At 40.7% G+C, this 261534-nt stretch overlaps 1 protein-coding gene, 1 long non-coding RNA gene and 1 pseudogene across 3 annotated transcripts; 1 reads left to right on the top strand and 2 right to left on the bottom strand.

The window, feature by feature from the left end:
• Nucleotides 1–46803: 46803 nt before the first annotated feature.
• ELOVL6 (ELOVL fatty acid elongase 6) lies at nucleotides 46804–216031 on the bottom strand. Of its 2 annotated transcripts, none has more exons than XM_055435145.2 (5): nucleotides 215883–216031; nucleotides 215094–215214; nucleotides 105083–105214; nucleotides 62386–62537; nucleotides 46804–49116 (listed from the first exon to the last, which is right to left on the bottom strand). In XM_055435145.2, exons 2-5 carry the CDS (start codon nucleotides 215174–215176, stop codon nucleotides 48689–48691), a joined length of 795 nt encoding a protein of 264 aa, XP_055291120.1. In that variant the 5' UTR covers nucleotides 215177–215214; nucleotides 215883–216031; the 3' UTR covers nucleotides 46804–48688. The 2 variants fall into 2 exon arrangements, with proteins under 2 accessions (XP_055291120.1, XP_055291119.1); XM_055435144.2 differs by lacking the exon at nucleotides 215883–216031 and adding an exon at nucleotides 215369–215540.
• On the bottom strand, nucleotides 135689–161419 carry LOC148777797 (large ribosomal subunit protein eL34 pseudogene; annotated as a pseudogene).
• A 621-nt stretch (nucleotides 216032–216652) lies between the features above and the next one.
• LOC129562136 (uncharacterized) lies at nucleotides 216653–219589 on the top strand. Its single transcript, XR_008687116.2, has 3 exons — nucleotides 216653–217632; nucleotides 217861–217886; nucleotides 218084–219589. It is a non-coding gene; the product is annotated as an uncharacterized LOC129562136 (long non-coding RNA).
• The last annotated feature ends 41945 nt before the right edge of the window (nucleotides 219590–261534 follow it).

Raw genomic sequence — 261534 nt, 5'->3', positions numbered from 1 at the left:
ATATTAGCTTTCTCTGCTGTTCTGGCTTTCTCAGTTTCTTTTAATGAAGGACTACTGTTTCAACCTTGTGAATGGCAGTCATTAATTTGTCACACAAAAATATTTTAGTCCAAATCAATATTGATTTGGATTGTTATTGCATTCAAGTATTTGATAGCTGCATACTATAACAGTATCTCAGGCAATGATTTAAGTGGTGACGCTTACAAAACTTACCAAGTTCCATAACGGTCAGCTTTGATTTCTTTTTCCCATGCTGTTTCCATTTGTTTCCATGCTAAGTTAGAGACATATTTATGCAGTGACCAAGACTTCCAAAAGCCAAATCCCTCTCTTTTCCTAAAGAATGACTTTCCTGCAGGAAAATAGAGTTCATTTACAAAATTTTAGTCAGTTGTTCCTTTGTTTCAGAAAAGCTTGGAAAGGAGACAGATTGGAGGAAACGTGTAATTTTTGACATAAAAAGTGGAGAGATGGATATGAACCTAAATCATAACTTTTTCACTAAGTTTATAGGCTTAAACAAAGCTGAAAAAAATGTTCTTTTGAGAATCTAGATGTCAAGAAAAAGCAAATTTCTGCTCCAGCAGTGTTTGCAGGCTCTGAACATGGACTACTAGAGGGAGGTGAAGTGGTTTCAAGTGGTAGCTAGGTGAACTATTTTAATGGTGAGGTATTTACTTTTCATCCAACATTTAATTATGGAAATTTTTGAAATGCAGCCAGTTGTAAAGAATTTTACAGTGAACAGCTATAAACCTGCCACTTCAATTCTCCACTAACATTTCACTGTGCTTGCTTCATCACATATCTAGCCACCCCTTGATGGAGTCATCAGTTCATCTTATTTTTAATGCATTGCAGACAATGGAGCATTTCTCCTAAAAACCTTCTGTGTGCATGTTATTAATGAGAGTTCAATACTTGCTAATAGTTTCTTTTTCCTTTTTTTGCTTTTTACATTAAAATTTTTTTTATTTTATATGGGGTGTAGTTGATTTACCATGTTGTATTAGTCAGGGGTATAGCAAAATGATTCAGTTATACATATATATAAATCTGCTCTTTTTCAGATTCTCTTCCCATACAAGTTATTACAGAATATTGAGTAGCGTTCCCTGTGCTGTACAGTAGGTCCTTGGCGATTATTTATTTAATTTTTCTGTATTAGTAAAATTTACTGAGTAGACAAAATGATTATGTATTGTAACCTAAACTCCTGTAAAAATACAGAATCACCGCAGAAAGCTCCCTTTTGCCTGGTCCTGCTTTATTTCTATCCATCCTCATCTCCAGGGAACCACTGTTCTGATTTTTTCACCATAGATAAGTTTACCTATTCTAGAACCTCAGTTACTAGGATCATGATAGGTACTCTTTTGTGTAAGACTTCTTTCACTCAGCCTAGTTTTTTCTCATTCCTATTTTTCTGTGCTCACTGGTACTGCATTCCTTTATGTTGCTCTATTATGTTAATACACCGCGGTTTGCTTCCATTCTCTTGTTTGTTTCCAGTTTTTAACCATTATGAATAAAGTCTCTATGATCATTCTTATGCCAGTCTTTTTGCGGAGATATATTTTTATTTCTCTCAGGTAGGATTCTAATTCTAGGTTTATCTTTTAGTTTTAAAAGAAACTGATATTTTTTCTAAAATGGTTGTACCATTTTATATTTCCACCAATAATGCATGTGTGGTTTGGCTATCCTCCTGTCAGTCTTTTTAATTTTAGCTTTTCTGGGTGGTATCTCATTGTAAGTTGATTTCTCAGGTGCTTATTTTTAATATGTTTTAGGAAATACACTTTACGTTTAATATTATGTTTAATATATTTTATGTTTTGTGGTGCTGGAGAAGACTCTTAAAAATCCCTTGGACAGCAAGGAGATATAACCAGTCAATCCTAAGGGAGATCAACCCCAAATACTCATTGGAAGGTCTGATGCTGAAACTGAAGGTCCAATACTTTGGCCACCTGATGTGAACAGCCAACTTATTGGAAAAGACCTTGATCCTGGGAAAGACTGAAGGCAAAAGGAGAAGAGGGAGGCGGAAGATGAGATGGTTGGATGGCATCATTAATCCAATGGACATAAACTTGGCTGAGCTCCAGGAGATGGTGAGGGGCAGGGAGGCCTGGCGTGCTGAAGTCCACAGGGTCACCAAGAATCGGACATGACTTACCAATTGAACAACAACAAAGAAAAAGACAATTAGAACAACATAATTTCAAGTAAGTCATGCTGGAGTCCAAATAGTGAGTCAATTTAAGATCAAGTTCAATAAAAACACCAAGTAAATAACAGTTGAGGTGGTGTATGGATATGGAAAATTTGTGAATGAGTGAAGCTTGAGAAATACTGTTACAGAGGATCTTTTTTCAGACTTCCTCTATTTCCAAGGCTTTTTTTGATTGAGTCAAAAAATCATCATGTAAAAATCTTTAAGAATTTTTGTCACCATTACCCACTGCAAAGTCTTTGAGTTCTGTGATTAATTGAATTCTATGTAAACCTAGGAGAAAAAGATTTCAGGCATCACTCTTGCTTTTGAAACCATGCTTTAAACAGTCTAATTGTATAAAATGGCAATAAAAGAAGTGTTTTACAAAGGCAAAATAGCAAGGTAGATATTAATATCCACTGAAGCCAGCCTGCTGGGTTTGCCCCTCAGTTCCACCACTTACTAGTGTGTAAACTTGGCAAATTATTTACTTCTCTGTATTTCAGTTTCTTCATCTATAAAATGTGGCTGATAATTGTAACAACTGCATTTGACACTGTGAGGAATAAATGAGTAAAAACATGGAAACAGCATATAGTAAGTATCTAAGGGTGAGCTACTATTATTATTGAAGTAGGAGAATCAGTCAGCCTAAAGAAGGGAAAGATTCCTGTAGGCCAAGATTATTCAAATGGGGAGTCAGAGAAGTTAATGTCCCTAGAAAGCAGAAAGCTCTGAGCCTTCAGGAAAGGGCAGTATCTTATTGTTAGCCTCGGCTCCTTTCTCCTTTTTGTTCTTTCTTTAGGTAATTTCTTATCCCTCAGTTTACATAGACTGGTTCCAGAAATGGACACTTGATCTCAATCAGGCTAATCACATTCTCTCCTGGGATTTCTGCTCTTTCGAGTTCGTTGTTTGGTTGATTGCCAAGTTGTGTCCGATTCTTTGTGACCCACCAGGCTCCTCTGTCCATGGGATTTTCCAGGCAAGAAGACTGGTATGGGTTGCCATTTCCTTCTTCAGGGGATCTTCCCGGCACCCACCCCCATCCCCACCCCCACCCCGGGATTGAACCCTCACCTGCTGCTTGGCAGGCAGATTCTTTACCACTGAACCACCAGCAAATTCCCTGAGATAGAGTTCTTCCCCTTGTTTTTGCAGAGATGCTGAGCTGATAAGACATAATGATGGTGCATCTGGGAGTCACCGCCAGGGGAAAGCCTGCCAGAGACTGCATCCCACAAAGAGAAATGCAGCAATGGGGAGAAACAGCTTCCCCGTTAGGCCCCTGACTTTGGCCTTTGCTGGGAACCCCAACTTTCAACTTCTGCTGTTCTTACAAGTAAGTCTTCTAACTTTGGGAGAGGAGGGTCCCTGTAAAAAACTGCCAGAGGTTTTTTTTCTTTTTTGCTCTCAAACTTTGCTTTAAATTGTTGGTTAATAGATCTGACAGTCATTTTCTTTTTAAATTCCTCTAGCCTTACTGTCGGAGAAGGCAATGGCAAGCCACTCCAGTACTCTTGCCTAGAAAATCCCATGGATGGAGGACCCTGGTAGGCTGCAGTCCGTGGGGTCACTAAGGGTCGGACACGACTTCACTTTCACTTTCACTTTCACACATTGGAGAAGGAAATGGCAACCCACTCCAGTGTTCTTGCCTGGAGAATCCAAGGGATGGGGGAGCCTTTAGGGCTTCTGTCTATGGGGTCACAGAGAGTCGGACACGACTGAAGTGACTGAGCAGCAGCAGCAGCCTTACTGTTTCCCACATACCCTAAATGCCTAGCTCATTGAACCATTTAACACACAGCTCTCCACCTGAATCTCATTGCCGTTCTCCACACGTTAAAGTTTCAGCAGTCAGCCTGAGAACTAGCAGCCTTCCCCTAGCCCCACCAGTAAAGTGAGCCTCCTTTCCAACCATCCAGGTAGGGAGACACAGTGTCCACCCTCAGCATTGCTCCCTAGGGCCAAATGCAACACCAGGTTAGATTCCCCAGAAGGAGCTTGCTTGGGGTTTCGTGTTCTGGTTGTTTATTGGAAGAAAGCTTTCTAGAGAAGAGAGGAGGCAGGGATAGGGTGAAGCTAGAGACCAGCTTTCTGGTGTGGAAAATCCTAGGCAGGAATTGCCCTGAAGGACTCACCTCTCCCGAGGTGAGAGGATCGGTCTTTTGTTTCACCTTTAGTCAGTAACTGATGGTTGTCTGCCTTTTCGGTCCCCAATCCCCTCAGTACACACCCAGAGAGCACTGGGCAGCTCTCCATTGAGTTGTTATCAGCTGTTGAATTGAATTTCTAGGCCCAGAAAGGAGCCTGCCTGGGGTACTTTATCAGCAAACAGATACTTAGATACCTTGTGTGTCCCTGTAAAGTCCCCTCTTGACCAGAAATGCAGTACATTCAGCCAACCAATCCCCAGACGACTCTGGACTCTACTTATTTCCTTGTTCTTTCACCCCAGGTTAACTGTGTGGCCCAGCCAATCATATGTTTTCTATTTTTCTCTTCCTTTACCAAAATTTTTCTTATCTTTTATTTCCTGAAAGCATCCCACCTTCTGATCCATTTTGCAATTCCTCAAGTGGAGACTGTGTCCTGACTTTGTTTATATCACTGAAACTGTTTTCCTTAGTTATGTTTTAACAGTGACTAGGGGCATGGGTACACCAGGTTGTAAAGGGAGTGGGGCACCCATCATTAAAAAACTGTTATCCATTGACATGATGGAGAATATTATGGAAAAGTAGTTCGTACAACCAGAAAGTTTCACAGTTTTACAACTAGAAAGTTTCCCTTTAACTGTTGTTGTGAAACTGACGCAGTTTTTTCCTCCTACTAAAGCCTATATTTTCCTTAACGTTAAACTGTGTCCAAGTGGAATAGTCTTTTAATTTGAATGGGAAAAACAAGTGAATTTATTAAACAGAATGTTAATAAAAAGGTGTATTGTAATAATTTTTTCTTCCCATTCCCCATAGGCCTCCTGATGAATTCTCCCACACTCCTCTCCTAAGCATGTCTGTCTGCTGGCTTCTGAGGTAAGAACACTTTTTCTTTTTTTTAGTCAGCTACAATCCAGGCAAAGGTTTTCCATTTGGTGAATTAATCACCTGTTTCCTGCTTACAGCTAGCTAAGAAGGATACAGTATTATCCTTATATAGGATTATATATTTACCAAAATACTTGCTTCAATATGTGAACCAGAATTAACATTTTGGGTAGCAAAATCCATTTTGTCTCAATCATTTCATGGAAACACCTGAGAAATTGCTTTTCTGAAAGCTGCTGGGAAACTTCCAGACTGATCTATTAAACCAGAAATGTGAATCTATTTATAGTTGACAAGCAAATACGTCTCAGGCATGTTCTCATAGTTTCAAGCTACTCTGACTAGTCCTCACGGCAGAAAAGGAAAAAAACTGTACTTTTCTGAAGGTAACTCTAATTTTCTTCCCACATTCGGCAAACGTGAAGGAATTTAGGGGAAATTTTGCATTGAGTGAAACCCAATTATAAATTTTTCTTATGAAAATATTATAACAGTTGTAGCAATCATGCAGACAGGAAGTGCTCAATCTTTGTTGAGGAAGTGCTCAATCTTTGTTCAAGTCATTGGTTGTTAGAATTAGAAGTGAGAGCTGCTGAGGTCTATGGTGTAGGATGAGTAGCCTGAAGAATCCTGTTAAAAAGAGAGACATATTTCAGTGTAAGTTTAAGGCCACAAGCAGATAATGACCTTTCAGGGGGGGAAAAATCCACCAAAGAGGTAGATTGCTTTGCCTGCCAGGAGACAGAATGTTTGAACAGCTCTCAGGAGAGCAATACTGGCTCAGCAGTGGTTTGATTGATCTGCAACTGGATAGGTACTAACTTGCAGAAAGTGTTCTAGAAATATGTGGAAGTTATGGTTTCTCTATTGGACTGCCTTGAAAATTTAACTGTTCCCACAGGTGCTGTATAATCTGTAAAAATGTAGTGGCTCATGAGCTTTTGGTGGTGGGTGATGAAGGGTGATGGTGATATGTTGAAAGAAATCACAGTTCTCTTTTTTTGGTCAGGAATGGCAGCTTGGTTTCATGCATGCTAGCCAGTATTTATTGAGGGCTCAGGCTGTACCAAACACTATCTGAGAACTTAAATATATTTGCTTGTGAGGGATGTGCTTTTTAATGTATATTTATTTTTATTTATTTGGCTGCTACAGGTCTTAGTTGTGGTATGTGTGTTCTAGTTCCCTGACCAGGGATCGAACCTGAGCCCCCTGCCTTGGGAGCTCAGAGTCTTGGCCACTGGACCACCAGGGAGGCCCAAGGGAGGTACTTTTACCACCCACATTTGATAGATAAGGAAATTGAGACAAAGAGAGTTTAAGCAACGTGCTCATGGTCACACAGTTAATTAGTGATAGAGTAAGATTTCAGTCCAGATAGTTTAACTCCAGAGCACATGCTCTTTTTCTATTTTGCTACACAGCCTCCAAAGGCATAACCTTAACCAGGAGGAGGCATTTTTAGGCTTATATCATTCAAATTACTTTGATGAAAGGCAGTATTCTAGCAAAAAGGTTGAGTGAAGCACTGGATTATTTTCTGGTGAATTCAGTCAACCCTATTTGGCAACCCATATATTTTGAAAAAGTCAGGTGGTGATGATGGATGGTGTCTGAAGTTCTCAATTACTGTTTTTTTTTTTTCCCCACCCATTTTCCTAAATTCTCCATCTCTTTGTATCGATTGGGTTTGTACCAACTAAAAAGAACTGAAGCACAGTGATGTAATTGAAGTCGCCTGGATCTGACCTTGAGTGTGATTCTCTTTGCTAATGTGAATTTATCGGATTTTTGAGGGTCAGAGACTTGTGCTTAATCAGGGGCCATAGTTCAAAGAGGGACTTCATGGGAGCCTAGGATGCTCACTTTCTGGAACAGAGCTCTTTCCACAATGGTGCCCTGTAAACTGAAGAAGCTGAAAAGTAACAGTGCTGGTGAGAAGGCGTCTGCTGACAGAGGCAGACTCCAATGGTGAAACTGTCCTATTGGAAGTCTGCAGGGCCTTTTAGCCAGAGAAAACCCACTGGGGAGGAATATGTTCAGCTCGGGTTTACTCTCTGGTACAGTAGATACCTGACAATGAGCTGGCTGGGGCTGGTTCCGATGGTGATAAAGACAAGCTGGCAACCAAAATGAGAATAACCCAGATTTATAGCTTGAAAACCTTACCCCAACCCACAGTGTAAAACAAGAGACTATCAACTGCCAAATGCCAAGGAACTCAAGGGATTTGATATCTCGAGAAATTAGACCGATTTCTTCTTATATCTTGAAGAGATCATGATACTGTAATCCTACCTTTGACAGTTGTGGAATAATTCAAATGTAATTAATTTAAAGTCACAGGAAAAGTATTCTGTCTCTAAAAATTAAAACATCACAACCCAAAAGACTAAGCGTTAGTGTTTCATGTTTCTAAGTACATAAATATTTATTATCTAAATGAATGAGTGTTTGCTTTAGCCAGTACTTTACATCCCTGGCTAATCTTTATTTTTATGTGGAATAAAAATTCAAAATTATGCTCAAAACACTTCTTTTAAGTTACTTAACTAACATTTAATCAAAGAACTGCCAGTTAAGTATTATTTGCATAATAGCTTTTGGACTGCTTCGTACAATTTCTTTAAATTCTTGACTAGCTTTTTGTTAACAGTGAGAGAACACGACTCATGCCTTAAGGTTTACATGCATCTAATATTCTGTGCAATTAAGTTTCTGCTTTTCTATTCAGCTCACCTTGTTAGATGGGGATAAAACTATCTTGTACCAAATTAATGGAAATATTGAAGAACCAGTGATGAAATGCCCAAAGTGCTTTGATAATCTTACTTGTGTGTGCCTGGTGATTATTATATTAATTAAAATGTCTTTTGTGAGAAGCACATAAATGGGTTTTTAGTCTTTGAAATAAGTTGATTTTCAAATTGATAACATAGTTAAATTCAGCTTCATTTTGAAATGTATTTTAGAGTAGAAAAAAAATTGAAACTTTCCCCCACTAAGAGTAACTGTGACTCCTTAGAGAGATGGTTGATTCTGGGTCTGGGTGAGGAAAAGTACAGGGGAGCTTGGGACTTTCTATTCTGGCTGAAGGAGAGGAAGCTCTCAGAGACTTCTGAGGACATGCAACAGGGACACAGCAGCAGTCCCAAAGGGCACTCACTGCCTGAAGATGGGACAAGCTGAGTAGCCAAAAGAGAATAATGACCACAATTGGTTGAAAAATATGGAAAGTATAAAAACCTGTGAGTTAATAAAGATAATGAAAATAAGAGAGTGAAAGGGAAAAAAAAAAATCTCAAAACTCATTTGTCTCCTTTGGAAGTCATGGCAGTACCAGACAGATACTCTGAAAATCATTTAAGGATAGAATTAAGAATTTATCCTACCTTTAGTTTCCAACATAAATTGTATTTTAGAGGCCTGAATTACCTGAGTTGATGGAGAATGATTATTTTTTATTTTCTCTTATAGCTTATTCCAAGATGCTGAATATAATTCCCTGTGCTATACAGTAGAACCTTGATGCTTATTTTATTTATAGTACTGTGTATCTGCTAATCTCAAACTCCTAATTTATCCGTCCTCCCACCCACTTTCCCCTTTGGTAATCACAAGTTTGTTTTCAGTGTCTGTGAGTCTGTTTCCATTTTATGAGTAAGTTCATTTATATCAGTTTTAAGATTCCACATGAGAGTGATATCATAATATTTGTCTTTTTCTGTCTGACTTCCTTCACGTAGTATGATAATCTCTAGGTTCATCCATATTGCTGTAAATGGCATTTTTCATTCCTTTTTATGGCCAAGTAATATTCCATTTTATCTGTATATCTATATACCTCATCTTTTTTAATATAAATATATTTATTTTAATTGGAGGATAGTTACTTTACAATATTGTATTGGTTTTGCCATACATTGACATGAATCCGCCCCAGGTGTACATGTGTTCCCCATCTTGAACCCCCCTCCCACCTCCCTCCCCATCCCATCCCTCTGGGTCATCCCAGAGCACCAGCCCCTAGCATCCTGTATCATGCATCGAACCTGGACTGGTGATTCGTTTCACATATGATAATATACATGTTTCAATGCCATTCTCCCAAATCATCCCACCCTCGCCCTCTCCCACAGAGTCCCAAAGACTGTTCTATACAACTGTGTCTCTTTTGCTGTCTTGCATACAGGTTTATTGTTACCATCTTTCTAAATTCCATATATATGCATTATTATACTGTATTGGTGTTTTTCTTTCTGGCTTACTTCACTCTGTATAATAGGCTCCAGTTTCATCCATCTCATTAGAACTGATTCAAATGTATTCTTTTTAATGGCTGAATAATACTCCATTGTGTATATGTACCAAAGCTTTCTTATCCATCCATCTGCTGATGGACATCTAGGTTGCTTCCATGTCCTGGCTATTATAAACAGTGCTGCGATGAACATTGGAGTACATGTGTCTCTTTCAATTCTGGTTTCCTCGGTGTGTATGCCCAGCAGTGGGATTGCTGGGTCATATGGCAGTTCTATTTCCAGTTTTTTAAGGAATCTCCGCACTGTTCTCCATAGTGGCTGTACTAGTTTGCATCCCCACCAACAGTGTAAGAGGGTTCCCTTCTCTCCACACCCTCTCCAGCATTTATTGCTTGTAGACTTTTGGATAGCAGCCATTCCAACTGGCGTGAAATGGTACCTCATTGTGGTTTTGATTTGCATTTCTCTGATAATGAGTGATGTTGAGCATCTTTTCATGTGTTTGTTAGCCATCTTTATGTCTTCTTTGGAGAAATGTCTGTTTAGTTCTTTGGCCCACTTTTTGATTGGGTTGTTTATTTTTCTGGAATTGAGCTGCAGGAGTTGCTTGTATATTTTTGAGATTAATTCTTTGTCAGTTGCTTCATTTGATATTATTTTCTCCCATTTTGAAGGCTGTCTTTTCACCTTGCTCATAGTTTCCTTTGCTGTGCAGAAGCTTTTAATTTTAATTAGGTCCCATTTGTTTATTTTTGCTTTTATTTCCAATATTCTGGGAGGCAGGTCATAGAGGACCTGCTGTGATTTATGTCGGAGAGTGTTTTGCCTATGTTCTCCTCTAGGAGTTTTATAGTTTCTGATCTTATGTTTAGATCTTTAATCCATTTTGAGTTTATTTTGGTGTATGGTGTTAGAAAGTGTTCTAGTTTCATTCTTTTACAAATGGCTGAGCAGTTTTCCCAGCACCACTTGTTAAAGAGATCGTCTTTTCTCCATTGTATATTCTTGCCTCTTTTGTCAAAGATAAGGTGTCCATAGGTGTGTGGGTTTATCTCTGGGCTTTCTATTTTGTTCCACTGATCTATATTTCTTTGTGCCAGTACCATACCGTCTTGATGACTGTGGCTTTGTAGTAGAGCCTGAAGTCAGGCCGGTTGATTCCTCCAGTTCCATTCTTCTTTCTCAAGATTGCTTTGGCTATTCGAGGTTTTCTGTATTTCCATACAAATTGTGAAATTATTTGTTCTAGCTCTGTGAAAATTACCATTGATAGCTTGATAGGGATTGCATTGAATCTATAAATTACTTTAGGTAATATATTCATTTTCACAATATTTATTCTTCCAATCCATGAACATGGTATGTTTCTCCATCTATTAGTGTCCTCTCTGATTTATTTCACCAGTGTTTTATAGTTTTCTATATATAGGTCTTTTGTTTCTTTAGGTAGATTTATTCCTAAGTATTTTATTCTTTTTATTGCAATGGTGAATGGAATTGTTTCCTTAATTTCTCTGTTTTCTCATTGTTAGTGTATAGCAATGCAAGGGATTTCTCTGTGTTAATGTAATATCCTGAAACTTTACTATATTCATTGATTAGCTCTAGTAATTTTCTGGTGGAGTTTTTAGGGTTTTCTATGAGAAGGATCATGTCATCTGCAAACAGTGAGAGTTTTACTTCTTCTTTTCCAATTTGGATTCCTTTTATTTCTTTTTCTGCTCTGATTGCTGTGGCCAAAACTTCCAAAACTATGTTGAATAGTAGTGGTGAGAGTGGGAACCCTTGTCTTGTTCCTGACTTGAGGGGAAATGCTTTCAATTTTTCACCATTGAGGATAATGTTTGCTGTGGGTTTGTCATATATAGCTTTTATTATGTTGAGGAATGTTCCTTCTATTCCCACATTCTGGAGGGTTTTGATCATAAATGGGTGTTGAATTTTGTCAAAGGCTTTCTCTGCATCTATTGAGATAATCATATCGTTTTTATTTTTCAATTTGTTAATGTGGTGTATTACATGATTTGCGGATATTCAAGAATCCTTGCATCACTGGGATAAAGCCCACTTGGTCATGATATATGATCTTTTTAATGTGTTGTTGGATTCTGTTTGCTAGAATTTTGTTAAGGATTTTTGCATCCATGTTCATTAGTGATATTGGCCTGTAGTTTTCTTTTTATGTGGCATCTTTGTCAGGTTTTGGTATTAGAGTGATTGTGGCCTCATAGAATGAGTTTGGAAGTTTACCTTCCTCTGAAATTTTCTGGAAGAGTTTGAGTAGGATAGGTGTTAGCTCTTCTCTAAATTTTTGGTAGAATTCAGCTGTGAAGCTGCCTGGTCCTGGGCTTTTGTTTGGTGGAAGATTTCTGATTACAGTTTCAATTTCCGTGCTTGTGATGGGTCTGTTAAGATTTTCTATTTCTTCCTGGTTCAGTTTTGGGAAGTTGTACTTTTCTAAGAACTTGTCCATTTCTTCCAAGTTGTCCATTTTATTGGCATATAGTTGCTGACAGTAGTCTCTTATGATCCTTTGTATTTCTGTGTTGTCTGTTGTGATCTCTCCATTTCTAATTTTATTGATTTGATTTTTCTCCCTTTGTTTCTTGATGAGTCTGGCTAGTGGTTTTTCAGTTTTATTTACCCTCTCAAAGAACCAGCTTTTGGCTTTGTTGATTTTTGCCATGGTCTCTTTTGCATTTATTTCTGCCCTAATTTTTAAGATTTCTTTCCTTCTACTAACTCTGGGGTTCTTCATTTCTTCCTTTTCTAGTTGCTTTAGGTGTAGAGTTAGGTTATTTAGTTGACTTTTTTCTTGTTTCTTGAGGTATGCCTGTATTGCTGTGAACCTTCCCCTTAGCACTGCTTTTCCAAATGCCATAGGTTCTGGGTTATGTTTTCATTTTCATTTGTTTCTATGCATATTTTGATTTCTTCTGTGATTTTTTGGTTATTCAGCAGCGTGTTGTTCAGCCTCCATATGTTGGCATTTTTAATAGTTTTTCTCCTGTACTTGAGATCTAATCTTACTGCATCGTGGTCAGAAAAGATGCTTGGAATGATTTCAATTTTTTTGAATTTACCAAGGCTAGATTTATGACCCAGGATGTGATCTATCCTGGAGAAGGTTCCATGTGCGCTTGAGAAAAAGGTGAAATTCATTGGGGGGTAAAATGTCCGATAGATATCAATTAGGTCTAACTGGTATATTGTATCATTTAAAGTTTGTGTTTCCTTGTTAATTTTCTGTTTAGTTGATCTATCCATAGGTTTGAGTGGGGTATTAAAGTCTCCCATTATTATTGTGTTATTGTTAATTCCCCCTTTCATACTTGTTAGCATTTGTCTTACGTATTGTGGTGCTCCTATGACGGTGCATATATATTTATAATTGTTATATCTTCTTCTTGGATTGATCCTTTGATCATTATGTAGTGTCCTTCTTTGTCTCTTTTCACAGCCTTTGTTTTAAAGTCTACTTTATCTGATATGAGTATTGCTACTCCTGCTTTCTTTTGGTCTCTATTTGCGTGGAATATCTTTTTCCAGCCCTTCACTCTCAGTCTGTATGTGTCCCTTGTTTCAAGGTGAGTCTTTTGTAGACAATATATATGGGGGTCTTGTTTTTGTACCCATTCAGCCAGCCTTTGTCTTTTGGTTGGTGCATTCAACCCATTTACATTTAAGGTAATTATGGATAAGTATGATCCCGTTGCCATTTACTTTATTGTTTTGGGTTCGAGTTTATACACCCTTTCTGTGTTTCCTGTCTAGAGAAGATCCTTTAGTATTTGTTGGAGAGCTGGTTTGGTGGTGCTGAATTCTCTCAGCTTTTGCTTGTCTGTAAAGCTTTTGATTTCTCATTCATATTTGAATGAGATCCTTGATGAGTACAGTAATCTGGGCTGTAGGTTATTTTTTTTTCATCACTTTAAGTATGTCCTGCCATTCCCTCCTGGCCTGAAGAGTTTCTATTGAAAGATCAGCTGTTATCCTTATGGGAATCCCCTTGTATGTTGTTTGTTGTTCTCCCCTTGCTGCTTTTAATATTTGTTCTTTATGTTTGATCTTTGTTAATTTGATTAATATGTGTCTTGGGGTGTTTTGCCTTGGGCTTTTCCTGTTTGGGACTCTTTGGGTTTCTTGGGCTTGGGTGACTATTTCCTTTCACATTTTAGGGAAGTTTTCAACTATTATTTCCTCAAGTATTTTCTCATGGCCTTTCTTTTTGTCTTCTTCTTCAGGGATTCCTATGATCCGAATGTTGAGGTATTTAACATTGTCCCAGAGGTCTCTCGTACTTATTTCCTTTAATTAGTTTTTCTTTTTTCCTGTTTCATTTATTTCTACCACTCTATCTTCTACCTCACTTATCCTATCTTCTGCCTCCGTTATTCTACTGTTGGTTCCATCTAGAGTGTTTTTGATCTCATTTATTGCATTATTCATTATGTATTGACTCTTTTTAATTTCTTCTAGGTCCTTGTTAAAACTTTCTTGCATCTTCTCAATCCTTGTCTCCAGGCTATTTATCTGTAACTCCATTTTGTTTTCAAGATTTTGGATCATTTTCACTATCATTATTCTGAATTCTTTATCAGGTAGATTCCCCATCTCTTCCTCTTTTGTTTGGGTTGGTGAGCATTTGTCCTGTTCCTTTACCTGCTGGATATTTCTCTGCCTTTTCATCTTGTTTATATTGCTGTGTTTGGGGTGGCCTTTCCATATTTTGGCAGTTTGTGAAGTTCTTTTTATTGTGCAGTTTCCTCACTGTTGGTGGGGTTGGACGGGTGTCTTGTCAAGGTTTCCTGGTTAGGGAAGCTTGTGTCTGCGTTCTGGTGGGTGAAGCTGGATTTCTTCTCTCTGGAGTGCAATGAAGTGTTCAGTAATGAGTTATGAGATGTCATTGGGTTTGGTGTGACTTTGGGCTGCCTGTGTATTGAAGCTCAGGGCTATGTTCCTGTGTTCCTGGAGAATTTGTGTGGTATGTCTTGCTCTGGAACTTGTTGGCCCTTGGGTGGTGCTTGGTTTCAGTGTAGGTATGGAGGCGTTTGATGAGCTCCTATCAATTAATGTTCCCTGGAGTCAGGAGTTCTCTAGTGTTCTCAGGATTTGGACTTAAGCCTCCTGCCTCTGATTTTCATTCTCACTCTTACAGTAGCCTCAAGACTTCTCCATCCATCCAGCACCGATGATAAAACATCTAGGTTAATGATGAAAAGTTTCTCCGCAGTGAGGGACACCCAGAGAGGTTCACAGAGTTACATGGGGAAGAGAAGAGGGAGGAGGGAGATAGAGGTGACCAGGAGGAGAAGAGGGGAATCAAAGGGCAGAGAGCAATCTAGCCAGTAATCACTTCCCTATGTGCTCTCCACAGCCTGGAACACCCAGAGAGGTTCACAGAGTTACATGGAGAAGAAAAGAGGGAGGAGGGAGACAGAGGTGACCAGGAGGAGAAGAGGGGGAATCAAAAGGGGAGAGACAGATCTAGTAATCAGTTCCCTAAGTGTTCTCCACAGCCCGGAACACACAAAGAGATTCACAGAGTTGGGTAGAGAAGAGAAGGGGGAGGGAGGAGATAGAGGCGAGCTGGTGGAGGAAAAGGAGAGTCCAAAGAGGGAGAGAGCAATCAGGCCAGTGATCTCGCTCCCAAGTAAAAATGGGTACTGAAGATTGGGTTCTTAAAGTACAAAATTGATAACAAATACCAAAAAGCAAAGATTAAAAATCTAGAGGTTGGATTCTCAAAAATTCAATATTAAGGAAAAAAACAAAGTCACAAAAACTATAAATAAATATATATATATGAAGTTTGCTTTATTTATTTATTTTAATTGGAGGCTAATTACTTTACATTATTGTATTGGTTTTGCCATACACTGACATGAATCTGCCCTGGGTGTACATGTGTTCCCCATCTTGAACCCCCCCACCCCTCTGGTTCATCCCAGTGCACCAGCCCCGAGCATCCTGTATCATGCATCGAATCTGGACTGGCAATTCATTTCACATATGATAATATATGGGTGGGATGATTTGGGAGAATGGTATTGAAGTTTGCTTTAAAAAATAGGGTCTTTTTTTTTTTTGCAAAGTAATAGTAGGTTATAAAAATGAAAGTTAAAGGAGTAATAGAGGACTTAAAAATAAAAAAAAAATTTTAATTTAAAAAATGTTAATAGCAAAAATATATCTAGGATTTTCTCTGGTGTTGTTGTGGACAGTGTTGGGTCAGTTAATTTTCAGATAGTTCTTGATCTGGCTTATACTTCTCAAGATCTGTAGGTCCCTTCCTATGTAGTCAGTGCTAACTATAAGGTTTTGATCTATTGCACCTGTCACTTCCAAGGCGGTTCCCTCTGTTTATTTTAGCTTCTGTTTGCTGGCCTCTTCAGTGTCTAATTTCTGCCATGACACAAGGGGGCAGTGGTGGACACTTTTTTAGACTCACTTGTTCAGTCGTACTGTGGGGAGGGAGGAACACTGAAAACAAATATCTCTGGCGAGTGTTCACAGTGTCTCAGCCACAGTGGGTTTGCCCCCACTCATGGTGTATGTGCTTTCCCAGTCTACACTGCTCAGGCTCTAGGTTGCTCTGCTGGGAACTGTCTGAGGCAGGCCCTGGGTTGAGTGCCCTTCCCAGGTCTAAGCCATTCAGGCACTCGGGTACTCCACAAAGGTGCAGACTTGATTGGGCCTGTGTTTTGTGCCCTTCCCAGGTCCGAGTAGCTCAGGTGACCAGGTGCTTGGCGAGTGCGGTCATTATGACTTATAGCCTCCCCTGTCCCTGCTGATCAGGTTTTCTGGTGTACAACCTGTGCACCTTCTCAGGTGTGCCGTGTGTCTCTTCTGGGGAGTTGATCTCTGGCCGTGACCCTCCTGGTGGATGTCGACCGTCCAGAATCCCAAGAAGTCTTGGTTAGCAGTGAAGCCTGCTTGCAGTTTGGTAGATGATGCCTCTCTGGGGCCGTGATTGCCCCCTTCTGGCTCTGGCTGCACTCACCTGCCTGTCTCTGGCAGGGGATGGACCAGTCCACAGCCGGCTAACTCTGCTCAGTTCTTTGTTCTGTGAGCAGGTCTGGCAGTGTCTTCAGTTCAGTTCAGTCACTCAGTCGTGTCCGACTCTTTGCGACCCCATGAATCACAGCACACCAGGCCTCCCTGTCCATCACCAACTCCCGGAGTTCACTCAAACTCATGTCCACAGAGTCGGTGATGCAATCCAGCCATCTCATTCTCTGCCGTCCCCTTCCCCTTCTCCTCCCGCCCCCAATCCTTCCCAGCATCACAGTTTTTCCAGTGAGTCAACTCTTCGCATGAGGTGGCCAAAGTATTGGAGTTTCAGCTTTAGCATCAGTCCTTCCAATGAATATTCAAGATCGATTTTCTTTAGGATTGACTGGTTTGATCTCCTTGCAGTCCAAGGGACTCTCAAGAGTATTCTCCAACATCACAGTTCAAAAGCATCAGTTCTTTGGTGCTCAGCCTTCTTTATGGTCCAACACTCATATCCATACATGACTACTGGAAAAATCATAACTTGGACTATATGGACCTTTGTTGACAAAGTGATGTCTCTACTTTTTAATATACTGTCTAGGTTGGTCATAGCTTTTCTTCTAAGGAGCAAGTGTCTTTTAAGTTCATGGCTGTAGTCACCATCTGCACTGTTTCTGGAGCCCAAGAAAATAGTCTGTCATTGTTTCCATTGTTTCCCCATCTATTTGCCATGAAGTGACCTAGAGCCAGATATCTTGGAATGTGAAGTCAAGTGGGCCTCAGAAAGCATCACGATGAACAAAACTAGTGGAGGTGATGGAATTCCAGTTGAGCTATTTCAATTCCTGAAAGACGATGCTGTGAAAATGCTGCACTTAATATACCAGCAAATTTGGAAAACTCAGCGGTGGCCACAGGACTGGAAAAGGTCAGTCTTCATTCCAATCCCAAAGAAAGCCAATGCCAAAGAATGCTCAAACTACCGCACAATTGCACTCATCTCACACGCTAGTAAAGTCATGCTCAAAACTCTCCAAGCCAGGCTTCAGCAATAAGTGAACCGTGAATTTCCAGATGTACAAGCAGGTTTTAGAAAAGGCAGAAGCACCAGAGATCAAATTGCCAACATCTTCTGGATCATGGAGAAAGCAAGAGAGTTCCAGAAAAACTTCTAATTCTGCTTCATTGACTATGCCAAAGCCTTTGACTGTGTGGATCACAGTAAACTGTGGAACATTCTGAAAGAGATGGGAATACCAGACCACCTGACCTGCCTCTTGAGAAACCTGTATGCAGGTCAGGAAGCAGCAGTTAGAACTGGACATGGAACAACAGACTGGTTCCAAATAGGAAAAGGAGTACGTCAAGGTTGTATATTGTTACCCTGCTTATTTAACTTATATGCAGAGTACATCATGAGGAACGCTGGGCTGGAAGAAGCACAAGCTGGAATCAAGATTGCTGGGAGAAATATCAATAACCTCAGATATGCAGATGACACCACCCTTATGGCAGAGAGTGAAGAGGAACTAAAAAGCCTCTTGATGAAAGTGAATGAGGAGAGTGAAAAGGTTGGCTTGAAGCTCAACATTCAGAAAACCAAGATCATGGCATCTGGTCCCATCACTTCATGGGAAATAGATGGGGAAACAGTGGAAACAATGGCTGACTTTATTTTTTGGGCTCCAAAATCACTGTGGATGCTGATTGCAGCCATGAAATTAAAAGACGCTTACTCCTTGGAAAGAAAGTTATGACCAACCTAGATAGTATATTAAAAAGCAGAGACATTACTTTGCCAACCAACGTCCGTCTAGTCAAGCCTATGGTTTTTCCCATGGTCATGTATGGATGTGAGAATTGGACTGTGAAGAAAGCTGATCGCCGAAGAATTGATGCTTTTGAACTGTGGTGCTGGAGAAGACTCTTGAGAGTCTCTTGGACTGCAAGGAGATCCAACCAGTCCATTCTAAAGGAGATCAATCCTGGGTGTTCATTGGAGGGACTGATGCTAAAGCTGAAACTCCAATACTTTGGCCACCTCATGCGACGAGTTGACTCATTGGAAAAGACTCTGATGCTGGGAAAGATTGGGGGTGGGAGGAGAAGGGGACGACAGAGAGTGAGATGGCTGGATGACATCACCGACTCAATGGACATTAGTTTTAGTGAACTCTGGGAGTTGGTGATGGACAAGGAGGCCTGGCGTGCTGTGATTCATGGGGTCGCAAAGAGTCGGACACGACTGAGCGACTGAACTGAACTGAACTGATGGGACCAGATGCCATGATCTTCATTTTTTGAATGTTGAGTTTTAAGCCAGTTTTTTCACTATCCTCTTTCACCTTCATCAAGAGGCTTTTTTGTTCCCCTTCACTTTCTGCCATTAGGGTGCTGTCATCTGCATATCAGAGGTTATTGGTATTTCTCATCTGCATATCTGAGATTATTGATATTTTCCACAACAATCTTGATTCCAGCTTGAGCTTCATCCAGTCTGGCATTTCACATGATGTACTCTGCATAAAAGTTAAGTAAGCAGGGTGACAATATACAGCCTTGACATACTCCTTTCCCAATATTGAACCAGTCCGTTGTTCCATGTCCAGTTCCAACTGTTGCTTCTTGACCTGAATACAGGTTTCTAAGGAAGCAGGTCAGGTGGTCTGGTATTCCCATCTTTTAAGAATTTTCCACAGTTTGTTGTGATCCACACAGTCAAAGACTTTAGTGTAGTCAAGGAAGGAGTAGAGTTTTTCTGAAATTCACTTGCATTTTCTATGATCAAATGGATGTTGGCAATTTGATCTCTGGTTCCTATCTTTTCTAAATCCAGTTTGAACATCTGGAAGTTCTTGGTTGACATACTGTTGAAGCCTGGCTTGGAGAATTTTGAGCATTACTTTACTAGCATGTGAGATGAGTTCAATTGTGCAGTAGTTTGAGCATTCTTTGGCATTGCCTTTCTTTGGAATTGGGATGAAAACTGAACTTTTCCAGTCCTGTGACCACTGCTGAGTTTTCCAAATTTGCTGGCATATTGATTGCAGCACTTTGACAGCATCATCTTTTAAGATTTTAAATAACTTAGATGGAACTCCATCACATTCACTAGCTTTGTTCATAGTAATGCTTCCTAAATCCACTTGACTTCACACTCTAGAATATCTGGCTCTAGGTGAATGATCACACCATCATGCTTATCTGGGTCATTAAGATCCTTTTTGTATAGTTCTTCTGTGTATTCTTGCCACCTCTTCTTGATACCTTCTCCTTCTGTTAGGTCCATACCATTTCTATCCTTTATTGTACCCATCTTTGCATGAAATGTTCACTTGGTATCTCTAATTTTCTTGAAGATATCTCTAGTCTTTTCCATTCTATTGTTTTCCTCTATTTCTTTGCATTGATTATTTAGGAAGGCTTTCTTACATCTCCTTGCTATTCTTTAGAACTCTGTTTTCATATGGGTATTTGTTTCCTTTTCTCCTTTGCCTTTTGCTTCTCTTCTTTTCTTGGCTTTTGTAAGACCTCCTCAGACAACCATTTTGTTTTTTTGCATTTCTTTTTCTTGGGGATGGTCTTGATCACTGCCTCCTATACAATGTCAGGAACCTCTGTCTATAGTTCTTCAGGCACTCTGTCCCTCAGGTCTAATCCCTTGAATCTATTTGTCACTTCCACTGTATAATTGTAAGGGATTTGATTTAGGTCATACCTGAATGGCCTAGTGGTTTTCCCTACTTTCTTCAATTTCAGTGTGAATTTGACAATAAGGTGTTCATAATCTGAACCACAGTCATCTCCTGGTCTTGTTTTTGTGGACTGTACAGAGCTTCTCCATCTTTGGCTGCAAAGAATATAATCAATCTGATTTTGGTGTTGACCATCTGGTGATGTCCATGTGTAGAGTTGTTCTTTGTCTTGTTGAAAGAGGGTGTTTGCTATGACCAGTATGTTCTCTTGGCAAAACTGTGTTAGCCTTTGTCCTGCTTCACTTAGTACTTCAAAACCAAATTTGCCTGTTACTCCAGGTATCTCTTGACTTCCTACTTTGCATTCCAATTCCCTATGATGAAAAAGGACACCTTGTTTTGGTGTTAGTTCTAAAAGGTCATTTAGGTCTTCATAGAATCATTCATCTCAGCTTTTTTTGGCATTAGTGGTTGGGGCCTAGACTTGGATTACTGTAATACTGAATGGTTTGTCTTGGAAATGAGAGATATCATTCTGTCATTTTTGAAACTGCACCCAAGTGCTGCATTTCAGATTGCTTTGTTGACTATGAGGGCTATTCCATTTCTTCTAAGGGATTCTTGCCCACAGTACTAGATATAATGGTCATCTGAATTAAATTCACCCATTCCAGTCCATTTTAGTTCAGTTCAGTTCAGTGGCTCAGTCGTGTCCGACTCTTTGCGACCCCATGAATCGCAGCATGCCAGGCCTCCCTGTCCATCACCAACTCCCAGAGTCTACCCAAACCCATGTCCATCGAGTCGGTGATGCCATCCAGCCATCTCATCCTCTGTCATCCCCTTCTCCTCCTGCCCCCAATCCTTCCCAGCATCAGGGTCTTTTCAAATGGGTCAACTCATCACATGAGGTGGCTAAAGTATTGGAGTTTCAGCTTCAACATCAGTCCTTTCAATGAACACCCAGGACTGATCTCCTTTAGGATGGACTGTTTGGCTCTCTTTGCAATCCAAGGGACTCTCAAGAGTCTTCTCTAGCACCACAGTTCAAAAGTATCAATTCTTCTGCGCTCAGCTTTCTTCACCGTCCAACTCTCACATCCATACATGACCACTGGAAAAACCATAGCCTTGACTAGACGGACCTTTGTTGGCAAAGTAATGTCTCTGCTTTTAAATATGCTGTCTATGTTGGTCATAACTTTAGTTCCCTGATGCCTAAAATGTCTATGTTCACTCTGCCATCTCCTGTTTGACCACTCTCAACTTACCTTGATTCACGGACCTAAAATTCTAAGTTCTTATGCAATATTGTTCTTTACAGCATCAGACTTTACTTTCATCACCAGACACATCCACAACTGTTCACTGTTTTCGCTTTGGCTCAGCCTCTTCATTACTTTTGGAATTAGTAATGTTGACCATCATTTCATGTGCCCATTGACCATCTGGATTTTTTTGTTTGTTTGTTTTGGAGAAATGACTATTCAGGTCAGGTCTTCTGTCCATTTTCAATTAGACTATTGGGTTTTTGGTTGGTTGGTTGGTTAATGAATTGTATGAATTTTTTATATACTTTGGAAACTAAGCTCTTGTCAGTTACATCATTTTTGAATATTTTCTCCCAGTCTATAGGTTGTCATTTCATTTTGTTTGTGGTTTCTTTAAGCCATTTTGAATTCATTTTTGTGTATGGTGTGAGGATGTGTCCTAACATCATTGATTTACATTTTGCTGTTCAGCTTTCCCAACACCACTTGCTGAAGAAACTGTCTTTTCTCCATTGTGTATTCTTACCTCCTTTGTCAAATATTAATTTATTCTAGGTGTGCAGGTTTATTGCTGGGCCCTCTATGCTACTCCATTGGTCCACACATTGTTTTTTGTACCAATGCTAAACCGTTTTTATTACTGTGGCTTTGTGTTATTGTCTGAAATCTGGAGGATTAAGCCTCTAGCTTTTTTCTGTTTCCTAAGGATTGCTTTGGCAAGTCTGGGTCTTTAGTGGTTCCATATACATTTTAGGATTACTTGCTCTATTTCTTTGAAAAGTGTCATGGGCAATTTAATAGAGATCACATTAAATGTGTTGATTGCTTTGGTACCATGGCCACTTTAACAATATTAATTCTTTCAATCCAGGAACATGGATATCTTTCCATTTCTTTGAATCATTTTCAGTTTCCTTTATCAATGTTGAATAGTTCTCAGTGTATAAGTCTTTCACTTCCTTGATCAGGTTTATTCCTAAGTTTTTTTTGAATGCAATTTTAAAAGGGATTGTTTTTAGTTTCCCTTTCTGATGTTTCATTGTTAGTGTAAAGAAATGCAAGAGATTTCTGTGTGTTAATCCTGTGTCTTGCTATGTTGCTGAATTCATTTATCAATTCTAGTAGCTTTTGTGTGGAGTTTTTAAGGTTTTCTATATATAGTATCATATTATCTGCATACAGTGACAATTTTACTTTTCCCTTCCAATTTATCTTTTTAAATTTTTATTGAAGTATAATAAATTTACACTGTATTAATTTCTGCTATAGATCAAAGTGACTCAATTATTCATATGTATGCATTTTTTAAAATTCTTTTCCATTGTGGTTTATCCCAGGATACTGAATATAGTTCCCTGTGCTGTACAGTAGGACATTGTTGTTTATCCATTCTATATACAATAGTTTGCATTTACTACAGTGTCAGACTTTATTTTTTTGGGCTCCAAAGTCACTGCAGATGCTGATTGCAGCCATGAAATTAAAAGACGCTTACTCCTTGGAAGGAAAGTTATGATCAACCTTGATAATATATTAAAAAGCAGAGACATTACTTTGCCAACAAAGGTCTGTCTAGTCAAGGCTATGGTTTTTCCTGTGGTCATGTATGGATATGAGAGTTGGACTGTGAAGAAAGCTGATCACCGAAGAATTGATGCTTTTGAACTGTGGTGTTGGAGAAGACTCTTGAGAGTCCCTTGTACCGCAAGGAGATCCAACCAGTCCATTCTAAGGGAGGTCGATCCTGGATGTTCATTGGAAGGACTGATGCTAAAGCTGAAACTACAATACTTTGGCCACCTCATGCGACGAGTTGACTCACTGGAAAAGACTCTGATGCTGGGAAGGGTTGGGGGTGGGAGGAGAAGGGGATGACCGAGAATTAGAGGGCTGGATGGCATCACCGACTCTGTGGACATGAGTTTGAGTGAACTCTGGGAGTTGGTGATGGACAGGGAGGCCTGGCGTGCTGTGATTCATGGGGTCGCGGAGAGTCGGACACGATTGAGCAACTGAACTGAACTGAACCCCAAATTTCCAGTCCACTCCCCCTTAGCAACCACAATTCTGTTCTGTATGTCTGTGAGTCTGCTTTTGTTTCATAGATAAGTTCATTTGTGTCATATTTTAGATTTCACATAAGTGATACCATATGATATTTGTTTTTCTTTTCCTTACTTACTTCACTTGGTATGATCATCTCAAGGTCCATCCATGTAGATAAAAATGGTATTTCATTCTTTTTTATGGCTAAGTAATTTTCCATTATATGTATTTGTGCTGTGTCACTCAGTCGTGTCCAACTGTTTGTGACCCACGAACTGTAGCCCCCCAGGCTCCCCTGTCCATTGGGGATTCTCCAGGCAAGAGTACTGGAGTGGGTTGCCATGCCCTCCTCCAGGGGATCTTCCTGACCCAGGAATCAAACTGGGATCTCCTGAATTGCAGGATATTCTTTGCCAGTTGAGCTACCAGGGAATCCCTGTGTGTATGTGTATGTATATGTGTATATGATATACACACACACACATATATATATATCACATCTTATTTATCCATTCATCTCTCAAGAGATACTTAGATTATTTCTATGTCTTGGGAATATATTGTCATTAGTGATACTATGAATATAGGGTTGCATGTATCTTTTTGAATTAGAGTTTTTACAGATACATGCCTGGTAGTGGGATTATTGGGTCATGTGGCAACTCTACTGTTAGTTTTTTAAGGAGTCTGCATACTGTTCTCCATAGTGACTAGACCAATTTACATTCCCACTAAGTGTAGAAGGGTTTGATGGCCATTCTGACTGATGTGAGGTGATACTTTATTGTAAGTTTCATTTACATTCTCTAATAATTAACAATGTTGAGCATCTTTTCATGTCCTTATTGGCCATCTATATGTCTTAGCCCGGTTTTCTTTTTTTGGAAGGTATATACTTTTATTTTAATCATTGTGTTACCAGTAGTATCATTTAAAAAAAATCTGAAAATGGCAATCCTTCACTAAACTTCATTGTGATAAAATTAGTATCAAATTAATCCATTTTTGATTGCTTTAAAAATTCTCAAACTTTTTCAGCAGTCATACCTAGTGTTGTCAAATATCATAAGCCTTCTTAGGTTATAACCAGTTTTGCACTTCAAATATTTTCAATAAGAAATATGTAGGGAAACAAAGTGCTTTTTGTTATTGCAATTTTGTTTATTCTACTTCCATATAATATGTGCCACATAAAACTGTGGTAGTTGTAATCTGTAGAAATTGCCATAATGTGTGTGACATTTAATTTCTGTTCATGAGCAGCCAGTTAGCACAAGGATCCTTTATTTTATTTTTGTGTAATGAACAATTTGAAGATTCCTTTTTATCTTTATAAAAAATAATTGAATTTATACTTCTACTAAAACAGAAAGATGGATACAAAAACTAAACCAGAGATGAATGGATACAATTCTATCTTTATACAATGAAAGCCATATGGCTTTTTCAGTGAGGGTGAGCAAAAGCACAGTTTTAGAGTTTCACATAGGAAAACCACACTGGATCAAGTAGACCTGACTATTTTCTCTGTCCTTTTTTCCCTTAATTTTTATTTTATATTGGAGCTGCTGCTGCTGCTGCTAAGTCGCTTCAGTTGTGTCTGACTCTGTGCAACTCCACAGATGGCAGCCCACCAGGCTCCCCTGTCCCTAGGATTCTCCAGGCAAGAACACTGGAGTGGGTTGCCATGTCCTTCTCCAATGTTATATTGGAGCATAGTTGACTAATCATGTTGTGTTTTAGGTGTACAGCAAAGTGATTCAGTTATACATATATAAGTATTCTTCTTCAAAATCTTTTCCCATCTAGGTTATTACAGAATATTGAGTAGAGATACCTGTGCTATACAGTAGGTCCTTGATGGTTATCTATTTTACATATATTAGGTTGAAGAGAAGTGGTGATAGTGGGCACCCTTGTGTTGTTCCAGATTTCAGCGGAAAGGCTTTTAGCTTTTCATGGTTGAGTATTATGTTGGCTGTGGGCTTATTATAAATGACTTTTATTATGTTGAGATGTGCTTTATCTATACCCACTTTGGTAGCAGTTTTTATCATGAATCAACGTTGAATTTTGTCAAATGCTTTTTCTGCATCTATTGAGACAATCATATGGATTTGTCGTTTCTTTTATTGACGTGGTGTATCATGTTGATTTTGCATATGTTGAGCCTTCCTTGTGAGCTTGGAATGAATCTCATTTGGTTATAGTATATAATCTTATGTGTTGGATTTGGTTTGCTAGCGTTTGAGAATTTTTGTGTCTATATCCATTAAAGATACTGGCCTTTAATTTCAGCTTTTGGTATCTTTGTCTGGTTTTGGAAGCAAGGTGTTGGTGGATTCATACAATGTGTTTGGGAGTGTTCCCACTTCCTCAATATTTTGAGTTTGAGACTGATAGTCAAAAGTTCTTCTTTGTAGGTTTGGTAGAATTTGCCTCTGAAGCCATCTAGATTTGGATTTTTCTTTGTAGAAGGTTTGTTTTCTCTTGTTTTATTTTTATTTTACTTTTAAAAATTATAGATGGTAAGAATCCGCCTGCACTGTTGGAGACCTGGGTTCCATCCCTGGGTTGGGAAGATCCCCTGGAGAAGGGAAAGGCTACCCACTCTGGCCTGGAGAATTCCATAGACTGTATAGTCCATGGGGTCACAGAGTCAGACACGACTGAGCGACTTTCACTTTTCACACATTTTACTTCTAGTGATCAGAATGTTCAAATATTTTCTTGATTCAACTTTGGTGGGCTGTATGTTTCTAGAAAGTTGTCCCATTTCATCTAGGTTGTAGAATTTGCTGGTATATAATTGTTCATAGTATTCTTTTTAAAAATTTTTTTGGTATTGGTTGATATTTCTTTTTCATTTATTTATTTGTATTCTCTCTTTTCTTTATGGTGAACCTGGCCAGAGGCTCACCCTGTCAAAGAACCAACTCTTGATTTTATTGACTTTCTTCTATTTTGTTTCCTGTTTGGTCTTTATTATTTCCTTCCTCCTGCTGACTTTAGATTTTGTTTGTTCTGTTCTAATCATTTTAGGTGCTAGGTTAGGTTGTTTTTGAGATTTTTCTTGTTTTTGAGGAAGGCCTGTATTGCTGTGAACTTCCCTATAGAAACTGCTTTTGCTTCATCCCATAGATTTTTTGTGGATGTGTTTTGCTATTTGTGTCAAGGTATTTTTTAATTTCCTTTTTGATTTCCTCATTGATCCATAAGTTTTTTAGTAACATATTGCTTAGTCTCCATGTAATTTTTTTTCTAGTTTCATGCTGTTGTGGTCAGAGAAGATACTTAAGATAATTCCTATACTCTTAAATTTGTTGTCATTTGTGCCCTAGTATGTGGTTGAAAAGTGAAAGTGTTAATCGCTTAGTTGTGTCCTACTCTTTGAGACCCCATGGACTGTAGCCCACCAGGCTCCTCTGTTCATGGGATTTCCCAAGCAATAATACTGGAGTGGGTTGCCATTCCCTTCTCCAGGGGATCTTCTTGACCCAGGGATCAAACTCTGGTCTCCTGTGTTTTATGTGGTTAGTCCTAGAGAATGTTCAATGTGCATTTGAAAAGAATATGTATACTGATTTTTAGCATGTAATGTCCTAAAAATATCAATTAAGTCTAGCTGTTCTATTGTGTCATTTAGGATCTCTGTTGTCTTTCTAATTTTCTGTCTAGAAGATTTGTGCATTGATGTGAGTGCTGTGTTAAAGTTTCCTACTATTATTATATTCCCATCAACTTTTCCTTTTATGTCTGTCAGTATTTATTTTATGTATTGGGGGCTCCTATATTAAGTACATATCCCTGGAGAAGAGCATGGCAACCTCCTTCAGTATTCTTGCCTGGAGAATCCCGTGGACAGAGCAGCCTGCCGGGATGGGGTCAGGGGTCACACAAGTGAAGTGACTTAGTGCACATACACACACACACGTAAGGTGCATATATATTGATAAGTGTAAAATCCTCTCCTTGTATTGATCCTTTTATCATTTTATAGTGTCCTTTATCTTGGAGAAGGAAATGGCGACCCACTCCAGTGTTCTTGCCTGGAAAATCCCATGGACGGAGAAGCCTCGTAGGCTACAGTCCATGGGGTCGCAAAGAGTCGGACACGACTGAGCGACTTCACTTCACTTTATCTTTCTTTATGGCCTTTGTTTAACGTCTATTTTGTCTGCTTTGTATATTGCAACCCCTGCTTTCTCATCATTTCTTTTTGCATGAACTATCTTTTCCCATCTCCTCACTTTTAATCTATGTGGGTCTTTTGCCCTAAAGTAGGTCTCTTGTAGGCAGCATATTATATATAGGCTCTTGTTTTTTTAATCCAGTCTGCCACTCTGTCTTTTGATTGGAACATTAATCCACTGACATTTAAGGTAACGATTGATATAAATATGCATTTATTGCCATTTTAAACCTTGTTTTCCAGTTGATTCTATATCTCTTCTTTTTTTCATTTTTGTTTTTGTAGTTTGATTTTATTTTATTCTTAGGTTCTCTTTTTGTTTTTTGTGACTATTGTTATGTTTTCGATTTGTGGTTACCCTGTTTTTTAAGCATATGAACTCCTTCCTATATATTCTTACCTTAGACTGATAGTCATGAGGCTCAAACACATTCTAAAACAAGAATCTACATTTTCTTACTTTCCTCCTCCATATTTTATGATTTAAATATCCTCTTTTATATCTTCATGTTTATCCTTTTGCTGTTCCTTGTGTTTATCTTCACTTTCACAAATAGGTTATTTTTTCCTTTTTGATCTGTATACTGGCTTAAGTGATTTACTTTCTAATTGTGATTTCCTTTTTCCTATATCATCTTCTTTTCCATTTAGAAAAGCTATTTGAATATTTCTTTAAGGGTAAGTTTAGTATTGCTATAGTCTTTTAGTTTTTGCTTATCTGAGAATTTCTTTATCTTTCCTTCTATCCTAAATGATTATCTTGCTGGGTAGAGTAGTCTGGATTTCATATATTCCCTTTTCAAGAATTTGAATATGTCTTGCCACTCCCTTCTGGCCTGCAGTGTCTCTGTAGAGAAATCAGGTGATAGCCATATGGGGATTCCCTTGTAATTGACTGCTTTTCTCTGCTGTCTTTAGAATCCTTTCTTTAACTTGCTGATTTTATTGTAATGTGTCTTGATGTTGGTCTGTGTGGGTTCATCCTGTTACCCTCTATACATCCTGCATCTGGATATTTGTCTCCTTTAGGTTTAGGAAGTTTTCAGACAGATTTCTTCAAATGCATTTTCAAACACCTTTTATCTTTCTTATCCTTCTGAAATCTTTATTATGTGTAAATTGGCATGCTTTATATTATCCAATAGATCTCTCTTATATTGCTTTCACTTTTTTCATTTGGCTTTCTGTCTGCTGTTCCGATTGGATGATTTCCATTATTCTATCTTCCAAATCACTTATCCATCCTTGCGCATTACTCATTCTGCTCTTCACCGCCTTTTAGCTCAGCTTTCATCTCAGCAAATGAATTTTCTAATTTTTCTTGACTCCTCCTTCTAGCTTCTTTTAACAGTAATCTGCATTTATGTTGACAGTCTTTCTTAATTCTTTCAGTATTTTCATTACCTCCTTTTTGAACTCAGTGTCTGTTAGACTGAAGAAGTCTGTTTCATTGTTTGTTCCTTCAGGGGATTTCGCTAGGTCTGTTAACAGAGTGGTTCCTCTACTTCTTCATTCTACTTGTATTTCTCTTACGCTGTGACTTTAGGAGAAGTAATTATCCACTGTAGTCTTGGAAGGCTGTTTATACATGGGAGCATCCCCATGTAACTTGTGTGGATTTAGTATTTTCGGGGTGAGGACTGCTTTTCATTTGGATGCTTGCTGCCTCTTGCCTCAGTGTATGCTGGCTATTATCCCCTCGATAAGACGTGTACAAGCATTACAGCCTATGCACACTCCCAGGGACTGTGCTGGGTGGGATCTGTGATCGGTGCCTGCTTGGGCATCCTTAAGTGGTGGCGGCAGCCTGGGCATGCTCCTGGGATGGTGGGGGCAGTGACTGGAGCTTACTGTGGTCTCTCAAAGGCGGCTGCCTGTGCCTGCCTCTGGAGCCCATGATGGCAGCAGTGGCTCATGCCCACTCCTGGTGATCTCCTATTGCCTGAGGGCATGTGTGTGGGGCAAGAAGCTTCCATGACAGGACCTCCTCTCTCCTCGTGTGCCCGCTAACAATGGCCCTTTGCCTCTCTGGCGCACCCAATGTTCTTTCACATACACCCTCAGTTGCCACACTCCAGCCCCTTCATGTTGTCTCTGCACAGCCAACCCTGGTCCCTTTCCCAGGTCTGACCCCTAAATCCTGAGCTTCAGCACCCAATGCCCACCTCTACTGGCAGACAAGCATCTCAGCCTGGAGAGTGCAGGGCAGTGGTACAAACCATCTGTGCAGGTCACTCTCTGCTTTTCCTTCCTCAGACTGATTGCTGTGCTCTCCTCCAAGGCTCCAAAGCTCCCCCTTCATGCAGGCTGACCTTCGTGCCAGCAAGGGGACATCCCAGGGTGGGGGAAACTTTCCTCCTTCACGGCTCCCTCGCTGGGGCACAGGTCCCATCCTGATTCCTGTTTCTCTTTTCTCTTGTCCTGCCTCATTATGTGGAGGTTTTCTTGCCCTTTCAGAAGTCTGAGGTCTTCTGCCAGTGTTCAGTAGATGTTCTGTAAGAATCATTCACATGTAGATGTATTTTTTTTAGAGGATGTGATGTCTGTGTCTTGCTCCTTCACCATCTTGATTGCTCCCTTCTCTTCCAATTTGGTTACCTTTTATTTCTTTTTCTTCTTTGATTGCTGAATCTAGAAGTTCCAATACTATGCTGAATAGAAGTGCCCCAGTATGGGCATCCTTGCCTTACTCGGATTTCAGTGGAAAGGCTTTCAGTTTTTCACCATTGAGTATTAGGTTGGTTGTAGGTTTGGCATAAATAGCTTTCATTTTGTTGAGATGTTCCCTCTATACACACTTTAATAAGGCTTTTTAATCTTGAATGGATGTTGAATTTTAAGAAGTGATTTTTTAAAGCAAATATTATATTTATTACCTATGACTGAAAGATATATCCCTGATTTATTATCTCCATATTCAAAAAGAATTTCAAAGTAACAAAGTAAAAGTTTTATACACCATACAATCCAGGGTAGGGTGGGACTCAGGGGACCAAATTCATTGTTTACAGGGTGGGCAGAACCCTCTGCCTCCAAGCAATGTTTTGAGTTAGTTTAGATTTCAGCTCTGAGTCTTGGTCCCAGGCTTGAAATCACAGAAAATTAGGGGCCAGAATTACTCAGCTATAGAGATGACCTTCTAGTTCAGACATAAGGAGAGGGCTTCCTGGAAGGGACCAATGAAGCCTCTGCAGCAGAAATAGAAGACAAGGGCAGGGGGCACGGGACTGAACCAGAGGAGCCTGGCGTGGAGCGGAGGAGGATGAGAAGCCCTCTCACTGTTTCCCTGTGTTTACCCAAGCATCTCCACTCAGCAGAGCAGGGACTGCATTAGAGCAGAAGCAGTTAGTAAATCTGATGTAAAAGTGTTCTTCTCATAGCTTCCAGAATTTAAAGACAGGGCCGAGTAGGACCCTTGATTGGACCCAGGAGAACCCAGGATGCCAGGATCTGCAAGCCCTTGATGACTGAGGTGGCCCAGCCAGTGGGCCCAGCTCCTGGAAGGCACGGTGACATTGTTTTACAGGGACAGCCATCAACTAGGTCTGACAGACCCACCCAATGACACTGGATTGGGACATAGAGACTCCATATTGCTCAGGCCACAAGTCAAAGCACTCGACCCTGTGCTCAAAGAACACAAAGCAGATGCCCTTCTTGATGTTGGTGAATGCATGCGTGATCCACAAGGAGAAACTCTCTGCCACCAGATGGGAAAATGTTTATAAAAAAATGATGCAGGATGGCATAGTTAGCATCTAAAAGTTTGATGAATAGCTAATATGGATGGCCATTGCCTTGTTGTTCTGTCCAACAGAGACAGACACAAATCCAAATCTTTGCTCTACCCAGGAGTTCCGGTCACAAACCCTCCTTCTCCAAGTCTTACATTTCTCCCTTGTACCAACACCTGTAGGCAGGGCAGTAGCTTGCCTCCCAAGAAGCTCCTGGCCTGACCCCCAAGTTTTCCTCCTCTTCCTCCTAGTCATTGCCACCGTTTGGCATCATATGGTTACGGAAGCCTTCTTTACCCATGGGGTTCAGGATGAATTTACATCCTTTGTTTCTACACTCACAGAAGCAGCCCAGGATGCAGGGCCTGGGGTTGTCGTCATCCTGAGTGGGGTGGGGGTGGGGGGACAGGAAAGTGTTGATGATGAGCCACAGCTTGGAGTGATTATAGGGCAGGATGTTCAGCCACACGTCCTGGGTGTCCACCAAGGGTGCCAGTACCAGCATATCTGGCGGCATTGCCGGAGCAGCATGCTTGGCGGCAGGTAGCTCAGCATTTCCAAGAGCAGCCTCAAAAGCAATTGGTTTAGGCTCGGTGCCTCTTCTGATTCTCGGTGCGGAGCCAGGACACTGGTGGGCAGGCCCTGGGAGGTTGAGGTGCACATGGTCTCCTCATCAGGCCCCCGCTGCCTGCACCTCAGCCCGTGCTCCTCACCAGTGGGCCTTTACCTTCCCTCACTTTAGGGAGTGATTTTTTTTTTTTTTAAGCAAAAATTTTTTTGAGTTACTGTGGGATAAAATAAAAGAATTATAAAATCTCAGCTCTTTTTAATGCCCCAGTGGAGTAGATGATTCAGGCAACTATTATCAAAATGGATGCCCAAAGGATTAGGTTTATTGAAAGGTTTATTGTTGTTCATTTGCTAAGTGGGGTCCAACTCTTTGTGACTCCAAGACTGTTCAGTTCAGTTTAGTTGCTCACTCATGTCTGACTCTTTGTGACCCCATGGACTGCAGCACGCCAGGCCTCCCTGTCCATCACCGACTCCTGAGGTTTACTGAAATTCATGTCCATTGAGTCGGTGATGTCATCCAACTGTCTCATCCTCTGTCTCCCTCTTCTCCTCCTGCCCTCAATCTTTCCCAGCATCAGTCTTTTCCAATGAGTTGGCCCTTTGCATCAGGTGGCCAAAGTATTACAGCTTTAACATCAGTCCTTCCAGTGTATATTCAGGGTTGACTTCCTCTAGGGCTGACTGATTTGATTTCCTTGCTGTCCAAGAGACTCTCAAGAGTCTTCTCCATCACCACGGTTTGAAAGTATCAATTCTTCAGTGCTCAGCCTTCTTTATGGTCCAACTCTCATATCCATATCTGACTACTGGAAAAACCATAGCTTTGACTATATAAACCTTTGTTGGTAAATTGATGTCTGCTTTTTAATGTGCTGTCTAGTTTTGTCATAGGTTTTTCTTCTAAGGAATAAGTGTCTTTTAATTTAGGGAACTGTATATTTGAAAGATGTCAAAATACTAGCCTATAGCATAAGGGGGAAAGAGGACATTAATCTCAGCCTCCCTAAAAGTAGGATATGCAGGCAAAGCGTGCCTCCTTTGAGAAGCGGTATCACACGTGTGTGCATGCTTGGCCATGTCTGACTCTTTGCAACCCTGGGACCATGACCCTCCAGATATCTCTGTTCATGGACTTTCCAGGCAAGAAAATTGGAGTAGGGTACCATTTCCTACTCCAGGGGATCTTCCGGGCCCAGGGATCAAACCCACATCTCTTGTGTCCCCTGCTTTGGCTGGTGGATTCTTTACCACTGTACCACCTAGGAAACCAATGACATGTTCTTGCCAAAAATAGCTTGAATCTAATCAACTTTAAGATTTTACTTCTCTGAGTCAGACAGAGGAGGAGAAATATTGTATGACATCCCTTATATGTAGACTCAAACAGGAAATAATACAAATTAACTTACGAATCAGAAACAGACTCACAGACTTAGAAAATGAACTCAAGGTTTATGGGGGAAAGATGGGGAGAAGGCATTGTTAGGGAATTTGCAATGGACATGCACAGACTGCTATATTTAAAATGTATAACCAACAAGAGTAGACTGTACAGCACATGGAACTCTGCTCAATGTTATGTGCAGCCTAGATGGGAGGGGGAGAATGGATGCATATATATGTATGGCTGAGTCCCTTCACTGTTCACCTGAAACTATCACAGCGTTGTTAATTGGCTAACCCCAATATATCTGCAGCCCTGGGCTTCCCAGCTGGTGCTAGTAGTAAACAGCCCACCTGCCAATGCAGGAGAAACAAGAGACTCAGGTTCAATCCAGAGTCAGGGAGATCCCCTGAGTATGAAATGGCAACCCACTCTAGTAGTCTTGCCTGGAGAATCCTGTTGACAGAGGAACTTGATGGGCTACAGTCCATGGGGTTGCAAAAGAGTTGGGCACAACTGAAGCAACTTAGCACATACCCCAGTGCAAAATAAAAAGTTAAAAAATTTGACTTCCTGCTGATAGGCAAAAAATTTGACTTCTCAAGGGATAGATGAATAAGTTAAATGATGCCACAGTAGCAAACAGAAAAATCTAGAAGGCTGACTATTTCATAGGACCATCAACACTGTTTCTTTATAAAGCACTCAGCATGAAAAAAGGCAAGGAGAAGCTCTCTGAACAAAGACATTTTGGAGATAGCCAGGGATTTTGAAAAAATGGTTGGCATATTAGATTGTTATCAGAAATTATTAGTAATTTTTATAAGTATATGATATCTATACTGTGGCTATGTAAACAAATACCTTTTCTTAAAGCAGTGATTCTTGAAATATTTAAGAAAGAAATATCATAATGCCTGCAATTTGCCTTAAAACAAATATGGCAGATATGGCAGATGTTCATAAATGTTAAAAATCTAGGTGCTGAGAATATGGGAATTTATTATATTATTCTATTTTTATATGTGTTTAAAAGTTCTTATACTAAAATGATTCATGAGTGGTTCAGTTCAGTTCAGTCACTCAGTCATGTCTGACTCTTTGCGATCCCATGGACTGAAGCACACCAGGCCTCCCTGTCCATCACCAACTCCTGGAGTTTACTCAAACTCATGTCCATTGAGTCGGTGATGCCATCCAACCATCTCATCCTCTGTTGTCCCCTTCTCCTCCTGCCCTCAATCTTTTCCAGCATCAGGGTCTTTTGCAATGAGTCAGTTCTTCACACCAGGTGGCTAAAGTATTGAAGTTTCAACTTCAGCATCAGCCCTTCCAATGAATATTCAAACTGATTTCCTTTGGGTTGAACTGTTTGGATCTCCTGGCTGTCGAAGGGACTCTCAAGAGTATTCTCCAACACCACAGTTGAAAAGCATCAATTCTTTGGCGCTCAGCTTTCTTTATAGTCCAACTCTCACATCCATACATGACTACTGGAAAAACCATAGCTTTGACTAGACGGACCTTTGTTGGTAAAGTAATGTCTCTGCTTTTTAATGTGCTGTCTAGGTTGGTCATAGCTTTTTTTCCAAGAAGCAAGTGTCTTTTAATTTCATGACTTCAGTCACCATCTGCAGTGATTTTGGAGCCCAAGGAAATAAAATCTCTCACTGTTTCCACTGTTTCCCCATTGTGTGTGGTTAGGCTCAATAAAATCTTTATGAATTAAGCTCTAAGGAACAACCCAAAATACAGCAAAAACTGAAAATTCTTTTAAAAAATAAACATATATATGTAAATGTGGGATATTTCGATAAGAACCAAAACAGCTTTTCAGATATAGTAAGGATTTTTCTTGATAAATAATTTTTATGTAAAAAAAAGAAAGAAATGTAAACAGGTTCTAACATCCTGTTTATTAGGGATGCTGACTTTATTCTAGTTTCAGAGCTGTATGTTGGATAAACCCACTAAGTAGAACTGCAGCTTTGAAGAAAAACCATGCTGTTATAATTAAAATTCATTTATTGTAAAACAATTGCAGATTAATACAGAAATGTAAAGTGCATGAAAATTCTAGACAAAGAGAACCCTTTTTAGTTGCATTATACACTATTATTATATTTAATGGAAATATAAATTAAATGAGGTTTAAATAATTCCCACAGTTCAAAGCAAAATCCATGGTCTAAAACCTCAAAATGCCTTTAATCTAGTTCAAATAGACAAATAAACCTCCTCGCACGGGGACAAGTTTTCTTCATAAAATTTCATTCAGTTCAGTTCAGTCACTCAGTCGTGTCCGATTCTCTGCAACCCCATGAATCACAGCACGCCAGGCCTCCCTGTCCATCACCAACTCCCGGAGTTCACTCAAACTCATGTCCATCGAGTTGGTGATGCCATCCAGCCATCTCATCTTCTGTCGTCCCCTTCTCCTCCTGCCCCCAATCCCTCCCAGCATCAGAGTCTTTTCCAGTGAGTCAACTCTTCGCATGAGGTGGCCAAAGTATTGCAGTCTCAGCTTTAGCATCAGTCCTTCCAATGAACACCCAGGACTGATCTCCTTTAGAATGGACTGGTTGGATCTCCTTGCAGTCCAAGTGACTCTCAAGAGTCTTCTCCAACACCACAGTTCAAAAGCATCAATTCTTCGGCAATCAGCTTTCTTCACAGTTCAACTCTCACATCCATACATGACCACTGGAAAAACCATAGCCTTGACTAGACAGACCTTTGTTGGCAAAGTAATGTCTCTGCTTTTTTAATAGGCTTGGAAGGAAAATTTCATTACAGACTTCTAGTGATCAATATTTCATTCACTACTTTTGAAGTACATGTTTAATTAGCTTAGAATTATATGTGAATTCCCGAGTTTTAGGGCCTTTTGAATATAATAATCCTTTGGGAGATGTCTGTATTCCTGGAGTCAAGTTTCTTTTATTAGAAAGTTTCATTAAAAAGCACACATTTGTTATTGACGGACACACCCACCAGAGCCATGATATAGAAAGGCCATCCTGTAACATTTGTGTTGTATTGAGAGCCCTGGCAACTTTTCAGTGCGTTATGCTGAAAATCTAATATTAGAACTATACATCCCAAGAACTCACCTCTATCTCCTCAAGAATTCTTTTTGCTACAGTATCCATGCTAGAAGTGAGCTGTGGAGCGAAATGATCTTTTAGGACAAGTTAGAAACGACGGAGAATGAGATGGCTGGATGGCATCACTGATTCTATGGACATGAGTTTGAGTGAACTCCGGGAGTTGGTGATGGACAGGGAGGCCTGGTGTGCTGTGATTCATGGGGTCGCAGAGAGTCGGACACGACTGAGCGACTGAACTGAACTGAACTGAGAATAGTATCTGGGCACAAATACTGGGTACTCAGATGAAAGATTTTTTTCTTTCTCTCAAGGATCTTGGCTGATCAGGAATGGATATCAAAAGCAGCAAACAAAAAACAAACCATGACAGAAATGTCAGGAAAAACTTAACACTTACCCTCATTGATTGTTTTTTAACCTAGCATCTCATTCTATTTTAACCTGGAAAAGATATTTTTGTTTGTAGAATGCATTATGATAATAAGACAACAAAGTTATATTGACAAACTTTAGGAGGATCACAGTGAGGAAAAACAGAGGTTCATGTATTTGTGGGCTTCCCTGGTGGCTCAGCTGATAAAGAATCTACCTGCAATGCAGGAGACCATGGTTAGATTCCTGGGTTGGGAAGATCCGCTGGAGAAGGGATAGGCTACCCACTCCAGTATTCTTGGGTTTCTCTGGTGGCTCAGACAGTAAAGAATCCGCCTGCAGTGTGGGAGACCTGGGTTCAATCCCTGGGTTGGGAAGACCCCCCTGGAGGAGGACCTGGCAACCCACTCCAGTATTCTTGCCTGGTAAATCCTCATGGACAGAGGAGCCTGGCGGGCTTCATACAGTCCATGGGTCACAAAGAGTAAGACATGACTGAGTGACTAAGCACAACACGTGTATTTTATCACCCAGAAGAGAGAAAGTAAGAAATAACAGAAGTAATAATATTAGCTAATATTTATTGAGCAGTTGCTATGTGGCTAGTACTATGCTAAGGGCTTTATATGGATTAGCTCATTAATTCCTCTCAATAACTATGTGGTAGGTATCATTCTTATACCCATTTCACAGATGAGGAAACTGAGGCACAGGGTAGTCAAATAACTACCTCCAGGCAGATGGCAGAGTTAGCAACTTGATTCCAGAGCGTGTTTTCTGAAGTCCTAGACAAAAACTTTTGCTAATTAAACCATGATATTGCATGAGATTTTAAAAATTTCCACTGGAATAAGCAACTAATCCAGTGGCTCAAAACACAGTTCTGCCTATTTGTAAGTATACAATGAAAAAGGACAAGAGCTTTCCCAGAGCACACAAACATTTACAAACACACACATCACACAGAGGAGAAAGAAGACAGAGATCTAAAATGCTGTTTACATCCTCAGCTACAGCTAACATTTTTTTTTCGTCAGTTCAACAAATATTTAACTCCAAGGCACTGGAGTTGCCAGGGGGGGCGGGAGAACTTGATTCTTTGTGCTATAAAGCAGCAGTCCCCAACCTTTTGGGCACCAGGGACTGGTGGTGTGAACACAAGTTTTCCATGCACCAGGAGTAGGGGGGATGGTTTGAGGATGATTCAAGTGTTACATTTATTGTGCACTTTAATTCTATTATTATTACATCAGCTCCACCTCAGATCATCGGGCATTAGATCCTGGAGGTGGGGGACCACTGCTGTAAAGATTGTTACCTATTGAAGTCAGATTTTCAACAGTCCACAAATAACAAATTATATATTTACATGGTGATTAGCCACACAAGGTATGAATGCATAGCCAGGGATATGAGAACTCAACACAAGTGCTCTAACCTCTACTTTCCAGGCAGATGAAATGTGTACATGAGAAGGCCATAAGTCAGGGATAAAGCGAGAAAGTCTAAGAGATTGTCGTGACTTTCTGCAGTTTGCCTATTTAATTCAAAAGTTGATTTTCACTAGAAAGGAAAGGACTTGTTTAAGTATGTTTTCATTGTTCAGTAGCTCAGTTCAGTTCAGTCGCTCAGTTGTGTCCGACTGTTTGCGACCCCATGGACTGCAGCATGCCAGGCTTCCCTATCCTTCTCCCACAGTTTGCTCAGAACTCATGTCCATTGAATCGGTGATGCCATCCAACTGTCTCATCCTCTGTCTCCCCCTTCTCCTCCTTGCCTTCTATCTTTTCCAGCATCAGACTCTTTTCCAGTGAGTCGCCTTTTTTCATCAGGTGGCCAAAGTATTGGAGTTTCAGCTTCAGCATCAGTCCTTCCAATGATTATTCAAGATTGATTTCCTTTAGGATTGACTGGTTTGATCTCCTTGCAGTCCAAGGGACTCTTAAGAGTCTTCTGTAGCACCACAATTCTAAAGCATCAATCCTTCGGTGCTCAGCCTTCTTCATGGTCCAGCTCTTATATCCATACCTGACCACTGGAAAAACCATGGCTTTGACTAGGACCTTTGTCAGCAAAGTAATGTCTCTGCTTTTAAATATGTTGTCTAGGTTTGTCATAGCTTTCTTCCAAGGAGCAAGCATCTTTTAATTTCATGGCTACAGTCACCATTCACAGTGATTTTGGAACCCAAGAAAATAAAGTCTGTCACTGGTTCCATTATTTTCCCCCTATTTATTTGCCGTGAAGTGATGGGACCAGATGCCATGATCTTAGCTTTTTGAATGTTGAGTTTAAAGCCAGCTTTTTCACTCTCCTCTTTTTCTTTCATCGAGAGGCTCTTTAGTTCTTCACTTTCTTCCATAAGGGTGGTGTCATCTGCATATCTGAGGTTATTGATATTTCTCCTGGCAATCTTGATTCCAGCTTGAACTTGATCCAGCCTGGCATTTCACATAATTTACTCTGTATATAAGTTAATTAAGTACGATGACAATATACAGCCTTGACATACTCCTTTCTTAATTTTGAACGAGTTCATTGTTTCATGTCCGGTTCTAACTGTTGCTTCTTGACCTGCATACAGGTTTCTCATGAGGCAGGTCAGGTGGTCTGGTATTTCCATCTCTTTAAGAATTTTCCACAGTATGTTGTGATCCACATAAAGACTTTAGTGTAGATAATGAAGCAAAAGTAGATTTTTTTCTGGAATTCCCTTGCTTTTTCTATGACCCAGCGTATGTAGGAAATTTGATCTCTTGTTCCTCTCCCTTTTATAAATCTAGCTGGCAACATGTGGAAGTTCTCTGTTCATGTACTATTGAGGCCTAGCTTGAAGGATTTTGAGCATTACCTTGCTAGCACGTGAGATGAATGCAATTGTGAGGTAGATTTAACATTCTTTGGCATTGCCCTTCTTTGGGATTGGAATGAAAATTGACCTTTTCCAGTCCTGTGGCCACTGCTGAATTTTACAGATTTGCTGGCATATTGACTGCAGCACTTTCACAGCATCATCTTTTAGAATTTGAAATAGCTCAGCTGGAATTCCATCACCCACACTAGCTTTGTTTGCAGTAATGCTTCCTAAGGCCCACTTGACTTCACACTCCAGGATGTCTGGCTCTAGGTGAGTGATCACACCATCATGGTTATCCAGGTTATTAAGACCTTTTTCATACAGTTCTTCTGTGTGTTCTTGCCACCTCTTCTTAATGTCTTTCTGCTTCTGTTAGGTCCATACCATTTCTGTCCTTTATTGTGCCCATCTTTTCATGAAATGTTCCCTTGGTTAGTGTCCTTGCATTTCATTTTTACAAACTTGGCTGGGTGCCTGGACTGAATTTAAGTGCTTCTCAGAGTTGCCTGGACTTGTAGTGGGGACAGATAATGGGGAGCCTGAAGGAGACCTGGGAGGCTTCTAGAAAAGGAACTCCACCTGTGTCCTCTGCTAGACTCAGAAATATCAGAGCAAGTCTAGGGAGCAGAGGTGGTAGCCACAGGAGTCCATTTATAGTGGGGCCGAGGGCCTTCTGGGGATAGTGGATAGTACTTCTCCAGGTAAAAGGAGATCCAGTGAGCTCAACGCAAGGGCCAGCTTTGCCCCAGGCAGGAGAGGAAATACACATTCTGATTCAGTGCAGTGGCCATTTGTCAAATCTGTTCTTCAGTTCCTGGACGCATGTCTGGCTGTTAGGTAGAGAAGGGCGTGGTTTTTCTCACAAAGCACATCTAACCAAGGGAAAGAGGCATCTTGTCCCACTGCAGACCAGAGGGCGCCCTGTCTCTCTGAGGGGCAGTGGAGGCCTTCTGAGAACCGCTGCACCTGGCCAGGCCAAGAGGTTGCAGGGCCCAGTGGACAGATGCAATAGCAGCTGGGCTGGCTGTGGATGGCAGGGAGGTGGGGTGGGAGTGACCACATAGCAGAAATGCCTGACAGAGGCTGTGAGACTCCCCTTGGCGATTTCTAGAATTAGATGCAAGGGACTTGGCAGGAAGTTGGAAGTCCTGCATCAGTGGGAGCTATAAACCAGCAAACAGTTTGCCTCTACAGGTCAGTGGGTCCAGGGAAAATTTGGCTTAGGTGAAAATAAACAAATGAGTTGCCTTGGCCGCCTAAGTGAGTTTGGAAGCTCAGTAGATTTATGTTGTATAGATTTGATGATTCTAAAACCAAGTTGAAATAAGAACTGCTTCTGATTAGGAGACAAAGTGCTCATTTTGCAAAAATGAACTGGTATTTTATAGTAACTCACACAGAGTTATGAGCCAGATGAGATGCAAGCGTTGCAAACCTGTCTGCCTTCTCTTTGTAGAGAGAGAGGGGCTGTCTGACGAAACATCCAGTAGAGTTTTCATAAAACATAGCAGAGCAACACCGAGGGGGGCAGTTTTTCCCTCTAGTATGAAAGGAATTAGTGTAGTCGATAGAAAAGGAAGCTGTGTATGAAACCCCAGCCTGTAGCATAGGGTTTTCACCCTGGGGGGCTGAAAATACCACAGATTGCAGAATCCGGTAGTGAGATGGCAGGGGCTGTGTCAGGAGGGGCCTCCCCACGGGTTTAACCCTAAGGATGCTGTGCTGTTTTCTGAGAGCCTATGTATGTTGTCTTTTCCATATAAATACGTCTTCTATAATGCATATACTTTCCCTGGTGGCTCATATGGTAAAGAATCTGCCTGCAGTGCAGGAGACCTGGGTTTGATCCCTGGGTCGGGAAGATCCCCTGGGGAAGGGAAAGGCAACCTACTCCAGTATTCTTGCCTGGAGAACCCCATGGACAGAGGAGCCATATATAAGTAAGGTGGAATACTAATGGTTACATCTTCCAACTATTACATAGACAAAGAATGAAAAGCAGAAGGAAATGTCAAAGGTTACAGAGTGAACTGGGTTAGTGAATTTCGTCTGATCTACTCCAGAGCTTTACATCTTGCCTGGAGCCCTTTATGGTGACACGAGGGTGCAGGTATCACAGGCTAAGGGGGAGAGCACATGTATGATTCTGTGTATTTCTGAGTGTACAGTTTTGTGAGGGGTGGGGTTGCTTGGTGCAGCCCACCTCTCCCCGCACAATGGAAACCCCTGTGGTCACCAGTGCTTCTCAGCAAGACCTCCCTGTTTAATCTCAGGACAAGTGTTTGGCAATAAATGAAACCTTGCCCCAGATCTATGAAGCCTGGAGAATCATCAGCAACAGACCAGCCAGTGGGGAGCCCTTTTAATTACTTTGTGTTGACCATGCATTTAATGATACCTTATTATGGTTCCAATTAATTTCATTCATGTTGCAGAAACAACCAAGAGTGGTCATGTTGCCGAAATACTGTATTCTCACCCTATTCTTATTTTTCCATCCCTAGGAAGCCTGCTAGAGCATATTCTTGGTCTTGAAGTGTCATAAGTACAGCATTTTTGCTAAATAGTGATATAAAATGCACATGTTTTCATGTGTGCCATATTCATTTCTGAAGCTTGTATATTATTATATGAGACTGTTTCTGTCCTAAGCTACCTGATGGCACAATCATCTGTATTGGGGTTCTGAGACTGCTATGAAAAAGAGAGACACCTCTAAGTTTTGCTTCTGCTTTTCCTTTACACACACTATTTTTTGTTGTTGTTGCGAAGTTAATAAAAATGACTTTCTGTAGAGCATACGTCTCCCCGTCCTTATCCACCCATTTTGACCTGAATTAAGAACATACATTAAATGAGTTACAAATGGGAAGTTTTGTCTTATTCTGAGATGATGTGAAGAGTGGCGTGTTCACAGCGATTTAGCTATAGAGAAACTTCACAAGTAACAGGTTCTTGGTTTTAAATATAAACGCTGTAGGGACATTGCTATTGTACACATTGTAGAGAAAAACACACACGTGTAGCCTGAAACATATACAATAGATCATACAAAAACATTAGGAGTTGAAGGCCAGATCGTAGGAGTGGGGAGTAGACGGCTGTGCTCCCCTTGCTGGTCACGGGTGTGTAAGTGATGTACAGCTCCTCCTGGGAGGTAGGTGCTACGTTTCCTGTTTCCAGCACATTTTGTCCTGGAACTCTGTCCAGTGGCATGGCACTGTGCATCCTAGTTCAGGGCTGAGCCTTGGAATTTCACTCATTTATACTTCTTTCAGGAGATTATGTTCACATCGTGTTCCTTCTACTTCGGTGACATTTGATCTAATGAACACATTTTTCTCAACCTGTTAAACAGGGATCCACCTTAGACTACCTGCCCCATGAGGACTGCCCTGACGTGTCAGGTCTGGAGAATGTGCTTTGTTTTACCCTTGAAACACTGTGGGAGGGCTGGACACCTGTGGGGTTTTGATCAGAAGTATCTGGCACCCACATCATTCCTGGGCTCTGCTTGAGAACTGGGGAGTTTCAGTGACACTCCTGTGTTCCATGAGCACACTGGAAGGCCTTTCTGAGATTTCTAAGTAGCTCTTATGGATGTCTCATTTGCACTGCCCAGAAGAAGAAAGAAAAGAAAGTGGAAACAGTTTGGTTTTAAGTCAAAAGTTATGATTTTATTTTTAATATACCAGAAAAAAATATTTCTTTTAATGTCGTGAAATCAGCACTTGAAGATAACAATTCCAACATTGCTGTGATTTGCTCTGTGAGGCTTATATGGGTGGGCTTTTGGCTGAATAGAGGTGCTGGGTCCTCTGAGAGGCAGAATCTTCCAGTGGCTTTCCAGGTAACAGCGAGCAACCTCCTGCCTGAACATGCCCAGAGAGCAGACCTGTTTGAATTGACAGGCTTGGGCAGCACTATGAGGCTACTTCTGGAGCATTCTAGGGTTCTGTCTTCTGGGAAAAAGTCTCCAGAGACACCAAGCATTGAGAGAATGACAGTGTTCAATACCAGCATGAGTCGGGACCTTGAAATCCTGGCTTAAATATGTTGCAAAAATGGCCTGACTGTGCTTTATGCAACCAGTTTCTTTAACCAGTTGCTTCAGGAGCTGTTTACTACAGTGATGCGAAGACTTTTACTTGCCCAACATGAAATTAAACTGCCATTCTTAAGATTTCCCCAGCCCCCCGAACTCTGCCACAGATGTGTTCCCACTGTCTGTTTCTTTAGTGCTAGAATAACTTGTTTCACTTTTTTTTTTTTTAAAGTATAATTCAGGAGTAAGGGAGACCTGGGGCTTATTTTTCCCTCTCTGTGACCCCTGAATTTTCAGAGTAGCTGAGGATGAAGAAGTAACTTGGTGATTCAACAGACCTGTGAATAGTCTTTGATGCTCTGCACAGGGGTACCTAACTGGTCTCTTTAGCTATGGGTTTTGCCATATGGCTCAAAGATGTTTATAATTGGCGTGTTACAACTGGCATTCAAGAAAATGCTATAAATACAATGATTTTTGTTTTTTTTTTTGCTTAAGTATTGGGTACCAGCGTACAGAGGCTGTTGGTTCACTGCAAGACTAGGATCTAACACTTCATTCTGATTGTCAGCACAAAACAGAGGATCATTGCTCTATCAACTCTCACTTTAACGTGTATACAACAGAGGCCAAACCCTGTGGTGCATTCTTATCAAAATCTCTTTTGGTTGATGATGGGTCTGAGGCACAAAGAATTGGTTCCTGTATACAGATAGAAAAGGACTTCCCTGGTGGCTCAGATGGTAAAGCATCTGTCTACAATCGGGAGACCTGGGTTTGATCCCTGGGTCAGGGAGGTTCCCTGGAGAAGGAAATGGCAACCCACTCCAGTACTCTTGCCTAGAAAATCCCGTGGACGGAGGAGCCTGGTGTCCATGGGGTCGCAGAGAGTCGGACATGACTGAGTGACTTCATTTCACTTTCACTATACAGACAGAAAAGGGACAGAATAACAAGTTACAGGAGACAATGACTCACAGCACGAAAATAGGCTCTACTACCATCCTGAATTGATAGCAAAATATTTATTATTGAAAACAAAAAGAACGGACCACTAGACTTTCATCATAAAGCTCTCACACAATTGTACTTTTCAGGATGGAAACATTTTCAGGGAAAGAATTGTCTAAGAGACAGGCACAGACCATGCACACACAGCTCAAAGCACTGAACTCAGGGAGATGGTCTGTTTGACCATCTCCACTCTCCTAATAGGCCTCTTGAGTCAGCACATGACCAACCCAACAACTATGTTGAAGGTTCATTCATTAACCAAACTGGGGGGAAAAAAGTGTGCTGGAGCTTAGTTGTATCTGAAGAAAGGCTGTTCTCTCATAATAGATAGCAACCTGAGCTTATTTCTCCCTGGTAACCCAGCAGTCTGGAACCAGACCAGAGTTGTGGAATATTCTACTCCAGTGTAGTTTACTCCAGGTGCTTTGTTGTTCTTAATGTGACAGGTTTTATCTTATGATAATGATACCACAGCTGATTAAAAAAATTTTTTTTTTCTGTGAGTCTCTTTCCTAGAAGTGTTCTTCCATCTCGTTCTGCAAAAACCCCCACTCAGTAAAGTTCCCGATTCAGAGCCACATTAATAGAAATGACAGGGGATATAATTTTTTCTTTCCGCATCAGCAACATATATGAATGTATTGTCCCTTTCCCCTCGTGTTTATAGCAGCGTATGATTAGAAGGTTTTCCCTGGTGGCTCAGATGGTAAAGAATCTGCCTGAAATGTGGGAGATGCGGGTTTGATCCTTGGGTAGGGAAGATACCTTGGAGAAGGGAACAGATGGTTAGAAGGATGGGAGTAAATTAACTGGAATAATCATCTCAATACATGATTTTTGAATATAGTAGAGGCTCTGTTCTCATGAGCAAAACTAGAAGGTCCAGATAAAACCTCCTGATCTGTGAATAGAGCATTTCTCACTAGAATGTTTTTCACTGCAAACTCATAGACTTGGGTTGATTCTCAGACCTCGTGTATCAAATTGCATGTATTTATGTCTGAAATGAAGATTTGGTTTAAAAAACTTTTTCAATCCAGGAATGTTTTCGCGATACTGGAATTGAAGTGCAGTGGAAAATCTTCAATAGAAAGGAAATCTATTGCAGCATAGTGGGGCAGCTGTAAAAACTTGCCTGCCCAAGTTTTTCTGGAATGTTAAGTGACAACAGGATTATCTATGTGGCAGTCAATTCTCTGATAGGCTTCAGATTTGCCATGGGGTAGTGGTCCAGCCTCATATATTAATAGAATTAATCACTTAAGCTGAGATGTTAAAAACAGTGTATTGAATCTGTAATACAAGAATTTCAATTTTTTTAAAGGTATGATTTTTTCCCCCTCCCATGATAAACATCGGAAATGCCTTTAGATATATTTAGCTAATTTTAAAACTATTTATTAGACATTCAACCTGTAAACAAAATTTCTAAATTATCTCATAAGTAGACACAAATATGAACCTGTACCAAGATGAAAGTGCTTTGGAAGCATCAGAGTCTGTTTAAGGTCTAAGATTTTTCCTTACTCCAAACCCGCATTAAAGAATCACTGATAAATCAATGGATTAAATCATTAAATTAAATCAACCAAATAAGCTCTAACTGTCCTTCAGTTAAATTCAAGTCAACTGTTATTTGGCCTTTTCCTCATTATTCTGCTCATTTTCTGTTATAAGAAAAAAAAGCTTATTGCACAGTATCATGTATTTTCAAAGCTCAAAATAACATTATTTGCATCCTAATAATCTATTAGTTGTTATAGCAGGACTTGTCTTTTCAGTCCATGTCAGTTTTTGCCCTAATAATACATTCCTCGATCAATGCATCTATGGACCAATGTCAAGACGTCATAGATTGTTCACAATAATTTAACACAGACATAACAGCTTCCCTTCCCTGCATACAGCCCACCCTCCACCCCATCAGTCATGACTTGGTTTGCACGGATTCTCTGTTCATGGTTCAGACCATTCACACAGAGTGGAATAAAACTTTATTCTTTTTAATTCCACACATAGACGAGATGCTGAGAAAGCCCTTGTCATCTCTGACAGAGAAGCAGAGCAGCTCTGTTTCATGAATGACAGCACAATTAAAGCTAAAATAATATAAAAATAATTTGAAAAATCCCTTTTCTGTACACACTCAAAGCAAGAAAGCTAAACAGCTTCTTTTTCTGTTAGCCAGAAAACATGTTTCTATTTATTTGGGCTTTAAAGTTCGGTGGACTTCACATCTGTGTGTATATATGTGTGGTTATGCATGTCTAATCTATGCAGTGTAGTAGCCCCTAATTTTTTATCTAGTTTGTCTAATCATTAAGCTATATAACCAATTAGAATACTATTTATATCACATTGAACAACTTGACATAATTGCTTCTTTGAAATACAGGAATGTTTACATTTATTTGGCTTGTAAAGGACTGAAATATTACAGATATTATAGTATCTAGCTTTTTTTTTTTTTTTTAAAGAATATGGCTCTTAATAAGTTGATTTTCTGAATTCCAGAGCAAGTCCCTTTTCAAAAAATTTCTGAAGCTGACTCAAAGTAGGAAGAATGTCTTCTGATTTGGCAAAAAATATGGTGAATATTTTATATCATTTAAAATTTGAAGAATAAGTCTCAAAGGGGGCCCTTTGTGTGTCAACTGTTCAGCCCAACTTGCCATGAAGTGTGTTTGTCAAAGTATCTCCGCTTGACCAGCAGAGGGCACTTTAAACACCTCTGCATTGCTTTAGGGAGCAAAGGCAGATGATGCAGAAACACAGTGTTCACCCAAGATCAAGGAGAGCCCTGTGGGTTGCTTTGTGAAATTCACAAAAATATAGAAAATATGGACTGTACCACAGGGTTTCATTTGGAAAGCTATGTGTGGAGTCAACTGTGGAGGGGTGTACTTATTGTCTCATATTGATCTTCGGCTCATTCCTCTTTCCCAGCTCAAGAACTTCGGTGTAGGGCCGCAACTTTTCACAGGTAAAAGAGTTTATTTTTCAAATAATTTGGTTGCCTGTTTTCTATTCTGTATTTATTCTTCTGTTTGAAAGCCCAAGGCAACTGAACAAAGGATGCTGTGTCCTACCCCATTTAGGGGTAGAAACTATCAGAAATGCTGAGATTGGAGCTACCCTTTCAGGAGTTGGGCTGCACTGTTTGCTTCCTCCCAGGGAGAACCCTGGGAAAATATTGTGCCCGTTTTGTTACGGTGAACTCACTAGACTGAGGCTGTGCTATGAAGGGGAACGAGTCTCTTAGCTGAAATATAGTTTATAATCTGTTTTCTCAGAAGGTGATTAAGATATCTTTTCTCACGGGGGCTACAATCAGTGACTTTTCTTAAAACAGTACTTTCAGTTTTGCAAAAGCGGTATTCTAGATATACACCCCCTGTCTCTTCCATTTTTACCTTTTCTGTTGGCTCCAGTTTAGTGTCAAAAAAGATTAGAAAGGATTGTATGTATGTGCTCACATGGTTTTTAAGTAAGCTTCTTTGATCCTTGGAGATATATAACAGTAAATTCATCTTTTCCGTATACTGTTAGTAGCTTGTTTGCCTTCTCTCTGCCTCTGGCCTACTTTGTTCTCATTTGTCCTAGAGTTGACAGATAGAGGGAATGGGGTCTTCCAGCAGCAGTCCTTTGAGATGGAGGTGTCCTCAGTGAGTCCTCACCCAAAAAGGGTCACTAACTTACTGGGTTAAGTCAGCCTAATTGTGTCTAAGCTGCCTCGGGTTGTGTGTTTGCTCATATGTCTTGTGTTTTAGCTGCACCATATGTGGTTCCTTGTGCCATTTTCTTTTGTCTGTTATTTTTCTTGATGACCCTGAGCTACGGCTTCCTCCTCAGTTCCGACACTAGTCAGCCTTCGTTGCTTTCCTCATCTTGCTGCCGATGTAGGCCTCAAAGAAGAAGTGGCAGAAGAGCACGAAGTAGCTGAGGTACATGAGTGAGGACCAGAAGATGTTCTGAAAGTGAGAGTAACACTGGTCATGCTGCATCCATTGGAAGACCAGGTAATTAATGACACAGCCTATCAGCATCTGAAGGATCTGGGACAAGGTGATGAACATGGCGAACTTCCGGGAGACTCGGAAACCCGCCGCTCGCAAGGCATAGTAAGAGTACATCACAGAGTGCACGCTATAGTTCATCGTCATGAACCAACCACCCCCAGCAACCATGTCCTTGTAGGAATACCAGGAGTACAGGAGCACAGTGATGTGGTGGTACCAGTGCAGGAAGATCAACTTCTGCTTCCTCAGAATAATGAATATTGTATCTCCTGGAAGACACAAACAGAAATGGACATGAGCCCCCGAGGATACTCCACATCAAGAAGATAAATGTCTCGAACTTGTACCTGAGAATTAGATGGATTTGGGTTAGGCTTGTGGACTGATATGTACTAGTTCGGTGACCCTGGCAGGTTATTCATCCTATTTTCTAGTTTCCTCATCTGTAATATGGAGATAATAGCTTGGAATTATCTGAGGATTAAATAGGATACAAAACAGGCACATGGTAAGCACTCCATAAATGTTACTGTCAGAAAGGTGTTTTGCACACAATCATATTTTTGATTTGGAAGGGGCACTAGTAAGTATATTGTCCATTTCCAATGAGGCTATGCATTTTAGGAAATATCACCTAGAAGAGAGTCAAGTGATATACATTAATCAAGAGAAACAAATTTGAATTCAAGTGCCCAGTAAAATGTTCTTAGGCCGCTCTGGAGTAATAAAACCACCTTTCTTTGGTACACGACAAAAGTACTCTTTAAAAACATATCTTTGTAGGTTTCCTACAAAAAAGCCTTGACACATGGAAATTAGAAAAGTAAAATTTAAACAAAAGGCTATTCCTGGATAAGAGACAAGATAGTGGAGTAAGACTTGAGCTTACCTCTTCTTACAAAAACATCAAAATCACAAGTAACTACTGAACAACTGCTGACAAAAAAGATACTCTATATCCAAAGACAAAGACATCACAACAGTCAGAATGGCCATTATCAAAAAGTCTACAAAAAATACCTTTTTAGGCTATTGACAGTAATATTAGATAACATTTGTCTTTCTGTGTCTGACTTATATCACTCAGTATGACAATCTCTGGATCCATTCATGTCACTGCAAATATCAATATTTTGTAATTTTTAAATGACTGAGTAATATTCCAGTGTGTATGTGGAACTTATATTCTACAGAAGTAGAATCACAGATGTAGAAAACTAGGTTATGGTATGTATGGTTACTAGGGGATAAAGTAGGGGAGGGATAAATTGGGAGACTGGGATTGACTTATATACACTACAATATATAAAACAGATAAGTCAGAACCTGCTGTAGAGCACAGGGAACTCTACTCAGTACTCTATAATGGCCTATATGGGGAAAGAATGAAAAAAAGTTTATCAGTTATACAACTGATTCACTTTGCTGTATACCTGAAACTAACACAGCACTGTAAATCAACTATACTCCAATAAAATTTTTTTAAAAAAGTCTACAAACAATAAATCCTGGAGAGGGTGTGGAGAAAAGGGAATCAACCTGTACTGTTGGTAGAACAGCCAGCATGGAGAACAGTATGGAGGGTCCTTAAAAAATGAAAAGTAGAACTATCCTGTGATCCAGCAGTCCCAGTCCTGGGCATATATCCAGAGAAAGCCATAACTTGAAAAGACACATGTACCCTAATGCTCACTGCAGCACTATTTATAATAGCTAAAACACGGAAGCGCCCATCACAAGAGGACTGGAAAAGGTGTGGTGCATATATACAATGGAGTATTAGTCATAAAAAAAGAGTGAAATAATGCCACTTGAAGAAATGGATGAGAGATTACCATACTAAGTGAAATAGGTCAGAGGAAGACAAATATCACACAGTATCACTTATATGTAGAATCTAAATATGATACAAATGAACTCATTTGCAAAACAGACTTAAAAAACAAACTTATGGTTTCCAAGGCGGGGAGCGGGGGGAGGGATAAATTAGGCATTTAGATACTCAACAAGGGCCTACTGTATAGTACAGGGAAATCTACTCAATACTCTAATAATATATATGGGAAAATAATCTGAAAAAGAATGGGTATATACATATATAAATATGTATATTTATAAGTGAATCATTGCTGTGTACCTGAAACTAACAACACTGTAAATCAACTGTTGCTGCTGCTGCTAAGTCACTTCAGTCGTGTCCGACTGTGCGACCCCATAGACGGCAGCCCACCAGGCTCCCCGATCCCTGGGATTCTCCAGGCAAGAACACTGGAGTGGGTTGCCATTTCCTTCTCCAATGCATGAAAGTGAAAAGTGAAAGTGAAGTCGCTCAGTTGTGTCCAACCCTCAGCTCAAAATAAATTTTGAAAAGTTAAAAGACAAAAACAGAAAAAGAACAAAAATTATCTTCTGTATTTACTGAAGAGGATAATAGGTATTATTTCAGTAGCAATGAATCAAGTGATAAAAAACTGAGAATGACACTTGCTTGTGGAATTAACTCTGAAAATGCTTTACAGGATTATTCAAAATCTCAGAGAAAAAGACTATTATTTCTTTGGTCTAATTCTCCCATCTGAGTTACTTTGGCTACCCCAAAGACCACTATTCACATCTAAGGTAGAATATTTATATTATAGAAGCAAGAACGGTGCTCATGTAGGTAGATGATAATGATTCTATGAAAAGCCTAGGGATTCTGAAAAATATACTTTAGAACACTTACATAAAAATAGATGAAGAGCAGGCACAGTAACAAATACACCCAATTCCATTAACAAGTACCAAAAAACAAACCCTGGGATGTGGGACAGAAGAAGGATTTATGTGGCAGATGCTTCATCTGGTTTTTAGATATGAGAAAAATCAATATCCTTCATGACCTTTGGTGACCTTGACTTCTTTTTGTATAACAAGGATAACTAGGTGGTCCCTCTTCTTCTTCTGAAATTTAATTAACCACAAGGGATAACCCTTGTCTTATCCCTTATTCTTCAAGGATGCCCTAAAACATTGGGTACAAAGGAAGGTCAGATAATGTTGGATCTTGGAAAGACTTAAGGTTCTGATGGGACCTTAAGTAAACAGAAAAGATTAGATTGATGGGAATGTAAATTGGTACAGCCATTATGAAGAACAGCATGGAGGTTCCTCAAAAAACTAAAAATGGAGCTACCCTATAATCCAGCAATCCCACTCCTGGGCATATATTCTGAAAAGACAAAAATCTCTAACTAAAAAAAAATACATGCATTCCAATGTTCATACAAGAACGATAAACAACGTAAGTGTCCATCAACAGATGAATGGATAAAAATGTGATACGGCAACCCATGCTAGTATTCTTGTCTGGGAAGTTCCATGGACAGAGCCTGGTGGGCTACAGTCCATGGGGTCACAAAGAGTTGGACAGGACTCAGCTACTAAACAACTACTACTACATACACGTACACCCAGGAATATTACTCAGCTATAAAGAAATATTGCCATTTGCAACAACATGAATGGACTTAGAGAATATCATAAGTGAAGTCAAAGACAAATATTATAATGAAATCACTTAATATGTGGAATCTAAAATACATGCAAATGAATTCATTTATAAAACAGACTCACAAATATAGAAAACATATGGTCACCAAAGGGAAAAGTGGGAGCAGGGCATGGGATAAATTAGGAGTTTCATTCCAATCCCAAAAAAAGGCAATGGCCAAACAATATTCAAATAACTATACAATTGCACTCATTTCACATGTTAGCAAGATTATGCTCAAAATCCTTCAAGCTAGGCTACAGCAGTTCATGAACCAAGAACTTCCAGATGTACAAGCTGGATTTAGAAAAGACAGAGGAACCAGAGATCAAATTAGATCTGGTAGACAGAATGCCTGAAGAACTATGGACTGAACTTTGTAACATTGTACAGGAGGTGGTGACCGAAACCATTCTCAAAAAAAAAGAAATGCAAGAAGACAAACTGGTTGTCTGAGGAGGCCTTACAAATAGCTGAGAAAAGAAGAGAAGTTAAAGTGAAAGATATACCCAACTGAATGCAGAGTTCCAAAGACTAGCAAGGAGAGATAAAAAAAAGCCGTAAGTGAACAATGCAAAGAAATAGAGGAAAACAATAGAATGGAAGACTAGAGATCTTTTCAAGAAAATTAGAGATACCAAGGGAATATTTCATACAAAGATGGGCACAATTCAGGACAGAAACAGCAAGGATCTAACAGAAGAAGAAGAGATTAAGAAGAAGTGGCAAAAATACACAGAAGAACTATACAAAAATGACAGTTAATGATCCGGATAATCATAATGGTGTAGTCACTCACCTGGAGTGTCAAGTCAAGTGGGCCTTAGGAAGCATTACTACAAACAAAGCTAGTGGAGGTGATGGAATTCCAGCTGAGCTATTTCAAATTCTAAAAGATGATGCTGTGAAAGTGCTCTACTTAATATGCCAGCAAATCTGTAAAATTCAGCAGTGGCCACAAGACTGGAAAAAGTCAGTTTTCATTCCAATCCCAAAGAAGGGCAATGCCAAAGAATGTTCAAATTATGTACAATTGCACTCATTTCACATGCTAGCAAGGTAAAGCTCAAAACCCTTCAAGCTAGGCTTCAACAGTATGTGAACCAAGAAATTCCAGATGTACAAGCTAGATTTAGAAAAGGCAGAGGAACCAGAGATCAGATTGCCAACATCTGCTGGTTAATAGCAAAAGCAAGGGAATCCCCAAAAATACCCATCTACTTCTGCTTCATTGACCATGCTAAAGCCTTTGACTGTGTCAATCACAACAAACTGTGGAAAATTCTCAGAGAGATGGGAATACCCAACTATTTTACCTGCCTTCTGAGAAACCTGTATGCAGGACAAGAAGCAACAGTTAGTATTATACATGGAACAAGGGACTGGTTCAAAATTGGGAAAAGAGTAACTTAAGGCTATATAGTGTTACCCTGCTTATTTAACTTATATGCAGAGTACATCATGCTAGGCTAGATGAATCACAAGTGGAATCAAGATTGCCAGGAGATATCAATAATTTCAGATATGCAGATGATACCACTTTAATGGCAGAAAGCAAAGAGGAACTACAGAGTCTCTAGATGAAAGTGAAAGTGGACAGTGAAAAAGCTAGCTTAAAACTCAACATTCAAAAAACGAAGATCATGGCGTCTGGTCCCATCACTTCATGGCAAATAGATGGGGACAAAGTGGAAACAGCATCAGATTTTATTTTCTTGGGCTCCAAAATCTTGCGGTTGATGACTGCAGCCTTGAAATTAAAAGACATTTGCTTCTTAGAAGAAAGCTATGACCAACCTAGACAGTGTATTGAAAAGAAGAGACATCACTTTGCCAACAGAGGTCCATATAGTCAAAGCTATGATTTTTCCAGTAGTCATGTATGGATATAATTGTTGGACCATAAAGAAGGCTGAGCACTGAAGAATTGATACCTTTGAAGTGTGGTGCTGGAGAAGACTCTTGAGAGTCCCCTGGATAGCAAAGAGATCAAACCAGTCAATCCTAAAGGAAATCAACCTTGAATATTCATTGGAAGGACTGATGCTGAAACTGAAGCTCTAATACTTCGGTCACCTGATTGGAAGCAGTTCACGGGGTCATAGAGAGTCAAACACAACTTGGTGACTGAACAACAGCAATGGGAGTAACAGATACACATGCTGCTGCTGCTGCTAAGTCACTTTAGTGGTGTCCAACTCTGTGCGACCACATAGATGGCAGCCCACCAGGCTCCCCCATCCCTGGGATTCTCCAGGCAAGAACACTGGAGTGGGTTGCCATTTCCTTCTCCAATGCATGAGAGTGAACCATGGACTGCAGCCTACCAGGCTCCTCCGCCCATGGGATTTTCCAGGCAAGAGTACTGGAGTGGGTTGCCACTGCCTTCTCCAAGATATGCATGATATTATATATAAAATAAACAAAGATTCACTGTATACCATGGAAAACTGTATTCAATATCTTGTAATAAACTAAAATGGAACAAAATTTTAAAAACAAAAAATCTGAGTCACTTTGCTGTATACTTGGAATTAACAAGATTGTAAATAAGCTATTCTTCAAGAAAACATATAGTCAGCTATACCTAAGGAATATGAAAAAAAAAAAAGAAAAAGCAAACTCCAACATTATTACTTATTTGTTTTGAACAGGAAGGAATAGTTTCCAGCTGCTGCATTTCTGAACCTTTTATAGAATTTTCTTTGAAGTCTTCTCTATTGTGAAATGCTTGACATATTAAGCCTATAAATGTCAGATAGACTAAAAATGATCGATAGTGACAGTTGTATGTAAAAGGGAGACAACTAGTGCTAGGAGACCTGGTGTCTACTTATTTGTGTTAATCTGTGCTATTTTTGTGTGCTTGTCAAAGATCCACTATTTCTGTGTAATTACTACCCTGCGCCTCCCTTCCTTCTATGAACTATAACATAGACACGGTAATTTCAACTTACCTTTGTTCACAGCAGAAAGAAGGTAGAATTTCCAAGGAATTGTACATTGAAAGCAAATTCATTTATTTGTAATTGAGACTTTGAATCTCTAAGTATTAACTAAAATAAAAATAAAGCCTGTACAATATTCAAACGTAATTATTTGCCATAAAATAATGAGCATTTTATCCTTTTAAATTCCTTAGATTTAATTTTTCCTCTGTCATCATATTAAAACTTTATTATCTAAAGAACAGTCTGAGTGGGAAGAGTGGTAGAGGACAAAACACAGATCATGAGAATGGGCTAACATAGAATCTACAAATCTAGAATAACATTGTGTTCTTACTGTCTTACTGGGGGTTTCTGGCTTGATATAAGACATACTAGGTGTTTCCATTCAACATGGGGAGGTGGGGACAAAGGTCATGCCATGAGACCTTCAAAATGAAATTAATTTAGATACACACGAACAGTTTTAGATACACAGAACAGCTATGCAGGGTGGATGGAGAAAGAAGATGAGGGTCTTCCAGTAATGGCCCTGAGTCTCTCAGGAGTAGCACTCCAATTCCACATCAAAGTTACCGTCTCCAGGCAGGCCACAAACCCAGAGAAGGGGGTTTCCCTTGAGTGAGGTTCTAAAAAGGACGCCCTGAGACCTCTCATGGTTCTTCTGCTATCACAGCTGAGATGCACCAGTCATGCAGCCCTGGGAATTATGAATTATTTCTCCTCTGGGAAAAACCACACAATAACCCATTTAATTTGTTGTGAGCCAATCATACTGATAGCATTCCACATCCAGGCCTATCAAAAGCTACAGAGTGACCGAGAAATGCAAACAAAAGATATTGAGACCGTGAGTGCGGTATCAGCCAACCAGTCTTTCTTGGTCAGAGGTCCTGCGGGCATTATGGGAAGAATTTTGGCCATGTATAAACAGTGTATCTTCTGATTCATGAATGTTTTAGCCATGTCACGTATTTTAGCTTCTTCTGGTCATGTTCTTTACCACAGTCTAACCTTTGGTTTGGCTACTTTCAGTTAAGAGCCAGCCTGAAGCCAGATCACGGTGATCTGGTATCTAAGTGTCCTTCCTGAACTATGCCTGCTGTGCACATGTTGTCAAGTGCAGCCCGGTGTGCAGCTCTGGAGAAGCTCACGAGCATGTGGAAGCCCCAGCCGCCAAGAGATGGAGCGCCCACTGCGTGTGTGGTTTGTTACAGATGGCTGCGCCCCTCTTCGCAGAGTTAGCGGGAGCTCCGCTGAGTCAGAGTTTCAAAAACAATGATGAGCTCAACTGAGCAAGGACCTAGACTCACAGCAGATGTTTCCAAGTTTTAACAAAACAAAATCTCAGCAGGTTTTAATATAATTCAAACAGTAGTCAGTCAAAAATTTTGGCACACAAAGCAGGTTGGTGGCTCTCTTCCCCTCACTTGTTCTAGTAGACCGTAGCCCTGGAATTCACTGAAATGAGCTCATTGTTCTCTGCTGAGACAGAAAGCCCTTCTTGCTGTTAAAATTCCAGTGAAGGGGGAATGCTAGTGTTTAATGGGCACAGAGTTTTCACTTGGGGAAGATAAAAGTTCTGGAGGTGGATGGTGTGATGGCTGCACAACAACGCCAACGCCCATAATGCAGCAGCCCTGTCACCAAAAATGGCCAATTTTACATATGCTTTGCCACAATAATAATAATAAAAAAACTTTAGTGAAAACTGCAGGCAGGCAGGTTTTGGGAGTGGGAAAATAGAGTTTTCAGTATTGAACATGGAAGAACTGTTCTTTTTTCTCTCTCAAGACCTTTTCTTTCTGGTATACATTAGGAAGTTCAGAATAGAGAACAAAACAGAACTGGGAACCTAAAAAATAAGAAAAATTCTAAATAATGCAATTGAATAAAGCTTTCTTAATTAAATAGTAGTGACAAGGTTTTCTAAGAGTGTTTTACAGGGAAGGAATGTAACCTCCCAAACCAACAAAAAGCCATCCAAAGCACACATGTTCACTAAACTAGGTGAACTGGTTTAGGATCTATTTTGATGAAGCAGTTTACCTTGGGAAGATAGCAATCAAGTAAGATCCAGGATATTTAAAAGGGAATAAGTCATATTTGAAAATTGGAAAAGGGTACTCAAGACTGAAAATATCTGTATAATGGATCTGAAACCACAGGAAGAAGTGGTGTCACACAATACCCTCATTAAAGAGCTGCATCAAGTTTAGGATTTATTTCTCAACTCTTTAGCCCACTGACAACACTTCAATCCCTTGTTCGAACTGTGAAGGAATAGATTGTTTGATACGCAGCCTATAACTGCTGTGGTGAATGAGGCTTCTCCAGGCAAAGTGATTATCAAGCCAATGGCATAAGGAACTAGAATCCAGCTCCTTTGGGCCTCAAGAGGGAACAGAATTGTGTCCAGTTACCTGGGTCGGGAAGATCCCCTGGAGAAGGAAACGGTAACCCACTCCAGTATTCTTGCCTGGAGAATCCAATGGACGGAGAAGCCTGGTAGGCTACAGTCCACGGGGTCGCAAAGAGTCGGACACGACTGAGCGACAGAACGGAACGGAACAAGGTCTACATTGGGGCAAGAGGGAGTAGTATGTTCGAGCCTAGATTAATTCAGACAGGTGACTGACTATCCTACCCTCCTCAGGACCAACAACACTCCAACAAGACAGAGGATTATAGCACAAATGCCTCTGACTGATGCAGTTCTCATCCACAAATCCTAACCTTGTGACTCAGGTGTCCATCTAGAGTAGAAGCTGGGAGGACAGACAGCACAGAGCTACTCACGTCTTTGAAGGAAAATGACCACAAAGAATGGGTTGGTGTGGCTCCTCCATGTATTATTCCTTCAAAAGGTAGAAGGAACCATTTTTATTCTCAAGTCCCTCAGGCACAACTGGATAAAACTCAGAACACAGACAAGCAGCCCTGGCAGGGAAATGCACTTCTAGGAGCCAAGACTGAAGTAGCTCCTTTGCAATTAGAGGCCTAAAGGCCAGAAGCATAGAGGCAACTTTTCTGATTAAAACAAGCAAGAAAGTACTTTTTGAGGGTAGGGAGGGGGAAACTGTGAAGGTGTTCAGGGATGGCATACAGAGGGAATCAAGGTTCATGCATTTACTGTATTCATGTATCTATAGACAATTCTTTATCAAAAAGGTTGGGGGTGGCAGTTCATAAGGATCCTTACACAGAATAAAGTAAAAGTCAAAGGATACATTTCTCAATTTGAATAATTCTTTAGTCTGACTCAGAGCAGAGACTCTATGACTCTAAATAAAAAATCACTATGAGAAATGTAGACAATCTTTTATCTATACCTGAAAATACAAAATTAAAATGTCCTCACAGAATTTTGAAATTCCTAGAAAACACTTTTAGGCACTGTCTGTAGCTCCAAGTTTTAAAAAAACTTCTCTAGTCTAAGACTTTGCAGCTAGTGGTCCTAATCTAAACAATAAAAAATAGCTGTCTGGGGGCCTGGTTCATACAAAATTCATACGATAAATTTCTCTTTTTGATAAAGTAGCAATTCCATTTCAGCATTTTAAATACCTGGCCCATGGTAGGTGCTTATTATAAGTTTATTAAAGGACCCACACACCTATGGTCAAATTAATCTTTGACAAAGGAGGCAAGGATATACAAGAAAAACACAGTCTCTTCAGCAAGGCGTGTTAGGAAAGTTGGACAGCTTCACGTAGATCAATGAAGTTAGGACACACCCTCTCACCATACATAAAAATAAACTCAAGACGGCTTAAAGACATAAATATAAGACATGATACCATAAAACTCTTAGAAGAGAACATAGGCAAAACATTTTCTGATGTAAATCTTACCAATATTTTCTAAGGTCATTCTCGCAAGGCCATAGATATAAAAGCAAAAATTAAAGGAGCTAATTAAACTTGCAAGCTTTTGCATAGCAAAGGAAAACATACACAGGAAAACAAAAAAAGACAACCCATGAACTGGGAGAAAATATTTGTAACCAACATGACCAACAAAAGCTTAATTTTCAAAATATACAAACAGTTCAACAACAATAAAAACAAACATCCCAATTGAAAAATGGGCAGAAGACCTAATAGGCATTTCTTCAAAGAAGACGTACAGATGACCCATAGGCACATGAAAAGATGCTCAATCATCAGTAATTATTAGTTCAGTTAGTTCAGTCGCTCAATCGTGTCCGACTCTTTGCGACCCCATGAATTGCAGCACGCCAGGCCTCCCTGTCCATCACCAACTCCCGGAGTTCACTCAAACTCATGTCCATTGAGTCGGTGATGCCATCCAGCCATCTCATTCTCTGTCGTCCCCTTCTCCTCCTGCCCCCAATCCCTCCTAGCATCAGACTCTTTTCCAGTGAGTCAACTCGTTGCAATGAGGTGGCCAAAGTATTGCAGTTTCAGCTTTAGCATCAGTCCTTCCAATGAACACCCAGGATTGATCTCCTCTAGAATGGACTGGTTGGATCTCCTTGCAGTCCAAGGGACTCTCAAGAGTCTTCTCCATCACCACAGTTCAAAAGCATCAATTCTTCGGCGATCAGCTTTCTTCACAGTCCAACTCTCACATCCATACATGACCACGGGAAAAACCATAGCCTTGACTAGATGGACCTTGGTTGGCAAAGTAATGTCTCTGCTTTTTAATATGCTATCTAGGTTGGTCATAACTTTCCTTCCAAGGAGTAAGCGTCTTTTAACTTCCTGGCTGCAATCAGCATCTGCAGTGATTTTGGAGTCCAAAAAAATAAAGTCTGACAATGTTTCCCCATCTATTTCCCACGAAGTGATGGGACCAGATGCCATGATCTTGGTTTTCTGAATGTTGAGCTTCAAGCCAAACTTTTCACTCTCCTCTTTCACTTTCATTAAGAGGCTTTTTAGTTCCTCTTCACTTTCTCCCATAAGGGTGGTGTCATCTGCATATCTGAGGTTATTGATATTTCTCCCGGCAATCTTGATTCCAGCTTGTGCTTCTTCCAGCCCAGCGGAGAAATGCAAATCAAAACCACAATGATGTACTACCTCACACCAGTCAGAATGTCCATTATTAAATTGTTTACAAATAACAAATGCTGTGGAGGATGTGGAGAAAAGGGAACCCTCCTACACTGTTGGTGGGAATGACAGCCACTATGGAACAGTATGGAAGTTCCTTAAAAAACTAAAAACAGAGCTACCACATGATCCAGCAATCCCACTCGTGGGCATATATTCAGACAAAACTAGAATTCAAAAAGATACATGCAACCCCTATGTTCATAACAGCACTATTCACAATAACCAAGACATGGAAACCACCTAAAGTATCTGTCAACAAATGGATAAAGAAGATGTGGCACATATATACAGTGGAATGCTACTCTGCCATAAAAAATAAAGTACTGCCATATGCAGCAGTGTAGATGGGATCATCACACTGAGTGAAATAAGTTAGAAAAAGAAAGGCAAATACCATATGGTATCACTTATATGTGGAATCCACTGTATGACACAAATGAATTTTATGAAACAGAAATGGATTCACAGACATAGAGAAGCGACCTGAGGTTACCAAGGGGGCAAGCAGGCGAGGCATGAAGTGTGAGTTTGGGATGCGCAGAAGCAAACTATTGCATACAGAATGGATAACGACAAAGTCCTACTGTAGAACGTAGGGAACTATTAATATATTCAGTACCTATGATAAGCCATGATGAAAAAGAATGTATAAAAAAGAATGTGTCTGAACAACAGAATCACCTTACTGTACAGCAGAAATTAGGGCAACATGTAAATCAACTATACTTTAGGAATAAACTAACGAGTCCATGCTAATGCATTTCACTCTAAGACTTTTGATAGGCTGTGTGTGTGAGTGCTGAAATTTTTCCCTGCTGCTCCTCCCTTGTCTTTGACCTGGGAAGAAGTGGTCAAGCCAACAGTTCCAACCAAATGCCAGCAGATTAGAGCCCCTGATGAAGAGTGGCTAGAGGTAGAGGATGCATACCTCAGAGACACGTCCTATCCTCTGTGAATAGACACAAACAAGGGGAACTTTTCAGAAAAACTCGACAGCTAATACTGTAGGTAACTTATAATGAAATTACAACTTCCAACCCCCTTTTCAGGAGAAACAGGAGATGGAACACAATGTATAAATAAAAATTTTGAACTAAATAAGCCAGTTCTTAATTACAGATAAAACATTCAGAAACTCAGAGGATGGACAGGTGTCCCCTAAGGATGTGGACCAATTTGTGAGATGCTGGCCAGTATGGCTCATAGATGAACTCAAATCTATTTATCACTGGTGGCTCCCTTTTTCTGGCAACAAAGATATTTCCCTGGGGATCTATGCCTGTGTTTAAAAAACCCTTGCTACTTGATTTTCCACTGTGTCTGTTAACTTGTGACACACTTATATTCAAGACTATTAAAGAGTTAAAGCAAAAACTGTTAGGAATCTACCTATTTATCTAGTACCAGAATTTTGGATTAATTTCTAGAAGATGAATTACATTTCTCTAAGGCCTATTTCTTCAATTGATTAAAATTAAACAACATCAGAAACTAACCCTTAATATTTTGTGAATGAAAACATGAGGCTGCCCAAACAAAAGGCTGAATGTCCTAGTCTGTATCCAAACTCCAGAGCTGAACATACGCTTCACTGTGAGACTAGGAAATAGCTGTGGGGCTAACTTTCCCCAATATTCTAATATTAGCTCAGCTGTTAAAGGCCTCAGAGAAGGGGCTAGGTAGATGTCCTTAGCCCGTGGAACTGTGCTTTCAGTGAGGCTTGGATCAGTGCACGTTGTATATAAACTTTGGGTCTTGATTCACACAAGGTACAATTATTTAAAAGGAGGGAAGAGAACAAAAATAATGGAAGTTAGTTAAAAATGCAAATTCATTTATTGTAATTTTCCTGCAACCAGTAAAACAGGACCTTAAAATTATTTCTTTGTTCATTTTTCAATAAATATTATGGGCGTGTAACTACAAAGGGGTGAGGGTAGGGGAGGAAATGGAAGGAGAGAAGACACTCACCTAGTTCGGGTGCTTTGCTTAGCACAAATGCATAAGCCCAGAATTTGCTGACAGGTCCATTGTAAAAACCCTGGTCACAAACTGAATGCTTCAGGCCTTTGGTCATCACAGTGTACACCATATAAGCACCAGTTCGAAGAGCACCGAATATACTTTATAACGAAAAAGAGAAAAGAAACAATATTCAGGAAAATAATTTCATGTCTGACATTAACCATTAGTAGAAGACTGCCGCTGGCAGGAATAGGCAGAACTGCATCACAATCATTTGCATTTCCCCAGAAGCATTTAAAAATGTTTTGTTCACAAGAGCAAGAAAACTACTCAGAGCTTTATTCTGAAGGCCATGCCACTTCACTTTTCATCCATGTTCCAAAAAGAGGTCATGGAAAAGGGGACTAGATCCAGGGCAGGATCTCAAGAACTCCAATTACCTTAGTGTTTCAACTTCAGAACTATCCCCTTGGGGATGAGAGGGAGTTGGCTGAAAACTTTTGGAATTATCTCAGTTCTGTCCTTTGTCCAATCATTCTCCAAAGCCCCTCCCTCTGTTCCCTTGAATCTCTCTAATCCATTTCTTTCTCACAGAAGCCAGAGGAAGAAGGCTTAGCTCTACTGTCAACCCTGCAGCCCATCGAGGTTCACTCCCTTGAGCTCCCAGAACTCGGTCCTAACACAGCGTCCACACTGTTCTTCAGTGTCCTGTAATGAACGTATCTGCCTCTGCAGAGCCAGAAGTGCTCCAAGTGCTGAAAAAGTCAGACCATTGGTTGAGAAGTAAACTTACATATGGACTTGTTATCACAGAACTGCTAAAGAAACAGGAGAGCTCTGGAGTGTGTTGAGCACAGTGATGTAAGTGAAGAATGAAAGGACTTGTCAACTGGAACACACAGCCTCCATCATTGTGTGAACCCCACAGACATGTGTCCCAGCGTTCACAAGCCACACACATGAGTGAAAGGAGAGCTGCCTGATCACGGGAGAGAAGTGTTTGCCTGTCTGTTTCTCTGGCAGCATTCCCTTTTTAGGTTCTGAAGTCAGTTAGCATAGAAAACAAACTTATGGTTACCAAAGGAGAAAGGGGGTTGGGGGAGGGATAAATTAGGAGTTTGGGATTAGCTGACACACACACTACTATATAAAAAATAAACAACAAGGTCCTACTGTATAGCACAGGGAACTATATTCAGTATCTTAAACTATAACGGAAAATATGAAAAAGAACTACACACACACATATACACATATATGTATGTATAACTGAATCACTTTAGCATTTAAAAGGTCTTCAGTGTCGCTTGACTAGGTCATTCCACTCAGCTACCCCATCCACAAACTTGAATCCACTAGCGAGAAATAAAGGCCAGCTTTGCACAGAATAGAAGTGATGAAGTTGAATTCTTGGCAACTGCCTGTTAATTAAGTGAGGACTCTATAAGCAGCTTCTCTAATAACATACAGCCTACCTCAAACGCTTGGAAGGAAAGTTATGACCAACCTAGATAGATAGCATATTAAAAAGCAGAGACATTACTTTGCCAACAAAGGTCCGTCTAGTCAAGGCAATAGTTTTTCCCGTGGTCATGTATGGATGTGAGAGTTGGACTGTGAAGAAAGCTGAGCGCTGAAGAATTGATGCTTTTGAACTGTGGTGCTGGAGAAGACTCTTGAGAGTCCCTTGGACTGCAAGGAGATCCAACCAGTTCATTCTCAAGGAGATCAATCCTGGGTGTTCATTGGAAGCACTGATGTTAAAGCTGAAACTCCGATACTTTGGCCACCTCATGCGAAGAGTTGACTCGCTGGAAAAGACTCTGATGCTGGGAGGGATTGGGGGCAGGAGGAGAAGGGGACGACAGAAGATGAGATGTCTGGATGGCATCACCAACTCGATGGACATGAGTTTTAATGAACTCCGGGAGTTGGTGATGGACAGAGAGGCCTGGTGTGCTGCGATTCATGGGGCCGCAAAGAGTCGGACACGACTGAGTGACTCAACTGAACTGAACTGAACTGAACTATCTTAAACAGAGTTAGTCTTTCCAACATATAAAACCGTTCTGCATAGGATTATTGACATGGTTTTACAGTTGCAGATCCCTGTGTAATCCTTCAGTGTCTTCCTGCTGAACACAGAACGTAACCCCCACCTCCTTAACAGAAACTGCAAGGCTCTGGATGGCGCTGCCTCTTCACCCCTGAATCCTGCCGCGCTCTTCCAGCTGCTGCTGCTGCTGCTGCTGCTGCTAAGTCACTTCAGTCGTGTCCGACTCTGCGTGACCCCATAGACGGAAGCCCACCAGGCTCCCCCGTCCCTGGGATTCTCCAGGCAAGAACACTGGAGTGGGTTGCCATTTCCTTCTCCAATGTGTGAAAGTGAAAAGTGAAAACGAAGTCGCTCAGTCGTGTCCGACCCTTAGCGACCCCACGGACTGCATCCTACCAGGCTCCTCCATCCATGGGATTTTCCAGGCAATAGTACTGGAGTGGCTTGCCATTGCCTTCTCCAGCTACTGTGAGCCAATCACTCCAGCAAGTTCCGGTCCTTCCGGTTTTCTGCCTTAGGACCTGTGCATGATATTTCCTCTTCTTGGGGAGCTTTTTTTCCGTGTTTACAAATGTCCCCTCCTGATGGAATGACCTAAAAGCCTTTAGAGTCAATAAACTTGTGCCAATTTGAGAATGGGGAGTTGGATTTCATTGGCACTGTCAAATAATGGAGAATTTTCTGTCTTAACCTGAATTGATTTTTCATGTTTTGTCTTTATTCCACCAGACGATGGCTAAATTTCATATGAAAAGTTACCACCATCACCAAATTATCAGCAAATTGGGGACTGATTTGCTGCTGTGGAAAAATGGGTATCCACTTACACTGAGCATACAGAGAGACATTCTGGTTGTCTATTTGGGGGCCAAGTCCCTTCCTCCTTCTCCATGTGAAAAGAACTCTGATTTTGTCCAGGTTCTCCCAAATCACGATTGCCTCCAGGAAGGTGATCTTATCTTCAATTTAGGAGTAAATCCTAATTACCTAAGCTGCTAAGTCACTTCAGTCGTGTCCGACTCTGTGTGACCCCATAGATGGAAGCCCACCAGGCTCCCCCGTCCCTGGGATTCTCCAGGCAAGAACACTGGAGTGGGTTGCCATTTCCCTCTCCAATATGTGAAAGTGAAAAGTGAAAGTGAAGTCGCCCAGTCGTGTCCGACCCCCAGCGACCCCAAGGACTGCAGCCCACCAGGCTCCTCCATCCATGGGATTTTCTAGGCAAGAGTACTGGAGTGGCTTGCCATTGCCTTCTCCAAATTACCTAAGCAAGTTTTAGTAATCCCATTTCCCTTTCTCACAATGACTTGTTAGGATGGACAATGACCCAATTCTAATCAATATGATGTGAGGAGAGAGCTGCTGGGGGCCTTCTGGGGGAAAGTTTTCCTTGCTCATTACCACATACTACTTGGAAGAGCAGCAGACATCTTGCCACTAGGAGGAATCTCCCTTGAGGATAAAGTTCAGTCAGAGAGGATCACAAAGTATTCCTCCAAGGTGTGACTGACCGGCTGAATGCACCAATCTTTCAGTGACTTTACCACAAGACTTCTTGATTTGGGTATAAAGCTACCTTACTGTATAAGCCATTTGGAGTTTTGCTTTTTATTATTTAGACCCCCAGAGCATCCTACTTTCAGGAAACTTCTGAACACTGGTTAAACTTTTGTGGCTATCAAATATATCTTGGTCACAGATACTGCTGGTGAACCACCTACTGTATCAGTTAGCTGGTTTTCATAGACAGATATGTCAGTGGGAGATACATCAGTGATTTCTAAACCAGTTGAAAGCAAAGAAACACACATATGACACACTTTCAAGATATATCAGTCCCTGCTCCTGAGGCCCCAGATCTGTGACTTTTCTGAACAATCAACACATTGTAGAGACCATGTCTTTTCCTGCTGAGCCCTGCCCAGCACACCCAGGAAGCAGAGCCCTTCCTCCACCACATTTTGCTGCTAGACTATGATTTAGGAGATCCAAGGAAAGGAGTTTTGGAATAATGACTTTTTTTATCTTCTGAGTTTCAAAAGTCACTGTAGTATAACTATACCCGATATTCTAAGTATTGGCACAGCTATTAATTCTTTCATTTGTTAAATACTCATTGGCAATGTTCCAGATGCTAGGGTGACAAGGATCATTACACTAGCACTGGCTGCTGCTAGTAGTCCTGGAAGAGGAGGTGGCATTTGAGTTAGGGTTAAATAGGTATCCAGACTCTGAGGGGAGGTCATTTCAGAGCACCGCAGAATTGAAAGTTTAGGTCTCACATTGACCCACAATATTACTGGCAATGAGTCTACAGCTCATCTTATTGTCCCATATCTGGACATGCGCCTCACCCCCTAAGCTCTGAACAATAAGGCTGACTCAAAACAGAGGACAGTGCATTTTTCAGGGAAACCCTCAGTGCCAGCCGTCAGGCGCATGTGTCTGAGGGCAAAGGTGCTTTGTTGTGATGTGATAATGCCACTGCTGGGGAGCCGTCAGGGAGCTGCTTAGCCAATGGGGTGATTGTTATTTGTGGGAAACCAGTACCTCTGCCCCTGGCATATATCAGCCACCGTGTGCTTTGGAACCAGGCAGCTTTCTGTTATAACTGGGCATAGGGTTCTTAGACTGGGAGACTTCACAACATGTACTTTAAGGGAGGAGGCTTTTTCCCCTCCATAATTTACATCATCTTGATGTGATGCAAGAGACAAATATACAGCTTATGTCTGGCTATTCCCAGTCCTTAGTCACACTCATGGCAGACAGTACTCTCACCAATTTTGACACACTTTCCAGGCCACATGCCTGGACCACTGTGAGCCAATACCCATAGATTAGAGTTGCAAATTCCAATCACAGAGCTCTCATTAGTTTCATGACTGGACAAATTACTTAACTTCTCTCAGTCTTTATTCGTCTGAATTAATACCTAATTTGTAAATTAGTTCTATAAGTTTTATAGGACAATATAAGTAAGGTACTTAGTTAGCAACAGCTTCTCATATGTAGGTGCTGAATAAATTATTATACTATTATTATTTCTTTACTATTTATTGTTATCATTGCTGCTTTACTTCATTTGTCCTTCAGTGTTGAAAATCACTTTTAACTTGCTCCAGTTAAGGCTAAATATCCTTAATTGAAATTATCCTAATTGAAAGTCAAGGAAATTGATAAATGGAGAATTTGATTGGCACTGATGATTATTCATGTTATTATGTGTTTTTTTTCTTAAGTGTTATGAGCATTTTCTAACAGGAAGAAGAGATTGTTGGTATAGAAAAGCTCCTGGTTCATGTGAAATTTATCTTTTGATCAGATGATAAAGATTCTAAATCTAGGGCTTCAAAGAGGCTAAGAGTATGGGCCATTGTATTTAATGGGGGCATGTGACTACATACATCATCACACCATTTTCCCAGCTGTAAAGTCACACCAGCATCCTTTTTCTTTTTTTTTAAGAAATATATCATTTTTCTTGCCTGAGTCTAGTTTTGATTATAATGGTTAATGGGAGAGGGGAGAGCTCAGTGGAGGTAAATGTTCCTGTCCTGCTTCAGCTACTGGGTCCTATTAGACACAATGCAGGAAGGAGATTGGGAAGAAACCACAGTCCTGATTAACTAAGGTGCTTCTTCTCAATCAGATATTCTAGATTTCTGGTCCAGAAGAAGCCTGTTTCATCATCATTACCATTTGCCACAGCATGTACTCAAGGAGGTACTGAGAATGCCCACTGGACTCCTACTGTGACACTCCAGGGATGGGGATGGGAACCTTCTATTTTGTACTGTACACGTATTTCCGCATTGCCTGACTGCTGGAAAGCAAGCTGGTATCAGACAGACAATTTAAAAATTACATTTTAAAATAGGCACCTACTTGCAACAGATATGCTGAATAATCACAATGGCACTATTCTTGCAACTTCTTAGTATGAGACAGAGATACAATACTATTCCCTGATCTGCCCGTGGATGACACATGGGCACTGGTGAAGAAAGACTGACTCATTTATTGAATCAACATCTATGTCATCAACATCCATCAAGTATCAGATATCTACTCGGGCAGGGGGAGACTCTCTACAGCTCATTATAAGTGGTAATAAACATATATACATAATATAAACAAATTTCAAATTCTGACAGAAACAACTCATGGTATAAACACTGGGGTCACTTCTAAAAAAGTTTGAGCAATATGGCTAATCTTTCAAACCCATGCTGTGATCATGAGGTCTGACTATGTATTTACCTGAGAAAAAGTTGAATAACTATATTCTAATCTTCCAATTTTAGTGCCTTCTGGAAGTCAAAGTGGAATATCTCAGTAATGACTATAAGAATTCCAGAATTCTACCCTGAGATTATAAAGAGCCTTGGGTATAAATCATCAATAATACTTTCAATTATTTCTGCATGAACACTAAGAGTTGAGAAAACCACTTTTGCATTGCTTCCTTCTTGGCCCTCAACTTAAATGCATTTAAGGATCAAGACAAGGTTTCTCAAGGATTTTTTATTCTACAGTGCCAACCACCCCAGTCTCCCTTCCTCCGCCCCCCACCCCCTGCTAACTTAATAACCAAAGGTGTAATCCCTTCCAGTATGGAGCAACAAAAATGTTTCATTACACTTGTATCTTGTAATCAGAAAAAAAAAAAATTTACGAGATCTTATCAGTTGTCAAAAAATGGGGATGGCTAGAGTGGGTCACAACTGAATGACTGAACTGAACTGAACTATCTAACAGTAGCAACTTTGTAAACATGGGAGAGGCCACTGATTTCCCTGATAACGAACTTTAACTGCCATTAGACTGTCTTAAAGTGAAAGTGAAGTCGCTGAGTCGTGTCCAACTCTTTGCGACCCCATGGACTATAGCCTACCAGGCTCCTCTGTCCATGGGATTTTCCAGACAATAGTACTGGAGTGGATTGCCATTTCCTTCTCCAGCGGATTTTCCCAACCCAGGGATCGAACCCGGGTCTCCTGCACTGTAGACAGACACTTTACCGTCTGAGTCAGACTCTGACAACGGTCCTAGACTCTGACAGTTTCCAGAATAGGAAGAATACTCAATGGTCCCCAAATACATTAAAGCAAATCAATGAGAACCAAAATATTACAGTGCTTGTGACAGGGAATGAAGGCATCTCCACATCAGTATCTTGTCTCTGTCGACAACCGTTTCACACTTGAGGACACGTATCTGTAATAGAGAATGTCTCCTTTTGTTTGGTCTAGACTGTTCCTTGCTACAAACACATTTTCCGATAGTAATATAACAAGTCAAAGTCTGAAGCTTTTTTTTTTGTCCAATAAACAGGCAGTAAAATGCGGATGTACTGGATTGGCCAAAAAGTTCCTTCATATTTTTCTGTATGATACTATGGAAAAAACAGAATGAACTTTTTGGCCAATCCTACACAACGTAGTTTTTAAAAACGTATTTTCTCTACTCCTCCTTCATTAACAATTCAGAGTGCACAATTTCATTTTTTACTGAGTGGTCATTTATAGCTGTGACTGATTGATCTTGACTTGGATATTTAGCTGCATATCTCCATTAGAAAGTTTGAAGTTTCTTGTGGATCAAGAAAGTTGATGTTAAAATTGCATAATATAATGAATATATATATATTTCTTCTTGAAAAAGAAATGCAAGAAGGCAAAGTAGTTGTCTGAGGAGGCCTTAAAAATAGCTGAGAAAAGAAGAGAAGTAAAAGGTAAAGGAGAAAGGGAAAGATACTCCCAACTCAATGCAGAGTTCCAGAGAACAGCAAGGAGAGAAAAGAAAGACTTCTGAAGCAAACAATGCAAAGAAATAGGGTAAAACAACAGAATGGGAAAGACTTGTGATCTCTTCAAGAAAATTAGAGATACCAAGGGACAGTTTCATGCAACGATTGGCATAATAAAGGACAAAAATGTCAAGTACCTAACAGAAGCAGAAGATATTAAGAAGACATGGCAAGAATGCACAGAACTGTACAAAAAAGCTCTTAATCACCCAGATAACCACGATGGTGTGGTCACTCACCAAGAGCCAGACATCCTGGACTGCGAAGTCAAGTAAGCCTTAGGAAGTATCACTACGAACAAAGCTAGTGGAAGTGATGTAATTCCAGCTGAGCTATTTCAAATCCTAAAAGATAATGTTGTTAAAGTGCTGCACTCTATATGCCAGTAAATTTGGCAAACTTAGCAATGGCCACAAGACTGGAAAAGATCAGTTTTCATTCCAATCCCAAAGAGAGGCAATGCCAAAAAATGTTCAAACTACTGTACAATTGTACTCATTTCACATGCCAGCAAGATTATGCTCAATATCCTTCAAGCAGGGCTTCAGCAGTATGTGAACCAAGAATCTTCAGATGTACAAGTTAGATTTAGAAAAGGCAGAGGAACCAGAGATCAAATTGACAACATATGCTAGATGATAGAAACAGCAAGGGAACTAAAACAACAAAAAAACCCCACATCTACTTCTGCTTCATCGACTATACTAAAGCCTTTGACTGTGTGGATCACAACAAATTGTGGAATAGTCTTAAAGAGATGGTAATACCAGAGGAGAATCGATGCTTTTGAACTGTGGTGTTGGAGAAGACTCTTAAGAGTCCCTTATACTGCAAGGAGATCCAACCAGTCCATTCTAAAGGAGATCAATCCTGGGTGTTCATTGGAGGGACTGATGCTAAAGCTGAAACTGCAATACTTTGGCCACCTCATGCGACGAGTTGACTCACTGGAAAAGACTCCGATGCTGGGAAAGGTTGGGGGTGGGAGGAGAAGGGGACGACGGAGAGTGAGATGGCTGGATGGCATCACCGACTCTGTGGACATGAGTTTGGGTGTACTCCGGGAGTTGGTGATGGACAGGGAGGCCTGGCATGCTGTGATTCATGGGGTCGCGGAGAGTCGGACACGACTGAGCGACTGAACTGAACTGAACTGAACTGAATACCAGAGCACCTTACCTGCCTCCTCAGAAACCTATATGCAGGACAAGAAGCAGCAGTTAGAACTAGACATGGAACAGACTGGTTCAAAATTGGGAAAGGAATAAGTCCAAGCTGTATATTTGTCACCCTGCTTATTTAACTTATATACAGAGTGCATCATGTCAAATGCTGAGCTGGATGACTCAGAAGCTGGAATCAAGATTGCTGGGGAAAATATCAACAACCTCAGATATGCAGATGATACCATTTTAATGTCATAAAGTAAAGAGGAACTAAGGAGACTCTTGATGAAGGTGAAAGAGGAGACTGAAAGACTGGCTTAAAACTCAACATTCAAAAAACTATGATCATGGCATACAGTCCCATCACTTCACGGCAAAAAGATGGGGAAAATGTGGAAACAGTGTCAGATTTCATTTTCTTGGGCTCCAAAATCAACACCAATGGTGACTGTAGCCATGAAATTAAGACACTTGCTCCTTGGAAGAATAGCTATGACAAACCTAGACAGTGTATTAAAAAGCAGAGACATCACTTTGCAGGCAAAGGTCCGTATAATCCAAGCTATGACTTTTCCAATAATCATGTATGGACTATAAAGAAGGCTGAACACCAAAGAATTGATGCTTTTGGACAGTAGAGCTGGAGAAGGCTCCCAAGAGTCCCTTGGACAGCAAGGAGACTAATCCAGTCAATCCTAAAGCAAATCAACCTCTTAATCTCTTTTGGAATATTCCCAAATTACTAGGACAGCAGTAACTTCAGTGCAAGACAAATAGCACTGACCCATTAATTCCATTGCAGAGTCTTAACTAGAGTTTGCAACTGAATATTCTATTGGAAGGACTGATGCTGAAGCTCCAATAGTTTGGCCACTTGATGCAAAGAGCTGACTCATTAGAGAAGACCCTGATGCTGCGAAAGACTGAGAGCAAGAGGAGAAGGGGTTGACAGAGGATGAGATGGTTGGATAGTATCACTGACTCAATGGACATGAGTTTGAGCAAACTCCAGGACATAGTGAAGGACAGGGAAGCCTGGTATGCTGCACTATATGGAGTCGCAGAGCGTCAAACACAACATAGCGACTGAACAACATATATATATATTCATCAAAATTGAAAACACAAACATCTTTTGAAACCTAGCCATTTGGGACAACATGGATGGACCCTGAAGTGGTTATTAAGGTAAGTGAAAAAAGTCAGACTGACAAATTCCATATTGTTTCACTTATATGTAGAATATGAGAAAACTAATAAACTAACAACAAAATAAATGAATAAACCAAACCAAACAAAAAAACACGTAGACGCAGAAGAGAGAGGGTATTGATTACCAGAGGGCAAAATGGGTAAAGGATATCTACTCTATGGTAACAGATACTACAAGTTTGCTGTTGAGCAAGCTGTAAGGTAGACAGAAGTAAAAATGTTATGTATTAGGCTGGCCAAAAGGTTCATTTGGGTTTTTCTGTAACATCCTGTGGAATAATCCAAATGAATTTTTGGCCAACTCAGTACCCATGGGCTTCCCTGGTGGCTCAAATGGTAAAACATATGCCTTCTATGCAGGAGACTCAGGTTCAATCCCTGTATCAGGAAGATCCCCTGGAGAAGAGAATGGCAACCCACTCTAGCATTCTTGCCTGGAGAATCCCATGGACAGAGGAGCCTAGGGGGCTTCAGTCCATGGGGTGGCAAAGAGTTGGACATGACTGAGTGACCAACAACTTTTGATACCCATAAAACTTGTAAAATATTATGAGCTAATGTTACTGCAATATTAAAAATTGATTAAAAAAAAAAAGATGGCTAAGTATCAGGGTCTTTTCCAGTGAGTCAGCTTTTCGCATCAGGTGGCCAAAGTACTGGAGTTTCAGCTTCAACATCAGTCCTTCCAATTTTCCTTCCAAGGAGTAAGCGTCTTTTAATTTCATGACTGCGGTTATGATCTGCAGTGATTTTATTGTAGTAGGAACTGAAATATAACTCAATATATCTCAATATAACTGACATGAGATGATTAATTACAATGAAAACAATGTAGCAATAAAATATACCAGGTACATTTACCTTAGGTGTTGACATAGAAGAGCTCCAGGATACGTGGTGATTAAGTGAAAAATATAAGGAACAGAACATTCAATAGGATGATCCAGGTTCATTTCAGTTCAGTTCAATCCACTCACTCAGTCGTGTCCAACTCCTTGCGGCCCCATGAATCACAGCACTCCAGGCCTCCCTGTCCATCACCAACTCCCGGAGTTCACTCAAACTCATGTCCATTGAGCCGGTGATGCCATCCAGCCATCTCATTCTCTGTTGCCCCCTTTTCCTCCTGCCCCCAATCCCTCCCAGCATCAGAGTCTTTTCCAGCGAGTCAACTCATCACATGAGGTGGCCAAAGTATTGGAGTTTCAGCTTTAGCATCAGTCCTTCCAAAGAACACCCAGGATTGATCTCCTTGAGAATGGACTGGTTGGATCTCCTTGCAGTCCAAGGGCCTCTCAAGAGTCTTCTCCAGCACCACAGTTCAAAAGCATCAATTCTTCTGCGCTCAGCTTTCTTCACAGTCCAACTCTCACATCCATACATGACCACTGGAAAAACCACAGCCTTGGCTAGACGATAGCGAGATCACTCACCTGGAGCCAGATATCTTGGAATGTGAAGTCAAGTGGGCCTTAGAGAGCATCACGACGAACAAAGCTAGTGGAGGTGATGGAATTCCAATTGAGCTATTTCAAATCCTGAAAGATGATGCTGTGAAAGTGCTGCATTCAACATGCCAGCAAATTTGGAAAACTCAGCAGTGGCCACAGGACTGGAAAAGGTCAGTCTTCATTCCAATCCCAAAGAAAGGCAATGCCAAAGAATGCTCAAACTACCGCACAATTGCACTCATCTCACACGCTAGTAAAGTCATGCTCAAAATTCTCCAAGCCAGGCTTCAGTATTACGTGAACTGTGAACTTCCAGATGTTCAAGCAGGTTTTAGAAAAGGCAGAGGAAACAGAGATCAAATTGCCAACATCTGCTGGATCATGGAGAAAGCAAGAGAGTTCCAGAAAAACATCTATTTCTGCTTCATTGACTATGCCAAAGCCTTTGACTGTGTGGATCACAATAAACTGTGGAACATTCTGAAAGAGATGGGAATACCAGACCACCTGACCTGCCTCTTGAGAAACCTGTATGCAGGTCAGGAAGCAACAGTTAGAACTGGACATGGAACAACAGATTGGTTCCAAATAGGAAAAGGAGTGCGTCAAGGTTGTATATTGTCACCCTGCTTATTTAACTTATATGCAGAGTACATCATGAGGAATGCTGGGCTGGAAGAAGCACAAGCTGGAATCAAGGTTGCTGGGAGAAATATCAATAACCTCAGATATGCAGATGACACCATCCTTATGGCAGAAAATGAAGAGGAACTAAAAAGTCTCTTGATGAAAGTGAATGAGGAGAGTGAAAATGTTGGCTTGAAGCTCAACATTCAGAAACCAAGATCATGGCATCTGGTCCCATCACTTCATGGGAAATAGATGGGGAAACAGTGGAGACAGTGTCAGACTTTATTTTTTGGGGCTCCAAAATCACTGCAGATGCTGATTGCAGCCATGAAATTAAAAGACGCTTACTCCTTGGAAGGAAAGTTATGACCAACCTAGATAGCATATTAAAAAGCAGAGACATTACTTTGCCAACCAAGGTCCATCTAGTCAAGGCAATGGTTTTTCCCGTGGTCATGTATGGACGTGAGAGTTGGACTGTGAAGAAAGCTGATCGCCGAAGAATTGATGCTTTTGAGCTGTGGTGCTGGAGAAGACTCTTGAGAGTCCCTTGGACTGCAAGGAGATCCATCCAGTCCAATCTACAGGAGATCAATCCTGGGTGTTCATTGGAAGGACTGATGCTAAAGCTGAAACTCCAATACTTTGGCCACCTCATGTGACGAGTTGACTCACTGGAAAAGACTGATGCTGGGAGGGATCAGAGTCGGGAGGAGACGGGGACGACAAAGAATGAGATGGATGGATGGCATCACCAACTTGATCGACGTGAGTTTGAGTGAACTCCGGGAGTTGGTGATGGACAGGGAAGCCTGGCATGCTGTGATTCATGGGGTCGCAAAGATTCGGACACGACTGAGCGACTGAACTGAACTGACTAGACGGACCTTGGTTGGCAAAGTAATGTCTCTGCTTTTTAATATACTATCTAGGTTGGTCATAACTTTCCTTCCAAGGAGTAAGCGTCTTTTAATTTCATGGCTGCAATCAGCATCCGCAGTGATTTTGGAGCCCAGAAAAATAAAGTCTGATACTGTTTCCACTGTTTCCCCATCTATTTCCCATGAAGTGATGGGACCAGATGCCATGATCTTTGTTTTCTGAATGTTGAGCTTCAAGCCAACCTTTTCACTCTCCTCTTTCACTTTCATCAAGAGGATTTTTCTTTTTTCTTCACTTTCTGCCATAAGGGTGGTGTCATCCAGGTTGTATACATTTAAAAAAGGTTATACATACATAGACTGTGAACTGTGAAAATATATATGAAGGTAAGCCACATGAAACCAGCTTCAGTTCTGGCTGACAAGTGCTTAACTGGATGGTGGCATAGTATTTCACATTTAAAGAAATGTATTGAGTCCCTATATTATGAAACTTGATTTTCACAACAACTTCATGTAGTACCACTATGGTGTGGTATGTAACCTTCATGGTTACATAGACAAAGAGAGAAATAGGCATGGAGAAGGCAGGGGACTGGCCTGAGATTATAGTTACTAAGTAGCAGAATCTTCTGACTATAGCTCCAGTCCTTTGCCCTTTACCCAGACCTGACCCTGAACTTGCCAATAGGCTTTCATTTAGTATAGTGATTCTCAAGTTGACTGGACATCACAATCAACAAGATGCATGCTAAAACAATTCTAATACCCAGGACCCATCTCATACCAATTCATTTGGCATCTTGGATGTGGAAACACCTATGAGTTCTGGCTCTGAATTAGGGGTGTCCTGGAGACTTCATGGGGTCGCAAAGAGTCAGACACGACTGAGCGACTGAACTGAACTGAACTGGAGACTTCACCCTGCAGACTGCCTTCCACTCCCTACTCCATGAGCCTTTGGATGAAGCCATCCAGGTAACTGATGAAGACAGATGCCTGTCTCTGCATCACTGCTACCCTAGGCAAGAGCCCTTCTCCCTGAATTTCACCACTGATGGGATGCCATCTAACTCATGCCTGGGCGAATGGATCCTTGCTCATGACTAAGGTTTATTGACTTTCACCAACATATTGAAAGAACAATGTGCTGATTCCTGGACTTCTAAGATGGGAACAATGAGATAAAACCTTACCATTAGTGACCCTAATTAACTATGGCAGAAAATTAAAGAAAGAGACTTGAATAAACTAAAAAGAACCTGAAAATAAATGTGGGCATAGGAGAAATTAATGTTGAAGCAAAAAACTACAAAAGTGGTTACATATCTTGTTTCTACAGAAAGCTTTGTTCCTTTGAGAAAACCCTTAATCTCTTTTGGAATATTCCCAAATTACTAGGCAATGATAACTCCAGTGCCAAGACAAATAGCACTGACCCATTAATTTCATTGCACAGTCTTAACTAGGGTTTGCAACTGCAAAAAGAAATCAAAATTTTTTTCCACCTGAGAGATGATTAATGAAAATTTCATTGGCAGAGTACTTGAATAATGATATATAACATTATTTGTATAAATGGTCTCTCCCTTGACCCAAAAACAAAAAAGAAAGTGAGGAGGGAGGAGAAAAGTAACTATGATGCTCAGCTTTCCACATCCTTAAAACTGGGCACTGGGAATATCTTTTAGGATTTGAGCCCTAAAATTACATGAGATGTTTTACTCATAAGAAAGGGAGAAGAGGTAAGCCATAAGTTTCTGCTCTTTATGTGCCCAATTCCTTTTGTTGGGCTGTTCTAAAAATCCATTAGAGAAATGGATGCATGAAATGAAAAAGAACTACAACAAGGCAAAATGGCTGTGAGGAGGACTTACAAATAGCTGAGAAAAGAGGAGAAGCTAAAGGCAAAGGAGAAAAGGAAAGATACACTCATTTGAATGCAGAGTTCCAACGAATAGCAAGGAGAGATAAGAAAGACTTCTTAAGCAAACAGTGCAAAGAAATAGAGGAAAATAACAGAATGGGAAAGACTAGAGATCTCTTCAAGAAAATTAGAGATACCAAGGGAAAGTTTCACGCAAAGATGGGCTCAATAAAGGACAGAAACAGCAAGGACCTAACAGAAGAAGAAGAGATTAAGAAGAGGTGGCAAGAATACACAAAAGAACTATACAAAAAAGGTCTTAATGACCTGGATAACCATGATGGTGTGGTCACTCACTGGGAGTGTGAAGTCAATCGGGGCTTAGGAAGCATTACTACAAACAAAGCTAGTGGAGGTGATGGAATTCCAGTTCAGCTATTTCAAATCCTAAAAAAAATGATGCTTTTAAAGTGCTGCTCTCAATATGCCAGAAAATCTGGAAAACTCAGCAGTGGCCATAGGACTGGAACAGGTCAGTTTTCATTCCAATCCCAAAGAAAGACAATGTCAAAGAATGCTCAAACTACCAGACAATTGCACTCATTTCAATGCTAGCAAGGTAATGCTCAAACCAGGCTTCATCAGTACATGAACCGAGAACTTCCAGATATTCAAGCTAGATTTAGAAAAGGTAGAGGAACCAGGGATCAAATTGCCAACATCTGCTGGATCATCAAAAAAGCAAGAGAATTCCAGAAAAACATCTACTTTTGCTTTATTGACTATGCCAAAGCCTTTGACTGTGTGGATCACAACAAACTGTGGAAAATTCTTCAAGAGATGGGAATACCAGACCACCTGATCTGCCTCCTGAGAAACCCTTATGCAGGTCAAGAAGCAACCGTTAGAACTGGACATGGAACAACAGACTGGTTCCAAATTGCCCAGTCACAGCCAATATCAACACCAGAGTTAAGAGACTGCCTGATAAATGACTCAGCACTTGCAGCTATAAATTGAATCCATTTATCACCGAAGGTGAAGAATCAGCGACGGGTGGTTGAAGGAAAGAAAGAGATAAACATCAGTACAGATGTCTTGGGATAGGAATGCTGCAAGGCATGAGAGGAGGAGGATGGAATCAGAACGCTTCTGTATAATATACTGCTGCTGCTGCTGCTAAGTTGCTTCAGTCGTGTCCGACTCTGCGCGACCCCATAGACGGCAGCCCACCAGGATCCCCCACCCCTGGGATTCTCCAGGCAAGAACACTGGAGTGGGTTGCCATTTCCTTCTCCAATGCATGAGAGTGAAAAGTTAAAGTGAAGTCGCTCCATCATGTCCAACTCTTTGCGACCCCATGGATTGCAGCCTACCAGGCTCCTCTGTCCATGGGACTCTCCAGGCAAGAGTACTGGAGTGGGATGCCATCGCCTTCTCCGGTACTATATATAACTATATGTTATAGGATGTATCAAGTTTTCATTCTTGTTGTTCAGTTGCTAAGTCATGTCCCATTCTTTGGGACCCCACGAACTGCAGCACGCCAGGCTTCCCTGTCCTTCACTATCCCCCAGAATTTGCTTAAACTCATGTCCATTGAGTTGGTGATGCCATCCAACCATCTCACACTCTGTCATCCCCCTCTCTTCCTGCCTTCAGTCTTTCCCAGCATCAGGGTCTTTTCAAATGAGTCAGTTGTTTGCATCAGGTGGCCACAGTATTGGAGCTTCAGCATCAATCCTTCCAGTGAATATTCAGGATGGATTTCCTTCAGGATTGACTGGTTTGATCTCTTTGTTGTCCAAGGAAGAGTTTTCTCCAGCACCACAATTTGAAAGTATCATTTCTTCAGTGCTCAGCCTTCTTTATGGTCTTCATTATAGAATCATAATGAACTCGACCATTATCCACAAACCGTCTCAGCAGGTTCATGGAAATTTCAGATTAAGGAACACATTGGTATTATTACATGTAAATATCAGAGTTCATAATCCTTACTTGAATCCTGAGACAAGAATCTGGCACTCAACGTAAGTAAAATCATTGCACATATATCCCTTTGCAAAATTTTAATTTTATCAGATTGTTTCTACCTAGGTTTATTCATTTAAAAATACTACTACCTTTTTATTCCTCACAGTGTGAAAATTCCTATGATCTGCTGACAAACACACAACATCAGTAGGAAAAAACAAAAATGTTCCTGGAGATTTAATCCATCCAGGCAGCTGATTTATTTCAAAAGAAGAAACAACTAATTGTCCTATCAGAATTGCCAAAGCTAAGAGAAAGGGACAATATCAATGGTTGGAGAGAATGGGGAGCAACTGGAATTTTCACATGCTGTTGGTGAGAACTTAAATTGGTTAAAACTCTCTGGAAAACATTTAAGCCAAACCTTCTAACTGAGCAATTCCACTCTTAAGTAAAAACCAAGCAGAAACACCAACATAGTACACACTAAAGGACAGGTATTCAAATGTTCCCAACAGCATTATTCATAATATCTACACAGTAAAAACCAAATGTCAACCTACCATAGAGTAAAATAAATGAATAAATGAAGTACTATAGAGTAATAAGATCAAAGCAACAACTTCTTCATGCAAAACATGGATGATTCTCACAAATGTAATGAAAGAAAGAATCTGGACATGTGGATATACATTGTGTGATCCTGTTCATGTGAAGTTCAAATACAGGCAAAGTCAGATTGGTAGTTGCTTTTGGAGAGATAACAGTTGGGAAGGGGCACAGAGGGAAGATTCCGAGGTGCTGGTAACATTCTATACTTTGGGGTGGGGATTACACAAGTGAGTTCACTTTGTTAAGAAAAAATATCGTTGTGTTCTACATTAATTATTTGTGCATTTTTCTGAATATATATGAATATCTCAAATAAAAATGCTTACAGAAAAATAAAAAAGTGATATGTGAACTGATGAAAAGGAGCCACTCTGGCCAAGACCTGGAGAAGAACACGACAGGGACAGGCGACAGCAGAGCAGGAGTGAGCTGTGCGTGCTTGTGGTGCGAGACTGGGAGGTGACAGAGGCAGGAGGGAAATGTGCTTCAACAGGTGGCCAGGGCCCAGCACTGGTAGGCCTCTGAGGGTTTCATATGTCACAGTGATAGTAATATTAAAAATTAACAATTTACACTGTTGGTGGGAATGCAAACTAGTACAGGCACTATGGAGAACAGTGTGGAGATTCCTTAAAAAATTGGAAATAGAACTGCCATACGACCCAGCAATCCCACTCCTGGGCATACACACTGCTGCTGCTGCATACACACTGAGGAAACCAGAATTGAAAGAGACACATGTACCCCAGTGTTCATCGCAGCACTGTTTATAATAGCCAGGACATGGAAATAACCTAGATGTCCATCCGCAGATAAGAAAGCTGTGGTACATTTACACAATGGAGTACTACTCAGCCATTAAAAAGAATACATTTGAATTAGTTCTAATGAGGTGGACGAAATTGGAGCCTATTATACAAAGTGAAGTAAGTCAGAAACAAAAACACCAATACAGTATATTAACACATATATATGGAATATAGCAAGAGGATAACGATAATCCTGTATACGAGACAACAGCAGAGACTCGGATGTGTGGAGCAGTTGTTCGGACTCTGTGGGGGAGGGCGAGGATGGGATAATTTGGGAGAATGGATTGAAACATGTATATTATCATATGTGAAACGAATCTGACGTGGTTGGGGGCTCCCCACCTCAACACCCTGTGGATTTAAGAGGCCGTTCCTTTCAGAAGTGTATAAATTAGCCTGGGATAGAACCTGCACGCTGAATTTACTAATTAATAAACGAGAAACCAGAACTATAAAGGTGGCATAGAAATACAAGAAACTATTCTTAAGTAATCTTTTAAAACTGAACAGAGTTACAGATTTTGTCATTTGTTATAAACTGGTATATGTAATTTAACCAGAACCATGAGAAAGTTGGTATTATGTGAATTCTGAGGCACTTTCGACATGTTGTAGGAGTGATGTGGACTTTCTTGAGTTTTACACATTCATAAGTAAATGGTCTGTATCTCGTGTCTTTGTTGGTTTTCTGTGAGCTGTAGTTTCTGGGAAGTGAGCAGCTCTCATTCCTGTAACTCTTGTAATCCAGTCATTCATGTGCCTCCTTCATGAGGATCCAGTGCGGCTGTGGTGCTGTTATCCCTCTGATAGGAACTCTAACTTGGTGTAAAGCCCCAAAGGTCTGTTACTTATTTTTATTTTATATTGTACTATATTTTATTTACAGAGTTGTGTTTGTTTCAGGTGTATAGCAAAGTGATACAGTCATATATATATATATGAATTAACAAAAGCAGTTCCCGTCTTTTGATGGGGAGCTCATGGTTTATAACATAAATGGCATTATTTTGAGAGAGGGATAACTTAGGTATGGCATTGGGTTTTTTTTCTTTTTGCAGCTTGAGGCAGTTGTAAAATAACTTAATGTAGCTTTTTGCAACTGTGTATTCTATAGTATTTTTTTCATTTGGTGAAATTTTAACTGTTAATGTTTATGGTATTGTGCTTTGTACCATTTATTAAAAAATAAAAAAAATTAACAATAAACGTCATAAAATATACTTCGTTCTAACTGCACTGCATAGACACTGATGGATTTTAAGCAAGGGAGTGACACAATGTTGATAAATGTTTTTAATGATCACTCAGACCACTGTGTGAAGAATAGACTATAATAGAATCAAAGACAACCACAATAATTAATGTAACATTAATAGTTAATCATAGGGACTTCCCTGGTGGTCCAGTGGTTAAGACTCCACCTTGCAAGACAGGGGACTTGGGTTTGATCCCTGATTGGGTAACTAAGATCCCACATGTCTCAAAGAAACTAAGCCTGCAGGCTACAACTAGGGAGTCTGTGAGCCCCAGCTGTATCACAAAAGATCCATCGTGACTCAACGAAGATCCTGGGTGTCAGATCCTAGGACCTGACACAGCCAGATAAATAAATAAAATTTTTAAAAATAGATAATCATATATAATTAAGACTAATGTGTAATTATGAATAATATTAAATGATAATTTATCATTATATAAGAAATCCACCAGGGAGAACATTTAAAAGGATATTATATCTCTATTTCCAAATGAGAGAGGCAGTCACAGCAGACATGAACAGAAAGCAGCAGACAAATCTGCATACCTGAGAGGACGCCCTGGAACACTGAGAGTGGGACCAAATAACAAGGAGGAAGACTAAGATTTCTGGCCTGATGAACAAGAATGGAAAATGATGTCAGGTACTTAGCTAGAGAGGACTCGACCTAATAATTAACTTATCTGCATGCTAATTAAGTCATAGTGGGGCATGGGCAGAGAGGAAATCCAGACCTCTGTTTAGGAACATAAGACATGAGATACCTACCATATGCACATCTAAGTGAAGATGAAGTAGCTTTAGATCAAGGGAAGTTTGTAGTTTAGGGAAGAGATCAGGGCTGGACACTTCAATATAAGAGTCATCTGATATTTAAACATGGGCTGAATAAGGGGAGATCCCTAAGGGAGAGAACTGAAATAGAGGGGGAGAGAGCAGCTAACTGAGCCCTAGGATGCTTTGACTTCCAGGGGTCAGAGCAGAGGGGTGCAACGGAGCACTACTGCAGATGGAGCGAGGAAGCTGCTGGAAGGTCCACGAGAGCTGTCACCTGAGCAGAGAGCTGCCTGACGAGGATGAAGTCAAAGCTTACTCCCTCCGCTGAGCCTCGAAATAGGACGCAATCAGGCCACCCTGACTGCAGAGTTTGATAAGCTTTATTAAAAAGATAAATAAATAATTACAGCATATAGACTTTAGAAAATTCAGAAAAGAGAGAGGAAAAGACCAATCATGATCCTATAAACATAACACAATGGTTATAATTTTCATTACCTTCCAGTCTTTATCACTTTCCATTCATGGTTGAGCTTAGAGTACCTAAGCAGAGCAGCCTACCTAAGGACATTTCCAACTTATCATCAGCAATTTTCCCATGTTGCTTCCCAGTCTTCCTGAACCCCCTATTTAATATCTGCATCATGATTCCACCGGAAGTTTGCACTGTAACTTATCACTCCCCTCTTTCTTTCTATATTGCTTATTTAAGTGCCAATAATGCTGCCATAAACATCATTATACAGGAAGCCTCTCCTTGTTTGACTTTATTTCCTTGCAATATAATCCCCACAGTGAAATTCTGAGTTCAGGGACTGGCTGTGAACATTTTCCATAAAACAGGTACAGGTAGTGTTGAGTTTGAGGCCAGATGGGGCACCCAAGAGAGAAAATGCAGACCGATAATGGAACAGGAACTCAAGACTTGGCAAATCATGTGTGCATGTTGAGCGGAGGGAGGTGGGGGTGGAGAAACCAGAATTAGGGAGAGATTTCCCTCACAGGAAGTCATAGTGGAAGGCTGAGACACTGTGGGGCGGTGGCTGGCTTTGCCTCCCCTGGCTCTGCCTCCCCTGGCTCTGCCAAGATGGCTTTCGGTCGACCAGGAAGCTGATTGTGATATACCGCACCTGAGTGAATACTCCATGGTGCTGGAGAAAGTCTACAGAAAGGCAGAGGCACAGTAAGAAATGCATGAGTAAGGATCAAGTGTGCTGGAGTTGGCAGTCAGTCTGTCACCTCTGGAGGGCAGCTCATCGCACACTGAACATCTTCTGAAAGTCTTTTGCTGTTCAATCGCCAGTGTGTGTGTAGCTCTATGTGTGTGTGTGCAGGGGGTAGTTATCTACATTTGGGGTTAGGGGCTAGGGTGATGTCTCAAGAGCCCTGAAATTACACAGAAATTTTAATAACAGTAAAACCATGGAGTTCGATAAAAATGCAGATTTCCAAGCTCTACCACCAGAGGCGCAATTTAATAGCTTTGGAGGAAAACCCAGAACTGGGAATTTTTAATAGACATTCCAGATGTTTTGATGCAGTTTGAGAAACAGACGTTTTTCCTCCTTCCCTGGCTCGTAAGATCACATTTCCCCTCTTATGTAAGCCACTCACAAAATCTTTCTGGAATGAGGACTTTTATTTCTGATTTTCTCAGTTATGTGAGCAGCATGGCATTGAGCAGACAGTATGGGTTTTTGAGTCAGACCAACTAACTATGTTCCTGTCATCTATAAGCCATAAAGTAAATTTCTTCATCACTCTAAGCAAAATAGCAATGTAGATGTATTTTACATTTATTTGGATCATGACATTGTGAAATACTGATATAATATTAATCAGGATGTACCTAATATGTGAAATTTGAAGGAATATGAATCCTCCACATTTAAAATACACTCAGTTCAGTTCAGTTGCTCAGTCATGTCCGACTCTTCACGACCCCATGAATCGCAGCATGCCAAGCCTCCCTGTCCATCACCAACTCCCGGAGTTCACTCAAACTCATGTCCATCGAGTCGGTGATGCCATCCAGCCATCTCATCCTCTGTCGTCCCTGTCTTCTCCTGTCCCTAATCCCTCCCAGCATCAGGGTCTTTTCCAGTGAGTCAACTCGTCGCATGAGGTGGCCAAAGTATTGGAGTTTCAGCTTTAGCCTCAGTTCTTCCAATGAACACCCAGGACTGATCTCCTTTAGAATGGACTGGTTGGATCTCCTTGCAGTCCAAGGGACTCTCAAGAGTCTTCTCCAGCACCACAGTTCAAAAGCATCAATTCTTCGGCAATCAGGTTTCTTTACAGTCCAACTCTCACATCCATACATGACCACGGGAAAAACCATAGCCTTGACTAGACGGACTTGGTTGGCAAAGTAATGTCTCTGCTTTTTAATATCCTATCAAGGTTGGTCATAACTTTCCTTTCAAGGAGTAAGCGTCTTTTAATTCCATGGCTGCATCACCATCTGCAGTGATTTTGGAGCCCAAAAAAATAAAGTCTGACACTGTCTCCACTGTTTCCCCATCTATTTCCCATGAAGTGATGGGACCAGATGCAGATGCCATGATCTTAGTTTTCTAAATGTTGAGCTTCAAGCCAATTTTTTCACTCTCCTCTTTCACTTTCATCAAGAGGCTTTTTAGTTCCTCTTCGCTTTCTGCCATAAGGGTGGTGTCATCTGCATATCTGAGGTTATTGATATTTCTCCCAGCAATCTTGATTCCAGCTTGTGCTTCTTCCAGCCCAGCGTTCCTCATGATGTACTCTGCATATACGTTAAATAAGCAAGGTGACAATATACAGCACTGACGCACTCCTTTTCCTATTTGGAACCAGTCTGTTGTTCCATGTCCAGCTCTAACTGTTGCTTCCTGACCTGCATATAGGTATCTCAAGAGGCAGGTCAGGTGGTCTGGTATTCCCATCTCTTTCAGAATTTTCCACACAGTTTATTGTGATCCACACAGTCAAAGGCTTTGGCATAGTCAATGAAGCAGAAATAGATGTTTTTCTGGAACTCTTTTGCTTTTTGATGATCCAGTGGATGTTGGCAATTTGATGTCTGGTTCCTCTGCCTTTTCTAAAACCAGCTTGAACATCTGGAAGTTCACGGTTCACGTACTGCTGAAGCGTGGAAGGATCATACAATTTCAAAGCTGGTGGACCTGATTTAAACTACTTTTACAGTGTCGCTCACGGGAGCACCACATCAATGAGGAAGAGAAATACCCACAGCTTTGGTCATTATCTTTTGAACCACTCTTTCATTTAGTGCCTCAGAAGTCTTAGTGGTGATTTTGGTGACTATGGGGGGGGGGGGCGCTGTTAGTTTAACAATCATTGTTGGTAAGTTATAACAATGCTCTCTGAGTAGTCAGTAAGTGGAAGGGTTAGTGGTAGAACAGAAAAATGTGTTAGAAATCAAGAACTTTCAAATGGAGAAACAAAAGTTAGATATGATGAAAAGTTACTCTTAGGTATATATTTGTTGTGTTTAAAATTATTCCTATGGCAAAATGCTTTTGAATTAGGAAAGTTCTAAATTATTTGAAATATCCAAAGAACTCATCTCATCTGGAACAATGTGACCTCCCTAGGATAGTATTTTCTGTTGTGAGGATGAATACAACGGTGTAGATAAAGTAACCAGCATATACCATCTGATCTGGTTATTAGGTTTGGAAATTTAGAGCAAAACCTATCATTTCTTCTCTATCCTAAACAAAGGGGATCTGCTCACTTTAAATCAGGGTAATCTTTAAAAATTTTGGAAAATAAGGAGCTTTCACAACAATAAAAATTTCCCATTCAACACTAAGATCTACTTCTGTTCCCCTGCCCCAGCAAAGGCTTTCATGAATTATCTAAATAAAAGTCCCAATGAAGCCTGGTTGAAATTCTTAGCTCTTCGATTATTAGGGTAGCCTAACGGAGAAGGCAATGGCAAGCCACTCCAGTACCCTTGCCTAGAAAATCCCATGGATGGAACAGCCTGGTAGGCTGCAGTCCGTGGGGTTGCTAAGGGTTGGATACGACTGAGCGACTTCACTTTCACTTTTCACTTTCACACATTGGAGAAGGAAATGGCAACCCACTCCAGTGTTCTTGCCTGGAGAATCCCAGGGACGGGGGAGCAGGGTGGGCTTCTGTCTATATGGGGTCACACAGAGTCGGACACGACTGAAGTGACTTAGCAGCAGCAGGAGTGGATAATGAGTCTGATTTCCTCTCTTTCTATTGTCTGTGGTTTTGACTTTGCATTCTGTTAGTCAAAGCAAAAGGACCACTTTTGAGAAAATTGCTTCTTAGAAATATTTTTTATAAAATGCAGTCACTATTCTTATACTTTGGCCCACATTTCTTTCCTACTATAAGATCAGGGTTTTCTGAATAGCCTGAAAACTTGACAGTTCTAGAGTGTAATTATCCTCACTTTGGACTTGACCCAATACAGGAAACAATAAAAGACTTCTGGAAGGTTTTGCAAGCCCAGCTGTCTCTGACACTTCTCATTCTGCAAAAATACTTGAATGAGTTTCTTAGGGCACCTGTCGCTGATGTCACAGCAGACACACTCGGCCTTGCCTTGCCTGTGTAGCTACTTAAACTGCATTCAGTTCAGTTCAGTTCAGTCGCTCAGTCGTGTCCGACTGTCCGCGACCCCATGAATCACAGCACGCCAGGCCTCCCTGTCCATCACCAACTCCCGGAGTTCACTCAAACCCACCTCCATTAAGAAATAATAATTTAAAACTTATGGTGGGATAGAGGAGGAGTTAATTTTTTAAAGTAGCTCCTATTTTTTGGTTGACTTTTGGTACAAAATACTTTTAGTCAAAGTTATTTCTAGTAGTTTTGTTTGTCAAAAGTGCTCATTTTGTCCTTAAAAATCAGTCACTTCGGTTCTAGTCTTTCCTTTTTGAATAAAGATTAGGATTTATAGAACATCTCATAGGGTTTTGCCCAGAAGTTTCAAGGAAACAAGAGACAGTGGTACAGAAGCTTACACAATCTTTGGTCATTTATACTCAAAGGCTTCAATGGAACTAAATATGGAGCTTATTTTCACTGAAGCCAACATCAGGGTCTTATGGCTTGTATATTTCATAAGAACCAATATTATTTTCTATCCAAATGCCCAGTGCAGCAAGAGCTAGTGAAAGCAGAAAGACTTACTTGGGTATAATGGTATTTTAATGTAGAGACTCTATTATTTAACTTAGACAGAACTTTCACAACAGATTTCCTTTTCCTCTTAAAAAAAATAAAAGTCTCTTTTATTTGGGTTATTCAATTTTTTCCCTTTCTGGCAGATGTTACTTTGATAAATATTTCAAGTGATAATCATATATTTAGGATAAAGCGTTTAAAAAAAATTAATAGTTCAGTCTTTTCCTCATGAAGAAATAGATGTTCAATCTTTTCCTCATGAAAAAATAATGGACACTGTGTATGAAAACATGCATTTGGTTGGATATAAAACTCTGCAAGGCTGCCTACACACCTGGTGTCCATTTTTACTGGCAGCCTCACAAATGGATCAATACTGCATCCCAGCATTTCTCAATAATTGAAATCACTAACAGATCACGCGCCTTTTAAAAAATTTTAGATGCAGGTATTGGGTTCTAACATTGTGGACTATATGGGGTTCTTGCCCCATGAGAACTTGTCATCAGATGGGCCATCTTTTCTCCTCAGAGCTGCTCATTGTTCTGATTTGTTATCATTGCATCAGAACAGCAAGTCATAAATATTATCAATGTAGTGCTCCTACCCAAAGGGCCTTGGGCTGCAGAAGAGCACAGCCACGATGATGACTATGAATATGAGGAGGAAGAGAGCAGTAATTTAGCCCAGAGGGCAGTAGGTTCTTATGTTGCAGCAATTTTCTTTGTAAAACACAATAGGCTTTAGGTTTATTGCCTAGCAGTAAGCATGGGGAGACTACTTAAACCTCTCTGAGATTTGGTTTCGTTTGTAAAAGGAGAAAGCATATACCTCAAGGCAGCTGTGAAAGTCAGATCCCTGGCTGGGGAACGAAAATCCCATATACCACAGGTGATGGCCATTAAAAAAATGTTAACTTAAAAAAAAAAAAGTGGGCATGGGTGTACCTATGGCTGATTCTTGTTGATGTTTGACAGAAAACCACAAAATTCTGTAAAGCAATTATCCTTCAATTAAATAAATAAAGTGGCAAAAATAAATGAAAAAAGCATCGGTCCTCCAAAAAAAAAGAAAGAAAGAAAAGAAATACACAAAGCAGGAAAATGAGTCTTTGCTTTAACTTTTAATGACTTTCTCAAACTTTAACCCCATTCTCCTCAATGCATTTAGGGAGAAGTCCTTAAGGGGTGCAGGAAATGTCATATATTTACATCCTAGAGATGTCAATCAGCAGATTAGTGAATGCTCAAGTGCAATTCCCTCACTGCTCAGTCTGACAAAAGATGGGTTTGGTCTCAGCAAGAATGTAAGTGGTGGTAAGAACATCTTGAGAAGTTTAGATGCAACCTACTGGGCCAGGCTGTCCATTCAAAACTGGAAAAATTCTGGACGGTTTTTCTTTCTTTTTTTTTTTTTTTAAAAGTTTTAATTATATTCTTTTTAAAGGCAAAATTTTTATTTTCCTTCCTCATCACTTCTTTCCTGATCTCTGTGTCCTTTACCTGGATCTTTTTGAAAAATTTTTTTTTCACCGAGCCAGTATAAACTATAATTTAAAGCTAAACCCTTTCAGAGAACCGAATCCCTGCCTCCTGCATAAGAGAACTCTGAATAGCTAATGATTCATAATTTCTTCAAGTGATAGGCAATTCTCTAAGCTGTAATGACAATTTCTGCTGTGGGTTAACACATATATACCTAGACTCAATGGACAGTTTTCTCCAGCTACTGTCATCACCCTGCTCATCTGCTTCTCAGAACAAAAGAAAACAAAAAGCTACCTGTCTGTCCACCATGGTACTGTTAATAATGAAATAAAAAAGAATAAAAGAAAATCATGCTGTTAGGAAAATGCAGCATGAGAGCTATGAAGTATTATACCCCAAATCAACCATTTGAGTCATATCAATTTGTTTCTAAACCCCAGGACTCTGAAAACTATAAAGGAAATAATGGATTGCAGTGAATACAGTGAGGACTGCTGGGGTACCACAGCCTCCGCCACAAATGACCATCCAGTCCTAAGTGATGAGAAGGCATCCAACAGCCCCCATCAATTTTCACTCAAAAGTTGGTAAAACAAATGGCAGGAATCAAGTTCCAAGGAGAACCAGCAATCGATTAAAGTAATCCATTTATCTATTGGTAGCATGGACTACAAGACACATTAGTTGCCAGGGAGAAAACTGGGTCCTTCTATCACATGCAAAATCAAGTGGGGTGTGGGCAGCCTGTCAATTTTACAGCATCATCAAAAATAGATAAGTAGTTACTATTTGGAGTTCTTGGTTGAAATAGAATAAAAATTGATAGCTCTCATGAAAGGGCTGCTGATACTTTCAAGATGGAGGTCAGAAGTCTCCTGCGAGAACTATTTCCTATTTCTGTTGACTCTGACAGCAGGGGTTAACCCTAGTGTGAGCTATCGACGTTTCTTTCCCGAACCCTCCTGTCTTTCCTGTAGTTCACTCTACTCACACGCATGCCTTGAGGACCTGTGGACTTTGAGAAGAAGTTTTCTCTCTCCATGTTTCAGCTAACTCTGTGCAAACAGGCCTTTCCAGAACAAGCTTCTAGTACTTTCCAGAACAAGCTTCTAGTACTTTTCCATGTTACTCATTTTGTTTCCGTCAGCCAGTCTACAATTGTGGTGACTCTAGTTACTTCATCTTAATAAGGATGTCACATCGCCTGATGCACTCTAGATTATTTATGAAAAGTTAGGTCTGAAGAGTCTTTTGAGGATTCAATTTTTTTCAATATCATCTATTTTTTAAACCCTACTAAACAAGGATTCTTTAAGAATTTGTGAGGTAATACTGCAAATTTATAAGCAAAGTAATCCTTAACTCAGCTTTAACTCAAAGTAATCCTTAACAAATGGTTCAGAGTTATAACACTTATATCCTCATAAATGACTGTGAAATCTCTTCAAGAACACTCATGTTATTTCTCACACAAGTTTCAGAAAAGCTGTTATTCTAGCTATTTAAATACTAATTCCTTTTGGTAAAATGATTTAAAATGCCCTATGTGTCACTGTTTTACATTGTTCTAGCACCTGTAATACAAACATATTACTGAAGTCCTATTTTCATCCAGACTCAAATATATTAACTGGATTACACAAAATTAAAATTATGAGGAAAGAATCTCAAGCTTAACATTATCGAGAGGTCATGCACCAAAATATTAACAGCAAATATATGTGGGTTTCTGAAAGGAAAGGTTTTGTGTTTGTGCTTTTCCGCAGTTACCAGTTTTATGAACAGCAAATTCTCACTCTCATAACTATAAAAAATCATTTAATAAAACAGTGACTACTGGATCCCATTTCCAGCTGTAAAGAAGCAAAGGTTGGCAGACAGGCTGTAAGTTCTGGGAGCAGGAGGCCACTGCCCCCTGGACTCATTAACCTGCAGCTCCCTTATGTACACACTGGGGACAGTCTAGGTTCTCTCATAATTTACATTTACACAAGCTGTACACTTTTCTCCTATTTGGACCAGATCATGACATTATGAGTTGATTTTTTTCTTAATCTGGAGCAGCAGAGTGACCTGCAGGTCCATGCCATCCCCAAGGGAGGAGAGGCCAGGGCTCTGCCTAGAGCCCAGACTCCACCTGCAAAGTAGGGTGATGTTTGTTCTCCTGGCCTCCTCAGAAAGCTCCTCTTACAGCAGCTCCAAATCCTCCCCTATAATGGACATCTTAATTTTTTTAAAGCAAAATATTAAGCATTTTGTTAATCAATCTAATTACTATTTTCCTAGGAATACTGGAAAATCCACATTGTTCCTGGTAGTCAAGGCAAAAGCACAAAAAATACCCATTTCCCTCTTTGGAAAGAAGACTTTTCACAAAAGGCAAGGAGACTTACTAATAACTATTTACAAATCTCTTTTCATTTCCTTTTTTCATTTTGAAAAGCTATTTTTTTTCAATGCCTAGGTGGACACTAGAGACACAGCAAAAAAAATCAGACAAAATCCTTCCCCTTATGGAACTCAGAGTTGAATTACAGATGAGCAAGATTAGCGATACACACAGTGACTGGAAGGTGGTCTGTGTCAAGGAGAAGAGGAAATCCGGACAGTAAGGAGTGAGGGTGGGTTAGTGTGATTTCAGACAGGGAGGTGGGAAGGTGAGATTTGAGCCACGGTCTGAAGGAGGCAAAGGACAGGCTATTAGAATAATGGGCAATGAATGTTCCAGTTGAGGGAGGTCCAGTGTGAGAGTCCTGAGGCAGCAACCTTGTTAACAGGTTTGAGGAAGAAGGAGCTGCCACTCTGGCCTGAGGGATGGGAGAGGAGGAGAGGCCAGACAGGAACAAAGGTGATTCTGTGTATGCTCTGCAGGCTTCTGCAAGGCACCTCCAACTCCGGGACATCAATCATGGATTTCTTGAAGCACATCTGTACTTTCACAGGTGAAGCCTGAGATACCAAAGGAAGACTGGACTGGGGTCTGTCTGCGGCAGTTGATACAAGAAATACAAAGGATGAACAAGTGCAATGAATAAAAACGTTGATTACACATGACTGGAGAAGTAGCCAAGTGTGAGATTTTTATTCGTGTGCATGCCAGGGTGTTCCAGGCTGGACACAATTCTGGCCCCAAGGAACTCACGTGGCCCCTCAGAGGTACACAGATAAGGTCACATATAGCCTGGCTAAGTGACCATGAGCAACAAGGTTAATAGAAGCTGAGATATGGGCTGAGATGAACAGAGAATCCTTTACAGAGAAGACAGTCTAACATGGATAAGACTTAAGGGGGAAAAATAGTTTTTCTCCTGTAATTGAGATCTAATCTTACTGCATTGTGGTCAGAAAAGATGCTTGGAATGATTTCAATTTTTTTGAATTTACCAAGGCTAGATTTATGGCTCAGGATGTGATCTATCCTGGAAAAGGTTCCACGTGCGCTTGAGAAAAAGGTGAAATTCATTATTTTGGGGTATTTCACCTATAGAGATCTATTAGGTCTAACTGGTCTATTGTATCATTTAAAGTTTGTGCTTCCTTGTTATTTTTCTGTTCAGTTGATCTATCCATAGGTGTGAGTGGGGTATTAAAGTCTCCCACTATTATTGTGTTGTTGTTAATTTCCCCTTTCATACTTGTTAGTAATTGTCTTACATATTGCGACGCTCCTATGTTGGGTGCATAAAGATTTATAATTGTTATATCTTCATCTTGGATTGATCCTTTGATCATTATGTAGTTTCCTTCTTTGTCTCTTTTCACAGCCTTTGTTTTAAAGTCTATTTTATCTGATATGAGTATTGCCACTCCTGCTTTCTTTTGGTCTCTATTTGCATGGAATATCTTTTTCCAGCCCTTCACTTTCAGTCTGTATGTGTCCCTCGTTTTGAGGTGGGTCTCTTGTAGACAACATATATGGGGGTCTCCTTTTTGTATCTATTCAGCCAGCCTTTGTCTTTTGGTTGGGGCATTCAACCCATTTACGTTTAGGGTGATTATTGATAAGTATGATCCCGTTGCCATTTTCTTTATTGTTTTGGGTTCGAGTTTATATACCCTTTATGTGTTTCCTCTCTAGAGAAGATCCTTTAGCATTTGTTGGAGAGCTGGTTTGGTGATGCTGAATTCTGTCAGCTTTTGCTTGTCTGTAAAGCTTTTCCAACCAATCCATTCTAAGGGAGATCAATCCTGGGTGTTCATTGGAAGGACTGATGCTAAAGCTGAAATTGCAATACTTTGGCCACCTCATGCGACGAGTTGACTCACTGGAAAAGACTCTGACGCTGGGAAAGGTTGGGGGCAGGAGGAGAAGGGGACAACAGAGAATGAGATGGCTGGATGGCATCACCGACTCTATGGACATGAGTTTGAGTGAACTCCGGGAGTTGGTGATGGACAGGGAGGCCTGGCGTGCTGTGATTCATGGGGTCGCGGAGAGTCGGACACGACTGAGCGACTCAACTGAACTGAACTGAACGCTTTTGATTTCTCATTCATATTTGAATGAGATCCTTGCTGGGTATAGTAATCTGGGCTGTAGGCTATTTTCTTTCATCACTTTAAGTGTGTCTTGCCATTCCCTCCTGGCCTGAAGAGTTTCTGTTGAAAGGTCAGCTGTTACCCTTATGGAAATCCCCTTGTGTGTTATTTGTTGCTTTTCCCTTGCTGCTTTTAATATTGTTCTTTGTGTTTGATCTTTGTTAATTTGATTAATATGTGTCTTGGAGTATTTCGCCTTGGGGTATCCTGTTGGAGACTCTCTGGGTTTCTTGGACTTGAGTGATTATTTCCTTTCCCATTTTAGGGAAGTTTTCAACTATTATCTCCTCAAGTATTCTCTCATGGTCTTTCTTTTTGTCTTCTTCTTCTGGGACTCCTAAGATTCAAATGTTGGGGCGTTTAACATTGTCCTAGAGGTCTCTAATATTGTCCTCATTTCTTTTAATTCATTTTTCTTTTTTCCTCTCTGTTTCATTTATTTCTACAATTCTATCTTCTAGCTCGCTTATCCTGTCTTCTGCCTCCGTTATTCTACTGTTTGTTCCCTCCAGAGTGTTTCTGATCTCATCTATTGCATTATTCATTGTATATTGACTCTTTTTTATTTCCTCTAAATCCTTATTAAACCTTTCTTGCATCTTCTCAATCCTTTTCTCCAGGTTATTTGGTACATATACACAATGGATTATTACTCAGCCATTAAAAAGAATACATTTGAATCAGTTCTAATGAGGTGGATGAAACTGGAGCCCATTATACAGAGTGAAGTAAGCCAGAACAAAAAATACCAATACAGTATACTAACGCATATATATGGAATTTAGAAAGAGGGTAACCTTAACCCTGTATACGAGACAGCAAAAGAGACACAGGTGTATAGAACAGTCTTTGGGACTCTGTGGGAGAGGGTGAGGGTGGAATGATTTGGGAGAATGGCATTGAAACATGTATATTATCATATGTGAAACGAATCACCAGTCCAGGTTTGACGCATGATACAGGATGCTCGGGGCTGGTGCATGGGGATGACCCCGAGGGAGGATATGGGGAGGAGGGAGGTGGGAGGAGGGTTCAAGAAGGGGAACTCATGTACACCCGTGGCGGATTCATGTCAATGTATGGCAAAACCAGCCAATATAATATTGTAAAGTAATTAGCCTCCAATAAAAAATAATAATAAAAATGGGGGGGGGGAATGGAGGGATGAACAGAGGAGGGTTAATGGGTTCAAAGATATGAAATGAGCATGGGCAAAAGTATGTTTTTTGGGGGGCAATGATGAGGCAAGTGCTGGCTTGAATGGAAAGCTTGCATAGGGCAGTGGTAAAAGATCCATCAAAGAAAGACTAATTTTTGATGGGCAGGTTGAAGTGTCAACCTAAAGGCAGAGGCATTTCAATTAATGCTTAAGCAGGGAAATAAGTAGGATATGTAGAGTGGCTTTGATGGACAGAACATTTGGAAAACAGGAACTGGTGGTTTGCAATACTAAGATGTCAAGTGAGGAAGGCTAGACCAGAGATTCCAGCATGGAAATGGAGATGAGACAGCTACTCAAAATATTTAAGAAGAATTTTATAACTCAGAGGAGTTTTTGGACACCAAAGACACTGGATATTCAGAATCCAGCAATTGGTGAGTCTTTAAATACAGCCTTTAAAAACAAACAAGCCAAACCAAATCAGTATTGTTGGTTCTAGCTCTTCCTCTTGTGGTGGACTTAGTTTTACATCAGTAATGATATTAGGGCACAGGGGTGGGGTTGGAGCAGTTATATGACCCAAGGGAACCATTTAACAGAGGGAGAGGAGTTACAGATGGACTATACTTCCTGCTATTCTATGCAGAAATATTTTTTTATTACAACTGTAGATTATCATATGATGCAACTGACTATTGATCTACAGTTTTATTGTCTATGACCTGGTTTATCAGAGTATTTTTAAATAATATCGCCTTATGAAGATTTTTTCCAAAGAGATTTTTCTCCAGATCCTTCAGTCTCCCTGGGTTTTGGCCATAACCTTGTCATGGACACAGCATATCATCTCCCCAGTCACAGTGTAGAAAGGTCCTTTGGTGTTCCCAGAATCAACTCAGGGAGTGTTGAAGGCAGTTTGACCCCAAACTCCAGAGTGTTGAGATAGGAAGTTACCCTTGTCTTTGGTCTGGGAATGCATATCGATACCTTTAAAAGCGTGTCAGTAGCAATGCGAGGGGATTTACTTGGGTTGAGGTTCTATTTCACTCTGGATTTCTCTCCTTTAGCGTTCATTTTTTTTGGGGGGTGGGTGGGTTAGCATAATGCAAGGCAAAGGGAGAAATAAGAATCATACTCAGAACAACTGTGTTGAATTTACCCATCTTCTCAGTCCCTGCCTGCCTCTCAGGTTGCCCGAGAGAGCGTATTAGATAAGAATTTTAAATCTATAAAAGATGAGCTGGATCAGTAAAATCTACATTAGTCCAGTTCATAGTTCCTTCTATTGCACACCTTCATTACCTCATCCTTTAGAATTACTGGTATGAGTATGGCTGTTTTGTTTTGAACAGAATACAGCTACTTGGCACCAAGCTCATGAGCTGAAAAGTGAAACCCACACTCCATCGGGTTATTTTGACCACAGGTCTCAAACCAGTTTCATCTTCCCAAGAAGTGACATGGTCTCCAGCGTTCACTTAGACAGCTTAGATTGTGAGAAATCTGCCCACAATGCGGGAGACCCAGGCTTGATTCATGGGCCAGGAAGATCCCCTGGAGTAGGAAATGGCAACCCACACCAGTATTCTTGCCTGGAGAATTCCATGGACAGAGGAGCCTGGTGGGCTACAGTCCGTGGAGTTGCAAAGAGTTGAACATGACTGAGCGACTAAAACTTCACTTTACAATTCAGTGACTAGTTGAGCTTTTATTTTTGAATGACTTAAAGATGGTCACTAGGAAAACAGTGACAAATTTTGAAAAATTTTAAAGGGCTATCAAAAAGACATCTGGTTTGAATACTTTAAATTTGAGTGACAATATGTTAAATGTTTGGGAATATTATGGAGAGAAGAGGAAGTTTCAGAGAGGAGAGAAATACTAAAAATAAAGATTTGTTGGGGCAACATGGCAAATGATAGTTGGAATTTCCCCTTTTTCTGTTTTATTAAGCCAACTCAGTTCCTCAGTGGGTTATAACTAGATTAACCATTATCTTTTACCATTCAAAGTGGGTCACTGGTGCGAGTGAAAGGGGAGCTATTAGTAATTATGCTGAGACAATGGGTATAAAACTAAGGTTACCCTGTGCAACCCAGGATGTATGGATTTTAGTTTATTGGTTCCACTTCACTTTAAAGGATGGAGAGTTGTCATTTCTTTTTAGTATTGCTCTTGGTTTTTCAAAACGAGTCAAAAGTGATTCAACTAGTCACAAGATGAAACAACCAGAAGAAAGGTCCCCAAATTATCCTTCCAGTTACACATACACACTGAGCTCAGGGTCACTGTCAGAAAACAGAAAACAAAAAAAGTACTTAATTTGGACTTTGCGGTGGTACAGTGGATCAGAACCTGCCTGCCAAAACAGGGGACACAGGTTCAATCCCTGGCCTGGGAAGATTCCGCATACCACGGAGCAACTGAGCCCGCAGGCTGCAACTACTGAAGCCTGAGTGCCTAGAGCCTGTGCTCAGTAACAAGAGAAGCCACTGCAATGAGAAGCCCATGCGCTGCACCTAGAGAAAACAGCAGCAATGAAGCGCAGCAGTGAAGACCCAGAGCAGTCGAACATAAATAATGTATATATAAAACAGCTTCCCTGGTGGCTCATACAGTAAAGCGTCTGCCTGCAATGCAGGAGACCTGGGTTCAATCCCTGGGGCAGGAAGATCTCCTGGAGAAAGAAATGGCAACCTGCTCCAGTATTCCTGCCTGGAGAATCCCATGGACAGAAGAGCCTGGGAAGCCCCAGTCCATGGGGTTGCAAAGAGCTGGACCCAACTGAGCGACCAACACAACTGAGTGACTAATTAGAGAAAACAGCAAAAATGAAGACCCAGAAATAAATCAATGATGTATACATAGAGACCATAAAGAAGGCTGAGCACTGAAGAATTGATGCTTTTGAACTGTGCTAGAGAAGACTCTTGAGAGTCCCTTGGACAGCAAGGAGATCCAACCAGTCAATCCTAAAGGAAATCAACCCTGAATATTCAATGGAAGGACTGATGCTGAAGCTGAAGCTCCAATACTTTGGCTGCTTGGTGTGAAAAGCCAACTCACTGGAAAAGACTCTGATGCCAGGAAAGAAAGAAAAGAGGCAGAGAAGGGGACGACAGAGGATGAGATGGTTGGATGGCATCACTGACTCAATGGACATGAGTTTGAGCTAATTCCAGGAGATAGTGAATGACAGGGAAGCCAGGAGTGCTGTAGTCCACGGAGTCACAAAGGATCAGACACAACTTAGCAAGTGAACAACAACAATATATAAAAAACCATTCTTAATTCTAACTATAAATCTTCCATTATTGTGGTGTGTGTTTGGATCTACAGGGCACAGTTTGTGTTTTGATATAAACTTGCTTTATTTAATGTACACCAGCACTTTGCCAGAATCTTATAAATGACTACAACTGCTAGCTTTCCTTTGAACAACTGACTTCTTTTCATTATTTGCTTTCAACTTAAAAAAATTTGCTATCCATACTTGTATTGAACAGTTATTTTTTTTCTTATTTAACTTTTTCATAATAACAAGGTCGTACAAAATCAGGGCAAGCCTCCGTCAGACCCTCTCTGATCTCACTGGGCTCCCTGAGTCCCCAGAAAGAATCTTTTGAGATGCTGTTGTGGTGTTGGAGAAGACTCTTGAGAGTCCCTTGGACTGCAAGGACATCCAACCAGTCCATTCTAAAGGAGGTCAGTCCTGGGTGTTCATTGGAAGGACTGATGCTAAAGCTGAAACTCCAATACTTTGGCCATCTTGTGTGAAGAGTTGACTCATTGGAAAAGACTCTGATGCTGGGAGGGATTGGGGGCAGGAGGAGAAGGGGATGACAGAGAATGAGATGGCTGGATGGCATCACCGACTCGATGGACATGAGTTTGAGTGAGCTCCAGGAGTTGGCAATGGACAGGGAGGCCTGGCGTGCTGTGATTCATGGGGTCGCAAAGAGTCAGACATGACTGAGCGACTGAACTGAACTGAACACACATGTTAATAAATACAATGTAGTGTTAATTTATGGGTTATTAAACTTTTCACATAAGGTATCACATTGCCACAATTATTCATCAGCTTGCCTTTTTTTGCTACTTAATATATGCTTTCTAGAAATACCTTCTGCTTTGTTACATTTGGCATTTTGATGCTGTGTCTTAAAAAATGTGAAGTTTATAACCTGTTGTTGAAAAACTAGGAGCTTTTTCCCTATGACATTTATAGTTTATGTATTCATTTCCTTCATAATATTAACATCACTGTAATCATTGTCTGTAATGTTCTCTGTGGATTAAGAAGGACCACTTCTGGAAACCATAACAAAGCACTAGATACAAGGCACATGAGTATAAATTCAGTTCTGAAATGTCTTATTTTCAATGTTTCATCACTTTATAGGTCAATGATGTACTTAACTCCTTCAATATGGGTTTTTAAAATGTCATATTTTTCTCATCTGAACAGTTTCTATTGGTTTTATTATATATCTGTTTCTTTAAAAATAAGGCAATTGCCAATAATTCTGCCAATATTAAATACTGATGGGTGAATAAAACCACAAGTAGATTTGATCAAATATCATTCATGTGTATCTTTGTTCTATTAAACAATTGTCCTATGGTATATATAAGCCCTTTGTTCATGGAACTCTAACTAAAGAAAAAGAGTAATTTTCTATTCACTTTGAATATATTTTATACTTAAGCTGAAGATGAAATTCAATGACAAAATAAAAATAAGGCCAGGAAATAAAAATGAGTTTCAACAGAGAAAATCGCTGGATAATAACATGGCAAAAAGTCTAACTGTAAAGTGAGGGTTTCTGGCTTTGAACAAATAAAGCCTAAAGCAATTGAGGCCAGAGTGAATCACCAGGAGACAGGAATAAGCAAATTTGAAGCAGGTGCGATCTGGCATCTACAAAGACGCAGCACAAAGTAATTAACTTTTTCTAATGTGCACTGACTAGACACCTGTCCTTTGATCTGCTCTGGGTCAGAGACCTAGAAGAAGGCTCCTTATTCTGCCAGTGAGAAGAAAACTGCCAGACAGAGACCTGGTAAAGGCTGCTTGAAGCAGAAGCATGCACATCTGCACCCAATCTAGAAGGATTTAAAGTTATTACATCAGTACATAGAAAGTCCTTTACAAATCAACAGAAGTAACCCCACTGAGATGCCATAGCAACATGGTTTAATGACTCAGGAAGAATGGGTGGGTGGCACCTTGAAGGGCTTGAGGCTGTCCGCCATAAGCAATAATCTCAGGATTTACTAGTTCAAATTACCAGAATTTTTTTCAGTATTTACCCTAAGGAAATATCCAAATATTTAGGGCCAAACGCCACCTGGAATTGTCTCATCAAATAAGAAAATGCTTACCCTTGGGTTGTAGGCTGCTATGTCCTAATCTTATCCATAAAGACTGATACAGAAGCCGATGGCTTGGGTCTTAAAAAGGGAGGCATGGCTTGAGATTAATGGGAAGAAATTGTAAAGAAAAACCCAGAGAAGTCATTCTTCAATGAAATAAATCCATGGTGGACCTGGGAAAAGCCTCACTTGATCATATCCTATCTACTCTATCAAAACTCATGACAGCCTTCAATAAATTACAATGTTTTTGACCTATATGAAAACTGCTGTTATAGTCAGTCAAAATCCAAAGATAAAGAAAGAAAACATGCTACAGGTAATGCTCACCAAATCATGTAGCACCCCCTCCCTCCTTCTGAAACAGAGCAGTAAAAAGAGAGGGTTTATTTTTGCTTAGGGAGCGTACATATCTGATTTAATTTCTACCCAGTTGTCTCAGTTGATGAGTAGACACAGTTTGGGGTATCCGGAAATAAGTCTAAGTTGGGTCTCTGGTTACTGTAAAGGAGCTAACAGGCAAGCTTGAAAAACTGGGGAAAAGACATTCGTTTTAAGCAGTAATATACATTAAAAAATCTTTTCATTGATTTTCCAAAAGCAAAATCTTACTCTTCCACTCCCTCATTTCTAAATCCTCTAACAGAAAAATTAGGTTCTCTCTCCTCTTTTTCCAAGTCCATGATATCCTATTAGTGGTAAGCAGTGGCTCGTAGGGTCCTACATAATTGCATGCCATCTCATGCAGGAATTTCTTGTGTAAGGATTTTATATACTTATATATTAAACACCACTTATAGGTGAATTTTAAAATTTGTGAATTACAGTAAAATAAGAGTCATAATTTTCTACAAACATATTCTTATAATAATGAAGTTATTTTATTAATATATGACCTAGATAGAATTTTTATTAATACTCATCGGAACATCTGTTTTTAAGCTTATATTTTAGAAAATGCTGTAAATGCAGTAAAGCACAAAGAATAATAAACACCCAATATCCAGAGTTGAGCTGTCAACATGATGCTTCTTTCACTTCTTTTGAATAAGAAGATAAGGCATCACAAAAAAATTTAAATCCTTTTTGCTCTAGATTACTGGTCCACTAGAACCAACCTCTATAAGCTCTGAAATTTTTTCTGCTTATTTTCCAGTCAATAGTGGGCATTTAAAAACCTGTCTCCTCTCCCTTTCCATAGATGTAAGAAATGAGTATATTTTCTTCTATTATCTTTTTAGATATTTTTACAAATACTTAAATATATTAATGAACAGCATATGTTTTATGTCTAGGAGTAAAATTTACATAAACATTCCATTAAAAAAACTCATTCTCTATTTAGCCTTTTCATTCAATGCACTGTTGATCAGAATTAAGCACAGAGAAACCTTAATATACTCTTCCTAACATGGGACCATGTTCAATTAATACAACCACAGAATTCCATTATAATGTTTCCAAATAACTGACTATTATGATCAATTTTTATAAGACCCAAGACAGTCCATGCTTCGACACCTTTCTGTAGTTCCAGCTTTTACAATTTTATACAAAACATGGCTCTGAACAAAGTAAAGTAACCAATAGAATTAAGGAAATTGAAGATGAAACAGGAACTTGTCAATCTAAAAAAGATGGTAGTGTTAACAACTATTGCATATATTCTATGGTGTAAGTAAGTATTGACCTTGGGAACTTGGGTTTTGGCATAGTAGGAAGGAGAAATCTATTAAGTAAAAACTCTCTAGTCATAAATATGAATCAGAAGTATGAATACTAACTCTGGATACATTCTTTCAAAATAACGAATAATTTTCTATTTCTGCTCTGAGAGGCCTAAAAATAAGAACTTAGTGACAACAACCACCCCTAGTACTTAGAGTTATTTCTAAATACTACTCCTTCTCCCAAAGGAACTTGGGATCTTTTGAGAAATGACTGATTTCAGTTCTGGACAAGGATATGCAACATGCTTGGCCTGGAACATCTTGTCATCCCCACCCCCACCCCCAATCACATACACACCCCAAAATACACACACATACACAAAATCAAGCTATCAGCACTACTCAGGATGAGGAAAGGATTCAGGAGCCAATCTGAAGAAACTCCCTCTGGCCAAACATGGGTTAACTTAGCATCAAAAAGAATAATAGCATTGGACTACAATACATCAAATCCAAATTCACCTCACACTCACTGACATGTAAAAAAATATAATTCTGTAAGTTCATAATGATCCTTAAACACACCCATTATTATTCACATGCTAAGTAATCAAATTAACTTTTTTGAAACTGCTAAATATGACTAAAGAATCAAGTATTTATCCTTACTTTTGTTTCATGAACTTCTTATAAAAAGTCTATCAAATCTAAATATAATAAAATTTCTAGCTCTGTTGACTAACAAAGAATACAGGGTTTCAGAAGAATGCAATCAGTAACATCCTGTCTGGGGGAAACTCTAAAAGAGAAACAATTTGGATTATCCAAAGAATGGATTGGAAGTGGAAGGAAGGACAAAACCTCTAAGTTAAATAAACCAATGGGAAAGTGTGGACCCTTTTGGGTGCGGATTCGTTACTTTTTTTTTAGGTCCTTATCAGCTGACTATTTTACATACAGAGAATCCCAGGGACGGGGAGCCTGGTGGGCTGCCGTCTATGGGGTCGCACAGTCAGACACGAATGAAGCGACTTAGCAGCAGCAATGTGTATATGTCCATTGGGTCAAAATCCTTAAGTTGTACAAAAAAAATTTTTCAAAAAACTGGAGAAAATGGAACACTCAATAAGAAAGAATTATTACTAATTTAGGTCAGATAACGACATTGCCCAGTCTAGTAAGACTACTTAACTTTTAGAAACGGTATCATTTCATTCAGAAATAGTTGAGTCTATAATAGTTCCCAATAATTTGGGTCAAGGGAGAAGTTGGTGGGAACATAGATGAAACAGTGTTGATAACTGTTTAAGCAGGAGAACAGGTGCGTGGGGGTCCCTGGACTTTCTTCTTCCCTCTTATATGTGCTAAGGTTAAAAAAACAGAAGATAAAGGTTCAATGTAAATAAAAATGAAAATGCTGCTTTGTATTAGATAATTAGGACCTGATACTCATGAAACGGTAGGAGTCTTTAGTGACAGGTTCAAATCACAAGTATCTACATGTAGTGCGTTAGGAAATGCGCCAAAATAAAGAGTGCCTGCAGTAGCAAGCAAATCGGTGTTTCAGATGCAGGGAGCCAGCCTGACGGTAATGTATAGATCAGAGTTTGTGAAAATTCTCTTCCTGCCTTATCATCTTTAAAAAGCCTTAAGTGACTAATGAGGCTTTTAATGATTCCATGTGTTTCTCCTTAGTGGTGCATGCTAAGTTGCTTCAGTCATGTCCTACTCTTTGCGACCTCATGGATTGTAGCCCGCCAGGCTCCTCTGTCCATGGAATTCTCCAGGCAAGAACACTGGAGTGGGTTGCCATGCCCTCCTCCAGGGGCTCTTCCCAACCCAGAGATCGAAGCCGGTGTTTACTGTTTCCTGCATTGCAGGTGGATTCTTTACCACTGAACCACCAGAAAAGTAGAACTGTTAATATGCAATAGAAGAAAAGTAGAAGTACTCCTATATATTAGAAAGAGTAGCTTTTTATTCTGTAGCATATTTTTATCTGCTGCCCTACCAGCCCCCAAGCCTAGTTATCAACCTGCTGGTTTTGACAAGCAAAACACAAATGGATTAGGTGCCTTTGTTAGCACTGTCGGTAAGTTCTGGCACCTGTTTGGATACCAGCTGTGTGTTAATTCATCTTATGATTGTCAAAGCACCAAATATTACAAAACTAGACATGTCCCTTCAGGGTTCCAGGAGTGTGTCTGCATGTTGATTGGCAGATATTCCTGGAAAGACCAGGCCTGATCCTGACCAGCCTCTATGACGAGTTTTGTCTGACTCAAATTAAGACCTGAATGCATAAGCACACACCTGTGAGTCAGTTCAGGTGGAGGATGCTTTGGGGATACGGAACAGAAGGATTCTCTGGTCCAGTGTTTCATCAAATGCCCGAAAGCCATTTTTGACTATGTACCAGTCAGTAAGAGTATGCCCACACCATCTGAAAACTACCATACAACTTCCACAGCTTACTGCTACAGCTTTCCATTTACCCCCACATCTATATTTATACGCCAAAAATGGAACTGATGTACTGCTTCTAGTCCTAAGACATAAACTGAGTTACTGCACGAACAGTTTGGACCAGAGAGGAGATGGCCTGCGGGTTCTCAAAATGAACAGAGCATGGCAAGCTTAGCTGCAAGAAGCCTTTCTCTCGGGATGTGGTGTTATTTTACATCCTTAAAAATAAAAAATACGAGATGCAGGATTAAACATTGTTGTCTTTCGGATAATCTGACGAAATAGATGGATTTTATTTGGGAAAAAAAAACAAAACCTACCTGAAGACTGCAAGGGTCAGAGACCAGAGCACTAAAGGCTTCCTCAGTTCAAACTTCGCCCGCTTGTTCATTAGGTGACGACCACCAAAGACAAAGGCAGCGTACAGAGCGGAAAACAGGAAAGACTTCTTCCTACGAACAAACAGAAAAACAAGATCTTATGAAATGAAGATCTTTAAGCAATTTATCTTTATTCATTAGAAACGTATATTGCTTCACCAACTTTTATACCACTCTTCTCTTCCTACTCACTGAAAATATACTCTTGGGAGTGTGCCCCCTTCACTAAGGACAGAAACTTTAGTCCATTTGGCAACATGGTGGCTAGTGACTCCTCCCCTGATAAAGTAGGCCATCCAGCTTAACTCATGTCAGGATAGATGTATTTTCTTTTAGGGCTCTGTGACTCGAAACATTTTATCAACATGGTACTGAGGTACAAAAAGAAACCTTTTTACCAAGAGAACTGATTTTCAGAGTTTGTTGGACAATTTATATGGATTAATTTAAAGGGACCATTTTGTTGGAAATAGAAAAACTAGGTGACAGACCTGTGTCCTAGGACAAGAAAGCCTTTAAAAATGGCATCTTCCCAATAGACTAATGATACTAAAAATGATTTTGGAGAAACACTTCATGAATTAAAACAATAAAGTCAAGCTACATGAATTAGGGCTCCTGAAAGATGGATTCCTGACATCTTCACCAGGGGAGGCAGGTATTAAATTTCAGTATAATCATTAATAATAAGCCTAATTGTCAGACATCATACAATGAAACAGGAAGAACTTCTTACAGTACAGTAGTCTAAAACCTTGAGGTTGAATCTTGGCAAATATCTGACTTTTCTACCTGCTTATAGGAAAGATAGGGGATAAAGCCAAACTGAAACATTCTGTTATTTAGTTGCTAAATTGTGTCCAACTCTTTGCAACCCTGTGGACTGTAGCCTGCCAGGCTCCTCTGTCCATGGGATTCTCCAGGCAAGAAAACTGGAGTGAGTTGCCATTTCCTTTCCCAGGGGATCTTCCCCACCCAGGAATTGAACCCTCGTCTCCATCTTGGCAGGCAGATTCTTTATCACAGAGCCACCTGGCAAGCCCAGGACATTCTGTAGGACAGCTGACTTTCTTTCTTCAAAATGTCAGTGGTAAGAAATCAAAATCTAGGGCTGTTCTATATTAAAAGCAACTTGAGAGACATAATTAAATATAACGTGTTGAACTTTTGGGGATACTTATTTGAACAGATGTTTAAAAAAATCTTTAATAAAATCAGAAAGTTATCAGTCATAATTTTAAAAGTTATCAGTTAATATTTATGGGTGAAATTATATGTCTTGGATTTGCTTTAAAATACTCTTGGAAACAAACAGAACTCAGTATTAAGAATGGAGAGATGAAAGGAGATTTAAAAAAAATGATGGAACACAGGGTCTTCAGCACCCATTTATGATTATAATGCTTCAAAAAATGGGCAAAGAAGGAAACCTACCTCAACATAATAAAGGCCATATATGATAAGCCCACAGCAAACATTCTCAATGGAAAAAACTGAAAGCATTCACCCTAAGATCAGGAACAAGACAAGGGTGCCACTTTCATCACTATTATTCAACATAATTCTGAACAGCAACCAGAGAAGAAAAAGAAATAAAAGGAATCCAGATTGGAAAAGAAGAAGTAAAGATCTCACTGTTTGCTGATGACAAGATACTATACACAGAAAACCCTAACGATAGTGTCAGATAATTACTAGAGTGAATTACTAATTACTAAACAGCGAATTTAGCAAAGTCTCAGGATATAAAATCAATACACAGAAATCACTTGCATTCCTATATACTAACAATGAAATATCAGAAAGAGAAATTAAGGAATCAATCCCATTGACCACTATAACAAAAAGAATAAAATATCCAGGAATAAACTTACCTAAGGAGACAAAAGAACTGTATGCAGAAAATTATAAGACACTGATGAAAGAAATCAAAGATGACATAAACAGATGGAGAGATAGTCCATGTTCCTGGGTAGGAAGAATCAATACTGTGAAAATGACTATACTACCAAATGCAATCTGCAGATTCAATGCAATCCCTATCAATTTACCAATGGCATTTTTCACAGAACTAGAACAAAAAATTTCACAATACATATGGAAACACAAAAGATCCCAAATGGCCAAAGCAGTCTTGAGAAAGAAGAATGGAGCTGGAGGAATCAACCTTCTTGACCTCAGATTATACTACAAAGCTACAGTCATCAAGACAGTACAGTACTCGCACAAAAACAAAAATATAGACCAATGGAAAAAGATAGAAAGCCCAGAAATAAACCCGTTACTTTGCCAACAAAGGTCCTTCTACATAAAGCTATGGTTTTTCCAGTAGTCATGTATGGATGAGAGAGTTGGACTATAAAGAAAGCTGAGCAAAGAACTGATGTTTTTGAACTGTGGTGTTGGAGAAGACTCTTGAGAGTTCCTTGGACTGCAAGGAGATCCAACCAGTCCATCCTAAAGGAGATCAGTCCTGAATATTCATTGGAAGGACTGATGCTGAAGCTGAAACTCCAATACTTTGGCCACCTGATGCGAAGAGCTGACTCATTTGAAAAGACCTTCATGCTGGGAAAGACTGAGGGCAGGAGGAGAAGGGGACAACAGAGGATGAGATGGTTGGATGGCATCACTAACTCAATGGACATGGGTTTGAGTAAACTCCAGGAGTTGGTGATGGATAGGGAGGCCTGGCATGCTACAGTCCATGGGGTCGCATAGAGTCAGACACGACTGAGTGACTGAACTGAACCTATGGGTACCTTATTTTTGACAAAGGAGGCAAGAATATACAATGGGGCAAAGACAGCTTTTTCAATAAGTGGTGCTGGGAAAACTGGACAGCTACATGTAAAAGAATGAAATTAGAATGCTTCCTAACACCATACACAAAGATAAACTTGAAATGGATTAAAGACCTAAATGAAAGACCAGAAACTATAAAACTTAGAGAAAACATAGGCAGAACACTGGATGACACAAAGCAAGATCCTCATGACCCACCTCCTAGAGTAATGGAAATAAAAACAAAAGTAAACAAGATTAAACTTAAAAGCTTTTGTGCAGCAAAGGAAACTATAAGCAAGGTAAGAGGACAACCCTCAGAATGGGAGAAAATAGCAGCAAATGAAACAACTGACAACAGATTAATTTCCAAAATATACAAGCAGTCATACAACTCAGTACCAGAAAAATAAACAATCCAATCAAAAAGTGGGAAAAGACCTAAACAGACATTTCTCCAAAGAAGACATACAGATGGCTAACAAACACATGAAAAGATGTTCAACACTGCTTATTATTAGAGAAATGTGAATCAAAACTACAATGAGATATAACCTCTCACTGGTCAGAATGGTCATCATCAAAAAGTCTATAAATAATAAATGCTAGAGAGGGGGTGGGGAAAAGGGAACGCTCTTGCACTGTTAGTGGGAATGTAAATTGATCCAACCACTATGGATGACGGTATGGAGATTCCTTAAAAAACTAGGAATAAAACCACCATATGACCCAGCAGTCCCACTCCTAGGCATATACCCTGAGGAAACCAAGATTGAAAAAGACACATGTATCCCATTGTTCATTCCAGCACTGTTTACAATAGCTAGAACATGGAAGCAACCTAGGTGTCCATCAACAGATGAATGGATGAAGAATTTTTGGTTCATATTCACAATGGAATATTACTCAGCCATAAAAAGGAACACATTTGAGTCAGTTCTGATGAGGTGGATGAACCTAGAGCCTATTATACAGAGTGAAGTGAGTCAGAAAGAAATATCGTATACTAAGGCATACATACGGAATCTAGAAAGATGGCACTGAAGAATTTATTTGCAGGGCAGCAGTGGAGAAACAGACATAGAGGAGAGGGTGAGATTATGGAGAGAGTGACATGGAAACTTCTATTACCATATGTAAAATGGATAGCCAACTGGAATTTGCTGTATGGCTCAGGAAACTCAAACAGGGGCTCTGTATCAACACCAAGGCATGGAATGGGAGGGAGATGGGAGGGAGGTTCAAGAGGGAGGGGCTGTATACCTATGGCTGATTCATGTTGAGGTTTGAAAACAACAAAATTCTGTAAAGCAATTATCCTTCAATTAAAAAATAAATAAAGTAAAAAAAAAAAACCCTCACATTTCAGGAAATACCTACCCACCAACAAACACTTTTAAAGAACTTGTTTATTTTTGAAAAGTGTTTTATCAACATAATGTATGAAATTCGGAAAACAACCAAGAGCTCAGGCATTCTAAACCAAAAGAAAAATTCAAGAGAATCAAGTTTTAAGAACAGCTGAATCTAACAGAACTTCACCCATTTTTATTACTAAATTATATAAGAATCCATAGGAAATTTTTAGCTAAAGTCCATCTTCATTTGAGTTACATCAAATAACATAATTTTTTAATTGGCTTCCCCATATATTAGTAAGCTGATTACTTTGCAAACTTTAAACTTTTTATTTTGTATTAACGAAATAAATTATTTTTTTTAATCAACAATCTTGTGGCAGTTTCAGGTAAACAGCGAAGGGACTCAGCCATATACACACGTATCCATTTTCCTCCAAACCTCCTGCTCATCCAGGCTGGCACAGAACACTGAGTAGAGTTCCATGTGCTGTACAATAGGTCCTAGGTGTTACACTGTTATTTTTAATGAAAATCTAAAAATGGTAATTTTTAACAAGTCTAAAAAATGTTCAGAAAAGTAAATGAAATTTCAGAAGTAAAAAAGAAAAAATAATGAAGAGATGAAAGCAATAAAAAATGATGGAACACAGGATCTTATGAGTCTTTTTTTCTTTTTGTTAGGTTTAAGTGGGACTTTTAGACAGGAAGGTCTAGGTAAATAGAATAGAATCTGCATGTCCTGCACATTTATTAGTGTACCAAGGAGAAGTGAACAATAGTATCGATAATGCCATAAAGAACAAAAACACAAAGTTTTCGTAGAGTACAATTCAATAGAAAGTAACAGAAGCTATATATTACAAATAACTGAAACGTCTGAGTACTTTCTGATATGATAAAGCAATGTTTCTTTTAAAATGGGTACTCCTCACTCAAGGGCTGAAAAATAAGTTCTGAGATGTAATACAAAAAGAAAAATGCATTCACCCAAAGAGCATTACTTGTAAAGGGCTTTGTATTTTTTCTCCAATGACTGCCACGAATTGCTGACTTTGAGAGATCTTATTGTTCACACAGCATCACTCTTCTTCCAGTGATTGCAAGTGACTGACCTGGTGAACACCACCAAATAAAGTGGTGATTTTGGAAATCAGTTGGTAAATAGATTTAAATAAATCACTTCCACTGAGTGTCACAAACTCTTGTAAACATAAGACCTGGCACAGACTAGTGCTTAATAAATGTTTGTTGAATGATCATGATCTTGTCATATTGAATTTTCTGATAAGAGAAAATATAATTAATGTACTCAGGCACATGGAAGCTCAGAGAACACTGAATAAATCAACAGTTGGTGGCTCAGATGGAAAAGAATCTTCCTGCAATGTGGGAGAGCCAGGTTAGATCCCTGGGTTGAAAAGATCCCCTGGAGAAGGGAATGGCTACCCACTCCAGTATTCTTGCCTGGAGAATTCCGTGGACAGAGGAACCTGGCAGACTACAGTCCATGGGGGGGTCACAAAGAGTCGGACACAACTCAGCAACAGTTTCACTTTTCACTTTCCCTTTCCCAGTTAATGTCTTAATAACCAAAGAATAAAATATTTAGGAAAAAAAATGATCCATTTTCTTCCTCCAGAAAGAAAGAGACTATTTCTGTATTTCAAAGAGAAGAAGAAAAGTGAGACAATTTTATGGAAACTGTTAAGTATTGAACATTTGAAGAATAAAGCAGTTTTGGCCATAAACACATTTATTGCTTTACTCCTTTGAAGTTTGAAAGTATATGGCATTACTTTAAAACTCAGAATCACTATCTCTACTTCTATGCACATAAGGATTCACTCAAGAATAACAAAATTTATTGTTACTGTAGACAGTAGTCATAAGCAAAAGCATATATTCTTTTCTAATTAAAGGTAATGATAAGTGACAATAATCATAGTATTATGATTTAAGGAGTGATTCCTGGGGGTAGAGATAGTGCTAAAAAGCTTTGGTATTTAATTCTCTTAATCATCCTTAGGTAAAACATTTTCTTCATGTTATGGCCAAGGAGCCTGACTTAGAGATTAAGTAGCCTCAGTCCTATGGTAAGAAGAGTTTATCTGCTGTGTTATAAGAGTTCCTTAAACCCCTTTACAGAACTACAAGGCTATTGCGTAACTTTGTGGCACAGTTTGTGAAAAGATGAAGAGCAATCTCTACACCTTTGTTTCAACTGCCACATTTTCTGGGCAGTGGAAGTCTGATCCAAATCCTCTTCAGAACAAATTCACTATATGTATCATTGAAAACTCTTCCTTTCAATGATTTATTATTCTTTCTCTTGCTCATTCACTCTAATTCCAAGTTCAGTTATACTTACATTAATTATATTACTCACAATTATGAACCAAATTAAAGAATGTCCATATGATCCTATCATTCTAGCCGAAGGGAAAAATAATGTGCCTAGAAGAACTAACCAAAGAATAAAAAGTCTTCCCTCTGTAGTCTTTCCTCAAATTTCTTCAGTTCTAGAACGAGAATTAGTCCTAAGGTACTGCTAGGTTCCTGGCCAGGGCTGTTCCGTTTTTCACATGTTTACTAAAGATCTCTTTAAGAATCTTCAATTCCACAGCTAGGGCAACCAAGTTAATCAATATAAACATGCAGAATTTGAGAACCATGAGGGACAAATGTTTTTGTTCTACAGAAAAGGAAATGAGGTGGGGTGTGCTGATGACATTGGTTCAGGGTCACGTGGCTGCATTCACACATATTGGGCAAAACTACCAAAATTGAAATGGCTGTGATCAAGCATGGAGGTAAACAAAAATCAATTGTCTAGGCTCTATCTGGGTCCCAGGCAGTCAATAATGAGTGCTATCGCTTCCGTTGTCTCTGACTGTCTGCGATTCTATGTACTGTAGCCCTCCAGGCTCCTGTGTCTATGGGGATTTTCCAGGCAAGAATATTGGAGTGGGTTGCCACACCCTTCTCCACTAGTGGTAATCACTAGTTTTCCAGGGGATCTTCCTGACCCAGGGATTGAACCCACATCTCTTAATGTCTCCTACATTGACAGGCAGGTTCTTTACCACTAGTGCCACCTGGGAAGCCCCCAGTCAATTATAGGAACTGAGTATAAATATTATAATAAAAAACAAGTGACTTATTGTATCCTACATAAATCTTTCACTATGGTGAAATTTAAATAATGTTTCGACAACAATGGATGGACTTGGAAGGCCATTATGCTAAGTGAAATGAGACAGACAAAAAGAATACTGTATGATATTACTTGTACAAGGAATCTAAAAAAATACAGCAAAGTAATGAATATAAGAAAAATGAAGCAGTCTCACAGATATAGAGCAATACTGGTTAGCAGCGGGGAAAGGAAGAGGAGTGTAAAGGTGGGAGGGTAGGAGAAATCAACTGTTGGATGTAAGGTAGGCTACAAGGCTGTACTTTACAAGAGGGAAATATAACCAATGTTTTGCAATAACTGTAAAAGGAGTATTAACTTTGAAAATTGTAGTAAAAATAAGTAAATACACAAAAAATAAAAATGTTAATGCTTTGAGTTGATTTAGAACGAAGTTTAGGGTTCTATTCAGAGAGGGAATCATCTGAGGAAGTATCAACTGAGTAAAAATTTATCATTCATAGTTGAATATTATGATTTTTCCATTTTGCTAGAAGAAAATTTTTCTTTAGACAAAAGGGTGATTTAACTGAATTAAAACTGTATTTCCATCCTGGTATCTCTTTGGTAAAGTTTCAATTACAGTCAAGATGAAAATGACTTGCCACAGGCCCACTTACTATTTAATGTGGATAGATGACGTCCCTAAAACTTCAACAGTAATCCAATAATACTTCATGTTCTGACAGGCCTCCATAGCTGGGTATAATGGTAAACTGCACTGTTTTATCACCAGATAACTAGAAATTTCTAGATGCTACGGACTCTTGTTTAGTAAATGCACTCTTAAATGCACAATCATGCAGCACAACCTTTAACTGTAGGTACTTAATACTTTTCATATTGTTCATAGGGTTCTCAAGGCAAGAACACTGAAGTGATTTGGCATTCCTTTCTCCAGTGGACCACATTTTGTCAGAACTCTCCGCCATGACCTGTCCATCTTGGGTGGCCCTACACAGCATGGCTCATGGTTTCATTGAGTTAGACAAGGCTGTGGTCCATGTGATCAGATTGGTTAGTTTTCTGTGATTATGCTTTTCAGTGGCCCTCTGATGGAGAAGGATAAGAGGCTTATGGAAGCTTCCTGATGGGAGAGACTGAATCTTGTTATGATGGGCAGGGTCATGTTTCAGTTCAGTTCAGTTCAGTCGCTCAGTCGTGTCCGACTCTCTGCGACCCCATGAATCACAGCACGCCAGGCCTCCCTGTCCATCACCAACTCCCGGAGTACACTCAAACTCATGTCCACAGAGTCGGTGATGCCATCCAGCCATCTCATTCTCTGTCGTCCCCTTCTCCTCCCGCCCCCAACCTTTCCCAGCATCAGAGTCTTTTCCAGTGAGTCAACTCGTCGCATGAGGTGGCCAAAGTATTGGAGTTTCAGCTTTAGCATCAGTCCCTCCAATGAACATCCAGGACCGATCTCCTTTAGAATGGACTGGTTGGATCTCCTTGCAGTATAAGGGACTCTCAAGAGTCTTCTCCAACACCACAGTTCAAAAGCATCGATTCTTCGGCGATCAGCTTTCTTCACAGTCCAACTCTCACATCCATACATGACCACGGGAAAAACCATTGCCTTGACTAGACGGACCTTGGTCGGCAAAGTAATGTCTCTGCTTTTTAATATACTATCAAGGTTGGTCATAACTTTCCTTCCAAGGAGCAAGCGTCTTTTAATTTCATGGCTGCAATCAGCATCTGCAGTGATTTTGGAGCCCAAAAAAACAAAGTCTGACACTGTTTCCACTGTTTTTCCATCTATTTCCCATGAAGTGATGGGACCAGATGCCATGATCTTTGTTTTCTGAATGTTGAGCTTCAAGCCAACCTTTTCACTCTCCTCTTTCACTTTCATCAAGAGGCTTTTGAGTTCCTCTTCACTTTCTGCCATAAGGGTAGTGTCATCTGCATATCTGAGGTTATTGATATTTCTCCCAGCAATCTTGATTCCAGCTTGTGCTTCTTCCAGCCCAGCGTTCCTCATGATGTACTCTGCATATAAGTTAAATAAGCAAGGTGACAATATACAACCTTGACGTACACCTTTTCCTATTTGGAACCAGTCTGTTGTTCCATGACCGGTTCTAACTGTTGCTTCCTGACCTGCATACAGGTTTCTCAAGAGGCAGGTCAGGTGGTCTGGGATTCCCATCTCTTTCAGAATGTTCCACAGTTTATTGTGATCCACACAGTCAAAGGCTTTGGCATAGTCAATGAAGCAGAAATAGATGTTTTTCTGAAACTCTCTTGCTTTCTCCATGATCCAGCGGATGTTGGCAATTTGATCTCTGGTGCCTCTGCCTTTTCTAAAACCTGCTTGAACATCTGGGAGTTCACGGTTTACATACTGCTGAAGCCTGGCTTGGAGAATTTTGAGCATGACTTTACTAGCGTGTGAGATGAGTGCAATTGTGCGGTAGTTTGAGCATTCTTTGGCATTGCCTTTCTTTGGGATTGGAATGAAGACTGACCTCTTCCAGTCCTGTGGCCACTGCTGAGTTTTCCAAATCTGCTGGCATATTGAGTGCAGCACTTTCACAGCATCATCTTTCAAGACTTGAAATAGCTCAACTGGAATTCCATCACCTCCACTAGCTTTGTTCGTAGTGATGCTTTCTAAGGCCCACTTGACTTCACATTCCAAGATGTCTGGCTCTAGGTCAGTGATCACATTATCGTGACTATCTTGGTCGTGAAGATCTTTTTTGTACAGTTCTTCTGTGTATTCCTGCCACCTCTTCTTAATATCTTCTGCTTCTGTTAGGTCCATACCATTTCTGTCCTTTATCGAGCCCATCTTTGCATGAAATGTTCCCTTGGAATCTCTAATTTTCTTGAAGAGGTCTCTTGTTTTTCCTATTCTGTTGTTTTCCTCTATTTCTTTGCATTGATCACTGAGGAAGGCTTTCTTATCTCTCCTTGCTATTCTTTGGAACTCTGCATTCAGATGCTTATATCTTTCCTTTTCTCCTTTGCTTTTCGCCTCTCTTCTTTTTACAGCTATTTGTAAGGCCTCCTCAGACAGCCATTTCGCTCTTTTGCATTTCTTTTCCATGGGGATGGTCTTGGTCCCTGTCTCCTGTACAATGTCACGAACCTCCGTCCAGAGTTCATCAGGCACTCTGTCAATCAGATCTAGTCCCTTAAATCTATTTCTCACTTCCACTGCATAATCATAAGGGATTTGCTGGAGCGGCTGTGAAGAGATTTTCCACGACCAAGGTAAGAGAAACCCAAATAAGACGGTAGGTATTGCTAGGGGGCACCAGAGGGCAGACAAACTGAAATCATAATCACAGGAAACTAGCTGATCTAATCACATGGACCACAGCCAAATGTGGTCCCCTGGAGAAGGGAATGGCAAACCACTTCAGTATACTTGCCTTGAGAACCCCATGAACAGTAACAAAGGGCAAAATGATAGGATACTGAATGAGGAATTCCCCAGGTCGGTAGGTGCCCAGTATGCTACTGGAGCTCAGTGGAGAAATAACTATAGAAGGAATAAAGGGATGGAGCAAAAGCAAAACCAATACCCAGTTGTGGATGTGACCAATGATAGAAACAAGGTCCGGTGCTGTAAAGAGCAATATTGCATAGGAACCTGGAATGTTAGGTCCATGAATCAAGGCAAATTGGAAGTGGTCAAACAGGAGATGGCAAGAGTGAACGTCGACATTCTAGGAATCAGTGAATTAAAATGGACTGGAATGGGTGAATTTAACTCGGATGACCATTATATCTACTACTGTGGGCAGGAATCCCTTAGAAGAAATGGAGTAGCCATCATGGTCAACAAAAGAGTCCGAAATGCAGTACTTGGATGCAATCTTAAAAATGACAGGATGATTTCTGTTCGTTTCCAAGGCAAACCATTCAATATTACAGTAATCCAGGCCTATGCCCCAACCAGTAATGCTGAAGAAGCCGAAGTTAATCGGTTCTATGAAGACCTACAAGACCTTTTAGAACTAACACCCAAAAAAGATGTCCTTTTCATTCTAGGGGACTGGAATGCAAAAGTAGGAAGTCAAGAAACACCTGGAGTAACTGGCAAATTTGGCCTTGGAGCACGGAATGAAGCAGGGCAAAGGCTAATAGAGTTTTGTCAAGAGAATGCACTGGTCATAGCAAACACCCTCTTCCAACAACACAAGAGAAGACTCTACACATGGACATCACCAGATGGTCAACACCGAAATCAGATTGATTATATTCTTTGCAACCAAAGATGGAGAAGCTGTATACAGTTAGCGAAAACAAGACCAGGAGCTGACTGTGGCTCAGATCATGAACTCCTTATTGCGAAGTTCAGACTTAAATTGAAGAAAGTCGGGAAAACCACTAGACCATTCAGATATGACCTCAATCAGGGTCATGTTTAGTAAACCTTTAATCCAATTTTCTGTTGATGGGTGGAGCTGTGTTCCCTCCCTGCTATTTACCTGGGGCAAAACTATGGTGCAAAGAGTCAGACACAACTGAGCCACTGAACTGAGCTGAACTGAAACTATGGTGGAGTTAAGTAATGAAGATAATGGTGATCTCCTTCAAAAGATCCCATGCGTGTACTGCTACACTCAGTGCCCCCAACCCTGCAGCAGGCCACCCATGCCTCCGCTCGAGACTCCTGGACACTCACGGGCAACTCTGGGTCAGTCTCTTGTGGAGTCACTGCTCCTTTCTCATGGTCTGATGCTGTAAAGAGCAATGTTGCATATGAACCTGGAATGTTAGAAATTGGAAGTGGTCACACAGGAGATGGCAAGAGTGAAAGTCAACCTTTTAGAAATCAGTGAACTGAAATGGACTGGAATGGGTGAATTTAAATCTGATGTCCATTATATCTACTACTGTGGGCAAGAATCCCTTAGAAGAAATGAAGTAGCCATCCTAGTCAACAAAAGAGTCTGAAATGCAATACTTGGATTTAATCTCAAAAACAACAGAATAATCTCTGTTCATTTCCAAGGCAAACCATTCAATATCACAGTAATCCAAGTCTATGCCCAGACCAGTAATGCTGAACAGTTCTTTGAAGACCTACAAGACCTTCTAGAATTAACACCCAAAAAAGATGTCCTATTCTTTATAGGGGACTGGAATGCAAAAGTAGGAAGTCAAGAAACACCTGGAGTAACAGGGAAATTTGGCCTTGGAGCACGAAATGAAACAGGGCAAAGCCTAATAGAGTTTTGTCAAGAGAATGCGCTGGTCGTAGCAAACATCCTCTTCCAACAACACAAGAGAAGACTCTACACATGGACATCACCAGATGGTCAACACCGAAATCAGATTGATTATATTCTTTCCAGCCAAAGATGGAGAAGCTCTATACAGTCAGCAAAAATAAGACTGAGAGCTTACTGTGGCTCAGATCATGAACTCCTTATCGCCAAATTCAGACTTAAATTAAGTAGGGAAAACCACTAGACCATTCAGGTAGGACCTAAATAAAATCCCTTACGATTATACAGTGGAAATGACAAATAGATTTAAGGGACTAGATCTGATAGATAGAGTGCCTGATAAACTATGGACGGAGGTTCATGACATTGTACAGGAGAAAGGGATCAAGACTATTCCCAAGAAAAAGAAATGCAAAAAAGCAAAATGGCTGTCTGAGGAGGACTTACAAATAGCTGTGAAAAGAAGGGAAGTGAAAAGCAAAGGAAAAAAGGAAAGATATACCCATCTGAATGCAGAGTTCCAAAGAATAGCAAGGAGAGATAAGAAAGCCTTCCTCAGTGATCAGTGCAAAGAAATAGAGGAAAACAATTAAATGGGAAAGATTAGAGATCTCTTCAAGAAAATTAGAGACACCAAGGGAACATTTCATGCAAAAATGGGCTCAATAAAGGACAGAAACAGCAAGGACCTAACAGAAGAGGAGATTAAGAAGATGTGGCAAGAATACACAAAAGAACTGTACAAAAAAGGTCTTAATGACCTGGATAACCATGATGGTGTGGTCACTTATGGGGAGTGTGAAGTCAAGCAAGGCTTCAGTTCAGAAGGCTTAGGAAACGTTATTACAAACTAAGCTAGTAAAGGTGATGGAATTCCAGTTGAGCTATTTCAAATCCTGAAAGCTGATGCTGTGAAAGTGATGCACTCAATATACCAGCAAATTGGGAAAACTCAGCAGTGGCCACAGGAGTGGAAAAGGTCAGTTTTCATTCCAATCCCAAAGAAAAGCAATGCCAAAGAATGTTCAGACTACCGCACAATTGCACTCATCTCACACAGTAGTAAAGTCATGCTCAAAATTCTGCAAGCCAGGCTTCAACAGTATGTGAACCATGAACTTCCAGATGTTCAAGCTGGTTTTAGAAGAGGCAGAGGAACCAGAGATCAAATTGTCAACATCCGTTGGATTTTCGAAAAAGCAACAGAGTTCCATAAAAACATCTATTTCTGATTTATTGACTATGCCAAAGCCTTTGACCATGTGAATCACAAAAATCTGTGGGAAATTCTTAAAGAGATGGGAATACCAGACCACCTGACCTCCCTCTTGAGAAATCTGTATGCAGGTCAGGAAGCAACAGTTAGAACTAGACATGGAACAACAGACTGGTTCCAAATTGGGAAAGGAATACATCAAGGCTTTATATTGTCACCCTGCTTATTTAACTTATATGCAGAGTACATCATGAGAAACGCTGGGCTGGAAGAAGCACAAGCTGGAATCAAGATTGCCGGGAGAAATATCAATAACCTCAGATACGCAGATAACACTACCCTCATGGCAGAAAGTGAAGAAGAACTAAAGAGCCTCTTGATGAATGTGAAAGAGGAGAGTAAAAATGTTAGCTTAAAGCTCAACATTCAGAAAACAAAGATCATGGCATCTTGTCCCATCACTTCACGGAAAATAGATGGGGAAATAGTGGAAACAGTGACAGACGTTGTTTTTTGGGGGGCTCCAAAATCACTGCAGATGGTGACTGCAGCCATGAAATTAAAAGATGCCTGCCCCTTGGAAGGAAAATTATGACCAACCTAGACAGCATATTAAAAAGCAGAGACATTACTTTGTCAACAAAGGTTCGTCTAGTAAAGGCTGTGGTTTTTCCAGTGGTCGTGTATGGATGTGAGAGTTGGACTATAAAGAAAGCTGATTGCCAAAGAATTGATGCTTTTGAACTGTGGTGTTGGAGAAGACTCTTGAGAGTCCCTTGGACTGCAAGGAGATCCAACCAGTCCATCCTAAAGGAAATCAGTCCTGAATATTCATTGGAAGGACTGATGTTGAAGCTGAAACTCTAATACTTTGGCCACCTGATGTGAAGAGCTAACTCATTTGAAAAGACCCTGATGCTGGGAAAGATTGAAGACAGGAGAAGGAGACGACAGAGGATGAGATGGCTGGATGGCATCACTGACTCAATGGACACATGTTTGAGTAAACTCTGGGAGTTTGTGATGGACAGGGAGGCCTGGTGTGCTGCAGTCCATGGCGTCGCAAAAAGTGGGACATGACTGAGTAACTGAACTGAATACTTTTCAGATAGTCATTCTACAGTCCAGTTACAATAGTTATAGGGCTTCCCAGGTGGTGCTAGTAGTAAAGAACCCTCCGGCCAATGCAGGAGACATAAGAGATGTGGGCTCGATCCCTGGGTTGGGAAGATCCCCTGGAGAAGGAAATGGCAATCCACTCCAATATTCTTGCCTGGAGACCCCATGGACAGAGGAGCTTGGTGGCCTACAGTGCATGGGGTTGCAAAGAGTCAAACATGACAGAAGTGACCTAGCACACACAAGAACTAACCAACCAAATAAGGACCACCCAAAAGCAATATGGATATGCTTGTATATACCCTTTCTTCCCCTTTAATTTCTGTCCCCATGATTAATGAAAATAGCCCATAATTAATAAAAACAATAGTTTTACCTTTTATCTTCAGAAATCTGGATTTCTTCATCAAGCTATATTGTTCTAAAACATTCCTACATGTTTTTCCTATTCTGACCTAGTCTGTGTACCTGCTTATGATTTGTATTGATACTTATTATTCTAACAAAACTTAACGAGTGTATGTATGTGTGTGTGTGTATATATATATATTCAACTTTTTTTCTTTTCAACTACTGGGATTACACTGAACTAGCACTTAGTAGCTTAAGTCACCCATCAAAATCTCTGCCAGATGACTTGCACTCCTTTGGAAGTCAGACAGGTTTGAAACTGGTGAAACTTTCATGTGGGTAGCATTTCACACAGGATAATTGCTAATGAGCCCCATGGGGAGATGACCTGAGTCTCTTTATGTCAGAGATCTTATTTTAATGGCTACTATGAACATGTCAGACACAAGGAGTTGTGAAAGAGAAAATTATGCTGTGAGGGAGGAAAGGAAAAAAAAGGAGACCTGAAAGGACTTAGGACTTCAGCTGATCTATCTGGTACATAGAAAGTTTCCACCTTCTAAGCCAAAGAGTGTGAAGCCCAGAAAATATGCTGCTCAGTAAGGCTACAACTCCTTTAAGATTTCTCCTTTAGTTTGTTTGCTAATTCAAGTCATAAAAATAATTCAAGGTTCTAAAAGTAATTGTAGGACACACACGTATTGGAGACTAAAAATCAGTGAACACAAACCTCAATTAAATAGAGTCTGGAGACCTGAAGGGGAAATTCCCCTGACCTGCGATCATGTTCTCTTTGTTGTTTTAGTCGCTAAGTCGTGTCTGACTCTTTTGCAACCCCATGGACTGTAGTCTGCCAGGCTCCTCTGTCCATGGGATTTCCAGGTTAGAATACTGGAGTGGGTTGCCATTTCTTCTTCGTGGGATCTTCCCTACCCAGGGATCAAACCTGCATCTCCTGCATTGGCAGGCAGATTCTTTGCCAGTGAGCCTCCAGGGAAGCCCCTGTGACCATAGCAGAGACCAACACGAAAAAGAACGACTTCTCTTTTTTCCTGGCAACAACACAGCCAATGAAATATCATGGATTCTGTTTATTATCGCCCTCTGTACTTCCTTATAAAAGCACTCTCCTTTCCTTGCATGAGGTTCACCATGGTTGTAACACCCTAAACTGCAATTCTCGGCTGATCCCCAATAAATTTATCTTTGCTGGAGAAATATCTGGTCATCTATTTGTTTGACGTCAAACAAGACCCTGAGACTGAAGGAAATATACTGCTTTTCCCCCACAAGACACTTAGGGGGTGTGTACCGTGGTTACAATTTGAAGAGGATATAAAAGGAGGTTTTCTGGTGAGGGATCCTGAAATTATGTACAGTCTAGCCAGGGCTGGACTGTGTCACTTTCTTGAGAGTTCCAAGACTTCAAGCATTTTTCTATATTAAAAATGATGGGAAATTTTCAGCAGTTTTTATCCTTAAGTAAATTGTAACTGGGAATTAACTCTGTGCCCAGAAATTCGGAGAAATAATTTTGTGAATAAAGGAGTATGTCTATAATTAATACAAATGGCGAGTTTATAATGGCAAGACAAGCCATTACTAAAGAAAAGGGTGTTATTCTAATCTGTTTGACCCAGCACATATTGTGTGACTTCTGAGCTTTGAGTTGCAAACACCTCTGCTTCTCATTCTGATTTCCCCTCGGATGCTAATTTAAAGATCACAGGTTCTCTTTATTTAAGGTGAGAGAACCAGTTTTTTAAAATCATTCTATTGTCAAAGTAGGTCATGATCAAAGTAGTTATATTAATACAATGGATTCAATGACATGGTCATATATCCCTTTCCAGGGAAGAGCACTCCTCTTAGGACAGACCTGTTGTAAAATGTTGCCTGTACATTATCTGTCAACATCTTTTTTCCCTTGCTACAAAAAAAAAAAAAAGACACCACAAAAAACCCAACTTGATAAAACTTTTCTTGTTACTTTCTTTTTACAATTGGAAATAAGATCTTTGGGGGAAAAATACTTTCAAAATTGTAAAACACACACACAGCCCCCTAAAAAAATGCCACCTCTCTAATACTTAAATTGGTAAGATAACAATTAATTACCTTTGTTTCCCTAGATATTTTCACCTGTTGATGAAAAATGCTGACATCTATCCATCCATTCAAAATTTAATCAACTTTTTCATTTGCAGTGTGGTTGAACTGTTTTAAAAAAAATCCTACGTAGGAACAAATTCTGCCTTTGACAGGAAAAAATGTGTTGGTGCTTTGAGGTAGACCCTTAAGGCTTTGGATGGTTGGAGAAAGGCAAGATAACTTGGGTGGGAAGAAGCAGTGGTGTTTGGCATGAGCTAAGTGGAGTGGAGAAAGCTAGTTTGGAAATAAAGGGGAAAGTCACAGTATGTAGAGTTCTGAAAACAGCAGCGCTAACTCTGCCTGCATCTTAGCTCAAAGTTGCTATAGGTTTTAAGGCAGGTGGCCAGTAATTTGTTACCATTAATAATTAAAGTACATTACCAAAATTTGTGGCTTAATTTTCTTTTCTTTCCTCCTTCTTAAAATATATTATGTGACTTGGATGCAAGAAGAAGGGGGGAAGAATGATGAATGGTGATTCCAGAAAGAGAGAGATGGAGAATGCTGGTTTAAGTCGGGGAGAGCAATGAAAGACTTGGAGATGGAGGGGGCAGAATAAAAAAGTCTTTGACTGTGTGGATCACAATAAACTGGAAAATTCTTAAAGAGATGGGAATACCAGACCACCTTACCTGCCTCTTGAGAAACCTGTATGCCAGTCAAGAAGCAACAGTTAGAACTGGACATGGAACAACAGACTACTTCAAAATTGGGAAAGGAGTACGTCAAGGCTGTATATTGTCACCCTGTCTATTCAACATCTATGCAGAATACATCATGCAAAATGCCAGGCTGGATGCAGATCAAGCTGGAATCAAGATTGCCGGGAGAAATATCAATAACCACATATATGCAGATAACACCACCCTAAATGGCAGAAAGTGAAAAAGAACTAAACAGCCACATGATAAAGGTAAAAGGGGAGAGGGAAAAAGCAGGCTTAAAACCCGACATTCAGAAAACGAAGATCATGGCATCCAGTTCCATCACTTCATGGCAAATAGATGGGGAAACAATGGAAACAGTGACAGACTATTTTTGGGGGCTCCAAAGTCACTGAGGATAGTGACTGCACCCATGAAATTCAAAGACGCTTGCTCCTTGGAAGAAAAGCTATGACAAACATAAACAGCATATTCAGAAGCAGAGACATTACTTTACCAACAAAGGCCCATCTGGTCAAACCTATGGTTTTTCAGATAGTTGTGTACGGATATGAGAGTTGGACCATAAAGAAGGCTGAGTGCCAAAGAATTGATGCTTTCAAATTGTGGTGATGAAGAAGACTCTTGAGAGTCCCTTGGACTGCAAGGGGATCAAACCAGTCAATCCTAGAGGAAATCAACCCTGACTATTTACTGGAAGGACTGATGTTAAAGCTGAAACTCCAATACTCTGGCCACCCGATGCAAAGAGCCGACTCACTGGAAAAGACCCTGATGCTGCATCCTGAGAAATGCAGCTTGAGGGAAAGTTTGAGGGCAGAAAGAGAAGGGGGCGATAGAGGATGAGATGGTTGGGTGGCATCACTGACTCAGTGGACATGAGTTTAAGCAAGTTCCAGGAGATGGTGAAGGACAGGGTGCTGCAGTCCTTGGGGTTGCAAAGAGTCAGACACGACACAGCGACTGAACCACTGCAACAAAGAATTAAATAAAAGATATGCTCACGGAGAAACCTGGCACTAAATGCATCTACTCTAGTGGGCAGATGTGGCTGAACTTTAATCCTAGTACTCTAAGTTAGTACATTCTTGCATATTCCCCACAACCTATATTGTCAGCACCTGTAGCTGCAGGAGTTACTGAAGCACATGTGTGAACTGAAGGATCTTCTTTAATGAATTATTCCTCTTCACAGGCATTATTAGATGGGACCTTCTTTAAATTATCACTTAAGAATGGATATCCTCCTGTTTTGAGAAAATTCTTGAAAATGGCTAGGCTAATCATGGCATTATTTCAGTCAAGCTGTGTCCTAGATTGTCACACAGAGTAAAGGTCAATTTTAATCCTAAAGTACTGCATCCTCAAGAGATACAAGAACATTTTTGTTTTGGAATACATGGTTTATCCTAACAAATCAGAAATAATTAATGTCAAAGTTAGCATCAAAGATTTTTGAGGACAGTAAATAAAAGAAAAAGAATTCTTTGACAAAGTTTTATTTCCTTAAAAAGGGTAAACACATGCCAAAACCTCTAAATAACACGTTAGCCAAAAATGTATCACTGGTTTTAATTAGACACATCTCCTATCTTACAATGCTAACTTACAATGAGCTCTACATTGACAAAACAATTTCTAGCTTCTGTTTTGTTTGCAAATATTGCTCTCAATCATCCTGATTCTTTGCTAATGATTGTCACTTCAAGTTAGAATTTTCATATAACTGTCTTACATAATACATAAGCTACTGATACTAGTCATGGTAAAACGTTAAACTCTAGAGGCCATTACCAAAAAAACAAACAACAAAACATAGTACATTCCTGATAGGAGAGGCACCAAGCAGAAAGAGAATTCAGAAAGTAATTTCATCAACAATTCAGTTTCATTACGCTAAAGCCCTTAAAGAAATGCCCTTTGTTCTAAGAAACAGAAAGCTTTCATCTTAATTTCCAATGAAGAAATGCTCACTTGTTGGTTAAAGTATAATAATAAAGATAATACAGAAAGCATACTAGAATTCTGAAATGGCCATTAAATAGAAGCAGTTGAGGGACACTCATATCAACAGATTAAACTTTACCTCTCACAGGCTTAAAACCTACCAAGTAATATAAATGAGGTATAGATGATTTTTTCCCCCAGAATATGAAATTCTCTTGGACCAGAAGTTGTACGATGTAGAATTATGGGCTTGTTTCAAGGCTGCAAGCTTAAAAAAAAAGATCTTGTCATCCACTTAAATGGCCAGCTGACTATAGAAATATAAAATATCTAAAAAATAAAAATAAAATCAAAGTCAAACTAAAAATGTTTCCTGTATGTCTTTATTCTGAAGAAGCCCTGAATGTTCTGTGGATAATAGGTTTATCTCAGCGCTGGAGACTAAAACCAGAAATGAAAAAACACTATGAAAAGCATATGATTGTTCACAATGGAATGGAAACCGGATTTCAGGTTTACAAGATTAAATCCAATTCAGACATAAAATGTTCCCAGATTTAAGTCAAAATGACAGCCACACAGATAACTATATAAATAAGCATAAACATACCAAATCTGAGAGCATTTTCTCTACACTCAAGGAGGAACTGTTTGAATTGAAAGGTGATCCATTTCTGTTAACTATCTCCTTATGTTTACAAAGAGTTTTAGTTGAAAGGACCTACTGTATAGCACAGGGAACTCTGCTCAATGCTATGTGGCAGCCAGGATGGGAGGGGAGTTTGGGGAGAATGGATACATGTATAGGCATGGTTGAGTCCCTTTGCTGTCCACCTGAAACTATCACAACATTGCTAATCAACTATATCCCAATACAAAATAACAAGTTAAAAAACTTTTTTGTTGACATTCATTGCTTCAGGCAACTTTAAAGCTGGAAAATACAGGGAGGCCTGGCGTGCTTTGATTCATGGGGTCGCAAAGAGTTGGACACGACTGAGCGACTGAACTGAACTGAAACCTGGAAACTACTCTCAAGGAAAAAATTACGTTTTCATGTAAACTACTGGATCATTAAATACCATTGCATTAACTTTCTCCTGGATATAAATTTTGAAATTGTATTGGAGACGCAATGAGAAAATATGCCCCAAACACTATTTCTGGATTAGGGAGAAAATAAGTCAGCAATAATAAAGATTACTTCATGGTCTAACTCATGGACACTTTTTTGTCACCAAATCATATTTACATAAGAAATGAAGCCTGAGTAAAAATTAGCAACTACAGGAAGAAGCAATGACACATTAGCAAGGTTGCTGTAGTTATTTATTGTTTAGTCACTAAGTTGTGTCCGACTTTTGCGATCCCATGGACTGTAGCCATCAGGCTCCTCTGTCCATGAGATTTCCCAGGCAAGAATACTGGAGTGGGGTGTTACTTCTTCTTCCAGGGGCTGTTCCTGACTCAGGGATTGAACCCGCATTTCCTGCATTGGCAGCCAAATTCTTTACCACTAAGTCACCAGGGAAGCCCATTAGTGAGGTTAACAGACATTTTTCCACCCATGAGATAGCACCCACTTATCCAAGCAAAGATTATTAATTTGATTTTACTCTCGAAAATAATAATAAGACAAGATTTTAATTAGGCTATTCACACTGCTACTTCAAAATCTGAATGCTCATTCAGTGACATAAGATAAGGCCCAAAGACACTAGCTTTGAGAAGGCTGGTCATCAAGAAAACCTGCCTTACAAATTGGATTGTATTACTTTCCTACTGCTGCAGTAACAAATTCCCACAAACTTAGTGGCTTTAAAATGACATGCATTTATGATCTTATAGTTCTGAAGGTCAGAAGTCCCCAGTGAGTCTCGGGATTAAAATCAAGGTGTTCCCAGGGCTGCATTCTTTCTGGAGGTTCTGGGAGAAATCTGCTCCATTGCCTTTTTGTGTCTCCCCAGATATTCCAGACTATTCTTATCTTAAATTCCTAACCTTACTCACACATGCAAAGTCTCTTTTTGATCTGTAAGGTAACATAGTCAACACTTCCAGCGATTAAGACATGGACATCTTGGAGGGACTATTTTCATCTTACCACATGGATTATGCCGATTAAGAGCAGAGTCTAAAGCCCCTTTTCTATTGTGACAGACAGGAATCCCCTACGGATGGCAAACCTTTCACCTTTATTCTTGGTTTGCTAGATCCAAAAGTAGTCTCTTCTCTCCAGCTCAAGAAAGCATTTTAGAATTCAACGGGCTGACAGTTGTCTTGAAATGACTCATGAATATATAAATTCACAACTATAAGTACTTGAATTTGCATTATTACTCCTTGGAAGGAAAGCTATGACCAACCTAGACAGCATGTTAAAAAGCAGAGACATGACTTTGTCAACAAAGGTCCATCTAGTCAAGGCTATTGTTTTTCCAGTAGTCATGTATGGATGTGAGAGTTGGACTATAAAGAAAGCTGAGCGAAGAATTGATGCTTTTGAACTGTGGTGCTGGAGAAGACTCTTGAGAGTCCCTTGGACTGCAAGGAGATCCAACCAGTCCATCCTAAAGGAGATCAGTCCTGGGTGTTCATTGGAAGGACTGATGTTGAAGCTGAAACTCCAATACTTTGGCCACCTGATGCGAAGAGCTGACTCATTGGAAAAGACCCTGATGCTGGGAAAGATTGAGGGCAGGAGGAGAAGGGGACAACAGAGGATGAGATGGTTGGATGGCATCACGGACTCAATGGACATGGGTTTGGGTGGACTCCGGGAGTTGGTGATGGACAGGGAGGCCTGCCGTGCTGCAGTTCATGGGGTCGCAAAGAGTTGGACACGACTGAGCGACTGAACTGAACAAATGATTTCTCATATACTATTAATACCATAAATGGACAAGGCACCAAATATTAGGATTTCTAGTGAAACGTGCAGTTAGAAATTAGTATGTACTCAGTCTATCCCAACTGTCACAGGTTCTAAAGTGCCATCTTATACTATTCAACAACAAAGTTTATTTGGCTTGTGACTACCCTCTGAATTTCAATTTTAAAATATATACTATAGGGACTTCCCTGGCAGTTCAGTGGTGAATACTCTGTCCTCCCATTGCAGGGGGCATAGGTTCAATCCCTAGTTGGGGAACTAAGACCCCACATGCCACCTGGTGTGGCCAAAAAAGAAAAAGCAATTGAACTTGTTTCTATGGCATATTAAACAATCTTTTGTTTAATATGCAACAATTTTTTGTTTAATATGCCACAGAAACACACACACTACAAGCTCCATCAAGTATAGTTTCCTATCTCAGCAATCCATTTGTTCTAAACTTTAAAACCCTTAAATCCCTAATGAAAGTCTTCATCTCAAGTGGTCTAATGAACAGCATTTGACTCAAATGGTAATCCCTTCTTCTCTGTGACACTTTTTTCACTTGATTGATGGTACACTATATTCTCTTTTTTCTTCAACTTCGCCACCTGCTCCTTTTTCCATTCTCATTTGCTAGCTCCCTCTTCATCTCCCTCAATATTTAAAGTTTGAAGGGCTTCCAGGGTACAGTCTGTGGACCTCTTTTCTCTTCATCCAGAAGGTATTTGACAATGTCTGGAGACGTCCACACAGCTGGTGGGGGGCTGACTGCTGGCATCTGGTGCATAGCGGGCCTGCTGGGTGCTGCACAGGACAGCTATTTACAACAAGCACTATCCACACCTAAGGTCAACAGTGCCAAGGCTGACAAGAAAGATATAAAGAGTCCGGGAGTTGGTGATGGACAGGGAAGCCTGGCGTGCTGCAGTCCATGGGGTTGCAAAGAGTTGGACATGACTGAGTGACTGAACTGAACTGAGAAGTTGAAACATAAAGAGTGTATGTTGAAATGTGGTACAGCTTCCAATACACAAAGTGTTTGTTGGTTAGAATGACAGTCACTTATCCTTCAGATACCCTCGGGCTAAACTGCTTCAAACCAATTCCAAGCACAGAGTAAACAAAGTAAGCGCCTGGTTTCAAATCAGCAGTTCCATTTAAAATTGACACTAAAACAGAACCACCAGTTTGGAGCAATATTTCCCTGCACTGCTCTAGAATTAGGTTCATTTCTGCCTACAATCAAGTCGTGGTCCAGCCACCGTGGGAAGCCTGGAATGATCCATTCTACAAACTGTACACCTGTTGCAATGCTTCCCTTGCCAAGAAGGTCATCCAGACTGCATTTTATAAAATCTCTCCAGGCAAGAGAAACAAATAACCTGAAATGAAGAACAGTAACCGCCAAGACAACTTCCTTTTGAAGTAGAATTTATTTCCATTCACCCCAAGTATAAAAAGTCGATGATGGCAAACACTTTCCAAGCCCTGGCTAGGGTAATGACTTACACCCCTAAATCTGATCTTAAATGTTCTTAGCCAATTTCTTCTAAATCAAATTATGACAATTTGATAACAATAAAGGTTTGCATGCTGCAACATTTTTAAAATTAAGATAACCCTATTTTGTAAATCTCAGAACTATGTAAGTGGGTGCTATCATATGCCAAAGAATGCCAATTGTAACAAATAAAATGAACTGCACTGTTTTCTAAAGCTTAGAACAAATTATTATTTTTATTAGCCACACTCAGGCGTTGGGTCTCCTGCATTTCTGCCACATTGAGAGATACTGATCCTCCCCTGATGACTGTGTACCAAGCTGAACGAGTTGAACAGGAAGCTGCCCTCTATTACGTGTGTGTCATCAATTTCTACAGGGGGAACCAGAATAAAACCTGCCAGTGAGTGGCCAATACTGGTTTAGGAGCTTTTTATCTTTATATCTGTGTTCATCGTTTCCCACAGAGACTTTCACTTTGCTTTTTTTTTTTTAAACCCCCTTCAATTATAGGATCAAAGCTAGGAACAATGATAAAATTTTCTCTTGGGGAAAATGTTTAATAGAAAAATCTCCAGGTCTATCAAACATAGAAATGAAGAGCACAGCTCCCATCTGTCCAGAAAGTGAAAAGAGAATTTGTCTCATTTCTAAAGTTTCTTTTTACTACTGGGCTGTAAGAGAAGAATAATTTCTACTTCACTTGCATGGCAGGTGAATCCTGAGACATGACTAAGGTACAGCTGGGATTTATCAAGTATGTGTTCTGAGACGAGAGACTCTTAAAATAGCAATTCAATCAGACGATTTCAGAAGGAAGTAAAATTTCTTAAGGAGACACACGTGTATCTGACTCACGGTTTCTTTGAAAGCTGGAAGCTTGATGGGTCTTCCCATGTTCCCAAGAGCATGCTGCTCGGGAATGCGCATTACGAGGGACTGAGTCCTTGAGCTTATCACAGTGGCATGCACATGATGTGCCAGAGGGCCATCACTCTAAATGGTAAACCTCAGCCTTTTCTCATTGCTTTCCTTATCTGTCAAGACCAATTTAATAAGCAATAAGATTTGTGAGAAAGAACATTCTTTACTTAGTTATGTTTACACAAAAGGTCCACACGCCACCCCACCCCCCCAAAAAAGTTAAAAAATTATTTGGCAAGTGTTAATTCAAAACACATCCTTCAGTTTAAAGCATTTTTGAAACAATTTGAGAAATTCTAGATGCCTACGTGCTATGAGCATGTGTGTGCAGGCACAGTCATTAAGTCGCGATCGACTCTTTGTGACCCCATGAACTAGGAATACTGGAACAGGTTGCCGTTTCCTTCTTCAGGGGATCTTCCAGACCCAGGGATTGACCCTGCATCTCCTGTGTCCTCTGCACTGTCAGGAGGATTGTTTACCACTGAGTCACCTGGGAAGCCCCACCCAGGTGCTATCAGTTCAGTTCAGTTCAGTCAGTTCAGTTGCTCAGTCGTGTCCGACTCTCCGCGACCCCATGAATCACAGCACGCCAGGCCTCCCTGTCCATCACCAACTCCCAGAGTTCACTCAAACTCATGTCCACAGAGTCGGTGATGCCATCCAGCCATCTCATTCTCTGTCGTCCCTTTCTCCTTCTGCCCCCAATCCCTCCCAGCATCAGAGTCTTTTCCAGTGAGTCAACTCGTCGCATGAGGTGGCCAAAGTATTGGAGTTTCAGCTTCAGCATCAGTCCTTCCAGTGAACACCCAGGATTGATCTCCTTGAGAATGGACTGGTTGGATCTCCTTGCAGTCCAAGGGACTCTCAAGAGTCTTCTCCAACACCACAGTTCAAAAGCATCAATTCTTCGGCGATCAGCTTTCTTCACAGTCCAACTCTCACATCCATACATGACCACGGGAAAAACCATAGCCTTGACTAGACGGACCTTCGTTGGCAAAGTAATGTCTCTGCTTTTTAATATACTATCAAGGTTGGTCATAACTTTCCTTCCAAGGAGTAAGCATCTTTTAATTTCATGACTGCAATCAGCATCCGCAGTGATTCTGGAGCCCAAAAAAATAAAGTCTGACACTGTTTCCCCATCTACTTCCCATGAAGTGATGGGACCAGATGCCATGATCTTTGTTTTCTGAATGTTGAGCTTCAAGCCAACCTTTTCACTCTCCTCTTTCACTTTCATCAAGAGGCCTTTGAGTTCCTCTTCACTTTCTGCCATAAGGGTAGTGTCATCTGCATATCTGAGGTTATTGATATTTGTCTCGGCAATCTTGATTCCAGCCTGTGCTTCTTCCAGTCCAGAATTCCTTATGATGTACTCTGCATATAAGTTAAATAAGCAGGGTGACAATATACAACCTTGACGTACTCCTTTTCCTATTTGGAACCAGTCTGTTGTTCCATGTCCAGTTCTAACTGTTGCTTCCTGACCTGCATCCAGGTTTCTCAAGAGGCAGGTCAGGTGGTCCGGTATTCCCATCTCTTTCAGAATGTTCCACAGTTTATTGTGATCCACACAGTCAAAGGCTTTGGCATAGTCAATGAAGCAGAAATAGATGTTTTTCTGGAACTCTCTTGCTTTCTCCATGATCCAGCGGATGTTGGCAATTTGATCTCTGGTGCCTCTGCCTTTTTGAAAACCTGCTTGAACATCTGGAAGTTCACAGTTCACATATTGCTGAAGCCTGGCTTGGAGAATTTTGAGCATGACTTTACTAGCATGTGAGATGAGCACAATTGTGTGGTAGTTTGAACGTTCTTTAGCATTGCCTTTCTTTGGGATTGGAATGAAGACTGACCTTTTCCAGTCCTGTGGCCACTGCTGAGTTTTCCAAATTTGCTGGCATATTGAGTGCAGCACTTTCACAGCATACACCAATAACATTAAACACCAACATTACCGTGGGTGTTTACTGAGCACCCACAGTAAATCTCTATTACATGAATTTACTATTCCACAATAGACACAAAATTGAACTCTGGCCTAGAATGCATATTTGTTTATTGCTCCAGACCACTAAGATGGAATATTTGGTATAAGACCACTAAGATTCAATTTGGTAAGTAATAATAACTTGTTTAACTGAGCGCTTACTACATTCCAAATTCTTAGTGTTCCAAGGACTTGTTAAACAAAATGTCTTGTTTACATTTCAGAGAACATGTCCATTTTGCAGACAAAGAAACTAAAGAACAAGATTAAATAAATTGTAAAAAACCCAGAACATTTCAGTGATGGTGCTGGGACTTAAACCAAGGCAGCCAAGTGTTAGCCCAGGGCCCTTAACCACTACATTGGGTTCCTATCCAAATATTAGACTACTTCCTCTTTGGTTCTTTCAAAGGTAGTGTATCATCACTTTTTCTAGTTCTCCATCACGCTACCATTCACGAATGTAAATAATCACTTACTCCTGAAATCCACTTGTTCTTCAAAAAAAGTATTCCTTTTAAGTCACATTAGCAAGGCTATTAATTTCAATACAGAGAAATAGCTTGAAGAAGATAAACTAAAACAGTGCCCTTGCCTAAGAGGTCAAAGTCTCTAGAGAATGCATCTCAAAAAGCCACTGCATGCTAGAAGCTGACTCTTTCAATCTGATGTTTGCCTACTTTTTTCATATGCTGACAGGCATATTCCCTGGATCACTTAATGGTTGGACATACTTTAGGATTTTACACTATTCTCCATGTGATTTCTTTGTAATCTGTGACACAGTAATTTTCTGCCTTTGTGTTCTCCTACTTAGAATGATATAATCTGTAGTTCTAGCTGTCCAAAAGGACATGCTGTATTCCCTGTGTTTTGGATCTTAAAATCTAGTATTAAAAAATTATTGAGGAGTTGCATCTCGTGCCTCAGAGGGCTCCTGTTTTTGGTGAGGGCACATAGATGTGACCCCAAATGATAGCATGAGGCAACATGCTTTGTAACTGTCAGGGGCGGGGTGGTCTGGGAGGCCTCACAGAGTAGATGAATATCTATCGGGAGTCAAAAGCTGTCTAGGAAATTTCCATTTGAGAAAGGGGCAAATAACCGTTTATCCTCAAAATTCTAAATATGACATAAAGTAGAAGGAAAGAGGTACTCAAAATATCATGACAAGATCAGGGAGTACTTACTGAGTGAGTCCATGAGAAGAGTGGCAGGAAATAAGACTTTTAAAAAAGGGAGTTGGGGCTACTTTGTGAAGCACCAAATTTGCTACAGTAAGAATTTGGACGTTAGAGAGACGCCCGGCTCCGGCGGCGCAGACGCGAGAGACGCCCGCTCCGGTGCAACCGACCACGTGCAGAATCGTGGCTGAGAGGATCTACCCCGCGCCCAGGGTTAGGGCGGTGGCCGAGAGGAGTTGTACCACGTTCAGGAGGCGGTGGCTGCTTGGGCACCGGAGGGCCGAGAGGAGCTGCTCCACATTCAAAGCAGGAGGGGCGGCCTTGAGGAGATACCCCTCGTCCAAGGTAAGGTACAGCGGCTGCACCTTGCTGGAGGAGCTGGGAAGAGATACTCCACGACCAAGTGGAATATAAGAATCCAGTGTTCTGGGGAGGAAGGAACAAGATGGCGGAGGGATAAGATGGCGAGACCACTTTCTCCCCCACAAATTCATCAAAAGAACATTTGATTGCGGAGTAAAGTCCACAAAACAACTTCTGAATACTGGCAGAGGACATCAGGCTCCCAGAAAAGCAGCCCATTGTCTTCTAAAGGAGAGAGAAGAATTCCAGCTCCACCCACCAGAACACCGACACATGCTTCCCTAACCAGGGAACCCAGACAAGTCACCCGTCCAACCCCACACACAGCGAAGAAACTACGTAATAAAGAGAACTCCACAAACTGCAAGAAGAGGGAAAGGCCACCCCAAGCAAAGCAATATAAGCAAGATGAAGAGGCAGAGAAATACCCAGCAAGTAAAGGAACAAGATAATTGCCCACCAACACAAACAAAAGAAGAAGATATAGGGAATTTACCTGATAAAGAATTTCAAATTTTGATGGTGAAAATGATTCAAAATCTTGAAAGCAAAATGGAGTTACAGATAAATAACCTGGAGAAAAGGATTGAGAAGATGGAAGAAAGATTTAATAAGGACTTAGAAGAAATAAAAGAGTCAATATACAATGAATAATGCAATAGATGAGATCAGAAACACTCTGGAGGGAACAAACACTAGAATAACAGAGGCAGAAGACAGGATAAGTGAACTAGAAGATAGAATTGTAGAAATAAATGAAACAGAGAGGAAAAAAGAAAAACGAATTAAAAGAAATGAGGACAATATTAGAGACCTCTGGGACAATGTTAAACGCTCCAACATTCGAATCATAGGAGTCCCAGAAGAAGAAGACAAAAAGAAAGACCATGAGAGAATACTTGAGGAGATAATAGTTGAAAACTTCCCTAAAATAGGGAAAGAAATAATCACCCAAGTCCAAGAAACCCAGAGAGTCCCCAACAGGATAAACCCAAGACAAAATACTCCAAGACACATATTAATCAAATTAACGAAGATCAAACACAAAGAACAAATATTAAAAGCAGCAAGGGAAAAGCAGCAAATAACACATAAGGGGGTTCCCATAAGGATAACAGCTGATCTTTCAACAGAAACTCTTCAGGCCAGAAGGGAGTGGCAAGACATACTTAAAGTGATGAAAGAAAATACCCTACAGCCCAGATTACTGTACCCAGCAAGGATCTCATTCAAATATGAAGGAGAAATCAAAAGCTTTACAGACAAGCAAAAGCTGAGGGAATTCAGCATCACCAAACCAGCTCTCCAACAAATGCTAAAGGATCTTCTATAGACAGGAAACACAGAAAGAGTGTATAAACTTGAACCCAAAGCAATAAAGAAAATGGCTACGGGATCGTACTTATCAATAATTACCTTAAACGTAAATGGGTTGAAATTTTCAAAAAGGCTAGGAAACAATTCTCATAGCCATCAATAGTTCAGTGTTGAGTTCATGAATAGTTTTTAAAGTTTGGGACAAACTATAGTATTTGCTATTTGAAGTACTATTTGTAATTGGCATATTACGATGTAACATTGGTCTTCATTTCCAACTTAAAACGCATAGAAATGCCTAACAGGTTTTTAGATTTGTGAATTTTAGTTGAAATGTATTTTATGATGTTACTAAACCTGCAGAAATACTGAAATATTTCAGAGAACTTATTCACTGTACATTTAAATTATTTTATTTATAAAAGTTATGAACTGTAGAAAGTTTTACTTGTTGGGTCAGATGCTTGTTGCTTCAAATGCTTGTTGCATTTGAAGTGCTAGTTACAAGAAAATCAAATACCTTCAATGTATAAATGCTATTAAGTTTTTAAAGGACTCTGGAGTATAAGTAAGTTTGTTTAAAGAAATTTAGTCTGTTCAACTTGAATCAGCTCTGTCAAACATTAATTAAAAGCCTCATTTAAAAAAAAATAAATAAAAATAAAATGAAAGATATTAAAAAAAAAAATTATTGAGGACACACGTACAAGAGTATATCTAAGGAAACATAAACATTAAATCATACAGATTTAACAGTCCCTTGGTCCCATGGAAGATCCCATGTGTGACAAGTAAGACTTGGTACAGTCAAATAGATGAGTAAATAAATAAGTTTTTATAAAAGAAATAAAGAATAAAGTATGTTAGAAGATATGGTGGAAAGAAGAGAAAGTAAAAGCAGTATGTAGGAAAAACAAGGCAGGAAATGAGGGGCAGACCACAGTTTAAATAGGGTTGCCAGGGCAGACACATTGAGAAGGTGAATTTGAGCAAAAAAAGTATAGAAAGGAAGTGAACCACTCTGGGAAAAGCTGTATAAGGCTCAGGAAAAAAACAGGGCAAGATCTATCTTCAATGTTTACTTTTACCAGATTCTGCCAGTTTTGCCTTTGGAAATTTCAGTATAGTGGTATATCCTTTGGGCATGTGTCTCTAAGTGTGTATCTGAAAAAGTAATTCTGCTTCTTTCAGTAACTTTTCTTGTAAATATAGCTATGTTTGCACAGTCATAAATATCATTCAGAAAGAACAAGCATAAAAGTATTTCGACTATGGTAAAGAAAGTTATTAATTTATATAAGTAAATAATATTTAGGGGATAATTATAACTGAAAATCTGAGTTCCTAAGAAATCCCTAAACTTTTAAGTTTCTGAATTCTTGTAAATTAAGGTAGTCTGTAGACAAAAGATTATGAGGTACCATGGTAGAATCTTAGGACAGATCTAAAGCAGCTTGACAGTAGAGATGAATTTATTTAATCTTTCTTATAAATAAGATGTATATTATTCTTTCAGGATTTCTTCCTGCAAACCCAAACCTGAATATACAAAAGCAAAGCCTGGTTCTTAAAAAAAAAATTGCCAAGATTATTTCCCAACTAGAGACAGAATTTGATTTTCTGTGAGCACATTAATTCTGCTTCACTGGCAAAATGGCTTTAGGTCCAAGTAGCAAAAAAAGGGGTAATAATTCCTGACAAGGACAAGGAAATAAGTTTTCAGTTTTGTTCCTGACTCAACGAGGTTGGGGGGGGGGGGTGTAGGACAGAAGTGACTTTTTAATGTATATTTTTCTAAATGTCCTTTAAGAAGCAAAGCCCAATGGTAATGGAGAAATCAAAACTTCAGAAAAAGTGGCAAATGAGTACAATATGACTTTAAAACTAAAAAAGGGAACTAAGTGAATTTCTTTTAAAATATTCCATAGCAACTATTTCCATTTTTTAAAAAATTTAGGCTTTTCATTCTAGCACTTAAATGAGTTGCTGCTGCTGCTGTTGGTGGTTTTAAATTTTCAACCAAGTAATAACACAATATAACTATAACCTAATCCAAATTTTAGGAAGTCATCATAATACTTCAAATATAAGGGCTAGTTGTTTCTCTAAAAGCCAAAAACTAATAGCTTACTTTTAAAAAAATTCTGTATTTGCCAAGTTCATTCTTTCTAATGTCACAAAAGATTATCCTTACAGAACTCAGATTGCTGCTTGTGAAATGAAAGGCTAAAACTATATTAATATATATAAAGAAAAGAGTGGATATACGTTAATTTTCTTTATTTACTCTTTATTAAAAAGAAACATTGAGACGGTAGGTTTAGGGGTAACTTATTTTCTACTTACGTTTTGCAAGATGTATTTTAAAACAGGATATATTTTATAAGTTTTGAGTGAGATAAGAGAGCTAGAGATTGGGAGTGAGAATTGAGGAAAACTGGCAAGAAGTGAAGGTCTTCAACAAAAAATGTCAGGTCCTAGTCTGAGTTGGAGGAAGGCCTGGCATTTCCAGTAATGGCAAACCAGTGGCTCAATGTTGTCCCTTCGGTAGCTCAGGCGGCCTGTGGAACAAGTGTTTCTATGGAAGGTGATGAGGGATTAGAAGCCAATTTTCTCCCACCTTCTAACTTGATCCCTGATAATATGGAAAGAATTTAAGCAGATCTGGAGGGGGCGGTGCTGGTCTTCTAACATCTATATACAAGTGCACATTTTCTAACTATGCACCTTTTCCTAGCAAATCCTCAGTGTTTCTCAACGCGGTCCATTGACTACTTGCATCAGAGCCTCTGGGTGCTGGTTACAGTGGCAGATTCTCCCTTCCCAGACCTGGACATGAATCTAGAGAGTTCTATGGTCCAAATCTCTGTGTTCCCTTTAAAATCTGTGTCGAAATCCTAACCTCCAGTGTGACAGTGGTAGGAGACGGCGCCTTTGGGAGACAGCAGAGATCACCTGAATGGAATTGGTGTCCTTATAAAAGAAAGTTCCACACGAGGTTGCAGAGAGAAGATGGCCATCTAAGGAGCAGGACCTTTCCAGATGCGGAATCTGCTGCTGTCTTGATCGTGAACTTTTCAGTCTCCAGAATTGTGAGAAAACTTTGTTGCTTAAGCAACTCAGTCTATGGTACTGTGTTATAGCAGCCTGAACAGACTAAGAAAAAAAAGTAATCCTAAACGTCTGCACTTCAGTACATCTCTTAGGAGACGTTTAGACTTGAGCTTGATCGACCCACATCAGGATCAAACTGAGCTTCCTGTCTTTGGCCAAGATCATCCATCCTGGTTCTTTGATTTCCTACCTCAAATATAACACAACTGTAATGCACAGCAAAATCAATTATATCCTACAATCAAATTAAAAACTTCTGACTAATACCATATTTACAAAAAAAAGAAAAAAATCAGTGCATTGCAAAGAGCAAAGACCTTGACAAAAGAGAGGAAAACAAAAAGAAAGGAAGTTGTTGTTGTTGAGTTGCTCAGTCATGTCCGACTCTTTGTGACCCCATGGATGGTAGCCTGCCAGGCTCCCTGGTCCATGGGATTTCCTAGGCAAGAATACTGGAGTGGGTTGTCATTCCCTTCTCCAGAGGATCTTCCTGACCCAGGGACCGAACCCAGGTCTCCTGACTTGGCAGGCAGATTTCTTTACCACTGAGCCACCAGGGAAGACCCAAAGAAAGAAGAGTGGCATACAATCTCTTGTACTCCACATTGACAATAGAGATAGGACATTGCACTGCAGCTGCCCTAGGACTCTGATGATGAGAAGGTAAGTCTACATCTCACTAAGCTTCTCATTTATGTGACAATTTAACACACACATTAGTCTCATTCTTTGGCCTTTAGACAGATAACTGAAACATAGGAAATTTTCTTCACAGATAATGGGCTACTTCAGTTGAAAGATATACTTTTTAAGCAATTCCATGGAGGAGGATAATTTAGTCTAATAACATAGATCAAAGATACTTATCCCCGAGTTAATATAAATTTACAAAGTCTTTTGGCTTACAGAACCAAATTTTGCTGAATTTGTACTGCTAAGAGTTTATTTGGGCCAAGAGTATGGAGAGTTCTGATTCATTCATTCTTTCATATTGCAATTCAAAAAATATTTATTAAGTGCTGACTATATGCAAGGCATTGAGAAGAGTTGATTATGTTCAAGGCATTGAGAAGGGTTGACAAAACAGACACACTCCCTGATCCCTTGGACACTTTAAAGCTTTTTGGGGGTAATAGACAAGTTAACAGGAAAGTGGAGGAACAGATAATAAGGAAACACTCCAGTAACAGGTGAGGAGAAAACAGAACCCTCCTGCCACTGTTGGTTGGAAGGTAAATTGATACAGGCACTATGGAGAACAGTATGGAAATTTCTTAAAAAAAAAATGGAACTACCATATGACCCAGCAATCCCACAAATGGGCATATAACCTGAGAAAACCATAACTCAGAAAGACACATGTACCCAGTGTTCACTGAAGCACTGTGTACAATAGCCAGAACATGGAAACAGTCTGAATGCCCAAGAACAGATGAATAGATAAAGATGTCATACATATGTACAGTGGAATATTACTCAGCCATTAAAAGGGATGAAACTGGGTCATCTGGAGAAGTGTGGATGAACCTGAAGTCTGTCATACACAGTGAAGTAAGACAGAAAGAGAAAAACAAATATAGTAACGCATATATATAGAATCAAGAAAAATGGGACAGATGAGCCTATTAGAAGGGCAGGAATAAAGACACAGACACGGAGAACAGACACGGGGAAGGGAAGGAGGGGATGAATTGCGAGATTAGGATTGACATATATATGCTACATTGGAGGGACTGATGCTGAAGCTGAAACTCCAATACTTTGGCCACCTCATGCGACGAGTTGACTCACTGGAAAAGACTCTGATGCTGGGAAAGGTTGGGGGCGGGAGGAGAAGGGGACGACAGAGAATGAGATGGCTGGATGGCATCACCGACTCGATGGACATGAGTCTGAGTGAACTGAGGGAGTTGGTGATGGACAGGGAGGCCTGGCATGCTGTGATTCATGGGGTCGCAAAGAGTCGGACATGACTGAGCGACTGAACTGAACTGATGCATAAAATAGCTAGTAGGAACCCTCTCTACAGCACAGAAGCTCAGCCCCAAGCTCTGTGATGACCTAGGTGGGTGGGTGCCGTGGAAGGGAGGCTCAAGAGGAAGAGATACATGTAGCTGATTCATTTCGAGTTAGAAACTAATACAACATTGTAAAGCAATTATACCCCAATTAAAAAAAAACTGATGTTCTTTAACCCATATTTAGACCAAATGAGTGAGTGAGTGGTAATAGCATGGGCAGAGAGAGAAACCACATTCAAGCAACTATAAGAAATTTAGTGGCCTTGATCTTCAAATTCCAAGAGAAGGTTTTGAGAGTTTTGAGCTGACGGCCCAAGAAATAGGTAGAAGCAAGAGTATGAGGGCTCTTATGGATTATGTTAAAATTTTTCTTTTTAATCCTAAGAGCAATAGGAAGCCACTGAAGACTTTAAATAAATGAAGTCAATATGCTCTTATTTGTGATAGGTAAAGATTGCTCACTGATAAGGTGAAGGCAGGAGCTTGAGTAGGGCTTGAATGAGTGGCACAGGTTTTAGATAAGGGCAGGTCCTGGAGCTGAGGATAAGGGAGGAGAGTGCGGTATGGTTTTAGGAAGCCTCCAGATTGAACACGCCAACTTGGGGAGTCATTTCATAGGAACAGATCATACGGTCTAATGTGTAAGGAAGGGTGTATGAGGTTAGTCAAGTGACTTCTGCAAATTATTTTCACTCTACCCCTCTATGAATATAGGGAACACAGCAAACTATATTATTCCCTCATGGTTTTGGTGCTTATCATGATCTTGGCTATAAAATTATGCTCCTTCCTAGAATGTGTCAAACAATGATGTACAATGACGTCAGGACTAAGAAAACATTCACCCATTTTCCTAACCAATGAGGCAGAACTTGCAAAGTTCTAAGTTCATGTGGAACACACTTATGAAGATCTAATACATAGGTGACCGATTACCAAGATTTTGTTATGAATTTGTCTCAAAAGTAAAATAAACCTTTTTAAAGTACAAGTTTATCTTGCTTTAAACAACAGATTCCCCAGAAAATTATTTAATTGTACAATTGTATAATTATATACAATTGTATAAATTATTTTAAACTATTTTGAGAAACTTTGGGGAGCTTCCCTACTGAAGAGAAACTGAATGATTACTTATAAAGATCAAATCTTGTTATTGTATTATATATTTTCTCAAGTGAGGCACATCTATACTGGATTGCTCTAGCTTCTCGCCAGCTGAGAAGAGAGTGTCCCCAGTGTTATTTCCTGCAAAGTCCCTAATCTCTCAAGAGACGCCCCAACACCAGGGCAAACATAATAGTGAGTGATGTGCTCCACAGATGGCCTCTGATCAGAACCCTAATTTCAGTGGGCTGCATCCTTACAGAGGTTGTCTGAGGATGGCGGTATGACTGAGCTGCCGATCACAATGCCCTTCTCCCTGGCTCCCTTCCAGCACATGGTCTAGGGCTAGTCACGTGATGGAGTTCTGGCAATGACGCAAAAAAGTAGAAAGTGGTCAGATGGGACTTCTGGGTTTCTTGCTTAAGCTGACATGCCCCTTCAGAGTTTTGCTGCTGTGCACTTCTTTCCTGCCTTGTCACAGAGCAGATGCCTGGTTGCAGCCATCTTGTAGCTGTGGGAGGGAAAGCTAGCAGCACAGAAAGGTGAGATAACCTTGGTTTTCAGATGGCATCACTGGGCTGCTTTATCAACTCTGGATTGTGTGCTCTGGACTTCTGTTGAATGAAACAAGGAAATCTCTGTACTTAATTAAGGTTCTATTTGTTGATTTTTCTGTTAGTTTCCAACATACTCTTAAACCCTGAATTTCTATTCAAACTTCTCTTTGTTACTGACATATATGGAATTCTGTGGCAAGTTGATGACATTGGCTGGGAACAAGCAAGCGGTTACCTCCAAAACATAAATGTTTATATAGTGACATTTGTAGAGCCTCCTTATAGAAAAAATGCTGGGCTACCTGATCTACTATGTTGTTACCAAAAAACAGCAGGGAAACAAAACCCCCAAACTCTCTACATCCTGCCAAGGCATTTTGGCCACAATTACCTTCACTTAGTTGAGCTTGATTGGTCAAGTATTAAAAATGACTGAGCCCTGAATGCTAAAGCAGAAGAGACACACTGGCCCAAGGATATAACTTTCTAAATAATCAAGAACCAAATGGACAATTTGGGGCAAATTAAAGTTATGCAATAGTAAGCACTGTGCAAACCAGCCAAAAGCATTAGCCACCAGGGACTGGATGGTTCTCTTTGCACAAACATGTGAGCTAAAGTTCGCAACAGCTACTGGCTGTTGTGCAACCTGTCTGGCAGACTCCAGGATCTTCAGACCAGTTTATAAGCCCATGATGATAAATCTTTATAGGATACCAAAGACAGCAAAGTTATACTTTTGATGTATGTATTTATACTGGCATTTAAATGGAATAAACATTGGTAAGTACATTTTTCTGTTCAAGGAAATAATATGTGAGTTTAAACATCACAAGAGACTTCTCACTCCCACTCATATAGAAGTTCTGGCTGCACTGTTTTTTAGTTTTCTTTGCATATAACAAAAATTTCAGTTAAGGGAGCTTCCTAAGCATTAATACTATCCTATGTGTAGGGGCTACACCTGGACATTGAACTCAAAATGATGGAATGCATAAAGGGTCTGCCACAATGATTTTCAAATTTCTATAAGCCATCTGGAGCTATGTCCAGGAATTTGAATTTGCACAGGGAGAAACTGAGTTTCAGAGAGGTGAGACCAAGTGCTTAAATAATTAACAAGAAGAGTCATCTGGCCTGCTTAAATCTAGTTGTGTGGATTATTTCATTTGAACTGTTCAAATTATTCGTTAAACTGATTAGAACTGACCACAGGACTTTCAAACCCCCAGTTCATTTTATGAGGCAGAGGTAAACTTTTCTCTAAGAAATTAAATGGATTTTTAGAAACACGAAGAGTATTTATAGAATGATCAGCAACAAATCGAAGTTACTACAGTGTATGTGAACTAGTAAAATATAAGCTCAAAGGCACAGGCTGATTTATTTAAAAATATTTGTTGAATACATATATTCATAAAAATTATCTGGAGAATCTGTTAAAAAAAAAAACCAAACACACAGAGAAATTCTCACTCTCTGGGTCCTATGGGGGAGAGGAGAGACCAACAACATGAATGTTGACAATGGCTAAATGAATCTGACCCAGGAACGCCTGTGGACAGAAACGCTGGTCTGTGTGCTTCTAGATGCCAGAGATACAAAGCTCAGACTGTTCAGGCTAGTGAGAGACACAAAGAAACAACAATTTTCCAATGCCTTCAAAGTATTCAGAGAGGAGTGAAGGCATCAAACTGGGTGTAGAAGTGAGACTAAGCTCCCTTGTGAAATGAACTAGTTTTGAAAGAGTGGAGCACCAAAGAATGCGAGGGAAGCGCGCAGGCAGAAGGAAGCGCGGCAAGGACCAGCACCGAGCCAGGCTTGTGGGAAACTGAAGCAGGAGTCTGGCCTCACCGGGACACCCCGAGGAGGCGGCAGTGAGGTGGCGGGGCTGGGACGCGGTGTCCTGAATGACTTTTCTATGTGGGACTTGGTTGAACGTTTGAAGGCACAGGAGGTAGCTGAGGGTTGAGGCATGAGGGGCAGAGTTAAATTCAATTTTTAGAAAGCTTGCAGGCCATAGTCACACAGAGGGCACCTGAGAGGAATGCAACCTGATGGAGGCCAGGGGACTGCAGTTCTCAAGAGAAGAAGCCGGACTGGTGAAGGCAGGTGCATGCCATTCGGATACTTTGGCCACCTCATGAGAAGAGTTGACTCACTGGAAAAGACCCTGATGCTGGGAGGGATTGGGGGTGGGAGGAGACGGGGACGACAGAGGATGAGATGGCTGGATGGCATCACTGACTCGATGGACATGAGTTTGAGTGAACTCCGGGAGTTGGTGATGGACAGGGAGGCCTGGCGTGCTGTGATTCATGGGGTCGCAAAGAGTCGGACATGACTGAGCGACTGAACTGAACTGGACTGAACCCAGAGTAATCATTCCCCATGTGGACTGAAGTGAATTCAGTAGGCGAGGTAGAACAGATAGGTCCTAACGTGGCTGTGCTTAGTCACTCGTGTTCAACTCTTTGCAACCCCATGGACTGCAGCCTGCCAGGCTCCTCTGTCCATGGAATTTTCCAGGCCAGAATACCGGAGCGGGTTGCCATTTCCTTTTCCAGAAGATCACTCCAGCCCAAGGATCGAGCCCGTGTCTCTAGCGTCTCCTACATTGGCAGGCAGATTTTTTCTTACCACTAGCGCCACTTGGGAAGCCCTTAGCAACTAATCTAATGTGGGGAGAAAGGCAAAAAAGAGGTTAGGTGATGGCTCTTAGGTTTCTGGTTTGTGTGACTTGGTAGCTGCTGTGAGTTTTGTGGGTGGGGAGTAAAGAAGTGACATTTTAATATTTACTAAGAAAGAGAGTTAATAAGATTGTGTGACTTGCTGGTAGAGATTAAAAGAGACCCACAGGGTGTGGGACTTAGAAATGTCTGGGCTGGTCTGGTATCTATTTGGAAGCCATCCACGTCTGCGTGGTGATGGCTGAAGTCACAAAACTGGATGAGATCATCCAGGGGGAATGTCCTGAAAATCAAGGTAGAGCCTAACTGGGACGGAAGGAGGGAGTGATGGTTGCTCAGTCGTGTTCAACTCTTTGCGACCCCGTGGACTGTAGTCTGCCAGGCTCCTCTGTCCATGGGATTCTCCAGGCAAGAATACTGGAGTGGGTTGCCATTTTCTTCTCCAACTAGGAGGGAAGTGTCACCATTTAAGGGGGAGATGAAAGGAAACAAGTAGGAAAGGACAAGAGACAATCAAAAGGTAAGAAGAAAACCTAGGAGTATCATGGATAAAAGGTCACAGCAGAGAGGGTCAGGTGTCCCGGAGCAATCAAGACAGATAAGTGCTGATAAAGAGTGTTCCAAAGGCTTGCCTCCTCTGTGCATGGATCATTCATTTCTTCAAATATTTACTGAAGTCCCCTGGGTGCCAGGTACTGGAAAGATAAACCTCAAGGCAGCATCATCCTACACTGAAAGCATAACAAAAGCACTTCCATTTCCTTACAAATGTTGCACTTCGTAGATGTGAATGGAAATTGGATTCATATGCAAAGCACTGGGGGAAACCTCACGTGGGCAAACAGCTAAAAGAGGTGAAGTGACATGCTTCAGAAGGAAGGAGTCTGAGATGAAAGTGGGGACAGGAAGAAAAGGCACTGCAGCAACACCACCCCATCCTGAGCATTTCTCTGTTGAACCCTGACTTAACTCCATCTTACCAATGTCTGCCTGGGGAGCAAAGTCCTCTTCTGAGAAGTCCTTATCTCCCAAAAGACTCTTGGTATTGCAGAAGAAGAAGACAGGAAAGAGTTAAACTTCATCTCATAGTTATTTAGCATAGTGCTTTAGTTTCGTTCTTTTTTCTTTTAAAATAAAACAAGTCTTTCAGGTTTTTTAATTACTAAAAACCTTTTTTAAAAAAACTTTCTGACTCTGTGCTTGTGCCTTTCATATTCTGACCAGGATTTTCTGTTCCTCCTTAAGGAGAGTGAGCCCGACCCAGTCACAGACCCATTTAGCACAAATGGACCCACCACAGGCCCTGCTGACATGTTTTTTCATTCTAGGTAACCTCTCAAGAATGTCAGGTCTCACAGCATGAACTTCTCAGCACACAACATATACAGATTTTGGTGCTTTCCCCAATCCTCTCGGTATAGAAGCAAGTAATTCTACTACCAGGGGTTCAATACCACCTAGTTTTATTAGAGGTTGTATTTCAGGAGAGCCTGCGATGGTGAGTCAAGCTCGGGACCACCATGCTGAACACCTCTAAACACCATTCCTGGAAGGGCGTCCACTTTTTAAAATGACTCTGCAAACTTAACCTCTAAGTCTCTAAAACAAGTAGTTCATTTCAGTTCAGTCGCTCAGTCGTGTCCGACTCTCCGCGAACCCATGAATCACAGCACGCCAGGCCTCCCTGTTAGAAACCCTATTTTTATACCTTTAGAAAATAAGAACACATACATCATCTGTACTTTAGCAAGAGTAAAGCCTATGATTATTTCAGTAAAGGAAAAGGTAGGAAGGAAGACGAAAAAGAGGTCTGAGAAAAAAAAAAAAACCTTATCACAGAAACATCCAGTCTTCTGGGGTTGTCATTTAAAGAGCTGTGAAATTCACATAAACTTAGAATTATGCTCTTTACTTCTTCTTGGCTGAAAGCCCGAGGACACAGGTCAAAGTCTGGTAGGGAAAATGGCACCTTTGGAAATCTTATGGTCTGGCATTATATAAAGGCCAAGAAATACAATAAAACTGGTTTCTTTGGTTTCCTTAGATGACTGGAAATCAAGAGAACTTTGGGGTTAATATAAGTACATTTTAGTTCCTTCCAGCACTAGATTTCAGAGGTTCCTTAACTCTGAGATTGTATAAAATCTACCTTGGTTGAGTATAAACCTGGCACTGGCTGGCTGCCTTTAGTGATCTTGCACTTTATGGCTTCCTCCTCTTAAAAAGTTTAGCATTGTGACTGATTTCTTTGGCGGTACATTGGAAAGCAGAGGGCAAAGTCAATCTGAAATGGAGCAAACACACTCACCTTCCACTCCCTGGAGAGGAGGACATTTTCACTGTTGTTACTGAACTGAACTTGGGTCCACTTGCCCATGCACAGTACAATGTACCAACACCAGGTTGTTGTGAAGAAAAGGGCAGTTTATGTCAGGTACCAGACGAGGAGTCCAGGGCAGCCAGCGCTCAAAAAGCCTGGGCTCCCCGTGGGTTTCAGCAAAGCACTTCTAAAGGCAAAGTGAGAGAGGGGTGTCCCAGGGCAAGCGATCAGCTCAGGCACAATTCTCTGTTTGGTGGATGGTGAGGTAATAGGGTGGCGTCACAGGACTTGATGAGTCTTAGGTGCCAGGAGGTCTTGGGACTGCATGCTCACGGTCATTAAGTAGTTAATTTCTTTCTACTACTTGGTGGCAGTTTTAGCCTCTGATGTGCGTCAGATGGTGTTATCTAAGCACCTCTGAGAGGAGCTGAAGCAGAGGGTATGGGGGAGGAAGTCTGTCCCGAGAAGGCCCTATAGGGTCCTGCTTGATAACACGAAGAAACGTTACCATTGACCAGGTTTTACAAGTTATTTTGACTATCCTGGAGTCAGTTAAGCTGATGCTTCTAGTGCTGTGCTTAGTCGCTCAGTCGTGTCTGACTCTTTGTGACCCCACAGACTGTAGCCTACCTGGCTCCTCTGTCCATGGGGATTCTCTAGGCAAGAATACTAGAGTGGGCTGCCATGCCCTCCTTCAGGAGATCTTCCCAACCCAGGGATCGAATCAGGGTCTCCGGCATTGCAGATTCTTTACCAGCAGAGCTACCAGGGAAGCCCATGCTTCTAGTAAATCTATCTAAATTTGAAAGGTAAAAACTAAGAGTCACTATTAATCGATTTCTCTTATTAATATAATCTATTTTTTTAACCATATAATAATAAAGTGACCAAAAATTCATTTGGCACTTTGCAATTCACAAAACACTTCTACTAACATTACATAGACTCCTCAGCAACCCACTCTGAGACAAAAACAAATTTGTGGAACTAACACAGTTGGCAGTGGGCTCACACATGTCTGGAATTCCCAGGCAGTCAGCTGCATGTGTTCCCCTTTTCATTAATTTCAAAATAATAAGACTTTCAGCTTCACTTATATATTATGGCAGGTTTTAATCATATGTTATCACCTATCTTATTCCTATGAGACCAAATTATTTTCCTTTTATAGGTAAGAAAATGGAGGATTTAAAAAAAAAGTTACTAATTAATGACTAAGAAATAGAAGATCTATGATTAGAAAAAGTACAATTCTTTCCTCCATCCCACAGCTTCTGCCAAGTCATTATAAAATTGTGCAGGGAGGTTCTTATCCCTTGCTGCTGGGTTTCTCAAGAATAGTAACCCACTTTAGTAACATGGCATGCTCTGTAATTTACTACTGACAAAGCTACTACTAGAAATTTACTAGCAACTTTTAATTTGGTAAAACATGACTAATAAAAAGCAATCTAACACTAACCTATTTACTACCTCACAGTTGTAAAGCAAGCTAGTTTTATGTTTGTGGATTTGTGCTAATGATAATATATAATGATAGATCTACGGATCATTAATTCCCCAAATATGTACTGAACACCTATGCTCTGCCAGACTCTATGTTAAGTGCTGGATACACAGTAGTGAAAAAAGATGGGCACTGCATTCTGTTGAATAGGGGAGAGACGTTAATCAACAGATAGACAAAAATAACCCGGTATGGTGCATTTTGAAAAAAAAATGAGAGTAGTAGGAGTTGCTTTATTTTTTTGGCCACACTTGGAAGCATGCAGGATCCTATTTCACCGACCAGGGATGAACTCATGTGCCCTGCAGTGGCAATGCAGTCTTAACCGCTGGACTGCCAGAGGGGGCCCACAAAAGATATCTGGGAAAGACAGTGTTTGAGGGTGGGAAGCTCTTTTAGATGGAGAATGAGAATATCTCATTAGAGGTGGCACGTAAATTGAGATCACAAAAATGAGAAAGAGCTGGCCTTGAGAAGCAGGGAAGAACATTCAAGGTAGAAAGAAACGCATGCTGAAAAGTCTCAACTCTAGAGTTTTGTTTGTGTAAGGGGCTCAGAAACGGTCATTGTGTGGGTAGGACCAGGCAGTTAGGAAAGGATTGAGATCAGGCTGGAGTCCTAAACTGCTTTGTGTGTGCTTAGTCACTCAATACTGTTCCACTCTGAATGTAGCCTGTCAGGCTTCGCAGTCTTTTAACTGACTCAAGGCATCGGCTACCGTACTTACCTTCAATTGACTACACTTAACTGCCTTGTGGCTTTCCAGGTGGCACAAGTGGTGAAGAACCCAGCTGTCAAAGCAGGAGATGTAAGAGATGCAGGTTCAATCCCTGGGGGGGAAGATTCCCTGGCGGAGGGTATGGCAACCCACTCCAGTATTCTTAACTGGTGAATCCCATGGTGGGCTACATCCATGGGGTTGCAAAGAGTTGGACATGACCGAAGCAACTATCACTTTCACTTTCAACTGCCTTGTAATCCAGAAACTATCCCTGATTAAGCATATAAAGCTAAAAATATATCAAAAGACTACCTAGACCAAGGACACAGATTTCCATCTTTTTAATGAAGGTTTACATCAAGATAAATCATTTTAGATACCAATATAGATACAAAAATAGACAGATACATATCTAAGTGTTCTAGAAGAAAAGTAGTATATCTCAAGGTGGGAGGACAGGGAGTGAGATAATAGGGACTTGCTTTTTGTGTGTATTTTTTAAATTAAGGAAATAAACAGCAAAATGAAAAAATTCTTTTTGCTTTTAGGAAAGCCCGGTTTTAAGAATTTCAGCTGGTTGATTTTGGAAGCTTAAAGAAAAACATCAAATTCAAGAATGTTCCCTGGACCTGAGCCTATGTATTTTCATTTAAATAAGAGTTGAATATGCATTTTTATCCCCTTGGGGCCCTGGAATGTCAATATTTTACTTTTCAGAGATGGGCAGACAGCGTAGGTAATCATGGTGACTTCAGTAACACTTTCCCTTATTTAAATCAGTCTTCTTTCCAAAGTATTTTTGCCGTCAAAGATGACTCTCTTTTTTTTTGGCTCACAGATATGTTTTTAGAGAACAACCATGCACATAAAAATTCTTCCTTTTGCTCTGGTGGATCTGGACTTTTTCTTTTATATGTCTACTCTTTTATCTCTTTTTAGAGGCAATGTGGAAGCAAAGAAGAGAATGGCTGTATAGTTGACCCAACTCTTTCTGTTTTTCTTGTTCATTGTTTTTTTTTTTTGGCTGTGTCACTCAGCATGCAGGCTCTTAATTCCACACCTGGGAACAGAACTCAAGTCCCTTGCAGTGGAAGTGCAGAGTCTTAACCACTGGACCACCACAGTTGGCCCAACTCTTTCTATTAACAGTGTTTTAACTTGGAATTTTTAAGTATAAGTGAATTACATCTTAAGTTTTTTTTTTTTTTCAGGTTAACTCTAGCCCCCTTCCTCTTTTTCAGCAAAAATAATCTCTAAAAACTGCAACCATCTTACCATGGCTGAACTTTCAAAGTAAAGAATCCCAACTTTCCATGGCTTACAAACTGTTCTGTCACATCTAAGTGTCTGACAGGGTTTTGTCCTGCCCCTTCCCTTCTGTGACAGAACACCTTACCTGCTGAGTCACTTCAGTCGTGTCCGACTCTGTGTGACCCCATAGACGGCAGCCCACCAGACTCCCCCGTCCCTGGGATTCTCCAGGCAAGAACACTGGAGTGGGTTGCCATTTCCTTCTCCAATGCATGAAAGTGAAAAGTGAAAGTGAAGTTGCTCAGTCATGTCTGACTCGTAGCAACCCCATGGACTGCAGCCTACCAGGCTCCTCTGTCCATGGGATTTTCTAGGCAAGAGTACTGGAGTGGCTTGCCATTGCCTTCTCCGACACCTTACCTAAATTGCCCTTAAATTAGTCACATTAAGCATCGTTGGGGAAGGTCGGAGTAGTTCTGTCACCCCCACTCGCTTGGTATCCCTCTACTCCAAGCATATGTTAATCATCTGTGACTCCAGAGTCCCGGGCTGCCAAGGATGGGGCTGAACTCACTTGCCCTTTCGCTCAGTGAATGCTTCTCCTTTATTCCCCATGGCACTTTGGCATAAGTCCCAAACTTGACTGTGCATTCCGCAGAAAGGTGGAGAAGTTGGGTCTCCTCCCACTTTTGCTTTTTACAAGAAGATAAGACCACAGGACAGGGTCTGCCAGGGTCAGACAATGAGATGGACTTTGGCTTGGAGTTTTTATGATGACGCAACAGTACCATCACCACCCAGTAAGCGAAGAAAACTAGAGAAGCCAAGGAAGCCCATTACGTTTGTAGTCCTGGGGTCTTGATGAAAGAACTAGCACTCAAAGCGTCATCTCTGGGCCCTGAGACAGTGGAAGGCATCGTGGTTGTGACAACATGGATTGACAAAATGCTCGCTGATCTAAAGGTCCAGCATAAATGAATTCCCTGTGTAAAGGAGGAAATCAGCCTTTTCCTAACGTCCATAGAAAACTCCTGGATTCACTTAAGGAGGAAGAAAAAAGACTGGGACAACTGAGAGAAGTGCCCCTGGCTCCCAATAACGTGATTGAAGGCTTGGAAGAGAAAAAGTCTCCCCAAAAGAGTCGGGCAGTAGCCAGGATGGTGCCCTGGGGGGCCCTGCTCCACCAGAAGGCGAGTCTGCCACTGCGGGGGGTCCATGGCCCCAGCCAGGACTCGCTTTCCCAGGAGGAAAACCCAGAACCCATGGAGGATGAAAGGAGTGAGGAAAAGGGGGACATGGAGGTTCTGGAAGGTTGTACAGGCTCTAGTAATGGAGCCCAGGACCACGAGGCTCCTGAGCCCTTCAGCAGCCCCGTGTCTGATAAACGTTCAGAAGGAGGTAGATGACGCCTTAGTGGAAATGCACTGGGTTGAGGGCCAGAACAGGGATTTGATGAACCAGCTTCGTACTTATATACGTAACCAAATTTTCAGGCTTGTTGCTAGTTAACTCCAAAATTCTCACACAGTTGGGAAAGTTCTATAAAGCAGCTTGCTTTGAAGAGTGGCCTAGGAGGGTGGCAAGCTGAATTCCATCATTAGCCCACTGGTAACATGTGGAATTGTCTTAAAAAACCAACAAATGAGTCCATTTTTAAACACCCGCCTCCTTTAAAAAAAAAAAAAAATTACAGGGCATTGTAGTATGGTAGTTCAGAGTAAGAACTGTGGTGATCAGCATCAACAAAATGCCATTGGTAAACTCATAAGGGATTTAAACCTGACTTAAGCTGATCACCTTTGGAGAAGGAAATGGCAACCCACTCCAGTATTCTTGCCTGGAGAATCCCATGGACAGAGGAACCTTGCAGGCTACAGTCCATGGGGTCGCAAGAGTTGGACACGACTGAGTGACTTTCACAAGACCAGAGGAAACCTGTACTGTCTTTATTTCTGCAATTGCAATGATCAGCTGCTTTATGCTCCTCACTTCTAAGCTTTTGTGCACCCAAGTATCAAATCAGGACTAATCTCAACCACTTCCTCTGCTAAAGAGATTTGTTGATGCTGAGTGTCTAGTTCTTTTTAATGTTTTGGATCACTTTTTGCCTTCAGTTCTAAGCACTGTTTACTTGTAACCAAGAGACAATATTTTTGTGAATTTGTAAGACTGTCAATGAATACTCAACGTTTTGACAATATCTGAATGATAATACGCATGTTCTTATTGTCCAAGTGCCTTCAGTGACTGCTTGTTAATTGCAACCAAGGGTAATATTTCTTAATGAATATGCTGAGGTCTTCAAGAAGTGCCTAAGATTTAACAACACACAGACAATACTGTGTGTAAAGGTCACCTCTTGGATATCATAAAAACACCACAGTAAACTCTCCCAGAATGATTAGTTTTTCTAATGTTTCTTAGATAACCTTTAATTCTGATCTTAACAAACAACAGGTAAAGGGACATTTAACAACTTATTGAGAGCATATTATATCAATACCCTGCTCTTGGCTCCAAGAAAAAGGCAAAGCCTTAGGCTGTTTTTCTGCAAGTGGTTTGCTACCAGTTGAATAGCATACAGTTTTAACAAAATATTGACTTAAATAAATCTGTTACCCCAAATTTACAGATTATTAAAATGTTTGCTTTTTTAATGGCTCACAATGACTATTACAGTTTCTCATTCACTCATTCTCATACCTCTTTGTTCTGAAAACACTCAGTCCAGGGGAAGCTGACTCACCTTGAGGTATAAATGAATGAATGATAGTTCTCATGTTTCATTCTTGACAGCTGCATGGTTCTAATCCCTGGAGCACACTAGAATCATCTAGAGAACTTTAAAAAATACAGTATTTGAGAACTGCCTCCTAGAGAATCTGATTTGTCTAGGGGTAAGCTTATTTAACTTATATGCAGAGCACATCATGAGGAATGCTGGGCTGGAAGAAGCACAAGCTGGAATCAAGATTGCTGGGAGAAATATCAATAACCTCAGATATGCAGATGACACCACCCTCATGGCAGAAAGTGAAGAGGAACTCAAAAGCCTCTTGATGAAAGTGAAAGAGGGGAGTGAAAAGGTTGGCTTGAAGCTCAACATTCAGAAGACAAAGATCATGGCATCTGGTCCCATCACTTCATGGGAAATAGATGGAAAAACAGTGGAAACAGTGTCAGACTTTATTTTTTTGGGCTCCAAAATCACTGCAGATGCTGATTGCAGCCATGAAATTAAAAGACGCTTACTCCTTGGAAGGAAAGTTATGACCAGCCTAGATAGCATATTAAAAAGCAGAGACATTACTTTGCCAACCAAGGTCCGTCTTGTCAAGGCTATGGTTTTTCCAGTGGTCATGTATGGATGTGAGAGTTGGACTGTGAAGAAGGCTGATTGCCGAAAAATTGATGCTTTTGAACTGTGGTGCTGGAGAAGACTCTTGAGAGTCCCTTGGACTGCAAGGAGATCCAACCAGTCCATTCTAAAGGAGATCAATCCTGGGTGTTCATTGGAAGGACTGATGCTAAAGCTCAAACCGCAATACTTTGGCCACCTCATGAGACAAGTTGACTCACTGGAAAAGACTCTGATGCTGGGAAAGGTTGGGGGGCGGGAGGAGAAGGGGACGACAGAGAATGAAATGGCTGGATGCCATCACCGACTCGATGGACATGAGTTTGAGTGAACTCCGGGAGTTGGTGATGGACAGGGAGGCCTGGCGTGCTGTGATTCATGGGGTCGCGGAGAGTCGGACACGACTGAGCGACTGAACTGAATTGAACTGAAGAGACACTGGTATCTTTAAAAAGCTGCCCAGATAACTCTAATATTCAGCCCCAGCACATCTGAAGGATACTCACAGTGTACCTGAGGAAACAGCATTTCCTCAGAATGTTCCTCAGAAACAGCATTTCCTGGGGCCACCAACTCAGAAAAGGGTCTATCAGATGATCACAGTAGAAGGAGTGGGAAGTCTGAAGGTTACTGATAATTAACCACATGGAGGGGAGTGGTCCTTATCTGGAGAGTCACTATGATTCTTGCTGCTGCTGCTGCTAAGTCGCTTCAGTGGTGTCTGACTCTGCACGACCCCACAGACGGCAGCCCACCAGGGTCCCCTGTCCCTGGGATTAGAACTATTCAAATTCTACTAGTATGAATCCGTGTTTTGTTAATGTAAAAGAACCTTGTTCAGTTCAGTCGCTCAGTCGTGTCCGACTCTCTGCAACCTTGGAATTTCAGGTAAAATGTTTACAAATATGAGAAAGTCAGCTGGTGTGAGAGACGATACAGTAAAGCAGAGTGACCACCATATAGATAGCTTAGCCCCACTGTAGTAGCTTTACTTCTCAACTTTCCTGTAAGCTGGTCCTTCGCTTCTGATCATATTCCTTTTGTCCATTTCTGAACTTGCAGAATACCCCCAAATGGCTCACATTTTTTTCAGTGGGAAAGTACCCTGTAAGCCACAATGGTCACCCATCCATGTCTGTCTACTTATTACTATGGTCTCTTTCCAGTTTTTATCAAATGCCAATCAATACCCATCGTGTTCCATAGTCCAGAGGAGCTGGCAGACAACTGAAAGGGAAACTTGATATTTTCTGGCCACCACTGCAGAGCACTTCTCCCCAATAAAACTAACTGAATGGAAATTTGCTCGTGATCTGAATTTATATAATGGCAGATATCTCATGTCCCCTCTCTGAGGTCTTCTTTAAACTCCAAAGATTAGAGAAGCACTTTGCTTTTTCCTCACTGGTGGGATGCCGCCTTTTTCATACAGATATCACAAAATGACTGACTCTGAAATGAGCAACTCTTTTCTCTAGTAGAAATAGAATTTTTCATATGCAAAAGGATACCTCCTGATTGAGTTCTATAAAAAGGTATTCCCATTTCCATACTAACAGGTTTTAAAACTTTTTCTTAGTCACAAAATAAATTTTCACCTTCCCAGAGTTACTATTTCTACTATGGCAAGTGAGGAATACACTTTTTAGTGGGCTTTGACATACTATTAGAGCTGGCTCTACTCACTCACCTGGGAAGTAGCTTACTCAGTCTGGAGAATTTCATCCCCAGAGTAAGTTGTGGGACACAAATAGTTCAAACTGTCAGTTTAACTATTTTCTGCAAATTTCTTGCATGGATGTCATATTTTTAAAAACTTACCACTATATGAAAAGTGGTACCACTTAATTCATCACAGGGATGTGATCATATCAGTTTACAGATGAGGAAACGGGCTTGGCACTCATCACTTCAGTTCATAAGACCCATTAAATTGTAGGGGATACTGCTGGAAATTGTCACATGCTCTTCTTGCTGTTACCCTCTTCTTACTATTTCCCGGCCTGTGTTTAACAGCATTGGGACTAGGCTTCAACAATCAGAAAGGTTTTGATTCCTGTGTGTATGTTTTAAGAGTATTAGCTGCATTCCAAATTTTACACTCCTCCAGGGAAAAAAATGGAAAAGTCTGTATATTTTTGTTTTTCTTTTTAACAAAGTCCTCTGTCATGTACACTGTGAGAATACAGGAGTGCCCCAACCCTTACCTGGGCCTTCACATTCATCAGTTTCAGTTAACCGTGATGAAAATACATAAATATTTTACAAAAATATTAAATAGAAAATTCCAGAAACAGACAATTCGGAAGTTTTAAGTTATGTGTGCCATCCTGAGTTAATTCCTTTTCATATCACTTGACTAGGAGCTTTTTACTGTGTTGTCATTTTTTCTAGTTATTACCAGGGCTACAGCATACACATTTTTCAGTATAATGTATCTTCAAAGTGTGATTTTTACCTTTTGGAAAAAAATCAATGCTAAATCTTCTAAAAAATACTACTATGACTTGCTGATTCTCCTTCATACCCATTCCCCTCCTCCACCCCTCAGCTTATACAGAATGATTTATACCTTTGTCAAGTTTCTAGGCTCTTGAATCTACCAGGTAAAAGCTAACTAATAACCAATCTCTGTTCTATGTACCGAGCAAGTCAATAGTTACTGTAGACTGAATCATAATATTGTGTGCTGCTGCTGCTGCTGCTGCTAAGTCACTTCAGTCGTGTCCGACTCTGTGTGACCCCATAGACGGAAGCCCACCAGGCTCCCCCGTCCCTGGGATTCTCCAGGCAAGAACACTGGAGTGGGTTGCCATTTCCTTCTCCAATGTGTGAAAGTGAAAAGTGAAAGTGAAGTCGCTCAGTCGTGTCCGACCCTTAGCCACCCCACGGACTGCAGCCCACCAGGCTCCTCCATCCATGGGATTTTCTAGGCAATAGTACTGGAGTGGCTTGCCATCAAATACCTAATCCTAGGATATGGTGAGGATACATCATTAAAAAAGAAAACAAACAGCCTCATTTGACCTAAGTAAACATGGCATATCTCCTCAATGCTAGCTCAAAAAAATAGAAGTGAGATTTTCATGCAAACTAGACTCCAGTGCTGTTTTTCATTTATCTTAAAATAAATTTGTTCTATAAGTATAAAACAATATAATAAATTATGCTGAATAATATTTTGTATTATATAAAACAAGTTTTTCATTATTAGTTATTCTTTAATGGCAGGTCAAAAAATGCCACACTCTGGGTTTTTTAGGTTTTTTTTGCTCTGGTTTCATATTTTGCATTTATAGAGCAAATTCAAACCAAGTTCAGTAGAGAAGCGCTAGGTTGTATAGAAATAACCCATCCCAAGAAATCTCAGCATTTCTTAGGATGACTAAGAACTTTGCTACTCAAAGGGTAGTGACAACCATCATCACCAGCACGATCTATGATTAAGAATCTGCATTTCCACAGACTGACTTCCAGAAATAGAGTTCTTCAGGCAACTTGGATTCACACTAAAGTTTGAACAATACTGTATTAGAAGGTTTAGCTTTCCATTGAGAAAACAATAATGACAACAGGAACACAAGTGACTTTCATAACACAAGAAGAGTGGTCTTGAAAAAAATCTGTCAAGTGACTGACATAGCAATTTTAAAGCAAAATACTTAATCTGTCATATAGGGGCATGCTCCATGATGTGCTGAATACTAGTAACACACAGTCTTGTCAGTTACTATTACAGGTGAAATAACCCACAAAATTAGGTGGGTTCCCTGCATTTTGATTCCACCCCAACCCATAATTCTTATGAAAATTCTTTTCTCAAGAAAAGGAGAGCCACATTGAGTAGTTATAAACATTTTAAATACTGGAAAAGCCATCTTCTACTGCAAATCAGTAAACTTGGCACTGTGTTTACAGTATATACCTATAATATTATACTGGCATCAAAATCACTAGTCCATTTCCAGATTTTTGATGACAAATATGAACACATTATACGAATACCCCTCTCCCCCCCAAGGAACCCGCATAACCACCACTGGAGCACAGATGACTCGGGAGATCCTTCCTCGGCAGTCAGCTGTGCACTGCTCTCTCCAGCCTTCCACCATCCCCAGACTGCAAAAACGATCTTAATGACATACAGTGAGCCAGGATGGATGCAAGTTAGTGTCATCCTGCTTGGGTGTCACATGGGAGTGACCACTGCCAATAAAAACACAATGGCTAGCTAAGTCGTTAAGCAGATTCTCCTTGTGTTGAAGAACAGAATTAATTCCAAATACAGCAACCGTAATCACTACAAAGAGGACATCTGCCAAGAAATACATTGGTAAAGAAGGAAATCCCAGCACTTCAAAAGATCTAACTAACTTTAGAAGCCAGAAACCATTGGTTGTTGAAACCTTTCTTATTTTGTCATCAGGCAGTCACTGCTGTCTCTTTGGTCTGACTTGCTCCTTCACTTTCAACACAGGCTCCCAGGAGTGTGTTAAAATCCTTAGAAGGCTGGTATCCAGCATGTTACAATGTAAGAGGTCCATGCCAGCTGGAGAGGAAATGAGGCAGGAGAGCTATTGAGGTGGAAGGGAAAGGTGTGCTTGGGCCGCAGATCAGGCAGACAGAACAGGGGAGAGACGGAGAGAAGCTGTGCAGGGTGTTTCCAACTAGAGTCCAGTGCTGTTGTCCATTTGCCTTTACATTTTTTCCATAAAATTTTTTTTGGAAATAAAATAAAAATAATAAAAAAATAAATATTTTCTCCAGAAATAATGTTATATTATTTTCACACAAGATATAATACAAGTCTCCCAATTACTTCATTAGTTCAAGTACTCTTTAATGGCACTCCTGAATCTGTGGATAAGGTCAAAATATGTCAAGCTCTGATTTCATGTTTTGTATTTCTAGAGTAGTTGCAATGGAGAAGGCAATGGCAACCCACTCTAGTACTCTTACCTGGAAAATCCCATGGGTGGAGGAGCCTGGTAGGCTGTAGTCCATGGGGTCGCTAAGAGTCGGACATGACTGAGCGACTTCACTTTCACTTTTCACTTTCATGCATTGGAGAAGGAAATGGCAACCCACTGCAGTGTTCTTGCCTGGAGAATCCCAGGGACGGGGGAGCCTGGTGGGCTTCTGTCTATGGGGTCACACAGTCTGACATGACTAAAGCGACTTAGCAGCAGCAGCAGCAGCAGCAGAGTAGTTGCAAAGTAGGTTCAGAAGGAAAGATTTCAGTTTAGAGCTAGGTAGAGAAATAATGCACCTCCCACCCCCCCAAAATAAGGAAGAATAAAGAGAGAAGACAAAACTGATCAAAAAAGGATTGTTTACCAGCTACTCAATCCCAATGCCCACTCCGCAAGGTGAATCCTGGCTGGAAACCCCCTACTCAAGACCCTGATGACGCTGATGAGAAAACTGTCACCAAGGCCATTCCCAAGATGAGCAGTTTACCATAGTAAAGTCTTCTGCTTTGGTTGTAGAAAAGAGGTGAATCAGTCTATGGACATCTGGGTGATCACAAATCAGGACAAAGACAAGACAGAAAAAGACAACTATTAGAGACAGAAAAAGATTTTGGAATGAAACAGATATGGGTTTGAATTTTATCGGGACCACTGTCTGTTAACTCCCTGTTAAAGTGTCTTCCTAAAACTAGACATTTACCTGCCTACATAGAATAATTTCCACTTAGAAAAGACCTACATAGAAAAACATGAAATAAGCACATCAAAATTAACAAATGAATTTGTTCCCTATAGACTTCAGAGAGTTTAATACCTTCCTAATCACATTCTTGCTTCTGTTAGGTCCATACCATTTCTGTCCTTTTATCTAGCCCATCTTTGCATGAAATGTTACCTTGGAATCTCTAATCTTCTTGAAGAGATCTCTTGTTTTTCCTATTCTGTTGTTTTCCTCTATTTCTTTGCATTGACCACTGAGGAAGGCATCTTATCTCTCCTAGTAATTCTTCGGAACTCTGCATTCAGATGCTTATATCTTTCCTTTTCTCCTTTGCTTTTCGCTTCTCTTCTTTTCACAGCTATTTGTGAGGCCTCCTCAGACAGCCATTTTGCTTTTTTGCATTTCTTTTCAAGGGGATGGTCTTGGTCCCTGTCTCCTGTACAATGTCACGAACCTCTGTCCATAGTTCAGCAGGCACTCTATCTATCAGATCTAGTCCCTTAAATCTATTTCTCACTTCCACTGTATAATCATAAGGGATTTGATTTAGGTCATATCTGAATGGTCTAGTAGTTTTCCCTACTTTCTTCAATTTAAGTCTGAATTTGGCAATAAGCAGTTCATGATCTGAGCCACTGTCAGCTCCTGGTCTTGTTTTTGCTAACTGTATAGAGCTTCTCCATCTTTGGCTGCAAAGAATATAATCAATCTGAATTCGGTGTTGACCATCTGGTGATGTCCATGTGTAGAGTCTTCTCTTGTATTGTTGGAAGAGGGTGTTTGCTATGACCAGTGTGTTCTCTTGACAAAACTCTATTAGCCTTTGCCCTGCTTCATTTCGTGCTCCAAAGCCAAATTTGCCTGTTACTCCAGGTGTTTCTTGACTTCCTACTTTTGCATTACAGTCCCCTATAATGAAAAGTACATCTTTTTGGGTGTTAGTTCTAAAAGATCTTGTATTTCTTCATAGAACCGTTCAACTTTAGCTTCTTCAGCGTTACTGGTTGGGGCATAGGCCTGGATTACTGTAATATTGAATGGTTTGCCTTGGAAACGAACAGAAATCATTCTGTCATTTTTAAGATTGCATCGAAGTACGGCATTTTGGACTCTTTTGGTGACCATGATGACTACTCCATTTCTTTGAAGGGATTCCTGCCCATTTCATGCAAAGATGGGCTCGATAAAGGACAGAAATGGTACGGACCTAACAGAAGCAGAAGATATTAAGAAGAAGTGGCAAGAATACACAGAAGAACTGTACAAAAAGGATGTTCACAACCAAGATAGTCACGATAACGTGATCACTGACCTAGAGCCAGACATCTTGGAATGTGAAGTCAAGTGGGCCTTAGAAAGCATCACTACGAACAAAGCTGGTGGAGCTGATGGAATTACAGTTGAGCTATTTCAAATCTTGAAAGATGATGCTGTGAAAGTGCTGCACTCAATATGCCAGCAGATTTGGAAAACTCAGCAGTGGCCACAGGACTGGAAGAGGTCAGTCTTCATTCCAATCCCAAAGAAAGGCAATGCCAAAGAATGCTCAAACTACCACACAATTGCACTCATCTCACACGCTAGTAAAGTCATGCTCAAAATTCTCCAAGCCAGGCTTCAGCAATATGTGAACCGTGAACTCCCAGATGTTCAAGCAGGTTTTCGAAAAGGCAGAGGCACCAGAGATCAAATTGCCAACATCCGCTGGATCATGAAGAAAGCAAGAGAATTCCAGAAAAACATCTATTTCTGCTTCATTGACTATGCCAAAGCCTTTGACTGTGTGGATCACAATAAACTGTGGAACATTCTGAAAGAGATGGGAATACCAGACCACCTGACCTGCCTCTTGAGAAACCTGTATGCAGGTCAGGAAGCAACAGTCAGAACTGTACATGGAACAAAAGACTGGTTCCAAATAGGAAAAGGAGTACGTCAAGGCTGTATATTGTCACCTTGCTTATTTAACTTATATGCAGAGTACATCATGAAGAATGCGGGGCTGGAAGAAGCACAAGCTGGAATCAAGATTGCCAGGAGAAATATCAATAACCTCAGATTTGCAGATGATACCACCCTTATGCCAGAAAGTGAAGAGGAACTCAAAAGCCTCTTGATGAAAGTGAAAGAGGAGAGTGAAAAGGTTGGCTTGAAGCTCAACATTCAGAAGACAAAGATCATGGCATCTGGTCCCATCACTTCATGGGAAATAGATGGAAAAACAGTGGAAACAGTGTCAGACTTTATTTTTTGGGGCTCCAAATCACTGCGGATGCTGATTGCAGCCATGAAATTAAAAGACGCTTACTCCTTGGAAGGAAAGTTATGACCAACCTTGATAGTATATTAAAAAGCAAAGACATTACTTTGCCAACCAAGGTCCGTCTAGTCAAGGCTATGGTTTTTCCCGTGGTCATGTATGGATGTGAGAGTTCGACTGTGAAGAAAGCTGATCGCCGAAGAATTGATGCTTTTGAACTATGGTGTTGGAGAAGACTCTTGAGAGTCCCTTGGACTGCAAGGAGATCCAACCAGTCCATTCTAAAAGAGATCAATCCTGGGTGTTCATTGGAAGGACTGATGTTAAAGCTGAAATTCCAATACTTTGGCCACCTCATGTGACGAGTTGACTCACTGGAAAAGACTCTGATGCTGGGAAAGGTTGCGGGTGGGAGGAGAAGGGGACGACCGAGAATGAGATGGCTGGATGGCATCACAAACTCTGTGGACATGAGTTTGAGTGAACTCCGGGAGTTGGTGATGGACAGGGAGGCCTGGCGTGATGTGATTCATGGGGTCGCGGAGAGTCGGACACAACTGAGCGACTGAACTGAACTGAACTGAATCACATTCTTGATTGAATTCTTACTAATTTCTTTAAACTAAGGACATCAATGAAGCCAGTGATCAGTCGTGTTGTTAAAATGTAAAAGTCTGAGTGGGAACTGTTTCTTCTTTTCTGCATCATATTCTTCCAAAATAACCATGAAAACACATGCACTCAAGTTCATACAACATTCTTATTCCTGAATTGCCAAATTTAAACATAGAGGCTTCCCTAGTATCTCAGATGGTAAAGAATCTGCCTGCAATGCAGGAGACCTGGGTTCCACCCCTGGGTCAGGAAGATCCCCTGGAGAAGGAAATGGCAACCCACTCCAATATTCTTGCCTAGAAAATTACATGGACAGAGGAGCCTGGTGGGCATAGTCCATGGGGTTGCAAAGGGTCAGACAAGGTTGAGGAACTAACACTTTTTGTTTTAAACACAGAGGCATCAAAAATTAAACTCATAAGTTTAAAGTTCTTGGCTTGGGGAGCACGGGAAGATGGCAGAGGAATAGGACGGGGCGACCACTTTCTCCCCCACAAAATCAGCAAAAGAACATTTCAACGCTGAGGAAATCCCATAAAACAACTTCTGAATACCAGCAGAGGACATCAGGCACTCAGAAAAGCGGCCCATAGTCTTCGAAAGGAGGTAGGAAATAGTATAAAAGATAAAAAGAGAGACAAAAGAGGGAGGGACGTAGTTCCATCCCGGGAAGGGTGGCTTAAAAAAAAAAAAAGAGAAGTTTCCAAACATCTGGAAACATTGGCGAGTGGAACCTCAGAGGGCCACATAACTGGGAGATGAAAGACATAAATAATTAAAACTCGCAGACCAAGGGCCCAGAGGAAACTCTCAGCAGAGAAGCGGCACAGACTCCCGCACCCGCCACTAGCAGGTGGGGGCTGGGCAGGGAGGCGCGGGCAGTGGCGCTTAGAGGGAGAACCTGGCTTGAATGCCCCAGGGCAAACTGAGGGGGCGAACTTAAAATAGCAAAGCAGAAGCTGCAGCTAAAAGGCGAAAAGTCTAGGAAAAGCCTGCGAAAAGCCCCAACCCAGGACTCCGCCAGCCCCACCCACGGAACAGGGCGCTGAGCGGAGCAAGTGGGCAGCGGGCGGCCCAGCCCCCAGCCCCCGCCGACGCGGGCGGGGAGGGCAGCCAGCGCTGGGGCAGGGGCAGCCACGGCCCTAGAGAGGCTTCCCATGCCAAGCTGCAGGCAGGCTCCCTTGCTGGCCAGGACTTCTTGGGTTCAGGCCGGTCATTATCTGCCTGAGAAAGTGCGCCGGTTGTACTCCCAGAAAAACGAGCGGCAGGGACCAGGAAGGCGCTAACTCGCAGCGACCATGCTCGCCAAACACCTGGTCACCTGAGCTGCTCGGACTGGGGAAGGCACAAAACGCAGGCCCAGGCAAGTCTGCGCCTTTGTGGAGTACCCGAGGACCTGAACCTGAGCCCCTCAGACCTGGGAAGTGCATGCAATCCAGCGCTGGCCACAGACACCTCCCAGCAGAGCAACCTAGAGCCTAAGCAGCATAAACAGGGAAAGTACACATGCCTTGAGTGGGAGCATTCCCAGTGTAGGCGAGACACTGCGAGCACTCCCCACAGACGCCAGGGATATTTGTTAGCTGCGTTCCTCCCTCCCCACAGCAGGACTGAACAGGTGAGCCGGGGGGAAAAAAAAAGTGGCCACCACCGCATCCTGGTGTCAGGACGGGAATTAGACACTGAGGAGACCAGAAAACAGAAGAGCTTTTTCAACAGAAGGAACTGCCTTGGAAGTAACAGAGGGAGAAGCCTTGAGCCTACTGCAAGAATAAGACTGAAAACCAGAGGCAGAGGCTTAAGGCCAAATCCTGAGAACACCAGAGATCTCCTGTTCCAGAGAACATTAATTGATAGGTACTCATCAAATGCCTCCATACATACACTGAAACCAGGCACCACCCAAGGGTCAACAAGTTTCAGTGAAAGACATACTACGCAAACTATCCAGCAACACAGGAGAATACCACTGAGCTTCAATATACAGGCTGCCCAAAGCCACTCCAAACCCACTGACATCTCAGACTCATTACTGGACACTTCATTGCACTCCAGAGAGAAGAAATCCAGCTCCACCCACGAGAACATCGACACAAGCTTCCCTAACCATGGAACCTTGACAAGTCACCCATCCAACTCCACACACAACGAGGTAACTACATAATAAAGAGAACTCCACAAAATGCCAGAAGACGGAAAGGCCACACCGAACACAGCAATATAAGCAAGATGAAGAGGCAGAGAAATACCCAGCAAGGAACAGGATAAATGCCCACCAACACAAACAAAAGAGGAAGATATAGGGAACCTACCTGGTAAAGAATTTCGAATTTTAATTGTGAAAATGATTCAAAATCTGGAAAGCAAAATGGAGTTACAGATAAATAAACTGGAGAAAAGGATTGAGAAGATGCAAGAAATGGTTAATAAGGAATTAGAGGAAATAAAAAAGAGTCAATATACAATGAATAATGCAATAGATGAGATCAGAAACACTCCGGAGGGAACAAACAGTAGAATAACAGAGGCAGAAGACAGGATAAGCGAGCTAGAAGATAGAATTGTAGAAATAAATGAAACAGAGATGGAAAAAGAAAAACAAATTAAAAGAAATGAGGACAATATTAGAGACATATGGGACAATATTATATGCCCCAACATTCAAATCATAGGAGTCCCAGAGAAGAAGACAAAAAGAAAGACTATGAGAGAATATTTGAGGAGATAATAGTTGAAAATTTCCCTAAAATGGGGAGGGAAATAATCACCCAAGTCCAAGAAACACAGAGAGTCCCTAACAGGATAAACCCAAGGCGAAATACTCCAAGGCGCATATTAATCAAATTAACAAAGATCAAACACAAAGAACAAATATTAAAAGCAGCAAGGGAAAAACAACAAATAACACACAAGGGGATCCCCATAAGGATAACAGTTGATCTTTCAGCAGAAACTCTTCAGGCCAGGAGGGAATGGCAAGACATACTTAAAGTGATGAAAGAAAGTAACCTACAGCCCAGATTACTATACCCAGCAAGGATCTTATTCAAATATGAAGGAGAAATCAAAAGCTTTACAGACAAGCAAAAGCTGAGAGAATTCAGCATCACCAAACCAGCTCTCCAACAAATACTAAAGGATCTTCTCTAGACAGGAAACACAGAAAGGGTATATAAACTCGAACCCAAAACAATAAAGAAAATGGCAACGGGATCATACTTATCAATAATCACCCTAAACGTAAATGGGTTGAATGCCCCAACCAAAAGACAAAGGCTGGCTGAATGGATACAAAAACAAGACCCCCATATATATTGTCTACAAGAGACCCACCTCAAAACGAGGGACACATACAGACTGAAAGTGAAGGGCTGGAAAAAGATATTCCACGCAAATAGAGACCAAAAGAAAGCAGGAGTAGCAATACTCATATCAGATAAAACAGACTTTAAAAAACAAAGGCTGTGAAAAGAGACAAAGAAGGACACTACATAATGATCAAAGGATCAATCCAAGAAGAAGATATAACAATTGTAAATATTTATGCACCCAACATAGGAGCACCGCAATATGTAAGACAATTACTAACAAGGATGAAAGGGGAAATTAAAATAACACAATAGTGGGAGACTTTAATACCCTACTTACATCTATGGATAGATCAACTAAACAGAAAATTAACAAGGAAACACAAACTTTAAATGATACAATAGACCAGTTACACCTAATAGATCTCTATAGGACATTTCACCCCAAAACAAAGAATTTCACCTTTTTCTCAAGCACACACAGAACCTTTTCCAGGATAGATCACATCCTGGGCCATAAATCTAGCCTTGGTAAATTCAAAAATATTGAAATCATTCCAAGCATCTTTTCTGACCACAATGCAGTAAGATTAGATCTCAATTACAGGAGAAAAACTATCAAAAATGCCAACATATGGAGGCTGAACGACACGCTGCTAAATAATGAACAAATCATAGAAGAAATCAAAATATGCATAGAAATGAATGAAAGTGAAAACACAACAACCCAAAACCTCTGGGACACTGTAAAAGCAGTGTTAAGGGGGAAGTTCATAGCAATACAGGCACACCTCAAGAAACAAGAAAAAAGTCAACTAAATAACTTAACTCTACATCTAAAGAAACTAGAAAAGGAAGAAATGAAGAACCCCAGGGTCAGTAGAAGGAAAGAAATCATAAAAATTAGGGCAGAGATAAATGCAAAAGAAACAAAAGAGACCATAGCAAAAATCAACAAAGACAAAAGCTGGTTCTTTGAGAAGGTAAATAAAATTGACAAACCACTAGCCAGACTCATCAAGAAACAAAGGGAGAAGAACCAAATCAATAAAATTAGAAATGAAAATGGAGAGATCACAACCGACAACACAGAAATACAAAGGATTATTAGAGAATACTATTAGCAATTATATGGCAATAAAATGAATAACCTGGAAGAAATGGACAAATTCCTAGAAAAGTACACCTTGCCAAAACTGAACCAGGAAGAAATAAAAAATCTGAACAGACACATCACAAGCATGGAACTAGAGGAAGTAATCAGAAATCTTCCAGCAAACAAAAGCCCAGGTCCAGACAGCTTAACAGCTGAATTCTACCAAAAATTGAGAGAAGAGCTAACACCTATTCTACTCAAACTCTTCCAGAAAATTGCTGAGGAAGGGAAACTTCCAAACTCATTCTATGAGGCCACCGTCACCCTAATCCCAAAACCTGGTAAAGATCCCACAAAAAAAGAAAACTACAGGCCAATATCACTGATGAACATATATGCAAAAATCCTTAACAAAATTCTAGCAATCAGAATCCAACAACACATTAAGAAGATCATACATCATGACCAAGTGGGCTTTATCCCAGGAATGCAAGGATTCTTCAATATCCACAAATCAATCAATGTAATACACCACATTAAGAAACTGAAAAATAAAAATCATATGATTATCTCAATAGATGAAAGCCTTCGACAAAATTCAACATCCATTTATGATAAAAACCCTCCAGAAAGTGGGAATAGAAGGGACATATCTCAACATAATAAAAGCTATATATGACAAACCCACAGCAAACATTATCCTCAATGGTGAAAAATTGAAAGCATTTCCCCTAAAGTCAGGGTCAAGACAAAGGTGCCCACTCTCACCACTACTATTCAACATAGTTCTGGAAGTTTTGGCTACAGCAATCAGAGCAGAAAAAGACATAAAAGGAATACAAATTGGAAAAGAAGAAGTAAACTTTCACTGTTCACTAATGACATGATCCTCTACACAGAAAACCCTAAAGACTCTACCAGAAAACTACTAGAGCTAATCAATGAATACAGTAAAATTGCAGGATATAAAATCAACACACAGAAATCCCTTGCATTCCTATACACTAATAATGAGAAAATAGAAATTAAGGAAACGATACCATTCACTGTTGCAACAAAAAGAATTAAATACTTAGGAATATATCTACCTAAGGAAACAAAAGACTTGTACATAGAAAACTATAAAACACCAGTGAAAGTAATCAAAGAGGACACTAATAGATGGAGAAATATACCATGCTCATGGATTGGAAGAATAAATATTGTGAAAATGAGTATACTACCCAAAGTAATTTATACATTCAATGCAATCCCTATCAAGCTACCAATGATATTTTTCACAGAACTAGAACAAATAATCTCACAATTTGTATGGAAATACAAAAAACCTCGAATAGCCAAAGCAATCTTGAGGAAGAAGAATGGAACTGGGGGAATTAACCTGCCGGACTTCAGGCTTTACTACAAAGCCACAGTCATCAAGACAGTATGGTACTGGCATAAAGACAGAAATATAGATCAATGGAACAAAATAGAAAGCCCAGAGATAAATCCACGCACCTATGGACACCTTATCTTTGACAAAGGAGGCAAGAATATTAAATGGAGAAAAGACAGTCTCTTTAACAAGTGGTACTGGGAAAACTGGTCAGCCACTTGTAAAAGAATGAAACTAGAACACTTCCTAACACCATACACCAAAATAAACTCAAAATGGATTAGAGAGCTAAATGTAAGACCAGAAACTATAAAACTCCTAGAGGAGAACGTAGGCAAAAGACTCTCTGACATAAATCACAGCAGGATCCTCCAAGACCCACCTCCCAGAATATTGGAAATAAAAGCAAAAATAAACAAATGGGACCTAATTAAAATCAAAAGCTTCTGCACAGCAAAGGAAACTATAAGTAAGGTGAAAAGACAGCCTTCAGAATGGGAGAAAATAATAGCAAATGAAGCAATAGATAAAGGATTAATCTCTAAAATATACAAGCAGCTCCTGCAGCTCAATTCCAGAAAAATAAATGGCCCAATCAAAAAATGGGCCAAAGAACTAAACAGACATTTCTGTTAAATGAAGACATAAAGATGGCTAACAAACACATGAAAAAATGCTCAACATCCCTCATTATCAGAGAAATGCAAATCAAAACCACAATGAGATACCATTTCACACCTGTCAGAATGGCTGCTATCCAAAAGTCTACATGCAATAAATGCTGGAGAGGATGTGGAGAAAAGGGAACCCTCTTCCACTGTTGGTGGGAATGCAAACTAGTACAGCCACTATGGAGAACAGTGTGGAGATTCCTCAAAAAACTGGAAATAGAACTGCCATATGATCCAGCAATCGCACTCCTGGGCATACACACCGAGGAAACCAGACTTGAAAGAGACACATGTACTCCAATGTTCATTGCAGCACTGTTTATAATAGCCAGGACATGGAAGCAACCTAGATGTCCATCTGCAGATGAATGGATAAGAAAGCTCTGGTACATATACACAATGGAGTATTTTTCAGCCATCAAAAAGAATGCATTTGAATCAGTTTTAATGAGGTGGATGAAATTGGAGCCTATTATACAGAGTGAAGTAAGCCAGAAAGAAAAACATCAATACAGTATACTAACACATATATATGGAATTTAGAAAGATGGTAACCTTAACCCTGTATACGAGACTGCAAAAGAGACAAAAGTATATAGAACAGTCTTTGGGACTCTGTGGGAGAGGGTGAAGGTGGGATGATTGGGGAGAACGGCATTGTAACACGTGTATTATCATATGTGAAATGAATCACCAGTCCAGGTTTGACGCATGATACAGGATGCTTGGGGTTGGTGCATGGGGATGACCTGGAGGGAGGATATGGAGAAGATGGAGGTAGGAGGGGGGTTCAAGAAAGGGAACGCATGTACACCCGGGGCGAATTCGTGTCAATGTATGGCAAAACCAACCAATATATTAATGTAAGGTAATTTGCCTCCAATAAAATAAATTAAAAAAATAAAAAATAAAAAGTTCTTGGCTTGTATAGCTTGATCTAGATTTGTTTCTCATGATTCTCCATAAATATCCAAACATAATGGTAATTTCCATATTATCATATGGCACCATATTGCCTGGCAAAAGGAAATCTCTTACTCATCAATAAGTCAATAGCCAGTTTCTAAAACCGATGATTTCTCAACAATAAGGAAAATTAAGCAAATATTTTCAAAAGCCCTCCAATTTGTATTTTACAAAACTAAAAGATGTTTAAAAATCTTAAGGGCTTCACTGGTTGTTCAGTGGTAAAGAAACCACCCGCCAATGCAGGAGACATGGGTTTGATCCCTGATCCAGGAAGATCCCACATGCTGGAGATCACTAAGCCCATGTGCCACTAACATTGAGCCTATGCCCTAGGGTCTGGGAACAACTACTGAGCCCACATGCCACAACTACTGAAGCCTGTGTGTCCTAGATCCCGTGCTCTGCAACAAGAGTGTGTGTGTGTGTGTGTGTGTGTTTGTGTGTGTATGAAGTCCCTTCAGTTGTGTCCAACTCTTCAGGATCCTATGGACTGTAGCTCCTCGGTCCATGGGATTCTCCAGGCAAGAACACTGGTATAGGTTGCCATGCCCTACTCCAGGGGATCTTCCCCCTCTAAGGAGCGAACCTACGTCTCTGACATCTCCGCATTGGCAGGCAGGTTCTTTACCACTAGAGCCACCTGGAATGCCCCAACAACAGAAGAAACCACCGCAATGAGAAGCCTGCACACCGCAGCTAGAGAGCAGCCTGCACAGCAGCAAAGACCCAGCACAGCCAGAAATAAACACAATTTAAAATAGTAAAAAAAAAAGCAGGATACTTAAAGCAGCAATTTGACATGATTTAAATGACTTTAGATATTAATTCACTATATGATCCCTCATTTCTACAATTTAATCTTATTTGGCAATATATTGATAATTTTAAAGATAAAAATATATCTTTAAACTGAAACTTTATTTTTATTGCATAATACCTGGTGTGTATTAGGTGCTTTCTTTTCTTTATGATTATTCTGCTTATCTTGCTAACTTCTTAAACTGGCTGTATACTTGTAGACTCATTGCTTTTCCTTTTAATGTAAAGTCTACTACATTCAAGGCCTCAGTGGATAATGTTTTCCATATCCCATAGGTTTTAAGGCTTTGTATTTTTGTTATCTTTCTGTAATGATGTTGTTTTTAAATGCCATGTACTCAGTGAGTGATATAAACACATTGTAAATTTCAGTTTTCTAATAAAATTTACAAAAATAAAATAAAATGAAACTAAAATTCCTAGCTGGATTTCTATACCTCTTATTTGCATAAGTTCCACATGAAAAGAGAGGTTTTTAAGTCTTCTAATAGCATTTTTAAGAGAGGTTTTTAAGTCTTCTAATAGCATTATTATCGGAGAAGGCAATGGCAAGCCACTCCGGTACTCTTGCCTAGAAAATCCCATGGATGGAGGAGCCTGGTAGGCTGCAGTCCGTGGGGTCACTATGGGTCGGACACGACTGAGCGACTTCACTTTCACTTTTCACTTTCACACATTGGAGAAGGAAATGGCAGCCCACTCCAGTGTTCTTGCCTGGAGAATCCCAGGGACGGGGGAGCCTGGTGGGCTTCCGTCTATGGGGTCACACAGAGTCGGACACGACTGAAGTGACTTAGCAATAGCATTATTATAGTAATGAGTCACCAATGAGATCAGTATGTGGGTGGGAATGATAAGATAGGTGCTTGGTTGTCTCAAAAGATTTACATGTAATTATTTACAGAAAGGTTTTACTAACTAGAGCAATAATGAGGGTTGAATTTTCCATTCCTAAGAGCCAGTGCTCTTGGGCCATAAAGAAGTCTAGAAGGCAATCTAGCATCATAATTGAGAGACTTTGCAATGAGAGATCCTGGACTTATTAATTGCTTCTGCCACTTACTAGCTGTACTGCTGCTGCTGCTAAGTCACTTCAGTCGTATCCGACTCTGTGTGACCCCATAGACGGAAGCCCACCAGGCTCCCCCATCCCTGGGATTCTCCAGGCAAGAACACTGGAGTGGCTTGCCATTGCCTTCTCCGACTAGCTGTACAGTTTTTAGCAAATTACTTAATTTTGTAGCATCTCAATTTCTTCATCACTATTAAAAGGAAATAATTAGTCCTTAGTTGCCTAAGAGTATTGTGAAGATTAACTTAATGAATTCTGCTGGCTGCATTTATTAATCGGCTAATAAATATTAATCTTAGAGAAGTTGTAGCAGTCAACAATAAGAAGTCATTACCTGAAACTATGAATCTCTCTAAATTCTAAACTGTAATGAAATTCTAGTGGTAAAAAGAAAGTTTATCTAATACATGTGTCAACCAGAAACTGGCGCTTGCCAAAGGAATTTGCCTTCTGCCTCTGCAATTGAATCCTGTGCTGCTGCAGCTGCTGACCTTTGACACGCCCCAAAGGGAGTTCAGGGTGGAGAGTGAGGCACACACCAGGGAAACTGGTAGAACAGGTCTTTCAGTTCAGTTCAGTTGCTCCTTCTTGTCCGACTCTTTGCGACCCCATGGTCTGCAGCACCTCAGGCCTCCCCGTCCATCACCAACTCCTGGAGTTTACCAAAACTCATGTCCATTGAGTCGGTGATGCCATCCAACCATCTCATCCTCTGTTGTCCCCTTCTCCTCCCACCCTGAATCTATCCCAGCATCAGAGTCTTTTCAGGTGAGTCAACTCTTCGCGTCAGGTGGCCAAAATATTGGAGTTTCACCTTCAACATCAGTCCTTCCAATGAACACTCAGGACTGATCTCCTTTAGAATGGACTGGTTGGATCTCCTTGCAGTCCAAGGGACTCTCAAGAGTCTTCTCCAACACCACAGTTCAAAAGCATCAATTCTTCGGCGATCAGCTTTCTTCACAGTCCAACTCTCACATCCATACATGACTACTGGAAAAACCATAGCCTTGACTAGATGGACCAGGTCTTTAGATGGTTGGATATTTTCAGGAACTGATTTCATTATTTAATCCCTGCATCTCCTCATATCTAGAAAAGCAGTAAATTCCTTCATGGTGCCATCAGTTCCTCATGACTAGCAGAAAACATTCTGTAAAAGAAGTGCTTCAACTCCCCCTTCAACAAAATTGTATATTGATATATTGAGCTTCCCCCACTACCTCTTTGGAGCAGCTTCCTCTCTCAGAGCTCTCTGAGGTGGGCTGCAGTCCTCACTGTGCCACCAATAAAGTTTAACTCGCAACTCTCCTGTCTTGCATCTCTTTTTAGTTGACACATGTTAACAATAAAATGAATATTACATGAGAAGCACTCAATTCTAAACAGTGGACTCCTATTGATTTGGCTCTTGGAACTCCCACACCCTCCAAAAAATATTTTTACAGCTTCATACTGTTTGGATTACTATAAAAAGAAACAGTTTTCCTTAGAGACTACTGAAAGGCCACATTTTACATCATCCCAGTCCCCCAGATGGACCTTTCTCTTTGAGATCTTTAACTGAAGACACCATCTAAGAGGAAACTGCTGAGGGGAAAAAAAGAAATCTGTCACAATGGATTCTTTACAACTATTTCCCTGGCATTAGTTTACAGCTGCTATTGTCACATTATTATGGTTACAAAACCTTTACCTGCCTAAGTCTCACCTCTCCACCACCCCATTCAGGATCTCCCTTGCCTAGGGAAAAAAAGCAGGATTCTCTCAAGCACAGAAAAATACTTTTTTTTTTTTTCAGTGAAAATACAGACAGTACCTTTCTGCCAGACAGTGATTGATTCCCTGACACCAGCTCTTCAAATTCTGAATATGTTTGAGCATATGAAAAGCCTGGAGATCTTGTTAAAATGCAGATTTTGACTCAGTGGGTCTGGGGTGGGGCCTGATATGCTGTATGTGTAGCAAGCTCCCCAGGGATGCTGCTGGTCCACACACAGCCAGGTCCTAAGTAGTGAGGGCTGTGACAACTAGGTCATATAGTGTGTGTCTGTGTGTGTGTGTCTGTGTGTGTGTGTCTGTGTGTGTGTATCTGTGTGTGTGTGTCTGTGTGTGTGTCTGCATGTGTGTCTGCGTGTGTCTGTGTGTGTGTGTCTGTGTGTATGTGTCTGTATGTATGTGTGTGTCTGTGTGTGTGTGTCTGCGTGTGTGTCTGCATGTGTCTGTGTGTGTGTGTCTGTGTGTGTGTGTGTGTCTGTGTGTATGTGTCTGTATGTGTGTGTGTGTGTCTGTGTGTGTGTGTCTGTGTGTATGTGTCTGTGTGTGTGTGTGTGTGTCTGTGTGTGTGTCTGTATGTGTGTGTCTGTGTGTGTGTGTGTCTGTCTGTGTGTCTGTATGTGTCTGTGTGTATGTGTCTGTATGTGTGTGTGTGTCTGTGTGTGTCTGTGTGTGTGTGTCTGTGTGTGTCTGTATGTGTCTGTGTCTGTCTGTGTGTGTGTGTGTCTGTGCGTGTCTGTGTGTATGTGTGTGTGTGTGTCTGTGTGTGCGCGCACACGTGCGCATATAGATGTGTGACATAGCTAAAAATACTTCAGAAATTTTTAGATGAAGGGGGAAGCACTCGCTGCACTGTCCTAGAAACCTTATTTCACGATGAACACTTGGTTCTTCCAAAATCTGCTTTTTCCAATTGGTAAAGACAGTTTTTTGTCTCTCAAAATAAGGCTCTCAAACCTAGGTGACCCCTCCATAACTAAAGACACTGGCCTGTGAGAGGGCAGAGAGGACACAGTAGTTAATGAACAGCTTCTCTGATGCACCCATGGTCACTTTTTAATGTCACGATCAGCCTATGTCTCTTAGGTGGCCAGGGCACTGACAGACATGAAGAAAACTGCAAACAGAATGTATGTGAGGACGATTTCCTGATGTCACGGATAAGATTTTTCAAATTTATTAATAATAATAGTAAACTATAACTTAGGTAACTTTGTGAAAATGATACCATTCGGTACAAAGTAAATGGCTAGTGTCAATTTTGAGACCTTATTTAAGGCCGTATTTAATCTCTTACACAAAATTTTTATCTTTGAAACAGAACGACAGCATTAGCCACCTACCTATCTTTCTTGAATGCTTTAAACCTTAAGAGACAGTGGGATAAGTTCATAGATAGTTATTAGACAGTGAGGTGAAGTTTAATTGATAGTGGAACAAAATGAGAACTATCCACTCTAAGAGTGGCAATTCTGAAGCTCATTTGAAAAAGAAAAAAAAGAAACTTATTTGATGATATGAAATCCAGTAGAGTGGTTACGTGAATGGTGCCATATAAGGGAAATAAAGTGTAAAAAATGCTTAAGATTCATAAGCTGCTGACATATTTTATTCTCCATGTAAATCTTAAAAGAAGACAGCTTTACTTTTGATGTTTCAAAAATTAAACCTTTAAATCTTATGCTCCCATGTAAAAAAGGAAGTGAAAATTATTATAATCTAGAAAATTTTTTTATAGATTTAAACAAAACTAACAGATCTTTGCTTAAAATGGGGTCTGCTGAACCTTGCAGTGTCATTCCTGAAATAACTCTAGAGATGGAACAATGGGCTATTTCTTACTTTGCAGTTTCTTAATGCAAAGTAAGCAGCTTTACAGAGCTTAGCTATTTCCACTGACCTAACAGCATTCTTTACCTCATTTGCAATGAAACAGAAATTATTTTCTCTCCAATGGCAATTTTATACCAACGCATAGACTTTGTCTATTAAAAATTATGTTTCCTCTTGTTTAGAAAAGTTCAGAAATGTTAAAAGTCCCAGGCATTATGTCATCAATATTAATTTCTTAGTGCCTCTCTCCAGGAATTTTTTAAGGCTATCTCTGTCATCAGACCCAAACTGCCTGAATTTCTTCTCCGCTGCCTCCTATTGTCTTGTACTGTCACCGCTGGGTAGAGGCGGGGGCTTGGTGTGCATGGAAATGAAAGGGAAGGGCAATGTAACAGCCAAGACAGAGACTTCTATGTTATGCTGCTCTCCAGCTATGAAACTCCGTTTCTTATTTGTGATTACCTTGGAGAAGAAACGCTATTCTCGCTGTTCTAAGGCCAAAAGTGTGGTAGAGGCAGAAACAACAAAAGCCTTTCCGAAAGACAAGGCTGAGTCAAAATCCTACCCTTTTGAGTTACTAATTCTGTGATGGAGCCCCAGTTTCTTTATCTATAAAATGGAGAGAATCTCTTCCCTGTAACATGATTCTGAGAATTAAATAAGTAATACATTTGAAGCACGATAGGCAATTAATTTACTTTATTAACCCCAATAAATTGTAGCAAATTTTGGGCACAACTGGTAACAAATTTTTAAAATTCCTTGAAAATATAATGTTAAAGTATATATTGAACATGCTTACATAGACAAAAACTAACTTTTACTTCTTAGAAGTTTTCAGATGATAAATCATTATAATTGCATGTTTGGAAACAAATCTTAATCCTAATACATACTAATGACCTTATGGTTTTAGAAATCCTCTTACAATTAAGTCACACATTATTTAATAGTGTGTTAACAGTATTAACATATCATTTAAAACATTATTTAAAAATATAGGCACCAAAAATGATTAGCCCCGGGACCTGAGGGAGTAGAAAACTTTCCTATCTTTAGTAAAAAATTTTGTTTATAATAAAGGAAAAGAGAAAACAAGAAAGATAACTATAAAATCTACTGAAAATATTTAAATGTATTTTATTTCAAATCAGATAATATATTACAAAATCAAAATTTAAAAACAAGTATCAGGATTTAACTATGCTATAGGCATTTGTTGGGATATTTATTTTTATTCTAAAACAAATGCAGTTTTTTCAGAGAGTAAGAAAGAGAGACCCATGTGGTCCTGGTTCATATCTAGAGGCATGGCAGAATGGCTACGTTTTCTAGGTAGATTTTAAATAATCAGAATTACTTGGGCAGATAAACAGACCTCATGTCTCTAACATCTTCCTACATAGAGGTTCTCATTACCTCATCTCCTGGGTAAGGCTTTAAACCTAGTCTCCACCTCCAGAGATGCTAAGTAACTTTGCATGGTGACTGCAAAATCTTTCCAGGTGATTACAATGTGGGAAGTGCAAGTCATGTGAAGAACCAACTATGCTAAATAATAAGAATGGCTACGAGGCAGTGCAGGAATAGTAAAGCACAGGAGTGTTAAAAAAGACACGAGCAAATGTTCTCTTAAGAATAGTGCCTTAGTGGGCATACCTCCAAATATGCCTGCTGTCTTCTCTAAATATCTGTTCAAAAAGATTTTAAAAAAAAAGATAGAACAAGAAGAGGTAGACAAAAGAAAACCAGAACCTACTGGAAAAGGAGGATTCCATCAGAGCCACCTTGAAAATGCAAGAGATGGGTAGTTGTTACTGAACCCGCCACGTTTGGTGAAATCTGAATATTTGGGAAGTTCAAATGCTTTCAAGAGTGGGAGGCATGTCAGGAAAGAGGATTAGGTAACAAGTGACCTGAAATTAGGATGTGATTCTCCCTGAAGGAGAGAACTATACAGAGGGTGTAATGAAAGGAAGGGCTTTTCTAAGACACTTCCTTGCCTGACTGTGCTGTCTAAAATCTTACTAATGTTCGTGAACAGAAATGAAAGGGCTCCATGTATGCTGAATTACATACTTCATTTTCAGGAAAAGAAGGACAGGAGAATTGAATTATTTTCTCTAAGCAGTTAGTTTTGTACTTCCTTGGTTAGTTAAATAAAAATGTGATTAATAAATGTCTGCTTTTACAAAATGTATCAAGACACAGCATCCACACCCAGGCACAAAATTATTCCTCAAAAAAGTCTTTCAGATGGTAGCCTGTGGCTGGATATTTGTGGCTACAGGAAGCCACAGCCAAACTGGTAAAAGATGCTGTTTCCTCACTCACTTGACTGATCTGTATCAACCTATGCAACTGGCTAATCATCATCATTTGGACCCGTTTTTGGAAGACTTGGACAGGGGGGCAGTCCAAGAGCATAAGGCCAGGCTCAGCCTGGTTTCCTTGTAGCAAGGCCAGTGCCCAGGACTAGTGAGAGGCTTGTGACAGAAAGGCTCAGACATTTCATTTATCCTAATACCAACCTCACTAGTTCCCTCCATAATTTACTGCTAACTGAAGCGTAACAGGAATATCTGTACACAGTGACTGACCATTGTACAGATGGTCCCTAAGTTAAGTAACAATTTGGAATATGCAATGTGAAGCAAAGACAGCCAGATGCCAAATAATACTGCACAGTATTGGGGTGGTGACCGAATAATCTGTAATATAGTTCTTAAAGATATTTTATCTTTAGAAAGAAAACCAACGGCAATTCAATAAACACTTACCAAGTACTCAAGGAATTATGTATCTGCCGTGGAAGATATAAAAACACCTTCATGGAGTTACACATATTGAATTAGCCATTAGGCTAAATGACACTTTTTGTCATTGCATGCTAAGTTGCTTCAGTCCTGTCTGACTCTTTGCCGCCTTACTGTTTCATTATACAAAGTAAATGTTTTAAAGGAAAAGTAAGAAATATGTTCACGATGCTAAGAAGTGAACCAGAAATCAGTGCTTAGTATTTTGACATCTAATCTCAAATTCTTTTCTAGGAAAAGGAAAGATTAAACAAATACATTTAAATAGTAACCAAATACTCAGTTACTTTATATTTAAATACAGAGGTAATCCAAAATTCATGGATATAATACACTGAAAAATATTTTTGCCAAATCAGTTAATTATGCTTTCATACACAGCTTAAGAAACTCATTGCATTATTTTCTTGTACTTATTTACAGTTTGTTGAATTTATTAATGTGAAAGTTACTTTAAAAAAATCTAATCATAGTATATATCCCTATATTACCTTATGTTATATAAGGGTGCATTTTCCCATGGCACTACATATTCATCCATCACCACAGAAATAGAGAAAGGACTCCACAGTGACCATTGTAAAGAGGGTCCATAATTTAAGTAATCCCATTTTGAATATCACAACAAATTTTAAGCCAAACACGATATAATTTATTTTGTGCCACCTGTGGAATCAATCTGCACATTTTCTTCAATTGTGATCTGTTTACTGAAACAGAAACACAGCTTTGATGAAGGGAAACTCCACTCTTATTAACATCTTTCTGGATCCCTGGCACACCATTTATCAAGAAGCGGGACAAAACGAAACAGCCATTCTCCAGTTGGTAACCAAGAAAGTTGGATTAGTCACGACACACAAAATCTTAGCCTCGGCTCTAATGCCAAACTTCCTTTGCACAGTTGCTTTATTTTATCTATTCTTTTCACAACGGACTTACTTTGTAAGTTTTTCCATAGTTTGTCTGTAAAACAGAGGTAATAGTGTACCTGCCCAGGATGATGATAGTATTGGAATACTGAACACTATTTCAAAATCATTTTCCTTTATTCATTTAGCCAGCAAACTTTCATGGAGTGCCTACCACATGCCAAGGAACCAGAGCACACCGAGGGGAGCAAGACAGGCAAATCTTCTACTGTCCTGGGCTTTATAATACAGGGGGACTGTCAATAATATATATGAAGGCAGTTTTAAAAATTGATGATTACTTTGCTTAATCATAAGAAAAAAGGTAAATGTTTTTCAATTTAAGTAGGTGAGATTAAAATTTTTACCATAAAAATAAGAAATGCCCAGGGTTAGAAAAAAAAAAAGAGAAAGTCAAGTAATATAGAAATGATGCAAAATGAAAGCCAAGTCTCCTTCCCTTTCCCACTGACTCCCATTCCACTCCTTGGATTTTTATGCATATTTGTGTATTAATATATGCATACATGTTTTTAAAAAGGTTTATCTTAATACTATTGTATATTTTGATGTTTTTCACTTATAGCAATGTATCTGAAATCTTTTCACATCAGCAGGAGTCACTACCTCCATCTTTTTAACAGTTCATAGAGAACACAAAATTACCCTCAAAAATGACTTTAAAAAGTACAGGAATTTCTATCCTTCTACCAAAATATTTTCCCATACTCCCCAGCATTGAGTGTGTGGAAAAATTTTAATCTCTCATAGTCTAGAAGACGAAAGTAGTATCTCATTGTTGTTTTCTACTCTTAAATTGGCACCTAAAGCAAACACTAAAACAATAATTAAATATTTTTTTTAAATAATACAATGGGAATTTATTTACCACTTTGCTCCACATAAAATACAAAGACATAAAACACACACACAGGCAAATACTATTAAAGGCCAAGATTTCTTATCATTTTAACAATGTGTATGGCAGATCTTCCCATCAGAGCACTTGAAGCTTGACCTCATTTTTTCTGCAGTTCTGTAGTATTCCATGGCTTCAATGTGCCTTTGGAAAGCATATAGAATGCCTTCAATTGTTTGCTATTAAAAACAATACTGCAAAGAACATTCTTGCACCTGCATCGTTTTGTACACATGTATAAGGGCGGCAGGGGAGTGTGAGGCGGCGGGATCCCAGTCATGGGCAAAACTCTTTTACAATGAAAAGCCCCGACAGTGTCTAAAGTTCTCCAAGATTGTAGCCATTGACTGTCCCACCAATAGTACATATGACCGTCTATTCTCCCATTCCCTCGACACACTGATAGTGATCAAATTTTAAAATCTAGTTCTTTTGACTCTTTGCCTGGAGGTTTTTCCTCTTACCTGTCCCCTCACTAACCTGCTTCTGCCATCCTGGCCTTGACAGATATGTGACTTTCCTGCCAGACGGAGCCTATTCTTGGGCCCTTCCCTCATTCTGGCATCTCAGAACCTGCACAGCGTACCCTCATTACCTTACAATCTCGACTCAGATACTATCTTTCCTAACATTCCTGCCAAACCGGACCTTCCAACTATTCCCAATTCCTGTCTAAGCCATCCTGCTTTGCTTTTCTCCATAGAGCACATCACTATCAGGCACACTAGATATAAACCAGAAATATACATGGTTAACTTATTTTATCTATCTCTTACTACCAATATATATAAACTTCAGAAAAAGAAAGTGAAAGTCACTCAGTCACGTCTGACTCTTTGAGACCTTCATAGAAGCAGGGATTAAAAATGTTATTTCATTAAACAATCTGCACAGCTATGCCATTTTACTAGGTTTAATGCACATCAACTTCATGGTAATGAAGCTTCAGATATTTTAAACGTATTCAAATTATCCACTCTAGTCTGTTGTTACAATACTAAAACCATGCATGTTGTCCATATGTTGCTACAACATGTACTGATTTTGGAAACATGATATTTTCTATAGAAAGTGTAACTAGAATGGGAAATAACAAATGGATTCATGTGAAATACCAAGAAGGGTGATGTACCAAATGAAAAGTTTAGGAAATAGGTAGAGAAAGGGGGGAAGGAACCTCATTATCTCACACACTGACTCCTTTGAGGGTTTTTTTTAATTCTATTCAGTAGGTTTTTATGCCTTACTGGGAAACTTAGTAAGATAGTTTCTCTGACATAGGAGATTGATGTTAAGATATAATTTATATCATTACAACCAGCAAAAGATGATGCTATGTGGAAGAATATCATTCCCTCTTAAAATAGTGGTAGCAGTGTATAATGTACATCATCAGAGACAGCAATTTGACAATATCCATCCACATTTTCATTGCAGTTTGTTCCATGTATATCTTAACAGATATACTGTATCTCAAATAATAAAAGATTGGAAACAACACAAATGCCCATGTAATGAAACAATATACAGCTTCAAAAATACACAATGCAGAAGCTCGTGTTTCACAGAAATAAAACAATACATGTATGTGTATATAAAATAAGTTTAAATAGTAGTGCTCAATGAAGAAATGAAGATGTAGAACATTATGTATAGTACCCTACCACTTGTGTACCTAAAATTAGAAAATAGAATATATTTGCAGATTTTGTATTTGCAAATTCTCCTACTCACTAAAATGTATTTCTACCCTCCCCTGAAATCAACACCCGAAGCACTTTCAGCATCAACTGTGGACATGTACAGAGTGGCAAAAAAAATTGAGTCAAGTGACATACGTGCCCAACTGAGGCAGAACAAGACAAAGGACTCTCAGCTTCTAATTTCAGCTCTCGCACTGTGAGCATGTGTTCTTTCCAGGTCTGAGCACCCTGTCTTCTGCATTTCTGTGCTTTTTTGTTGACGTTTTGTTGTTTAAAATGGCCCCCAGTGCTAACATACTGCCTGGTGTTCCCAAGCAAAGCTGTGATATGTCTTATGAAGAAATTTCATGCATGAATCAGAGAGCCACTGGCTGGGTTCACTGTTAATGAATGAATAATATATATTAAATAATATGTATTTAAACAGAAATGCATACAAAACAAAAATATATAATGATCACAGTGATGAGAAGCTCTCAAGAACTGAATCCTGTATTTCCCCCGAGTGCCTTGGTTCTGTATCAGCTAATTCAGTGTTTGTGGTGATTTTACAGAACATAGCTACCACCAATAATACATCCCAGGTGGTGCTAGTGGTAAAGAACCCACCTGCCAGTGCAGAAGATGTAAGAGATGTGGGTTTGATCCCTGGGTTGTGAAGATTCCCCTGGAGAGCAACCCGCTCCAGTATTCTTGCCTGGAGAATTCCGAGGACAGAGGATTCTGGCAGGCTACAGTCCATAGGGTCACATAGAGTCAGATATGACTGAAGTGACCTAGCATGTACGCACCACCAATAATGAGAACTGACTGTATTCATAGTTGCTTTTACATGTAAGACCATAAAGGTATGCTGGTTATCCACAGGAATGGGCACTGTGAATTAAAAATGGATTTATACCCTCTTATGGACTTCCCAAGTAGCTCAGGAGACACAGGTTTGATCCCTGTGTTGGGAAGATCCCCTGGAGAAGGAAATGGCAGCCCATTCCAGTATTTTTGCCTGGAGAATCCCACGGACAAAGGAGTCTAGTGGGTTACAGTCCATGAGGTCACAAAAGAGTCAGATACAACAAAACAAAAATAAATCCCTTTACATTGAATACACTTGCCAACAAGCACCCTTGTGTACACTTTTTATTTTATACCATGACTATTTTAAATTATTTTTAAAATGAATAAAACTAAAGGTAAAAAAAATAACTAAAAGAATGTTAACAGTAGAAAGTTCAACAACTGGCTTCAAAGGCTACCTAGAGTAGAATTGAAAGTGAAAGTGAAGTCGCTCAGTCATACCCACATTGGAGAAGGAGGTGGCAACCCACTCCGGTGTTCTTGCCTGGAGAATCCCAGGGACGGGGGAGCCTGGTGGGCTTCAGTCTATGGGGTCACACAGAGTCGGACACGACTGAAATGACTTAGCAGCAGCAGCAGAGTAGAATTATAAAGATAGTAGACAACCAAATACCAAAATTCTCTCAACTTTTGACTCAATACAGCTTTAATGTGGCTATTTCAAGGTGGTATAATAAACCATTTTGCTGAATATATTTAGCTATTTTGGACAATTTTTCCCCAGAATTTTTTTTTTTTGCCATTTTCCCTCTGTCTCTCACTGCTGTAAATATAAAATAAGGGATCCTGAAACATGCCCATTTGGACTCTAAAGACAAATTGAATCTTATTTTTGTTAAGGAAATATCTACTGGCAGTTTCTCCAGCTCATTTAACATGTTTGGCCACCTCATGCGACGAGTTGACTCACTGGAAAAAGACTCTGATGCTGGGAGGGATTGGGGGCGGGAGGAGACAGATTGAGATGGCTGAATGGCATCACTGACTCGATGGACATGAGTTTGAGTGAACTCCGGGAGTTGGTGATGGACAGGGAGGCCTGGCGTGCTGCAATTCATGGGGTTGCAGAGTTGGACATGACTGAGCGACTGAACTGAACTGAACTGAATGTCTATTCTTAAATCACCATAGTTCCCTCATCAAAACAACTCCTTGAGGGGTTTTTGGGGAGAGGAGTGTGTGTGCAGGCACCTTCCTTGAGGACTTGCTATGCTTATGATTTTAGCAGGCATAAATCTGCTTTCTTAAAATGAAAACTCCACAGCAATGAATGTTTAAGCACTGAAATGAATGGCAATGATATAGAAACACAAGCTCAGAATCTAGATTTACATACCATATTGATAATTTATTTTAATAGGATAATATATTTTAAGGTACTTGAAATATCAGGCTTCCCAGGTGACACTAGTGGTAAAGAACCTGCCTGCCAATGCAGGAAATCTGGGTTTGACCCCTGGATCGGGAGGATCCCCTGGAGAAGGAAATGGCAACCCACATCATTCCAAGGAAATGGCTCCAACTCCAGAGGAGCCTGGGGGGCTATAGTCCGCAGGGTTGCAAGTCAGACATGACTTACTGACTAAATAACAACAACAGTTATTGAACTTACTGTGCTTTGTGGCAGGCTTGTTTGAAAGGCAAATCTTATCAAAATTAGTATAAAATGCTTTAAAGGCAAAGATTAAAACTATTTCAAAAAACTTAAGTGTCTATGAAGGTGGTAGGGAACGTGGAGCTTTCCGGGTAAGTTTTCAAAGCAGGGAAAAGAGACGGATTTTCCAGGAAAAGATGGGATGGAAACACAAGGGAAGTAAGAAGTGCTTCAGTCTGCCATGAACATAAACTATCCATAGGAAAAAGGGGGAACTAACTTAATACAGAAATGGTGAGTTGAGGTCACATTGCAAAGAATCTTGCATATCAGGTTGTGAAATTTGAGTCCATGGATAGGCAATCCGCAAGCAGTGAAAAGGTTTTAGACAGACTTGTGATACGTTTCTGAATGCCTACTGAGAAGTTAAAAACAAGTGTTGGATTAGGAACTCTGTTGTTATATGGAGAGCCAGGCAAAAATAAAATGGTGGTTCACGGACAAACCAGTAAAAGCTACCTTTTACAGAGGGTTTATAAAACGCTGGACATTTGTAAGAGGTTTACACACTTTATCGAGTTTAATTGTGGCCAGAACCCCATTTGATTACCCAAATTTCACACTGAGAAATTAAGATCCAGGGAGGTTAATGAATGTGCCCAAGTTCAGCAAGTGAAGAAGAACTAAAGAGCCTCTTGATGAAAGTGAAAGAAGACAGTGAAAAAGTTGGCTTAAAGCACAACATTCAGAAAATTAAGATCATGGCATCTGGTCCCATCACTTCACGGGAAATTGATGGGGAAACAGTGGAAACAGTGTCAGACTTTATTTTCTTGGGTTCAAAAATCACTGCAGATGGTGATTGCAGCCATGAAAGTAAAAGACGCTTGCTCCTTGGAAGAAAAGCTATGACCAACCTAGACAGCATATTTAAAAGCAGAGACATTACTTTGCCAACAAAGGTCTGTCTAGTCAAAGCTATGGTTTTTCCCGTGGTCATGTATGGATGTGAGAGTTGGACTATGAAGAAAGCTGAGCGCCGAAGAATTGATGCTTTTGAACTGTGGTGTTGGAGAAGACTCTTGAGAGTCCCTTGGACTGCGTGGAGATCCAACCAGTCCATCCTAAAGGAAATCAGTTCTGGGTGTTGATTGGAAGGACTGATGTTGAAGCTGAAATGCCAATACTTTGGCCACCTGATGTGAAGACCTGACTCATTTGAAAAGGCCCTGACGCTGGGAAAGATTCAGGGTGGGAGGAAAAGATTCAGGGTGGGAGGAAAAGGGGATGACAGAGGATGAGACGGTTGGATGGCATCACTGACTCAATGGACATGAGTTTGGGTAAACTCCAGGAGGTGGTGACGGACAGGGAGGCCTGGCGTGCTGCGGGGGTCGAAAAGAGTCGGACAAGACTGAGTGACTGAACTGAACTGAAATTCAGCAAACCATGAAGTGGCAAATGGCAAAGGTGGATCTGGAACTCAGTATGCCTGCATCCACAGGATAGACTATATACTAGGCCATAAGACAACCTTCAAAATAGTTGAAAAGGTTGATATCATACAAGGTATGTTCTCTACCACAAAGGAATGAAATTAGAATGAAATAGCAGAAAGAGGTGGCAGACAGTCATACACTGCTTGTTTAATGACACATTCAGGGAAAGGAAAGTTGAGGCCATGGTTTTAAAAAGAGAAATGGAAAACTGCATTTATGGCATGGGTATTATAACCCAGGCTCTAGGCAAACACTTAAATAATTCCACTATCACAAGTCTGCCATAGACATGCCATGAGGATTTGTTGAAAGACAGAAAAGAGGGTTTGTTGAAAGACAGAAGGCATCCATCCTACCTAACAAAAGGTAGGCTGTTTGTTTCTGATGAAAGCAAAGATTTCCAAAAAGTAATACTGTGTGTGACCTTTCTATGAATTTAATTTTTATAATGTTTATCCTAATCGTGGCAAGTACAGAAACTTGTGCAGCAGGTTTGGCCTTTTTTCTTCACTAAGAGAACTGATTTCTAACTAGTTGGACAAGCAACACAGATCGTTTGCTTGGTGTCTGCAAACAATGCTAAATTAAAGCCAACCCTCTCCAACAGCCTCTCGGTGAAAGTGCACTTGAAGAGTGTGATTAAAACAACAGGGAACCTGTTTTAGCTGAAACATATGATGTTGTCATTTCAAAGGTCAAAACACTTAAGTATTGGCACTTGCATATATATGATTTGGGCTTATGAAAGAAGAGGGTACTTATGTTCCTACCTGATTTACATGTGTTGTTCTTCCCCCGCCCACCATGCCTACTGAAGTAACTCCAATTCCTAAGGCTGGTTTCCAAGTTGCCAATCTACCCGCACATATCCAACCTCATTCCTCACAACAATCTCAAGTAAACCTCAGTCAGGCAGGGCTGAGTCTCCTTGCAGCTAGTGATGCTTATCAAATCCTTCATTTTAATGTCACTGCAAGAAAGAGTAGGTGGGAATGAGTTGTAAAGGAAGGGCCATGCTTTACCTGTTCTCCTCAACGTGTGGGGCTGTAGTGGGTCGGGAGGAGCATGGGTTCCAGTCTTAGGAGATGGGCACACTCAAGATTAAATCCCAAGTCAGTCACTCAGTCGTTCTGGGGCAGAGGTAAGCCAATCATTTCTTTAAGATTCACTTCCCTCAACTATAAAGGAACAGTTCCAATGCATTATTATTATGAAATAAATGTGGAAGTTACCAGGTAACATCTGCTTCAAAAAATCATTTACCCATGCATTGGAGAGAAGCCAAGATCGATTTCTGAGGACAATCAACCCTACACTGTCCACCTGAACCCTTTGGCCCACCAGAGCAGGTGGAAAGGAGGGGTGGTCCTCTCTAAGCAAGGTGACCAACTAGGCTTTTCTACCTTCCTAACTAATTATCAACAAGTGATCCACTTTTCAATATACCTGGCCACTTCCCCTGTCAGTGACACAAAGTCCCAGCACTCCTGGGACAGCTTATTAACACAGCCTGGCTCAGAGCCCAGCTTCAAGGATGATAGCCCAGCTTCCCCTGGGGACTGAATTCTAGCCTGCTAGCTAGTGAGATTAGGAAATGCCTTGGGCCACATGAATCTGGGCCCTGGGCTGGTGTGTTCTTTGGTATCATATCAATGACTTTCTTCCAAACATTGCTCTAGTCTTTGGTCAAGGACATCGCCTTGTCCTTACCTTACTGCCAAAATCATCTAAGTCTTTTGAGCAATAATTAGATACCTGGATGCCCTCCTCTTTTCAGATATTAACTCTCTTAAATTCTGTGTTTGTACTTTTGGCCTGGCTAACAGAGAGCAGCTGAATACTGCCTCTTAATCTCAGCCCTCTGTACACAGTCATGGCTGGCATATCGGAGAACATGGGGTTGGTTTTCTCTTGCTATCACAATAAAAGTAAATGCCCAGTTCTCCTTTTTGTCAATTTACCTACAATAAAAGCTCTCAAGGTTCCTGCCTCTTAATGGAGTCTTTCTAAAGTCCCACTATAGTGATTTTCTTTTCTATTTTCTATAATTCCAGCACTTGAATATTTGCTCTGCTATATGACACCTACCTATATTTTGAATGGACATTTGCCTTCCTGAATGGATTGTAATTCAAATAGAGATATTTACAGAGGATCTAACAACTCATAGGACATTGCCTTCTTCTCTCTCTTCTTGCCCATCTCCTGCAAGTCACTCACACTCTGATCTTTTAGTAATTACCAGCTGGTTTGACCAAAGAACAGATGGATCAGCCTGGATGCACACAGCAGCTGAAGAACTAGACCTATAGAAGTCTCTCCACTAGTAAAATATTAGGTGCATTGAGAAAACTATTGGTTCCCTGGAGTAAAAACTTCCCCATGTCTTCAAAAGACAATCATAATTAGAATTTTGGTACACACACAGTTAAAACTGTAACAGACTAACTGTACCAACTATGTATATGTATGTGTGCAGTGTGTGTGTTTTACAAATTGGCCAGACTGTTTTGTAGGCAGGTAATTTTTCCCTGTAACGTTATATGGTGTACATTTTCTACCAAGATATATTTCTTAGAGTGTAACTTTAATGGGTATATAAGTATCTATAAAGGTTTTTCTGGGGTTTTTTTTTGGGGGGGGACCAGGTAGAGGACTCTTCTAGCAGACTATTCTTGACTACAATTGATCTCAGTCAAGTACATACAAGAAGATCACTGATATCAATTTTTAATAATGATTACATATATATACTTATACTTATTTTGTAGAGTTATTTTCTTAGCCACAGAAGAACAGAATGCCTACTTCGATGTTTAAGGCTAATTTAATAGTCTGCACAAAACTTTTTGTGGCCTATAGGTGCTGACAAACATCAGTCCAATTAGGGAAGTTCTTTCTTGTATTTTTGGTATAAAATTCTAGATTTAGTGCTTGATTCCAATTAGAAAGTCCAGTAAGGGAATTATTTTTTTTATGATTAATGTTCAGTAGAAATTCTGCCTTTGTATCGCTGTAAGACTACAACCCAGAATATGTGAACAGAAGAGATTACCAAAAATAAATAAATGAAACTCTTCAAGAGTGAATAAGCATATTCTATAAGTATTTTTAGCTTCTTAAGTGAGCATTATATTGCTGTAAATTATTGGAATAAGAGTCCCATCCAAAAGACACAGCCACAATTATTACCAAAACTCCGATTTCATACAGTATACTTCCAGTGATCTAGACTTTCCTAAACAAAATGAGTGAAGCCCACTCTGTCACCCATCCCTACACTTTTAAAACACTGTCTTTGGAAATGGTTTCTGTGATTTTCCCAGTAAGTGCTGGGGCTGCAGGCCAAAGTTTTAGACAGAGTGCAGCCCAGTGGGTGGACTCAGCCTACCAGGCTACGAACCCATCTCTGCGGATGCCCGGCATCTGAACCCATTTCTGTAGGAGTCTTTGAGAGCTACTCATGCTGCTTGTACCTGGGGTTCCTCAGCTGCAAAACAGGCCCCGTCACAAAGTATGTTTTGTAAAGCGGAGGCTTAGTTGAGTCAGTGTTCATAAAGTCCAAGGGATAGGCTCTTAGTAACTGCTAGTTAACAGCCTTGCTGGGCTTCCCAGGTGGAACAGAGGTAAAGAACCTGCCTGCCAATGCAAGAGACACGAGTTTGATCCCTGGGTCAGGAAGATCTCCTGGAGAAGGAAATGGCAACCCACTCCAGTGTTCTTGCCTGGAAAATTCCACGGACAGAGGAGTCTGGTGGGCTACAATCCACGGGGCTGCAAAGAGTTGGACATGACTGAGCACACACACACATAATACCCTTAATTAAATGCCCAGAAGTCTTCAAATAAGCATTATTCACAAATTCTAGCAAACACAACTTAATCACTTTCCACAATCATAAATCCAATTGATAAGGATTAATTGTGTATGTTTGTGTGCACGTATAGGCGTGTTTTCAATTATTCATCCTTCTCTCCCCAGTTCTCTCTGGATTCACCCCTTAGAAAACCCCAAGTTTTCTCTTGTCCCTTAATAAAATTTGTCCCTTAATAAAATTTCAAATCTCGAGCTTTAAAGTAAAGGCATGCTTTGTGATACAAATCTGAAAAAACAAGTTCTCTGTATGTATGAAAAGGTGCCTTCTCAGCATTCTGTGAAAAAGTATTTTCACTGCTAAGCATAGCTGAGTACTGCCATTATAAACCAGGGCTATCCAGGACAGTGCAAACACTTGAACTCTGGATGTTACCTCCTACAGCAGAACACAGTTGATCCTCATTATTGCAAGTTCACCTACTCATTAGAATTTATTTCTCACCCCCACATGGTCATTCATGGTCATTCACAGAGTAGTGAATAATCTGAGTTGCCTGATGCCTGAGTTTCAGGCTTAGGTCAAAAACGGTAATGCTCTGCCTTCTTATTTCAACTCTCATATTGTAAATAACTATCCATTTTTCAGTCTACTTAGTGTCACATGTTGGAGAAGGCAATGGCAACCCACTCCAGTACTCTTGCCTGGAAAATTCCATGGACGGAGGAGCCTGGTAGGCTGTAGTCCATGGGGTCGCTAAGAGTCGGACACAACTGAGCAACTTCACTTTCACTTTTCACTTTCATGCATTGGAGAAGGAAATGGCAACCCACTCCAGTGTTCTTGCCTGGAGAATCCCAGGGACGGGGGAGCCAGGGACGGTGGGCTGCCATCTATGAGGTCACACAGAGTCGGACACGACTGAAGCGACTTAGCAGCAGCAGAGTCACATGTTCTGCATTTTTGTGCTTTTTGTTGGTGATTTCCCTGTTAAAAATGGCCCCCAGGGCTGAAATGCCATCTAACGAGTGTTCCTAAATACAAGGCTGTGCTGTTTTACAGAGAAATTTAATGTGTTAGATAACATTCTTTCAGGCATGAGTTATGGTACCATTGGCTGTGAATCAACTATACATAGACAAGGTGTAAAATAAGGTGTCTTTAAACAGAAACACTGGAGTAGGAGATGGCAACCCACTCTAATATTCTTGCTTGGGAAACTCCCTGGACAGAGAGGAGCCTGGTGGGCCACAATCCATGGGGTCACAAAGAGTCAGACATGACTGAACAAGTGAGCATGCAAACAGAAACACACAAAACAAAGTTACGTGTTGACTGGTTGACAAAAATATGGCCAGAAGCTTACAGGAACCTAACTCTGTATTTCCTCTAGGAACAGAATTTGCCAATTTAGTATTTTCAGTGACTTTACAGAACATATCTAGTCAAGTAATGAGAATCAACTGTACCACCTATAAGGAAAGTGGATAGAGGTAGACAGTGCTAATCCATTAAAGAACTTTGTGGAATACAATCCAGACTTCATATCGGTTGGTTAGTGAGTGATTACCTTCCCTTTTGTAACCAAGGACTCTACAAGGCTTTTAGGTCTTGTTACAGTGAGACAGGGGTTTCCTTGGTGGCTCAGAAGGTGAAGAATCTGCCCACGGTGCAGGAGGACCAGGGTTCGATCCCTGGGTTGGGAAGATCCCCTGGAGAAGGGAATGGCAACTCACTCCAGCGTTCCTGCCTGGAAAATTACATGGACAGACAACCTGGTAGGCTACAGTCCACACGGTGGCAAAGAGGTGGACACCACTGAGCGACTAACACAGTGAGACAATGAACCTGTGTTGCCTGGAATATGGGGACTTCTCATCTGAACTTTATGTTATCTAGTGCAGAGGAAGGACACGAAAACTAACATTCACGGATCTCCCAAACCTGCTTTTCTTGAGCTCCTAAGTACAAGAGGAAAAACAGCATTCAGAGCCACCCTGACTTTTCATGTGTTCATGTGATACCTTCCTGTACCTTCCTGTATCAGCCCTGTGCTGAGTCATCTGCAGGTCTGTGTAAGAAAGTAGAAAAAGCCCAACCTGCATAACCATGCTAGTGTGCTATTTCATCCACTGACTTCATCGGCTTATCAGTGTATTCAAATAGCACCTCTGACCTGCTTCCCCGCCTCAACAACACAAATTGCTGGGTGTGACTTAGTCAAGTGCAAGAATGAACACCAACAGAGACAGGCGAACTGACAAGGGCCTGACAAGGCTCAGGAGCAGGCCGTCGCAGAAGCAGGCAGACACAGCAAGGGCGGCAAAAAGCCAGATAGAGCCCGAAACACTGACACCATTATTAAGGCACTGAATGACTACAGAGTCTTCCAATCGGAGCTACTTGTATATGAAATAACTAAAAGGTTTATGTTTTAAGCCACAGTTAATTATAATCTGTTACTTGCAGTTAAAAGCATCTTAACACTGTTCCTTGATTGGTGGTTTGTTCTGCACAGCAAACTAATGTTATTACCTAAAGAACACATAATCCACGAAGAAAATAATCTGAAATATACTGCATATTTATTCTACTGGTCAAACTTAAAACCATTTTAATGCTATTAACCAGTGTAGTCTTTGCTCTTTTGAAAAGAATGACACATGTCTCCTCAAGCTTTTCCAGTGTCAAATAGAACACTACATTAAAGAAACACAATTATCCCACTTAACAATTTGGTGCAGAAGTATTTAAGAATAGGGAAAAATGTTCCATCCTTTATCAAGAAAAAAAAGTCAGGTTACAGAAAAATAGGGTATGAACTCTATGAAAATATTCTTGCTAAAAATATAAAGATGGATAAATGGAAAGAAAGATGTTGAAAAAGATTTACACAAAATGTTTATCTAAAGGTAACTTTTACTCTCCTATTTTTTTCTTGTTTTCTAAATTTCTGACAATGTATATTTCAAGTTACTTACACCAGGCCTACCCACTGAATGAAGAAACTATAACTACAAAGAAATTTAAAAAAATAAAAAAAAAAGCTACAATTTAATAGGAGTTTATTCCCTTAAAAGGTGTTTGTGACAATATATATCTTTATCAAGATGCATCCTAATACTTGTATATCTCCTAATTCTACGCCTCCATATAGGCATATGACTTGATGAAAAACAACGCATATACAAACTTCAGGAACTAGTGTGGAAATATTAAATCTTTAAACTCAGCTCAACTCATAAGAAAACAAGAGTATTATTTTCAGGTGAAAAAAAAAGCAATTTAAGCCAAATACTGAAGACGACTGGGATGCTACTGATGGTCTGACCCAAGATCAATGAAAACACAGTTTATAGCAATACTTGGGTAAACTACTATATTCCAGATATTCTAGACTTTGCATATAAACAAGGCATTTGGAGCTGTTATATTGTAACCACCTAAGGAAAATAGTTTAAATCTATTAGAGCACATCTAGACAAGATAGACTATAAACATAAAAGAGACTATGTATTCTACTCACTAAGAAAAATTTTATCCCGAAAGGAGTATACAGTTGCACCATTTTTCATTAGAATCTATGTTCCAGCGAGTTCCTTGGACAACAAGGAGATCAAACCAGTCAATCATAAAGGAAATTGACCCTGAATATTCACTGGAAGAACGGAGACTGAAGCTGAAGCTCCAATACTTTGGCCACTTGATACAAACAGCTGACTCACTGGAGAAGACTCTGATGCTGGGAAAGACTGAGGGCAGGAGGAGAAGGGGGCAACAGAGGATGAGATGGTTGGATAACTTCACTGACTCAATGGATATGATTGTGAGCAAACTCCGAGAGACAGTGAAGGACAGGGAAGCCTGGTGTGCTGTAGTCCATGGGGTTGCAAAGACTAAGACACAGCTGAGCAACTGAACAGGAACAATATTTCAATGTGAGAAGGTAGGATGAGCATAACTCACCAGCTTGAGTCCCTATACTGTCCCTTCAGCATTGCTGGGGAAAAAAAGAGGCTCTGGATACCAAATGTTTTGTGGGGAAGAAACAATCTCCCCCAAACTGAGATTTTTGTTCCTTAGCCAAGAGGTCTCTCTTCTTTTTTTTTTTTTTTGCTCCAGTTTATTCTGTGCAGATTTCCATTCTGAGTGTGTTAGTCTCTCTATGTAATAATCCAAGTTTAAAAAAGCAACTCTCTGGTTTGCCTGAACTATCCACATAAATACCACCAATCCAAGACTACATAGCAGCTGCAGGATGTTGACCATTTCTTATCTGCCTCAGCAGAACTAAACGAGGGATAAGCATCAACACTCGCTCAATTAAAAAAAGAAAATCCAATAATTAATAAAGATTTTGCTGTAAAAGTACAATATTCATATCATACGGCATTGAAATGAAAGCCTATTTTCAACATAAAGTATAAATAGATATCAAGTGTTTAAAATATGTGAAAATTTGTTTCAACATTTAAAATTTTACCCAAGTTTATAATGGGAAAATTTCTGTTTTAATGCTTTACAAAGTCAAGGACAATCTTAAAGCCCTCACCCTCTACCGGTTGGAACTGTATCTACATACTCAGAGATTGTGCCAATCAGAACACCGTATCCTGATAGGCTGTAATTTTGGTATTAAACTAATAAACATGTTGCTCTAGAATATGAAATGATGAACAATTTTAGAGTAGTTGTCAAATTTAAAAAAAATTTTTTTCTACAATAGGAAAAAACTTGCCTTAAAAAATTACCTGAAAAGGAATAAAGGTACTTTTTCTTCTAATGTTACAGAAGTCATAAATGTTTAGCAAATTAAATTTTAAAATTTACTTCAAGAAATATTATTTTTTGAGGAAAGTTAAAAAGCAGAGACATTACTTTGCCAACAAAGGTCCGTCTAGTCAAGGCTATGGTTTTTCCCGTGGTCATGTATGGATGTGAGAGTTGGACTGTGAAGAAAGCTGATCGCCAAAGAATTGATGCTTTTGAACTGTGGTGCTGGAGAAGACTCTTGAGAGTCCCTTGGACTGCAAGGAGATCCAACCAGTCCATTCTAAAGGAGATCAGTCCTGGGTGTTCATTGGAAGGACTGATGCTAAAGCTGAAACTGCAATACTTTGGCCACCTCATGCAACGAGTTGACTCACTGGAAAAGACTCTGATGCTGGGAAAGGTTGGGGGCGGGAGGAGAAGGGGATGGCAGAATGAGATGGCTGGATGGCATCACCTACTCTGTGGACATGAGTTTGAGTGAACTCTGGGAGTTGGTGATGGACAGGGAGGCCTGGCATGCTGTGATTCATGGTCGCGAAGAGTTGGACACGACTGAGCGACTGAAATGAACGCTCTTTTTGAAAAATCAAGTCTAATATACCTAACACATATTAAGTATGCAGTGTTTTCCTTATAGTGAGTATTTTCTTTTTTGGTCCTTTAGAATATTTCTAACCATATTTCTTATTTCTAAAAAGAACACTTAAGTTGTCTGGAGTTTAAGAGCAGAACTTTTTCTAAATTTATAAAAGGTAAAACCAAAATCTCGTTAAATCAATCACAGAAATTTTGTTACAAATTATATCCCATAGGATTTGGAGCCTTTCTCCACCCTCTTTTCCCCGCTCCAGTGACCTTTTGTATGCTGACTGAGACAATGCAAAGACTCTTATGGAAAAAGGAACACCAGGTCTTCCTAGACACAGCGAACTAAAAACAAAACATTACTTCCCATGTGCTCATGGAAATCCCTGTCTCTCTTCTAAGAGGAAATTCAGAAGAAGCAAGTGTTCAAAGCAATTCCCCAAAGTGATTAGATCTCTGCAAGGCAATCCTGTGAAAAATCTCTTGTCATTTAGTTCCCAACCAGATCCCTGGTCCTTCCTACCGGACCAGACACACCAGATTCTCTGGTTCCACACAGGCTGGCCTCTGGACTAGACTGGTCCTTTACAACCCTTATAACCTTCACTGCAGAGAGTAACTAAATCCTTCCAGCGCCTCTCAATCAGACTCCGTCTCCCAGGCAATGGGCAGTGCTGGAGTATTTGTTAATGATAAATCCAATGTACGTCTGCACAGTCTATTTCCAGATGCCACAAGGTCCATGAGCCAATTATTCTATTGTTTTTTGCTCTCCAGAGGCAGGTTTATGTTTAATCTTTTATTGCTGTTAGATTACGTGACTCTTGTCCCTGGGGAACCTTTGCCCTATTAGATACATTCCTGAAACCCAGACGTAAAAGTTGTCATGTTCAAGTCAAACAAGTGTCTGTTATAACCTTCCCTTAAAGAAGCAGGACCCTTTCCTACTAAAAAAAAATCAAACTGCATAATTTGGAATTGGAGAAAGAGAGAGAAATTTATTGTGACCTCAATCAATAGTATGGCTTCAGTTCAGTTCAGTTCAGTCGCTCAGTCGTGTCCGACTCTCCGAGACCCCATGAATTACAGCACGCCGGGCCTCCCTGTCCATCACCAACTCCCGGAGTTAACCCAAACTCATGTCCACAGAGTCGGTGATGCCATCCAGCCATCTCATTCTCTGTCGTCCCCTTCTCCTCCCGCCCCCAACCTTTCCCAGCATCAGAGTCTTTTCCAGTGAGTCAACTCATTGCATGAAGTGGCCAAAGTATTGCAGTTTCAGCTTTAGCATCAGTCCTTCCAATGAACACCCAGGATTGATCTCCTTTAGAATGGACTGGTTGGATCTCCTTGCAGTACAAGGGACTCTCAAGAATCTTCTCCAACACCACAGTTCAAAAGCATCAATTCTTCGGCGATCAGCTTTCTTCACAGTCCAACTCTCACATCCATACATGACCACGGGAAAAACCATAGCCTTGACTAGACGGACCGTTGTTGACAAAGTAATGTCTCTGCTATTTAATATACTATCAAGGTTGGTCATAACTTTCCTTCCAAGGAGTAAGCATCTTTTAATTTCATGGCTGCAGTCAGCATCCGCAGTGATTTTGGAGCCCAAAAAAATAAAGTCTGACACTGTTTCCACTGTTTTTCCATCTATTTCCCATGAAGTGATGGAACCAGATGCCATGATCTTTGTTTTCTGAATGATGAGCTTCAAGCCAACCTTTTCACTCTCCTCTTTCACTTTCATCAAGAGGCTCTTTAGTTCCTCTTCACTTTCTGCCATAAGGGTAGTGTCATCTGCATATCTGAGGTTATTGATATTTCTCCCAGCAATCTTGATACCGGCTTGTGCTTCTTCCAGCCCCGCATTCCTTAGGATGTACTTTGCATATAAGTTAAATAAGCAAGGTGACAATATACAGCCTTGACGTACTCCTTTTCCTATTTGGAACCTGTCTATTGTTCCATGTACAGTTCTGACTGTTGATTCCTGACCTGCATACAGGTTTCTCAAGAGGCAGGTCAGGTGGTCTGGGATTCCCATCTCTTTCAGAATGTTTCACAGTTTATTGTGATTCACACAGTCAAAGGCTTTGGCATAGTCAATGAAGCAGAAATAGATGTTTTTCTGGAACTCTCTTGCTTTCTCCATGATCCAGCAGATGTTGGCAATTTGATCTCTGGTGCCTCTGCCTTTTCGAAAACCTGCTTGAACATCTGGGAGTTCACAGTTCACATATTGCTGAAGCCTGGCTTGGAGAATTTTAAGCATGACTTTACTAGCGTGGGAGATGAGTGCAACTGTGCGGTAGTTTGAGCATTCTTTGGCATTGCCTTTCTTTGGGATTGGAATGAAGACTGACCTTTTCCAGTCCTGTGGCCACTGCTGAGTTTTCCAAATTTGCTGGCATATTGAGTGCAGCACTTTCACAGCATCATCTTTCAAGATTTGAAATAGCTCAACTGGAATTCCATCACCTCCACTAGCTTTGTTCATAGTGATGCTTTCTAAGGCCCACTTGACTTCACATTCCAAGATGTCTGGTTCTAGGTCAGTGATCACGTTATCGTGACTATCTTGGTCATGAAGATCTTCTGTGTATTCTTGCCACCTCTTAATATCTTCTGCTTCTGTTAGGTCCATACCATTTCTGTCCTTTATCGAGCCCATCTTTGCATGAAATGTTCCCTTGGAATCTCTAATTTTCTTGAAGAGATCTCTTGTTTTTCCTATTCTGTTGTTTTCCTCTATTTCTTTGCATTGATCACTGAGGAAGGCTTTCTTATCTGTCCTTGCTATTCTTTGGAACTCTGCATTCAGATGCTTATATCTTTCCTTTTCTCCTTTGCTTTTCACTTCTCTTCTTTTCACAGCTATTTGTAAGGCCTCCTCAGACAGCCATTTTGCTTTTTTGTATTTCTTTTCCATGGGGATGATCTTGGTCCTTGTCTCCTGTACAATGTCACGAACCTCCATCCAGAGTTCATCAGGCACTCTATCAGATCTAGTCCCTTAAATCTATTTCTCATTTCCACTGTATAATCATAAGGGATTTGATTTAGGTCATATCTGAATGGTCTAGTGGTTTTCCCTACTTTCTTCAATTTCAGTATGAATCTGGCAATATGCAGTTCATGATCTGAGCCACAGTCAGCTCCTGGTCTTGTTTTTGCTAACTGTGTAGAGCTTCTCCATCTTTGGCTGCAAAGAATATAATCAATCTGATTTCGGTGTTGACCATCTGGTGATGTCCATGTGTAGAGTCTTCTCTTGTGTTGTTGGAAGAGGGTGTTTGCTATGACCAGTGCGTTCTCTTGACAAAACTCTATTAGCCTTTGCCCTGCTTCATTCCGTGCTCCAAGGCCAAATTTGCTTGTTACTCCAGGTGTTTCTTGACTTCCTACTTTTGCATTCCAGTCCCCTATAATGAAAAGGACATCTTTTTTGGATGTTAGTTCTAAAAGGTCTTGTAGGTCTTCATAGAACCGATTAACTTCGGCTTCTTCAGCGTTACTGGTTGAGGCATAGGCCTGGATTACTGTAATATTGAATGGTTTGCCCTGGAAATGAACAGATATCATTCTGTCGTTTTTGAGATTGCATCCAAGTACTGCATTTTGGATTCTTTTGCTGACCATGATGGCTACTTCATTTCTTCTAAGGGATTCCTGCCCACAGTAGAAGATATAATGGTCATCCGAGTTAAATTCACCCATTCCAGTCCATTTTAATTCACTGATTCCTAGAATGTCTATGTTCACTCTTGCCATCTCCTGTTTGACCACTTCCAATTTGCCTTGATTCATGGACCAAACATTCCAGGTTCCTATGCAGTATTGCTCTTTACAGCACCGGACCTTGCTTCTATCACTGGTCACATCCACAACTGGGTATTGGTTTTGCTTTTGCTCTATCCCTTTATTCCTTCTAGAGTTATTTCTCCACTGATCTCCAGTAGCATACTGGGCACCTACCGACCTGGGGAATTCCTCATTCAGTAGCCTATCATTTTGCCCTTTGATACTGTTCATGGTATAGTATGGCTTGCTGCTGCTGATGCTAAGCCACTTCAGTCGTGTCCGACTCTGTGTGACCCCATAGATGGAAGCCCACCAGGCTCCCCCTTCCCTGGGATTCTCCAGGCAAGAACACTGGAGTGGGTTGCCATATCCTCCTCCAATGTGTGAAAGTGAAAAGTGAAAGTAAAGTCGCTCAGTCGTGTCTGACCCTTAGTGACCCCATGGACTGCAGCCTACCAGGCTCCTCCATCCATGGGATTTTCTAGGCAAGAGTACTAGAGTGGCTTGCCATTGCCTTCTCCGATAGTATGGCTTACCTCTACCTTAATCTGATAAAGTACATTTATCTGAAGTAAGAATGTGCATTTGTGTCCTCACAAAATGTTTTTATGTTTAAGTATGCTGCTTAATGTTTATTAAAACAGGTATTGGTTTTTTAAGTAATTTTTACCTTATATCAGATAATACACCATTGTAAAATAAAGCCTGTCTTTTACTATGAAGTACATGTATTATTCATGGGGTCGCAAAGAGTTGGACACAACTGAGCGACTGAACTGAATTGAACTGAACATATATTATAGTTAATGCAAAAAAATAAAAAAGACCAATATGCAAAATCTCACCCCCCTACATACCCAGAACGTAATATAAAAAAATTACGGAACACTGGAAGAGCAAAAAGAAAAATAAATAACCATCATTTTATACAACTACTTTTTACTATTTTGGTATTATTCCTGATTTTTTTTAACCTTGGGGTATGCAATACCACCTTCCCTACCACTTTAAGCAAACTTTTGACTTCTTTCTGATTGGAATATTATTATTCCAAGAAGGCACTAGTCAGTCCATAATTCACTTAAGGACAGCATAAAGAGATGTTGAATAATAAATATATCTGAGAGTGAGTAAACAGCCTTGTACATTCATGTATGACTTCCCTGGTGGCTCAGTCATAAAGAATCTGGCTGGCAATGCAGGAGACTGCCTGCCAATACAGGGTTTGGTCCTTGCGTCAGGAAGATCCTCTGGAGAAGGAAATGGCAACATACTCCAGAACTGCCATGCACAGAGGAGCCTGGTGGGCTTCAGTCCATGGGGTTGCAGAGTCAGACAGGATTTAGCCACTAAACAACAACATCCACGCATACCTGCATTCATCTAGTCCACACACAGTAAGGGCAACTACATGCCAAATTCTGTGATAGGCACTTGTTTCAAAGACAGAAGAGAGAAAAGTGAAAGTTGCTCAGTCGAGTCTGACTCTTTGTGACCCCGTGGACTGTAGCCCACCAGGCTTCTCTGTCCATGGGATTCTCCAGGCAAGAATACTGGAGTGGGTTGCAATTTCCTACTTCGGGGGATCTTCCTGACACAGAGATCGAACACAGATCTCCTGCTTTGCAGATTCTCTACCATCTGAGCCACCAGGGAAGCCCAATATAGAAGAAAGAATACTAATCTATTTATGAGTCAAGTACCAGCAAACCACAAAAAAAGTAGCAACAGATTTTGATGGGTGGGGAAGAGAAGGGATTTGTATTTGAATAGGCCTGGAAGAAGGGCTACTTCAATAGGTAACATTAGAAAGATAATCTTGGAGCTGGATTTTGAATGACCTTTCAAATCAATCAGAAAAATGTGGATTTATCCTGCAGACAGTGGGAAACCATTGAGAGTTTTTTACCATAGGCGTGACAGGAGAAGGCAGAGAGCTGGGGTAGGAAAGTGAGCAAGGAGAGACGGAAGTAGGAAACAAAAGTAATGACGGGGGCCTGAAGGCGGTGACTGGCAGTGGAAGTCATTGAGAGAAAGCAAGTTGAGGGCCAGATCACAAAGGTCTTCGTTGTGCATTAGAGATAAGGAGGGATAGAGATAAGGCACGGAGAAGGCAATGGCAAGCCACTCCAGTACTCTTGCCTAGAAAATCCCATGGATGGAGGAGCCTGGTAGGCTGCAGTCCATGGGGTCGCTAAGGGTCGGACACGACTGAGCGACTTCACTTTCACTTTTCACTTTCACACACTGGAGAAGGAAATGGCAACCCACTCCAGTGTTCTTGCCTGGAGAATCCCAGGGACGGGGGAGCCTGGTGGGCTTCCGTCTAAGGGGTCACACAGAGTCGGACACGACTGAAGTGACTCAGCAGCAGCAGCAGAGATAAGGCAGGGCAGCTTGATATCCTGGTCCCAGGGAGCTGACAAAGGAGGCAAAGCAGGCTGGAAGAAGAAGAGGCATCCAACGTGTGAAAGCAATGACCTGAGAAGACAGACCCAGAGACTGAGACGAAATCAGCAGTTATCACGGCAGCGCTCCTCGCTGACACAAGCTTCAGCTGGGAAGATCTTTCCCAGTACCTGGGCCCCACCATGGACCTGTCAATTCTGAATCTCGTAGATGAAGCCCGTACACGTGTATTCCAAGGAAAAACAAACTCACCATGTGACTCTGGCGCAAACACCTGGTTAAGGATCGAGGACACAGAGCATGGTTCTCAAACTTTTTTTTTTTTTACCCCCAAGCTACCCTGTTGCCGGCAGACAGTGAGCCCAGTAGAAGAAGAGTTGAGCACCAACCAAAGCAGTATAATCACAAACAGTATTAGCCATCATGAAATACAGTTTCCAAAAAATGTTTCTGCAAACATGAAAGCAGGAACAGTCACTGAAAAGCAACTACAACTCAAAACAACCCCAGCGGCTCAGGGTTAACAGAGTCCTTAAAATTTCCAGAATGTCATATACAATAGGAGCTTTGTAATATTCCGAAGCACTATGTGGCAGACTTTTCAGCGGAATACTAAATTAGAAGTCCCCCCTGATCTGCTGCACCTCTAATATAGGCTTACTCATTTTAATGTGCCAAATTTGAGTAAGTTTTAATATATTTCTCAGGAGTTTCTTAGTAGGTAACATTTAATTATTCCAAAGTATAGGAGTTCTAATTTTTTATTTTTTACAAGTATCCATGTGGATTACCAGAGGACTGCTGATGATATTCTAAAAAAGAAATCCCAGAGAAGAAGTAGGAGTCATTTTCAAATGCACCCAAGACAGTCACGCAGATGTGAGAATAAACTACAGCTAGTCAGGACCAGGAGGATCATAACTCTCAGGCCAGTAATCAGAACAGTCTTCTAATAATCAGAGCCACCCCAAGTAGAATGGACTGAAAGGAGCTTCCTGAGAAAGCTCTCAGGTTCTTTCAGTGGATGACCAAGTCAAGAATAAGGAAGTGCTTTGCCCAATTAGAGGCTTCCCTGGTGGCTCCGGTGGTAAAGAATCCGCCTGCAACGCGGGAGACCTGGGTTTGATCCCTGGGTTGGGAAGATCCCCTGGCGAAGGGAGTGGAAACCCACTCCAGTATTCTTGGGAATATTCTTCCAGAATTCTGGGAAATCCCAAGGACAGAGGAGGCTGGCGGGTTACAGTCCATGGAATTGCACAGAATCAGACACAACTGAGTGACTGACAGTTGCCCAATTAGGAGACTAGCCCTAATGACAACACACACAGAAATGCTATCGGCTATAACCTTCTCTACTGTGGAAAATTCTGAAAGAGATGGGAATACCAGACCACCTGACCTGCCTCTTGAGAATCCTGTATGCAGGTCAGGAATCAACAGTCAGAACTGTACATGGAACAACAGACTGGTTCCAAATAGGAAAAGGAGTACGTCAAGGCTGTATATTGTCACCTTGCTTATTTAACTTATAGGCAGAGTACATCATGAGGAACGCTGGGCTGGAAGAAGCACAAACCGGTATCAAGATTGTTGGGAGAAATATCAATAACCTCAGATATGCAGATGACACTACCCTTATGGCAGAAAGTGAAGAGCAACTAAAAAGCCTCTTGATGAAAGTGAAAGAGGAGAGTGAAAAGGTTGGCTTGAAGCTCAACATTCAGAAAACAAAGATCATGGCATCTGGTCCCATCACTTCATGGGAAATAGATGGAAAAACAGTGGAAACAGTGTCAGACTTTATTTTCTGGGGCTCCAAAATCACTGCAGATGCTGACTGCAGCCATGAAATTAAAAGACGCTTACTTCTTGGAAGGAAAGTTACGACCAACCTTGATAGTATATTAAAAAGCAGAGACATTACTTTGTCAACAAAGGTCCATCTAGTCAACGCTATGGTTTTTCCCGTGGTCATGTATGAATGTGAGAGTTGGACTGTGAAGAAAGCTGATCGCCGAAGAATTGATGCTTTTGAACTGTGGTGTTGGAGAAGACTCTTGAGAGTCCCTTGGACTGAAAGGAGATCAAACCAGTCCATTCTAAAGAAGATCAGTCCTGGGTGTTCATTGGAAGGACTGATGCTAAAGCTGAAACTGCAATACTTTGGCCACCTCATGCAATGAGTTGACTCACTGGAAAAGACTCTGATGCTGGGAAAGGTTGGGGGCGGGAGGAGAAGGGGACGACAGAGAATGAGATGGCTGGATGGCATCACTGACTCTGTGGACATGAGTTTGAGTGAACTCCGGGAGTTGGTGATGGACAGGGAGGCCTGGCATGCTGTGATTCATGGGGTCACGGAGAGTCAGACACGACTGAGCGACTGAACTGAACTGAACTGAGAGTCAAGAAAAGATTATTTAAGACATTACCTGTGTGTCTTAAGACATTACCTGTGTCTCTCCTTCTTGCCCCAAAAGCAAAGTAAAAATAAACAATGATGTGAGGCATAATGATAATCTTCATTTTTCCCCCCTACTGATTAGACCACACATTTTGAATGTTAAGCTGTTCTGAATTCATAACAACCAGAAACAATATAGGATGAGTACACCTGAAGTCTTTTAAATGTATCAGTGTGGAATATAGACCATTTATTTGAGCTAACAATGAATGAAACCATGGACTAGAATCTTATGCATTTCAGATTTGTTGTCCATTACTCAATAAAAAGATAAACCTATCTTATCAAGTCATAAAATATTTATTAAAACTAACCCATCCTCATCTTATTTATTCTATCTCTATTAAAATTTTAGTTTACTTCAACTTACAAAGGAAAAAATATTAAATGTGTGAGGCAGTACATAATTTTTCAAACACCTTTTAGGTTAATGTCAGCAAAAACAATTGAAGAATCCCCCTTTAATATAGAAAATTTAATTAAACCACCCATATTTTTTTTTTTCTGATTAAGGATAACAATGTTCCTTGATCCCTTAATCTCTTACTTTTAGAGTCAGTACCAAGTGTTGCACTCCTTTGTGGGACCGTTTTTCACAAGGACATAAGCCAAGATTTCTTACCTACCACACAATAAAAGAAAGCAAAGATAACTACTCTGAGAACTGAAGCCAAAAAACAAACAAGCAAACAAAAAAACCTAACTGTTTCATTTCCTGGATTGCTGGAGCATTCTCCAAGTCAAAACTGCTAGTGTTAGAAGCACAAATTCCAAGTATCTACAACACTAGGTCTTAAAGGGGAATCACTCTACAGTGGATAGGGGCCCAGTGGTCAGGCCATGTATGAGTTAAGTATTAGTAATAACAGGTTAATTATAAAACATCTCTAATAGCATAGCACATTTTACCTGTGCTCTCATCACAAAGAAGGGCTCAAGCTGCCCACTGCAATGTCAACTCCGGGCCTAGAAGGAGAGCTGTTAGTTTGTATCCCCATGAGTTCCAAAGTAAAATTTGAAATTGGCCCCTTACACTGGAAGGCAGGAAGAGACCAAATAAGAAGGCAGCCGCTTCAGACGGGTAGGTAGCAGGTAGTAAGCAAGGGACTTACCTACCAGGCTACCCTTGGGCGGCTGCCCACTAGAGCTAAGAGTCTATATACTGTCCTTAATGAGGCTCAGTGTGCATATCGTCCAGATGATCTCAGAAACACATCACCCTCTCAAGGCAGCAGCCCTGAAACGGCTCCAGCTGTGGGAACGGCGGGCAAAACACATTCCAAGGGCAGGTGAGGCGTGAGGAGCCTTGGTTGCCCAGGGCTGGCTTTCTGGTCAGCTGGGGGCCATAACTCCTGATGACCTCCTCTGAAGTCAAGAGGTCTATTTCGACAGCAAAATATTAGAAATTTAACATGTTCAACCTAACATGTAACGAAATGGTTACCTAAAGTTGAAACAATACAATGTTCAATAGCCACTGAAAATTATACCTATGGAGAGGAGAGGTTTTCGTGACATGAAAAACATTTATAATGTAAAGAGGAAACGAAGCAACAGATAAAGTCGTAATGAGGCAGTAGGTGAATGAAAACTACCCAGTGCAGTTCCTGGCATAAAACAGACAACTCAGTCCACTCCTGGCATGCACTGAATGATCTGAAGTATATAAACATCTTAAAAACAAGGCCGAAAGAAATGTGGCAAATAACAGTGGTTACCTCTGGATAAGAATTAAAGGTGTTTTCTTTCCGGAATCTTTATGCCTTTTAATGTTTTCATTTCTTTTTTCTATAATAAATATTTTTACTTTAAAGTCAGGAAAAGGATTTCAAACTATTTTTTAAAGAAACCCAACAGGCTCTCTTTATTTCTTCACACTGTAGGAACTGACCTTTAAGAACAGGGACAGCTCCAAGTCAAACGTATGGACGTGTGTGAGTGTGCGTGCATGCGTGCTAAGTCGCTTCAGTTGTGTCAGACTCTTTGTGACCCTATGGACTGTAGCCCGCCAGGCTCCTCTGTCCATAGGATTTTCCAGGCAAGAATACTGGAGTGGGTTGCCACGTCCTCCTCCAGGGATCCCCCTGACCCAGGGATCGAATCCATGTCTCATGGCTCCTGCGTGGGCAGGTGAGTTCTTTACCACTAGTGCCACCTGGGAAGTCCATATATATACACACATACAAATACATATATAAATATATTCTTTCCCCCTGCTGACAGGCAGTGTAACAGGTAGAAATACAAGCTTGGAGTCTAGAACCAAGCTGAGTGGACAAAGAGGAGCGCATAGAAAAGCAGACAGCAAGTATGCTTTGTAAGAAATATTCCAAGTCTGTGTCACGGTTTGAGATGAAACTGAAATATTTTATGCTGCTGCTTCCGCTAAGTCACTTCAGTCGTGTCCGACTCTGTGTGACCCCACAGACGGAAGCCCACCAGGCTCCCCCATCCCTGGGATTCTCCAGGCAAGAACACTGGAGTGGGTTGCCATTTGATGGAAGCATTATTAAAGGTGACACGGCTTTCCACAATTTTAAAAGTAGTGATAGATTTTGACTAAGTAATATTCCGAAAATAATAATTCTATGTGATTACAGTATCTATATCTACATAGGGCAATTATAACATTAACAGTGGTTTTTGTAGTTATTCTTGCCTTAAGTGTTCAGGATCCACTTATTGAACAATAGGAAACAGACACTGTAAGATCCTAAACTAAAAACCGCAGATCTCTTCCATGTTTACAGTGCTGCCAAGTTTCCAACCACATTTTTTTATTGGTTGAATATTTATTCTAACAAAAACAGGGGGATGATTAAGGCCTGGGTGACTAAGCTTTGGTCAATACTGGAGCCCATTTCTCTTTTTTTCATCCCTATATACAAATTCCAACTTGTGCAACTTCATTGGGCCTCATTTCCTGTTGTTTAAAATCAAAAAAATAATACATCAAAGGGTGGTTGGGAGGACTTAGTTATTAACATATATAAAACATTTTAAAAGAATGCCTGCAATCAGTAAATGACCATGTTCTCAACTGTTAGTATCATTACTTCAGAATGAAGAAAACTTACCTTCCTTTCTAAGATTTTTAAATCTATGTCAAAAAGTCATAAAATTGAAATGAAACTACAGACCTTGATATTTAGAATAACTTTTTATAGAGCTTCCTACCTCTTATCGTAATGATAACCACTGCTATACCAGCTTTTAAATGCTTAAGGCATCCATAGACTTCAAGAGAAATCTCACACATTAAAAAAAAAAAAGTTTCAGGAATAAACCTTTTTCATCAGGCTTTCCACCACCAGCTGCCACCCCCCCCCCAACACCACCTCACTGAGGCTCCTAAAACAAGATCATGAAATTCTCAACTTCAAAGCGTTCAATTAACTGAACCCACTTCACCTGAAAAAGTCAATTACCCCAGTTGGAGTATCTTAAAAACTTTTATACCCTACTTCTATTATAAATAGAAGGAGCCAGGCAACTGGGACTTGAGCGTTTCCCCTACTATTACCCATACTGAAGATTTTTAAAAACTATTAATAACTGGGGTTAAATCCAAGTACTAAATGTTCAAATTTTGCAGTACTAAGAAATTTACTAAAATAGTATCATTTAGTTTAAAAAATTGACAAAATATTCAAATTAGGACCTATTTTGCAGCGAATTTTAGAAAACTACATTGGGTTCAGGAAGATGCTTCTGTTGCTGTGTTTGTTGCACCAGGTTAACTTGTGGGATCTCAGTTCCCCAACCAGGGGTTGAACCGAGGCCCATGGCAGTGAAAGAGTCAAGTCCTAACCACTGGACCTCCAGGGAATTTCCAAGGAAGATGTTCTTCTATTAGCAGGAAATACACAAAAAGTGGTCTTTAATGGGGTATCGGTTTCATTTTTTTTAAAGTCACTTTAACATAGTTATGTGTATTTACAGGTTTGTGTGTACACATATTAACATATTTTTCTAAGTAAATGTACGGACATTTTTGCATAAACATGCATTTCATTAATCTTGCCAGTCTTCAAAGAATGATCTTGTGTGCTGCCCATTAAGCGTTAATAGTCAATTCAAAAATTCAGCCTCACAAAGGCTGTACTTTCATCAGGTGGGATTGTTTGGGGTCAGGCCCTGAACATTACCCTGCTTAAAAATCTGACAAGGGAAAACAAGTCAAGGGGAGCAAAAGAGCCACTGGGGCCAGAGGCAGCACAAGGGATAGAATCTTGGGGGCCCAGGGCAAAGGCGGGGCTCCAGGGACCAGAGGCGCTCCCTGGGGCGGGAGGATGCAGCCAGTCTCCCCCTTCCCTATCCCACACCAGCTCCGGCCGGGCCTTTTCTTTTCACCCCTCTCCCCACTGAGAAACTAGGACCCTGGCCACACTCCTGCGTCCCCTGAATGTTCCCCGCTCTTCACCCCTTCAATTTGTGCAGACCCCATCACAACAAATTTTAAATAAAATCCAGGAAAAAAAAAAACAGTCTCAGAATTTAAACGATTGTTTAAAAAAAACAAGGGTTGAGCGAAAACATCTGAAATTTATCTTTAAGGAAATGAATCTTTCATTTGTACATTATTTTGGGCACAAAGGTTTAAAGTTAAATTTTAGGAAGTTCACAGTGGGTGACTGACTCAACAAAAGGGTTCCTAAAAATACCTGTCATTCTAATATACTAAGATAAATAACCTTGAAACTTAAAATCCTGAGTACTCAGTACAGAAAGAAATCACGATAAAATTGTAAGCTTGACTTACAAAGCTTAGATGTAAGCTTAGATGACTTACAAAGATCTGTCATTTGGGATGCTTTTTGCTCAATGAACTTAAAATTACAAATCCATTTTTGACTCTAGGGCAGTCTTCTTTCAAAAAAGGATTAATCTTATAAAATTATTATAAGTTAGATACAGTTAAGGATGTTGTTATTTTAAAGTTCTGAACTTTACATGTTCATACCTGGCTGTATATACTCACAGAAGAAGTAAAGTTGCTCAGTTGTGTGCGATTCTTTGCTATCCAATGGACTGCAGCCTACCAGGCTCCTCTGTCCATGGAATTTTCCAGGCAAGAGTACTGGACCAGGGGATCTTCCCCACCCAGTGACTGAACCCAGGTCTCCTGCATTGCAGGCAGACGCCTTACCCTCTGAGTCACCAGGGAAGCCATATACTCACAATCAGAATACAAATAAAGAAATGAAGTTATGAGCCTTAACCTTTCAATAAAGCCATGTTATATTTTCATTCAGATTTCCTTAGACTATCAACAGGAATATCTGTGATATGGGTAACTTTCCTAAGGTAAACTTTTCCAGGTAAGTGTCTGTGCTCTTCTAACAAAGATAAATGTAAAGTAAGTGGAGCAGATGGATTTGAAGCTAAGAATAAAAATAGAAAGCTAAGGCAAATTTGTGGACTGTTGTCTGATTCTTATTAATAAAAGACAGCTCAGCTCACCTGTATCCAGACATGAAAAATTAAGTGAATTGTAGCAACAATTTTTGGATAACTCATCTCAGAAAGTGTTGGACATGAAATATCCAGATATGAATGAACCAAATATGAATGCTTGATTTGCTGTACTCCATTTTACTTTGTTGGCTTAAGACAGGTCAGATGGTTATTTATGCTCTCCAAAGTATTTCTAAGTCTCCTTCCCCTCTCAAAACTTTCCCACAAAATAGATCTCCTTAAAGATAAACAGGCAAAGCAACTCTTGGATCTACAGTGGATTGACTTTGTAATTAAATTCCAATGTGATCCTGACGTTAGAATTTACTATCACCTAACTTGTTCACTGAAGAATTGATGCTTTTGAACTGTGGTGTTGGAGAAGACTCTTGAGAGTCCCTTGGACTGAAAGGAGATCAAACCAGTCCATTCTAAAGAAGATCAGTCCTGGGTGTTCATTGGAAGGACTGATGCTAAAGCTGAAACTGCAATACTTTGGCCACCTCATTCGAAGAGTTGACTCACTGGAAAAGACTCTGATGCTGGGAGGGATTGGGGGCAGGAAGAGAAGGGCATGACAGAGGATGAGATGGCTGGATGGCATCACCGACTCGATGGACATGAGTTTGAGTGATCTCTGGGAGTTGGTGATGGACAGGGAGGCCTGGCATGCTGTGATTCATGGGGTCGCAAAGAGTCTGACACGACTGAGTGACTGAACTGAACTGAACTGAACATTAAAAGCACCAAGGAGTCGTGTCTAGACCACAAAATTTAACTTCTAATTTAACAAAAGGCCTATGGAAACATTTTATCACTATATGCATATGTATTACTAACACGAATATAGAGACAGATAATCATAAAATATTTTGCATTATTCCTGGAAACCCTAGAGAAACCAGACTGCAGGAATATACATCACATAAAAGTTCAGATTAAAGTTCTTACACAATATTATTTACTAGGATCACAACAGAGATCACAGTTTTCCTCTGTATACATTTTCTCAGTGTTCTCATTGTTAACCTAGTGCATAAGAAGCCAACATCTCAAGTGCTTTCTAAAGTTTATTGAATGAATGTTAAGTTTCTCACACTTAGGATTTTCAATTTTAAGGCCAATATGAACTGTGATTCTCCAAACTAAATGGCAAAAACACACTGGGTACAGTGTGGACACAGTAGTTTCCTAGACAGCTGACCAAATTTGTACTGATTAAACGAGACATTGTGGCATTTTCTGTCTTATGACCACAGACGGTACTGTTTTCCAGCCACTTTTCTTACAAAAACATACAAGTCACAAGGAGGATTTTAGAGATCAATGTGAAACAACTGTCACTACAGGAAAAACAGCCTACATTCCAAAGTGTGATAGACATTAGATGCTATATTTTGAGTAAAAATCTAACACAGGCTTATAATACTTTTATGCTTTTTCATATTGAAATTGTATGTTACCTTCCAAATCTCACATCCAAGAAAAAACAAAAAGATGTGCAGTTTCTTTTTAACAGTGTTTACTTTTTTCCTTAGTAAAAAACCAATCTGTGGATAATTTCCTTAGCCAGACAGTATTTACTTCTAAAAATCCCCACACTATCTTAGAGACCTCAAACACAGCATACAAAATATAAAAACAATAAAATCTTTATAACCATTACCACGGGTGGAAAGAAGGTCAGAAAAATATACAAAGCAATGAAAGGCTGGATGTGAAGGATGCCTGAGGGGAGCGGGGGAGGGTTTCGTGAGATTCTAGGCAAACCCTGTGATGACGTCACCTCACATACATAATGTTACAGCAGTCAGCACAGGGCTTCTGCTTTCTTATTGGTGAACACCGTGTCAGCCGACATCAGAAGATAATCATCATTGGTCAGACAATTACAACCGAAGCAACTAGCATCCACCACTGCTAGCACAGACCTGGCAGGCTGCTGAAAGAGAAAGCAGAGCAGAGCCCAGCTGCCCTTCTCAGTCAATGAATTTTATGTCACCTTACCAATCCCTAGGCTATTTTGCCCCCTTCCCAGCAGACCTAATAAATGAAGTCAACTATTTCTGAAAATAACAGGTAAAGGCCAGACATCTCGTAAAAGAACAAAACGCCTCTGTTTTCAATGATGTAAAATCACAAGGGCTTTTCAGTGTCAAATCAGAACTTAAAAATGTTGTTAAGCTAAAAGCAGGTATTTCCCTCTATCTCATGCAATATACTCTCATTTACCAGATAATATTACCCAGGATATTTTTAAATTGACATATAAAGATGTGGCTCAGGGTGATTCTCCAAGGCGTATTTATTACTCTGCATTTTTCCAATGTATTATATTTTTCTAATGTATTATATGTGAAACTATTTGCTAGAAAAGTAAAATGGTCTATAGTATTTATCCCATGTGTAAAACAATGAATACAGGGTTAATCATTGTTTTAGCAGCAATAAACTTGACAAATTTGCCTCAGTTGAACTCTTTAGTTTATAAAAACACCACTCCAAAATAAGGGTCCCATTACATTAATATGTAATAAAGTAATGAATACAGACTATAGGATAAGTTTAATAAAGACCTTCTTAAGTCATATTCAAAAGGTAGTGCAGACAGCACCCTGACAAAACAACACTCCTGACCTTCCTCACAATTCTTCAAAACACAGTGTGCAGCTTAATCTTTGAGAGATAAGTTATAACTTAATTCTGTAAACTGAGTTTTATTTGAGGCTATGTCTGGGGAATTTTTAAGGACAAATGAAAATAATTTGTCAAAAAAAATACAGTAGAAACTTCACAACATTGTTTTTCCTCCAAAAGCTATTTCAAATCACCTGTAGTTAATGAGTCTGGCAAATGCAAGACCTTGTGCTTCCTCAACTTTCCCTCTCCTCAAGAGGGTGTGAGCCTTGGTTAACAAGGGAAATGAAAAGGAAAACCTTCATTTTCGTATACACCTAGTTCAAGACTTTTTAGCTGTTGACATTTTGGAAGAGGTTTATAAAATGGGCACCCAAGGATACTGGGAGAAATGCATACACTCTAGGATAAAAAAAGGAAGCAAGACAATTAGGGTCAAAGAGAGACAAAGTCAGGAAGGGGAATGCCTAGTGACTATGGCATAGTATTCAAAACTCAAGGGAAGGCCAAGTATGCTAAGGTTCAGGTAGCAGTGCTGGCAATAAAACAGACATCCATCATCACTAACTCACTAGTTAAAGACTTTTCCCCAGCATCTGCCCTGTACAATGCATTCTTCAAGGTGCATTCAAGAGTGCAATGAGAAATATGCCCTGAAAAGATTATGGTCTAGGAGGAGGCACAGTGTGTGTTAGTCACTCAGCCCTGTCCGACTCTCTGTGACTCCATGGACTGCAGCCCGCCAGGCTCCTCTGCTCATGGAATTCTCCAGGCAAGAATACTGGAGTAGGTTGCCATTTTGGTGGCTCAGACGGTAAAGCCATCTGCCTACAGTGCGGGAGACCTGGGTTCGATCCCTGGGTCAGGAAGATCCTCTGGAGAAGGAAATGGCAACCCACTCCAGTACTCTTGCCTGGAAAATCCCACGGACGGAGGAGCGTAGTAGGCTACAGTCCACGGGGTCGCAAAGAGTCGGACACGACTGAGCGACTTCACTTGCTTACTTCTCCTAGGAGGCACAAACATACATCGACATACGCATATGAATAAAAGCTAGGAAAGATACTGCCGGGTGAAATGTACAGAAAAAGAGCTAAGAGTGGTAAGAGTCCAACAGGCGAAGATAAATTGGTGCATTTTTTCCCCATTTTCACTCCCCAGAGGGTTGCTGCTGTGTCACTTCAGTCGTGTCCGACTCTGTGTGACCCCATAGACAGAAGCCCACAGGCTCCCCCGTCCCTGGGATTCTCCAGGCAAGAACACTGGAGTGGGTTGCCATCTCCTTCTCCACCCCAGAGGGTTAGGCCCTGTTTGATTCAGGGTGTATTGGTTCGTCAATGGAGAAAGGGCGGGAAATGGTACCAGGAGGTGGTGGAAGCACAGAACCCAGAGAAAAGCCAACAAGTGAGTAAGAGGCAGTATCCACTGCAGAAGTGCAAGGAGAGGGGCTAGACCACAGTGAACTCGAGCAGCCGGCCCGAAGGGAGGCCCGTTCCGGAGGGGCTGGTTCAACAAGGGTGCAGCAAGTTGGAGACTGGCAGATATTAGGAAACACAGAGAGCGCAGGGCCGATGGAGCGGGAAGATGGACTGAGCGGCGTGACAAGACACCAGACAAACAGTTGCAGAGAAGACCTTTGCCTCCTGCCGGCCCGCCGCGCGGCTCCAGGCGCCGCCCTCGCCCGGCCTTCGGCGCCACCCCCTACGCGGGAGGAGGAAGTGCCTGCAGGGAAGGCCCCTCCGGTGGGGCCCGAGGGAGGCTTGGCTTCCCCAAGCGCAGAGGCCTTAATTGTCTACACTCCTACGGGATCGAGCCTCCCGCTGCACAACCGTCTTCCGGGCCCACCCTCGCAGGCTCAGAGCGCCGCCGCACTTCCCAGCCTTCCGAGCGAATCGCGTGGCCCCGCCGGCTTCCGGCCGCGGCCCTCCGGCCCCCGCGCCGGAGGAGGTCCCCGGCCACGCCGCAGCGGGTGTGAGCGCGCCGGGCCGCGCGCCGCGCCCGCCTCGACCGGCCCGGCCCAGCCGGCGCGCACGGCGCAGGGGGCGGGCCCGGCCCGGCTGAGGCCGCACATGGCCAGCTGGTCCCCGGCGGGCCGGCCGCGCGGGAGGAGGCGGGAGCGGCGGCCGAACCTCCCGAGGAGAAGTTGAGCCCCCATTCCCGGGTTCCGGCGCAGAGCACCCACCCCGCCCCAGCCTCCAGGCGCGCTAGCGTCTCCGGTTTCCCATTGATGAGCTGGGGGAGGGAAGGCAGGTCGTGAGGGCGCCGGGGGCACGCGCGAGCGCACGCGGCGGGCGGAATCCCCCGCCTCCCGAGAGCCCCCTCGGCCCGACCCTCTCCAACAGTACTTGGGAGGCTGCCAGCAGCTACCCAGCTGGGGGTTGCCTTGGGCTTTCTCTTTACTGATCGTCAGACACGGGGTTGGGGGGGGGTGGTTAGAGAATGTCTGCCACAGCAGCTCCGTCTACGAGCAAGAAGCGAGATGAACATGCACACCCTCCCCTGTTAAATATTGCAAGGTGACACGGGATCGCTTCCCACACTGGGATTTCCAAAAGGACTGGCGAAGGGAACACAGTTAACAAGATGCTTTTCCCGGTTAGAAGTTGTGTGGGGAGCACGCCCCACCCCCCAAGGACTCTGCGAACCCAGGGATTTTTAATCCGTGTCTGAACTCCAGTTAGCAGCTTCCCACTGAATTAGAATCGAGAGTGCCAAAAAGGCGTTTCCGTAAAACAAACTTAATAATGGCGTGGCTCCACTCGCTCGGGTTCATTCATTTTTAGTTCTGTTTTCATTGTCCCCTCCTCCACTCCCCGCCTCCGTCTCTTCATGAAACTGGAAAGGGATCCGCGTGGGGAAAGGGGGTCCAGGAAACGAGGAATCTGGCTGGGGAGCAGCCAAGAGGAAGACAGTGAAGCAGGAGAGCTGCAAGGAGAAAGGAAGGACAGACAGGAGGGATGGGGAAAGGGCGAGGACCAGAGAGCAGAGGACGACGGATGGGAGAGGGTTAAACAGACCCGGAGACCGGGTCCTCCCTCCACTGCCTTTCACACTCCGCTTGCAGGAGGCCAAGCAAGAAAACCCAAATCTAGAAGGAAACCAGGAGTAGCACAGGTAGGGTCTGTGGCGTCTCTCCCGCCTTCCCTGTCGCACTCTATGTACACATGTATGTTCTATGTTATATAATCTATGTTAAAGATGCATGTGTAGCCACGGTTCACCCAGGGGCACCCACAGACTCACGCGCTTCATGCAGCCCCAATGTCTCCTGCACGGGGGAGACCCGGGAACTCAGCGATCCGCTCCCGCTGCCCGCGGTTCGTCGCTCCATTCACGCCCCAGAAAAGGAGTACCGACATTAAGGCACAACGGGAAAACGCGCGGGGCTCCTGGGGACAGTATCACACGAAAGCATCACCTACCAGTTTTCCTGCATCCACTGGATGGCTTCATTCTCGTTGAACTGCTTTTCGAATTCATATTCTTGTAAAGTCAACACTGACATGTTCACTGGGGCTGATCTTCGGAGTCGCTACGTGTTCTCTACACAAAATAAAATAATCTGTAAAGCGCTAGATTTCGAGTGCTCTCCAGTCTGTTTCCCCCACCCACCCCCCAAGGTCTTCCCCTCGCCGGTCGATCTCCGGCAACCGGTTTCCCCCAGCCTCTCTCAGCTACAGTCGGGGTTGAGCATTGCCTGTGCCTCTGCTCCCAGCTCCTCGCTCCGGGACTCTCCTCCTCCCGGCGTCCGCATCCACCGAAGGAGGAAATGAATGCCTTGCGGTCTTAGTGCCCGCACGTTTGTCCATCACCCTTTTTACTTGTCTATGGGGAATCTCCTCCCCCTCGTGCGATCCGACAAATTTTAACCCTTTGCGAGAGAGAGCGAGACCTCTCTAGCCCCGGGGGCAGTTTTGTTTACGTAAAGGTGACTAGGGGAGAGAAGGAAGGGCTTGGAGGGGGAGGAAGTAGCCTTGAGGTCATCTACAACGCCCAGTCCCGACCTCGTGGGCCGCCTCGCCTGGCCTTTGAATGAAGTTTCTGAAAACCAAGCGAAGCCCCAGGGCGAGCTTAGCACGTAGGCAATACGTAAATAATAAAGCCTGCCCGCTTCGTCGCCAAGAACTGCAAGCATATTTGCACTGAGATGCAACGTGAAACGAACGCATGTTCTGCCTCCTAGCCCCTGCCGCACAGTCCAGGTCACTCACCGCCGAGCTCTGGCGTTGACTCTAGGTAACTTGGGGCCCGGCCTGCGGAGCCCCCCAATCACATGCCGGCTGGGGATGCTGAGGGCCAAGGTGGCAGAAAGTCGAGAGTGACTAGAAGCCAGAAGAGGAGGGAGGTTAGGTGGAGGGTTTGGGCGTGGGAAAGGGTAGAGATAGTGACCTGAAACAAAGGGTGTAAGGAAGTTAGCAGATAGGAGAACTGGACCAACTGGTCCAATGCAAAATCTATTTGCATGCATAAGAAATTCGCTTTATTTTACCGGTGTAGGTGGGACAGAATCACCTTTGAGGAGAGGGCTAAATGTACCATTGACCCCTACTGATTTCCTAGTCTCACACCAATATTTTAATCTCAGTTTCCATATGCACCCTCTTTCTTTTCCCAGTATTTTTTACTCTGTCCCTCCCTCCACTCATTCCCCACAAGTTAAGAAAAGTGAAATGGAACATACAAGGCCTCTAATAATATTATACACGCATGTCATTGTAAGCTTAAAATATAATAAGAATAACGAACCTATGCTTTAAAAATTATGCGACGAGTTGACTCAATGGAAAAGACTCTGATGCTAGGAAAGGTTGGGGGCGGGAGGAGAAGGGGACGACCGAGAATGAGATGGCTGGATGGCATCACCGACTCCGTGGACATGAGTTTGAGTGAACTCCGGGAGTTGGTGATGGACAGGGAGGCCTGGCGTGCTGTGATTCATGGGGTCGCAAAGAGTCGGACATGACTGAGCGACTGAACTGAACTGATGCTTTAAAAATTAGGTGGACATTAGGACCAGGAAGAAAATTCTCTTTCTCTGCACCTCCCCACTTCCAAGGCAGTCCAAAGAGGATATTTTCGTTTAAAGTCGAATGCCTCAAACCACTGAACACTGGAAACTGTGAGAAACATCTCTTTACATAAGGAGGGTATAATAAAAATTTAGAGGTTTTTTAAAAAATACAGTGTGTATATATATATATATAGAGAGAGAGAGAGAGAGGCTTCCCAGGTGGCGCTAGTGGTAAAGGTTCTGCCAATGTATGAGCCAGATGGGACATGGGTTCAATCCCTGGGTTAGGGAGATACCCTGGAGGAGGGCATGGCAACCCACTCCAGTACTCTTGCTGGAGAATCTCACAGACAGAGGAGCCTGGTGGGCTACAGTCCATCATGTCGCAGAGTTGGACACGACTGAATCGACTTTGCAGGCATGCACATACACATACACACACATACATGGCAAATTAATTTATGAGTTGATGCTCCCAAATATTCCATATACAAACTTTCCTCATCTCTCCATTTAAGGGTTGTTATTCTAGAGACTTCTGCAGCAAAAGTCTGAGTAAAAGTACAGCTAGGCCAAAAGACTTAGTAGTCTTAAGGTGGAAGGTGGGTGTGGCCTGATGAGGTCAGGATTTTAGCCCTGCACCTGGGCATGTGAGTAATCAATAAATATTTGTAAAGTGATTTAAGTAGGTGAAAGAAGGGAGGCATGTTTTGGTTAGTCGCTCAGTCCTGTCCGACTCTATGCAACCCCACTGACTGAGCCCACCAGGCTCCTCTGTCCATGGGATTCTCCAGGCAAGAATACTGGAGTAGGTTGCCATGCCCTCCTCCAGGGGATCTTCCCAACCCAGGGATTGAACCCAGTCTGCTGCATTGCAGGTGGACTCTTTACCATCTGAGCCACAAGGGAAGGCTCCTAAAGAAGCAAAGAAAGTGACAAAGGAAACAAGGGTGAGAAAATCCAGCAAATATTTTGCTATATGTTGCAAGGATAAGTCCTACTTTTGCCTTTAAAAGATCCCATTTTTAAACTGTTATTCTCACTAGGTATCACGTCAATTTTAAACTAGTATGAGAAATTTTTATTGACTTAACTATGTTGTCTGTTATTACCTGTTTGTTTTCTGGAGATGGAGCTGGAGTTTTGTTAAAAGCAAATATCCTATTTGTTCTTAACAGTGTCTGAAGAAGAATTACAATGGGAGGTAAGTCCCTATTTTTTGACCTTTAAAGTGGACAAGTACCAAAAATGGTAAATTCTTGATAGTGTTATGTGTTTTTAAGAGTATTCAAAACAGACAATGTCAGTGGTAGTGAAAACTGGTGACTTTACCTGGAAAGCAATTTGGAAAGCCTATTTAATCATTTTAAATACACTATCCTTTGACCATTTATTTACCAGGTATTCCTTGAGCCTGTGCTCTGCTGAGCTCTTGGGAGTCAAGGGAAGAAGAAAGACAGGACTCCCGCCCTTTTGGAGCTCATATTCCAGAGAAGACAAAATAATTTCATATAAAGTGACATTCTAAGATTAAAATTAAGTAGCATCATCTGAAGAGATGGGAGTGCTCATTTAAACCCTGAAGGCTTCACTGAGAAGGTGACTATGAGCCTTATAAAAAATTAATACACAGAAATCTCAATTAAATAGAGCTGGGAGACCAGAAGGGGGAGCCCTCCTGCCCTGAAACCACAGCAGAGCCCAACAGGAAGAAGAAAGACTCTTTTTTTCTGGCAACAGCTGAATCAATGAAAAACCATGGTCTCTGTTTATTACGCCCTCCCCACTTCCTTTTCCCCTCTATAAGAGTGTTCTCCTTCCCTTCCTCTGTGGCGACTTGCACATGGTTTACCACAGTTACACACTCTGAATTGTAATTCTCTATTAATTCTGAATAAACTCATCCTTGCTGGAGGAATAATCACCTGTCTATTTGTTTTAAGTCAGTAGTTGAAACCACAGTGACAAAGAGTCACTAACTTTTGCAGAAGCAAGAGCAAGTACAAACACTCCAAGGTAAGGGATGGGTTTGTAGGTTGGTGTGTTTCCAGGTCATAAGGAAGGAATGACTGATAGTTTGGAGAGGCGGGCATGGGCCAGATCTTGGCGGACTGGCAAATCAAGATGAGATAATTTGATTAGACTACTCCAGTATTCTTGCTTGAAAATTCTATGGACAGAGGAGCCTGGCAGGCTACAGTCCATGGGGTCACAAAGGGTCGGACACGAGTGAGCACATACACACATTAACTGCAATGGGGTGATGAGACATTAAAAGGATTTTAGATAGAGAATAGCACGATAATTCCTAGTAATCCCGTTACTAGGAACTTACTCTGTGGATACACTCATAAACACATTTTATATATATGTATAACGTATTGTGCAGCACTGTTTGTAATAAGAAAACATTGGAAATAATCAGGGGCTAACTAAATGATGGTTAATATTAATTCAATGACGGCAAACCCTTGCAATAGAATATTTTAAAGCCTTTTAAAAAGAAATGGTTCTGTTGGTTGCAATATTCAGAGAGCTTCCAGAAATATTTTTAAGGAAAATTAAAAGCAATGCACAGGGCATCTTGCATTGTGATATATTTAAGAAAAACATTTACAAATGTACACTTTTATGGGGGTTGGAGGGAAGAGTTTGTTGGTGATGTATATGTTTGGGGAAAGACCTGGGAGCAAACTAGAGTTCCTAGTGTTTATTTTTTCACAGTATTTGAATTTTATGATGTATTTGTATTTCATTAAAAAAAAATCAACAGGAGTTAGCTGAGTAGTGAAATAATGGATTATTTTTCTATTAGAAATAAAATATTTTAAATGATTATTTTTCTACATTTATTTTACACTGAAAAACACATACTAAGACCTGGCTATTTGTGTAGATTATTTTTTTCCTGCAAGGGGGCTATAGAAGCTTAGGAGAAATGGAGAAGAATGTTAGGAAGATGCCCAGCAACACCACTAGGAATTTTTATGAATAGATTTATTGTGTGTGTTTCTAACACATAACTAGATAGGTAGTTAATATTGAATATAAATAATTGGGGCTTAAAAAATAACAGCTAATCGACATTTAGTAGTAAAATTCTCAAAATTAGTTCAGAGAGTAAGGCATACTTTGAAAGACATACTTATTTACAAGGATGAATGACAGCTAAACAAAAGATCTGGAGTTTGGTCCTGACTCTATTCCAGACCTGGCTACTGGGGAAAGTATACTGATCCTTAATTTCATTTTATACACGTAAAATAACCACTGGGCTGCATGTTACCAGCTCAAAATTTCACTGGTTCAGAAATATGTTAAAATATACTCATTGTTTCTGGGCCCTTCTAGCACTAACCTACTTTTCTAGACCTCTGGTCCCTAGATGAGTCTAGCCATGCTGACCCATTTCACATCCTCTGAACATCTTGATTTGGGCTCTGTTTGTCCCATCATTCTCTCTGCTTGGATACCCTTCTTTCCGAAACCCCTTTGGATATTCACGAGCTATTCCCAGCTTAAGGCTTTACCTGCTCAAAAATAAGGTCCCTTGCTCTCTCACCTCCTAAATGCTTTTGCTTGTTGCCACAGCTCTGAAGCCCACAGCCACGTGGGAGGTGGTGGTGATTGATGGTTTTAGTCGCTAAATTGTGTCCTACTTTTGTGACCCCATGGACTGTAGCCTGCCAGGCTCCTCTGTCCACGGGATTCTCCAGGCAAGAATACTGCAGTGGGTTGCTATTTCCTTCTCCAGAGTATCTTCCTGACCCAGGGATCCAACCCATGTCTCCTGCCTTGCAGGTGGATTCTTTAACACTGAGACACCGGGAAAGCCATTGTACCTTGTATTAAGGGCAGAGACAATGAGTTCTTAGTTTCATAGGGCTGCTGTAGCAAATGACTACAAACAACCACATCACATCAGAGTTGTATAGCTCTGTTTCAACAGATCTAAAGATTTCTGAGCTTAAAAACACACCTCAAGTAGGTGATTCCATTTTTCCTTGTCCTCTGATTCAGTTGACCCCTTGAGAGGGATTCAGATCATAATTTCTTCATGTACCTTCTCTGATGCCACCAAGCTGGCACTGGGTGTGGCTCTCTGAAAACAGTGGAAAGTTGCAATTTTTTTCTGGCCCTGCTTACAGAGGTTGGCAATACAGGGACCGTATTTCATTTCATTTTTTTTGTCCCAATGAACTTTGCTAACCTAACTGGAGCTAGTTTCCAAAGTTGGAAACTATATTGATTTGTAAGTGAGAAATTCTAACATTGGAAAAAAAAAAAAAACCCAAAAAACAAAACTCCCAGAGAGAAAAATCAATATTCAGTTCCTGGTCAGTTTCACTTTCTTCCTTTTTAAAAAATTTTCACTTTAGATCTCTGAAAATTAAGAAGTTTAGGAAGATTTTTTTTTATCTCAAAGACACAATTTATTTACAAACAAAAGAAGCCAAGGAGCCTTAATCTTCCCCATTTATTTTCTGACAAAAACTGACAGAACTGAGGTGGCTTGCAAGATTTTTGATTGGAACAGGGAAGTTGGGGCCTGGAGCCTTCTTAAAGACTGTGGCAGGGCAGAGGCCTCCCCCAAACACTGGTAGGAACAGGGCGCCCTGGGGACCCGCCTTCTGCCCCTGCTTCCCACTGCCCCTCCAGAGGTGCTCTGTATGCACCTCAAGGGGCATCCTGCATATCCCTGTCGTGGTGCTTGGCCAGACTTCCTAAGTATTGTCTTCCTTTGCCCCAAAGTTTGAGGTGGGCCTGAACCACCATCCCCAGTAGACCTGTCCTAAAAAGATCTTATCATAGTGATCAATATGCCTTATTAATCTTGGAAGAGATTAAGGGAAATATAAAAGATCAAAATTTTATGTAAACAGGAGATGTACAAATAATTACATAAAAATAAACTCACACTCCAAAACAGACACTTTCAATTCAGTGAAGTGAAAAAGTTCAATTGAGTGGTGAGCACAGCATTTCAGAGGAAGACATCTGATTTAAGAAAATGTAATAAGGGAATATGATAGGTGTTTAAAAATCCAGTTTAACTCTGGGGTTTTCACAGCATTGTGAGCATGTGCCTTCCATGCTGCAGACAGTTGCTTGCTGCCTGAAAGCCTCTGAGTTTGTGAGCCAAGACTTTTCACTCTGGGAGTAGCAAAGAGCAATTAAGGCCCAAGGAATGAGTTTTCCTTGTCCCTTGCGGGACGTCTGGGAAAGGAGATCAAATAGGAGGTAATGGGATCCTACCTCTCGCGCTTTCTTTATTTGGATATATTGTGATAAATTTCCCTATATGTGTTCAACACATAGAATTATTTGGTAGCACAAAAAATGTGTTTGAGATATAAAGGAAAACCTCAAGAACATTATTTGATAATGAAAACAATTTCTTATTATTGCTATTAAGATCAAAGCACCCCTTGAGAACAATTAGGCAACCTGCATGTTAATGGAAATCTAGAGTTACTTTTCACTGCAGAAGGTGACTGCAGCCATGAAATTAAAAGACGCTTACTCCTTGGAAGGAAAGTTATGACCAACCTAGATAGCATATTAAAAACCAGAGACATGACTTTGCCAACAAAGGTCTGTCTTGTCAAAGCTATGGTTTTTCTAGTAGTCATGTATGGATGTGAGAGTTGGACTATAAAGACAGCTGAACGCCGAAGAATTGATGCTTTTGAACTGTGGTGTTGAAGAAGACTTTTGAGAGTCCCTTGTACTGCAAGGAGATCCAACCAGTCCATCCTAAAGGAAATCAGTCCTGAGTGTTCATTGGAAGGACGGATGTTGAAGATGAAACTCCAATACTTTGGCCACCTGATGAAGAACTGACTCACTGGAAAAGACCCTGATGCTGGGAAAGACTGAGGGCAGGAGGAGAAGGGGATGACAGAGGATGAGATGGTTGGATGGCATCACTGACTCAATGGACATGAGTTTGGGTATACTGCGGGAGTTGGTGATGGACAGGGAGGCCTGGTGTGCTGCAGTTCATGGGGTTGCAGAGTTGGACACGACTGAGCGACTGAAGAGTTACTTTTACATTATATTAAGGTTCCCACATTCTATCCATATATGTGTGTGTGTGTGTGTATATACGCATATATATGTTTGTATGTATTAATGAGGGCTTCCCTAGTGGCTCAGTGATAAAGAGTCCACCTGCCAATGCAGGAGTCATGGGTTTGATCCCTGGGTTGGGAAGATCCTCTGGAAAGGAAATGGAAACCCACTCCAGTATTCTTGCCTGGGAAATCCCATGGACAGAAGACTGGCAGGCTACAGTCCATGGGGTCACAAAAGAGTCAGACATAACTTAGCAACTAAACAAATGTATTAATGAACTGGCTGCTAGGAAACTGCGTTTACTCTTTATTTTTGTGTTAGTAGAAAATAGGAGATGCATGGAAATTTATAATGAATAAGCTTCTTTTAATTACAAAGAAATACCTAGACCCTGTCAAACTCTCCCTCTGATAAATATTGGTCCAAACTATAACGGAGATCTAGAGAAAGGCATGAATCTCTGTGAGTCCCTTTCCCACCACGATCCAACTTTAACCTGTCAGAGGCATGTGACAGGACAGTGGACCATAGCTGAGCCCTCAGACCTGCAGAGCAGTTACTCTCGTGTAAGACTGAGGAGGGCTTTACCACCTTATGACTTGGCCTAAGACAGTGAATACTAATTAAAACTCCTAAAGACTGTCTTTTCAACGTGTTCCACAGCAAATCGCCTAAAAGGAACAACAACAAATCTTCAAATATTTTGATTATAAGGAAACTCTGAAGAGTATTTCTATATGGTCTCAGTATTAATAGTTGTGTCATCTTAGGTACTTGATTTATTATCAAGAATAATGTGAATTACATTTCCACTGTTAGAAAAATTTGGAGGCAAATCTGGGACTTAACCTTAGTAGACGTTTTTACCTTAATATAATGCACATTTTTAACCTTATTCCCATTTCCATCTTGTAATCTCTACCCTAATTTTTTCTTCTGTTACTTGTTTTTATGATTGTATTGTATTCAGTTCAGTTCAGTTCAGTTCAGTCGCTCAGTCGTGTCCGACTCTTTGCGACCCCATGAATCACAGCACGCCAGGCCTCCCTGTCCATCACCAACTCCCGGAGTTCATGCAAACTCATGTCCATCAAGTCGGTGATGCCATGTATTGTATTGTATACATGTATTTTATACATCATTTTGCTATATTTTATATACAACAAGGAAGGAAAAGAATGCAAGGAAGGAGGAGAGAGAGGGAGGGAGAGCTGGAGGGAGGTAAGGGTTGAAGGGAAGAAGACCAACCAGCCCCAGATACAGGCAAAGGGAGGCTTGGCAGGAGAGGTCATTTCAGCTCCTGTTAGAGGAAGGATAAGCAAGGGAAAACTGTAGCACATGGGGCGAGCACTAGACCTATTCTTAGAAGGCCTGAGTTCTTTCCTGATGGTGGTGGTGGTTTAGTTGCTAAGGCATGTCAGACTCTTGCAAGTCTGTGGACTGTAGCCTGCCAGGCTCCTTTGTCCATGGGATTTTCCAGGCAAGCATACTGGAGTGGTTTGCCATTTCCTTCTCCAGAGGACTTTCCTGACCCAGGGATCAAACCCCAGTCTCCTGCACTGCAGGCAGATTCTTTACTAACTGAGCTGCCAGGGAAGCCTGAGTTCTTTCCTAGCCCTGCATTAATTAATTTACCAGGTATCTTAGGCAAATCCCTTTCCCTTGGGTGGCCTCAGTTTTCTCCTGTAGAATGAGGATTATTGGACAGCTAAGTGTCCTCCACTTGTTGGGTTTTATGGTTTTTAGTAGGAAAAGGAGGAAGAGGGAAGGCCAAGTTTGGCCATCTGCACTGCAGATGGCCAGGCTTGCCCCCATACCCCCACCCTGGCCTGACCATCTGTGGTTCACCTTCTCCCAGTGCTGCAGGCATTCCCAGCAGCAGATTCATCTCCAACGGTTCTCCTTTGAGCCTGTTCAGTTCAGTCACTCAGTCGTGTCCTACTCTGCGACCCCATGAATCGCAGCACGCCAGGCCTCCCTGTCCATCACCAACTCCCGGAGTTCACTCAAACTCATGTCCATCGAGTCGGTGATGCCATCCAGCCATCTCATTTTCTGTCTTCCCCTTCTCCTCCCGCCCCCAATCCATCCTAGCATCAGAGTCTTTTCCAGTGAGTCAACTCGTAGCATGAGGTGGCCAAAGTATTGGAGTTTCAGCTTTAACATCAGTCCTTCCAATGAACACCCAGGATTGATCTCCTTTAGAATGGACTGGTTGGATCTCCTTGCAGTCCAAGGGACTCTCAAGAGTCTTCTCCAACACCACAGTTCAAAAGCATCAATTCTTTGGCTATCAGCTTTCTTCACAGTCCAACTCTCATATCCATACATGACCACTGGAAAAACCATAGCCTTGACTAGATGGACCTTTGTTGGCAAAGTAATGTCTCTGCTTTTTAATATGCTATCTAGGTTGGTCATAACTTTCCTTCCAAGGAGTAAGTGTCTTTTAACTTCATGGCTGCAGTCAGCATCTGCAGTGATTTTGGAGCCCCCCAAAATAAAGTCTGATACTGTTTCCATTGTTTCCCCATCTATTTGCTATGAAGTGATGGGACCAGATGCCATGATCTTCGTTTTCTGAATGTTGAGCTTTAAACCAACTTTTTCACTCTCTTTCACTTTCATCAAGAGGGGATTAGACATAAACATATCCCTGGTAGCTCATCTGCCTATAATGCAGGAGATGCAGGTTCGATCCCTGGGTTGGGAAGATCCCTGGAGAAGGCAACCTACTCCAGTACTCTTGCCTGGAAAATCCCATGGACAGAAGAGCCTGGTGGGCTACTGTCCATGGGATCTCAAAGAGTCCAACACGACTGAGCAATTTCACTTTCTTTTCTTTAGACATAAAGAGGGCTTCCCTGATGGCTCAGTTGGTAAAGAAACTGCCTGCAATGCAGGAGACCCCGGTTCGATTCCTGGGTCAGGAAGATCTGCTGGAAAAGGGATAGGCTACCCACTCCATTTATTCTTGGGCTTCCCTTGTGGCTCAGCTGATAAAGAATCCACCTGCAATGCGGAAGACCTGGGTTCAGTATCTTTGGATCCCTGGGTTAGGAAGATTCCCTGGAGAAGAAAGAAAGTGAAGTCACTCAGTTGTGTCCAACTCTTTGCAACCCCATAGACTGTAGCCCTCCAGGCTTCTCCATCCATGGAATTTTCCAGGCATGAGTACTGGAGTGGGTTTCCATTTCCTTCTCCAGGGGATCTTCCTGACCCAGGGATTGAACTCGGGTCTCCTGCATTGCAGGCAGATGCTTTAACATCTGAGCCACCAGGGAATTTCCCTGGAGAAGGGAAAGGCTAAACACTCCAGTATTCTGGCCTGGAGAATTCCATGGACTGTATAGTCCTTGGGTTCACAAAGAGTCGGACATGACTGAGCGACTTTCACTTTCTTGGGACATAAACAAGAGTTGCAAATTGGCTTGAAAGACGTTTGAAAGTAAGCACACTGAAAACTTTCCAAAGCCATAGAAGGATCTGAGATCAGTGATGCAAGGGATTGTGCAGCACCAGTAGGAAAATTCAGAGAAACAGCCTGTGCTCATTTCCTTCTATGTTGATGTCTTGGTCTTTCCTCTTCTGGTAACTGCATCCCACTGCAGCTCTGGGGAGCTTTTGTTACTGAGTCCAAGCTCCTACTGCTATTTGCATGATAGGTCAATAAATCAAGAGACGATTTGTTGAAGCAAGGAATAGAGACTTTATTTGGAAAGCCAACACACCAAGAAATTGGTGAGCTAGTGTCCCAAAGAACTGTTTTCCCGGAGTTAGAACTCAGGCTGTTTTTCATACTCAACGGAGAAGGCATAAAGTCCTGGTTCTAGCGAGCCTCTAGGTCATATTAATATCTTACTTTCTGCAGCCAATCACAGTTGGGCCTGGTCAGGATGTTTCCTGTGAGCCAAACAAAAGTATGTGAGCTTAATGTTCATATACCTGAGCCATTATGTATGATGTAAACTTATAGGCAACATCCCTTTTGTGATTAATTTGTAATGGAATGCAAAGATTCTTCCCTATCACACTTTGGGAAACCCCTTAATTCCACATGGATCCTGTCAATCATGGGGCAACACATTGCTCTCGCTTACCTCTATTTCCTTCTCTGAAAATGCGGATTAAATATAGTAAAGGCTTAAATGGATAATCTATGTAATGTGACTAGCATAGTGCCTGGCACAATAACAGCATGATATTCATGTTATGACCTTTCCTCAAATCCCTGTAGAACAACAGAGGTGCAAAAGGCAAACCAGGCCAGCCACTTCCATGCTAGAAATGGGGAAATAGGCCTAGAGAGGTTGAGTGGCTTTTGCAAAGGCATTTGTTCTCAGAGCCTGATCATTTGGAAACAGTGAAAGACTCAGACTAGAAATCACTGGTGCACATGACTTAACAAACATTCCACCAAGAGAACACTAAACTGAACTTCAGCTATGATCTGGGAGAGCAGCTGCCACCCTTTCAATTTTCATGACCTCTGGGGCCACTGGTTGTATTTAGATCCATGAACTCCACAAACATTACATTCTTTCAGTTCAGTTCAGTTCAGTCGCTCAGTCGTGTCCGACTCTCCGCGACCCCATGAACTACAGCACACCAGGCTTCCCTGTCCATCACCAACTCCCGGAGTACACTCAAACTCATGTCCACAGAGTCGGCGATACCATCCAGCCATCTCATTCTCCGTTGTCCCCTTCTCCTCCTGCCCTCAACCTTTCCCAGCATCAGAGTCCCTTCCAGTGAGTCAACTCATCGCATGAGGTGGCCAAAGTATTGCAGTTTCAGCTTCAGCATCAGTCCTTCCAATGAACATCCAGGATTGATCTCCTCTAGAATGGACTGGTTGGATCTCCTTGCAGTATAAGGGACTCTCAAGAGTCTTCTCCAACACCTCAGTTCAAAAGCATTGATTCTTCAGCGATCAGCTTTCTTCACAGTCCAACTCTCACATCCATACATGACCACGGGAAAAACCATTGCCTTGACTAGACGGACCTTGGTTGGAAAAGTAATGTCTCTGCTTTTTAATATACTGTCTAGGTTGGTCATAACTTTCCTTCCAAGGAGCAAGCGTCTTTTAATTTCATGGCTGCAATCAGCATCTGCAGTGATTTTGGAGCCCAAAAAAATAAAGTCTGACACTGTTTCCACTGTTTTTCCATCTATTTCCCATGAAGTGATGGGACCAGATGCCATGATCTTTGTTTTCTGAATGTTGAGCTTCAAGCCAACCTTTTCACTCTCCTCTTTCACTTTCATCAAGAGGCTTTTGAGTTCCTCTTCACTTTCTGCCATAAGGGTGGTGTCATCTGCATATCTGAGGTTATTGATATTTCTCCCAGCAATCTTGATTCCAGCTTGTGCTTCTTCCAGCCCAGCGTTCCTCATGATGTACTCTGCATATAAGTTAAATAAGCAAGGTGACAATATACAACCTTGACGTACACCTTTTCCTATTTGGAACCAGTCTGTTGTTCCATGTCCAGTTCTAACTGTTGCTTCCTGACCTGCATACAGGTTTCTCAAGAGGCAGGTCAGGTGGTCTGGGATTCCCATCTCTTTCAGAATGTTCCACAGTTTATTGTGATCCACACAGTCAAAGGCTTTGGCATAGTCAATGAAGCAGAAATAGATGTTTTTCTGAAACTCTCTTGCTTTCTCCATGATCCAGCGGATGTTGGCAATTTGATCTCTGGTGCCTCTGCCTTTTCTAAAACCTGCTTGAACATCTGGGAGTTCAAGGTTTACATACTGCTGAAGCCTGGCTTGGAGAATTTTGAGCATGACTTTACTAGCATGTGAGATGAGTGCAATTGTGCGGTAGTTTGAGCATTCTTTGGCATTGCCTTTCTATGGGATTGGAATGAAGACTTACCTCTTCCAGTCCTGTGGCCAGCGCTGAGTTTTCCAAATCTGCTGGCATATTGAGTGCAGCACTTTCACAGCATCATCTTTCAAGACTTGAAATAACTCAACTGGAATTGCATCACCTCCACTAGCTTTGTTCGTAGTGATGCTTTCTAAGGCCAACTTGACTTCACATTCCAAGATGTCTGGCTCTAGGTCAGTGATCACATTATCGTGACTATCTTGGTCATGAAGATCTTTTTTGTACAGTTCTTCTGTGTATTCCTGCCACCTCTTCTTAATATCTTCTGCTTCTGTTAGGTCCATACCATTTCTGTCCTTTATCGAGCCCATCTTTGCATGAAATGTTCCCTTGGAATCTCTAATTTTCTTGAAGAGGTCTCTTGTTTTTCCTATTCTGTTGTTTTCCTCTATTTCTTTGCATTGATCACTGACGAAGTCTTTCTTATCTCTCCTTGCTATTCTTTGGAACTCTGCATTGAGATGCTTATATCTTTCCTTTTCTCCTTTGCTTTTTGCCTCTCTTCTTTTCACAGCTATTTGTAAGGCCTCCTCAGACAGCCATTTCGCTCTTCTGCATTTCTTTTCCATGGGGATGGTCTTGGTCCCTGTCTCCTGTACAATGTCACGAACCTCTGTCCAGAGTTCATCAGGCACTCTATCAATCAGATCTAGTCCCTTAAATCTAAATGTCACTTCCACTGTATAATCATAAGGGATTTGATTGAGGTCATATCTGAATGGTCGAGTGATTTTCCCTACTTTCTTCAATTTAAGTCTGAATTTGGCAATAAGGAGTTCATGATCTGAGCCACAGTCAGCTCCTGGTCTTGTTTTCGCTAACTGTATACAGCTTCTCCATCTTTGGTTGCAAAGAATATAATCAATCTGATTTTGGTGTTGACCATCTGGTGATGTCCATGTGTAGAGTCTTCTCTTGTGTTGTTGGAAGAGGGTGTTTGCTATGACCAGTGCATTCTCTTGACAAAACTCTATTAGCCTTTGCCCTGCTTCATTCCGTGCTCCAAGGCCAAATTTGCCAGTTACTCCAGGTGTTTCTTGACTTCCTACTTTTGCATTCCAGTCCCCTATAATGAAAAGGACGTCTTTTTTGGGTGTTAGTTCTAAAAGGTCTTGCAGGTCTTCATAGAACCGATTAAGTTCGGCTTCTTCAGCATTACTGGTTGGGACATAGGCCTGGATTACTGTACTACATTCTTTAGAAAATGAAAAACAGGGGTGTCCCTGGTGGCTCAGTGGTAAAGTATCTTCCTGCCAAATCAGGAGACCTGGGTTTGATTCCTGGGTCAGAAAGATCCCCTGGTGAAGGAAATGGCAACCCACTCCAGTATTCTTGCTGGGAAATCCCATGGACAGAGGAGCCTGGTGGGCTACAGTCCATGGAGTTGCAAAGAGTTGGCTGAACAACACAACAAACTAGAGGGTTAGCCACAAGTCAGATCATAAAAGATCCTGTGGGTCTTTCTGATCTTAAGGAATGTGGACCTTATTATTTATACAGTGAGGCACTTCTGAGGAATCTGTCCACGATGGAGAAAGTTAAATTTTGCAATTTTGAACAATTATAGAGTCAAGAAAGCACTGTGGAGAATGGATTTTTAAAATAATAGACTTGTTTGATAGAGCAATTGCACTGGTGACCTTAGCTGCAGTCTCCACTGACTCACAGTCCCCTGCAAACTTGCCGGACGTTCCCGTCCTACAGCTTCTATTCTATGTGGGGAGAGCCTGGGAAGAGGTAATCCTATGAGAAACTCATAGGTTAACACGTGATTAAACAAACCTTCTAGTTGATCTGATCTCACTAAGGACTTACCAGCCTAAGGTAGTTTTTCTCTCTAAGCCTTCTCTCTAATTGTGAAGTTCTGTTGGACCTACTTGTGCTTGTAAGTCTCAGAAGATGATGACCCTCTGCTTAGGGAGCCTTTCAGTTGCTCAGTGACCAGAAGAAGAGGCTCATCTGCTTCCCGCCAATAAGTCATTTAGGAGCAATGCCTCCCTTCAACACAGATGAGCTCAGACAGACACAAAGGTCCAAGCCCAAAGAAAGGCAACTTCCTTGTGTTTCTATTCTGAAGTGTTTTGAAATGATTCTGCCAATATCCAGCAAGCCTCTCTTGCGGTGTGGCAGAGTGAGGAAATGCTCGAATGACCCTGAACTTAGAAGATTCTTATCTGGCTTTAAAAATGCCCGTATTTCATCCATGTAAAATTCACCCATATCTAAGGACACGCAGGTCCTTTCCTGGGATGACAGTAAGGCAAAATAATTTGAGCAGAAGTAAGGGTGGACCTACAAGTTTTAAGAGGCTTCCAGTTTGGACCTTCTACCATATAGTACTGCAAAACAGCTTCAGTTTCAGTTCAGTTCAGTCGCTCAGTCGTGTCCGACTCTCTGCGACCCCATGAATCACAGCACGCCAGGCCTCCCTGTCCATCACCAACTCCTGGAGTTCACTCAAACTCATGTCCACAGAGTTGGTGATGCCATCCAGCCATCTCATTTTCTGTCGTCCCCTTCTCCTCCTGCCCCCAGGCCTTCCCAGCATCAGAGTCTTTTCCAGTGAGTCAACTCGTCGCATGAGGTGGCCAAAGTATTGCAGTCTCAGCTTCAGTTTACTGAGTGCTTAATGTGGCATTATGATAAGCAGCTTGCATTTATTATTTCTTTTAATTCTCACAACCAACTTGTATTATCTTCATTTTACTGATCAGAAAATTGATGTTCAAAGAGATGAATGACTTACCCAAAGACACAAACTTGGAAAGTATGAGATTTGGTATTCTTACCCAAGACCTTCAGGATCAAAAGACTATGTTTTACATCTTCCATGAACATGTATCCTAAAAATGTATTCCTCATTTATTTATTTGCTCAGTTAACATTCACAGAGTATTTGCCAAGTGGGGATAAGTGTTCTAGACACTGATTTTTTTTTTTTTTAAATAAAGGGCTTCCTCTGCTGCATCTGGGCAATTTGTTATTCAGTTCAGTTCAGTTCAGTTCAGTCACTCAGTCGTGACCGACTCTTTGGACCCCATGAATCGCAGCACGCCAGGCTTCGCTGTCCTTTACCAACTCCCAGAGCTTGCTCAAACTCATGCCCATTGAGTCAGTGATGACATCCAGACATCTTATTATCTGTCGTCCCCGTCTCCTCCTAACCCCAATCCCTCCCAGCATCAGAGTCTTTTCCAGTGAGTCAACTCTTCACATGAGGTGGCCAAAGTATTGCAGTTTCAGCTTCAGCATCAGTCCTTCCAATGAATACCCAGGATCAACCTCCTTTAGAATGGACTGGTTGGATCTCCTTGCAGTCCAAGGGACTCTCAAGAGTCTTTTCCAGCACAGTTCAAAAGCATCAATTCTTCGGCGATCAGCTTTCTTCACAGTCCAACTCACATCCATACATGACCACTGGAAAAACCGTAGCCTTGACTAGACGGACCTTTGTTGGCAAAGTAATGTCTCTGCTTTTTAATATACTATCTAGGTTGGTCATAACTTTCCTTCCAAGGAGTAAGCATCTTTTAATTTCATGGCTGCAATCAGCATCCGCAGTATAGGCAAGACCAGTGGCTGCCAAACATTTTATTGTACACTTCTATTAGTAAGATAAAAAAGAAAATTAGTGAGCACTCCCTTCATACACATTAAAAAAAATCATATATGCATATCATATCATATACATTATTAAAAATATCAAAATCTAAAATAAAAGGAAAATATAAACAGAAATTAATTTTTTAATTAAAGATTTAACATTTACTTTATACACACAGATGGGTATTACACATCCCACCATTGAAGACTCTGAACCAGAATGTGAAGCTCATGACATTTCATACATTTCTCTTCAGGAATTCACGATCCAGTTTGTATATGCTCTGCAATATACATTGTAAAGGGAGCATTTAGGGTTACCTGGGAAAAATCAACAAAGGCTTTGTGAAACAGGTGACATTTGCACTGAATCTTGGACGATGGGTGAGAGTGATTGCAAGTGAAAGAATAGCATGTGCAAAACCATGCATTTGTGAAGGCCTAGTGTATGGGAGGAGAATAAACATTTTAGCGTGTAATTAGAACCATGAGCGTGGGGAGAAATAAAGTAGTGAAGGAGTTTGGGGTCAGACAATGAGAAGTTATTAGTGTGATGCTGTACTCTTGGACTTTAGGGAACAGGGAAGCATTGAAAGTGGAAAGAGTTGGCAAACTTACCATGATCTGGGGGGAAAGATATAAAAGGCGTAAACTGATGCAGTGGCAGTGGGATGGGAGGAGGAAATGGATCCAAGAACTGTAACTGAATTTGGACAGGAATGGCTTCCTTGTTGAACAGGTGTGGGGAAGAGGAAGAGGGAGAAGTTGAGGAAGAAACCTGGGTTTCTACTAGGATTGGAGTGTAGAGTGACTCCAGTGGTGACATAAGGAAACTTGTGTCCACTTTTCAGCCGTACCGTGGACTGGAGAAAGCATAGCCTCTGAAACAGAAGAGGCCTAGGTTCAATCCTGGGTCAGGAAGCTCTGCTGGAGAGGGAAATGGCAACCCACTCCAGTATTCTTGCTTGGGAAATCCCACGGACAGAGGAGCCTGGCAGGCTATAGTCCATGGGGTTGCAGAGTCAGACACAACTGAGCAATTAACACTACCACTGAAATCAGAGCACCCAAGCTTAACTCTGTCTGTCTCACACTGTCTGTCCTGTGTGACTCTGACTCACATCTCCACAACTTGTATATACCGGGGCTCCATAGCAACGTGTCACTGGACAAAAATTGCCTTAAGCAACTGAGCTAGTAGGCTTTAATATTTCAGTTGTGAAATACTTGTCCTGTGACTATTACAGTAAATCACCGTAAACCTGGTTAGCTTAAAACAACAGAAATTTATTTGTCACAGATCTAGAGGCCAGAAGTCCAAAATCAGTATCACTAGGTCAAAATCAAGGTGTCAGCTGGGCCATGCTCCTTTGGTGGCTAGAGGGTAGAATTTCTTAGTTCTTCCAATTTTTGATGGCTGCTGGCATTCCTTTTTTTGTGGTAGCATCACTCTTATCTTTGAGGTCAGGATCTTCAAATCTGTCTTCATATACCTTTCTCCTCTGTATATCCATGTTAAATCTCCCACTGCCTCCTCCTAATAAGGATACATGTGATTATATGTATCCACCTGGATAAACCAGGATAAGCTCTCCATCTAAATATCCTTATTTTAATCAGATCTGAAAAGATTTTTTTTTTCATATAAGGTAATGTTTATAGGTTCCAAGGATTAGGACCTAATATATTTGGGTGGCTGTTGTTCAGCCTACTGCAGCACTTTAATATTTGTAGAGTTTTCAGATTTTATGTGATGCAATCCAGAATGCCTTTCTTCCTGGATTTTTTTTTCCCATAGGAAAGAATGAATAAATTTGAGGAAAGCACAGGTTTTAAAATACTTTCAAGATCAAATGGGCACTACACATGTCAGATTCTTCTCCTTCCCTGTAATATCAAGCAGTTGGAAATTTGGCAATGTGTAGCCACAGATCATGAATAAATGGAAACTGTATGCTTAATCATTTCATTGATATTCAAAGTTGCCAGGTAACACTGCTTGCATTTCCTCTGCTTTCAACAGAATAGATTTACTTAAAATAGTTTATTTCCTAAAGCTGGCAGCTTCCATCATGTTTTTCTGGCACTGTATAATTTTAGAATGCACAAATACAATATATTAGGACAGTGATACAATGTCTGTGATAGACATTGAAGAATGGCCTGCTAAGGTCCATTCCACTCTCCTATTAGAATGTCTTTATGTAAACTTCGGGGCTCTCCCTTGTGGCTCAGCTGGCAAAGAATCTGCCTGTAATTCGGGAGACCTGGGTTTGATCCCTCGGTTATCTGGTCCCATCACTTCATGGCAAATAGATGGGGAAACAATGGAAACGGAGACAGACTTTATTTTGGGGGGCTCCAAAATCACTGAAGATGGTAACTGCAGCCTTGAAATTAAAAGATGTCTGCTCCTTGGAAGAAAATCTATGACCAATCTAGACAGCATATTAAAAAGCAGAGACGTTACTTTACCAACAAAGTCCGTTTAGTCAAAGCTATAGTTTTATTGTCACCCTGCTTATTTAACTTATACACAGAATACATCATGAGAAATGCTGGGCTGGAAGAAGCACAAGCTGGAATGAAGATTGCCAGGAGAAATATCTATAACCTCAGATATGCAGATGACACCACCCTTATGGCAGAAAGTGAAGAGGAACTAAAGAGCCTCTTGATGAAAGTGAAAGAGGAGAATGAAAAAGTTGGCTTAAAGCTCAACATTCAGAAAACTAAGATCATGGCATCTGGTCCCATCACTTCATGGGAAATAGATGGGGAAATAGTGGAAACAGCGTCAGACTTTATTTTGGGGGGCTCCAAAATCACTGCAGATGGTGATTGTAGCCATGAAATTAAAAGACGCTTACTCCTTGGAAGGAAAGTTATGACCAACCTAGATAGCATATTAAAAAGCAGAGAGACATTATTTGTCAACAAAGGTCTGTCTAGTCAAGGCTATGGTTTCTCCAGTGGTCATGTATGGATGTGAGAGTTGAACTGTGAAGAAAGCTGAGTGCTGAAGAATTGATGCTTTTGAACTGTGGTGTTGGAGAAGACTCTTGAGAGTCCCTTGGACTGCATGGAGATCCAACCAGTCCATCCTAAAGGAGATCAGTCCTGGATGTTCATTGGAAGGACTGATGCTAAAGCTGAAACTGCAATACTTTGGCCACCTCATGCAACGAGTTGACTCACTGGAAAAGACTCTGATGCTGGGAGAGATTGGGTGCAGGAGGAGAAGGGGACGACAGAGATGAGATGGCTGGATGGCATCATCGACTCGATGGAGGTGGATTTGAGTGAACTCCAGGATGGACAGGGAGGCCTGGCGTGCTGTAATTTATGGGGTTGCAAAGAGTTGGACACAACTGAGCAATTGAATTGAACTGATAGTTTTCCCAGTAGTCATGTATGGATGTGAGAGTTGGACTATAAAGAAAGCTGAGCACCAAAAAATTGATGCTTTTGAACTGTGGTTTTGGAGAAGACTCTTGAGAGTCCCTTGGACTGCAAAGAGAGTCAACTAGTCCATCCTAAAGGAGATCAGTCCTGGGTGTTCATTGGAAGGACTGATGCTGAAGCTGAAACTCCAATACTTTGGCCACCTGATGCAAAGAACTGATTCATTGGAAAAGACCCTGATGCTGGGAGATTGAAGGTGGGAGGAGAATGGGATGACAGAGGATGAGATGGTTGGATGGCATCACCGACTCAATGGACATGAGTTTGAGTAGGCTCTGGGGGTTGGTGATGGACAGGGAAGCCTGGTGTGCTGCAGTCCATGGGGTCTCAAAGAGTCAGACAGGACTGAGTGACTGAACTGATGTAAACTTGAGACTGGAAAACTGAAAACTATGTTGACCAATCTCCTTTGCATCTGTAATCTGGATGCAAGTTAAAGTGAAAAGTGAAAGTGAAGTCGCTCAGTCATGTCTGACTCTTTGCGACCCCATGGACTGTAGCCCACCAAGCTCCTCTGTCCATGGGATTTTCTAGGCAAAATGTACTGGAGTGGGTTGCCATTTCCTTCTCCAGGGGATCTTTCCGACCTGGAGATTGAACCTGGGTCTCCCTCATTGCAGGCAGACACTTTACCATCTGAGTCATAGGTTCTGTCTATTAGATGCAGTCATGACACATTTGGAAAGAAGAAGGTTGTGGGGGAAAAAACCTGTTTTTCCCTGATGTATATCTCATTCTCAGTACTTCACTTCTGATGCCAGATGTGTAGGCTTTTTCACTCTGAGCAATTTTCCAATTCCCTATAGACACCAACTGGGTGTCAGAGTGGAACTCGATTCTGACATTACCTGGAAATAGCATCAGAATGCACAGGTTAAAGGGCTTAGTCCTGCAAAACTTCACCCCACGTCCCCAGTTCAGATGCCTATCGTAAGCCCAGGTTATCACCTATGCTTTTGCCCTACCTGCCACAAATAGGAGGTTCCCCAACCCCTCCATAGGTTTAATAATATGCTGTAATGACTCAGAGAACTGAAGAAAATATTTTACTTACTAGATTACTAATTTATCATAAAGGTTTCAACTCAAGAACAGCCAGATGGAAGAGATGCATAGGGCAAGGTACAGCAGAAGGACACAGAGCTTTCCACAGTCAGGAGATGGCTGATTGTTCCCTTGGCCACCAGCCTTTATCTTGAAGCTAACCGAAAGTCACGTCATTGATAAAAACTCAGATGTGATTGAAAGGACCTTGTTATGAGTAATAACAATACGTTTCTAATTATTTTAAATTGTTTATTTTTTGTCGTGCTGGGTCTTTGCTGCTGCGCTCAAGCTTTCTCTAGATGCGGGGAGCAGGACTTCTGTGGGTTGCGGTGCACAGAATTACTGTGGTAGTTTCTCTTATTGTGGCGCACAGGTTCTCCATGCAGGGGCTTCAATAGTTGCAGCACGGGGGCTCAGTAGTTGTGGAGTGGGGTCTACAGCATGGGCTTGGTAGCTGCGCTGCACTGGCTTAGTTGCACTGCGGCATGTGGAATCTTCCCAGACCAGGGATCGAACCCGTGTCCAATGCATTGGCAGGTGGGTTCTTATCCATTGCATCATCAGGGAAGTCCTATCATTTTTATCATTAAGGAAATTCCAAGGGTTTTAGGAGCTCTGTGTCAGGAATGAGGGCAAAAGCCAAATATTTCTTCTTATAAATTTCTTTTTAAAAATTTATTTATTTTAATTGGAGGCTAATTACTTTGCAATATTGTAGTGGTTTTTGCTATACATTGACATGAATCAGCCATGGGTGTACGTGTCTTTACAAGTCAAAATTTTACAAAGGTGGCTAGAAGCCATTTTCCTGCCCGTTTGGCTCTTTTCTTGTAGCTGGCAGATATTTCTGCAGCAGTTTTCCAGGGGCTGTTCTTCTGCATCCTGGCTGTCTATGCATGTGCAAAACAGGCAGCAGTGACTTTATTCCCGTTTTTCCTGTTTCCCCATTCCTGGGTCACACAGCTGCAGCATTGTGCTTGAAACTCAATAATTTCAGTGATGGCCCAGAGATAGTAGCTCTTCCAGCATATCGTTTTGTCATTTCTAGGACTCATTCTTAAAAAAGACTCAGCCTAGAGCCCTCTGCATGAGTTATTCCAAAAATTTTGTCAGGACCTAATTCCCTGTATTCAGTTCCTTTCTACTTCAAATAACTCCAGTAATTTGACCGTGTATTTCACTAAATACCAACTGACATTAATTATCAAGTGATGTGGAAGTGAACAGAGATCAATCCAATTTCAGGATTCTGCAACTTTAGTCCTATTTTTAGGAAACATGACCTCATTCCTTCCCTAATATGTCCCCAATTTTCATTTACAAATCAAAATCAAAATACAAGGTGACATATAACTTCTAACTTTTCAATAATAAAATCTGTTTCTTTTCTTCGAAACATATAGTGAAAGAAATCTCAAGAAAAAAGAAAACACATAATAAAGAAGAAAATATATGTTATGGGTATTATGTATTATATGTAATATTATGTGTCAGTTAAAGCCAGGTCAAATGTTAAGACTATCAAAGCTGAGATGGCTTTCTCATTAATTTAAAACACTATCAGCTGATCCTTGAAATAGTAATTATTGGTTTTAGTTATATCTATTTACTGATAAAAATGTTACAGTTTTCTGTTTGTTTTAGGCTATGACAGTTGACTAAATATTGAAAATATTCTTATACCTAGTAAATAGCAGAAGAGTTTAAAATATGGTCTTAATCATCAGGCTTTGAAATATGCTGAATAATTTGAGGGTCTCTAGAAATTTCCTCTACAACAAATGATCTTCATTATAATTTTTGGAACATCAGATTATCAATTACTTTGTGTTAACTTTACTCTTTAGGTATTATGCTGGTGTGTGGGGCAGGCTAGGGGTTAAGGCAACTCTAGGTAGATGTATGTTGAGATGCCAGTAACTGTTCAGATAAGACTGGTCTCAGAACTAACCACTAGGGGACATTTGTACGTAGTTGAAAATAGAATTGGATGTGAAAGCTAACCATCAGGGTAAAACTGGAGTGTCCGAGGCAGGTCGGCTTCTTAAGTACTGGTGGGTAACAAAATGAAAATTTAAATGCGGACAGTGGAACACTAAAGCACTGAGGCCTTGAAACAAAAGTGTTGAAGGCAAAAGTTCCAGAATTTTGTGACAAATTTTAGGTCAATGGATAAAAAAAATCCCCTCAATATTTTTCCTTCCCATATACATAGCAGACATTGCATATTGATCAGCCTTCAATTCTTCTAAATTGAGTCTTCAGTTCTTCCAAATGTAACACTCTTAACAGCGACTACCAATAAACAGATGTAAGAGGATATGGCAGAAGCTTCTGATTTCCTCGCCAACAGCCATTCTTCTTCCTTTCTTCTTTACCAAAGAGCCTATCTCCCATGATCGAGGATGAAAAATATGATGCCAGATACTTAGGATTCTTGGATTCTTCAGTTCAGTTCACTCAGTCGTGTCTGACTCTTTGCGATCCCATGAATCGCAGCACGCCAGACTTTGCTGTCCTTTACCAACTCCCAGAGCTTGCTCAAACTCATGTCCATTGAGTCGGTGATGACATCCAGCCATCTTATTATCTGTCGTCCCCTTCTCCTCCTAACCCCAATCCCTCCCAGCATCAGAGTCTTTTCCAGTGAGTCAACTCGTCGCATGAGGTGGCCAAAGTATTGGAATTTCACCTTCAGCATCAGTCCTTCCAATGAACACCTAGGACTGATCTCCTTCAGGATGGACTGGTTGGATCTCCTTGAGTCCAAGGGACTCTCAAGAGTCTTCTCCAACACCACAGTTCAAAAGCATCAATTCTTCGGTGATCAGCTTTCTTTATAGTCCAACTTTCACATCCATACATGACCACTGGAAAAAAAATAGCTTTGATTAGACAGTCCTTTGTTGGCAAAATAATGTCTGTTCTTTTTAATATGCTGTCTAGGTTGGTCATAGATTTTCTTCCAAGGAGCAAGCGTCTTTTAATTTCATGGCTGCACTCACCATCTTCAGTGATTTTGGAGCCCCCAAAAATATTCTCTCACTGTTTTCATTGTTTCCCCATCTATTTGCCATGAAGTGATGGGACCAGATGCTATGATCTTCATTTTTTGAATGTTGAGTTCTAAGCCAGCTTTTTCACTCTCTTCTTCAACTTTCATCAAGAGGCTCTTTGGTTCCTCTTCACTTTCTGCCATTAGACTGGTATCATCTGCATATCTGTGGTTGTTGATATTTCTCCCAGCAATTTAGATTCTGGCTTGTGGCCAGCCAGGCATTTCACATGATGTACTCTGCATATAAGTTAAATAAGCAGGGTGACAATATACAGCCTTGACATACTTCTTTCCCAATTTGAAGTCAGTTTGTTGTTCCATGTCCAGTTCTAACTGTTGCTTCTTGACCTGTGTACAGATTTCTCAGGAGGCAGGTTAGGTGGTCTGGTATTCCCATCTCTTGAAGAATTTTCCAGTTTGTTTGGATCCACACAAAGGCTTTAGCGTAGTCAGTGAAGCAGAAGTAGATGTTTTTCTGGAATTCTCTTGCTTTATCTATGATCCAACAGATGCTGGCAATTTGTTCTCTGGTTCCTCTGCATTTTCTAAATTCAGCTTGAACATCTGGAAATTCTCAGTTCACATACTGTTGAAGCCTAGCTTGAAGAATTTTGAGCATTACCTTGATAGCATGTGAAATTAATGCAATTGTGCAGTAGTTTGAGCATTCTTTGGCATTGCCTTTCTATGGGACTGGAATGAAAATTGACCTTTTCCAGTCAATTTGGAAAACTGAAATTTTCCAAATTTGCTGGCGTGTTGAGTGCAGCACTTTCACAGCATCATCTTTCAGGATTTGAAATAGCTCAGCTGGAATTCCATCACCTCCACTAGCTTTGTTTGTAGTGATGCTTCCTAAGGCCCACTTGACTACATATTCCAGGATGTCAGGCTCTAGGTTTGTGACCACACCACCTTGGTTATCTAGATCATTAAGACCTTTTTTTTGTACAGTTCTTCTGTGTATTCCTGCCACCTCTTTTTAATATCTTCTACTTCTGTTAGGTCCATACCATTACATCCTTTATTGTGCCTATCTTTACATGAAATATTCCCTGGGTATCTCCATTTTTCTTGAAGAGATCTTTAGTCTTTTCCGTTCTATTATTTTCCTCTCTTTCTTTGCAGTGTTCATTTAAGAAGGCTTTCTAATATATATCTCCTTGCTATTCTTTGGAACTCTTACATTCAGATGTGTATGACTTTCCCTTTCTCCTTTGCTTTTTACTTTTCTCCTTTTCTCAGCTATTTGTAAGGCCTCCTCAAACAACCATTTTGCCTTCTTGCATTGTATTTCTTTTTCTTGGGAATGGTTTTGGTCACTGCATCCTGTACCATGTAATGAACCTCTGTCCATAGTTCTTCACGCAGTCTATCTACCAGATTGAATTTCTTGAATCTATTTGTTCCTTTCATTAGATAATCATAAGGGGTTTGATATAGGTCATACTTGAATGTTCTGATGTTTTTCCCTCCTTTCTTTAATGTAAGCCTGGATTTTGCAATAAGGAGCTGATGACCTGAGACACAGTCATCTCCAGGTCTTGTTTTTGCCAATTGTAAAGAGCTTCTCTGTCTTTGGCTGCAAAGAATATAGTCAATCTGACTTCAATATGGACCATTTGATGATGTCCATGTGTAGATTTGGAATATTAAACGAATGCAACCATATTGTGTTGGTCTCTGCCATATATACATGGCTCAGCCATAGGTATGCCTATGTCCCTCCCTCTTGAATCTCTCTCCTACTTCCCACCTTATCCCACTCCTCTAGGTTCTCATTGGGCACTGGATTTGAGCTCCCTGTGTCATACAGCAAATTTCCATTGACTATTTAAATTTATGTACATTAACGTCCATGTTTCATTGTCACTCCCTCAATTTACCCTGTCCTCTCCTCCCCCACAGTGTCCACAAGTCTGTTCTCTATGTCTGTCTCCACTGCTGACCTGCAGATAGGTTCATCAGTACCATCTTTCTAAATTCCATCTCTTTAAATTGTTTTTCTCTTTCTGACTCACTTCACTCCGTGTAATAGGCTTTAGGTTCAACTACCTCATTAAAACTGAGTTGAATGTGTTTCTTTTTACAGCTGAGTAATATTCCATTGTGTATATATACCATAACTTCTTTATCCATTCATCTGTCAATGGACATTGAAGTTGCTTCCATGACTGAGCTATTGTAAACAGCACTGAAATGAACATTAGGGAGGGTGTGTGTGTGTGTGTGTGTGTGTGTGCATGCATGCTTGGTCATTTTGTCATATCTGACTCTGCAACCCAATGGACTGTAGCCCACCAGACTTCTCTGTCCATGGGATTTTCTAGGCAAGAATACTGGAGTGGGTTGCCATTCCTCCAGGGATCTTCCCCACCTGAGGATCGAAGCCAGGTCTCCTGTGTGCAGGCACATTCTTTACTCTCTGAGCCACCAGAGAAGCCTGAACATTGGGGTACATGTGTCTTTTTAAATTATATTTTCCTCAGGGTATATATGCCCAGTAGTCGGATTGTTGTGTCATATGGTAGTTTTATTCCTATTTTTTAAGAGGGAAGGTTATATATTCAAGCCCTCAAATTAAGCTTTTATTTCCCTAATTGAAATAAAATTTGAACAAATCCTTTTTAGCCTGTGGCACTCACCATTAACATTATTCAGGGCTTCAAGTGGAGCAAACAGAAGTGTAGTGTAATTGGAAAAAACAAGAAAAGGAAAGGCAGGAGAGTCATTGAGCTTGTTCATTTATTTCCATTTTGTTCTCTCCCACCTCAGTGCCCTCATGTGCTAACTGGAGATTCTGTTCTATCTGCTATTGGTTTTTACTGTTGTGCAGTTAGCCTGTAAAATGAATTTCCCAAGAGTCATTCACAGATAGATTCTCCCTGCTATCCTCTCTCCCATGGGCTCAGTATGTCTATATGCTCAGATCTGGAGTAGGCAATGTTTCTTAACCTTTAGATTGTAAAATTGGACTGGATTATTTTCTTGTTTCCTTCCAACCGTACCATACCATAATTAAGTACAGCAGGACTGAGCTGGTTCACTACAACTGGCAAGCTTGAAGTTGGGTCTCACAGGAGTTACACTAAATTTCATTAATGAGAACTTGTTTTCTCTTTCAGTAATCCGACCTGTTATAAAAAATTTCCCACTTTATCATCTCATCTGTTCTATAGTGAAATAAATAAAGAGGTGGTGAATTTTATCATGAGTCATCTCTATAAAAGGCTCTTTAATTTATGGTGAAGATTTCATCCTCAAAATTTCAAACTGACCTGGAAAAAAATATTGTAGGGTGTTAGGCAAATATTACAACAGTTGTATTATGGTGTTGAAATTATCTGGCATCTTTTTTCCCCTCTGGATTTATAGTAGTCTAGTTTGGGTGAAACATTATTTTATACCTAAAAAAGTTTATACTTAAACAAAAGATGGAGTTGAGAAATATTAGTAGGGAAATGTTTATTATTCTTTTTTTTTTAAATGCTAGGTTCAAATGTCTCTTTCTAAAATCAGTGCTGACTCTGACCCACGGTTTTCTAATGTTATTGAACAGGCTTCCTCACAGCAGGGCACTTTGGGTGAAAGAAATGGCCTTTGACAAAAGAATCCTTGAGGTTTAGCTTGAGAAGTTTGAAAAGGCCTATTTCACATGTTTGACAAAGCAGATCTAGAATTTCTTGTTTCAAGAAGCATATAACTTTGTGTTGAATGTCTGTGTTTAAGGATCTCTTATGTTCTGCATGCCTCTTTTTTTAATTGAAATATAGTTGACATACAATATTATGTTAGTTTCATGTGTACTACATAGTGACTTGACATTTGTAGACATTATGAAATGATCGACATTACAAATCTAGTAACCATCGATGAAAGTGAAAGAGGAGAGTGAAAAAGTTGGCTTAAAGCTCAACATTCAGAAAACGAAGATCATGGCATCTGGTGCCATCACTTCATGGGAAATAGATGGGGAAACAGTGGAAACAGTGTCAGACTTTATTTTGGGGGGCTCCAAAATCACTGCGGATGCTGATTGCAGCCATGGAATTAAAAGACGCTTATTCCTTGGAAGGAAAGTTATGACCAACCTAGATAGCATATTAAAAAGCAGAGACATTACTTTGTCAACAAAGGTCTGTCTAGTCAAGGCTATGGTTTCTCCAGTGGTCATGTATGGATGTGAGAGTTGGACTGTGAAGAAAGCTGAGCACTGAAGAATTGATGCTTTTGCACTGTGGTGTTGGAGAAGACTCTTGAGAGTCCCTTGGACTGCAAGGAGATACAACCAGTTCATCCTAAAGGAGATCAGTCCTGGGTGTTCATTGGAAGGGCTGATGCTGCAGCTGAAACTGCAATACTTTGGCCACCTCATGTGAAGAGTTGACTCATTGGAAAAGACCCTGATGCTGGGAGGGATTGGGGGCAGGAGGAGAAGGGGACAACAGAGATGAGATGCCTGGATGGCATCACCGACTCGATGGACATGAGTTTGAGTGAACTCTGGGAGTTGGTGATGGACAGGGAGGCCTGGCGTGCTGTGATTCATGGGGTCGCAAAGAGTTGGACAAGACTGAGTGACTAAACTGAACTGAATCATCTATCGCCATACAAAGTTATTTCAATATTATTGATCTTATTCTTTATAATTTCTATTACATCCCTGTGATGTGTTTACTACATAACTGGAGGTTTGTGAGTGTTAATCCTTTCCACCTATTTCATTCAGCCCTCCTATCTCTTCTTTCCTCTGGCAACAACCTGTTGGTTCTTTGTATCTATGAGTCTGTTCTCATTTTGTCTTGTTTGTATTTTTGTTTTATTTTTTAGATTCTATATATAAGTGAGATCATGACATAATTTTATTTCTCTGCCTGACTCATTTCACTTAGTGTAATCCCCTCCAAGTCCATCCATGTTATTGTAAATGACAAACTTGCTTTTTTGTGACTGAGTAATATTCCATGTTAATATACATACCACTTCTTCTTTGTCCATGCATCTGTTGATGGACACTAAAGTTGCTTCCATATCTAAGCAATCATAAATAATGCTGCTATGAACATTGGGGTTCATGTATCTTTTAATTTTTTCATATGTATACCCAGGAGTGAAATTGCTAGGTCATGTGGTAGTTCAAGTTTTAATTTTTTGAGAAACCTCCACACGGTTTTCCACAAGGGCTGCACCAATTTATATTCCCACTGACAGTGTAGGAGGACTTTTCCTTTCATGATATAATTGCCAAAATTTCTTCTTTGTTGTCTTTTTTGATGATAGCCATTATGACAGGTGGTTTTGGTTTGCACTTCCCCGATGATCAGTGATGTTGAGCACCTTCTCAGCACCTGGTAGCTATCTGTGTGTGTTCTTTGGAGAAATGTCTATTTGAATTCTCTGCCTAATTTTAAGCAGATCATTTGTTTTTTTTGATGTTGTGTTGTATGAGTTCTTTGTATATTTTGGGTATTAACGTCTTGTTGGATATGTCATTTGCAAACATCTTCTCCCATCCAGTAGGTGGCCTTTTTTGTTTATTTTTGATAGTTTACTTTGCTATGCAAAAGCCTTTTTATTTGATTAGTCCATTTTTTGCTTTGTTTCTCTTGCCTGAGACATATATATATAAATATATATATATATATATAAAACATTTCTATGAGTGATGTCAGAAAATTTAACTGTTTATGTTATCCTCCAGAAGTTACATGTTGTCAGATCTGAAGATTAAATCTTTAATCTATTTTGAGTTTATTTTTGTTCATGGTGTGACAGAACATGTTCAGTTGCTCAGTCACGTCTGACTTTGCAACTCTATGGTCTGTAGACTGTCAGGGATTTTCCTGGCAAGAATTTGGAAGTGGGTTACCATTTTCTCCTCCAGGGGATCTTCCTGGCCCTGGGATCAAACCTGCATCTCTTGTATTGGCAGATGGATTCTTGACCACGGAGCCACCCACCAGGAAAGCCCAATAAAATAGTCCAGTTCTATTATTCCACGTGTAGCTGTCCTGTTCTCTAAGGCCCTTTATCAGAAAAGCTGTTTTCTCCCCCTTTTTCTCCGTTTTATATTCCTAGCTCCTTTGTCATTGATTAATTGCCCATATAAGAGGGGTTTGTCTCTGGGCCCTCTATTCTGTCCCACTGAGCTTTGGGTCTGTTTTTATGCCTGCACCAGACTGTTCTGGCATCCCAGTACTGGTGCCACAGGCTGGTGGGCAGGCCTGGGCCCTAGGCCCCAGGCGCTAGTCAAGCTAAAGGGAGCATTCCAAATGGCCTAAACCAGTGTCCTCAGAGTAGATCAAGTTCCCCAGAATGACTGACACCAGTGTTGATGTGTCCAGGATGAACTCCAATTGCCTCTGCCTCTTTGGGAGACTCTCCAAGATCAGCAAGTGGGTCTGACCCCAGCTCCTTTCAAATGACTGCTTCTGCCCTGGGTCCTGGAGTGTGTGAGATTTTGTGGGTGCCCTTTAAGAGTGGGGTCTCTACTTCCCACAGCTCTCTGCCTCTCTGGAAAGTAAGCCCTGCTGGCTTTCAAAGCCAAATATTCTGGCGGCTTATCTTCCTTGTACAGGACCCTGGGGCTGGAGACCTCAGTGTAGGACTCAGACCCCTTGCTCCTTGGGGAGAAGCTCTGCAGTTCTAATTTGCAACTCCCATTTGTGAGTTGCCCATTTGGGGTTGTAGGTCCTCTGTACCTTCTACCATTGTGTTGTGGTTTCTCCTTTATATCTTTGGTTGTATATGATTGAATTTTCTTAATTACAGTTTTTTTTAATACCATGATCGTTTATTGGGATAGATTTAATTTGCATGAAGTTTTAGGTAAACTTCCAGAGATGGGTTAGTCTCAACTATTCAGGCAGGTTTGGAGTTGATGTGGCTCAGGGATAAAAGTTAGACCATCTGAGTTCTAAGTACCACGGCTTGGGGATTGGAGTAGGTAGAGAGACGAGTCAGCTGAAAGCTAACCGCTCCTTTCACTAAGCAGTATACATTTTACAGGTATTTTTTCTAAGTTGCACAGAAGTCCCTGTGGGCTAGCAGTGGTCATGGCTGCATTATTGAGGGGAAGGCAGGAGGTCAGTGTTGTCCTTGATGTTGTCTGGCATCCATTGGAACAGTCATCATCCTCTCTGGTCTTTAAATGAAGTTCTATGTAATTGCCTAGTTGTACCTAATTCCCATCTCCATGAGCCCTCCACGCTCTCTCCGTGCTTCTCTGAGGAGCCATGTAAATCATCCAGGTTGTGTCGGGGCATGGGGAAGCCTAAGGCATTGCCTCCAATGCCATCTGGGTAGGCGTGCCGTGCAACAACTTTTCCTCCAAGGCTATGTCATTTCCGCAGGCTCTGTCTAAATAATGGGAGCTGGTTTCCTTTCCTCCCAGAGACCACCAGCCCATATAGGGGTTTTGAATCCTTTCCAGAAGTCAGCCCAAGAACTCAAGGGCAAGCTTCCTCTTTCTGGGACCCTTTAGATGCTCTGTTACCGCTTCTGTGTTTCCATTGCAATAAGATGGAGTCTTCTTTTAGCCGGAGGACTCCTTTGTACTGAAGAGGTTGGGGATGGACAGGTCGTAGAGTGAGGATAGGATATTTTTCTCTTATGTATCAGATAGCTTCCCTATTTACATTGTATCTGTCATGGCTCTTTGTTGGTCTCCAAACTGCCTAAGTTTTAAAATCCCAAATTTTAAATTAAAAATTAAATCTTTTAAGAATAAAATCTTTTAATTTGTTGACACATCCCCTCCTCTAGTCCAGGAGGTAGAACCATCTGGCTCTCTGATGGTGGTGGTAGTTTGTATGTGGGGAGGCAAACGGGGAATTAGAAAAGAAAATATTGAGGAATGGGGGTATAAGAATATTTTAATATTTTAAAATATCATATAAAGTTTTTTTCTTGTGTTCTTTTTGTTAATCCTAACTAAGGCCCTCAGAGGCATTATTTCCCCAATATGAATAATGCAGCAGCCCTTTTAAAGAGAAGGTCATTTGTGACTTCCGTGGTGGTCCAGCAGTTAAGACACCATGCTTCCACAGCTGGGGGCACCAATTCACTCCCTGGTCAGGGAACTAAGATCTCACATGCTACTTGGTGGCCAAAAAGTAAAAACAGAAATAAATAAGAAAAAGAAAATCATTTGGCACATCCCTGAGAATAAATCTGTGGACCAGGTGCATGAACTCCAGTTGTGAAACTTGTGCCTCCGGAGAAGGTTACTCAAGTGCTTGGACAGGAGTTCTGAGTCATCTTTATTTGGCGATGTTTCCCTGGAGTAGAGCCGTCTCTGTTTTCATGAAAGGGATTTCAAGTCACAGTGCACATATAGGTAAAGACTTTGGGGATGCATTCTCTTTCATGAGAGCTAACTTGTGTTGCATGGGGTTAAGGGTGGTTATTTCTTTGTCTCGCTTCCAGTTGCTTTGACATGAATTTGAAGGGAAATGAGATCATTTCCTGCTTTGTGATCATTGTCTTCCTCTTTTTTTGACTTCCCTTAATTCTTTCTTTGGGATCTATCACTTCCAGAAATCTGGAGAATTACAGAAAGTCTGGAAGTGTTTCTTATTTGAAAAAAGTTTGGCTTTGTGTCTTTTTTAAAAAAAATTATTTTTTCCCCTTTTTTCTTGAGGTATATTCTATATGCAATGAAATGCACAACTCTTAAGTGAACAGTTGGAAGAATTTTTGCTTACTTATATATCCACATGCAGTCACTACTGAGATCAAAATAGAAATCGTTCCATGATTCTGGTGGTTTCCTAATGCCCCTTCCTAGTTAATATTTTCTCCCCCCAGGTAGCCACCACTGTGATTCCTACCAGCTCTTTGGTGGAGTCTTTGGCATTCTGTGGGCATTCTCTTCTGACAACTGGTGAAGTAAGCTCATCTAGGTTGTTCATTTGGCCCATGGAAAGAGTGAATCTGTTGGTATTGTGGAAGAACCCCAGCTCTTTTGTTCTGTCACTCAGTATTCCTCTGAGGCTGCTTTTTGTTGGACAAGCTTTTCCCTCTGGATTGAAGAATTGTGAGATTCAGGTGCTTGGGGAATAGGGGCAATGTAGGTTATTTGGTTTGCTTTGGATCCAGGTCTTAGGCTGCCCTTGGCTAGGGAAATGATGTCTTTCAAATGGTGCATCCTCATCCATCAATAAGAAGGATCTTTTTACAATTTCCCATAGTCTACCTTCTTCTCCTCCATGACACTGTCTCTGAGGTGGCCTACAACTGGCAACAATGATGCAGTTTTAGGTTGTAGCTAAGGTTTGAAATATCCACTTCAGCTCAAGAAATGCTATTAGTGGTGAGTGTTAAGGCTTATATTTTGTTATAGACATTTCCATAAAGTTTTCTAAACTCTGTGGTTATAGGGCTGGTCCTATGAATATCTGTAACATTGGGACTCATGAGACCATTGTGGTTGGAGTGATCCAGGTGCTGATGTTGGTGCTACCCCAACGTGACCCACTAAAGAAAAATACAAAAGTTGGTGCAAGTTGTTGAGGAAGGAATAAGACTCAACCCAGGTATGGAGTGTGACCCTTCCTGTTGGGTCAGAGAAAAATAAGAATTTGGGGAGGAGAAGCATTGATTACCTCTTCTGGGACTTAAAATTGAAGGAGAGATCTACCTAGAGGGACATTAATTTATTTATTTTTGGAACAAGGATGGACTTGTTAGTTGGAGGAGCTTCACTATCTTAAATTTATAAGGTGGTGGCCAGGTTCAAGGATTTCACACGTTTGTATTTACTTTCTGATGTGATCCATGTTGTGCATCCATCCATATTGGCTGGAAAGTTTAGCACAGCTTAATTTGATTGTTCTAAGGAGGCAGCGTGAGTTTTGTCTGTTGTGGTGTTGTAGGTTAGTTTCCCAGTAGTCTGTATGTATATGGACACAGTAGTCTGTGTGTATATGTGTGTATTTGGGTCAGAAGACTTTACTTTCTGCAAGTGCAGAGTTTAATCAGTGGAATAGAGAAGGTACAAATGCTGGAATAGGGAGAACATCATTCTGTGGCCTTCCTCCCTAATTCTCCCCAGGAAAGAGCTACAATTATGTTTTTTTTTTTTAATCCTTAATGCTTTGTTGTTGTGTGTCTGTTTATTTTTCCTCTGTAGGTAAAATGCTGGTGCTCGTATGAATAGAGATAGGAATGCATGAGGATGGGAAGGGCAGACAGTGGGTCACTGACTGGGGCAAGTTTTCCGTGGTCAGAATTGTACTCACACCTCTGCTTTTGGCCTGCTTTTATTTTTTCCCTCCGGGCCACTTCAGATATTCTCATTCAGTGTCTTAGAACTCTAAGTGGTTCTTTTTCTCTGAAATCCCTTCCTTTCCCCCTGCAAGACCCTGGTGTTTTCATCTTCTTTCCATCCACAAGAAACTTGTTGAGTTCTCATATCTACTGACAGTGCCCTCTTGTTCTCTTTTGTTGTCTGCCATCTTGAACCAAAGGCTGGCGGACATAAATTGGGATATTCATAGACAGTTGTAAATAGCGTGCCTTTAAGACTGAATTGGGCTTCCCTGGTGGCTCAGCGGTAAAGAATCTGCCCTCCAATGCAGGAGATATGGGTTCAATCCCTGGGTTGGGAAGATCCCCTAGAGAAGGAAATGGCAACCCACTCCAGTATTCTTGCCTGGAAAATCCTATGGACAGAGGAGCCTGGTGGGCTATAGTCCATGGGGGTCTCAAAGAATTGGAGACAACTTAGCGACTAACCAACAAGACTGAATTAACAGCCCATTCTAGATTATTTCAGATGCTTCTAGAACAAGAAAGTAGAAATATTCACAAGGTACTAATGGACAGAACTCCCTGTCATATCTAGGAGCACTGACAATTTCCTGACAAAGGAATAAACAAGATATTGCAATATTTCCCTCCTGCTAATTGACCTTTGAAGTGCTACTGAGCTTGTTAACAGGCTAAAAAACAAAATGCTGGTGAATGTTGGCTTAGGAGAATTTTGCAGTTCCTTCACAAGTTATCCCATCTGTGGCCAGTTTCTCTTTTTTCCTTAATATTAAAGTGTCCCCTTCCTTTATTTGTTTATTTTTGGTTATAGTAATACTCACAGCCATATGTCCTGCCTCCCTTACAGGTAGAGGTGTCATTGGATACAGTCCTAGCAAATGAGATACAAGCCGAAGTGATGAGAGGGTGGCATTCGTGGAAAGCTCTTTAAAAGGAGACTGCTGCTACTGATAGAATCCTTCTTTGCCTTCTCTTCCTCCTGATGGAAGGGACTTTCAAGATTCCGGGAGCTCAGTCAGAGTATACTCTAGAAGGGACTCTGGACCCAGTCCCTTGTCCCTTTATGCGTGTGGAAAGATGAATTCAGAAAAGAGCTTAAGTTGGTAGGACTTCTTTGTCTGGGCAGGAGTGCTAATTTAGCTCTCTTTCTGATTTTACTTTCTATGCATAGATAGGTATTTCCTGCTTAATTCCAGTAATTCATTTCTGAAAATCAGACTTTATGGTACTAATACAAGAACATTCACAGGAAATATATTTCACATTATTTTAAATTATAAAAATTATATAATGCTGCATATTAATCCCAAACTGAGCCAACTTCTTGAAATGTAAACACATCCAAATACTATGTATAATAAATAAACTGTCTATAAGAATGGAAAATGTTTAAAATATCATTTCCCAGTTACCAAAAAAAAAATTAATATGGATGTTAATTTCTTTGCTTTGTCTCTAGTTAATGCAACCTCTCTTGGTGCCAGCAAGAATTATATATCCACTTAACTGACCCTTGGGGTTCTTTTCATATGATTCTTTTATGCTGTAAGTTTGGAAAATAATTGAGACTTTTTATGTGTATTGTTTTGTTTAAAATGTTGTACTGAGTTTTAAAGACATACATATACATTTTGCCTATGTAAATATTATTTCCCAAAATGTTGTGCTAAGAGATATGTATCATCATGAGGTTTGGATGTTAAAGACCAAGCGATGTCCCACCAGCAAAAGATGACTTGCCTGCCTTTCTTTCAGGGATTTCTCTGCTAGTATGTGGATCTTTGAGAGTAGAATTTAAAGACTCGGAATTTCATGTTCTTACTAGCCATCCTTTCACCTTTTCCCATTTCTATACCATTATCACGTCAAGACAAGTTTCTTTGTATAATTAAGGAAAAGGGTTATATTGAGAAATGTAAACTTGTCAAATGCCACCCAGCAGCACAGCTTGAAAAGTTCTCATAGAGGCAGACGCGAGAGACGCCTGGCTCCGGCGCAACCGACCACGTGCAGAATCGTGGCTGAGAGGAGCTACCCCGCGCCCAGGGTTAGGGCGGTGGCCGAGAGGTGCTGTACCACGTCCAGAGGCGGTGGCTGCCTGGGCACCGGAGGGCCGAGAGGAGCTGCTCCACATTCAAAGCAGGAGGGGCAGCCTTGAGGAGATACCCCTCGTCCAAGGTAAGGTACAGCGGCTGCACCTTGCTGGAGCAGCTGGGAAGAGATACTCCACGACCAAGTGGAATATAAGGATCCAGTGTTCTGGGGAGGAAGGAACAAGATGGCGGAGGGATAAGACGGCAAGACCACTTTCTCCCCCACAAATTCATCAAAAGAACGTTTGAACGTGGAGTAAAGTCCACAAAACAACTTCTGAATACTGGCAGAGGTCATCAGGCTCCCAGAAAAGCAGCCCATTGTCTTCTAAAGGAGAGAGAAGAAATCCAGCTCCACCCACCAGAACACCGACACATGCTTCTCTAACCAGGGAACCCGGACAAGTCACTCGTCCAATCCCACACACAGTGAAGAAACTACATAATAAAGAGAACTCCACAAACTGCAAGAAGAGGGAAAGGCCACCCCAAGCAAAGCAATATAAGCAAGATGACAAGGCAGAGAAATACCCAGCAAGTAAAGGAACAAGATAATTGCCCACCAACACAAACAAAAGAAGAAGATATAGGGAATTTACCTGATAAAGAATTTCAAATTTTGATGGTGAAAATGATTCAAAATCTTGAAAGCAAAATGGAGTTACAGATAAATAACCTGGAGAAAAGGATTGAGAAGATGGAAGAAAGATTTAATAAGGACTTTAGAAGAAATAAAAAAGAGTCAATATACAATGAATAATGCAATAGATGAGATCAGAAACACTCTGGAGGGAACAAACAATAGAATAACAGAGGCAGAAGACAGGATTAGCGAACTAGAAGATAGAATTGTAGAAATAAATGAAACAGAGAGGAAAAAAGAAAATCGAATTAAAAGAAATGAGGACAATATTAGAGACCTCTGGGACAATGTTAAACGCTCCAACATTTGAATCATAGGAGTCCCAGAAGAAGAAGACAAAAAGAAAGACCATGAGAGAATACTTGAGGAGATAATAGTTGAAAACTTCCCTAAAATAGGGAAAGAAATAATCACCCAAGTCCAAGAAACCCAGAGAGTCCCCAACAGGATAAACCCAAGGTGAAATACTCCAAGACACATATTAATCAAATTAACAAAGATCAAACACAAAGAACAAATATTAAAAGCAGCAAGGGAAAAGCAGCAAATACCACATAAGGGGATTCCCATAAGGATAACAGCTGATCTTTCAACAGAAACTCTTCAGGCCAGAAGGGAGTGGCAAGACATACTTAAAGTGATGAAAGAAAATACCCTACAGCCCAGATTACTATACCCAGCAAGGATCTCATTCAAATATGAAGGAGAAATCAAAAGCTTTACAGACAAGCAAAAGCTGAGGGAATTCAGCATCACCAAACCAGCTCTCCAACAAATGCTAAAGGATCTTCTATAGACAGGAAACACAGAAAGAGTGTATAAACTTGAACCCAAAGCAATAAAGAAAATGGCTACGGGATCGTACTTATCAATAATTACCTTAAACGTAAATGGGTTGAAATTTTCAAAAAGGCTAGGAAACAATTCTCATAGCCATCAATAGTTCAGTGTTGAGTTCATGAATAGTTTTTAAAGTTTGGGACAAACTGTAGTATTTGCTATTTGAAGTACTATTTGTAATTGGCATATTACGATGTAACACTGGTCTTCATTTCCAACTTAAAATGCCTAAAAATGCCTAACAGGTTTTTAGATTTGTGAATTTTAGTTGAAATGTATTTTACGATGTTACTAAACCTGCAGAAATATTGAAATATTTCAGAGAACTTATTCACTGTACATTTAATTTATTTTATTTATAAAAGTTATGAACTGTAGAAAGTTTTACTTGTTGGGTCAGATGCTTGTTGCTTCAAATGCTTGTTGCATTTGAAGTGCTAGTTACAAGAAAATCAAATACCTTCAATGTATAAATGCTATTAAGTTTTTAAAGGACTCTGGAGTATAAGTAAGTTTGTTTAAAGAAATTTAGTCTATTCAACCTGAATCAGCACTGTCAAACATTAATTAAAAGCCTCATTTAAAATAAATAAATAAATAAATAATGGTGGTGGGAGGGAGGGTTGGGAAGCTGGCTGGAGGTGGAGGTGGTGAAGTTTATAAATCTAATTAAAAATGAAGTTGCATTTCCATTTTCCAAAACCACCCATCCACCAGCGTACTGTGTCACTAGACATTAAGTATGATTTTACTTTGCGACAGAAACCATTACATTTAAAAATTCATTACAGTAAGGTTAGTTAGACACATGATGGATGCAGCTTTAATCCTGCCATATATTATTACAGTTAAAATGTAAATGATGAAAAATATTTTGTGCTTATCAGCATTTATGTGGAAATGTGTTTTACAGTGATATATGGTGTTATATTTCTGTTATTGTGATGAAAAAGAAAGCAATACAAAAAGACGAAATGTTTATTAAAACATGAAAAAAAAAAGAAATAAATGGTTTTGCAGCACTGAAGAGATTATAGAAAGTAAATAAGCTAGATCAGACCTGTTTTATGTAGTAATTTTATAGTTTATTTTAATTATTTCAGTTGTAAAATATTGTTATACTGTTAATTAGTTCTGATTGTTCATATTAAACTATTGTAATGCAAAAAAATAAATAAATAAAATAAAATTTAAAAAAAAATCCTAAAAAAAAAAAGAAAAGTTCTCATAGAGAGAAACATATTTAAAAAAACAGAGCCACAGATTCTGGCACCTTGACCTGGAATCATAATGAATGTTCTTCTAGGAACTCTGACATAATTTTCTTTAATTCATTCTGATGCTCAGAGATAGATGAAATATACTTTGTGCTACAAAGTCATAGATGAAATATACTTTGTGCTACAAAGTCATAGATGAAATATACTTTGTGCTACAAAGTCAAACCTGGGTTCAAATCTTCCCTCACCACTCACCATGTTTGTGACCTGTTGACAAGTGTAAAACTTTACTGAGAGAATCTTGATAAATTTCCAGTATAAGAACAAACTACATGACTTCAGTCTGTCTCCTGTTAAGCCTGCACCTGTCTTTTAGTGAGTTCACGGTTGGGTAGACTCTTCCTCCTGACCGCGAGGCCATCTCCACGCTCACCTCCGGTCAGCTCCAGTCGATCAACTTGCAGGTTAGGTCCTTGAATAACAGGCGCTCCTTCATCTTCTCTCCTTTGACCAGGTAGAACGTCCTCACTCCCTGGTGGTTCCTCTTGTGGAGGCTGTTCACCAGTGGGCTGCTGGGAAACCACAGGTCCAGCTGGATTATTTTACTACTTGGAGTCCCAATTTCCCTATGATAAAAACTGGTGTCTTGAGGGAGGTTTTGGTGAGGTTTATATGAGGTACTATTTATAAAGCAAGCAGCACACCGCTTGGCATAAAACAGATCTTCAACATATATAATCTTTTTTTTTTTTCTAATTTATTTAGCACACCTGGTCTTAGTTGTAGTATGTGGGATCTAGTTCCCTGATGAGGGATTAAACCTACGGCCCCTGCATTGGCAGCTCAGAGTCTTAGCCACTGCACTACCGGGGAACTTCCAACATATATAATCTTAATTCAGCTAATAGTTATTAGGGAACTACTCTATGTCCAACAGTATGCGAGACACTGGAAACATATATTGAATAAGAGTTAGTCGTCATTCTTTAGGGTCTTATGTATCCCAAGACGATACAGACAGGTAAACTGATGGGGAAAGCATACTGTGATAGATGCTGCCAGATGAAGATTTAAAGTTTTTATGAAAGTTTGTAAGAAACACTCAGAATTAAAAATTGGAAGCTTGGGGCCCCCTGACAAAAGGATGCCAGAGTTGAGGCATGCAGAGTGAGTACGGATGAGCCAATGGAAGAAGGGAGAAGGAATATGTGCCATTTCCAGAGAATCATGGAGAGATTAGGATGCTTGGAACCAAAAATGGCAGATCAAGACTAAGGCTAACAAGAATAGAAGCTGGAGAGGGAAATAAGGGAGTCATTAGTGAGTGCTTTATAAACCGTGGGGGATTCAAAACTATCCTAAAAGGGATGTGCAGCCATTAAATGTTTGTAATCAGGGGGTGGATATCATCTGAACGGCCTACGGGTTTTTTTTTTTTTTTTTACTTGTTTATTTATTTCTTTATTTTGGCCTAGTGTTTTTTTAAGAAATTTTTTTTTTTTCTTCACACTATGCAGCACGTGGGATCTTAGTTCTCCCACCAGGGATCAAACCTGCACCCTTTGCAGTGGAAACATGGAGTCTCAACTGCTGGACCAACAAGGAAGTCCATGGGCCTAGGGTTTTGAGAAAAGGTAATCATCTCAAATGCTGCAAAACTTGCATCTAATAAGATGAAAACTAAACACATTTCTGTAAGGTTTACAAGGAAATCTTTAGTGACCTTGGTGAGAACAGTTTTCAAAGATGGGGAGAGACAGAAACCGGATGGGTAGTGATAGAACTAGAAATGAGGACATGGTTACAGCTCTCAATACACCACACGGGCAGGGACCTTTGTCTACTGTGTTCTTCACTGAATCTCTTGTACTTAAAGCAAAACCTTGCATGCAGTTGACACAAGGTATTTGCTGAATGAATCAACTGTTTATAAAATTTGACTCTGAAGAGAAAGATAGACTCATACCTAGATGCAGAGAAGGTTGGCGGGGTGGGGGACTCATACCTAGATGAAATGAAGGATGGTAGGGTAGGGGGACATAGATTTTATTTAAATACCAGGTCAGAGGTGAGAAAGAAGGAAGTGAAGCTCAGAGGAAGACTCCCAGGAAGGAAGATCCTGAGTAGAGGCTTAGAGGTTTAACCATTGGACCACCAGGGAAGTCCCATATCTTGAGGTACTTTTGAGACTAGACACCATGAACTTGGCAGCAAGGGTCCATGACTTCTTCTCTCCTTTTACCTAATTCCTTATATATAAATGAACATTTCATTTTTACCTATTTAAAGCATACAGATCTATTTCACTTTCAGGAACCTCAGACAAGTTAGTTATTCTTAACACAGGTGTCCAGCTACAGCAAACTGCAAATCGAAGGCCACTCTTTAGGCCAGCAAGTTTGAAATACTTTAGGGGACTGAAAATGGAGACACTGAATTTGCTCTTAGACAAGTTGATTTGTATATATCTTTAGAAGGGCAAAAATAAAAAATGCATTCACACATACAGGGAAAAAAATTGGAAAGATGTGTGTGTGCTCAGTCACTTCAGTCATGTCTGACTCTTTTTGACCCTATGGACTGTAGCCCTCCAGTCTCCTCTGTCCATAGGGATTCTCCAGGTAACAACAGAGGAATGGATTGCCATTTCCTTCTCCAGGGGTTCTTCCTGACCCAAGTATTGAACCCATGTCTCTTATGTTTCCTGCATTGGCAGGCAGGTTCTTCACCACGAGCATCACCTGGGAAGCCCATCCTTTCGTAGCTGAGAGGATAAACTGTGGCACATCCAGACAATGCAATATTATTCAGCACTAGAACAAAATGAGCAGTGAATGACAGTACTCGTTGTTCCAGGAGTCCTCAGCCAGGACTTCTTCCTAAAGGTGTTTTCGTCTTCGAGAGACATTTCTTTTCTTATCATTAAATGTTTATTGACCTTCGGGCTGATTAATAGATTAGAAGAGTAAGACTGTGATAGTGTTGGCTGAACAGCATTGTATTCAAGGTGTCTGAAATGCTTTGGATGCTATATTGTTACCTCTGGCCACTGCAGTGATGGATCTTGCTCACAGATCTCATGGAAATAACTATCATTCAGGAAATAATTACTTACAGAGTCACACGGGGTTATGCAGTGAGCACAGACTTCATGCAATGTAGCAAGTGCAATAAGGGAAAACTTTAATGCTCCAGATGTCACTACATAGTGTTAAGTAAGTAAGTGTTAGTTGCTCAGTCGTGCCTGACTCTTTGCGCTCCCATGGACTGTAGCCTACCAGGCTCCTCTGTCCATGAGACTTTCTAGGCAAAGACACTGGAGTGGGTTGCCATTTCCTTATCCAGGGGATCTTCCCAACTCAGGGATTGAACCCGGGTCTTCTGCACTGCAGGCAGATTACCTACTGAGCTACAAGGGAAGCCCTAAGTAAGCAGTTCTATTGTTATTGTAGTGGTGGTTGTTATACCAACATTTTTAAATTCTTGTTCATTTGAATTTTTTAAAATTTTATTTATATTACTCACTAAATTTCATAATAATCATATAATAATGTTATTTATATTTCCTGGGAACACTTGAAGTGATCCGTTCAATCCATGTCTTCCTTGATCCCCAAACCAGTCACACTGGACTTTAGTTCATCAAATTGATTAAAAGATTAAATATATGGTGTATTACATTCACCAGAGAAACAGAAGCAATAGGATATACAGTTGACCCTTGAACAACCTTAGGGGTGCTGACCCTCCATATAGTCGAAAATCCATGCCATGGTTCTATAGTTGCCCTCTGTATCCACTGATTCTACCAACTTTGGATCATGTAGTATCGCAGTATTTACTGAAAAAAAAAAAATCTACATATAAGAGGACTTACACAGTTCAATTCTGTGTTGTTCAAACCTGTGTTGTTCAACAGTCAACTGTATATGTACATACACATATTGAGCATCGTGCTTGTGTTCAGTCATGTCCAACACTTTGAGACACCATGGACCCCATAGCCTGCCAGATTCCTCCATCCATGGGATTTCCCAGCAAGAATACTGGAGTGGGTTGCTATTTTCTTCTTCAATATATATATATATGTATATACACACATCTATGTGTGTGTGTGTGCTGTCATTTCAGCCATGTCCGACTCTTTGCAACCCTATGGACTGTAGCCCCCCAAGCTCCTATGTCCAAGGGATTCTCCAGGCAAGAATACTGGAGTGGGTTGCCAAGCCCTCCTCCAGGGGATTATCCTTACCCAGGGATCAAAACTGTGGCTCTTACATCTCCTGTGTTGGCAGGAGGGTTCTTTACCCCTAGTGCCATCTGTGTATTACATACACACATAATAGTAAGCAATACTATCTTTTGTGGAGAACTGTGTGTATTATTGATTTGCCTCCTCTCCAGTCAACTTAGTAATTTCCATTTGTGGGGAGGACCACCCCTCCAGTGATTACTGCAGAAATATAATATGGTTGGTGCTACTGAATATTTATTTACAGCTTTTCCATTTTTTTTGGTTCTCTGATTACAATATTTTTTCTTCTCTCTCCTTCTCTGTTTTCTTTTTGCACTTTAGCAACCCCTTCTAGGCAATTTTCATTTGAATCTTCAGCCCTGCCATGACATCTAAGAGCACCAATGGCCCATTTATTATTTCTCCCTTAGCTGGACTTGCTCTCATCTCAAAATAACTCGTTTCAAGGCTCCTTCCTCCTAACAACACAATCAAAAATATGTCAGATTCTTCTATCAACTTTTCCAGTATATTGGTTGATTTTATATCCTTTTGGGGTACACAAGGAAATTCATTGTTCAATTCTTCATATTAACTTGGTGCAAAATATTAGATGCTTCCATTACTTTCATTTCATTTGATTGCTCAGTCAAAAAATTGTCTTACTTTCTTAGCATGTAGCTTAACCCTATTCTCTTCTTTACATTCACACTGCTTCTGCCCCCATTCTTGTTCTCAGGACCTGATGTGTGGACTCATGGAGTTTCTCCCCATTTCATACTGTGTTACAAGATACTGCTCTCCTAATACAATTCAATAGTCAAAGAACTTCAATGGATCCCTTATGCCACTTGTACAATTGTACAAACAAAACTGCTGGTATTCCAGGATGGCAATATGTACTTTTGTCCTATTTATTCAACTTTCCTGTCCTTCTGAACTTGGACAGCTGAGTACTGCTGGAGAGACACATGAACTGGCACCATCACAAACTTGTTATCTCCATTCAACCTTATGAACTTTCCATACCACCTGTCAAAATTCAGCTTTCTCTGCTCTACTCTTCAATGACTATGCTAAATTCTCTGGAGCATTAGCCCAAAACTTTCATTCTCAGGAGGTCATCTCTTTTCCCTGGAAGATTAAGAAACTAGGTATAATTTTTCTCAACTATCTTCCTATCTTCATATAAGCTTACTCACACCTACTGATTTTTAACAAATTGATTTTAATATTCTGAAACCTGTCAGGGTACAATTTAAACTCTGCTGAAGAATCATTGGAAGGACTGATGCTAAAGCTGAAACTCCAATACTTTGGCCACCTTGTGCGACGAGTTGACTCACTGGAAAAGAGTCTGATGCTGGGAAGGATTGGGGGCAGGAGGAGAAGGGGACGACAGAGAATGAGATGGCTGGATGGCATCACCAACTCAATGGACATGAGTTTGAGTGAACTCCGGGAGTTGGTGATGGACAGGGAGGCCTGGCGCGCTGTGATTCATGGGGTCGCGGAGAGTCGGACACGACTGAGAAACTGAACTGAACGGAACTGAACTGAACAGTCAGTGAATGAAAATGTGCAGATTAAGGGTGAGGGATATTTTTGTGGGTAATGTGCTTTATTACATTAGATCAATTATTTATTTTCTGTTCCTGATTATAGGGGATATGCATATTAAATATTTTCATCAATTTCTTGGATATGAATAAAATAAATATTTGTGGTTTGTGACTCTAGTTGTCATTACTTTTAATTTGATCCTCCCTGGAAAAGGTCAACTTAAAGCTGATTTCTGCAAGGCAAAAGATATTTTTTAAATGAGAAACTTCTGATTTTATTGGCCATTATTTCATCATAATTCTAGTGATTGAAATTATATCTGTCTGTCTCTCACAGATATAGACAACAAACTATTGGTTATTAGTGGGGAGAAGGAAGGGGGTGGGGCAACATGGAGTAGGGGAGTAAGAGGTACAAATTATTATGCATAAAAATAAACTACAAGAATATATTGTACTACACAGGGAATATAGCCAATATTTTATAATAACTATAAGTGGATAACCTTTAAAAATTTTGAAACACTGTATTGCACTCTATTGTAACTTATATGAGGCTGTATTCCAATTATGGACTTCCCTGGTGATTAAATGGTGAAGAATCTGCCTGCCAATACAGGAGACCCAGGTTCAACTCCTGGGTTGAGAAGATCCTCTGGAAATGGAAATGGCAATCCACTCCAGTATTCTTGCCTGGGAAATTCCATGGACAGAAGCCTGTCAGTCCATGGGGTCGCAAAAGAGTCAAATATGACTTGGCAACTAAACAACAACTTGTTGACTGAAAGAAAAACACACAACATAAAAGCTCCAAGTTTTATCCAAGCACCTTACT

This window comes from Moschus berezovskii, chromosome 5 (assembly GCF_049115385.1).
Source record: "Moschus berezovskii isolate FMDL1 chromosome 5, NW_MosBer_1.0, whole genome shotgun sequence".
Lineage (NCBI taxonomy): Eukaryota > Metazoa > Chordata > Mammalia > Artiodactyla > Moschidae > Moschus > Moschus berezovskii.
The sequence above is the reverse complement of the archived record's forward strand: the minus strand, read 5'-3'. Positions and strand labels throughout refer to the sequence as shown.

Coding starts and splice junctions, on each gene's coding strand:
- ELOVL6 (XM_055435145.2), bottom strand. CDS start 215,176: ATGTCAGTGTTGACTTTACAAGAATATGAATTCGAAAAGCAGTTCAAC. Junction 105,215..215,093: donor CAGTGGATGCAGGAAAACTG/GTAGGTGATGCT, acceptor GTTTGTTCGTAG/GAAGAAGTCTTTCCTGTTTT. Junction 49,117..62,385: donor AAGCAAAGCACCCGAACTAG/GTGAGTGTCTTC, acceptor TGTGTCTTCCAG/GAGATACAATATTCATTATT.